This window comes from Microtus oregoni, unplaced genomic scaffold (genome assembly GCF_018167655.1).
Source record: "Microtus oregoni isolate MIOR12 unplaced genomic scaffold, Mior012 000106F_ref0000393, whole genome shotgun sequence".
Classification (NCBI taxonomy): Eukaryota; Metazoa; Chordata; class Mammalia; order Rodentia; family Cricetidae; genus Microtus; species Microtus oregoni.
In genome coordinates, this window is record NW_024544721.1 from 1299119 (window position 1) to 1587476 (window position 288358).

Below are 288358 nucleotides of genomic sequence, written 5' to 3' on the forward strand. Positions count from 1 at the left end.
ACATCTTAATTAACCCATTTTTCTGATCTATGTTACCCATGTGGCTCAGTACCTTTTTTCAGTGGGGCAGATCATATTCTGCTGCTTCGGTGGTCTGGGCAGGAATGGGAGGAATCAGCTTCCTCCTTCCCAGAATTCTGTTCTCATTACATTATTTCTACCTCCTATCTGCTTTTCCCACCTATATTTCCTGCCTGGCCAATCAGAATTTATTTAGAACATGATTGACAGAAAACAGACAATTCTCCCACACCATTAATTGTAAATAATTTTCAGATCATGGTAAATGACATGCTAGCTTTGTTTTTTATATAATATTTGTGAGAAATGTTTAAGTATATGAATTATATAAATATCATTTTCAGCATTTTTAAAACTTACCTTTCTTAATTTGAAAAAAGTATGTGTAACTTACATTTTTCAATTGTGAAAAAAATAGATGATTTCATTATTTTTATGTCACTATAGAAAATTAATCATACTGCCCTTATAAAACACACTATATGATTTTTGGAACTCTCTTTATATTTTGCTATACACGAGGTATCTTATGATTCTTAGGAGATTCTGTGTATGATTTTAATTTTATTTTATTTCTTTGAAATGTAAATGCAGTGAGTTATTAAGTAGGCCACTAATGAGGATAACCATTGTAGTATCTAAATCCAACACTGATATAAATTTTAATTGCTTGACTAGCATACTTAACATTTTTATGTGGATTTAAAAATATTTACAATACAAACTGAATGTCCATAATGTTCCTTTGCATGCTTTCTTGCTTGACTCATCATTGAGTTACTGCTAATCTGTATGTTATAATGTTTTATAATCTCTCTTCTGAATGTCCTAGATATTAGAAAATAAAATTTATACCACAATCCCGCCCATGCTTGTAGTAAAATGTTATTCTTGATTCTTCCAGTGTCTGACATTCCCAATCCCATTCATATATTCTTATGAATTTGGCCTAAAGATAAGATCAGCCTAAGGCAGTATCAATAAGGCAATCTATGATTTAGGTCATGTGACCCCTAGAATGACAATAATTTAAGGAATATGAATGAAAATGGGTAAATTTCCTGTAAACATGTATTTATTTAATATTAATTATAAACCACTGTCATGATTCTAAAGGTAAATTCAAAACAAACGAGAAAAAACTTGGTTCTCTTAATGTTGACTCTCAAATTAATAAAATTACAAAGAATCTGGGAAATTAGTAAAGAAATCTTTGTGTTCGTCAGTGAAGGCATTTCCAGAGATGATTAACAAAGAAGAAAATGTGTCATTTTATAAACCAGAGATATAGATTTAAAAAAATAGGAGGGATGAGGACATCAAGGAAGAGTAATATATTCCTTTTCTATAAACCTGGCTTCCATGATCTGAACATACTCTGTTCTGTTCTGTCAAGCTCCTCTTGACAGATGAACATTATAACTTGAAAGCTGTAGTGTAAAAATAACCTGTTTTTTTCTGCTATTTTGGTCATAATGATAAAACATAAATAATATAAGTAGAAACTAAACTTTTTAAAATTTGTTGGTATTGATTTATTTCTTTGTTATTTTTAAATTTACATACAAAATAATAGGTTTAGTTATTGTACTTTTATGCATAAAATCTTCTGGTTTATCCTCATTTCCTGCTTTTCTCCTCTATCTCCCCACATTTCCACCATGGGTATTCTTCTGTCTTTAGTATTCTCTTCCTACTTTCATATCATATGTACTCTATTATTTTCTTTGGTGCCATGAAACAAAATAGTACCCAAATGCTAGGGTACTAACAGGAGGTGTGGTCTTGTTGGAGTAGCTGTGATTTTGTTGTAGGAAATGTTTTATTTTAAAGGCAGGCTTTGGGATCTCATGTATGCCAATGCTTTCCCAGTATCTAATACTTCTTCCTGCTGCCTATGAGTCAAGATGTAGAACTCTTAGCTCTCAGCTCCTTCTCTAGAACCATGTCTGCCTGTATGCTTCCTTGCTTCCAGCCATAATTGTGATGAACTAAATATCTGAAACTGTAAGCAAGTCCCCACAATTAAATGATTTACTTTATAAGAGTTGCCTTGGAACCTTATTTTCCATATAAATAGACATATATAAAAACTAAGATAGAATCTACAAGGGAGACATTATATTCAGTATTTGTTTGAGTCTGGGATTCTTCAACAAACTAATTTGTAGATTCATCATTTTTTTTTCTTCAAACTTACATTTTTTCATGACCAAATGAAATGTTATTGTGTAGATGTACCACATTTTCAAGTAGCAAATACAGTAACAATTATGCATTGCACATGATTTATGCCTAAAGTCAGAATAAAATTCCTGTTTTTTTTTCATGAAAGATCTGTGGTCTTATCAGTCCAGTATCAGCCCCGGAAGAATCAACAAACAAGCCTCACCTTATTAGTTTCTTCCAAATATTTACCTTCTTAATGTCTGTTATTCTTAAAAACCTAGTACCCTTTTCTTAGGCCTCTTGTGTCTCTACAAATGCTTTTTGCTTGCTGAAGATGCAAATTAAGGTACCAGGCAAAGCTATTGCACTCACACACTTTACATTGAGCTTCTCTTATGTAATGTATGCTAAGCTGATTTTCTGTTAATTTACTGTTTTTTTTCTTGTAAGAGTTTGTCCCAAATGGAAAACTCATGAGGAATAATATTTTATCTTCTCCACTATTCTGTCATTGGCCTTAATATTAATATTAGTAAAATTTTCACACTATGTAGTCAGCTATAGTTTTGCCAAAAGTTAGATTTTCATGATATTTTCTTCTGCTCATCTATATTAGAGCTGTTCCTGTATTGATAATATCATTTGTAAATTATTGCATTGTCTTCATAATGAATTTCCCTGCTCCTATCTCTGAGTCATTAAGTTCTCTTAAAAACTAACTAAAATTAATTTATTCATTCATCAGATATTTATTGTGTGTCCACTAAGATGAATATACAATTAAACTTGCTTTGTTTAAGTCTTCTGCTTTGCCACTTGAAAGCTCAGCAACAATATAATGGATGATATTAGTATTCTTTATGATTCACCCTTTGTTTAAAATTACACTCTCATTTTTTTTCCACTCTCTGCCTTATGCATTATGCCTTAACAACAGAAACCTACCAAAAGCCTTTTGTGTATACCAGTATGTCTTTTATCCATGACCTCTTTTATCCTGAGAAAATTTTATTTTATACAGGATATATTTCTTTTCCCACCGTTGTTTTCAAATTTCTGTTTACTGGGCTGAGTTTTACATTTCTACTTAGCAAGGTACAAATTCTCTCCAAAATCATTCTCTACCCATTGGAATCACATTTATTTCAAATCATATTTACTTTCCCCAAATCATGAAAATCTATCTCAATGATTGAGTTTGTACTAATAAGTTGTTTTATAATTATTCCTCTAGAATTGAAGACTCTCAGATTCATCTTACTAAACTTTATCTCAAACATTTAATGATGCTTGTTATCTAAAAATACATCATTGAATTTGAATTATGGTCACTGAGGAAAATAAAGACAACATAGTGAAATCAATTTAAATATGATTTTAAAAGCAATTTTATTGTAGGTGAAAATCTAGAGAATAACATTCCTAATTTAAATTTAGAAAATTGGGAATTATTACCATCATTATATTATATAAACTTAGAATATTTACTCTTTATACAATAATATATTTTTATGAAAAATATTGAGTTAGATTTGTATAGTCTCACTAGTACTTAGCATTAATACTCACTAATGTAATGAATATTCATTCATTACATGTTTTGACATTTAATGTCATTTTAATCCTAAATATCAATCAGAACAATATCATTTATATATAATTTCACACATACTGCAAGTCATATGGCTTGCTGGAGCCCTGACTATGAGTGGCAAGGCAATGAAGACGCTGGGATCAGATGGAGTGTTCTGAGTCTGATTGAGGACACCTATTGCAGCAGTTATTGGTTCTACAGTTTCTCTAGAAGATACCCAGAACACCTGATTCCAGTTGTTAGTCTGTCTGCCTGTTGCTTTTTTCCCATTCCTGCACTGTTTCAGTCAGAGTCAAATCCCTGTCGGCAATGCTATCATAAGATAGGTGAGAAAAAAAATTCCTTGTTGGCATAAAGATAAGAATTTAGAACTCAGAAATTATAATGATTTAAGGACATGACAGTGTAGTAAATTCTCCTTTGGTTTACAAAATAATCTTACTACCACAGGTCTTTGTCTAGATTTACAGTTCCAGGCACAACTTCTTACCTATAAAGCAAGTTTTATGTTGAATCAGAAAATTCATTAAGTCTAATATCAAAGTGTAAGTGGCACTATTGCACCTTTAGAGATATCTTGCCTAGTTCTCATTTTGTGGTCTTAGGTGTCACAGATGTATGGGACTTTTGATTGATTTAGTCCATTGGCATCTTGTATAGCACCTTCGAGTATAATGAAAGTTATTCTTTGGGATATTTTTCAGATCAGTAGATTCTTTATTCAATTCAAATCTTGTGTCCAAATTATGGAGAATCTTTAGCAATGGGCACTTGCCTTAAATATTTTGGAAGTAACTCCCCAAGGGCAATGTCAAAAGCCTATATTGTTTTGAGGGCTTTCCTGGACATCACTGACTAAAAACCTACAGGAAATCAGGATTTTAGTTAGATAGTCTATGCTTTGGGAGGGTGTTTTTATCCAAACTGTTTAACTTATTTACACACACAACACACACACGTATATGATATGGGAAGATCATATGTAAATCTGTTGATTTTATTGGTTAATAAAGAAACTGCCTTGGCCCATTTGATAGGCCAGTCCTTAGGTGGGTGGAGTAGGCATAATAGAATGTTGGGAAGAAGGGAAGTGAGCTCAGAGGCCATGCCTCTCATCTCTGGGTCAGATGCGATGAATCTCCAGCCCAAGATGGACATACACTAGAATGTTCCTGGTAAGACACACCTCGTGGTGCTACACAGATTATTAGAAGTGAGTTAGTCAAGATGTGAGAGTTAGCCAAGAAGAGGCTGAAACTAATGGTCCAGGCAGTGTTTAAAAGAATACAGTTTCTGTGTTATTTTGGGTGAAAAGCTAACCATGTGGGAGCCGGGCGGGACAAAAAGCAGGCCTGCCCGCAGGACCTTCTACACACACACACACACACACACACACACACACACACATATATATATATATATATATATATATATATATATATATATATATATATGAAACATACTATATTACATTTACTTAAGTATGAAATAATGCTACCCCATGGTTTAAAAAAACCTTTTTGTTATTTCTTCCTCCTCCTTTATAATTGATTTTTAAATGTTGAAAGAATAAGCACTATAGTTAAATATGATTTATTAATTTATGATTATATAAGGAAATTAAAAATTCCTTAAAGCAAAATTGTCCTTTCATTTAGTTTTTTTCCCAATGTAAAAATGTGTAGATTGATGATCATTTAATAATTCTACATAATGAGGTCTTTACTAATCACCTAATATTGGACTATGAAAAGTTGCAAATATTTTGCTTCTGAACTCTTTGAATAGAAAAAGATTTTAGAACAAAAAAGTTTCTTACAGGCTCATTCATGCAAATCAAATTGGGAAGATGTCTGAATGCTTCCCAGCATTCTGTTCTGTCTACTCCACCCACCTAAGGGCTGACCTATCAAAAGAGGCAAGGCAGTTTCTCTATTAACAAATGAAATCAAAGAGGATATAAGTAAACAGATTATAACAAAGATACATCACATTTAAATTGTCAATGGTAGAAGACAAGGGAGTATTTAGGGATTGATAACATTTGTCTAAGTTTTGTGGAACTGTAGTGACTTAGTAATGTAAATATGTATCCTTGTTATACAAAGGCTATACAATTTGTAGCCATTTGAAAGAATATCTCATATAAGCCACTGGGGATACTTCCTTAACATTAATGAGATCCCAATAATTTTTAATGTCTAAAAGAAAATAGAGGATATACAGCCATTACTGAAGGAGATTAGCCTAAGTATGTTTCATTTCCTGTCTGAGTAAGACCTTGGTACACAAGACAGTTAAAAAAAAAAAAAGAAAAAAGAAAGAAAGTTAATTCAGCAGGGATCCGGAAATGGAATGAGACTTATGTCATTTGGCTGAGCCAATGGTGGTTTGACTTTATGGTGTAGAAGACATGCTGGTGAGTTTGCATAATTTAGACTGACATATGATTCTGGAGAAAACAAAGCACTAAGGAATGTAGCAATGGCACATTACAAATAAGTTTCAATGTTAGAAGACAAGGAGGACATTCTAAAAACAATTAGATATTAATATCACATCATTTATTTGACTAAAGGATATTTCTCAACAAATCATTGTAGCTCAGGAAACAATAAAAAGCATTATCCCAACTTCTGACAGAAATTGACTACCAAATAATAATACTATATGTGCAAAGCTATCCTTTAGAAATTAAAAGAAAAAGCAACCCATAAGCCCTGTACAGGAGCCAGGAAAGCAAATGTGGCAAGAGTTGTGTGAAGAAAGATATACTAGGTGAAATAAAATGATATAAGGATACATGTTGTGCTTATGATTAATTAGAAGGCTCTAAAGGCTGAGCAACAGTTCATTGAACAGACAATAGGAAGATCACCACTGTAGTTTTTCATGTCTAAGCAGGAAGGAATTGCTCTTAGTTGATAACTCTTTACTCCACTGTTCTTAAAAGAGTTTGCCCAAGATTATGTGCACATAGAGAATGTGAAGGGTGGCCAGACTGTCTCATATCAAATTGTGTGGTTTCTAATCATCTACTAATTTAAAAATACTCGTGTTTTGATGGCTGCTGCAACAAATATTATTTAATTCATGGAAATATCCAAGGAAGATGAGTAGCAATGAGAGATAAAATGTTAGAGAAAAATAACTACAAATGTCCAATCTGCCACCTGTGATTCCAGCAAGTTATAACATATGTTTACTGGTGAAAGAGTGGACTCAATTTCATGTAAACAATCAACCATTTTCTTATGCAATGTAGGGTTTCTCCATGAGATAACTTTAATAAATACTGATAATGAGACCAATATCTCATGTTTAGCCAGGCACTAAGACCTAAGGGAGAAAATAGTTTGGTGGCTTATTGTTATATATATAGGTTGGCTTAACATTAGCCCTCATCACAGAAGATTCTGCAGACAATAAATGATAATAAACACAGAGAACATAACTGTCCAACACAGTGAATAAGTGACTAGAGTATTAAGCCCTGAATGAGAAAGGCGTGGGGACTTTCATGAAATAGGGGATGGAAGCAGATTGAAAGAACTAGAGATGATAGATACCTTAAGACATATGGTGTTTTCCAGACACAACAGTGTTATTGCACATATGAAATCACTGCTACTATAACACTAAACAAAAAAAAATATGAGTATTCTCAAATCATACAAAAATCATACCATGGAGGAGGGACGGTAGGCAGGCAATTTCACTACCAGCTGAAGATTTACTGGTATTTGCTGAAAGAGAAGAAATCAGTATTCTTTAAAGATGTAAAAATGGGTAGACTGAAAAACTCTAGGGCAGACTCATATATTCAAGATGAGTTGGTCAAAACAAATTGAACTTGATGAGTTTACAGCTTTAAAAAGAGAAATCACATTGTGTTGTGGGGAGGGGTGTAAGGGTGGAGAGAGGATAGATATGGGATGATTTATAAGTAAATATGATCACAATGTCCATTATATGAAGATCCCAAAACTAATAAAATATTATTTTAATAGCCTGAAAATTGTGTACAATAAGAGACTAACATCCCACCTCTGAGTAACATTCAAAGGAAGTTTTATCAAGTATATAGGGATATTTAAATACCTTTTGTTACTGCACTACTCATAGTATCAAAGATACGAAAACAAATATTTTATAGAGGATGAATTGATAAAAAAGGAGATATACATATATGTGTTTATAAATTTTTATTATCCAAAGAATCATAAACTATCATTTATAGTAGCTATTAAGTTGTATGAAATAAGTCAGAAAGAATGAGGCAAATACAGTTCATGTGGCATGTTTAAAAAGATGATTAAAATTCTGAGTAAAATAATAATAATTGTAACTTGTAATGTGAGAAAATCAGAAAATGAGTTCCAAATTTTATATAGTATAGATTATGAGAAGATGGGGCTTAAATATCCAAACACAAAGCACCAAGAATGAAATGGAGACATTAATTACCTTAATATTACTTACTACAGATTATGAAATACAAAGTATTATAATAGTATTCCATGTCTGACAAACATGGGCCATTTTATGATGAGAAAAACTAATCAGATTGTGACCAAGTGACAAGTCACACACATTTAAAATTCCTTTATTATTTCACAAACTTATAAAATTAAAATAAATATAGCAAATCCATAGCATATTAAAATCTCTTATAAACACTATTTGTTATCTTTACCACTGTATATATAGTCAGATCTTGAAAGGTTCCTATCATCTTCATGTTCCTATTTGAAAAAATAGTCACTATCCTTTGTACAGCCCTGACTAGTTTACTTTTCTGTATTATGCTATTAAAAGGTTTTGTAACACCACAAGTCAGCATTAACATCCATATTTTGCTGTCGAAAATTCATACCAACCTATAGGCATCTTAGAAAATTAAGAACATATAACTTTTTCATGGGAATTTTGAAATATTATTTCACAATTTAAGCTAATGTCAATATATATACCCACAATCATTTTGTTCTAGAATCATTACCATATTGAATAAAATGCAAATAATTATAAAACTATTTTGGGACCCTACGCTACAGCCACCCAAAACTAAACAATATACAGGAGAATCCTCTGAATACTGTTCTAAATGGGATGTCTTCATCAAACCCCTCCCCTTGGTGCTCAGGGAACTATGCAGAAGAGAAGGTGGAAAACTTGTAACAACCAGAGGGGATGGAAAACACCAAGGAAACTGAACCAACAAGGAAATTCTATTGGGCACAATAGAATTGATACACAAATGAGCTCACAATGACTATGGCAGCATGCACAGGTCTTGAAGAGGACCAGGATAGATGAGGTCCCATTGCTGAAATGGGAAGTGAACATGGGTACCCAGAAGCTATCTCTAATTGAAAACCACTCATGTTGCCACTTTCTATGGCAATATGATTCACAGACATCAATACAGACCCTAGTTGCAGCAGAGCCATTGACCCAGACACAGCCCTGGCCAAAGCACAGGCCCATACAACTCCATGGCACCAAGAGGCAGCACACTTTACTCAGATCTGTATGAGCTCAGCTGCTCCAACGTCCTTGGACACTTATATGACTACAGGTGGCAGGCCAGATCCTGAGCATCTGTGTGGCATTTGTTTTGGCAGCATGAGCTGAGGTCATTAGCACAGACAGTCTGTGGTAGGACCATGGTCCCAGACATGGTCTATGGCAACAATCTTGTTCCTGATATCATCGTGGTCTTAGCTGACATTGTAATTCACCCAGTATTGCATGGCACCAGTGACAATGTGGTTCTTGATTACCAACATGTCCCCAGGTGGCAGCCCAAACTCTGGGCATCTATTTGGCCTTTGATGGCAGCAGTAGCCATGGACATCAACACTAGCACCATGACTGCATCAGGGCCGAAGATCAACACATGGCTCTAGACATCACTATAACCCTGTGGCAACAGGCTATCTACTTTAGCCCATTCCTCACTACTCTTGCCTCCTCAGATCTGCCTCTCTTGCCAGCACATGAATTGTTCTGCCTTTCTGTCTCCCATTTCCCCACCCTGTACTTATTCACCTAAATGGTGCCAGATACTGGGCAGGCTCATTGTTGATTTCTGCCTACCTAGGCCAAGACACATGGAGAAGGGATGTGGCTGTCCTCAGCACATCTGTCTTGGTCTAGAAGCTCCAAGCTATTTGTGGTGGTTGATTTCTTGTCTCATAATGCTTTATTTAAACATTTTTACCATACTTCACTTTTGCTTTTTTATTATGGTTCCAAAATTAGTGATTTTTATTGATTTCTGTGTGTGGATGTAGGTGGTCTGTCTCTTTGTGTATATTTTACTTTGAATTTTTTTTAATCTGTCAGTTTGTTTGCTTTGTTTTATTTTGGTTTATTTGTTTTGTTATTTGTCTATTTTCTAAAGAGAGAAAGAAGGTGTGTAGTTGGAAGGATGTGGCAGAGGGGAGGATCTGGAATGAAATCAAGAAAGGAAAATCATAATCAGCACATACTTTATGAAACAAATGTATGTCAATAAATAAAACAAAATATTTATTCTATTTTTACTGTTAGATCATGTAGTGGCAAAAGATATACATTTTTTGTTATAGTCAATACCAATGCCTTGATATATGGAAAACAGAAATAACTTGGCATCTTAACTATATCAGACTTTTTTCTTAGATGAAATCTTCCATGCTGTAACACACATTTCTCATGTCTTTGAAAACATTGACACTTTTGGTTCACATAATCACCACAAGTTCTGTGCACTTTTTAAATTTTTAAAAAAAACAGGTTTTTTTTTATTTATTTCTACTCGGTAAGGTAGAATTACTATGAAAGAACTGCTAGGCACTGCTTCTATGGGCTTCAAGTTTTCTTCTCTCTTGGATTTCATCCGAAACAAAATTTGTTTAATCTGTTTGCTGCTGTTCTATAAGTTACATCTGTTCAAATTACACTTCTTATAATGGCTGAAAAATTATTTGTGTTTGTTTACCTTAAACCTAGTTCTAACTGCCTCATGCTGATAATTTGTGACTTCTTAATTCAGCATATTGCAGGTTTCTAGGCATTATACTTATGTTATGTTATCCAAGTAAAATCATATTTTTGTTACTTTATGTAACAGGAGGAGCTGCTGTTTGTTGGGGTTTCTGTCCTGCAAAGGTCCCACAGTCAATAAGCCCCAAAGAAAATCACATATAGAGTCTACATTAGATATAAACTGATTGGCCCATTAGCTTAGGCTTCTTATTAACTCTTATAACTTATGTTAACCCATTATTCTTGTATAAGTTAGCCACATGGCTTGGTTTCTTTTTCAGTGGGGCAGATCACATTCTGCCTCTTTGGTGATCTGGGCAGAACTGCTAGGAATGGGCTTGTGGGTTCCTAGAATTCTCCTGTTCTCATTGCCCCACCTATATACATCATGCCTGGTCAATCAGCGTCTATTTAAAACATGATTGACAGAATACAGACAATTATCCCACACCATTTTTACCTCTTTTTTTAAACAAAGGAAAATATCCATAGTCCATTTCTTGGGAATGTGGGCATAGTATTCCAGTATACCTATGGCTGGTTGGGGGCACTGACAGTCTTATGGGGCCCTAAAGAAAATTGAGTTATGATCAAGTCCTGACCGGAGTATCCTGTGAGGCTTGATCATCTCAGTCAGCATATTGAATCTGTGCTGGATGTAGAACTCAGACATCTGGGCTATCTGTTTCTTCCAGAGATCTCTCAGGTGGTCTTCCTTGATCAAACCTGATTTTTCTTAACTCAGAATAAATCCACGAACTCTCATTTCCTGTGGAAACAAAAGCAAAATCTCTTCTCTAAAGTAACATAACTTTGACTTCAATTTTGAAGTCAAGGTATTTTCACAATACCTATCTTGGATTAATTTAGCAGCATTTATAAACAAATATCTTTTAGCAGCTGTTGCTCTTTCCTCAGCATTCAAACAATTCAAAGAGAGCATAATAACATAGAGTATCAATATTCCCTGTGTGTTTTCCATTTTTAGGTGGCTTTATTTTAACCTCTATTTCTTTTATTTTTACTTTTACTTTTTGAGACAGGTTCTCCGATATCTTTCTCCTGGAACTCCCTCTGTAAATCAGGCTATCCTTGAACTCATAGAGATCCACCTGTCTCTGCCTCCCAGGCATTAGGATTAAAGGTGTGTGCTACCACAGCTTGAAGTCACAGAGGTCAGTCTACCTCTGTCTCCCAAGTGTTGGGATTAAAGGTGTGTACCACCACACCCAACTACTCTCTTTTTTTCCTTTTTTATTTTAAGGACTTTAACCCTTTTTTCAAGCCTGCATATATTTTTAACACACAGTAAACTATTTAGAGGTTTTCTTTGTCTTTTAATCTCTCTTTACTGTATATTTCTCTTTTTCTGACCACATGAGTGTTTAATTTACCAAGCAATGTAGAGGAGATTAAAGTCATGGCTTTGATGACTGGATCCAGCCCATTTCTTAGCTTTCTGAGATTTCAGCCTCATGGCAGAGGAATTGGCTGTAGCCATGCTTATTGCCACAACTCTATGGCGTTTCAAGGTCCCTGCCAGCAAGCAAGCTGCAGCAGTGTGCTCTGCTCACAAACCACACTCAAATGTTCCTTAGTCAGACCACATGCCTGAAAGAGTCAGAGTTTGCCCTGGCAGGATGGTCCAGAAAGCCAGCATTTTAAAATAGGAAAGCTTTTTTCCTGCTACAGCTGAAGACCAAAAAGCATGCATTCAGTTTTTCATTAACACCATTTAAGCATTTTGTGGCAGGACCTATTAAAGAGCTGCAACGTTTTGCAGCTAAAGCTGAGTCAGGGAGCCTCTCTTAAATGAGAGTGCTTGCCTCTAGTGAGCAGAGGAGACCTGAAAATTGCTGCTACCAAGAAACCACGTGTAATGCTGTTATTTTGTTCTAAAATTACTTCCCTAGCTGTCTCAGGATTTATGTGGATGTAGTTGCCCCATGTTGGGCTACATTCTATAACAAGAGGAGCTGCTGCTTCTTGGAGTTTCTGTCCTGCACAATCCCCACAGCCGGTAAGCCCCAAAGAAAATCACACATAGAGCCTACATTAGATATAAACTGATTGGCCCATTAGTTCTGGCAGGGACCTTGAACCACTATAGAGTTGTGGCAATAAAAATAGCTCCAGTTGTACTTCTGCCATGAGGCTGGAAAGCTAAATAATGAGCTGGATCCAGCCATCAAAGCCACGGCTTTAATCCTCTCCATATTGCTTAGCTAATTAAGGACTCATGTAGTCAGAAAAAGAGTGACATACAGTAAAGAGAGATTAAAAGACAAAGAAAACCTCTAAATGGTTTACTGTGTATTAAAAAAATATATGCAGGCTTGAAAAAAAAAACAGGTTAAAGTCCTTAAAATAAAAAAAAGAAAGAGAGTAGTTGGGTGTGGTGGTACACACCTTTAATCCCAACACTTGGGAGACAGAAGTAAACTGACCTCTGTGACTTCAAGGTATAGTAGCACACACTTTTATTCCCAACGCCTAGGAAACAGAGACAGACAGATCTCTGTGAGTTCAATGTGTGGCGTAGCAGATACTTTAATTCCAGCACTGGGGAGGCAGAGAGAGGCAGATATCTGTGAGTTCAAGGACAGCCTGGTCTACAGAGTGAGCAACACATATACAGAAGGTCAAACATATCACCTCTAAATTTTCTGTTCCATTCAGTGTTCTCTAATATGGTAAAAGTTGTAGCATTAGTGCCTGCTTGTGGGGGCTTATGTCCCGCCTAGTCCCCCAGCCATTTAGTACCAGAGAAAATCACACAGAGAGTCTATATTAGGTTATAAGCTGATTAGCCCATTAGCTCAGGCTTCTTATTAGGTCTTATAACTTATATAGCCCATCATTCTTATCTATGTTAGCCACATGGCTCAGTACCATTTTCAGTGGGCAGGTCACATCCTGCTTCTTTGGTGGTCTGGGTAGGACTGCCAAGGAAAATTCCTTTTTCCCAGAATACTCTTCTTCTCATTTCCACACCTCTACTTCCTGTTTGGCTACTGGCCAATCAGCATTTATTTAAAATGTAATCAACAGAATACAGAATTGTCCCCCACCATTTCCCCTTCCCTGCTTAAGAGAGGACAGGGAACCTTGCCCTATGGGAAGTCCAAGGCCCTCCCTGCTACATCCAGGCCTAGGAAGCTCTGCATCCAAATAGGGTCCCCAAAAGCTAGTACATGCAGTAGAAACGAGTCCCAGTGCCTTTATCAATGTCTTCTCAGTCATTCCCCATTGTCAGCCACATTCAGGGAGTCTGGTTTGATCACATGCTCATTCAGTCCCTGTCCAGCTGGATTTGGTGAGCTCCCATTAGAACAGGCACACTGCCTCAGTTGGCTGAACCAACCCCTCACGGTCCTGACTTCCTTGCTCATCTTCTCCCTCCTTCTGCTCTTCAACTGGACCTTGGGGGTACAATCCATTGCTCTGATGATGGTCTCTGTCTCTTATTTCCATCCATCACCAGAAGAAGATTCTATGTACTCACTCATTAATGGACTCTAGCCATAAACAAAGGACATTAAGCCTATAGTTCACAAGCCTAGAGAAACCAAATAACAAGGTGAACCCAAAGGAAAACATATGTAGATCCTGTTGCGGGAGGTCCTCCCGCTCCTCCAGCCTATAGCTGCTGAGATAGCAACCCATTGGGGTGTGGTCTCTCTCCCTTTAAAAAAGCGGCCACATCCCTCTCCTCTCTCTCCTCACTTCCTGCTCCACCAGTGACTAGACTCCCTTCCTGGTTGCATAGAGGGCTATTGCCTGGGACAGTGATCCGTAAGTTTTTCCCCCCTTAAATAAATACCACCCTATTAATCATAATTCCAAACTGGTGTGGCATTGTTTGTGACTTACACCTTCAAGATCCTTCTGGAAATTGGAAGCAAACAAGATCGCCAGGTAAAAGTTGGGAGCATGGGGGTGGGGGTAGGGGTGGGGGTGGGGTTTGGGGAAGGAGAGAGGGGGAAGGGAACGGAGTAGGGAAAGACTTGAGAGAGCTTGGTGTAGTGGGAGGGTGTAGATGGAGGAAGGGCAGATATAGGAGCAGGGAAGAAGATATCTACATTAAAAGAGCCATTTTAGGATTGGCAAGAGACTTGGCTCTAGAGGGGATCCCAGGTGTCCACAGGATGTCCCCAGCTAGGTCCTTGGGCAGCAGAGTAGAGGGTACCTGAACTATCACACTGATGATTATATAGAATATCACCAGTTATAAACTATTTATGAAATTCTGTGCACTAGAGTTTGATGTTAAGGATAATAACTGTTCCCTTGATTAGAATGAAGTGTCCCCACATTTTTTCTAATTATTTAGTTGTTAGCCTATTTTGTCAGATATTAGATTAGCAGTGCCTATTTATGTTGTGGTCTCATTTGATAGGAGTAATTTACTCATCATTTTACTTTGAGGAGGTGTCTATTTTTAAAACTAAGATGTTTCTTATAGACAAGAGAAAGATGAAAGTTTCTTATTCCATTCAGCCAGTGTCTTTGGTGTAAAGAAATGAGGCTATTTATAATTAATGTTGTTGACCCAAGTTAAGACCCTAAGCAATAGAGGAGAGGGTGCTGAACTGGCTTTGCTCTGTAGTCAGACTGATGAATATCTTAAATATCACCATATAAGGAACAATTTTAAATAGTAATAGTTAAAGGTACTTTCTATTTTCCATTGTATAATGTTGGCCTCTTAGTAAAAAATCAGGTGTTCACTGGTGTGTAGATTTATTTCAGGGTCTTTATTTGGTTTCATTGACTCACCTGTTTTTTTTTTTCAGTTTTACTTTTTATTAGCATTTTTCAGCCATACTAACTCAAATGCAAGTAAAAAAAAATCAGATAAGAAGATGTACAAAATCAACTATAGCTGAGATTTTCCCCAAATGAAATTCTTATTTTAAAAAAGAAAGATTTTTATAAACCTATTAAATATAAATCCATATAATTTGATGTAAAATAATCACTTTCATTGTTTTCTTTTATATATGACATATTCTTCCACGTGGTTAAGAATTGGAAGAATCATCCCCTATCATCTTCTGTACATCCTGGAAGATAGCAAGATTGCTCACAACTGTCAATCAGCACCAACACACCTGAATATTTGCCCTTCTCATTCCTGCCAATCCCTTGTTGTTACCCTTTCTGCTGTTTTAGTTCTGCTCTCGAGGAACAGTTCCCATTCTGGAGCAACGTACAGAGACCTAGGAATTCTGCGTTCTCTTTCTCTGCTGAAGCTACTGGGAGTTTGCTCTTTGAGAAACCTTTCACTACTGTTTACCCTTTAAATATGGCAAGGGTATTTAACATAATACTATGGAATTGGGTTTTAGAAGTGAAGTCCTTAACACTAAATATTCAAAGATATCATGGCTGACACAATAGAGAAGTTAATTCTTCCTGATAATATCTGCAGACAAGAGATCGACATATAAGAGACCTACCAATTCTAATGGGTGGGCCCCTGACCTGACTCAAGAAGATTCTCAGTCTATCTATAAACTGAATGAAAAAGGGAGCACAGAGGTTTGATGAACATAATTATACACAGTTTTAGGGCCAAGACTGACCTCTGAGGCACATGACATAAAGCATAGCCATGACCAAACTGATTTTATTATTTTTGCTTTATAGTAGAGCTTGAAGTCAGGGATGGTGATACTTTCAGAATCCAGAAGTTCCTTTACCGTAAAGGATTGTTTTAACTATCATGTGTTGTTTTGTTTTTGCATATAAAGTTGAGTGCTGATCTTTTGAAGTCTGTGAATTATTGTGCTATGGTTTTGATGGGGATTGCATGAAATCTGTAGGTTGCTTTTGGTAAGATTGCCATATTTACTATATTGATCCTACTGATCTGTGAGCATGGAGGATCTGTCCATTTTCTATCTCTTCCCCAATTCCTTTCTTCAAAAGCTTAAAATTCTTGTCATATAAGACTTCCATTCTTTGATTTGAGTTACCACAAAATATTATATATATTATAAATATTATATATAATTTGTGACTATTGTAAAGGATGTTATTTCTTTGATTTCTTTCTTACACCACTTATCAATTGTATATAAGAGGGCTACTGAGTAGGTTCACAACCAAAAATATAAGAGTTCTGTTCCCAGCACCCACGCTATCTCTCCAGCCACTAAATTTGCCGGTAGTGGTGCACGCCTTTAATCCCAGCACTCAGGAGGCAGAGGCAGGCGGATCTCTGTGAGTTTGAGACCAGCCTGGTCTACAGAACTAGTTCCAGGACAGGCTCCTAAACCACAGAGAAACCCTGTCTCGAAAAACCAAAATAAATAAATAAATAAATAAATAAATAAATAAATAAATAAATAAAGGGCTACTGAGTATTTTTAGTTAATCTTTTATCTAGTCACATTACTACATTACTTAAGGTATTTATCAGCTGTAGATGTTTTCTGGTAGAATTATTGGAGTCACCTATGTATACTATCATATTATTTGCAAATGGCAAAAGTTTAACTTCTCCCTTTCCAATTTCTATCCTCTTGATCTCCTTTTATTGCCTGATTGTTCTAGCTAGAACTTTGAGTACTATATTGAATAGATATGGAGAGAGTGGACAGCCTTCTCTTGTTTCTGATTTTAGTGGAATTGCTTTGAGTTTCTCTCTGTTTAATTTAGTGTTGGCTGTTGTTTTACTGTACGTTGCATTTTTTTTTTGCATTTAGATATTTCCCCTGTATTCCTGAACTTTCCAGAACCTTTACCATGAAGGGGTGTTGGATTTTGTCAAAGGATTTTAGCATCTAATGTGAAGATCATGTGATTATTTTTCTCTCAGTTTGTTTATATGGTGAATTATATTGACAAAATTTTGTATGTTGATCCATCCCTGCATCTCTGGGATAAAATCTACTTGATAATGGTGAATGATACTTCTTGATGTGCTCTTGGATTAGGTCTGCCATTATTTTATTGAGTGCTTTTTCATAAATGTTAATGAGAGAGATTGGTCTGTAATTTACTTTTCATTGCATTTTTTTTCAGTTTGGACATCAGGGTATCTATGGACTCATAAAAAATTGACAATATTCCTTTTATTTTTATTGTATAGAACACTATGATGAGTATTGGTATTAGCCCTTCTTTGAAATTCTTGGAAATTTGAAACCTTTGCTGAAACCGTCTGGCCCTGAAATTTTGTTTTGTTGTTGTTGTTGGAAGGCATTTAATGTCTCTTTCTATTTTCTTAGGAGATACAGGTCTATTTAAATTGTTTATCTGGCCTTGATTTTATTTTGGTATGTTGTACCTATCAAGAAAGTTGTCAGGTTTTTTTAGATTTTCTAATTTTGTAAAGAACACATTTTTGAAATATGAGCTAATGATTCTTTGGATTTCTTTAGGTTCTGCTGTTAAATTCCCCTTTTTGTTTCCGATATTTTTATTTGAATATTCTATCTCTGCCTTTTGCTTAGTTTGAATTAGGGCTTATCTATCTTTTTCACTTTTTCAATGAACCAACTCTTTGTTTCATTAATTCTTTGTTGTTCATTTGTTGCAACTTTATTGATTTCTGCCTGATTTTGGTTATTTCCGGCTGTCTACTCTTCTTTATTTACTTTGCTTTCTTTTTTCCAGGACTTTCAGTTTTCCTGTTAAGTTACTCATGTGATATTTCTCCAAATTATTTATGTAGGCATTTAGTACTATGAAATTTCCTCTTAGCCCTGCTTTCATTATGTCCCATATGTTTGGATATACTGTGGATTCATTTTCATTAAATTCCACAAAGTCATGAATTTGTTTATTTTTTTCCTTGACCCAGGCCTGGCTCAGTTGAGTTGCTCAATTTCCTTTAGTTTGTGAGTTTTCTGTAGTTTGTGTTGTTGTTGAGCTTTGACTAAAACCCAGAGTGGTCCAATAAGATACAAGGTGTTACTCCAAAGTTTTGTATTTGTTGCGATTTCCTTTATGACTATGTAGTCAATTTTATATGACATTAAGTGCTGCAAAGAAGGTATACCTTTGGGTTTTGGATGAAATATCCTATAGATGTCAATCCCTTGTTTCTCTGTTAAATTTCTATCTGGCAGTCCTGTCCATTGGTAAGAATCAGGTCTTGAAGTCTCCCACTATTAATGTGTATGGATTGATGTGTGATTTAAGCATTGAGACTTCATCTTGATGGCTTTGTCGTTGATGGATATGAAATTTCCTTCTCCATCTTTTTTGATTAATTTTAGTTTGTAGTCTGTTTTGTTAGATATTAGGATAGCAACAAAAGCTTGCTTCTTAGCCCAATTTGATTGGAAAATCTTCCTCCAACCCTTTATTTTGAGGCAATGCCTGTCTTTGAAGTTGAGGTGTGTTTCTTACATGCCGCAAAAGGATGGGTTATTTGCTGTATACATTCTGTTAGCCTGCAATATTTTATTGGCAAATTGAGTTCATTGCTATTAAGGGATATTATTGACCAGTGATTGTTATTTACTGTTATATTTAGGTTTTGTTGTTGTTGGTGGTAGTACGCTTGCTTCCCTTCTTTGGATTTTGCTGTTGTGAGATTATTTCTTGTATTTTCATGGATGTACTTGAGTTCCTTGGGTTAGTGTTTTCTCTACTAGTAATTTCTGCAGTGCTGTATTTGTGGATAGGTATTGTTTAAACATCTGTCCAGGACCATCTTTTCATTTTTAGAGTCCCCATTTAGAAGTCAGGTACAGTTCCAATATGGCTTCTTTATATGTTTCTTGGTCTTTTTCCTTTGTAGGTCTTAAAATTCTGTCTTTACTCTGTATGTTTAGTGTTTTGATTATTGTGTGGCGAGACTTTTTTCCCAGCCTATTTGTTGTTTTATAAGCTTCTTGTACCTTTACAGGTATGTCTTTCCTTAGGTTGGGAAGCTTTTATCTATGATTTTCTTAAATATATTTTGTGTGTCATTGAGTCTGAATTCTTATCCATCTTCTATTCCTATTAATCTTAGGTTTGGTCTTTTCATGGTGTCTCAGATTTCCTGGATATTTTGTGTTAGGATTTTACCATATTTGACATTTTTTGACTGATGAATCTATTTCCTCCATCGTATCTTCAACACTTGAGATTCTCTCTTTTATCTCTTATGTTCTGGTGGGTAATGCTTGCATTTCTAGTTCCTATTTATTTCCTCAGATTTTTCATTTTCAGAACTCCCTCAGTTGGTGTATATTTAGTGTTTCCATATCAGTTTTTGAGTCTTAAATGTTTCTTTCACCTGCTTTATTGTTTTTTTCTTGACTTTGTCTATAGGGTTTATTGATTTCTTCCAAATTTTTCCTTGTCTTTTCTTCAGTTTCTTTAAGGGAATTCTTTAATTCCTCTTTAAGAGCCTCTGTCATGTTCAAAATGTTTGTTTTCTTATATTTAAGCTGCATTGGAATGTTCAGGTCTTGCTGTTGTAGGATTGCTGGATTATGGGGGTTCCATATTACATGTTTGGTTGTTGAATGTATTATTAAAGCAGTGTTTAGACATCTGTTCTTCCAACTGGTATGGCCTGTGATAGTGCCTATTCTTCCAAGTGGTGTGTTTTTCACCTGTACCTATGTTATCTTCTGGGGTTGTGAGGAAGGACTGGCCATGGGGAGGATGCTCATGTTCATGGGATTAGGCAACAGAGTGAGGTGAGAAACAAAGCCCAATGGACGACATGGATGGGGGTGAATACTTGAGGCAGTTCTCCCGTCTACTTCCTGATTGGTGGGTTTTCTCTGAAAATAATTTTTAATATGGGTAGGATATAATACATTCTTACAACCTGTACACTATCAAAGAAAATAAGGATTATTTTTGATGGTTGGTTGTAATTGCATTGATCTAGGTGAATAGAACTTTTAAGCCTAATTTCATTCTAGTTTGTACAACTTGATATAAAGGAATGAGAAAGATAATAATGAAAGATTAAATTTCAGGGAAACTTCAAGAAAATACAGAAAAATTCAGCAAAGGGCAATAATGTGTGGTCTCAGATGCATGTAATTCAAAATCTTCGGCTCAGAAGTTGGAAGACTGAATAAACAAATACAAACCCCAAAATGCATGGGAGCAATGAAGTACAAATGCTTGAAAATTCTCATCCCTATTTTAATGTTAAGTAAAGACAAAGATATATTAGACCCCTGAACATATTTAATTTTATCCTGAGTAAAAAAGAAAACATCCCATCAAGAAATTTTCTTTTCTGTTTTATAAAACACTTTATTTGATAGTACTTTTTGAAAATGTAGTGCCAAATCTAATTGCCACCTGTGTCTTAATGTGTCTTTTTCTCTTATGTAGTTCACTAAACAAATGTTCTCCATTCTCATTCCAGCATCCAAAGGGGGGAAAAAAAGGATCAACAATCTATAGAGGAAATTGAGCCTGGGTCCATTAGGTTGTCACATACTTCCAGTTTAGTGCTTTTTTAGTGACCACTCAATGATCGTAAACTACCTTTGGAAAAGTACGCTTATTGTTGTTATGTATTCTACTGTTTTAGTTCTGCATTGAGTTTAGCTTTTTGAGATTAAAGGTAATCTCTTTCTTCTTTTTGTCATTGCTTCCTAAGTAGAGAAGAAATTGAAGAAGACAGCTTTAATAACTTTACATACAGTAAGGAAACAGGGCACAGGCAGAATATAAAAAAGTAATTAAAATTCAGCACTTTAAGTGCCTAGAGCTTCAAAATGACAAAGGTGTTATAGCTTAATAACATCTTTTTGGAATCACATTTTGCAGTTAAAAAAATAAGAGGAGGAAATGCAACATGTGATTGGTGGTACAGTATATTGCCCCTCTGAGGATAATCTGTTGCCTCTTCATTATTACAAGAAGTCTGCTAAAAGTAAGCCCATGTTTAAATTAGAATGTGCAGATCATTGCCATCATAATTTACAGTAAGAGAGGTTAATAATTAAAATCAGTTGTGTTTGGTAATAAACTGTTGCAGTAACCTTTCTGGGGTGTTCAAACATAAATATTAAAAACAGATTTAACAAAAGACGAGAAAACTTTATTTTTAAGGTAAAAGGAATCTTTATAAGTAACTTGCATAGTATTAAGTTTTTACGCCCCCCCCCAGATTTGTTAGAAGAAATCATTTGAAAACAAGTGCTAGGTTACACACTAAGGATTTTCATATATTCATGTCTTTATTCCCATAAACGCAATACATACTTGATGTAGTATTTGAGAATCAACAAATTGTACACTTCTTAGATTGGCCAGCTTGATCATATTATTATTGTTTCACTTCACTCTTTCAATGTTTTCGTGACTGTAGACATAGACTGAGAGAGAATAAAATGTATTAATTGAAAATACACATAAATCAATGTATGGAGCTAGAAAAGTCTTTTTAAGTAAGATAACTCAGACCTAGAAAGGCAATTATCTCATGTATGTACTCACTCATAGGTGTCTTTTAAACATAAAGCAAAGAAAACCAGCCTACAAACCACAATCCCAGAAAACCTAGACAACAATGAGGACTCTATGAGAGACATACATGGATCTAATCTGCATGGGAAGTAGAAAAAGACAAGATCTCCTGAATAAATTGTGAGCATGGGGACTTTGGGAGAGGGTTGAGGGGAGGGGAGAGGCAGGGAGGGAAGCAGAGAAAAATGTAGAGCTCAATAAAAATATATATGAACACTTATATTTTATTGCAAGGTATTGAATTCTTAACTAGAAAACATCATCCTGAGTGAGGTAGCCCAGGCCCAGCAAACATAGCACATACTCACTTATAAGTTGATAGTAGGTGTATAGTAAATGATAATCTTGCTATGGTCCACAGACCAAGAGAGACTATGTAACAAGGAGGGCTTAGGGAGTGGTACACAAGGATCTCCCTTGGATGGGGAAAATATTAGGTTTAGTGGGTGAACTCGTGAACATGTGGGATTGGGTACAGGAGGGATTAAGTTGAGATAGGGAGGAAGAAAATACTGGGAGAAACAACTGGAATTGAGAGGCATTTGGGGAGCAAGGTGGAACGGAGTCTATGAAAGTAACCCTGCTAAAGATTCCTAATAATGGGTGACAGGAGCCTGAACTGGTCATCTTCTTTAAATAGATAAGGCCTCAAGTAGAGGGAGTAGGGTACCAACACCCACGAAACCTTAAACATACGGTTTTTCCTGCCTGCAGAGTGTTTTGGGACAAGAGTCTAGCAGAATTCTCATCAAAACGATCAGAGAGATTTCAACCAGCAACTGATGGGAGCAGATGCAGAATTTCAGAGACAAACATTAGGCAGTGCTCAGGGAGTCCTGAAAAAGACAGGAAGGAAAGTTTGGAGGAACCAGAGGGGACTGGGACTGAACACAACATACAGAATCAACTGAGCAAGACTCATGTGTGTTCATAGAGATCAGGGAGCCTGTAGAATCTGACCTAGATTTTCTTATATATTATGGCTGAATGCCTTGATGTTCTTTTGGGCTCCGAACAGTGAGAGAGTGTTTCTTTTGTATGCTTGTGGGATCATTTTTTCACATACTGGGTCACTTTGTCCAGCCTTGATTTAATTGCATACACCTGGACTTACTGTAGTATATTATGCTATGTTTGATTGATGTCCTTTGGAGTCCTTCTATTTTTTTGAGGAGAGACTGAGTGTGTAGTGTGTTAGGGCAAGAGGAGTGGCAGAAGGAGAGAATGAGGAATGGGAGAAAGGAAAAACTTCAATAAGGATCAACCTACCCCTGGACCCAGCAATACCACTCCTGGGAATATACCCAAGAGATGCTCTATCATATGACAAGAGCATTTGTTCAACTATGTTCATAGCAGTATTATTTGTAATAGCCAGAACCTGGAAACAACCTAGATGCCCTTCAATGGAAGAATGGATGAAGAAAGTGTGGAATATCTACACATTAGAGTACTACGCTGCGGTAAAAAACAATGACTTCTCGAATTTTGCATGCAAATGGATGGAAATAGAAAACACTATCCTGAGTGAGGTAACCCAGACCCAAAAAGATGAATATGGGATGTACTCACTCATAATTGGTTTCTAGCCATAAATAAGGGTCACGGAGTCTACAATTGGTGATCCTAAAGAAGCTAAGTAAGAAGGTGAACCCAAGGAAAAACACATAGTTGTCCTCTTGGCAATGGGAAGTTGACAAAATTGCCAGGGAGAAAATTGGGATCTTGGGGGTGGGGTGGGATGGGGGTAAGGGGAGATGGGGAGAGAAAAGGGAGAAGGGAAGGAGGGGGGGAACTTGGGAATAAAGGAGGATTGGGATAAAGGAAGGTTGGATAGGGGAGCACGGAACCACAATTCATAGTTAAGGGAGCCACCTTAGGGGTGGCAAGAGACTTGAAACTAGAGTGGCTCCCAGGTGCCCAAGCCTAGGTCCCCAGTTAGTTCCTTGGGCAGCTTAGGATAGGGAACCTGAAATTACCCTGTCCTATAGCAATACTGACGAATATCTTGCATATCATCATAGAACCTTCATCTGGTGATGGATGGAGATAGAGACAGAGACCCACACTGGAGCACTGGACTGAGCTCCCAAGGTCCCAGTGAGGGGCGGAAGGAGGGAGAGCATGAGCAAGGAAGTCAAGACCACGAGGGGTGCACCCACCCACTGAGACAGTGGAGCTGATCTATTGGGAGCTCACCAAGGCCAGCTGGACTGTGACTGAAGAAGCATGGGATGAAACTAGACTCTCTGAACATGGCGAACAATGGGGGATGATGAGAGGCCAAGGACAATGGCACGGGGTTTTGATCCTACGTAATGTGCTGGCTTTGTGGGAGCCTAGCCAGTTTGGATGTTCACCTTCCTGGATATGGACATAGGGGGGAGGACCTGGGACTTACCTCAGGGCAGGGAACCCTGACTGCTCTTTGGACTGGAGAGGGAGGGGGAGAGGAGTGGGGGGAGGGGGAGAGGGATGGGAGGAGTGGGAGAAGGGTGGGAGGAGGGGGAGGGAAGTGGGAGGCTGGGAGGAGGTGGAAACTTGTTTTTTTTTCTCCTTTTCTCATTAAAAAAATAAGAAACAAAATAACAAAAAAAAACTAAACAAACAACAAAAACAAAAACCACAATAAGTTATCACCTCCTGCCTGTTCAGATGGCTGTTAGAATCTAAGGGAGAAAAATAAATATAAAAATTTCAATCGTTGTGCACTGATGGTGAGATATGATTCAAAACCATATAATAAACTATGATGCCATTCCTGGGTATTTAACTAAAGGACAGAAATCAAGATTTCAAATATCTGCATTCTCACACTCACTGCAGCAGCATCCACAGCTTTCAAGATATAGAAACCACATGAATGTCTATCAAATAAAAGAGTGCCAGTGAGATGAATCATCAGAAAAGGTGGTTGTCCCAAATATAAAGACCGGAATTTGACCTTTAGGACCCAAATGATAGGAGAGAACCAAGTTCTACATGTTGTCCTCTCTCTTCCACACACCTAATCTCCACATGAAAGCCTTAGCATGCACTGTCACTCTCCAATAAATAAATATATGATTATAATTTATGAAAAGCAAAGAATGATAAAGAATGTAATTCATACAGTAATATTTACTCTACCTTGAAAAAGAAGGAAATTCTTCTGAGTACAGCACAGAAGAACCCAAAAGATATGCCAAGTGAAATAAGTTAGGCACAGAAGCACAGATATTATGGGATCCCATTCATATGAGGTATCCAAAATAGTCAAGCTTACAGAAATTAAAAGTTGGGTGGATTCTGGCAGAGTCGGTACAGAAATGTAAAGAAGAATTGTCTAATGGGAATAAAGCTCCTGTGAAAAAGATAACCAGTGATAATTTGAACACCATATTGAAAATTTTAGAGTAGATCTTAGGTAATGTGTTCACACTTCTCACACAAAAGGGAAGTAAGGAAAAGGTTTAGAAAGACAGACATGTTATTATTTTAATCATCATGATGGATTTTATCCATATACATATGAATGTTATCAAAGCCACTAGATTTTACATAGTAAATATACAGATTCTTAGTAAAAGTAATTTTACTTCAATAAAGCTTTCAAAAAAGAGAGAAGAAAATATACATATTAAAAATATAATAAAAAAGATTGAAGTTAATAAAATCAAAACGGAAAGCCCTGTTGAAACTTTGTGAGATAAGAAACCTCCAAAAATGCCATTAAGTTTGTTTTCTGCTGATCATCTACTACTAGGCATATGCATGCAGTTAATCCTTAAGAGTAGTTTGCTTTCTTTTCTTTTTTTTTCCCAATGAGTCTTTCTTGAAGAAAACAAAATTTTTATTTAAAAGTGTCTATCAATTGAAGATTGCTTCTGTGTTAAAGATGGGGGTATGTGTTTACTTCTCTTTTCAAGCCCAGAATCTCATCTGGTGCAGAACTATTCAGGATATGTACCTGCCGCCTCAGTCTCTGCGTTTATATAACCTTTAATCAGTTGATGTAAAGAGCTTTTCTTCTTTGGTGTCATCCTCTCCCTCTGACCCTTACACACCTTCACTCTTTCTGCTTCATTTCCTCAGGGTTCCCTGAATGATGGGGGAAGAATATTATGAGCCATTTGATTTAGAACTGGATGTTCCCAGTGATCTCACCATGATAACTATTGTGGTTGTCAACTTGACTACATCTAGAATTTACTAAGATACTATAATAGAAGGGCATACATGTGAAAGATATTTCCTTAATTTTGAAATGGGAAGTAACTCTTCTAATTTGGATCTTGGAGATGGGAAGAGAGACTTTAAATCCACATGTACGAATTGGGAAGTCACACGTCTAATTTGAGCCATGTCTTCTGTTGGAAGTTTATATAAGGACAATGTGGAAGGAAGCTTTGGGTCTTTGCTTGCTTGTTCTGGCCTCACAAGCAATTCCATTCTTTTACTGGTATTGGAGCCTACTTCTCTGTGACTCTGGAAAAATCTGAAAACCAATTGATACATCCCATCTTGTGGACTAAAAAGCTACTGGATTTTTTTTTTGACCTTCAATTTATAGGAACTCATTGTTGTATTATCTGTACTATAGCCTGTAAGTCATCCTCCAAAATTACACATATATATGTAAATATACATGTGCTATATATATAATTTATGTATATATATAATTATGTATATATATGGAGAGACAGATTCATAGAGATTCATTCATTCTGTAAGTTTTGTTACTCAAAACAATCATGACTAATGCATTCACTTTCTGCATAATGCCTGGCTATTGATCTATGTATTTGTTTCCCATGTGCTGCAGGAGGATACTCCTTTAATGAGAGTTAAGCAAGGTACTTATCTATGAGTATGAAAGAATGTCATTAGTCATTTTATTGGTATATTTCTTGTTTCTTCTTTTAAGTAATATTATGTTTGACTCTAGGTCCCTGGACTATTTAGTCTCAGATAACCCAAGCAGTTTTTTTTTATGTGTTGTGGAGGGGTTCTTAGGTAAAATTAGATGTTGGTTGGTCAATTCCACAAGGTTTGTGCCACCATTGCCCTAGCATGTATTACAGGTAGAACATCACTGTAGATGAAAGGGTTAGTGTTTACATTTCTCCTTTGGTGGAAATCATAGTACTAACCTGTACCATAGACAGTGGAGCACAGTGGTCAAGGGTCTACGTACGTAACAGTTTGATTTTTCCATTTTCCATGAGTTGTAGAGGTGTTGTGTTCAGCAATAGTTCTTTGGCATCACTTTGTAGAGAGCAATTTGTAGACTTGGCCAGAGCCTGGATTTTTTGAGGGTTCCTATAGAACTGCTTTGAACAACTCAATTAGATGAGACCCAATACCGGTTCTAGAAGCTTCATTTGGTGACAAGGGATGTAAATTGGGGCTCAGAGATCCACATTATTTAGATATTTCATTTAGATCACACTGTGTGCGTGTGTGTGTGTGTGTGTGTGTGTGTGTGTGTGTGTGTGTTAGCAAGCTTCTAATTTATTAGGTTTCCATGCTACCCATCTGTGATGATATTTTTTGTACTTTAACAAATAAAACTTGCCAGAACATCAGAGTGTGGGGCTAGCCACACTAGTTAGCCATAGAGGCCAAACAGTGGTGGTATACACCTTTATCCCAGCACTTGGGAGAAAGAGGCAGACAGATCTGAGTTCAATGCCACTCTGAGATACATGAGATTGATTCAGTTTAAAAGAAAAACAGAGCCAAGCAGTGGTAGCTCACACCTTTCATCCCAACACTAAGGTGGTGAAGACAATAGGTGATTTGACTGAGCAGTGAGAGGAATATAATGTGAGAGAAAACAGGAGCTCAAGATTCAGTCTGAGGTTTCATAGAGATGGCATTCATTCTGAGGATTCATAGCGATAGGATTTGCCTGTTCAGTCTCAGTATTTGGAGAGGTAAGAATTCTAGTAGCTGGCTGCTGTTTCTCTGATCTTTCATCTTCTACTCCCTAATATTTGACTCCAGGTTTTTAATTAATACGACAAATTAGGATGGTATTACATATGGCACCCAATGTAGAACCAAAATTTCCACAGTAAACCTGAAAAGGCTTTTTGAAAAGTTCTAAACACACAAAATGAGAGTCAAACATGGCTTCTTGTTATCTGCTTTTTCTTGGATAGGCTATATTTGCCAGTAGCAAGAAGAGGTGTGTCTCCTGTAAGAGATGGTTAGCATTAGCAGCAAGATTCACATGGCTCTTTTAAGAGGCCTTTTCACCAAATACTTAAATGAGGTTTATGAGCATCAGGTGGCACCGTACTCGGTGGCCGCATGAACTCAGAAACTTCCCAAAGCTGGATTGGTAAATATAACATCAGGTAGAACCTTCAACATAAATCTAGACTCTCAGGAAGCTAAAGAATGGGGAAAAGCCAGCTTCCAAAGCCACGGCTTTTGTCCTAACTATGGCTCTTAGCAATTTAAAGACTCATGTTTACAGAAAAAGACAGATATGCAGTAAATATATATTCAGGCCAAAAAATGTACAAATGGTTTACAGAGTGTCTAAAAATGTACATAAGCTTAAATGAGTAAAGAGAATGTATAGACAGTCTTAAAAGAAATAAAATATTTTAAAATAATAAAATTAAATCCTTGGAAAAGGAGTAAAATAATATAAAAGGCATGTAAATATGGAAAATATACATAAAGTCTGGATAGTGTATGTTATTGTGCTGTCTTTGAATTGTTTGATTACTGAGGAACCGCTGCAAAAAGACGTTTGATTATAACTGTTTCTGGATTAATCTAACCTATGTATTTTGAAGTGACTTGATTTCATTTTTACTTTTGATAAGAGGTTCTGCTTTTATTTTCCCAGGAAATGAGAGACTTTGGATTCATTCTCAGTTAAGAAAAATCAGGTTTGATCAAGGAAGACCACCTGAGAGATTTAACATTTTAATGGTTGAGTAATATTCTATTATGCAAATATAACACATTTTCTTTATCCATTTATTTTTGAAGGGCATTTAGGTTGTTTTTACTTTTTGGCTATTGTGAACAGAACAACAGTGAATATGGTTGATGAAGTGCTTCTGTGGTAGAATGAAGTTTTATATAGGTGTATGCCCAAGAGAGCTTGTGCTGTTTAACTTTATCGCAGCTTGATACAAGGTAGAGTCATCTGAAAGGAAGAAACCTCAATTAAGAAAATTCATCTATAAATCATGTTATATGCAAGCCTGTAGGACATTTTATTAATTAGTGATTGATAAAGGAAGGTCTAACCTATTTTGGGTGATGCTATTTTGGGATTGGTGGTTCTGAGGTCTAAAAGAAAGCAAGTTGAGCAAGCCCTGAGGAACAAGACAAAGCAGAACACCCCCCCCTTGCCTCTACATCAGCTCTTGTTTCCAGATTTCTGCCCTGCTTGATTTCCTGTATTGACTACCTTTGATAATGAGAGATATGGAAGTATAAGAAATACAAGTTGCCTGGTCATGGTATTTTGTTGTAGCAATAGAATGCCTAAGTAGGACAGTACTATAACTGGACCTTTCAAGTATGTGGACTTCCATCCTCCCAAGGAACTGCAACACCTATAGGGGGTGAACAAATTTGCACTTCTACCAACAATGGATGAGTCTTTCCCTTAATACAGTATGAATTGTCTTTTGCTTTTATTAATCTTAGTCATTCTGATAGGTGTAAGATAAAGTCTCAAAGTAATTTTAATTTCCATATCCATGAAAACTAAAGATGTTGAACATTTTTAAAGTGTTTCACAGGCATTAAAGTTTCTTATTTTCAAAATTCTCTGTTCAGTTCTGTATCCCATTTTAATTGGGTTATTAGTTTTCTTGATACCTAGTTTTTTTTAATTTTCATATATTTTTGGGTAGTAGATCTCTATCAGTTTTAAAGTTGTTATAATTCTTTTCTCTTTCATAGGTTGATGCTTTATCCAAATCCCATGCCCTTTGCTTTGCAGCTTTTTCGGTTTTGTTAGATCCCTTAATTTTTTTCTTAGTGGCTGTGATAATGGTATATTCTGTTCAAAAATTCTTTTGCTGTTTCAATGAAGTCAAGGACTTTCCTGCTTTCTATTCTGTAACATTAAGTGCATCTGGTTATATATTTAAGATGTTGATGCATTTTGTGTTGACTTTTGTGCAAGGAGATAAGCGTGGATCTATTTGAATTCTTCTACATGAATCCATCCAGTTAGACCAGCACCATTAGTTAAAGATGCTATCTTTTTTCTAGTGTATGTTTCTGGCTTCTTTATCAAATACTAAGTGACCATATATATTTGAACTTATGTCTCGATCATCAGTTTGATTCCGTAGATCACCATGTCTGTTTTTATTCCAATGCCATACAGGTTATATTACTTGAATTCTATGGTACAACTTGAAAGCAGGGATGATGATATCTCCAGCAGTAATTTTATTGTTCAGGATTGTTTTATATTTTCTGGGGTTTATGTTTCTATATAAAGCTGACAATTGCCCTTTCAAGATTTGTGAAGAATTATTTTGGCATTTCAATGGGGAGTTCATTGAATCTGTAGATTGTTTTTGTTAGAATGGCCATTTTTTTTCATTTTTACTGTACTAATACTACATCTCCTTGAGCTGGTTACCATATATTAAGCCATCTGATAATCATATGATTGCTGAAATTGATAAATACTCATCCCGTGGACTTCCATCTTTAGTGAGTTTACCAAAAATTATTTTAAAATAAGATTAAAACAGTGAGGTGATACTTTCTAAACCTGGATCCTGGTCATGAAGAAATATATTTCCTTCTTAAATTTTCATAATTATAACTAGGTAGTAACTATAAGAATGTATCTTTATATATTTTTAGCTTGTATCAATACCAGTACATACTATCCAAGAAAAACAATTAAAATGCATGGTTACTGGACTTCATAATTTGCACCAAAATTTCTTCACATACTGAAAATTTTGTTTTAGGTTTGCACAATGTGTATTTGCTTTATAATGTTTTGAAGGTAGTACTATCAAACTCACAGTTACATCTAGCTCCCAGGCATCATATTAGAGAATAAAATAAATATAATTTATATGTTTGTGTGCATTAGTCTGTTACATCACTTAAACCTGAAATTCCAATTAGGAGTGCTCTCAAAATGATTTAATTGAAACTATGTTTTCAGGCTATATTTTCTTGTAAAAAAAACCAGATCATTTCTGAATATATATCAAATAACATCATTTTGTGTGATATTTTGCAAGTACATATTTCTAGTAAACACCCCTCTCTAGGAATATAAAGTATCATAAATCATATTTCTGAGAGTTACATGCACAATATATCATTAAATATGGACACACAAATAAGTAAAGTACATATTTTCTTTATGTAATTACTCGGGAAATTCAACATCAGTTTCCAGGACAATAAAAAAAGATGTTGCCATAGGATATAAAGTGTACTGCCATATCAGGAGTTTTTCTTTAATCTGGATGCAGCTATAATTTAAGAACTGGATGTAAAATATTTTCATCCATGTGTATTTATAAATATTCCCCTACTGCTATTTCTAACAGACTTTGTTTTGATATGGAGAATTACAACGAATATACCAAAGTTTCTTAAATCTTTCTCTTTTAACTTTGTTTTTCTATAGACTATATCAACAATGAGGATTTCATTTTATACTTTTATCTGCCTTTAGAAAGTGAAACATGAGCACATGATTTGGAAATTGAATGCTTCTTTCTTGCTAATCGATTCAAGTAGAGTCTGTAGCATATAACATGGGGGAAAAGGCAGAATTATTGTTTTATGAAGAATTATTAATGGAGAACATACTTATAGGTAGTTTTTGCATAAATGAGTACAGTTACAATTTTATATTCTAGTAAAAATGTCAATCATTCACTGGAAATAAACTTAGGTTCTTCTTGAATCACTAGGTAAGCCCAGAAGCTGTCACTGCTACTTACATTCAATTACATCCTGGGCCAGTTTTAATGCAGAACTAGTTGAAGGACTCAACATTTATGAACTTTATAGATTGTTTCTGTTCAATATTTATATGTGATCAGTGTTAGAACAAATATATTGTCTTTATATTTGTTAAGAGATATAAATATTCTGTTATATCTTATTTAAACAGATATGCCATTTTTTCTGACAAATGGATTGACATAGGTTTTATATGTGATTGTGATCATTGCATTATTGGATATATTACATCTTATACTACATGTTTCCAAGTATATTTAAATAGAATTAATAGCATTAATCAATCAATGTTAAGTAAGATTGCTGTTGTGACTATGGTTTAGTATAATGCTGAATTTATCTAATTTGCATATATTTGATTACTAGAAAACTTCAGTTCAACAAAGCAGTGAGTTCACTTGAACACCACTAGTTTAGAAATATAGTTATATCATGTTCCTATCTTGATGTTTCTTATATGATATGTAACATGGGCTGAAGATATTTTAAATCAATTGTATTATCTCCAAAATGGAATGGAAATACTTGATATAATTATGGAAATGTTAACCTAAGATCTTGGGAAAGTACCACAGAGGAAAATATGATTTCAGCAGAGCAATTTTATTCGCAATTCAATAATATTTACAAATAGTAAAATATAACCTATATTATAAAGTTTGAATCTTAATATCCTATGCAGTCATCCTATTTTCTAGGACTCATTGAGAATCTTCTTCAAATGTGATTTAAGGTTTACTGCAGGCTGGGTGGTGGTTGCACACACCTTTAATTCCAGCACTTAAGTGATGTAGGTGGGTCTTGTTTCTATGTGTTGCTTTCATTGGTTAATTAATAAAGAAACTGCTTGGCCTGATAGGTCAGAACATAGGTGAATGGAATAGACAGAACAGAATGCTGGGAAGAAGGGAAGTGAGGCAGACACCATAGCTCTCCTCTCCAGGGCTGTCACTGTGATTCTCTGACCCGAGACGGACGTAGGCTAGAATCTTTCCAGGTAAGCCACCACTTCATGGTGCTATACAGATTATTAGAAATGGGTTAATCAAGATGTGAGAGTTAGCCAGTAAGAGGCTAGAGCTAATGGGCCAAGCCGTGTTTAAAATAATACAATTTGTGTGTTGTTATTTTGGGTATAAATCTAGCCATGCAGGAGCTGGGCAGGAACACAGCCCTCTCCTCATCACTTCACTCAAGGGCAGAGGCAGGGGATCTCTTTGATTTCAAGGTCAGCCTGGTCTATAAGAACTAGTTATAGGACAGACTCCAAAGTTACAGAGAAACCCTGTCTCAAAAAACCAAAACAACAACAATAATAATAATAATAGTAATAATAATAATAATAATAAGGTTTACTGTATAAGGCATTAGATATTTTACCCATTCATAACAAAGCATATGTGTAACACTGTGTCAAAATTAAGCCAGATGCTTTAGGGATTACTTTCATCTCCTTATGGTTCAGCAGAGGGAGGTGATTTGTCAGTGATGAATGATTTACTAAAGCATATTATACAAGTCAATTCTTTACTATAAGCTACGTTACACTTTCTACTTTTAAGATATTTTAAATGAAATGAAAGACATCAATATATGTATGTGTGTATGTGTGTTTATACCTACTCTCTGGAAAGCTTACTACTTATTTAATTGGATTTAACTTATGTAATAAAAAATACATTTAGAGGCTGAATACTGATATTTGGGAAAAACTGTGTGTGTGCATGCGTGTGTGTATGTGTGTGTGTGTGTGTGTGTGTGTGTGTGTGTGTGTGTGTGGTGTTTAAAAATAGAGATAGAAATGAGTAGACAGAGTAAGGAAAGTGCCAGGCAATTTATGACAATTAGAATATAAACTACAATCTTAAGATAATTGCATATTTCTACATATAGAAGTATATGATAATTTAATACTTAAATTATTTCAGTAGAAATTGAAATTTATATGGTAAGACTCAAAACAACCCAGAATTTAATCATAAAATTACCATAATTGTGTTGGTTTCATCATAGAGGTGTAGCTTCATCTCAACATATGCAAGTCAATAACTATGAAGATAAACTCATGTATATAAGGCAAATGAGCATCTCATTAGGTAAAGTAAAGCAATTTGGCAAAATCCAACACTCTTTCATGAAAAAAGTTCTGAGGATCTTTGACTACATGTGGCATTCCTAAACATAATAAATGCAATGCACATCAAACCCATAACCAAAATATTGCTAATCAAATAAAAAAGTATTTTTATTACAAAGATGCCTACACCTCTTCAATACAGTATTTAACATCTTAGCTACAGCCAAATGATGGAACAGTAGGGGCTACAAATAAAAAATGAAGAGAACAAAATATTCCTTGCAGGTAATACAATCATATGCATGAAAACTCTAAAGAATCCATTACAAAATTTCTAAATTTAACAAACATATACAGCAAATTAACACCATTCAAATGAAAACAGAAAAATAAGTATCCTTCCAATGTAAAAATAACAAACATGTAAAGAAAGAAATCAGGAAACAACACATTCACTAAAAAAAAAAAAAACACATCTGATTACATCTAATCAACAAAATGAAAGAATTGTGCAAACAGGCAAGACAATGAAAATATTGATAATGGCAGCAGAAAATATAAGGTGCTCCCCTAATCATGTGCTGGTCTGATTAATATTGTGAAAATGCTCATCCTATAAAACAAAATCTAGAGATTCAGCATAGTCCCTTTCAAAATGACAATGTAATTCTTCCCAGGCATTGAAAATTATGTATTAAATTGAATACAAAAATAAAATTACAGAATAACACAAACCATCCTGAACAATAGAAATTCTTCTAGGGTATTATCATTTCTGACTTTAAGTTATACTGCAGAGCTATAGTAATTAAAACAGGAAGGCACAGGCATAAAGCAACACTATGGTATAGAAATGACTACTCCCGTAAAAGACTATTCTTCCAAAGTCACCCGATTTTTGACATACAGGCCAAAGTGGAGAAAAGACAAAATGTTTAATCAATGGTATTGCTCAAACTAGGGCAATTACATGTTTAAGAAATGAACCCCCATACTTATTTCTTGCTCTGTACAAAATCAACTCCAAATTAATCAAGGACCTCATCATAAGATCAGATACCCTGATTCTGAAAGACGAAATGTAGGGAATATAATTGTACTTATTAATGACAAAGGAAAGGACTTTCTAAACCAGATTCCATTAGCACTGGTCTTAAGAACAACAATTGATAAATGTGATACTATGAAAGTGATAAGGTTTTGTACACCAACACTATAATTTGAGTGAAGAGGTAGAATACAGATTAGAAAATAATCTTTGCCAGTTACTTACTTGACAGTGTTATAATCTTTGCCAATTACTTACTTGACAGTGTTATTAAAAATATATAAATATCTCAAAATACTAAACATCAAAAATGGGGTACAAAAATAAACAGAAGATTCTACTGAAAATTATAAACAAATGGCTGACAAACATTTTTAAAAGATTTAACATCCTTAGCCATCAGGGAAAGGCAAATTAAAACCAGGTTTTTGTTTCTTCTTACTCCATTAAGAAAATCAAAGATAAAATTAAAACCAATCAACCAACCAACAGAACAAACAAACCAAATTATGACAAGTGCTGGTGTCACTATTAGGAAAAAGGAATATTTAACTATGTATTGAGAGCAGCTACCAGGTATAGCTGGTGATTATTAATTCATTTCCCAGAAATCCAGACCCGAATAATCAAACAGAAACTATATTAATCCAATACTGTTTGGCCAGTGGTTCATACATATTTCTTTCCAACTCTACACCTTAAATTAACCCATTTATATTAATCTATGTATTGCTGCAAGGCTGAGGCTTACCTGAAAAGGTCTTTCTCCTTCTCCAGCTACATGATGTCTCTTTGACTCTGTCTACTCTCTTTCCATATCTCTGTTTAGATTTCCTGTCTGGCTTTACTCTGCTAAGCCATTGGTTGAAGCAGCTTCTTTATTAACCAATAGTTTAAAAAAAAACATATTCACAGTATATAAGGGGAATCCCACATCTACTATCATTTTCTATCTAAATGAAAAAGAAGGTTTTAACTTTAACATATTAAAATTACATATAACAAAACAGTATTTATATCTATTTTATCTTTTATCATAGCTAAGAGAAACCATAACTATCTATCTTCAAACTAATTATACATAATCTATCTTTAATAATTATTGCTATCTTTCTTCAACTCCATTAAAGATCTCAGAAGGATGTAATATTACGTAAGTAAACAGGAAGTACATTGTAAGCAACTTTCAAAACTCTAGAATTGACAGAGACATCTCTGGACAGTCACCCAAAGTTCTTTTTTCAAATTTGGGTCTTCCATCTTCATCCTACAGGCCCATAGTATATGACAGACATCTCCATGAAGAACTAAATTTGAAAGGCTCTTTTGCCTATATTGGCAGTTTGCCAGACACTTTTCTCTGTGTACTGCAGAATGTCTGGCAGACTCCCCAATGAACAGGAGTCCCCCAAAACTGTCTCACCTTCCTCTGGCAAGCTCAACAGTCATCCACCTGTGGGTCGTGAATGTCCAGTTTACAGAGCATACCGTCAAGCAGTCTAGATAAGAATAATTCCTTGCCAAAATGGCTAGCAAACTCCATAAGGAGATTCTTCGATGGCCACTATACTCTCTGAAGAAATTAGTGCTGTCAGAAGCTGACATGTCTCACTGTTAAGAAAAGTCTAAGTTCTTAAAACTTTTTAAAGGGCATATGCTGTAGGTCTTTGAAGTGTTGAAGATTATCTATGTAACTGAAATATATCTCTGTATATCTAGAAAACCTAACTAATGCAATGAAAAGTTTGATTATTATAGATGAATAACAATTAATCTTTATTTCTTAACTATGCATTGCATTTTAAATGAGCTGCACAAATACCTTAAACAAGAACCTTAAACAAGAACATATATATTGACCTTGAATTTTATCAAGAAACAAAGATCCATACCAATGCAAAGTATTCATCATATTCCCTTTATTTTTATTTTAGAAACTGACTTTGATCATTAATCATTTATAATCAACCCTCTTTAAATGAAAATAAACATTTATAAACAATCATTTTGGCAATTTTGGCACTGTTTTCTCCAAACCATTTACTGCTGTTTGTTAGGCAAAGTATTTTTAGAGCCAACAGAGACCATTCATGGAGTCTTATTCCATCAAACCACAGTACTGTGGAAAAAAACTACAGGTTCCCATCCTCTGTGGAAACAAATGTACAACCTCTTTTCCAAAGTAACATATTCTTATACTCAATTTTTGAAGTAAAGATACCTATAAAATATATATGTTGTTTAGCTTAGCAGCCCATACAATGAAATGTCTCCCATACTTATCTCATTCACAGTAAAAAAAAAAAGAAAAGAAAACACAACAGTATATATAATCCAGACTCTTTGTATTTTTTATCTATACATTTTTTTTACTTTATTACTTTTTAACATTTATTATATTTCCTCCTTTGGTTGCTCCTGGCTTTACTCTGCTAAGCCATTGGCTGAATTAGTTGCTTTATTAACCAATGGTAATAAAACATATTCACAGCATACAAAGGGGAATCACACATCACCCAGTTAATCAGCTTAGACAAAATTGCCGGGGAGAAAATTGGGATCTTGGGGGTGGGGTGGGATGGGGGTAAGGGGAGATGGGGAGAGAAAAGGTAGAAGGGAGGGAGGGAGGGCCTTGGGGAAACAGGAGGATTTGGATAAAGGAAGGTTGGACAGGGGAGCACGGAACCACAATTCTTAGTTAAGGGAGCCACTTTAGGGTTGGCAAGAGACCTGACCCTAGAGGGGCTCCCAAGTGCCCAAGCCGAGGTCCCCAGTTAGTTCCTTGGACAGCTGAGGATAGGGAACCTGAAATGACCCTATCCTAGAGCAATAATGACGAATATCTTGCATATCATCATAGAACCTTCATCTGGTGATGGATGGAGATAGAGACAGAGACCCACACTGGAGCACTGGACTGAGCTCCCAAGGTCCCAATGAGGAGCAGAAGGAGGGAGAAGATGAGCAAAGAAGTCGGGACCACGAGGGGTGCACCCACCCACTGAGACAGTGGAGCTGATCTATTGGGAGCTCACCAAGGCCAGCTGGACTATGACTGAAAAAGCATGGGATAAAACCATACTCTCTGAACATGGCGAACAATGAGGGCTGATGAGAAGCAAAGGACAATGGCACGGGGTTTTGATCCTGCTTAATGTGCTGGCTTTGTGGGAGCATAGCCAGTTTGGATGCTCACCTTCCTAGACATGAATGGAGGTTGGAGGACCTAGGACTTATCACAGGGCAGAAAACCCTGAGGGCTCTTTGGACTGGAGAGGGAGGGGGAAAGGAGTGGGGGGAGGGGGAGAAGGGTGGGAGGAGGGGGAGGGAAATGGGAGGCTGGGAGGAGGTGGAAACTTGTTTTTTTTCCTCCTTTTCTCAATAAAAAAAAAAAAAAAGCACTGGCTGCTCTTCCAGAGGTCCTGAGTTCAATTCCCAGCAACCACATGATGGCTCATAACCATTTGTAATGAGATCTGGTGCCCTTTTCTGTCCCACAGGGATACATGCAGGCAGAATATTGTATATATAATAAATAAATAAATCTTTTTTTGAAAAGTATAAAAAAAAGTATCCTGTATCCTATTACAGAGTTACATGTTCAACCATATCATTTTCTGCTCTGTTCATAATATTCAGGAAGAGCTAAAGTGTTCATCAAGCAAAGACTAATTAATGAAATGTGGTAAATTTATACAATGGAATCCTAGTAAACTGTTAAGAAAAATATAATTATGAACATTTCAAGTAAATGAATGGATCTGGAAACAATCACTCTAAGTGAGGTAACACAAACTCAGAAATACAAATATTTCAAGTTTTCTCTAATTTGTAGTTATTACCTTTGAACCATCAGGTATTTGTGCTACATTTAAAGCATCCAGTGTGTTCAGAACATTAGAAAAGGGACACAGGGAGATGTTTTTAAGATACAGGGCATAGAATCACTATTATAAATGGTTAAAGAGGAATAATGCATAAGGGAGAGTTAAACTGGACAAGGGATAGGAAGGTGTGAAGAATGGTATATGCAGATGGGATATTAACAGAGAAGTCCTTTTGTAAAATCATATAAATATGTACTATTATAAAAGCCTTGTCAAATACACACATAATGCATATAAAAAGAGTTTAAATGAATTTACTCAATAATGAGACAACAACATGTCTACTAGATACCACTGGCTAGCAAATAAAAAGATCAGTCACAGGAATGGGTAATTAATTTTGCATTTGTTAGCCAATAAGTTCTCATAGACAGACGTTCCTGAAACATAATAGGCTGTTGCCAATACATTTCTGTGTAGCATGATTAATAAAAACCCAGACAGAAATTGGGGTTCAACCTGAAGATCAGAAAAACAGAACAGTTAGTCACTGACTCTTATCTCTACCTCAGTCCGAAATGGCGATCCTTTCTCCAAGAATCTCAGAATAAGACCATGTGTGAGAGCTGTCTTCTCCCATCTTATATTCTTCTCTATTGCTGGGATTAATGGCATGCACTGCTACCACCCGATTTCTAGGGCAAACTAGTGGGGCTATTGGGAATAAAGGTATGTGTCACTACTTCCTCATCTGTAAGGCTGTTCAGTGCAGCTCTTTTACTATCTGAACTTTAGGCAAGCTTTATTTATTAAAATACAAATGTTATATCACTACATACCTAACATATAGAACATGGAATAATCAAGCTGGTGCTTTCCTATGAGCTTAATTTTTACTAAGTAGGAGGAAAGAAATGCCTTAAAATATGTTCAAATATTTGCTTTTTATAGAAACATCAGAGCATGATTATCAGTATTGCTATATCTTTTAAGTTTCCACAGTTTTTTTTTTCTGAATAACAAGAAGTTAGTTTTTAACTCAATGTCAAAGATCAAAGGAGGCAAATCATTTGAAAATAAACTTCATAAAAAGATATGTCTTGTTTATTTAAATAAATTTGTCCAGGTTATTATAAATAAATTTTAACATTGAATACATGGAGGATTTGTTGGCTTTAGCGTATAGTACATGGAGAAATTCTGTGTGTGTAGACCAAATCTTGGAAAGAAAGATGATTTATGCATATAATTAAAATTCGGTAATGAAAAAGTATGTTCCCATAAGCACTTGTTCACTGCCAAAACTAAAACTTAAAGATCCAAGCATACTGAAGAGTCTGATAATTATTCATAATGCTGTCTTAATCCTTTTATTTTGCTGTAATAGAATCTAGCAGTGATTGTTTCAGAATCTTTATTTAAGTGAAACTTGGATCAGTGGATTGTGTAAAGAAACAATTTGCTTATTACAAGCATTTTCAACACATTTGGGGAGGCTTTCATGGTTAAGTTGAAGTGAATAGCTTGGTTGATATGAAACTTTAGTAGTTATTTTTTTATCATGTTAAAAATTTCTTACATGGAAAACTTTAATTACCATAACAGAAAACATCATACAAGTATTGCTTAGTTTTAAATAACAAATACTGCTTAGTTTTAAATGATATGCACAATATTGGAAGGTTTGGTTTTTAAATTTTTGTAAAAGTGATCATGCCTTATTTAATGAGTTTTCTATTTCCAAAGATCCTCCTTCCTGTCTTTTATCTGTCTTTCTTTACAGGGTTCTATTGATACTTTCAGATGTTTGTTATATAAAAGTCAAAAACAGAGGCTCAACAGATAGCACAGTAGCTAAGAGTACTTACTTCTCTTCCAGATACCCAAGTTCTGTTCACAAAATCCACATTTTGAGGTTCACAATACCCCGTAATTCCAGATCCAGAGAATGTGATGACCTCTTATGGCCTCCATGGGCACATGCAATTATGTACATTCTTACATACAGACCTACATATATAAAAATAATTTTGAAAAAAGATAAAACTTTGTACAAGCAAAATCAATTAAAAGCATTTTAACCAATTTTGTAATAGAAATAAATGCTCAATACATAATTGTTCTTAAAATAACAAACCCATTCAATACAAATTACTTCACATCAGTGTTGTCCTAGATTTTGATTTTATTGCTGTTTTATTAACTACTCATTAGGAAAAGTATTTGTTTAGAGTATGTAACTGTGATTATTTGGGGCAGGAGTTTCTCATCTATATAGTAAAATTAAAAACAAAAAAAGACACCAAGAATGTGTATCAGTTACTACATCTGTAGATAATCACATTTAGTCACTTGTTTACAGATAATTCCAACTGTATTTGATCATTAGCATTTTCAACAGGGACATGTTGGTTCATAAACCTCAAGATTAACCAAAATGTTCATATAATATGAGTGGATATAGTCTTCCATTAAACTCATACCCTTGTTACACTAGTGCTTCTCATAATGAGCCTGGGTCTTTCTAAATGACTTTGCCCTCATTTAAACAATTAGCACAGTCTTAAAGTTCATCACTTGAACTTGAACAATTCAACAAAACAAATTTATCCAGCACATTACACAGCTTTATTTCTGAACATACTATGCAGGGAAAGCAATTGCTGCTTGTTTTCATTTAATTAACAATGAAGGATAAATGACATCAAATCAGCAACAAAATATCAGTCCAAAGGGACCAAGTATATTTGTTGTAGATCGCCTCATTAGCTTGTTTCTAAAATATGCTCTCTAGGATGAAAAGTAATCATGTGACTAGCTGGGTGACAAAACATCTGTTCTATTAGCTCCAATAAGGCTACTGGGGATGGATAAGGACAAAGTGTGCTTTTATTTCATCAGGTTAAGTGGAAAAGGAAAGATAGCTTGTCATTTCTGGTCTTGTCCCTGGGTGTTATTATTTGTAAAATAATAATAACTTAAAAGGTAATGGTTACCATTATGCTCTTTGCATTAGTAAATGATTTCCATCTGTTTTGTGATGAATATAAATACTATAGCTCTAAATTGTCAAAAACAGCCTGCCTGAGCTCTTGAAAGAAACATACAGTGACTGTGAGAATGCAATATAACCAAATAAAGATTTTAGTATTTTTTACATGATTGATTCTTCTTGAAAATAAACTAATTGTTCAAGCTAATTTTTAATGATGAAGATGAAAACATCTGAAATAGAAATGTTAGGGTTCTGTACGTTTACAATCAAGATAAAATTTACTGAAAAACAAATGGTTATCTATTGAAAGGATATATCATTAATCAAAATAAAGATTTAGAACATTTTAATGAGAAAAATTGATTCATTAATCTTCTTTAATAATTCACAAGATAAAGAATTTCCTTACATACAAAGGTTGTGTATAAGTTGTGGAGGCCAAAAAATTCAGGCCCATTTACACCTTGTCTGACAGTCAGAGAGTTGGAGACTAACAGGATTAATTGCACCTTCTAACTCAGGAAGTGGATGCCTGGTTCTTTTGAATTTAAGATAACTTGGTGCCATCTTAAGAGGTGGACAGGATATGTTAATGTACTTCTGCTTTTTTATTTTGCAACTATGATGTCACTTAGGGAAGAGCAGACACTTTTGTGACCTAAAGTTTGTGACTTTCAGCACCTTAGCTATGTAGAAAACAGAATGCTAATGATTTGATGTCTCAGAGTTGACTGTGTGAGTTACCCTTTGCATCATGTTAATAAAGTCTTTTGTTACATTCTCCCCCCGTTTACACTGGGTATAAAAGCTGTGTAAAAATAACGGGAGTAAATTTCAGAATTTCAATCACTGGAAAGCCCTTCCCATACTTTATCTTTTCTGTCTTACTATTTTTAAATGTCTTCATATTTTTTTACTTATATTTCTTCAATTTCCTTGCCCCTACCCTGACAAGATGTATTTTTGTCGAGACTGGTCCTTGACAATAAGTACACAAATGAATACAATTTTCAATAGATAAAATATTTTATTACTTTAAAAAGTGTAATGTTTCTATTTAGTGTAATCCATTAGTAAACCATCACTTGTTCATTGCTTTAAGGAGTCCATTATATATGGAAAGGTAGGATTTGCTTGAGAGAATGGAACTCAGGTTACCAAATGATTGCAAAGCATTTTTTATTGGATGCTTATGGTTTCATTTTTCTTCTCAGACATTCAGCCTCCCTTTCTCTAACAGAATGGAAAAAGCTTTGAGAAATATTTTAGCAACCAGAAGGGAGTAGTAACATCAGGTTTTTATATAACACACTATAAAATGATTTGTGAATTTCTTATCCCTAATAGTAAACAGAATATTCCATGTTATAATTGTGAAACCAACAGATAAAAACATATGCATCTTTCAATTTAGAAGGTGAAGTGTCTCAAAAACTAAAAAAAAGAGCTACCATACGGCTCAGTTAAATCACTCCTGGATATGTAACTAAATGCTTAATTTCTTACTACAAAGATACTTGCACCTTAGTGTTTGGTGTTGCTCCATTCACAATAGCTAGAAAATAAAATCAATCTAGATGTTAATCAATTAATGTACAATGAGGATGTACTGCAAATACATAATAGATTTATTTTTACACTTATTTTGACACAGTTTTTTTATGTAACAGCACTAGATGTCCTGGAACTATTTCTTGTAGACCAAGCTGACCTTGATCTCACAGAGGTCCACCTGCCTCTGCCTCCAAAGTGCTGGGATTAAAGGTATATACCACCACCACTCAACTACACAATGGTATTTTATTCAGACATAAGGAAAATGAAATAATGAAATTTATATAGCTGAAAAATATATTAAGTAAGATAATCCAGACTCATAAAGACAAATGCCAAATGCTCTCTCTCACATGTGGATGCTGACTTCTAAATTTTCTATGTGTGTTTTTGTCTGAAGATGACTGTGTTTAGATGATAAGAAGCTAGAAAGGAACTCATGACATAAGAAAAGGTGATATAGAAAGGCAATGATGCTCAAAGAATACAAAAGGAATGAAAATTGAATGTGTAAATACTCTAGGATGGAAATTTATACGTGAGAATGAGGGCTCAGGAGTATGAAGAGATGAGGGTGTGGAGACAAGAAACAATTAAATATAAGTACATAGGAGTTAGGAAAAATATTAAGAAGAAGCTCTCTGCTGATGCAAAATAATTCCAATTAGACCAGATTAGACCAAATTAAAGATGCCCATGTTTTATAAATGCAGCCCTCTCAGGTGGCTGGGAGCATGGCAGGGAAGGGTGGGAGAAGACAGAGACCATGCAACCCCCCCCCAACGACCACCACCTGTTCCTTTTTCCAGCATGATACTAAATAGCCTGTGGGAGTTGTCCTGACCTTCCATGGGGAGGGGTCAGCATTTGACAGATTTTCCCAGAGGTAGAGTGTGCAGACCAAGGCAATTCCCAGGCCAGGGGCTAGGATGATGCTTCCAACTTAATGTTACATTCCAGACTCTTTGGATATAAGGGTGTTAGAGGGCTGGGGTCTCACTTTCATTCAAGCAGTAGGAAAATGTCATAAGGAAACCTAATAATTTATAAATTAAAAATAAATTTACTCTATAAGTAAATCTTAGCTAATGAAAGAAATGATAAGATTTGGTTTTGTTAGGGAACATTCTTATGTGTTGTGGAATATTATTTAATGATATAAAGACTTGTTACATTTATTTTTGCTATGTGTAACATGAGCGGGGGTCCTGTTTGTTGTGGTTTTTGTCTCGCCCAGTACCCCACAACTGTTTAGCCCCAAAGAAAATCACACATAGGTCTTCATAAAGTATAAGCTGATTGGCCCATTAGCTCTAGCCTCTCACTGGCTAACTCTCACATCTTGATTAACCCATTTTTCTGATCTATGTTAGCCATGTGGCTCAGTACCTTTTTTCAGTGAGGCAGATCACATCCTGCTGCTTCGGTGGTCTGGGCGGTAGTGGGAGGAATCAACTTCCTCCTTCCCAGAATTCTCCTGTTCTCATTACATCATTTTTACTTTCTGTCTGGATTTCCTACCTATATTTCCTGCCTGGTCAATCAGTGTTTACTTATAACATGATTGACAGAATACAGACAATTCTCCCACACCAGCTATGGAATATTATTTCAACTGTGCAAAATATGTATTACATTTGTTTATACTTTGTTTAAAAAGTAAGGAATGTTACATTTGTTTATGCTACATTTGTTTCATTATGTCAAAATGTGGTTCATTAGTTTCTTCTTACCTGCCTAAGGCACCTGACTGATCTCATAATAATATAAATCGCTAATAGCTAGGCAGGAGAGGGATAGGCAGGCTAACGGGCAAAGAGAATAGTTAGGAAAAGAAATATAGGCTATAGAGAGAAGAAGGGGGAGAGGACAAGGGAGAAAGAGAGGGAAACTTCCAAAGCTAGAAACCAGCCAGCCTCCAGTCAGCCAGACACAAGAAGCAGGAAAGCAGGACAAACAGCGAGAGAGAGAGAGAGAGAGAGAGAGAGAGAGAGAGAGAGAGAGAGAGAGAGAGAGAGAGAGAGAGAGAAGAGAGAGAGAGAGAGAGAGAGAGGGAGGGAGGGAAGAGGGTAAGGACGGGGAGGGAAGGAGGGAGGGAGTAAAGGATAAAAGAAGTAAGGAAGGAAGAAAAGAAAGGTAAAAATCCCCAGGCAAAACATAGATGAAGAGAAATAGGTTCAGTTATAAGAGCTAGAAAGAAATGAGCATATATAAAGGCAAACATTGATAACTAATATTAAGTCTCCACATCATGATTTGGGTACTGGTTGGTGGTCTAAAAGAAAAACCCTGATAAACTTATGGTCTACTTTTTGAATGAACCCAGTGTCAGAACATATTTACTATTGTACTTGCTCAGCCATTTCCTTATTGTCATTTTTTCAAACAAATTCTGACACACTTTCTTCAAACAGAAAAGATATCATGCATTAATATATTTGTTTAGGCATGAATGAAAATGAGTTTCTGAATATTAGGTACAAATATTAAATGTTTTCTGAAATGTATCTGTTTTCCTCTGTCCACATAACATGCCACCCATTATTTTTGAAGATGTCTAATTTTTGTGGCATTAATTTTATTTCTTTGAGGCATAGCAATTTAAATGCATATCACAAAGAAGATAATGATTGGGAATCCTGGTAACAGATTGATACTTTAGTGGCATTTTCCTTGAGAAGTTTATATTTTAGCAAAGAAAAAATTATGGGTCAAGCTTACAGTGATTTCGAAAGATTATCTGTGTCTTTTTGAAGATTCTCAAGGAAGAAGTGTGAGTAGAGTGTAATGATCAGGGAAGAGTGGGATTCCTAATTAGGAGAGAGAGTTAATGAAGGGTGAACTTGTACAGATCCTTGTAGGCTATTTGTCCCAGAATCTTAAGAGGTATTTGTTAACTTCAATCAAATTGTCTTGTTAATTAGCTTATGTGACCTCATAATCTACCCTTGGATATGTGGAACTCTCTGTCCAAAGAACTCCATCAGTTCTCACATAATTGAAATGAGAAAATGGTCTCTCATAAAGTAATCATGAATGGGAAGTAGAAGGGGAAAATATATACAATATTTTCAAGTTAATGCTAAATTTAAAAACACAGCCTTTGGCAATGACTTAGTTAGGGTTACTATTGTTATGATGTGTGGGGACACACACAGATGTGAGCCTGTTTCATCTTGACTGGAGGTCAGAGAATCTGAGCTTATCTTTGTTCTTTTAATATTGTTGACAAGTACGGCTACATGCCCTTACCCAGTGTGTAGTTACTTGATGTTTTGGACACTAAGATGGCCCATAGAGGTAGATCTGATCTTCCCTGACAAAAGGTAAGAGAATCTAAATCCACTTCTGCTCCTTCTTTTAAAACAGGAGGTTTGACACAGGGAGCAGCTGCCTACAGGGTACTTGGTGTAGGGTGTGTTCATTGAATATACTGCCCAGGACATCAAACGCTTTATTCAGGAAATAATAACTTCAAGTACTGAAGCAAGTAACTGATCTTGTTGTCCTTTGTGCCATGTTAAAGCATTCTTTTTCCTCCCCACTTTTGTATTGGTGCATAAAGTATATAAAAATTAAATACAGGTAAATTCAGTATACAGTGAGTTGCCCTACTGGTACTATCCTGTGTTTCTGTATTTCTTTCATATCTCTGTTCCTCCTACCTAACTTTTATAATTCTCATGCCCCTACCCTGTAACATACAGATCCCTTTTTGGCTGGACCACAACAAAAGTCACCCCAAACAGGTGTTTTTTTTTTTTTTTTTTTTTTTTTTTTTTACAATTATGAAACATAACCAATAAGTAAGTAAGGGGAAAGGGACTTATTAGGCTTACACTCCATAGTACTGTTTTCATCATCAAAGGGCTTTAATAGGGGAAGAACCTAGAGGCAAGAGCTGATGCAGAGGCCATGGAGTGGTGCTCCATACTGGGTCCTCCTCATAGTGTTCCCATACTGTTTTCTTATAAACCCCATGATAACCAACCTATGATGACACAACCCACCATGGACTTCTTTCCCCATCAACCACTAATAAAATGTACCACAACCTAATCTAATGGAGGCACTCTCTCAGTTGAGGCTCCCTCCTCTCAGATAAGTCTAGCATGTGTCAAGTTGACATAAAACAATGCATCAGAAGCATACAAAGTAACGTTACAAATCAGCATTTGTTTTATGTTCACTACAAAATAAACTAATTTCTAATGTCAAAATGACCTTCGTCAGCTGTAAATTGATATTTTCATCATGAATATGTGATGATTTTCTATAAGGACATATTAATTTATCTATAGCTTCATTGTCAAAATATTAATGTTTAAATAAATAATTGAATTGCTAAAAACAAAACAGTTGTTTCTGGAGAAGTACATAATAAGTTAAAATACTCCAAATTTTTATTCATTTGATATATGGATAAAAGATAGTTAAAAATGTAGAATTTACTATTCTTAAAGTATGCCATTGGAGCACTGAACTGAGCTCCCAAAGTCCAGTTGAAGAGTGGGAGGAATGGGAATATGAGCAAAGAGGTCAAGACCATGATGGGTATGGGTACACACACTAAAACAGTCACCTGAGCTAAGGGGAGCTCACCAACTCCAGCCGAACTGGAAAGGAACAAGCATAGGATCAAACAACCTCTGAATGTGGTTAACAGTTGCGTGGCTAGGGCAGACTAGAGGCCACTGGCAGTGGCACCAGGATTTATCCCTATTGCATGTACTGGCGTTTTGGTTACCTATTCTCTTTGGATGATACCTTGCTCAGCCTATATATAGTAGGGAGGGCCTTGAACCTTCCCCAAAGCAATGCGCTTTAACCTATCTGAAGATTGGATGGGGGAAATGAGAGGAGGGGAGGGAGTGAGAACTTGGATTAATTGGATATATAATTAAAGAAGTTTGCTTTCTTTTTAAAATAAAATTTTAAAAAATTGAAATAGCAAGACGAAAGTATACCATCACACACTGTTGAATATTTTGCTCTTGGATTTTTACTGTACTTATATAACAGCTCCTGCAGAACAGGGAAATAAAATGAGGAACAAGAGACCCTTAATACAGCTCACAATTAACACAGAAAATAGAATGACTGAAAATATTAGCTAACAAAGCTTACTTAAATAAACCTTAGCAGGACATAGGAGAAAATTAGCAGTGACTTCAAATTTGCCATTCAGATATACAGTGTTTTTCATCAAACATTTGAAGATTTTGCCTAAAGCAGAACATACATGATTCAAGTAAACATACATGAACAAGGTGGTAGCTATTCTATTGATTTTCAAATCTTCCAATACCCTGTCAGTGAACTTTTCTATGCACAGTCCTTAGAAAATGTTAAAATAAGTTGTGTACTTTTATTGAATAAATATTTGTATATTACAGTAAGGCTTCATCGAGTGACTTGACATTATATTTTTAAACTTGCAAAAGAAAAACAAATGACACTTCGAGACCTCAAAATCTAAGAACATCAAACAATGCACTAATTGCTTTTTGTTTGTTTTTTTTGTTGTTGTTTTGTTTTGTGATGAATGTTTTTAAACAGAAGAAAGGTCACCAGACACTTAAGGTGCTTAGTAGGTGATTAATGAACAAAAACCCAAAAGAAACAAATGGTTTTGAATTCCTGAAGTAACATTGAATGATTGTATTACAGCTGTTAATACAACACCTAGACTTCTGGTAAAATTTTATGTGCTTAAAATGTTCTGTGTAGTATGATTACCTATGTTGTCTCGTGTTTCTGTACAGGTAGGTAAAAGGTGTCATCAAAGAAGTTAAATTCTGTAACTTGATTCTGTGCAGAATTTTAATCTTATTTACACCTTCAATGTTTGGATTACACTTGAACACAATTACTATTCCAAACAAATGCAAGAATTTAAATAACAGAATAATTCTGGCTTATTTATTGATTTGAGAAACACACAAGACTACCAGTTGGTGTAAAGTCATTAAAATATCTTTACTCAGAGATATATATCTTTTGTTTAGTTTTTCAAAATAGGACTTCTCTGTATATCCCTGACTGTCCTAGAATTCTCTCTGTACACTAGGCTGCCCTACCACTCAGAGATCTGCCTACATCTGCCTCCTTTGTAAGCCAATACACCCAGATTGTATCAAAGTTTTAGTGTTAAAAATAACATTAAAATATGGCAAAATTGCTTTGCACATAAGAACATGAAATTATGCTACCTTACTTTTATCTACATTGACATAAAAATGTCATGAAAAATAGAAATAGTGCTTACAAATGTCTATATAAAATATATTCTTTTATTTTAAATTCTTATTCAGGAGTTGATTTTTTTTCCTTATAGCAAAGATAAGTATTTATTATAACTTTGATATGAAAATGCATTTTTAACGCCTTCTAATATGTAAATCTTGCCTTTTTTGTAGCATCTCTCAACATGTGGGTTGGTATTTACATTATAATGCATTACAGTAGCAAAACTGACATTATGAAGTAAAAACAAAAATAAAATTAATAACAATAATAAATAATAATAGTTTTATGTTTGGGTCACCACAACATGAGGAACTGAATTAAAGGATCAATGCAAGGGCTGAGAACCCCTGGAACACTTTACATATTCACATAAAAGGAGATATTGAGGCACATGATTTTACCCTTATAGTATCTGCTAAATTGCCTGTGATGTTAGCAATAATACTAATATTATAATATTTAAGTCAGAATATTATTAATTTTAAATATGGAAATGAAGACAATATTCTGTGCATTGTAGAATATGCCATCTGTCCCATGTATATCCCTGCTTTTAAATTGCTGTTATTTTACAATATGCATTTTCTACTTACATTTTGTTTCATATTAAAATCTTAGTGTTATTGTATTTTGGTCAAAATTTTTCTCAAAATGTATTTTTGTAGAGTGGTGGAAATAGAAAAGACAGTTAGGCTTAATAACAATTACATTGTTTATAAGATATAAAAATGTAAAAGGAAGTATAAAATATTACCAACTATTAACATATTAAATTTTCAAAAGTTAAGCTGTTCATTGAAGAGATATTCTTTTGGAAAAGGAAAAATGACAGTTCTTTATTTACTTTTATTTTAACTAGCATTTATTAATAATGATATCTATTAGTGGGGTCCAGTATGATATGTCAGTACATATTTATAATAGTCAGTGGTTAAGTTAAGCCTACATGCATCCAACACTCCTTTTCAGCTACTATCCTACATTAAAGTCAATGCATATTTATACTTCCACAAATGAGAGAACATTTGCTTGTCTTTGGAAATAAAACTTGTCTTTTGAGTATTTCACATAGCGAACTCTTTATTTCAAACCATTTTGATAAAAATGATGGAATTCAACTTTCATTAAGGCCAAATAACATTCCATTATGTATATTTACTGTGTTCATTGGAGGAAGGGGTACCCTCATCCATTGCTGGTGGGAATGCAATCTTGTGCAACCACTATGGAAGTCAGTGTTTCAGTTTCTCAGGAAATTCGGGATCAACCTACCCCTGGACCCAGCAATACCACTCTTGGGAATATACCCAAGAAATGCCCTATCATATGACAAAAGCATTTGTTCAACTATGTTCATAGCAGTATTATTTGTAATAGCCAGAACCTGGAAACAACCTAGATGCCCTTCAACGGAAGAATGGATGAAGAAAGTATGGAATATCTACACATTAGAATACTACGCTGCAGTAAAAAACAATGACTTCTCGAATTTTGCATGCAAATGGATGGAAATAGAAAACACTATCCTGAGTGAGGTATCCCAGACCCAAAAAGATGAACATGGGATGTACTCACTCATAATTGGTTTCTAGCCATAAATAAGAGTCACGGAGTCTACAATAGGTGAATCTAAAGAAGCTAAGTAAGAAGGGGAACCCAAGGAAAAACATATAGTTATCATCTATCCATAATAGTGTAGACTGACTTGCTAATTTTACCAATCTATTATGAGAATATCACAACAAACATGGTCTCATTTCTCACGATGACACAGATTTCGGTGATAATTTCGTATATACATTGGTAACAAGATATCTGGGTCATGTGACAGATTTTATTTCAGATTTTTAAGGTAAGTTTATTGTCTATAATAGTTGTACTGATTCACATTCTCACCAACAATGTTTGAGTTCTTTATTATACACATCTTCATAGTCATTTGCAAATTTTTAAAATAATAACCATTCTAACTGGGGTAAGAATTTTCTGGCATTTTCTCCCAGAGTAATTATTTTTAATATTTGAAATAAATCAAATCCATTCCTCAGATAGCATAGATGAAAAAAACTAGCTGCAAAATCAGTTTATGATAATGTATATATTTTAACATGAACATTAAGAAATAGTCTAATTTGCTGACTTTTTCATCTTATTTTGTAAAAGTAAGTTTGCATGCTGACACAATTCAAATACTCTCCTATATCTCACAATAAATAGTTTTCCTTTTCACAATAGGAGACTAGCATAATTCTTGGAATGTACCTATCAGCTCAGCCAAGGTAGCACACACCTTTAAACTCAATACTTAGAAGGCTGAAGCAGGCAGATCTCTGTGAGATCAAGACCAGCCTGGTCTACAGAGTGAGTTTCAGGACAGCTAGGGATGTTACACAAAGAAACCATGTCTTGAAAAACCAAAAAAGTATCCATAATTGAAATTTTGTGTCATTATAGCATAATTCAGATTTCATTCCCACCAATTCAATTCTCCAAAGTCACTAGCACTGAATTTCCACTCTCTATTAAAATTCCCTTTCCTTTTGTTTTTATTAGTTAGATTCAAATATATAATCATACATACAGCAGATTTTCAATGCCCATGTAACTTTTGGTATAGATTATCTTTATTATGTACTCAATGGTCTGATAGCTTTAATATTGCCCAGTTCCAATCATTTTAAGTGCATGGAATAAATTTCTTACTTTGACTCCAAGAACCTTAATGATCAAGACTCTTACCTATCTGTCTACTCCCAACTCCCATCAAAACAAAGGACCCTACATACAGGGTTTCTTCCTCATACAGGGTTGCCTTACTCTGCCTTAATATATGGGGAGGTTTTCAGTCTTACTAGAACTTGATGTGTCATGTTTGTTGATATCTGTGGGGAGTGTGTTGTTTCCTGAAGTTAGGGGAAGATACTCGGGGGGGGGGGGAGGGGGCAAGGCAGCAGTCAGAATTTTTAAAAAAAGTTTCTCTTTCCCTCCAAAAAGTTTATTATGCTTCTTTCGACATATATTAGGTTTTTCTTTGTTCTACTCCCTTTGTGTAATATGCTTTCGCGTTCTAAACCAAGCTCAAAGCTTCCTTTCATTCACTATTCATCATACAGCAATTCTTTTTTGAAACCCTGATCCTTGCTTATTGATTATACTCTATAAAACATTTACAAAAGCATAAGTATTGTTTTTTTATAGTTATAGCTATCCCAAATTATTGTGGCTTTAATATCAGGTCATTAAATGGTTGCATTTCTTCAACATTCTATATCAGGTTGACATAAATCCAGAAATGAAACAAATGACTAAAAAGAGGAAACTGTTCAATTGTATGTTGACTTGGTAAAGGTCTGATTTAAGATGCCTGTTGCATGGAAGTATTTGCTAGTATTTATTTTCAGTGCAATTCACCTGCCTTCCTAGGAAACTGAGCAAAAGTAAATTAGAAATATATCCTGTTATTGCTAATTTCAAGATTATGCAACTGAGTCCAAAAGGTTAAATACCTTGTACAAAATACCATGGTCTTTAACAAGATAATTAAAATCACCTCCAGAGCATATTAATTTTAAATATTAAGTCATAAAATTTTTATGGGTGAAAAAAGAAAATATATAAATTTTGCCTAAAAAGTACTTGGTAAATGTTGAATTTCCTAATTTATACACAGGTATCATAAGCATATTTAAATATAATTAGTTTTCACATTATTTTAAAGCATTCTTTTCACTTAAAATGTGTTACAGGGAGCTGCTTGTCTGTCCTGACCACCCATAACTGAAATAACCACATGGAAACTATATTTACTAAATCACTGCTTGGCCCATTCGCTCTAACTTCTTATTGGTTAACCCTTACATTTTATTTAACCCATCTTCATTAATCTGTGTATCACCACAAGTTCGTGGCCAACTAGCAAGGTTTCATCATGTCTTCTGTGGTGAATCCATGATGGTTCTCTGACTCTGCCCTTCTTTCTCCCAGCATTTAGCTCCATCTCCCCACCTACATAAGTTCTGTCCTATCAGTAGGCCAAGGCAGTTTCTTTGTTCATTAATCATGAAAAGTAACACACAGACAGAAGGAACTCCCACACCAAAAATGTATTATTTTGGTCATTTATTATGATCATGTTTAAACAATAGTGATAGGTGATTATTATTACTATTGAATTAATTTAAAGTTCTGAATAATTTTATGGTTCATCTTAATGCCTATAAGGAACTAAATAAGTAAATCTTTAGAAGATTATGAAATGTACCCCTGATCATAATTCAAATAATGTTGCTTAACTTCAGACTTCTTTACTTGCAAGATAGTAGTACTGGGTGTACAATTTATGCTTTCAAATACAGACTAAAATTAAAATAATGGGGAAATACATATTACTGCAATCATTTATCCTTGTATGTCCTCAATTTAATCACTGTTACCTACTTTGAGGCCTCAACATTTTCTTACCATTTCCCCTAATACAAAAAAAAAATAACACATAAATTACAGATGATCATTTTACAATTAATTTGACAAATCATCAGACACTTCTCAATTTTATTCAGTTCATATAAACTTTATGTGTGCCAAAATTCTTCCATGGTCTATGGACAATGTTGAAAATGAAATAGTTAAATGAATATCTGCATGATTCCAGAAACATTTGGTTTTTCTCAGCCTACTATATTTTCATCCTATATATTCATTTCCTCTAACTAGTATGAAAAAAATCAAACATTAATGATCAAACTACCTTTTTCAAATATTTAGTAAAGAAATGGAATTTGAATAAAATTAGTGCATAAGCACCTCAGAAAAGAATTGCCTTACTGCCCAAATAATATTTTTTGAGAAATTATATTATTTCATTATATTTACTTCAGTTTACATTATTTTTAATTTTATTGTAAACAGAGATTGTTGTCCTACCGGTCCTGCAGCCATTCAGTCCCAAGGAAAAATACAGAGGCCTAGATTAATTATAAAGTTTGGCCTATTAGCTCAGATTTCTTATTATTTAATTCGTACTTCTTAAATTAGTCCATAATTCTTGTCGGTGTTAGCCATCTGACTTGGCATCTTTTATCAGTGAGGCATTCTCACCTTGCTTTCTCTTGTTCTGGATGATGCCTGCAGGTTGAGCCTTTCCTCTTTCTAGAATTTCTGTTCTGGTCACCCTGCCTATATCTATTTCCTGGCTACGAGACAATCAGCATTTTATTAAACCAATGAAAGTGACAGATCTTTACAGGGTACTTCAAAGTCTTATATGTTCAGTCTTAGCTGGACTTGTATAGTAATAAGAGCGGCGGGGCTGCGTCCCCAGCACCCCGGCAGCCTGGCTAGCTTATGCCCTGAAATAACAACACACAAATTGTATTCATTTAAACACTGATTGGTCCTTTAGCTCTAGCCCTTACTGGCTAATTCTGATATCTCAATCAACCCATCTCTAATAATCTGTGAGCACCGGTCTTACTGGGAAGATTCTAGCCTACGTCCATCTGGGTCAGAGCTTCATTGTGTGTGTCTGCCCGGGAGCAGGGCATGGCGTCTCTTCTGAGGCGTCTGGTTCCGAGAGGAGACCTGTCGAGTCTGAGCTCACTTCCTCTTCCTCCCAGCATTCTGTTATGTTTACTCCACCTACCTATGTTCTAACCAATAAAATGGGCCAAGGCAGTTCCTTTATTAGCCAATGACCTTCCTCCATCATTTCCCCTTTTTCGGTTTAAACAAAAAAAGGAAGGCTTTAACTTTAACATAGCAAAATTACATATAACAAAACAGTTATCAAGTAAAAACTACAATAATCTTTATCATAACTAAGGAAAACTGTAACAATAACTAACTATTCTTAACTCCAACAAAGACTCCAGAAAGATACAATATTACCTAAGCAAACAAAAAGTAAGCAACTTTTAAAACTCTAGAAATGACAGAGACATCTCACTGCCTGGACAATCACCCAAAGTTTCTCTGTACTATTGGGGCATCCATTTTCGGCCTACAGGCCCATAGTTTCCAGCAGACATTTCCACAAAGCAGGAAATTTCAAAGGCAGTCACTATCTGCTTGTCCTGAAGAATGTCTTGCAGACTCTTTCATGAATCAGGAACCCCAAAAGATCATCTCACCTTTAGGCAAGTTCAGTAGTCCTCTCTCTGTGGGTTCTCTGTGTCCAGTTTATGCAATAGTCCAGGCAAGAGCAGTTTCTTGCCCAAATGGCTATCAAACTCCATAAGTATACTCTTCGATGCCCATCTTCCTCTTAAAGTACATTGGTGCTGCCAGGAGCAGAGTATCTCATTGTCATGAAAAACCCTAAGTTATTAAAACATTAAATGCCATATTCTGCAGTCTTTGAAAGATATGAAGAATGTCTATCTAACTGAAATGTATCTCTATATATCTAGAAAATCTAACTAACATGACTACAAGCTTGACCATTACTAATGATTATCCATTAACCTATTTCTTAATTATACATTACATTTTTTAATGAACTACACAATCACAATATCTTAATCAATACCAGAAATATGCATATACATATAACAAAATTGACCTTAAATCTCTATCAATAAAGCAAAATCTATACTAATACAAATTATTCATATCTATATCATATCCCCCTTTAAATGTAAAAGAACGTTTATAAACCATATTTGGGAACATGGGCGCAGTTTTTTCTCTCCAAACTGCTTCCTGCTGAATGGGGGCGTCATTAATTAGGTCTTTCATGGTATAACCTGTGTGCTAGTTTCATCTCAGTTGGCAGTTGAGCGAAGCAATTTTCTGAAGATGTTCACTGCAACCCTTCAGGAGGGTGTGGTCTATCATACCATATCGGAATAGAAGAAATGAACAGGGTCTCATCCTCTGTGAAAACAAAATAAGAAACTCCTTTCCAAAGCATCCTGTCCTTAGATCCAAATTTCAAAGTCAAGGCATCAAAATATCTATGTTGGATTAGTTCAGAAGCATTTATAAATAAATATCTTTCAGCAGCTGTTGCTCTTTCCTCAGCATTCAAATAATTCAAAGAGAGCATAATAGCATACAGTATCAAAATTCTCTGTGTATTTTCCATCTTTGTGTGCTTTATTTTAACCTCTACTTTGTTTATTTTTACTTTTGACTTTTTGCTTTTTGAGACAGGTTCTCTGTATCTTTGACCTGAAGTAACTCTGTAGACCAGGCTGTCCTTGAACTCTCAGAGATCCGCCTGTCTCTGCCTCCCAGGCATTAGGATTAAAGGTGTACGCTATGACACCTTGAACTCACAGAGCACTGTTTGTCTCTGCCTTCTAGGCACTGGGATTAAAGGCATGTGCTACCACACCTTGAAGTCACAGAGGTCAATCTCTCTCTGCCTCCCAAGTGTTGGGATTAAAGGTGTGTACTACCACACACAACAACTCTCTTCCTTTTTTTGTTTTTTACTTTAAGAACTTCAACTTTTAGTCTGCATATATTTTTAACACACTTTAAACCATTCAGAAATTTTCTCTGTCTTTGAATCTGTCTTTACTGTATATCTCTCTTTTTCTGACCACATGAGTCTTTAATTTACCAAGCAATCTCAGTAGGACTAAAGGCGTGGCTTTGCCAGCTAGATGTAGCCCATTCCTTAGCTTTCCAGCCTCATGGCTGAGGTACTGGCTGTAGCCATGTTTACTGCCACAACTCTATGGCATTTCAAGGTCCCTGCCAGCAAGCGAGCTTCAGCAGCCTGTGCTTGCAAACCACACGAACTGCCTGCATAAAAGAGTCAGAGTTTGCCCTGGCAGGACAGCCCAGAAAGCTGGCATTTTTAAACGGCGCAGCTTTTTTCCTGTTGTGGCTGAATATCGAAAAGCATGCGTTCAGCTTTTCGTCAACACTGTTTAAGTGTTTCGTGGCAGGACCTCTTAAAAGAGCTGCAAGCTTTGCAGCTAAAGCTAAGTCAGGAAGCCTCTCTTAGATGAGAGCACTTGCTTGCCTCTAACAAGCAGAGCAGACCCAAGAACACAGCCCCACGTTGGGCGCCATTCTGTAGCAATAAGAGTGGCGGGGCTGCGTCCCCAGCACCCCGGCAGCCTGGCTAGCTTATGCCCCGAAATAACAACACACAAATTGTATTCATTTAAACACTGCTTGGCCCTTTAGCTCTAGCCCTTACTGGCTAATTCTGATATCCCGATCAACCCATCTCTAATAATCTGTGAGCACCGGTCTTACTGGGAAGATTCTAGCCTACATCCATCTTGGGTCGGAGCTTCATCACGTGTGTCTGCCTGGGAGTGGGGCATGGCGTCTCTTCTGAGGTGTCTGCTCCTGAGAGGAGAGCTGTCGAGTCTGAGCTCATTTCCTCTTCCTCCCAGCATTCTGTTCTGTTTACTCCACCTACCTATGTTCTAACCAATAAAATGGGCCAAGGAAGTTCCTTTAATAGCCAATGACCTTCCTCCATCAGACTTGTAGTAACTGGTGATAGATTATATTATAGAAATAGTAACACTGTTAACACATGAAAATTGTTACATTAGTTATTTTAGAGGTCCTAACATCAAAGTATATATTTTTCCTCTTTATTTCTCTTTTTTGAAGATACAGAAAAACAAAACTTATTTGTTTTCAATGGAGCAAGGTTCCTTAGGTTCTGACATGGATACACTACAGATGTCTCAGTAGCATACTACATGGAATGTGTTCAGTAGTACAAATGTATTCAATTGAGTTTATGTTATGAATGTGCCACCTTTTCTCATACAATGGGTCAATTGATACTGATGGCCACAGTATCTATTTGTGATTCATTCAGGCAGAAATTTCTGTGGTGCTATTTTTCTTTTTCTACACATGTGCACAAAATACTTATCACATGTTTAAGCATCCAGTCTCTATTACATTGTGTTACATTGTCCTGAACTAAGTCAGATGTAAAGACACTGTCAGCATCAATTGAAGGAAGAGATGAGTAGGAGCCAATGCAAGAATTCATCTAATACCCTAAAAAGCAACATGGTAACACCAGAACCTACTGGTCATACAGCAAGAAGATTTGATCATCCTAACCCAGAAGAAACAGAAGAAAACCGTTTTAAATGTAATTTTATGACAATGATAGAGATGTTTAAAGAGGAAATAAAAAAACTCACTTAAAGAAATGAAGGAAAATACAAACAAAAAAAATGAAAGAAATTAATAAATCTCTCAAAGAAACCCAAGAAAACCGAGAAAAAACAATCAAACAGATGAAGCAAACAGTTCAAGACTTGAAGTGTGAAATGATTCAACCATAGCAGGATAAAAGCCACACCGTTTTTAAATGCTGATTTTCTGGGAAGTCGTGCCAGCACAAACTCTGACTCTTTTAGGCAGGAGGTCTGGCTACAGATTATTTGAGTGGGTTTTGTGAGCAGAATGTTGCAGTTTACTTAATGGTGGCATGGACTGGCTATGTGCCTGAGAATGGGGCTGTGTGCTTGGCTCTCAGAGGCAGTGAGTGTCTCTGCCATGCTGGTCTAGTTGCAGCAAGCAGATAGTACTGTATTTTCCCTAGCAATGATGCTGCTTAAGTTTTTTAAGAAGCGCTTAACATTTTAAGAAGTGTTCCTTGGCCGGGCGGTGGTGGCGCACGCCTTTAATCCCAGCACTCGGGAGGCAGAGGCAGGTGGATCTCTGTGAGTTCGAGACCAGCCTGGTCTACAGAGCTAGTTCCAGGACAGGCTCCAAAGCCACAGAGAAACCCTGTCTCCAAAAAAAAAAAAAAAAAAAAAAAAAAAAAAAAAAAAAGAAGTGTTCCTTGATAGTAATGAATTACAGATTCACAATAAGACAGATTCAGACATGAAAGACCTCTAAATGGGTCACAGGTTGGATAAATGTACATAGGCTTAAAAGAGAGAAAAAAAAGAGTATAGAGAATTGGAAAAGAAGTAAATGGTTTTTAAAAGGGGGGTAAAGTCTTTAAAGAGAGTGTACAGACAGTCATAGATTAAAATGAGTAAAGAAATATAAGCCTCGTTAAAATGGAAAATTCAAAGAGAGTCTGGATTATGTATATTATTGTGTTATCTTTGAATTTTTTATGTGAATGAGCTAAGTTCAGAGAGACATTTTATTGTACGGTATCATGACTGCCAAATTTGGGTCTAAGGATATGTTACTTTGGAAAAGAGGTTCTTCTCTTGTTTCCACAGAGGATGAGAACCTGTGGATTGCTTCCAGACTGGTGTAGTTTGATAGAACAAGATTCCCTGAAAGGTTGTCTTGAACATCCTCAAAAATTAATTCACCAAGCTGCTGGATAAAATGAACCTAGCACACAGAATACACCATGAAAGACCTGATTAACAGCACCCCTGAACAGCAGGAAACAGTATGGACAGAGCTACACAATATTCCCAGTATTGCTTATAATTGTTTACATTTAGGAAGGAATATGCTATAGAGATGAATAATTTGCATTTGTATGGATCTTGGTTTATTGATACAAATTTAGGTCAATTTTGTTATATGTATATTTCTGATCTTGAGTAAGATATGGTATTTGTTCAGCACATTTAAAATTGTAATGTGTAATTAAGACATATAGGTTAATAGACATCTATAATAGTCAAACTTATAGGCATATTAGTTAGATTTTCGAGATGGACAGATAATGTATTTCAATTAGATAGGCATTCTTCAAGCCTTTCAAAGACTACAGAATATGGCATTTAAAATATTTAAGAAATTACGTCTTTTCCCAACAGTGAGACACATCTGCTCTTGACAACACCAATCTACCTTAAGAGGATGATGGACATCAAAGAGACTCCTTATGAAGGTGGTTAGTCATTTTATTTGGGCAAGAAACTGCTCTTGTCTGGACTGCTTGATTGGACATTCAGGACCCACAGAAAAATGACTGCTGAAATTGCCTAAAGGTGAGATGGTCCTTTGGGTTTTCTGCTTCATAAAAGACTCTACTAGACATTCTGCAGGACATAAAGAAAGTAATTGGCACATTGCCAATATAGGCAGAACTGTTTTTGAAGTTTTCTGCTTTGTGAAAAGTCTGCTGGATACTATGGACCTGTAGGTTGGAGATGGGTTCCTTGGTGGTATAGAAGAACTTTGGGTGACTGTCCAGGTAGCGAGACATTTCTGTCAACTCTAGGGTTTTGAAAGTTGCTTATAATGTACTTCCTGTTTATTTATATAATATTATATTTTTCTGAAGTCTTTGATGGGGTTGATTAATTTATAGTTATATTTATAGTTTTCCTTAGTTATGACGAAAGATTATATATATATTGTAACTGTAATTCTTGTTTGATACCTGTTTTGTTATATGTAGTTTTACTGTATTAAAGTTAAAGCCTTCCTTTTTATTTAAACAGAAAAGGGGAGGTGAAGTGGGACTCCCCTCTGTGTTCTGTGATTTCCATTAATGAATAAAGAAACTGCTTTGGACCAATAGCAAAGCAGAACTTAGGTAGGCAGGGAAAGCTAGGCAGAATGCGGGGAGAAAGAAGGGTATAGTCAGTGGGAAGCTATGGAGCCACTGCCAGATTCAGAAATGCTGAAACTTTGCCTGTAAGTCACTGCCACATGGCAATACATAGATTAATGAAAATGGGTTAAATTAATATGTAAGAGTTAGCCAATAAGAAGCTAGAGCTAATGGGCCAAGCTGTAATTTAATTAATAAAATTTTTGTGTGATTATTTGGTTCTGGGCATCCAGGATGAACAAGCAGATCCTCCTCCTACATTCTTCAACTCCATCAAAGGTTCCTGAAGGATATGATATCACCTAAGTAAACAGGAAGTACATTGTAAGCAACTTCAAAAACTTTAAAATTTGAGTTTAATGATATTCCACTATGGAAAAGAATTTCTTCTTTTGTTTCCATGGAGAATGAGAACCTGTAGATTGCTTCCAGACTAATATGGTTTGATAGAACACAACTCCCTGAAAAGGTCACCATGAATGCCCCCAAATAAATTACTTCACCCAACTACTGACTGAGATGAACCTGGCACACAGGATATATCATGAAAGACCTGATTAACAGCACCTGATAACAGCAGGAAACTGTGTTAATTCTGTATTTTTGTGTCTAGAATTCCTTTTTAAAACCTCTCAGGTTTTACATGGCTTTAGTTCCACATTGGGCACTAATTTGTTGGAAGAGGGAGCCACTAGTTCATCCCGGCATAAAAAGAGACAGGTTTACCAATGGAATCTAATCAAAGACCAGAACATTATTCCAAATGCCTATGAATACCTGATATTTGACCAAGAAGCTAAAATTATACAATGGTAAAAAGAAAGCATCTTCAATATATGGTGCTGGATGTCAACATGCAGCAGAATGGAAATAGATCCATATCTATCCCCATGCACAAAACTGAAGTCTCAATGGATTAAAGACTTCGATATAAATCCAACCATACTGAACCTGATCAAAGAGAAAGCAAGAAATAGCCATCAATGCATGGGCACGTGAGACCACTTACCAAATATAATACCAGTGGTACAGACACTTAGGGCAGCAATAAATAAATGGGACCTCCTAAAACTGAGAAGCTTTGGTAAAGCAAAGGACACATTCAATAAGACAAAAAGGTGGCCCACAGAATGAGAAAAGATCTTTATCAACCCCACATCAGACAGAGGAATTATCTCAAAAATATATAAAGAACTCAAGAAATTAGATATCAAAATACCAAATAACCCAATTAAAAATGGGGTACAGACCTAAACAAAGAATAATACACAGAAGAATCTCAAATGGCTGAAAGACACTTAAGGAAATGTTCAAAATCTTTAGCCATCAGAGAAACACAAATCAAACAACTCAGAGATCCCATCTTATAACAGATAGAATAGCTAAGATAAAAAACACCAAAGATTGCTTATAGTGGAGAAGATGTGCAATAAGGGGAACACTCCTCCGTTTTTGGTGGGAAAGCAAACTTTTACAATCACTTAGGAAATCAGTATCGCAGTTTCTCAGAAAATTGGGAATTGTCCTACCTCAGTACCCAGCAATACCTCTTTGGGGCATATACACAAAAAATGCTCAATCATACTACAAGGATATTTGTTCAACTATGTTCATAGTAGAATTATTTGTAATAGCTAAAACTTGGAAACAATTTATATGCCCTTCAATTGAAGAATGGATAAAGAAAATGTGGCACATTTATACATTAGAATACTACTCAGTGTTAAAAAAATGACATTTTTGAAATTTGTCTGCAAATGAATAGAACTAGGAAAATAAAAACATCCTGAGTGAGGTAACCCCAACTTAGAAAGATGAACCTGGTTATGTACTCACTCATAAGTAGATACTATTTGTAAAACAAAGGATATTGAGCGTATAGCTTATGACTCTAGAGAAGCTAAGTAACAAGGTAAACCCTAAGAAAAGCATGCATAGATCCACTTGGAAATGGGAAATAAACAAGATTCGCTGACAAAATTGGGAGCATAGAAGTGGGAGGAGAAGTGAGGGTGGAAGGAGAAAATGAGAGGAGAAGGTAATGGGGTAGGGGAACTTGAAGTAATGGGATAGATGAGATGGAAGAAGGGACAGAGATAAGAGAAAACAAAAAGATAATTTGATTGAGGGAACCATTATAGGGTTTGCAAGACATCTGCACAAGAGAATTTCCCAGTAATCCACAAGGATGACCCCAGTTAAGACCCTAAGCAATAGAGGAGAAGGTCCCGAACTGGCCTTTCCTTGTAGTCAGACTGATGAATATCTTAAATATCACCACAGGACCTTTATCCTATAGCTGATGGAAACAGAGGCAGAGACCTGTGTAGGAACACTGGACTGAGCTCCCAAAGTCCAGTTGAAGAGTCGGAGGAGTGAAAATATGAGCAAAGAGGTCAAGACCATGATGGATTCACCCATTATAACAGTTTATCTGAGCTAATGTGAGCTCACCAACTTCAGCTGGACAGGGAAAAAACAACCGAGGTCTAAACTATTGCCTTTGAATGTGGGTGACAGGTGTATGGGCCAAGCAGATTGTGAGGCCTCTGGTAGTGGCACCAGGATTTATCCTTGCTGCTTGTACTGGCTTTTTTGGAACATGTTCTCTTTCGATGGATACCTTGCTCAGCCTAGATATTGTAGCGAGGGCCTTGGGCCTTCCCTAAAGCAATGTGACTTACCCTCTCTGAGGAGTATGGGGCGGGTAGGATGGGGGTAGGTGGAGGGAATTGCATTAGGGGAGGGAGTGGCAACTGTGATTGGGATGCAAAATAAAAAAAAAAGATAGTTTGTTTTCTTTTTAAAAGAAAATAATAAAAAAAAAGAAATTGGAAATTAGATCATGTTAAAACTGCTAATAGCCAATATATTATTACCTTAAAAGACTAATGTATGTACTTTAAGAGAGAATAATATTATGTGATCTTTAATTTATTGAATATAGTATTTAAACTGAATTTCAGCAGACTGACTTAAGTATATGTATTCACTTGCAGAGATGAATTATCATAATTTGACTTAAACTCTATAGAATTGTAAAAATAGTTTTATTTCAATTTTAATTTAAAGATCAAATAACAATTTTGAGTGAGCCAAATTGAGGCTATTTAACGTAATACTGTTAAAGGATAACAGGAAATATATTTTAAATCAGAATATAACATTGTTCAAGGAAGCTTATCCCCCCACTTTTGTTCTTTGACTTAAAATATGAATATTTAGCATTATCTCTTAAGGATTTTTTAGAACAATGTTTGGCTATGACTTTTCCTGACTGAAGTGAAATTTAAGGAAGTGGGGTCTTGACTACAAGTCTGAGTGAGTTGGACACAAGATTAATGCTTTTCAGCAAAGATATAATCTTATACTCTTTTGTACACATGTCATTTTTATCATGATACTGTAGTAAATTGTCAATATTAGTAGTGAAAATTAAGAATAAGACGGAGTGCAAGAAATCCTTATCTATAAAACTGTTTTGAAAAAAATCTATAATCATCAATTTAGAGACTATGATTTCAATATATATCGTCCATTACATACTTCAAATGATTAAGAGAAAACTACTGAAATGTGGAACTGTACTTTCATAATTATTTTCTTAAAAGTTTAGAAAGCTTTGACTTTGAGTTCATTGAAATTCAATTAGACCACTTGTGTTAGAAGAAAATTTGAGTTCAAGATCCTCAAAAAGTTCAAGTTCTACTTGAGATTCTGTGCTACACAGCTTCTATTTTTCATCAGACAACTGAATGTGCTGATGGGTTAATTAATCCCATCAGCCCAACCTGAAGGCAACAGTTTCAAATTATTCAATGGAGTGTTGTCAATGTCAATGATTTCTTATTATATGCCTTCATGGAGGAGAGTATATTATTAATGAACAAGTGTTTAACAGCCCTGTTAAACACCAAAGGGTTTAAATTTAATCCCCAAGTTTCTAAATTGTTGTTCCTAAAATTGCATTAAGTTCATGAAAGTTTTAGGATTCATGTACAGTCAACTGAATAAAACCACATTTTAAGTTTTTTGTTAAAAATAATACTATTTATCTCAACATTAAATCTATTATAAATATTGATTCTTAACCCATGTTCTTTCTCCTTCCAAAACTTATTTCCCTCATTTTTCTTTACTTCTTTCTCCATTCCTTTTATTTTTCTTTCTTTCTACTTTTTCCTCACTATGTATCTCAGACATTCTTGAACTAATATAGTATAGAATGGTCTCAAACTTGCTATCTTCCTTCTTGCCCCATCTGGATATATAGGTGTGGATCATCATAAATAAATTTCAAGTAATATTTCATTTTATATTTTTAACTACATGGGTTTCTTTAGTAACATATAGGTTAGTAGGAAAGATCTAGTCAACTAATTGTAAAGATATTCTATTTATAGAAATCTTTATGGTTCATTTTATAAACATACCATATTTATATTATATATTCATTTCTTGAATGGCATTGAAGATGTTGCACTTTCCTGGCTACTGCAAATAGAGTGATAATAATAAATAAAAACCACAAATGTCTCTGCAGTAGTATATAGACTCCTTTGGGTATATGCTAAAAAGAGTGCGTGTATTTGCATTATTTGGTAGTTTGAAAAAAAATTTATTGGTCTCAGTAATTACTGTACCACTTTTTACTAGCACTGGTATTGAAAAACTCTTCTACTTTCCCCACATTCATACAAGAATTTTCATCATTTATCCCTTGGATCTTAGTCATTATGTTTGGGATAAGATGAAATTTTATAGTAGCCTTATTTTGCATGTTGTTGGTACCACATTCTGTATTGGATTTTGTTGTTGTGCTAAAACACCAAGAACAAGGCAACTTTGGAGAAATAAGAAAGAAGGAGTTTATTTTGATTTATGATTCCAGAGGGTTTTAGTTTATGATGGTGGAAAGAATAGGCAGAACAGTTGTAGTTGCAAGCTGAGAATGCAAACACTAGAAATGGTTCTAGGTTTGCAACCTCAAAGCCCACCCACAGTAAGATACTTCCTCCAGTAAGAAAAAAACCTGCACCTACAGAAGTAACAAGACTGACTATGGACTAAGTGTTCAAATACATGAACCTATAATATATATTCTGTTTCAAATCATAATACCACTATTTCATCAGTAGGCATGTCTGTATGAACCATTCATTATTATACCTCATGAAGTTTAAATCTGTGAAATTTAGGTGATTATTTTTCTTCTTTAGTAGGATACACAGCATTTTCCTGTGCTATAAAAGCAAACCAATATGAATCAAGTTATGTACCACCTTGATTTCATGATATTCTATTCCTCAATTGTGTAGTATCTTCAGCAGTAGTGTCTTACCAGCAAATTATGGAGGGTAACGACGAGCAACAGAAATAGGTTGCAATTTTCTGGTGCTTGTGAGACCTCATTATCCAAGGACTCAAAGTTAAAGAGAAGTAACCTAATCGTGAAACCAGGCATATTATTTGTTAGCAGCTGGTATCTTGCTGGTATCATGTCAACTCCTTATCCAGTATCATATCTGTCTAAAATTGAAGAAGCAGAGACAAAAATATTTTAAAGTCAAGAGACCAGGGCATTCATTGTGAGACTATTTGTGCCATATGCCACAGGAAAGCTGCATCCTGGAAATCTCAACAATGTGGTTGTGTATATGCTACCATTATTTTCACCAAGATGATAATGGACTAAATTTCTAAGCTGTCATGTAGTCCCAATTAAATGTGTTCCTTTATAAGAGTTGTCATCTTCATGATGTCTCTTCACAACAATAGAAACCCTAAAATAATCCCCAAATGTACAATAGCAGCACTTAAATCTTGATAGTACCCAATAGCTATCTATATATACTGAAAATTATGCTCAATATGAAGAAATTCATGCTTGGTTCTTGAAACCTAAAAATTTTCTCTGACTAATGAGGTCCTTGAATAAACTGTGCAGATCAATGTTTGCTGTATTAGAAATCCATGGATTTGGACTAGAGGCGATCTTCAGGGCTTTGCTGATCAATTTTCTTGTCTTCAGGTGAGATTGTCTCTAAACTAGTTTAGACAGATGAGTATTATAATTTCAATGATTTCTATCTAGAGCAATCAAGTTGCCTTCTCTATTTAATCAAATTCTTTGTTGAAGAACTTTATTATTTAGACATTTGTTTACAGCAAAGTACAAACCTGAATCTGCAGAATAGACAAAATAGGCTATCTAGAAGGAAGCATACACTTACTTGGAGAAATGAGGGTGAAATATGTGTCCATATCATGCGTTTCTTAGTAGGCTAAGCGCTATGTGAACTATACAGAAGAATTACTAAAGTATGAGTTCATATGTTAAAGAATCTGAAAATAATTTTATAGTTATCAACTAGAAATTTCCAAACTGAATTTCGAAGTCATCAACATATAGTGCCAGAAGAAGCAGTAACAAAAATAAATTCAAATGTCTCATGATAAAGATACATATGCAGAAAATTACTCCACAAAAAATAGAAGTGTATAAGCCTCTGGCATTTCAACATGATTTAAAAATGATTTAAGAAATTATTGATATACTAGAAATAAAGCTCATTTGTAAATCACTTGACTAGCATATACCAGAACCTAACACTCGGACCTAGTTTCCACTCATGGTGTGGTAAAAATAAATAAATAAGTAGACAAACAATGTCCAAGAAGTTACAGTCATTTCTCATTTTTTCTTTCTTTTGCTTTTCTCTGTCTATTGATTTATTTTGGGGTGGTTGAGAAAAATACAGTGCCTCAATCATTATAGCATGCAGTCTGTTTCTCAGTTATATTACCAATCCTTGCATAGTTTCTTTGTAAAATTGAGGAAAATGCTATTTCCTTTGAAAATTATTATTGTTTTGTCTATATTTTTCTATGTGTATTTACCTGACTACATGATTTTTTTCATTATTGTTAATATGATGTATTATGTTAGTTGATTTTTGAGGTATGAAACAGACTTGCATATTGAAAAGAAACCCTACAGATATAGTTGACTTGATTTGATTTGGTTTGAGAATAATTTGTTTGGATTTACAAATTTAAATTTTGAAAGGATATTGATCATTAATTTTTATTGTGCAATTATGCCTTCCTCTTGCCTGAGCACTAGGCTGTTGAGTTTTCTTGGCCTCATAAGATTACTAAATGTTTTCTCTGCATATATATATATATATATATATATATATATATATATATAGAGAGAGAGAGAGAGAGAGAGAGAGAGAGAGAGAAATGTACTATAAGTAGTTAATTTAGTGTTTACTTCAAATGCACTCATAGTTGGTATTTGTGCCATAAAAGCTCTACCCTATAGAATAAATTAATATAAATTAAAAAAGAGCTTGGGGCAAAGGTTCTTTTTTTCCCAACTTTTTTTTCGAGACAGAGTTTCTTTGTAGCTTTGGAACTTGTCCTGGAACTTCCTCTCTAGACCATGCTGGCCTTGAACTCACAGAAATCCACTTGATTCTGCTTCCAGAGTGCTTGAAGGCATATGCCCCTACTACCTAGCAGAGGCCAGGGTTCTTATGTGGTCTTCATTGCCCTTTTTAATCCTCTTGTCTTTCCCCATGGGATAATGCAATGTAAAGGGCCTCATCAGATGTTAGATTTATAACTAGATAAGATAAAAAGCCTCTAGTTTTATAGTGGCAGACTCCCTTATTATTTATAATTTATCAATATTTCTATCACCCATTTTGATGCTCTGTTGTTATAAAAAAGTATTGGTAATATGAAGAAGCTATATATGCTAAAGGGCACTCACATCTTGCTTGGTGCCATGGGCAACTGAAAGTATCTCTTGTTTCACTTTGACTCTCTCCACTTGTCTTTAGATTCAATTTTTGTTCAGCTATGCTCATAAGCATTTAAGTAATTTAAGGTATTTTGACCTTAAAACTGGTGATGACTTACCCACCTCATCTCCCTTTTACGTTGAAGGCACAAAATATGAATAACTAAAGAACTTTGCTGTCATCTGTCAGAGCCTTGAAATGTCCTCTGAAATCTCCAGCTCTTGGTGTATTTCTGCAATCATCTTAAATTCCCACACAAGTGAAGCTTCACAGACATATCACCCTATCATACAATAACACCCCATCAATCAAAGAAATATATCATGATTGACAAATATGAAAACTTTAATGTGAGCAATCATCTCATGAGAACTGGAATGTCCCCCTAGGTGGTAAAGAGACTGAGTTATGACTAAACAGACTATAGCTTGACTATGGAAGATTAATCATACAAAGCTAATACCATTTGCCTTATTTTTCCTTTTATTTAAATCTAAAATTATTTAAGTACCACAATGAGTAGTTTATGTGCTTGATATCACTTTACAAAAGGTCTATCCTGATTCAAATAATTTGCTGCCTTTCCACCATTAACTTTCCATTTGATTTCTGAAACGAGTGATCTGACCTAATTTGTTAGGGTCATTCCATGTTGGGCATTTCTAACTCCAGTTACAAATAGACATAAAGAACTGGTATGTTTTCTGGAGGATTGGTGTCTTTGTTGTTATAATGTTCAATTGGATCTTTTTTATTTTCTCTTGCTCAAAAGTTGTCTTTGTCTGAGATCAGTACAGCTACTAAACCTTCCTTTAAATAGTCTTACAATACAATCTTTTCTATCCTTTTGTTGTTAACGTGTTTTATAATCTTTACAAGTTCTCTCCCTATATATACAAGGTATATTGATCATAACTATTCCTCATTATTACAAATGTCCTTGCATCATATTCTTTCTGAACTCCATGTAATTCTTATGAAATAGTTTATTTATTTGTATAATTTTTAAGCCACAGATTTCAGTTTTTGCTGCCCACGTACTCCTGAATATGTGGTATCCACTCAAGTGTGCTCTACATACCAGTAGATGCTGACAAACCATCTTCCAGCTCACACATTCTTTACAATGTTCTCTGAAATTTTGCATGTGGTAAAGTAAGAGGTAAAGATTTAAAAAATGAAGTAGACATGAAAAAATTATTTAAAAACCTATGATTTTGCAAAATAATTTTAAAAATTAGTAAGAGGGGTAGTAGAACATATATGATTTGAAAGCACAGGAAAAAATATTATAACCGAAGGTTTTCTGCTAATATTTATCCACTTAAAATGAAGTTAATTTCATCCAGGTAATATAATTGGGGATTTCCATGTTTATAGGCTTTTGGGAATATATTTACATTGATATGTACAAATTCAAACACACTTGTTGATACAGTATAAACAATGGAAACTAGTTTTTTTTTCCATTATAGCTTATTTATTTGGGGGTAAGGGTTCTGAATTTTTTTCTGTAGTTTTTACCTTTTACTTTTGTCTACCTTCTTAGGTTTTGAATTCATCTATGTGATTTATTTTCATCCTCTCTAAGCATAAATTTTATATTTTTTCATTGACGTCATTGTACTTGCAATATACAAGTTAATCTATGTTGCCTTTCAACACTAAACTACTTCAATGTACTCCTACCTTGAAACTGAGTATTTTCAAAATAATCTCTTGCCCTAATATACTCCTGCCATTTATTACATTTATTGTACTGATATGTTTAAAAATTTCAGTAAGTGTGTTCCAAAACTACAATGGTTATAGAATTCTACCTCAAGAAATTAAAGAAGAAAATATGGATGTCCATCTTGAAATTATTCAGCCACAGATAAGGCTGCACTTCTGGGTTCTAAAGGCAGGCACATGTGGACGGGCCATCAGGAACAAAGGGCCCTACATGACACATGTGCACACATGCATGATTACATCCACGTATGACTCAGGTAAATTTTTGTATGCATGCATGAATCGCTCATCATCTGTGTCGTTAGTGTGACATAGGCACGCCAGCCCCTGTGTGCATGTGCTAAGCATTTTTTTAAAGGTGGACGCACAATCTCACTCTCATTGAACACCAATCCACAGGCCTATACGCACCCCCTCTAATAAACTCCTAAGCAGGTTTGTTGTGTGTTCTGTGTTTTCTTCTCACTCGTGCCAGGTAATTTTATTGGTGCCGTGAGTTTCAGGAGGCTCTCATGAACCAAGCTTGTCTCCCAGGGTCGGGATCCAGAAACAGGTATTTTCTCCACAATAACCACGTGTTCCATATGCCTGAGTGTGATTTCTATTCACACCACCGACTTTAATTGGTGAGTTTCCCCATTCTGTGCAGCTTAACTGCTTCTCTGAACCCAAGGAATTGATTGTTGAACTCCAGCAATCCTCTGGTGTTCATAGAAACAGGGGGACTGCTCCCAACCATGGTCTTCAAGGCTACGATTGTGCCCTTCACTGACATTTATATGGATTGCTTCCCTTAGCTGAAATTTTGTTTGGATTGGCCCTGGGCCAATCCACTCACTACTGGGGTCCCAGGGTCCCTCAATTTCTTCTTTTTCTTTTATCCCCATTTCTTTTCTTTTCTTTTTTTTCCCCTCTAACTGTGAAAGGCCTCTTGGAGCAGCCTCTGGCCTCACTGGCTTCCAAATCACCCCTGCTAGATCCAGTCAAGCAATAACACCCCACTCAGGGGTCAGATGACGCCCTCCCACAGGTCCTGTGGAGTTCGTGCCAATTTGCACCCATCTTATAGGGGGAAACGTCTTGTTATAGGCATTTTGATGTTGCCATTTCACGGGTTTTCACAATTTCAGCTGTGGGTACCAAGCCATCCTTGTCTGCCCCCCTCCCCTGGGGTGGACACCTTTTAGAGGCTTTAAAACCACAGGCTTTAATTCCCTACTTCTTCAGCTGTTTACCCTCACTCTGCCGGTGTCCTGCCAACTCCACTATTATGGGAGCTTTCTAACTACTGTCAGTGCACAGGCAAATGCAAAGAGTTTCCTCAAACTGTCCCTGCTTGCAACAAGAGTGGTCCGATCCAAGAGGTGGCTTTTTCTTTTTCTCAATTCCAGCGTTATGCTCCCCTCTGCAGCTTGTGGCATGCTGGCTCAACCACAGGATGGATCACACCTGTAGGTCTCTCTTATTAAGCTTAAAATCCATGCAGCTCAAAAATTGTGGCTTTTCCATGCAACATATGACACTGCCATTTTGAGTCAAGTGACTTCACTACTATCTTAACTGAGTGGCTTTTTTCATACAACATGTGACCGCTGCCATTTCAGCTGTGGTCAGGAGACTTCGCCACCATCTTGGCTGAGAGCCGGGTCAGGTGACCAAGTTACATCATCTTTACTGAGGTATTGCCTGCCTGGTTCCCCAGTGTTACTTTGCCACCATCTTGGCTGACAGGCAGGTCAGGTGTCCAAGTTCTCCTATCTTTACTAAAGTATACCCTGCCTTGTACCCCACTTTACTTATGTTTTTTCTCTTCACTAAATTCCTCTTATTGACTCTATTGCATGTGTTTTGCACAGTGGCATGCCTTTGGGCCTACAAAGAGCATCCTCTTTGCCCAATTCCTGTTCACTCTCTGTTTGTGTGTTCATACATGTAACTTAAATATACCTGTGTTTAATGTTATAATTGTTCGCTGAATCTCATTTCAGACTACAAAAACAATAAGTCTCATGTTTTAAACTGGTATGTACTTTTAAGTCTCTTACAAAATTACTTTATATTTAATCCAACCCTCATTTGAAATATATTAAGCTGTTCTCTACTATTATCAGTTTTGCCATTAACCTTCTACTGCAAGCTGTTTTTTCTTCTTTCTGTCTCTTTACGAGTGTAAATCTTACCTGTTAAGTTGAGAGCCAGTGCAGTCAACCTCAGACCCAGCCCTCCAGGCAGATTCTATACTGTAGTTATACCTGATAAACAACCCTCAACTGCTCAGAGATCTAGGGAATATGGCATTTAAATATTTAATTATTAAAAACTTTTTATAACAAAAAGAGACATGATGGCTCCTAGCAGCAGCACCATATTTCTTCCAAAGAAACCAGAAGAAAAATGGGCACAGAACAATGTCCATCTGCAGTTCACTTCAACTGCCAAGCGCTGACCACTGAACAAATCTGCCTTTCATCTAAACTGAAAATCTCCTGACTTGGACAGAATCACTGGAATTGACACCCTACCTGCTCAGTTCAAGGTATGCTTGCCTTCCTACAGATTTCTTATCCCACAGGATCTTCTGGAGCCTGGCAGGCCTTGCACTGAACAGCAGAAGGCAGATGCAACTTTTAGCAACCATGGAGGATCCTGAAGAGTAGCTCTTGGTGCCAAGCAAGTATGTACTCTGTCATTTTTTTAATCAATAACTCAAGTAAGATTTTTATCCTTCTCAAAGATCTCTGATGCAGTTTGACAGCTGAGAAGTTTTGTCAGTTTAAAAGGATAAACTTACCAAACAAATTTCAGTAAAATACATATACAAGACTGTACGTTATAAAGGTGTGAGGACAAATGTCAAATTTCTCTCTCATTCTGCCTTCCATAGTCTTAAAAATACTTTCCATTGTGCAAAAATATCTGTCACAGTCATTCTGACATAAATATGCTACTGTTTATACAATGTATATGCCTAAAAATTCAGTTTTCACAAACCCAAAGTATTCTTGTGACTTCCAGAGAGCTGAATTGAAGGATCCACCTTAAACAGGTCAGATACAGCCCCCTCAATTCCCTGATCTTATTTTTTTCCTTAATTTAACTTTGTCCTCTGTTCTGCCAATACCTTAAACCGGTGTAAAAGACACCAGACATTTTCATACCACAAACACCAGACAGGAGCAAAGAGACCAGCTATGCCAGGATGTGGCCAGCACACAGCCTTCTCAGGTTCCTCCCAAAGACAATGCTCACAAATAAGCAAGAAGAAGTTTTGAGAATCAACCACCCCAATTCCTTTAATCTGTGGTGCCTAACCTCCTGTCTTTTTATTATAAAAAAGAGATGGGAATGTAATGATCTGTTCTGTCTCTTTAAGAGACAAGCTATGCCTACTCCCTCCCCTGTCTGATGATCAGGCTGATCTTCACCTTCCAACCTGTATTTTCTTTTTTCCATCTCCCTCTCTAAGAGACAGCTTATGCCTCTCCCCACTTCTCCCCCTTCCCCCTTCTGTCTCTCCCTTCTCTCCCCTGCTCTCACCTCTGTCTCTCTCTTTCTCTTTCTTTCTCTCTCTCTCTCTCTCTCTTTCTCTCTCTCTCTCTCTCTCCTTTCCTCCCTTCCCTCTCCATAACTCACTGAATAAATATCCAACCTTAATCTGCATGGCGTTCCTATCCATGCCCACTGCAGCATGTCTCCCTGCCCAGTACCAGCCACAGCTCAGGGACCTGCAGCCTTCCCCGACTGGGACTGCCTGCTCTCAGGGCCAGCTGCCTGCTGCCACGTGGCCTGCTGCCACTGCTTGGGGAGCTGTAGCATTTCTGCTGCCTGCCACAGCCAGGGATCCTGCATTTTTAATAATCCATTTCATACCTATCCACCACTGAAAGAAGAACAATATGCACAAAAAATTAACTAAAATAAAATTATATCTTACGCTAAAGGTAACACATGGAAAATACAGAGGAGAAGGTACTGTATATCACAAAATATTTTTTTTCTGTGTATTTTTTTTAATTTATTTATTTATTAAGGATTTCTGCCTCGTCCCCACAACCGCTTCCCATTTCCCTCCCCCTCCCCCGATCAAGTCCCCCCCCCTCATCTGCTCGAAGAGCAATCAGGGTTCCCTGACCTGTGGGAAGCCCAAGGACTGCCCACCTCTATCCAGGTCTCGTAAGGTGAGCATTCAAACTGCCTAGGCTCCCACAAAGCCAGTACGTGCAGTAGGATCAAAAACCCACTGCAATTGTTCTTGAATTCTCAGTATTCCTCATTGTCCGCTATGTTCAGCTAGTCCGGATTTATCCCATGCTTTTTCAGACCTAGGCCAGCTGGCCTTGGTGAGATCCCAATAGAACATCCCCATTGTCTTAGTGTGTGGGTGCACCCCTCGTGGTCCTGAGTTCCTTGCTCGTGCTCCGTCTCCTTCTGCTCCTGATTTGGACCTTGAGATTTCTGTCCGGTGCTCCCGTGTGGGTCTCTGTCTCTGTCTCCTTTCATCGCCTGATGAAGGTTAATATTCCTGAGGATGCCTATGTGTTTGTCTTTGGATTCACCTTATTTAGCTTCTCTAGGAACATGAATTATAGGCTCAATGTCATTTATTTATGGCTAGAAACCAAATATGAGTGAGTACATCCCATGTTCCTCTTTTTGGGTCTGGCTTACCTCACTCAGGATAGTGTTTTCTATTTCCATCCATTTGTATGCAAAATTCAAGAAGTCCTTGTTTTTTACTGCTGAGTAATACTCTAATATGTATATATTCCATACTTTCTTCATCCATTCTTCCGTTGAAGGGCATCTAGGTTGTTTCCAGGTTCTGGCTATTACAAACAATGCTGCCATGAACATAGTTGAGCATATACTTTTGTTGTATGATAGGGCCTCTCTTGGGTATATTCCCAAGAGTGGTATTGCTGGATCCAGGGGTAGGTTGATCCCGAATTTCCTGAGAAACCGAAACACTGCTTTCCAGAGTGGTTGCACAAGTTTGCATTCCCACCAGCAATGGGTGAGTGTACCCCTTTCTCCACACCCTCTCCAGCAAAGGCTATCATTGGTGTTTTTTATTTTAGCCATTCTGACAGGTGTGAGGTGGTATCTTAAAGTTGCCTTGATTTGCATTTCCCTGATCGCTAAGGAAGTTGAGCATGACCTTAAGTGTCTTTTGGCCATTTGAAGTTCTTCTGTTGAGAATTCTCTGTTCAGATCAGTGCCCCATTTTATAATTGGGTTGATTAGCCTTTTACGGTCTAGTTTCTTGAGTTCTTTATATATTTTGGAGATCAAACCTTTGTCAGTTGCAGGGTTGGTGAAGATCTTCTCCCAGTCAGTGGGTTGTCTTTTTGTCTTAGTGACAGTGTCCTTTGCTTTACAGAAGCTTCTCAGCCTCAGGAAGTCCCATTTATTCAATGATGCCCTTAGTGTCTGTGCTGCTGGGGTTATACATAGGAAGTGGTCTCCTGTGCCCCTGTGCTGTAGAGTACTTCCCACTTTCTCTTCTATCAGGTTCAGTGTGTTCGGACTGATATTGAGGTCTTTAATCCATTTGGATTTGAGTTTTGTGCATGGTGATAGATATGGATCTATTTTCATTCTTCTACAGATTGACATCCAGTTTTGCCAGCACCATTTGTTGAAGATGCTCTCTTTTTTCCATTGTATACTTTTAGCTCCTTTATCGAAGATCAGGTGTTCATAGGTTTGTGGGTTAATGTCAGGGTCTTCTATTCGATTCCATTGGTCGACTTCTCTGTTTTTATGCCAATACCAAGCTGTTTTCAATACTGTAGCTCTGTAATAGAGTTTGAAGTCAGGGATGGTAATGCCTCCAGACAAACTTTTATTGTATAAGATTGTTTTGGCTATCCTGGGTTTTTTGTTTTTCCATATAAAGTTGATTATTGTCTTCTCCAGATCTGTGAAGAATTTTGATAGGATTTTGATGGGGATTGCATTGAATCTATAGATTGCTTTTGGTAGAATTGCCATTTTTACTATGTTGGTCCTCCCAATCCAAGAGCAAGGGAGGTCTTTCCATTTTCTGGTGTCTTCTTCAATTTCTTTCTTCAAAGACTTATACTTCTTGTCAAGTAGATCTTTCACTTCCTTGGTCAGGGTTACCCCAAGGTATTTTATGCTATTTGTGGCTATCGTGAAAGGTGATGCTTCTCTGATTTCCCTCTCTGCTTCCTTATCCTTGGTGTATAGGAAGGCAACTGATTTTTTGGAGTTGATCTTGTATCCTGCCACGTTACTAAAGCTGTTTATCAGCTGTAGGAGTTCTTTGGTAGAATTTTTGGGGTCGCTTATGTACACTATCATATCATCTGCAAATAACGAAAGCTTAACTTCTTCCTTTCCAATACGAATCCCCTTGATCTCCTTATGTTGTCTTATTGCTATTGCTAGAATTTCAAGCACTATATTGAAGAGGTATGGCGAGAGTGGACATCCTTGTCGTGTTCCTGATTTTAGTGGGATGGCTTTGAGTTTTTCTCCGTTTAATTTAATGTTAGCTGTTGGCTTGCTGTAAATAGCTTTTATTATATTTAGGTAAGACCCTTGTATCCCTATTCTCTCCAAGACCTTTATCATAAAGGGGTGTTGAATTTTGTCGAATGCTTTTTCCGCATCTAGTGAAATGATCATATGGTTTTTTTTCTTTCAGTTTATTTATATGGTGGATTACATTGATAGATTTGCGTATGTTGAACCAGCCCTGCATCTCTGGGATGAAGCCTACTTGATCATAATGGATAATTTTTCTTATGTGTTCTTGGATTCGGTTTGCCAGTATTTTATTGAAGATTTTTGCGTCGATGTTCATGAGTGAGATCGGTCTGTAATTCTCTTTCTTGGTTGGGTCTTTTTGTGGTTTTGGTATCAGGGTAACTGTAGCTTCATAAAAGGAATTTGGCAATGACTCTTCTGATTCTATATTGTGAAATACCTTAAGGAGTATAGGTATTAATTCTTCTTGGAAGTTCTGGTAGAATTCTGCATTGAAACCATCTGGTCCTGGGCTTTTTTTCGAAGGGAGATTTTTGATAACCATTTCTAATTCTTCGCGAGAAACCGGTCTATTTAGATCATTCACCTGGTCTTGGTTTAGCTTTGGTATATGATACTTATTTAAAAAAATGTCCATTTCTTTTGTATTTTCCAGTTTTGTGGCATACAGGCTTTTGTAGTAAGATCTAATGATTCTCTGAATTTCCTCTGTGTCTGTGGTTATGTCCCCCTTTTCATTTCTGATCTTATTTATTTGCGTGTTCTCTCTCTGTCGTTTAATTAGTTTGGATAGGGGTTTGTCGATCTTGTTGATTTTCTCCAAGAACCAGCTTTTTGTTTCATTGATTCTTTGGACTGTTTTCTGTGTTTCTATTTTGTTGATTTCAGCCCTCAGTTTTATTATTTCCAGTCTTCTACTTCTCCTGGGCGCATCTGCTTCTTTTTTTTCTAGAGCTTTCAGGTGTGTTTTTAAGTCCCCAATGTATGCATTCTCCGTTTTCTTTAAGTGGGCACTTAGTGCTATGAACTTTCCTCTTAGCACTGCTTTCATTGTGTCCCATAGGTTTGAGTATGTTGTCCCTTTATTTTCATTAAATTCAAGGAAGACTTTAATTTCTTTCTTGATTTCTTCCTTGACCCAGGTGTGGTTCAGTAGTTGACTGTTCAGTTTCCATGAGTTTGTCGGTTTTTTGAGGGCAGCGTGGTTGTTGCCTTCTAACTTTAATCCGTGATGATCTGATAAGACACAGGTGGACACTGATATTTTTTTGTATCTGTGGAGGTTTCCTTTGTTTCCGAGTATGTGGTCAATTTTTGAGAAGGTTCCATGAGCTGCAGAGAAGAAGGTATATTCTTTCCTATTTGGGTGGAATGTTCTATAGATGTCTGTTAAGTCCATTTGCTTCATTACCTCCAATAATTCTCTTAATTCTCTATTAGGTTTCTGTCTGATTGACCTGTCCCTTGGAGAGAGAGGTGTGTTGAAGTCTCCTACTACTAGTGTGTGTGGTTTGATGTCTGCCTTGAGTTCTAGTAATATTTCTTTTACATAAGTAGGTGCTTTTATATTGGGGGCGTATATATTCAGGATTGAGACGTCCTCCTGATGAATTGTTCCTGTTATGAGTATAAAGTGACCGTCTCGGTCTCTTCTGATTGATTTTAGTTTGAAGTCAGTTTTGTTAGAAATTAGTATGGCCACACCTGCTTTTATCTTAGGACCATTTGCTTGAAACACCTTTTCCCAACCCTTTACTCTGAGTAGGTGCCTGTCTTTGTGGTTGAGATGTGTTTCTTGCAAACAGCAGAATGTTGGATCCTGTTTTCGTATCCAATCTTTTAGTAGTTTGGGTTTGCATCCATGGTCTCTTAGCTTCTGCAGAACCTCTATCCAGGACCTTCTGGCTTTCATAGTTTCCATCAAGATGTCAGGTGTAAGTCTGATCGGTTTACCTTTATAAGTTACTTGTCCTTTTTCTTTTGCAGCTCTTAATATTCTTTCTTTAACCTGTATATTTTGTGTTTTGATTATTATATGGCGAGGAGATGTTTTTCTTTGATCCAGTCTGTTTGGTGTTCTGTATGCTTCTTGAATATTTAAATGAATATCTTTCTTTAAGTTGGGAAAGTTTTCTTCCATTATTTTGTTGAAAATATTTTCTGGGCCTTTGAGCTGTGACTCTTCTCCTTCTTCTATTCCTATTATTCTTCGGTTTGGTTTTTTTATTGTGTCCCATAGTTCCTGAATGTTTTGTGTTGAGAATTTGTTGGCTTTGCTGTTTTCTTTGATCTGTTCGTTTATTTTCTCTATGGTGTCCTCAGCATCTGAGAGTCTTTCTTCTAGCTCTTGTATTCTATTGATTATGCTTGTTTCTGTAGACTCTGCTCGTTGGCCTAGATTTTCCATATCCAGCTGGTCCTCAGTTTGTATTTTCTTCTTTGCCTTCATTTCAGTTTTCAATTCTTGCACTGTTTCCATTACCTGTTTGATGGTTTTTTCTTGGTTTCCCAGGGTATCATGTACGTATTTACTCATTTCTTCAAACTTTTTGTTATACTTCTCATCCATTTCTATAAGGGCATTTTTTACATGTTGTTTAAGGGACTCTATTATCTTCATAAAGTCGATTTTTTCCACTTCTTCTGTGTTAGGTTGTTCAAATACTTCTGTTGTAAGATCATTGGGTTCTGATGTTTTCATGTTGTTTTTCGGATTATTGGGTGAGTTCTTGCCTTGGCGCCTGCCCATCTCCTCCTATTGATCCTATCCAATGGATCCTTTAGAAACCGGATCAGGTTTCCCTGCTGGCCAAGGTCTCCACTTACAAAATGCCCTCACTCTCTTTCGTGGTTCCTGCTGCAGGCCAAGAACCCTCTCACCCCTCCGAAGGATCTTCAGGACAGGACCAGGCTCCCCTTGTGCCAGTGACCTGGCCAACCAAAGGCCTACCTCTTTGATTCAATTGTAGTAGGGCGATCTGCTCTCCTTATTGCACGCCTGTCCCAGCCGCTTGGGTCTGGCCGAGCTCCGCCGCGTCTGGCACCGCCGCCGTGCCGTCGCCGCCGCTGCGCCGCGTCATATATCACAAAATATTAAGTAGTAAAACCAGAATAAATAATTAGGAATTTACATGTAATATTGTTTTATATATATAATGCTCAAACATTTTTGCACAGGCAAAGTTGGTCAAATGAAAAGAAGACATATGGATATAAAGAAAACAGTTGTGAAAAAGTAGAAAGCATTTATATTAAAATCATGAAATTATTAATAATTTTAGTACTCAGAATTTCCTGGCCTTGATATTTACAAGTGCTTTTCAGCTTTCCATTACTCTTTTCTTCATGGTGAGACAGGAAATCTAAAATTTGTAGTACCTGGAGTATTCCTCTCTGCCATATATATTATGACCTATTGAAATCCTTTTCAGTTTGTCTCTGCTGCAAAATTTTTCTTGTTTTCCTTAAGTAAATGCCTTGGTATGAACAGAATTTTCTGTCTTTTTAAAGTTAACATATAAAGCAATGATTTTCATTTTGACATTTTTATTTAAATATATCATTATATACTCTTATTCACTCCATGACCCTTCCCTGCCTTTCCTCCCACTTTCTTTAGGGTCCCTTTGTACTCCCAAATTGCCAATCCCTTCTCTTTTGTTTCAGTAATGCCTGATCCTTTTCAGAACTGAGTGGACTTTTTTCTTTAGTTTTTATCTTTAGGATCTGGTATGTCTCCCGTAGTCATAATTTACTAAAGTTCATGATCTTCTCTAATATTACATCCAGAGAGTTTCTCTTAGTGTCTTTTTTGCTACAATAAAACACACTGAGAAAAAAAGCAAGTTAGAGAAGAAAGGGCTCATTCTGCTTAAAGTTTATGAGGACCCTCCATCTTTGTGGAGGAATTAAGGTTGTACATCCACAATCAAGAGTACTTTCTTCTAGTTCACTTTCTCAATTTCACAGTCTGTCACAAACCCAGAGTCTTGTAACACCCAGTATTAAGATGTGTATTTTGCCCCTCAATTAACCTTATCAACATAATCCATCCTAAGCATAAATATGCTTAGGAGACCAAATAACCCCTCATAGCTATTCCTGGAAACTTGTCTCCTAGTTGATTACAGATTCTGTTAAGTTGACAATTAACACCATTACAGAGTTTTAAGTTCTCCAACTTGTCTATTCTGAGACTTTTGAATTTGTCAATTGTATCTTAGTGGGGGTTCTATTTGCTTGATTGATTATATGTGCCTCTCTATCTCTAAAATTTTGAAGATTTTGGTTTTTGTCTTTCATTTTTTCTTCTTTTACTAAAAAAAGCTATCTTTCATTTCATTTTACATACCAACCCCAGTTTCCACTCTCTCCCCTCCTCCTCTTCCCGCTACCTTTCCCTCTACCCTACCCCTCATCCACTCCTCATCAAGAGTAAGGCACATTGCTTTGAAGTACCATGGCCTTCCCTACTATATCTAGACAGAGAAAGGTATCCCTTCAAAGAGAATGGGTTCCAAAAAGCCAGTACAAGCAGTAGGGATATATCCTGGTGCCTCTCCCAGTGGCCCTACAGTCTGTCCCAGCCATACAACTGCTACTAACACTTGAATGACCTAGTTTTGTCCTATGCTGATTACTTCCCTGTTTAGCCAGAGTTGGTGAGCTCCCATTAGCTCAGATAAACTGTTTCAGTAGGTATGCTCATCAAGGTCTTGACCTCTTTGCTCATATTCACATTCCTCCCACTCTTCAACTGTACTTTGGGAGCTTAACTCAGTGTTCCACTGTGACATCAGTTGCTGGACGAAGGTTCTATGGTGACACTTAAGATAGTCATCAATCTGATTACAGGGTAATGGCAGTTCAGGCACTCTCTCCAGTATTGCTTAGGACAGTCTTAGCTGGGGTCATCCTTGTAGATTCCTGGAAATTCTCTAATGCCAGGTTCCTTGCTATCCTCACAATGGTTTCCTCAATCAATCTATTTCTTTTCTTGCTCCCTCAAGTTCTCCTCACCTGTATCCTTCTCACTTTCCTCTCCCTTTCTGTCCTCCCTCCTTCCTCCACCCCCATGCTCCCTGTTATAAGAGGAGGCTTGTTAGTTTCCTAGCTGCCCAGCAGCTCAGACCCAAAATAATCACACAGAATCTATATTATTTAAAAAACGGTTTGGCCCATTAGCTCCAGCTTCTTATTGGCTAACTCTTACAAATTAATTTAACCCATAGCCATTACTCTGTGTATCTCCACATGACTGTGGCTTACTGGTTAAAGTTCTGGTGTCTGTCTCTGGTGGGGACTACATGACTTCTCTCTGGCTCTGCTTCCTATCTCCCAACATTCAGTTTAGTTTCCCCCAGACTATGTCTATTCCCTGTGTAGACCCAACACAGTTTCTTTATTAAGTAATGGTATTCACAGCATACAAAGGGGGACCCCACAACACAACAGCTCTTCATTTTGTCAGATTATCTCGTCTATTTTCCCTTCCCAGGAGGATCTATATGTAATCGAAAAATTAAAGTTCTGCAGAATCCCCAGCAGTGGCAGCAGGCCATGTGGTGGCAGGCAGTGGGCAGGGGTTTCTTAGAGCAGCAAGTCCCAGGCAGGGACAGCTGCAGGTCCCTGAGTGGTGGCTGGTTCTGGGCAGGGAAATATGCAGCATCAAGCAAGAGACAGAGACATAGATAGGCATGCCATGCAGAGTGAGGTTGGACATTTTTTTAGTGGGTTATGGAGGGGGAGGCATAAGAGGAGAGAGCAGAGAGGCAGAGAGAAAGAGAGAGTGAGAGTAAGAAAGAGAGTAGAGAGAGAGAGAGAAAGAGAGAGAGGGAGGGAAAGACCAAAGTTGTCTATTCGAGGAGGTGAAGAAGATGAAGAAATGCAGGCTGCAAGCAGGAAGAAAAATCTGCCTGCCTCAGCAGGCAGGGGAGGGAGTGGGCATGGCTTGTCTCTTAAAGTGACAGAACAGATAATTACACTATATATGTTTCCCTTAGGATTCTTGTTACATAGCTTCTCTGGGGTCATGGACTGTAGGCTTATCATCCTTTGCTTTACAGCTAATATCCACTTATGAGTAAGTACAAACCATACTCATCTCTCTGGGTCTGGGTTAACTCATTCAGGATGTTTATTTTCTAGTTTCATCCATATGCATGCAAATTTCAAGATGTGATTTTTGTTTTGTTTTGTTTTGTTTTTACCTGTAACATGAGGGGCCCACTCATTGGGGTTTCCATCCCACCCGGTACCCCACACCAAGCAAGCTCCAAAGAAAATCACACAGAGAGTCTACATTAATTATAAAGTGTTTGGCCCATTAGCTCAATCTTCTTATTAGCTCTTGTAGTTTATATTAACCCATTATTCTTATCTATGTTAGCCATGTGGCTCAGTACCTTTCACAGTGGGGCAGATCACATGTTGATTCTTTGGAGTCTGGGCAGGAGTAGGGGGAATGGGCTTCCTCTTTTCCAGCATTCTCCTGTTCTCCTCACCCCACCTCTACTTCCTGTCTGGTTGACCTGCCTATCCTTCCTGCCTGGCCAATCAGTGTTTTATTAAAATACATGATTGACAGAATACAGAAAACTCTCCTGCACCATTTACCACTGAGTAGTACTGCATTGTGTAAATATACTACATTTTCTTTATCCATTCTTCGGTTGAGGGGACTCTAGGCTTTTTCCAGATTCTGGCTATTACAAATAATGCTACTTTTCATTCACATAGTTGAACAAATGTCCTTATAGTATGATATTGACCATCCTTTGGGTATGTACCCAAGAGTGATATTGCTAAGTCTTGAGGTAGGGTTGATACCCAATTTCTGAGAAACTACCATATTGATTTCCAGAATGGTTGTATAAGTTTGCATTCCCACAAGCAATGGAGGAGTGTTCTCCTTACACTGAATTCTCTCCAGCATAAACTATCATTCCTATCACTGGTGTTTTTGATCTCAGCCATTCTGACAGGTGTGAGATGGTATCTCAGAATCATTTGCATTTCCCTGATGGCTAAGGATGTTAAACCTTTCCTTAAGTATCTCTTGGCCATTTGAGATTCTTCTGTTGAGAATTCCTTGTTTAGATCTGTATCCTAGTTTTGTCTTAAGACCTCATTTCTCCCCTGCATCTCTGAATAATTGCTTATTTTTGCCTGTATCTTTTTCTTGTTCAGATGGGAAAGCAGACATCAAAGTTCCACACCTATTGCTTAAAATCCTGGAGTTTCAGAGTACATTTTACTCAAATTGCAATCACTTTACTCTCCAGCTCATAGGACAGCATAACATCTTCATATTTTACAAAATATCAGAGTTTGTCATTTTTAGTCATCATATTATCAATTGCAACCGGTGGCCCTGAGACTGAGGAATCTGTTTGGGAAGATTTTTGAATTAAATTTTATATTATTTCTTGTTCTTGATAATCAGAAAAATTTCAACATCCAACATCACTGCTATTCCATTTAGTTTTGGAACTTTAGGGGAAACATTAACTGAGGGGAAAGGGCTGTAGGAGTCCAATAGGATAAAGAATACTAGGAAAACAACTAACCACTGCTCAAATGAGCACAGAGAAACTGAACAGGCAAGTACTGGGCCTGCACGGGCTTTTACCACGGTCTCTGTGTTTATGTTATGGTTGGTAGCTTGGTGTTTTTATGGGACTCCTAACAGTGGGAGTGAGAGTGGGAGTGTCTATGACTCTTTTGTCTGCTCTTGAATGTCTCTTCCTCCTATTGAATTGCCTTGTTCAACTTTGATATGAGGGTGTTAGACTTGTTTTATTTTTTTTTTTTAATGCTCATTTGTTGTCTCTCTTCTAAGCCTATTCTTTTGTCACAAAGAAATGGAAGGGAGTGGTTCAGGGAGAGAGGGGAAGTAGCAGAAAGCTAGGAAGAGTGGAGGAAGTAAAAACTGTTTTGGGAATGTATTGTATGAGAGAAGAATCTGTTTTCAACAAAAAAAAATAAAAGAAACAAGGAATAAAATTTTATTTTTAAAAAGCTACAAGTGAAATGAAACTAAACAAACCAAATGAGCAAATGAGCTTTCAACAAGAACCAAGTATTTATAAATTCAAGATAATATGCACTGATAAGATATGTACAAGAAAGTTTCTCTTCTTAGATTTCTTGCAATCTGGTGAGAACTATTTGAAAGTTTTGCAAGAAAAAGTGAAATAGTTTCTTATATAGTTATTTTTAAACAATCAAAATTGACAAGCCCAAGAGAGAGAATTTTTTCTATTTATTATCCAAATACATTATACAAAATATATGAGATGTATAATTAATTATAATTAGGTTATAATTTCTCTGATGTTAAAACCAACAGATGTGTTCAGTTTTAATTGTAACTTCTAAAGTTTTAATTTCAATAACAAGATGGAAATCTATGATTTGTTAAGAACATACTTCTGTTTAAGCAGTATCTGACCCCAATATCTCATTAATTTCTTCTTTTAAGAGAAACAGAATATTTCTAAACCTATTGGAACAGCTCTGTGGATTTATTTGTCTTCAGTTGAAATGGAACACTTGCATGAATACTGGAGTTTCTAGGTCAAGAGTAGATCAAGTGTTTATTTTTATTGTGTTAAATTTGGTATGTTTATTAGGCAACTAAATAAAGCTGTTAATAATCCATTTACTGTGATATTAAGTTCAAAAAAGAATGAATGCCATAGTAAATAAAGGACAGTGGCCAGACCCTCTTAAAGGTAGCAAACAAGAACTTAAAATAGGGCCAATTGTTGATTTACTCAATTGCTTTTAGTTTCATGTTACTACTGAATAGGTAAAAATTATAATTATTCATGTCTGTGCTGTTCTAAATAATTATAATAAAATGGAAAAGAAGAGGAAGAACTGAGAATTAATTTATATATGCAATAATAATTGATCATAGAATTTAAGACCTGATAAAATAAAAGTAGGAGTATAAATAATTGACAAATATTGAAGGGCTGAATTCTCTGTGTGGTATAAACCAGAAACTTTCATTATGGTTTCAAAGAAAAATTTTTCAGAAACAGTGATGAAGGACAGATTATATGTAATTGAGTTTATGGAAAAGTAATAGTGAAGAAGACTATGATTTAGTCATTAAAATAAATATGTGTGGTAGGTTCCACTACAAGTTCATTGAAGAATAATTTAGTTACTTCGAAGCTATTGAAACATCCACTATATGCATGTTTGAAATAGCTGGTAAGATTATAGGAATCTTGTTCAAAAATATTTCATCATATATAAAACTACATATTTTAGAACAGCTCATGAGGAACTAGATATATGGTTCCATTAGAAAAAAGTTTGGTATGTAAACACAATTGCCTCAGTTCATGGAGCCCAGCAGCAAATTTTAAGTTAGACTGGGCAGATTATGCTTATAACTCAGATCCTTAATTAGGGATATAGGCATATGAATCCTGGAAAATTAATGGAATGCCTGTCTTGCAAAATAAAAGCCATCTTAGTTTGGTGAGAGACCCTGTCTCAAAAAATAAGTTGAAGATAAACAGAGGCAGATTCTTAAAGTTGACCTTTGACTTTGACAAGGAAGTGCACACACACATATTATTAATTTATGATAGTTAAGACAATTGAGTGAGATTGGCCTTCTCATTTATAGTTAAGAACATGAAATATATAAATGAACATTTTGGGGCAGATGAGAGTAGGTTGTAGTCTAGAAATAGTAACAAAGGGCATGGTAATTATTTCACCCTATCAATCAAACTATATCAATCATTTTAAAGAAAGAAAACATCATTTTTGAAGGTTGCAAGGTAAATTTTTTTCTTAGAGGAAATTATAATTAAATCAATGCCAAAGAGTAATGGAAGATTCAGTCTGAATACCATGAACACTTCATGTTGGTTAATTCTTTTTGCAGAGGCAAACAACATTTCCATTTTATAATGCTAATTATATGGTGGCCTTTGCCAGGAAATTCAAATATCCATAACACATTCCCTTCTTGGGAACCCAAAGCATCTTCTGCATATTAGCAAATATGCCATTTCAGAAATTATGAATGCATGGTATCAACTGCGATCGCTAACCGAAAAGATTTAAGTGATTTTTGTTTTGCTTCATTGTTTGTTATTTTTTTGTTTATGATTTTCTGGGAATTTGTGTACTATAATCTGGATAATAAATTTTATATTCTGTATTATTTCTTCTTTTGAAAACTGTTAATAAACATTAAGTAAATGTAGTTCAACCCACACGTAACTATATTGCTTAATATTAGAAATTATTGTTTTGCCACATGAATGGAAATAAAATTATCAAAAAACCCCAATACACTCCATTAGACAGAGTATTTGATAAAAGTAAAATATCAGGTAGACTCTAGAATAGTGCCTTACATTTAAGTTACTCTAGTGATGGTTATATATTTGTTTCTATCAAGACACATATACAAATGAATACTTTTAAATTGATTTCCAGTGATGATCAAGTCTAAATCCAGGAACATGATAGTCAAGTACTCTACCACTGAATTGCATACCTTGTTTCAGGCCTGAATCATTCTTTACCTAGGATTTTTTAATGTTTCTGTAAATGATGTATCTCAAACTTGTTTATATGTTTTCTTCATTTATTTTGTCTATACTCAATGTAGAATAAGTAGGAGCAGATCAATTTTGTCTTAATTAATTCCAAACATAACTGCTTTTCAAAGCATAAAGAATAAGATAAATCCTCTCCTGTCTGCTTTTATGCCAATACCAGGCAGTTTTCAGTACTGTAGCTCTGTATTAGGGTTTGAAGTCAGGGATTGTGATGCCTCCAGAAGTTCCTTTATTATATAGGATTATTTTGGCTATCCTGGATTTTTTGCTTTTCCATATGAAGTTGAGCACTGTTCTTTTGAGGTCCATGAAGAATTTTGCTTGGATTTTTATGGGCATTGCATTGACTCTGTAGATTGATTTTGGTAAGTTTGCCAATTTTACTATGTTAATTCTGCCTACCAAAGAGCATGGGAGATCTTTCCATTTTCTGGTGTCTTCTTCCATTTTTTTTTCTTCAAAGATTTAAAGTTTTTGTCATACAGGTCTTCCACTTGTTTGGTTAGACATTCTCCAAGATATTTTATGCTATTTGTCACTATTGTGAAGGGTGATTCTTGTCATAACCAGAACCTGGAAACAACCAAAATTCCCCTCAACCAAAGAATGGATAAGGAAAATGTGGTACAATTACACAATGGAGTGCTACACAGCAGAAAAAAAAATGACATCTTGAAATTTGCAGGCAAATGGATAAATCTAGAAAACATCAAAGTATTCCAGACCCAGAAGACAAATATCATATGCTTTCACTCACAAGTGCTTTTAGACATAAAGCAAAGAAAACCAGCCTACATTTCATAGTTCCGAAGAACCTAGACAACAATGAGGACACTACAAGAGACATACATGGATCTAATCTACATGGGAATTAGAAAAAGACAAGATCTACTGAGTAAACTTGGAGCATAGGGACCTTGGGAGATGATTGAAGGATAGGGGACGGGGAGAGAGGAGTGCAGAGAAAAATGTATAGCTCAATAAAATCAATAAAAAAACAGAATAAAATAAAACCTTTCAAAAATAATCTGCAGACACTTCAAAAGAGTCTGTAGGTACTATATTATGTGGATTACTACAATCTATCTGAAAATACTATCACATAACCTCCTACCAAAATCCTTGTTTTCTTTCCTCTCTTAAGTGGATATTACAACCAACTGAATATTAGTACATTATCTCATTTCTTTGTATAGATTTCTCTTCACATATATTCTATTATCAGTAGCATTTTTGTGCCCTTTTGCAGGCACTCAATGTAAATTGGAAATCTTATATCTTAAGAAAGTAAACCTGTTTTAGCTTATTTACTATTCATTACTATCTAAATGTATATATATACATATATATTTATTTATATGTAAATATACATATATATATTTACAAATTATGTATGCTATATAAAGGAAAGACAGAAGAATGAAGTCAGCAAATAAAGTTTGTAATGCTTCTCTTCTCTCTTTTCTCTTGAATTTATTGTGATTTAAATTTTGTTGAAATTTTCACTTTTAATCATGTAATTAATTTAAACTCAGAATTATATCTTTGGGGAAGTTCTAGATGTAGTTTTGTAAAACAATTTAACTGGAGAGGAATAAAAAGACTCAAAATCTAATCTATTTTGAAATCAGTCTGTTTACCTGTTGTCTAAGGAAGATCAAGGAGATTAAATTGCCTCTCAACAGCCATAAAACTAATTAGAGGTGAGAGAAAAATGTAATCTATCCTTTTATGATGACACTTTTAAGATGGCTTCTGTTATTCTCAAATTTGGCTAACATAGCTATGCCTGGTTTGGTACTATGTGAATAACATGAAAATTGGGCATTATTTCTTAAGCGCCTTTTAATTTATTACTTAATCTAACGATATTGGAGTGGCTTTTATACAATGCTGATTTTATTTCCTTGTTTACACCAAATAGTTGCGGCATGAATAGCAATTAAATTTAATCTATTCACTGCTCTCATCTCATTAAGTGAGATCTCCAGCCCCAAATCAAATAAATTATTGTTGCAATAGATTGGGTTGGTTCAGCTTTAATAAAAACAGGTTAAGCACATATTCACTCTCCATTCTAACTCCCAACTATTCTAGAAACAGAGATAATAAATTTTCCTGATTTCAAACTTTATTTCCTAAGGTAGCCACTGTTTTAAATGCAATTGCTATACTATTGTGAGAGCAAATATATTATTAATATGCATTACTAACAATGTTTATGACTAGTAACTTAATAATCTACAGTTTTGCTGAAAACATAAGATATTTATAACATCTTTTTGCTATGTATCTAATTATTAAGAATACCTATGGTTATTGTACTGTGTTTTCCACCAGTAAATGTTGTATTTATACTCACTATGCCTCATTTTTACTTTTTTCCTTATATTTTTATAAAGATTGTAAAATTTTGTATTTGTATTTGTAGAAAATTTGTATTTGTAGAAAATTTGTATTTGTAGAAATGATCTAAATTTTACAAATTTCAATCAGCAGTTAGATCTCAATAATTTTCAATAAAAGAACATATAAAAATTAAATCCTTTAACAAAATATCAATGTAGAAAGAGGGCCTGTCTGTTCATCCCTGCCACCCAGCTATCTTAGCCCCAAAATAACCAGAAAGAAACTGTATTCATTAAATTACTTCTTGGCCCATTGGCTCTAGTTACTTATTGGCTAACTCCTATATCTTAATTTAACCCATTTCTATTAATCTGTATATCAACATGAGGATCCATGGCGTCGCCTGATTCAGCCCTTCTCCCAGAATTCAATTCTGTCTTCACCACCTACCTAAGTTCTGCCCTATAAACTGGCCAAGGCAGTTTCTTTATTCATTAATGGTAATAAGAGAACACAGAGGGAACTTCCACATCATATCAAATTATATTTTCAGGTTCATTTATAATTTGAGTGAGTTTGAGAGAATGCATTAATAAACATTTTCAGATTAGATAAAGGATTTTACCATAGGCAATTTTTAAGTGTTCATCTTTATTTTAAATTATATAGGTATAGAAGATATTGATCAGAGGTTAAAAACAGTTGTTGCTTGTGTGTAGGACATTTATTCCATTCAGAACACCCACATGGTGTTTCACAGACATCAATAACTCCAGTTTCTGAACTCCATGTGAAACAAGTAATCATGTGGTGCACAAATATATATATATATATATATATATATATATATATATATATATATAAAATTAAAAATAAAAAAGTAGATTACTTTAATGAATCTAGAAAAATGTACAGCCACACAAGTGATATGACATCAGTTAGGATTCATTCCAATTTTTAGAAGATGTATTCTTTCATGCATAAGAATATTTTCCTATATATACATATATGCATATATATACATATACAATATATGTACCTGATATGCAAAAAGTCAGATATCCAAGAATTGGATATAGAAATGATTGCAATACACCATATGTGTGCTGGAAACTCAATATAGGTCCTTTGCAAGAACCTCAAAAAATTTTAACTATTGAGACATCTCTCTACCCGAACCTAATTATTTTTACAGCTTCTGTAACACTGTCAATGGTTTTAGATAAAGTCACTTAATGTCATAAAAGTATCAAATAATAGTCAATCATTACATAAAATGTTTCCTCTTGGAGAATTAAACTGAACATTTGATAGCAGTGTGTGTCAATAAATTGTACAAATCATACAACTTATCACATGAACCAACTAAATTGTTACTAAAACTTCTATCTTAGTTTTCTATTTTAATTTCAGGCATATGCTAAAACAACATTAAGAGTTCTAGGTTGCTGAGGTGGATTAGCATTAAGGTTTTGTCATCAAAGCTGAGAACTGAGTTTATGAACTGAAAACATTCAAATTATCTTCTGGCCTCAATAGGCATGCCTTATCCCCACAGAATATCAAGAAAGTAATTTAGATACTTAAAAATACAATAAATAAATAGATAGATATATAGACAATAGATAGGTAGGTAGGTAGATAGATAGATAGATACATAGATACATAGATAGATGTCAAACTAACTGACATGTCAGTCATGTCAAATATGTATTAATGCTTTTTCCTGGCACTAGCAATCAACTAAGGGCCTTTTCCAGGCTAAGCAATCATACTACCTCTATTCTGTATCCCAAACTTATCAGTTCCTTGATCTAATCATATATACTCTGTGTTGAACATTATTCTATGATTCACACATATCAGCCTCCACTACATTACTCTTTAAAGTACATTCTTATAGATTAAATAACTGACAGAATTGTGATATTTGTCTTTGTGTGCTTACTGTATTTTAATCAGTATATTATTAATAAACATCCATGTTATGGCTAGTGATAGGTTTCTCATTATTTAATGTGTTCTCTAGTTTTTATATCAACTTGACACAAGCTAGGATCATCTGGGTAAAAGGAACCTTATATGAATAATGCCTCCATTGGATTGGTATGTAAACAAGTATAAGAGGAAATTTCTTAACTTATGATTGATGTCAGAAAGCCTACTTCACTGTGGGTTGTGCTACTCCAGTTCTGGTTTGCTGGGTGCTAAAAGAAAGTCAGCTCAGAAACCATGAGAATAAAGCTAGTAAGCAGCAATTATTTGTGACCTCTGCATCCATTTCTGCCTGCAGCTTCCTACCTTGAGTTTCTGCTCTGACTTTTCTGGATGATGATCTTTAAGCTATAAGATGAAATAAACTCATTCTTTCATACATTTATTTTGTTCATGGAGCTTTATTTACAGCAATCAAAACTTGATTAAGACATTTAAATATGATTTTATTATGTATAAAAATTATATAAAGTTATACATTGTTAATCTTTTGTCAGATATTTAAATTATTTTTATTTCTTGTGTATTAGTAATGCTATATATTGTGGTGTTGTGGGAGGCCGCTTGTTTGTTCCTGGCTGGTCAGAATCAACGTAATCACACAGAAACTACATTATTTGCAATACTGTTTGTGCAATAGCTTAAGTGTATTTCTGGCTAATTCCTATATCCTAAAATAAGCCATTTCCATTAATCTATGCATTACCACAAGATTGTAGCCTACCATCAATGTTTCAGCATTTCTGTTTCTGGCGGTAGCTCCATGATTTCTCTTTGACTTCTCCTTCTTTCTCCCAGCAATCAGTTTTGTTTTTCCTACCTAGCTCTGCTCTGCAAATTCAAGAATCAAATGTTTAAAATCATTGCATTTTGCATTGAGAATTTAGATATCAATTAATAATACATTATTTAGTATATAAATATAATATAATCCAATACAAACTATTAAAATCTTACTGAGATTAGTGATATTTGTAAATGTTAATTACTAAGACTTTTTCTAGATGTACTACTAAATTTGTGACTTTTGTAGTAAAAGTGCTTGCCAATTATTGTAATGCATTTGAAAATAAAGGAGTCTACCTACAAATAAAATCATATAAATGCAGTTACTCTTGTGATTTTATTTTTGTTATTTTCTTTCACTATTTCATCCATAAATGTATGTAGGTTTTCCTAATCATTCTTCAAGTATATGTAATTTCATAATTTGCTTACTACATCAAGTATTGCAATTCAGGTGTTGAAGACTTATTACTTACAATTTAGGTGATGAAGACAATAAAATCTCAGATCATGCGCAGGAATCAATCTTCAAGTTCAAGAGTAGTCTACATAAAATAAGTCAAATTATCACTGAGCATGAACTATATATGCTCTTTAAATCATCTTAGAGTTGAGGGCATGGATTATTTGGTACAGGGCTTGCTATATAAACACAGAAAACTACATTTAGATCCTCAGGCTACAAATAAAATCCATACATGGATGCTCCACTCTGTAACTCAGGAGATGGAGACCAGTCAGATCCTGTTAGCCCCTATGCTGGGTACCAGAAACATGTCAATGCAGTGGGAGCTGTGGGCTACTTCCCACCACCCAGCTCCCAGCCAGCAGCTAGCTTTACCCAAAATGGAAACTGTTTTCTTTTAAACACTGCTTGGCCCATTATTTATATCCTCTTATTGGCTAACTCTCACATCTTGATTAACCCATTTCTATTAATGTGTGTAGCACCACGAGGTGGTGGCTTATTGGGAAAGATTCAGCATGTCGACCTGGTGGCTGGCTCCATGGCATCTGCCCCATTTCCCTTCTTCCCAGCAGTCTGTTCTGTCTACTCCACCCACCTATGTTTTGACCTACCAGGCCAAGCAGTGTCTTTATTAATTAACCAATGAAAGCTACAGATAGACAGATGAGCCTCCTCCATCATTTCCCCTTTTTTGTTTAAACAAAAAAGAAAGGCTTTCACTTTTAACATAGTAAAATTACATATAAAAAAACAGTTATCAAGCAAGAATTACAGTTACAATATTTATATCTACTTTATCTTTTAGCATAACTAAGGAAAACAATAACTATCTATATATTCTTCAACTCCATCCAAGACTCCAGAAGGATACAATATTACCTAAGTGAACAAGAAATAAGCAACTTCCAAACTCTAGAAAGGTCCAATCCATCTCACTGCTTGGACAGTCACCCAAAGATTTTTTGTACCATTGGGGCATCAATCTTCAGCCTACAGACAAACTCCATAAGGAGCCTCTATGATGCCCATCTTCCTCTTGAAGAAGATTGGTGTCTCATTGTCATGAAAAGCCATAAGTTATTAAAACATTTTAAATGCCATATTCTGTAGTCTTTGAAAGATATGAAAAATGCCTATCTAACTGAAATATATCTCTATATATCTAGAGAATCTAACTAAAATGACTACAAGCTTAACTATTATTGATGATTATCCATTAACAACCTCTATTTTCTAATTATACATTAGATTTTTAAATGAACTACACAATCACAATACATTAATCAAGATCAGAAATACATATACATATAACAAAATTGACCTTAAATTTATATCACTAAAGAAAAATCCATACCAATGCAAATTATCCATATCTATATCATATCCCCCTTTAAATGTAAAAAAAAACATTTATAAACAATATATATGTGAATATGGGCACAGTTCTTTCTCTCCAAACTGCTTCTTGCTATATGGGTATGCTGTTAATCAGGTTCATGGTGTATCCTGTGTGTTATGTACATCTCAGTCATCAATTGGGCAAATTAATTTTTGAGGGTGTTCACGGCAACCTTTCAGGAGGGTGTGGTCTATCATACCATATTGGTCTAGAAGCAATCCACCGGGTCTCATCTTCTGTGAAAACAAAAGAAGAACCTCTTTTCTAAAGCATCATATCATTAGACCCAAATTTGGAAGTCATGATACCTTTAAAACATATATGCTGGTTTAGCTTAGCAGCCCATTTAATGAAATGGTTTTTGGTACTTAGCTCCTTCCCAGTCAAAAAGTTTAAAGAAAACACAATAAACATAATCCAGACTCTCTGTGAATTTTCCATTTTTATGTGGCTTATTTTTCTTTATTTTTTTAATCTATGACTATCTGTACTCTGTCTCTTTAAAAACTATCTCTTTTATTAAAGCATTAACTTTATTTTATGACTTTCTATACACATTTTCTTCTCTCTCCCAAGCCTACAACTTTATATAACACTGTGATCCATTTAGAGGTCATTTATGTCTGAATCTGCCCTATTATGAATCTGTAATTTTTTACTATCCAGGAGCATTTCTTAAAATGCTAAGCACTTCTTAAAAACTTAAGTTGCACTACGTAGGGGTAATACAGTACCACCTGTTTCCTGCCCAGTATAAACCTTAAATGTGCTGTTATTATGATAATTACAATAGTTCCTGCCTGAGATCAGCACAGTTCAGCATGGCAGAGTAGAGCTGCTCCTGCCTCAGAGCCATTTGGTGCTCCTGAGCCTCAGACAGTTTCAGGCACACAGCAGTCCTCATTGCCATCAAGCAAGCTGTAGCACTTTATTCACAAAACCCCATCCAAATTCTCTGTCTCTTGCAAGAGACAGAGGTTGTGCTAGGAGCACAGCCCTGAAAGCCAGCATTTAAAACTGTGTGACATTTTTTTTTTTTTTTGCTATAGCTGAATCAGGAAAATTTCTCTTCAACAGGCTACCAGCAAACAGCAAAAAGCTACATTAAACTTCTTTTTTTTTCTGTGTGTCTAGAATTCTTTTCAAGCCCTCTCAGGTTTTATGTGGAGTTAGTTGACCACATTGAGGCACCAATCCATAGTAAGAGGAGTGGGACATGTCCTGCCGCCTAGCTATCTTAACCCTGGAAATAACCACACAGAAATTGTATTAATTAAATTACTGCCTGGCTCATTATATCTAGACTCTTCTTGGCCAACTCTCACATCTTGATTTAACCCATTTCCATTAATGTGTATCGCCACTTGACTGTGGCTTACCAGCATGAGTGTAGCCAGCATCTGTCTTGGGCAGGAGGATCATGGCATCTGCCTGTCTGCTCTTGTTTCCAGAATTCTGTTCTGTCTCCCCACAGCACCTAAGCTGCTGCCCTATCAAAAGGCCAAGGCAGTTTCTTTATTTAACCAATGAAAGCAACACATAGACAGAAGGACCTCCTACATCATTAGATGAATGTGTCAGATGGAAAATGTATGAGCTGAACTATAGAAACCAGAATAAATTAATGACTACATTAAACATGAAAATGACAACCATAATTGCAAATATTGTCAGATTCTCTTTGATATTATATGCTGTAATTTCAAAACATACAGAATAAAATTGAATACTAATGATCAAAAAACAAAGAACACACTAATTCATTCAATCTAGTGCTCTTATTATAACATTTGTGGTGTAGGAGCATCTTCTTTTTTGTGTTGTTTTTATTGGTTGAATAAAGAAAACTGTCTTGACATTTTGATAGGGCAAAACTTAGATAGGCAGAGTAGACAGAACAAAATTCTGGGAGAAAGGAGGCAGAGATAGAGAGCTGCCCGCCATAAAGCTGTCCGGTCAAACATGCTAAATCTTTCTCGGTAAGCCATGACCTCATGGTGACATACAAATTATTAAAAATGGGTTAAATCAAGATGTGAGAATTAATCAATAGAGTTAATGGGCCAGAAAATGTCTAAATAAATACAGTTTCTGTGTAATTATTTCAAGTGTAAACTAGATAGACGACCAGAAGCCGGGTGGAAAAAAAAAAAAAAAACACCACCACTCCTTTTATGTGCTGCTGCTCCTTTTACAACAGAGTGGCGCCCAGGTACTGAGCAATGTGACTAACATAGATAAGAATAATGGGTTAATATAAGCTACAAGAGATAATAAGTAGCCTAAGCTAATGAGCCAATCAATTTAAAACAATGCAAACTCTCTGTGTGATTTTTATTTGAGGCTTGCTGGCTGTGTGGTACCGGGTGGGACAGAAACCCCAACAAGCAGGCCCCTCTTACTACATGTTACATATTACTGGCATGTTACATATTAACTCAATTTAATATGTTTATAAAATTTCTGGGCACTAAAAAGATAGAAAGATTAAAGGTTTCTATGAAATTATTAAGGAAAAACAAAAAAATTAAAAAAATTGACAGAAGCACAAAGGGGCATAGGAAGTATAACATCATAGGATAAAATTTTATCAATTGTTCTCAATAACATTTAGTAACTTAGAAAATAAGGACATAAAATAAGTAATATTTGAACAACTATTAAAATTCTACATACATATACAATGAATATGTTACTAGAAAGAAGAAGAGTGATAGAATTATATGAAAAGAACTCTTAGCCAGGCAGTGGTGGCACATGCTTTTAATCCCCACACTCAGGAAGCAGAGGCAGGTGGATCTCTGTGCATTCAAGGCCAGTGTGGTCTATAAGAGCTAGTTCCAGGACAGGCTCTTAAACTACAGCAAAAACCCCGTGTCAAGAAACCAAAAAAAAAAAAAATCAAACATACATATACAAGGAATATACATAGTAAGTGTGGTGTATATACTAGTTTCAAGAGAAGAGGAATATAGAGGATTGATAGTTTTTCTGTGGTAAAGTGTTGCTTAGCATTCATTAAAGCCCAGGTTTAAAGTTCATCACTGTAAGAGAAATAAAAATTATATTCATAACCTTGACTTCCTTGCACTAAGACAACAAGACAAGATATGAATATTTCAAGTCTTCTTTGTTATCATTACATTTAGTATTTGAGATCATAACATAATTTCATCATTTTTCTCCTTCCTATTCCTCTCTTCAAAACCCATAATGAACTCCTCCCTGCTCTCTTGCAAATTGATGATTTTTTCATTAATTGTTGCCACACACATGAAAACGTACATACATACACATCTTCCTAAATACCTAAATATCTGTAATATATGTATTCAGGGTTAACATATGTTTTCAGGGTTAACACATCTTGAAGTTCATTATAATGGAAACAACTTTCTTACTTACCAAAGTTCAAATGTGCTAGATATAATTAAGTCAATATACCTGTACTATTAACAATGTATTTAAATATTAATGTGGACAATAGTAAATAATTTGGTTTCTTAAGATTAGTATTTGAAATTGTAAAATAATTTGAACTTAATATTTAAAATAGTAGATATCAGTCTGTGAGTTTACAATTAGAGCTGTCTAAAATATATGTGTAGTCTGAAATGTATACATTAGAAAAAATTAGGAACATATTCTATAGCAAACATTAATTAATTGTTAATTAAAGTTCATCCTTGTTGTAATTACATCCTTAACAATATTTTAATGAATTGTAGGTCTTTTATTATTATTGTTGTTGTTTTAATATGGCATGGGCATTTGGTAGGATCATTGATAATGTCTTTTTGGAGCTAATGTGATTACTTTCCCTAGCTCTTTCTTTTATTTGTTGTTTTATTCTGAAGACAAAGAAAACAATAGCATAAATAGTCAAGGAAAGGCTTTAGTCCTATGGCATTTTCTTTTTAATTCTGAATTTTTAATTTGATAGTAAACCCAAACAGTTTAAATAAAGGGTGGAACTAGGAGGGAAAGAGAGAGGAGAACCATAATCAGATATGTTTCATTAAAACATCCCATTTTCAATAAAAGAATAAAAAGAAAGTTGTGTTTTATAAAGCAAAGCTAATTTTGTGAACAGAAACACAAAAGGTAGAAATTTTCTGAGGGAATATAAGTGGATAATTCATGTGAGTTGATGACTCAGTTCAAAATAACTTCCCTGAACTAAAGAAAGATTTTTCTCCAATGATGTCGATATTTTCCAACAGACTGGGTAAAGGGGGAGGAGTACAAGCAGGAGAAAAGCTCTGAAATGATTGGAGTATCTAGAGGTGTTAATTCTTCAACCAGAACAGGGCCTAGAGCATGCATTGAATAGCATAGTGTAAATTACACCACGGGGAAGAAAAGTAGACACTGGAAATTAGATCCACATTTCAGCTGTCACGCAGACTGACACTTCGGAACACATGAAGGCAGAACAACGCAAATAGAAGCCAATGGAGGAGTCAAGTCTCTGATATTTGTGTAAATAGTAATTAACCACTATAATGGGTTTTAAGATAATTATATTACAAATATTCACTTTTGAGAAATCATCATATTTCGATTTAAAGATCAACAGATGCTTTGGAAAAATAGCAAAATACACATTTGCCTATTTGATTGTGATAAATTATTTTATATTTCCTTTAATATGGAAAAATATTTCTTAGAATTATTTTATATGATCAAAGATGACTGTTTTTCAAAATGACACCTTAAGAGTATTAGCTTGTCAAAATGCCACATAAATCTCAGCAATATCTGTTTTAATAAATTTCATATTTAAACTATTAAAACGATATGTCAATCCTTAAAGATATAGGAACGAAAATTTGCTCTTCATATTTCCATAAATAAAAATTTAACCTAGAATACTTTTTAGCATACAAAAAAACAGTAGCTGGTCTTAGTGACTCAATCCCAGCACTCTTGAGGCAGAGACTGGTTGTTCTCTGAGTTTGAGGCCAACCTGGTCTACAGAACGAGCTCCAAAACATACAGAGCTACATAGAGAAACTCTGCCTGAAAAAAAAAAAAACAAAAATGACAAAAAGAAACAAAAAAGAAAATTTCTTATGAATAAACTAAGTACAATCATACTTTTCTAATTAAATTTGTCCTATTCCGATGTTAGTCTTTGCTTTATATTATGTTTTTTGCTTTTGTTTATGTATTATTTTACTTTTTAAATTGAAAATAGATTCTTCTCTCATCCAATATATTCCAAACACAGCATCCCCTTCCTTCACTCGTTCCATCTCTGCCCACTGTTTTCCCTCTCTCCCAGATCAATTCCCATCCATTTATCTTAAGAAAGGAACAGGCCTCCAAGGGACAACCAATCATGACAAAACAAGATACAATAAGACAATGCAAAATCTTTTACATTGAGGCTGGCCAAAACAAAGCAATAGGAGGAAAAAATAGTCTCAAGAGCAGGCAAAAGTGTCAGAGACACTCATGCTTCCACTTGGATTTCCAAAAGATCACCATGTTAACAGGCATAACACATACATAGAGGACATGGTGCAGACACTTGCAGGTCCTATGCTTGCTGCTTCATGCTCTGTAAGCTCAGATGTGCCTGCTTAATGAATTCAGTGGGCTGTGTTGTCGTGTTGTCCTCCACCCTTCTGATTCCTACAATTTTATCTTATTATTTTTATTTTATTATATTTTACTATCTCTTAGAAGCCTGATTGTTTTCTTTTTTATTATATTTTATCATTTAAAAAAACTTTTTTATTTTAAATATATTATGATCATATTCTTCCTATTGAGAAATATTGGTTTAAGATTAATTGCATTCTTTTATGTTTCAATTTTTAACTCTGTAAAGCTGTGTTACTTTTCCTGTCAAATAATAAAGACGTGGATGACCAATAACTAGGCAAGAGAATAAACAGGAGACGAACTCTATAAGACAGAGGAGTGAGAAACAGAGAAGGAGAGAAGACACCAAGTGCCAGCCACCCAGTCACACAATCATCCACAGGATAAGTAGGAAAGTAATATAGATGGATAGATAGATAGATAGATAGATAGATAGATAGATAGATAGATAGATAGATAGATAGATAGATAGCTAGATAAAAAAGCCTGGAGACAAAATGTAGTTCAACAGAAATGGGATCATTTAAATTAGAAATGTTGACTAAAAACAAGACCTGCTAAGACAAGAAGTCAAGGCCTTCATAAGTAAGAATAAGTCTCATTGTATTTATTTGGAACTGGGTGTCAGGCCCCCAAAAGAGTACAAAACATAAAAAAAACACCAAATACACCCCCTCCCCAAAACCTTCCAAACAGATCCTCTCCCCATTTCTACAAACCCAACTTTAAATTATTTTTAAAAAATAACAATAAACAACAAAACTCCTCAACACCAAGAAAACAAAGTAGAGCAGCCCCCTTTGTTTTCTAATTATATGAAATGGGAGTGGATTTAGATGGCAGAGAACGTAAGAAGTGGAAGGTAGAGAACTGGAACGAGCAGAGGCAGGGAAATCCACAAGCAAGATACATTATGTGAGAAAAAACTATTTTCAATATATGAAAATATAATGCAAAAAAAAGTAATTACACTGGTTTAGTGAAATGGCAAAGTGGGTTCTCATCAACATGGTTTCCTTTAATCTTTATTAATCATAAAATTATATGTATATTATTGCTTTGAGGTTTAAAGTGCAATTTCCACTGATTGTCTTTTTTAAAAAAAAAAATACTCCCCTTAGTCATGAAACTGAGTTTCAGCAACTGGCCAGAGTTCACAAATTTACTATTTTCTTGAGGTAATATACTTGAGCCCAGGTAACTCTGAGTCTAAAACTTTAACTCTTACCCAGTACAGAATGAAAACACTAACAAAGAACTATTGTTACTATATTCACAAACAAACAAACAATTAAACAAAAACCTTTAGCCATCTGAGGCATCCTTTTGGGCAAATCATGATACTAATGATCACTTTAAGTATATTAGTGGATAAACTAAAAGTAAGAAAATACTATGCAAAAGATAGCAACAGATTTGCTTGTCAATTACCTACTGTACTTACAAATATGCATAGCCTCCATGTCTTGCAAAGACAGTCAAATTTATGTTCCACAACTAGTGAAAGAAAATTCTCATGGATCACATATCATATAGGAAATAGTTTTGTCAGAATAGACAATGAGAATGCCCTTTGTATAAACAGCCCGTTGCCATTAATTCAAGTAAAACAGCATCAAATACATAGTATACTTTGTCATGAATATGTGTTACTTGATGTAAAATTTGAATGATTTCTGAACTATTTTTACATGATGTCTTTGACATAACTTGAGGTGCTATAGAAATTGCTCTATAAAGTATATAACTATTTTATGAAATAATTACAGTTTCTTTATAGAATAGTGATTATGTGACCTGACTGGCACTAGGCAAACTATATAGGAATTCAGCTTCAACACCCATTAAGTGTGTGAAATTGGTTACATTTTACAACTTCTCCTTCATTCAATTTTCTTAGCCATAAAATAGATTCTTTCTTCTAAAGGTTTTACAAGGATTAAATGCTAATCCATGTGAAGTGCCTAGATCATCAGTGCCTTGTTTATGGTACGTACTAACAAAGAGATAAAAATAAGCTATACTTATACTAGATTATTGCTATTGTTGTTTATCTACTTTGCTTTAGTGGCCCTTCTCTTTATTGGAATGATATCTTTTATTGCATTTGTTTATGAAAATGACTCTGAATTAAAATGGAAAGATGTCATTATGATGTTTTCTTTTTCTTACTGATAGAGTCGGACATATATGAATATTTCTGGATGTGTTCACAAAGGCAAAGGGACATTACTAGGAGTATGTTTCTGTTTTTCTTAATATGTATTTTATATATATATATATATATAGTCTTTTTAAAATTTTTCTTTAAAAAAATACATCCCTCAGTCATGAAATTGAGGTAATACTTGAGCCCAGGTAACTCTGACTCTAAAACTCTAACTCTTATCCAGTACAGAATGAAAGAACTAACGAAAAACTATTGTTAATACATTCATAAACAAACAAACAAATAAACAAAAAACCTTTAGCCATTTGAGACATCTTTTTGGGCAAATCATGATACTAATGATAATGTTTCATTACACACATGTGCACAAACACACACACACACACACACACACACACACACACACACACACACTTTTTTATGTTTGGTTGTTTACCAAGACAGGGTTTCTCTATGTAGACTTTGCTGTCCTATAACTTTCTCTGTAGACCAGACTGGTTTTGAACTCATAGATCTGACTGTGTATGCCTCCTGAGTACTAGAGCTAAAGACATGAGCAACCACCACCCGGAAAGGTATTATGTTTTTAATTGTATAGTAAAACCAAAGAGGAAAATGAAGATATGAAATTATCTAAATTTAAAAGAAGTACATTCATTGTGTTTTTTCTTACTCTGCATAAGAGTTTGTTTTGAAATGTACAAATCTAAATTTTGAAATAATTTTAACACATCATATAATAGCCTAAGCTTCAGTGTAAATTGAATCACAAAATTTAACTAAAACAAAGTTGTATCATTTAATCCCTTCAATTTCCACTTCAAACTCTTTACATATCCTTTTCTTTCAGTATTGTCAATGTCCCCCTTAACACTCTCTCAAATTCAAGCCTCATTATTGTTGGTCATTATTGAATCTGCTTATGTTTTAAGAGTTAACCACTTAAATTCAATAACATATTTGAGGATTCATCCCCTGAGAAATATTAATTCTCCCTCTATCATCATACGTTATTTGCCTATAGTTCTTTGTGTAGAGGTAGGGTCAATAAGAATTTACCTGTCTCCAAATTAGCATGTCTATTGGTGTTATCATCATTTTGATAGACTGTATTGTTGTAGTATCACAGTAGGAATTCTGTTGTAGATGTATCCATCAGGTATGGATACTCCATGTTCAATTGTTCTCTGCATTTTGAGAAGTTGTAGCTTTCTATAGTGGTCTTCAGGTTTTCTTGATTAGCGGTGAGAGCTAAACTTACCTGTGGATATAAGAATAAGTATTTATTTAGAAATTTAGAGTAAGTATTTATTTAGAATACTGGTTTAGGAAAGTAGAAATATTAGGTTAATTTCTAACATTTATATTATTATTCACCTCAAGTGGTTGGTTAGATATCTAGTACTTGGATTTTGACAAAAATTCCATTTTCATTTATGAGAAAAGAACATTGTGAAACTGAATGCATTTATAGGTGAATAAATACACAGACACTTAGGATTCTGAATGAGAAGGTATTCAACTAGAATTCATTAGGATTCTGTATTGAAGAACTTCTTTATTTTATGTAATCACTTATTTCTAAGAAAATGTTTAAAATTCATGACAGCCCAAAGGCAAAAGAATCTGTTGCTGTTTTGACGTAAATGTACTTTAAAGTAGCACAGATTGCAATAATTGATTTAAATAAGAAAAGAAATTTGATGAAAGAAATGTTTGTCCATTTCCTTGTCCTGTTTTGAAGAATCAAACATATAAATCATGACATGGTGAAATTTGGCTTTTTAGCGTCTTGAAATGAAATGGTGCTTAGATTCAAATGATTATAATAGAAGTAACATTGTGTTGGTAGTTAATCACATGTGAATAAGGAATGGGTACTGCATGGACAATAGGGATTTTGATTCTGAATCCAGGGTTTTCTAAATTGGGATTAAATTTTTTCATGTTATGTTTCAGAAGGAAATGAATGAATGCATGAAGTAAACATTTGATTGTTAGTATCGGTAGAGGTACAGGAATGCTAGTCATTAAAACATTATTATGTATTTAGATTCAGTTGTGAAATATTTTACTAATTCTGTTCAGTAATAAATAATACTTTGTTTCAAAGAACTTTATATTTTTAGCATTGCAGACTCAAGTTTCTTTGAGCTGCATGTGGTGATACAAAAAGAAGTAGTTCTACATAAACAAATAACTCAGAATCCAATGATGCCGTTACACTGCACTGAGAATAAAATCCAGATTGCACTTGTCCAAAACTCGTAAATTCAGTTTCTGGTCCTGTATTACGTTACTTGTGACTCCGTACTTGTTCCATAATTTTTTTATACTTTCAATTCATTCATTAGTACAGCTATCATAACATACATTTAAAGCTGTCTTAAATATGCTACATATGCCTATAGAAAATTTAATACTATGAAAATAAATATCTATAAAAAACATAATGAACAACTTTTCCTCATGTATCTATTTCCTCTAGCTGCAGTCAGACTTTATTATGTCTTCTGGATTTCATAATTAATAAACTTTTCACTTTGAATTGCTTATCAACATCATTCATCATTTTATTTGAAAATAAAGATTATATCTTTCATGCCTCATGTGTCATTAACAATACAATACTTATTAGCTTTTTATCCCTTTCTTTGATAGGAACACCGGCTAGATTAAAAGCTGTACTTATTCATTTAAAGTGTTATTTGCCCAAATCTCTGCTATCAAGTCTCTAGATCGAATGAGAAGAAAAGTATTTAAAAAATAAATTGCAGTTGGGCAGTGGTGGTGCACGCCTTTAATCTCAACACATGGGAGGCAGAGGCAGGCACATCTCTGTGAGTTCGAAGCCAGCCTGGTCTACAGGAGCTAGTTCCAGGACAGTTACAGACAAACCCTATCACAAAAAAAAGCTGAAAATATTGTATTGTTGCAGAATATGATTAAAGTTAATATTTTCTGCATTTAGAACTACAAAATCTTTCATATGGAAATTATGGTTGTTTTTAAAATCTGTTTTAGAAGAATAATGCAATATTAAAATGTAATATGCCAACAAGATTGTTAATGCCACATAAAAGTGATAATTATATACCATTTCCTTCCACAGCTAAACCCAAATGACATCTTCTAAGAAGTGGTTAAATAATTTCCTTCACTAGAAATATGAATACAGCTGAGTTGCTAAAATATTTCCATAAAAATCATCAGTGCTATCTCACTTCTAGAAGTTATAGAAGAAATCCCTACAAAATGTAACCCATATTATATTAAATGTATTTGGAAAAAAAATATTTTTTCGTGCCAAACCATCAATATATTTCTATCTGTTATCATACTCTGTAAATGGGAGATTCTATAGTGAATTGTACCCATTATATATCTGTAAACTTATTATATTGCATGTTTATCATAAATTTATGCTATTATTTATAATATTTGAGAATTTTAAATCATAACAATCATATTCCCCTTATATTTAAAATGCTTTCCTGGTGCTTGGTTTTGGAGGTTCTAGCATGCTTTTATGTTTTCCCCAATATAAATGTTCATTATACAGTGCAATGTTGAAGCTTCAAGGGATTTTCTCTTTGTAGAAATGCTTTTAGAGCTACTACATCTTGTCAGTAATATTTTTAATTTACTTTTTCATGTGAATCCACTTTCCATGTCTAATGGTAGCTTTCTAGCAGGTAATTTACAGTTGAAAGCCTGCTGCTCTTTGATCATTTCCTGGGCATGTTAAATGGTAATTATTTTTTAATTCAATCAGCGTGGAAAATGTGGTTTCTTTATACTGGGATCATGCTTTTTAATGATGTTCTTGTCTTATCAAATATGAAGGTGCTGGGAACCATTTGTTATTAGCCTGGTTCACTATTAGTGTTTCCTGCTTCTCTGAACAAATAAGAAAAAAAAAATTCTACTCTGAGGAGACAAATTAGAAAAAGTTTTCCTTCCTTTCGTATGCTACTTATAACACAGAATACAAAATGAATACGCATTCTAACCTGAATATCTTTGGCTAGGCATTTTTCTGAAGAGTAGAAATTGTGCAACAAACATGTTGTTGGTCTGCTATTGAGAATAAATTCCAAGTATAAGCCTTGTAATAAGCTAGGGAAATTTATTATAAGAGTTTTGCAACCCAAATTAAACTATATGCAGTTTTAAAATACTCAAGTCACTGTTTTTTTTTTTTTGTAAGTGTCAATCCTGTTTTCCAATTGCTTGCAATTACTAAGAAACAACACAAGGGGGAAGATATTGAACTGTACATTGTGATGTTCCTAGGATATTTATTCCTGCCAATATGTGAAATTTGAATCATCTACATGCCTCTGGCATTTTTCTGGCTATAGATAACATACTCAGGTCTAGATTGCAAGTATTAAAACTAGGACCATTATAATTTAATGGAAAATTGAGAACTCTGAAGTTGAAAAGGAACTGTGTATTTAAAGGTTTTAAAACTGAGCTGCTTCATCTGACCTATTTGTGTTTGACCCTTGTGTAACTAAAACTGTGTTAGAAGACAAATTCCTTCATTTTGACTCAGCCTGCTCTGCCCAGGCCCAAGTGATTTGTTATTACTGTTTTGTGAAAGCAAGGCTGCATCCAAATATCAAGCCTTGAGTAACAACATGCACATATGGACTCATTTTGCAAAAGACCATGAAACACAATGTTGCAATGATATGTTGCTCCTTAGCTCAAATTAAACCTCTTAATGGAGATTACTGTAACTACTGTGAATGTACTTTATTTTTCTCTACTCTTTTTCTTTCTCTGAGAGCTAATTTAGTTATAATTATGAGCATAAATTATAGCATAATTTTCTATTATGTCATATATTTTCTATTTTAGATAGTTGAACTACAAACTTCAAAGCTGGGTTAGAAATTATAGTCTTTTTTGATGAAAACTCTTAAATTCAATTAAAATTCATATTAATTATATAATAAATAAATGTAAACCATAACAAAAGAAAACTGAAGTACACTGTCATTTTATTTTGAGTTCTGTTTTCTTTTATCTAGAATGCAGATGAGCTTTCATTCTTAAATTTGTAGTTTCTGGGAACTGGGAAACATTTGAGAAGAGAAAATCATAATCTGAATATGTTGTATAAAATTTCAATAAATTAAAAAAAAATAACAACAAACCCAAGCAGTTCACACTTTGGTGCATACAGAGGAGAAAATCAACAGTTGGAGCTCTACGGCAGTCAGTTTCCTATGAGACAACAGAAATCACTCTAGTAATGTGCACTGAAAAATGCTAACATAAAAATGGTTAACCAGTAGCAACTAATGAACTTCTAAATGAGGTAAAGAGTCAAGTCATAAGAGACAGTGTGGCTACTTCATCTTATGGTGAGAAGAATGGCCAAAGGAGGAACACACTTGGGAAAGGTTCCACTCAGTGGCTATGGCAGTCAGGAACAGGCAAAACTTAGCAATCTGAGACACTCCTTGTGAGCTAGATACACACTTGTTTGCTAACAGTGCACATGGAAAACTACAACCCTTGCCTGTATGAGGTGCTGTGTATGGCCCACTACAAACAGAGCAGTGAATGGCTCTTCCTGGAAAACCTTATTGTGATGTCCCATTTTCTTTCACACAAATCCTAAAATACATAGGGGTAGGAAGCAAGAAAGTAATCAAGCCTAAACTGCCTTTAAGTCCATGCACAGTAAATCAAACTATATCCTCCGAGTGAATTTTTAGGGAAATTCCCTTATTTACCTCTCTTATGCATATACATAATTATGTAGTTGCAAGATTTTATGTCTCTTGCATCATGGAGAATGACGTGCACAATAAAGTAAAGCTTTTATAATCAATGTTCATTATTTAAATCACAATACTATACATACACTGCCCTTAACAATCAATTCCTTCTCGTTTTGGACTCCATTTAAAGAAGCCTCAAATATTAAGAGATGTCCTGAGTACTCTGACTTAAGGACCTTTGAATATCTGATCTGCAGTATTATTTTTTGAATAATGTTTCTTGTCAAATTTAAGTAAATTAAGTAAAATGAAAATAACTTTTCATTCTTAAAATTATGTCTACTATTGCTTTGACGGTTATTTTAATGTACCCAAATTTTAACTAGATGTTTTCTGTTTCAAAACATTTACTTCTAGTCTTCTTTTGCTACTTTAGTTAGCATATTGTAAGCTAAATTTAACATAATATTGATAAACCTTTGTTTATATCCATTAATATGTACTCAGGATACTCCCCAACAAATCTTATCCTTGTTCTTGGGTGAAATAAAACTGAAATTTTAAATCATTTATTTAGTATTGTGCTATGTTCCCAGTAAATGTTCTATTATTTATGGCAGTCAGATTTCCAAAATCCTGTAATGATGATATGAGAAAATAGTCACCACTTGGAGATAATATACATATTAGGATACATAGGATAATATATTTATTTTAACTTCCTTTTACATATTTATTGGAAAGTTTAGTTTATTGTGAATTCTTTTAATATATAATTTATGTGTCTTGGCCAACCTTAATATAAGGGGAGGTGCTTAATTTTACTGCAACTTGATATACCATGCTTCATTGATACCCATGGGAAGCCTAACCCCTTCTGAAAAGAAACAGAAGTGGATTGATAAGGAACCTGAGCAGAGGTAAGGGGACAGAAGGGGAGGAGAGGAGGGCGAGGAAACTGTAGTCAAGATATAAAATAAATCAATTAATTAAATAAAATATTAAAATGTTTTGACATAAAGAAGGAATAGCTGATTCTTGGAAAAACTAGAAACCTAGTGCAATGAAAACTCCCAGGAATCTATGAGGGTGAACCTATCAATTCCTAGCAATGTGGGATACAGACCATGAATCGGCCATCTCCTGTAACCATCCAAGACTTCCAGTGGAGAGAATGTTACACTGACCCAAATAAAAAGCCTTTGAGTTAGAATTTTTCCTGCTTATAAGATGTGCTGGAATAAATATAGCACAGAAAATTGTCCGGATGTTCAATTGATGACTATTCCAGCTTGATACATATACCATCAGAGGGATCTCATCCCTCACACTGCCTGAAGGGCCAGGACCCAAAGGCTGGATAGTCAGCCCAGAGACCTACGAGGGTACCAAACATAACTGGCAAAAAAAAAAAAAAGAAAGAAAGAAAGAAAAAGAAAAAAATCGTTACGATGATTCCAAATGATTTCCTGCTATGGTCATAGTTTCTTACCTAGACCAATAACCAATCAGAGAGGCTTCACCCTGCAACTGATGAAAACAGATCAAGAGATCCACATACAAACATTATGCAGAACTTGTGGAATTCTGTTGAAAAGAGGGTGATAAAAGGCTTGTAGAAACGCAAGGGCAAAAGACACCAAAAGAAAACCCACAGAATCAACTAGCCTGGGATCAATAAGGCTCACAAAGACCTAACCTATAACCAGGGAGTCAACATAGTACTGATCTAGACACTCTGCATGTATGCTATAATTGTGATGCTTGGTCTTCTTGCGGGACTTCTAAGAGTGGGAGCAGGGGTTGTCTCCGACTTTCTTGCTTGCTTTTGGGATGTATTCCTCCTACAGGTTTGTCTTATCCACTTAATAGGAGAAGAGGTACCTAGTCTAGACAGAATCTTGATGTGTCATGTTGGTTTATATCCATGGAAGTCATGCCCCTTTCTGAAGAGACATAGAAGTGTGGATAAGGGGAGAGGGAATGAGGGAGGGGAAACTGCAATCGGGATGTAAATAATAATAATAATAATAATAATAATAATAATAATAATGCTATTGTCCTTGGCTTCTCAGCAGCCCTCATTGTCCGCCATATTCAGAGAGTCCAGTTTTATCCCCTGCTTTTTCAGTCACAGTCCAGCTGGCCTTGGTGAGCTCCCAATAGATCAGCCCCACTGTCTCAGTGGGTGGGTGCACCCCTCTTGGTCCTGACTTCCTTGCTCATCTTCTCCCTCCTTCTGTTCCTCATTGGGACTTTGGGAGTTCAGTCCAGTGCTCCAGTGTGGGTCTCTGTCTCTATCTCCATCCATCGCCAGATGAAGGTTCTATGGTGATATGCAAAATATTCATCAGTATGGCTATAGGATAGGATCATTTCAGGTTCCCTATCTTCAGCTGTCCCAGGAACTAACTGGGGACCTCGCCTTGGGCACCTGGAAGCCCCTCTAGGTCCAAGTCTCTTCCGAACCCTAAGATGGCTCAAGGACAATGGCACTGGTTTTGATCCTACTTCATGTTCTGGCTTTGTGGGAGCCTAGCCAGTTTGGATGTTCACCTTCCTAGACCAGGATGGAGGGGGGAGGACTTTGGACTTTCCACAGGGCAGGGAACCCTGACTGCTCTTCAGACTTGAGAGGGAGGGAGAGAGGAGTGGGGGGAGGGGGGAGGAGTGGGAGGCTGGGAGGAGGCGGAATTTTTTTTTTCTCAATAAAAAAAAAAAAAACCAAGAACAATTAATTGGAGCCAGCAGATTCTATAGAACTGTACAGAAATGTAGTCGGAGCCAAACAGATCACATAATAGCACTGCTTTTTATAGTTTAAACTGATTTGATTATAAAGTCATTAAAGCTGTAAATCCCCTGGAAATTAATTTTACCTTCTACTAACAATATTGGAAATATTCAGTGTAAAGTAGTTTAATAATTTTCTGGATTTAGATGTCATTTTTCTGCATCTTAGACCATTAAAGAACATTCTTTGTACAGAGAAAAAAAATAATAATAAAGCTGAAAACTTTTAAATGCTTACCAATTTTTTGACACAAACATCATCTTATTATTTTAGTGTGCTTTTGTATGGTTTCATTATAATGAAATGAGTATATAATTACTTTTCTCTTTAATATTACCTTTTTATAATGTTGGAAAATTGTCTGTTAATATTAACATATATTTTGGTACTCTCCTCACAGTAGTAGAATCTGAAGTATGATGTAATAAAACTTTGAATTGATTGCAGTCAAAATATTATATTTATCATATTATTAAAGCTTTAAAAACTGCTGATAAATTGAGTGCCTATCAGATTAGCAGAGTGATAGAAATAATCATGAGTTTACAAAGGATGAATCATCAGTGACTTACAGAATGATTTATTTTACTACTCAGTCATTTCTATAGATGTCTATTAGGATTTAAATTCTTGTAGTACACAGTTATTTAGAGCCATTCTATACAAGATAGTTTATTTAGAACTGCCATTTAATAACTTTAATTTTTAAAGTTCAGGTTTCCCTATATTAAACTCTCTTATATACATGTGTTTGGTTTACCTGAGTCTAAGACCCAAAGATGAATAACTTCTTACTAGTTTTCCAGTTAAGTTTTGATAGCAGCACTTCATCATCAAAACTACTTGTCGATTAGAAAATGTGAAAACATTAAGTGAAATAAGGAAAGAAGTTTTGGGGTTTTTGGTGGACTCTTACAGTGGGAATGAGGGTTGTCTCTGATACTTTTGCCTGCTCACGGGACTCTTTTCCTCTTATAGGATTGTCTGGTTCAACCTTAGTATGAGGGAAGGTATCTAGTTTTATTATAACTTGAATGCAATATTTAGTTGATATTTCCTGGAGGCCTGCTCTTTTCTGAAAGGAAACACAAGAGTAGTGGATTTGGGGGAAAGGGAGGGGAGGGGAGGTAGGTGTGGAGGGGAACTGAGAGGAAGTAAGAGAACAGAGATTGTAGTAGGGATGCATTGTATGAAAGAAAAACAAAGAGGAAAAAAATAAAGGTTTTAATTAGTGAAGTTCAAAATAAAATCAATTATGAATCATAATTAATGTTTAACTATATTTCTACAAATATGACTTATTAATAATATAATTTAAAATTTGACTATGAATAATTTTTATGTAGTGCATTAAACATGGTCTTCTATTAGTGTATTATACATGGCTGGCTATCTATTCTGTATCACTGGAGATTAATGCCATGCATAGCAATATTATATAAAGTATATATAAATTCAATGGAGAAAAACAATAGAATAGTCCTTTTCAATTGAAAGCCACTTAAAGTCAGCAACTCTGCCTTAAGGAGTTAGAGGAATTGGATGAATAAAAGGCAAAATTGAAAATTATAAACTCACCCCACTAGTAAGAAAATACTGTAATTTAAATTTAAAGAATAGATCAATATGTTATACTTAAAAATTTGAAGAAAAACTGAATTTTTTAATACAATTTCTTACATATCCTCTTGATGAATGAAACTAACTTTAATATCATATTTGTTTGCCAAGGCCAGTTTAGGGGATTAGTGAAACTTAAGTCATAAAATGCTACCAGTTTCACATACGGAATATGAGATTGCCTTCTATCTAAGGAGAGGTGATATTTATAGGAAGGAATGAAGCAACTGAGATATATTCATTTTTAGGAAGGCTGGATAGTGTTTCTCTAATCACCTAATCCTTAGCCTGTCAAATATGTGGTCTCTACACATGCCCTTTTCTATCAAGAAGCACTTAATACATGACACATCATTTTTCCAAATAGTCACAAAGTCTTTGGATTACATTCTACCACATCCAAATTTATTATTTTCCCACATCAATTCAAATTTGCAGCTGTGTCCTACTTTGAAGCATTTCATTTCTTCTTAAATGACAGCGTCTCCACCCCTCTCTATCTTTAATCTTCTGCCTTCCTTCATCTGTTTTTCTCTTTTTTACATGCACAAACACCATCCATCAATAACCATTGTCTGAATGTCCAAGTTTTTTTTAAATGTGAATGTTAAAATAAGCTAGTTATCAATATGTATTTCATAGTAAAGAACATTATCAAACTGTGATATATTCAGAGCCCTTTATTGTGGGATTGATGTGTTTGTTGGGCACATATATTATTTGGGAAAAGGGATTTTCTCCATTGAGAATACAGTGAATTTTACTTTCATAAAACACTTATCAATTGAAAAAAGTGAAATGGCTTACTAAACTAAATTTTACTTAGAATTTCTATGCAAAATTGATGTACTAAAAATATTTTTATTTGTTTTGTAACTATCCTTAGATTGGGAATTACTTTAATGTTTCCTGAAAATTTATAGCACACAAGCATTTAATTACTTTTATATTTTTATTAGTTTGTTGAGAATCTCATTAAACATTTTTAGATCATATTAATTCATACCACCAACTTTTCCTAGGTCCACACCGCTTCCCTCTGCCCTATGTTTGTTTCCTTTAAAAAATGTATTGGTGTATTTCTTATGTTTTTTTTATTAGTTTTTATTTTATACTTTCTTGTTTGCATTTTTGTTTGTTTCCCTGTTTGCTTTCTAAAGAAAGAAAAAAGGAACATGAAATTGTGTGGGTGAGTAGGTGGGAAAGATATTCAATAAGGTAGGGGAAGGGAAACTGGTCAGAATATATTGTATAAAATTCATTTTTTTCAATTAAGAAAGAAGAATCTTGATTTTTATGTGTCCGGGTGTTTTTCCTTAATGTATGTAAGTGTACTGAGTCAATACTATACCCATGAATGCTAGAAGAAAGCATCAGATACTCTGGACCTGGAGATCCAAAGGCTTGTGAGCTGTCATATGGGTACCTAGAAAAAAAAAGAGTCCTCTACTAGAGTAAGTACACTTAAGTGTAGAGTCATCTCTTCAACTTTTGTGTTTTTCATTTACTTATCTATTCATTAAAAAAAAACCCATCAAGACTAATTTATGTCGCCCAAATCCTTTTAATATGTGATTCTTCACAGAAACATGATCAGTTTATCAGGGGATACATTTTTATAGTAAATTCTTCCTCCCTTTCGCAGCAGTTAACAATTATTCATGGCTAACTGGCATACTGAATGCTCAACATCTATGTTCATGGTGGGATTTTGTCTGACTTGGCATGTCCAAGAGAGCTATAATAAAATGCTTAACATGAATCTTCCTGTGATAGTGATTACAACTTAGAATAGGAAACACTTAACCCATTCCCATTTTTATGAGAAGAAAAATCCACTTTGTTGGTACTTAACTTTCACGTTTGCATTTAGAACAACTCAATCACAACCACAGAGCAAGATGAAAAGAGAGTGTATGTGATCAAAAGAGTTAAATGTGTTACACTGTGAGTACTTTTCATATTGCAGCATGATTAGTATTGGCTCAGAATGAATCAATAATTTAGAAACTGCAATTTTAAGGTAATTCATCTGTTTTAATCTTTTTCACTATGCTAACAATGTGTCTTGTGATTCTTTACAGAAACTATGAAGAAAACCAAATATTTTTATTTCCTTTGCATGAGAGAGCAGAACCTGGGGCTTATTTGATAGTTGAATTAATTGAAGCCTGTTATGTGGGCACTGAGCACTAAATAAACTAAAGAAAACACATTTATCCTGTAACGCAGAAGCAAAAATAAAACCTCAGTGCCTCATTTTGCTGATAGTTATTCTTTGATGCTTACTATGTGTTCTGTATTCAAAAGTGATATATAAAGTAATAAACACATAAAAAGTGTTAAGAGAGGGAACAGAATTGAAATAGAGCAGACTGTTTCATTGGTGCTTTCTTGTTACAGTGTATTTGTCATAGATTGCTGTAATTGTACATAGACTATTTTTGAGCACGTATCCAGAGTATTTCCTTTGAAGAGGAAAGGAGATCCTTGCCTGCTTGTCATTCAGCACACTCTTTGGCAACTCTCTAGAGAGGCAGCACTGGCTATAAGACAACAACTTGATTTCTTGTCAAAATATCTTTTAACATCTGGCTCAAAAATATTTTTATGACAATAAGCATTAAGCATGCCCAAGTCTCCAGTTCAGTAAGCTTGAAAATTCAATAAGTGTTTGGAATGCTGAGACTAAGCTACCTCATAGTGAGCAGCTGTCAAACAATTTGCAAAATATTCCTGTTGACCTGGTCACAGTGAACTGATGGAATTCTGCCAGCTTCAAGACATAAACAGAGAGAAGGGAAAGCCATGAAGCAACATGCAGATGTTCCTGCTCATCATTACACTGCAGCCTGCACACTTATTGTGACCTATTATGAAATAAATGGAGAAAAAGAAATACCAGAACTCCTTGTGCTGTTGGGGGAGTTGCAGTTGCAAAGAACCTAATATTAGTATTAAAATATAGTAATGGTTTTTGCTTTCTAATAGGTGTCATTTGGATCAACAGTTTATGTCTACACCTAGCTATTATTTCACATAGAGAACTGCTTGTAAGACAAGATCATTTTAAATATCCTTTGGAAAGATTTCCAATTTAGTCTTTGTATTCAGTGCCACTAGATTTTAAGGTATATTCCTAAAGAGTATACTAAATTACATTGTTAAAATGACCATCCTTGCATCCTTTATCCTATGTGCCCATATCAATGTTACTTGATTTTGTCAAATTTACTGTCTGGGTGCTTTGATATATTTTCAAGTATTATTATAATAATGATGCTATAGCAACAGTAATAAATATAATTCTTATATATCAATAAAACATTTTCAATTGGAACTTATGGTCATGTAACAGTCCTTTAGTCTAAGAAAGGATAAAAACCTTGTTCCCACTCTCCTTAATGTTTTCCCCAGAATTTTGTTTGTCAAACTATTTGTATTTTACTGTCTTAGCAGAACTGAAAACTTGAAGGACTGATTTGCCTTTAAGTGGAATCTCTGCACTAGGGCTTCCCCATTCTCAGTTTCCTGATTGCATTCTTGTTTAGCCTGATTTTTCTTTTACTTGACTAGTTTATTTTTATTTTTTTTTTGCTCTGTGCAGGCGGAGTGTAGGATGGATTTAAATTGGACATGATGAACACTGTTCGTGCATGTTTCCTGATTCCACGGATTCCAGCCTGCCTCTGTAACACATCTTAAAGCACTCTCCTTAATTTTATCAGCCATCCTATTTTTAGGCATGTAGAAATTACCAGATCTAGAACTGGCCTAACAAGGTCCCAGTTGGTCTTTTCAACATTCATATTGAAGGTCCAGTCAGTAGCAAACAGTGGTAATGATTCAAGTGAGCTATGTAGGAAACACTTACATATCTGCACTAATTTTCTGAAATATAGAAACCAAAATCTGCGGTTTGGACCTTAAAACAGACACAACATTTAAAATTTTGCAATCTTTATTAAATCTTTAAACACATATGGCACGTTAGTGCTAAACCAAGTGTAAGAGTGTAGGGAATTTCATATATGATGAAAATATTAGTAGCTTTCAAGCTCTTTTTCCAACCCCTTTCTTTCCCATTTACTCCTTGCAAACACTCTAGTTTAAGTATGGAGGAGGGTGCATTGCTCGAGTGTTATAATGAAAAAAATAAGGCAAAGGAGGACCAAATCCTAGGGGAGAAGCAAAAGGAGTAGGCATCACAGGAAATGGACTGAATGCTGGAGGTTGAGGTGGCATGAAGCAATGAGCAGTAGAGCAATGTAAGCCTGGAACACCGGTTGACAAATGAAGAGGTCTCTGCTGCCAGTTATCCATAGGGTGCCTTGGGCTTCCCAGTGGGAAAGAGACATGAGCCAGGTTGCCCTTGTATGACCTTCTACCATTTCCTGGAGTCACTTCCATCATTATCCCTGATCTAAGGGTGGGGACATATGGAGGACCCCGTGTCTGTGGGCCCCTTGGTGGAAAGAACTCTTGAAATCTAGGCATAGGCATATATTGCTTTGAGCTATTGCCACTTCTCTCAAGAATCCCACTACCATCTCTTGGGTCTCCGATCATCAGTGTCATCGGGCTTCCAGAGACTTCCTGGGACATATTAATAGAATCATGTCCCTTCTTGCTCTGACTCTCCAGGCTCTCTGAGCTGTTTACTTCTCCTGTTGCTAGGGACTCTTCCTCAATAGCAGGTGTTAGTGTAAAAGGGTGTCTCCGAGCTCTTGGATTTTCAGGAATGTGGACTCCTGCTCTTGCCACTGTGAACGGGGGTCTCAGGGAGACAGGAGGGTGGCCCCAGATCTCTGCGTCATCTTCATCATCCTTCAGTATGTAATTCAGACACAGGAGCGGCACATTGTGACGAGTCTCCCTGCTTCCATTTTTGTCCACAGGTACCATTATGGATGAACAGCTATGCCCTTCAAGCCTTGCAAAACCAGAAATGAAAATTTAAATAAAATGGAAATGCTTTCCCCAGTAAATATTTCAAGCGTGTGATTAAATTCCTGGAACATACAGGGAATAAAGGGATACAGGCTTTTTTATTCCATGAAGTCAAACAAATACTTTCTTAGCCTACTATCACCCACCACATCCCCAGAAGTCCCGTTGGTACCTGATTACATGGTATCCAATAATTGCTGCCCTGTGCGCCTTTTAATTCTTTATCAGTCAAAGGTAATTAAAAAAAAAAAGTGCCTATATGGCCTAGACGGCTTCCTAGTTGACATAAAACCGCAGTTCTTTCAAGTTTTTGTAAGACCTTTTAACCCAAAATCCCAGAATTCTGACTCTGGCAGAAATGTTATGAGAAGTCTCTGGAGAGTGGGGGCAGGGACACGGCATTGCTCTCTTTCACAGAAGTCATAGAAAATTTAGTCATTCTCTTTAAACATTCTGTTTTTTTTCCTTTATGCACTGCATATTCAAACCAAATTTTCTTAAAACTTTCTTCTCCTTTAACCTGTATCAGAATTTGTTAGAGTAATAATTTCCTCATGGCTTAGATCTACGCTTAGAGCTTTGTAACTTTTATTTCAAACTTACCTTTAAAATCATTAATGTTTTATGCTTTTAAAATCAGTACTCGTGTGTACAATTACATTATTTTACTTTTGCCTTTAATCCCCACGAATACCATGTTCAACCCTCTTTCCCTGCCCTAGTAATACAGTAATAACATTCAAATAATCTTTTGTTTTCAAATTTAAACTGAGTTATACTCAGTTTCATACTTACCCATTCTCAGTACAAGCCATGTGGAAATGAGATCAAGACCACCTTCATGAGGTGGTGGAGCAAACCAGCTGAACACCCACACTAGCCGACTAGTCTGGAGAATTGATTCTTTCTTCTGCCTCAGAGAGGTTTGGCAACTGGAATGAAGGCAGGAACCAACTGCTTTATTTTAAACCCCGAGTTCTACTAATGAAGTCATCAGTTGCTAGGCAAAAGAGGTGGACAACAGAGAGGGGGAAGGGATAAATCTGTATACTCCTTTGAAGCTAAATTTGGAACTGCCTTTGGCACAGTAACAGTTGGACACAAAAGACATTTCCTAAATCAAGAGTGCTGCAGAACATTTGGAAAGACAAACTATTTCAAGCAGATTTAAAAGTCATGGAGGCACAATCCATTTTCCTTCTTTGAAAATTCTTATTGTTTTAATTTTATTTTACATTTTTTTTGTTTTGTTTGTTTGGTGAGACATTATTTTTGTCCAAAACTATTTCTGAACATTCTCTCTAGAAGAGAGTTGTTAAGTATCCTTGTCCATGTGTAAACACATATTTTATTTGTTAATTATTATTACTTTGTATTATGCTCAATGCTCAATATTCAATTTGAACACTCTGCTTGGGGAATCATACTAATATTAGAAGAAATAGAGATTAGTGAGTCAAATTGTCAATAATAATAAAGCAAAAATGACAATATGAAAATCCCCCATGAGAGTTATTGTGTCTTTTGATTTTGTCTAATTTATACTTTTTTTCTTCATAATGTCTTTTATCTTATTAGCTGTATATTTGAGGGTGATTGCACATATGTGTCTGTATGACTGCCTTTCCTGTAATGGAGATATAGAAGTGTTAAAGTATGGAGATGGGATAAATGCCATAAGGAGAATCATTGTTTTCTGAATATTCGATCACAACTTGCTTTGCTACTCTTTTACAGGTGTTGCTTTTGTGTCTCTAGCCGAAATATCTGCCTCACCGACTTTCACAAAACAAACTTTCCTAGCTTGTATTTTCTGGCATTTTTCTACAGTTTATTTCTACAAAAATACAGAGGCTGTAAGATTACAAAGATTGCTAATGCCATACACAGACCACTTCTTCAGCTGTACCTAAACTTCCCTCTGTGCAGCTAGACCCTGAAAATTGTCTTTTTTTATCATGAAATCAGTATTTCCTGCTATATTTCTTAACTTACATATGCCTCATTTTTTCTTAAGGAAAGATAAAAGGCATCCAAACATCATGTGCTCTGATATATATATAAAATATGGTTTGTTTGTATGAAGGAGATAAGAGGGAAAATAAAATAAGTATACAATACCAGTACAAAGGACTGGTCACTGCTGGGAAGCAGCATAACTCATCATCACATGTTCCTGACAGGGTGCCTTGTCTCTTTCTATAAATACTATTGAATGCTTTTTATACCATTGAAAAATGAAAGTGACATGTTCCCAACACATTTCCCAGAGGAATCTGTTCAGTTGCCAAGCATGGTTTAATATTAAGAAATCTTTTGGGTCCATAGTTTCAGTTTATACTAGCTTCAGTTTGCTCCTTTTCTTCATGTAAAAGAAAACTTCTTATTAACATTGTAATTGTGGTAAAAATTTACATTTAATTTATCCCTTATCATGCAAAGGAAAGTATAAATCTTAATGCTTACTATTTCTTGGTAAATACTAAAGACTCTGGAAACCATTTAATGCCTGTTCAATAATATGTCATATTAATTGGATTTCATGAAAAAAAAAAGTCTAGCGTAAAATCAAGTAAATGAGAAAAGTGACAAAGCCTATGACATCTCAAAATTGTAAAAGTCCATTAGGTATTTTAAATACATAAGTAACTACTAATATTATACCTTAGAATGTGTTTGTATGTGTACTGAAATGCATATTTACTCCAGATATACAATAATGTGTTATATGTGGATAATAGAATGAATAACATATAATCCATATATTCCAGTGCATTTTGAATTTCCCTAGGGAAAATTGCATTTATAAATAAATAATATGTATGAATTAATTCAAGGATGGCATAAAAATATAATAACATTAATTACATTGTATAAAGCAAAAATAAAAATTAATTCTTCAGCTCTATAATTGTGGGCTAAAATTGTTACCTCACAATACACATGACATTAGAGGCTTTGGTGTGACTCAATATTGTGTGTGTGTGTGTGTGTGTGAGTGTGTGTGTGTGTGTGTGATTAAATGTTTAAAATATTGCACATGAACAAAACAAATGTAAGTTAAGGAGTTATGATACATTTATAATTTTGCATTTCAGATTTTTAATATGAACTAAAGTTTCTATTTGATACAAAAAATACAAATATATGCTTGGACCATCTAGAGATAAATGTCAATCACACATTCAGTAAAAATCTTGCATCTTATGTAATATTTTAAAGAATTCAATTAAATTATCAATTAAAATATTAAAAATAAATATAAAAAGCTAGAATCACCTCCAGTCTATCTTTCAGAAAATGAAAAAAGAAATAAAGCTGTCAAGCTATTTAATCTATCCACTGAGCTTGGAATAATAACTCATAACATTTATGCTTTTTCTATTATTTGTTGGATGACTCTTCAGAGAAGGTGCAAATGAATAATAAAAATTGATATTTTGCCAAAGCCAGCATCACTGTGAAAGCATCTATGCTCTAAAGGCCTTTCATTACCCATGCCCTCCTTCTATTGTCACAGCTCCAGATGTCACTCTTAGCTCTCAAAGATTTTGAGAACTGCATTGAAATCCTAAGTGGGAAAAATATATGTATATGTTTGCTTTTGAACCACAATTATGGGACCATGAAAATGTTATTTTTCTCCCGAACTCTTGTCTTGTGTGTGTGTGTTTTGTTAAAGAAACTTTGCAACTATGTAAGTGCTAGAAAAATATTATTTAAAATGTGCCTTTTCTCTTCTCCTGCAGAAAATATTTCAGGAGCTGGAGACAGGAGGGTCAATCTCTCTGTTTCAGAAAGGCTAATAAGAAGGTGATGAAAAGATTGGCAATTTATTTCCTGGGAGGCAGTTGTTAGAAAATCTAACCATTAACTAATCTCAAGCGTACCCATGCCTGTAGAAAGTTTTCTAAGTTTAGGATGTCTAAAAGGTACTTCTAGAAACTAGACAAGCTATTTTTAGGGGCATATGACTATTTAATTCAGTAATTAAAGCATTGGAGTCATGAAAGCATGACATTAACCCAGAATAGACTGTACAGTATTTCTCTTCTGTGTAATAGTGCTGTGTAACCATGGTCATAATTCTGTCCCAGCTGTTCCAGTAACTTGGTGAAATGAGAGATAGGGATGAACAGGTGAGAGTAAGGCTCTCACTAACACTATAGGCGGAAGCAATTTTCAATGTATTCTTCAATCTGGATCAGTTTTGTGTTTTGTTTCAGATTTATCTACTTATTTTTCATATGTGTGTATGTTTATACAAGAATGTATTAGGGAAAAGATACAAGTCAAAGTCTCTTCATTATGTGATTTTCCTTGTCCTAGAGTTTGCTGTGTAGACAAAGTTGGCCTCAGTCCCACAGAAATCCACCTGCCTCTACCTCCTGAGTTCTGGGATTAAAAGGCTGCTCTCACATGCCTTGACCAAGAAATATATTTTAAACTATCTACATTTTATAATAATCTATGTTTGTTTATGTCTATATCAAGAATCCATCTATCTGTTAATCCTATAAAACCTTTAAGAAATTTACTACCAACACACCCACTTACCCACTTTACAGATGTGAAAAACAGAATTGTAAACACAAAATAAGAATTTTATGATACCATAGGTAATAAATGATCGATAATATTTAAAGTCACTCTAATAAACATCAAAGGACATACATACTTCATCCACTCAACTATGATTTCTTTTGATTATATTTCTGATAAAGTACATGGATGTGTGTTTGCTTATGTATTTTATTGTATCATACCTATCCATCTAAAGGTATATACTGCACTAACATACATGTCAGGTATTATATCCACACACATAAAATAAAAACTTATAAATCAAAGACTAAATTCTGAATTATTTTTGAACCCCATATCTGTGGACTTGAGGAATCATATTGGGAATATTACGTGTATCTTTATGGTTGAGTCATTCAGATACGAAGATTATAGTAACAGGAAAGAATGAGTTGTGTCCATGTATATGCATGTTAGGTTGAATTAATGGACATTACATATCTGTTGATTTATTAATGGTAACTTTGAAGAATATACATGCAGATAAGGTAAAATATTTTGAAGTAAAAGTATTATTTTCTATATTCATATTTGTATACTTTATAAATTATGATGGACATAGAGTAATAAATAAAATAAAACCAATGCTAAAAATGTATCATATGAACATCTCAAAAAATGAATATAAATAATATTAAATAAAATAATAAAAATAAAAACTCTTTCTCCAGTTAGGAGTAAAAATCATTAAAGTTTAAGAAAACCACTCAAGGGCTTAAATTTGTATTTGTATCATATAGACAGGTTTTGATAAAGATATAGAGTTAAATTTCAGTGACATATTAGAATTAATTGGTAAGCAAAGAATGTAAAGCTATATTTAATTCCACGAGCATTTGATTTAAAAATCAAACTCCTTTAGACTAAATTATTCTTGCTAATACTGAGGACATCAAAATTCATAAAATAAATTTAAACAATTCACTAAAAATGAGTCACCTGTGTTTAGATATTTGCCTATGGACTTGTAAGAGCTAAGATTTAGATTTCATTCTGAGTTTTATCAGTTACCAGCCATGTAAACAGAGACACACATGTAAATGTCTGTGAATCATATTTGCCTTATCTATATAGTAATATTATGAAGAAAATGATATCAACTAATAAACTATAGGTAAAAGGACACCATTACATGGTAAATGCTTAAATATAATTTTTCCATTTATGTGGAAGTATGTGTTTACTTATATAATATCTCTCTAATCTGTTTCAATGTTATTGAGAAAGGTAAACACCATAGTTACTTGAAATCGATTTGGAAACTGTAAACTACCTCACCCAAGTTAGAACAATATTACTGTGTGTGATAGTTCTTGGACAAGAAGAGCTGTACCATTGTCCATAGTCACAGATTTTATCCAGAGATAATTTCATTATCCATTTCCTTAATCAACATGTTGTAAACTGCTTTTAACTTTTTAATTACTGCTGTATACAACTCATCAACTGTTGTGGTTATATCGTAGCCATAATTGAATAAAGATCTGCATTTTTTAGTTGACTAAAGAGTTAATTAGGCTTTAGAGCCTCATGTTACACAGTAGGAATCGTTTAAGTTTCTATGATGATTACAGAGAAAACTCTGAAGATGGGGAATGCAGATTAGTTCGATTCCTGATAGTGAAGATCAATTTTTCTCAATGATTTGTTCCTTTTCCCTGGAAAAAAAAGAAGCTTTTCTACCCCAAGATCCCAAACTATTCTCAAGTAGCCAAATAGATAACTTGTTGAGGAGGCTTGATATGTTTACCCACTGACTATAATTCAATGTGGAGAATAGCTGCTGCTGAATCAAAAAATTAAAATATTAACAAAGACCACAATATCTGAACTATTGTGTCTGTCCATGTTACTGATATAAATGTTTATTTAAAAGACCTGAATAAACATGTTTCCGTAGTCATCTATTTGTAAGTAAAGTTGTTCTTTTATGTTTTAATTGGCTCAGGTTTTCCAACTATATTTTCTAAATGTAAAATGATTGACATATTTTAAGGGAAGAATTCATTATCAAAAACTGTTAGGGCCAAGAAACTAAATGATTTACCTTAGAAAAGCACTAGAGAATTGTAGAGTTCTATTCTGATAACAAAGACTGGACAGCTGCATAATTTATGAACCAATACTACAAACATTTATAGAGGCAGTAGGTCACCTTGTATATGTTAAATCAGAAAAATTGAAGTGAGGGATATTGTGCTAATTACTAATGATCTTTATTATATCAATATCTTATTAATTTTTCCTAGTAGCAAATTAGCCTTGTAATTCTAGATTTCCATGTTCTACTTCTGAGACAATGAGCCCTAGTTATCTACAACTTAAATACTCTGTTTCTTAACACAAAAGCAAAACACAGATGCCCATGTACATTATATTGAGTAACTTTATAAAAATTGTAAATAGAAAAATAATCTAATATGAATTGCACATATCTAACTTAAACTGTGTAGAAACAAGCTGTATTATAAAGTACATTTTTTTAATTAACTCTATATGTCACAAAACCCATTTTGTCTCAAGCCCTAGGGAAAGTAATTCCCCTGGCAGCTTACCAGACAGATTTTTGATGTTTGACTGATCCCAAAATGACAATTTTAGTGTCTGTAGACCCAGGCTATGATTGGTTTAAGGCACAGGGATCAATGTTTACAGCTGGTGCTAATGGGAAAGGCTACAAGTGACTCAAACAAATTGTTGTAATTGTTCCAAACATCCATCTTTATAGTTATATAAGCAGGCTATCTTGAATCAGTGAGGCAGCAAAGAGAAATTTCCATCAACTTCTCCACCCTGAATCTAATGTTGTACCATTTAGGACAAATAAAGACTTCCTTTAAATCATGTTATTTTTAAATATTTTATACATTTATTTAAATTATATCTATATATGCTTTGGGAGTATGGGTTTTGCCACATTAATGTTGTTCAATACCTGCAGAAAATAAAGTAAGACCCCCTCAAGTGGCTTTGGTCTTTATCAAGTACAATAGTAAATATAAATTAATACTATACCCAGACCTCAAGAATATATTGATAACACAATATACTATTTAGATAGCTATTTAGCCTTTCTCTAGAAATTAAAAGATTGACAGGAATGAATTTTTTATACCATCAATACTATAACAACTAACTTAAATGACATAAAATGTACTCCAAGTTTATTTTAATTCAGAGAAGATAAAATCAAATAACTTTGGGTAAATGCATGGTTATTGAATATTGGCTTAATTTTCCTGAGAAATTCCTGAAATAAGAGATGTGTGAGGTAAGTAATCTCATTACAGGATTTCATCACGAAGCAGAACTAAAGCTCTACTTTGAAAGATAAAAAGGATGAAAAATAATAAAGGTACTTTTGTATTAAATTTATTCTGAGAGATAATGTCATTAGATTTTTATTATTATACTTGTGTCTGTCTATGTCTCAAATATTAACAGGGAACTTTCTTCTTGCAGAAGATGATAGTTAACATTGAGACTCACAACTAGACAATGTGCAGAAAGTAAAAACCCCTTTTGAGCATTTAACCTTAAATGGGATGTTTTTATACAACGTTTTTTGTCAAGATTCAAGTATCTATTGGGAATAGAGGGCTAAAGATTGTAAGAGGCAGAGATGGTAGATAACACCAAGGAAAGAGTATTTTACATATACAACAGAACAAAATCTCATGTAACTCCAAAGCAAATGTGACAGTGTGCCTAAGACTTGCACAAACTCAAGGAAGAAAATAATCCCAGCCTAGAGAAAGAGATATGGGCATGAAGTTCTGCCCCTAAACCAGTCATTATTAGTAACTGATAACTGCTGGGAGAAGGTGAGTCACTTCTTTTCACTGGAGTGATATTTGATATATGCATCCCATTCTAATTGAGATCACATGTCCATAAGTAGTTGGTCAACATGAACAGCACTCAATAATTCTAAAACAGAATTTTGTGTTTATGGGGGTAGTAGCTGATAATGGAAGAGTTAGAGAAGTGGAATGAACATGATCAAAAGTATTGTAGGAGATTTTTCAAGAATAACTGAAAACATTTTTTAACTTTTTAAATTGAAAGCATTTTTCATAGGATACATTCTGATCACATATTTCCCTCACACGTGTCCTTCCAGATCTTCCTCTCCTCCCCACTCATCCAACTCCATGCCTTCTTTCTCATGCTGTTTAGACAACAAACAGGCAATAAATAAATAAATACCACTATAATTTTTTGAAAAAAAAAGAAAAATCATAAGAAACAGAGACACAGCACAAACACAGAATCAGAAACCATAATAACCAAGCGAAAGATCAATAAAATAAAACACATGTCCAGACAGATACTATGATACAATAAATCTCCCAGAATACCATTGAGTTAGTTTAGAGTTGGTCATCTACTGTTGGGTATGAAGCCTGCTGTTAAATGTGGTTTGTACAGCTAGTGAGACTCCACTAGAAAACTAGTGTTTTCTTTGTGAATGGTTATCAATCGGAGATAGCTACTGGTTACAGAAGGAGTTGAATGTCTTATTATCCACTCAGCACTGGGATTCTGTCTAGTTTAGACCTGTGTAATCCCTGCACATGGTGCAATAATTTTTGTGAATTTGTACGCCCATTGTCTCTGTTGAGTCTAGAAGGCCTTGTGTTTGTGATGTCCTCCAACCTCACTGACTTTTTTTTTACACTTCCTCTCCTGCAAAGTTCCCTCATCCCTGAGAAAGGAATTTGATGGAGACATCCTGTATAGGACTGAGTATTCTAAGATCTCTAATCTCACTCCCTGCATAATATCTGGTTGTGGTTCTCTATATTTGTTCCCATCTACTTCAGTAGGAGTCTTTCCTGTTGATGACTAAACAAGACACTGATGTATGAGTATAAAAGATTGTCCTTAGGAGTCATTTCATTTCTCCATTCCTTTAGCAGAATACTGGTATTTGTTTTTTTCCCTAGGTACACATAAGAAGTATTGGGTTTTGATACTACCTCATTGAATGGGCCTAAAATCCAATCAGATAGTGGTTTGTTACTCCCACAAAATTTGTGGCACTCATTGTCAGCCACTTACAGATTTGATCACATGCTCCATCAGTCCCAGTCCAACTGGCCTTGGTGAGTTCCCATTAGATCAGCTCCACTGTCACAGTGGGTGGGCGCACCCCTTGGATGGGAGAGGGAGGGTGGATGGGAGAAAGGGGAGGGAAATGGGAGGAGATGAAAATTTGTAATAATAATAATTAAAAAAGAAAAAAAAAGTGCTACTATTGAGAAAGCATTATCATGTAGGCAAGTCGCTGTTGTAGACAGAATATCTGGCCCTGGCCCAGAAAGATAAAAGTTCTAGTTAAAGACCAACTTGGCTTCTCTGTGTTCAATGTTGAAAGTAAGTGTAGTACTCAGTAATAAGAACTTACCATAAGTTTGGGAAGAGAAACCAATATCCTTGGCAAAATCCTGGGTTCTTTTGGGCTTCCCATGGGGAAACACTGGTCAACAGCTCAAAAATATTATTTTAAAAATTAACTGTAAGAAAAAAATATATCTCAGAGCTATGGCAATATCCAGGTTAAAATATAAAATAAACTGAAAACCATCATAGACCTTTGTTTTTATGTTTTCTACTTGGTTAGGCTTACTCATTTTTGTATATTTATGGACACTGTATTATGTGTTGTTAACAGTTCAAGTTTTTTTAATAATGAGAGCAATGTGCTAAAACTCAAGTGCTTTCTAAGTAGCATCAGATAACACAATATCCAGAAGTTGAACTTCTAAAGAGAAATGCTATATCAAACTATTGCAAAATTTTCCAAATATTCCAAAGAAAAACTCAATGTCTTCCTCTACTCAATAATAAGAATTTTCCATTTGCTTTGAATTATGAAAGTGAAAATACTTTCATTATACCAATAGCAAATGAAAAGAGGAATTATTTTTACTAAACTTATCTGATTTGATCTTTGTGATGTTAATATTTTTTTCTGCATTAACAAAGTTGGATTAATTCAGCATTGTTAAGACACTGAAAGAAAGAAAATTTCCTCAAGGCTCTCTATCCACTCAGTTGAAAACAAATACTGTTTCTATGTGTTTACTGTATATCATGTTGCATAATCATTTGGTTTCCATAATATAAAAAAAATCATTCTGATTTATCTGCTTTTCCAATATATTTCCAAAAAACAAAAAAACAAAACAAAACAAAAAATAAAACATTCACTGAATTGGAGAAAACAGTAGGGGAAAGAAGTTTTAATTATGCAAATATTAAATTCATCAAAGGGAGTGCATTCCAAGATAGATTTGATAAAAGCTCAGGCTTCTTTTCAATATTTACTGCTTGATACCAAATTAAATTTCAGCTAATATTTAATAAGAGGATTACAACATTTAAACAAATAATAACTTTACACAGTAAAACCTAATTAGATTTGTTTAGCCTTGTGTTTGGGATCACTTGCAAGAAAAATGTTTGGAACTGCCAGTACAAAGTGCTTAGTATTCAACATGTCATACACTTTGTTATTTGCTAAAAGAGGCCATATTTTAGATTTCTCTGCCTTCTAAATGTAAATTTAGATACGGTATACAACTTTCGCCATTTTTCTTTCATAGCATAGGTTAATTAATACATCTAAACTTTTGTTACACATCTATTACAGTATAAAATTAATTTCAAGATTACTGAGAATATAATATAGTTTGGCTACAAGTTTAGCTGTATGTGGTCACCTGACAACATACAGGAATATACCAACATAACAGTTGATAAATTACAAAAAAGTAAAACTGATTCTATAGTCTTAAAGCATAAAAGAGAAGTTATTAGAAAAATATACAATCATATGTCATCAGCATATTAATGTGAACATTAACATAATAATCATTTGGCATACATCTATAAAATATTACATTGAATAATTCACTATAGATCAAGTTTGAAGAACTATCTGAAATCATGTTCTGTACACAATTTATTTAAATATTATCACTCAGAAATAGTAATTAAAACTTAAAGAAAATATACAAACACCAAAAGAAAATATACAAACAACAAAAGATAATATACAAACATCAAGTTCCTAGATTGCTAAGCATATCAGAAAGAATTGTCCAAAGATTATGATTAGAGTAAAAAATACCATGGAAAATCATAGACTATTATTTTAGCAGAACACTTTTAATTAGTAGTAGATTACAGTGAAAACATGTTTCATGTTTTCCATATATAATTTACATAAGATCAAACTAGACAAAATCCATATCTAGATGACAGAACAAGTCAGAATGTTCTATCCCTAGCTAAGGAACTATGACAACTGAGGGCTGATGAAGGAGAGACAGTCATCTTTGTCACTAAGAGGCTACCTGTGCTTCAGTAGATGGTCCTGTAACCATACATATAGAGTCAACAGCAAATGAACACAATTGGTTTGATAGAGAAAGAGAAACAGGAAAGAGGGAGAGAGCATGAAGTTGAGAGTGAATATCATTGTGGTCCTATAAAAAGTATTGGAGGATCAAAAACCCATTGTCATTGTTCTTAAGTTCTCAGGAGTCCTCATTGTCTGCTATGTTCACCAAGTCTGGTTTTATCCCATGCTTTTTCAGACCCAGGCCAGCTGGCCTTGGTGAGTTCCCGATAGAACATCCCCATTGTCTCAGTGTGTGGGTGCACCCCTCGCGGTCCTGAGTTCCTTGCTCATGCTCCCTCTCCTTCTCCTCCTGATTTGGACCTTGAGATTTCAGTCCAGTGCTCCAATGTGGATCTCTGTCTCTGTCTCCTTTCATCACCCGATGAAGGTTAATATTCAGGAGGATGCCTACATGCTTGTCTTTGGATTCACCTTCTTATTTACTGCACGTACTGGCTTTGGGGGAGCCTAGGCAGTTTGGATGCTCACCTTACTAAACCTGGATGGAGGTGGGTGGTCCTTGGACTTCCCACAGGTCAGGGAACCCTGATTGCTCTTAGAGCTGATGAGGGAGAGGGACTTGATCGGTGGAGGGGGAGGGAAATGGGAGGCTGTGGCGGGGAGGAGGCAGAAATCCTTAATAAATAAATGAATATAAAAAAATAATAAAATTCAGTGATAATAAAAAAAGTATTGGAGGGAATGAAGGAAAGGGTTGAATTTGATAGTTTATTTTGATAAAATATAAAAATTAAGCTGGGCGGTGGTGGCGCACGCCTTTAATACCAGCACTTGGGAGGCAGAAGCAGGAGGATCTCTGTGAGTTCGAGACCAGCCTGGTCTACAAGAGCTAGTTCCAGGACAGGCTCCAAAACCACAGAGAAACCCTGTCTCGAAAAGCTAAAAACTAAAAAACAAAAATTAAGTAAAAATTTAAAAAATTCTCAATGTGAAGTTTTCTGTTTTGTTCTGACCCTTCTCTTATAAGCATTAACCAATCTTTTTTCTCTTATGGGTGTGGAATCAGCTAAGACACAGAACTAAAACTTTAGAAAGAAAACATTGCAGGAAGAAAAGAGATGTGTAAACTTACTGGAGAAAGGTATTAACATTAAATAGTAAAAATGCACAACCACTTAGCTTTTCTATTACTGATCTTGACATTTTGTCAATAATGGACCCTTCATTTAATAGTATGAAATTCTGTTTTAGTAATTTTGAGCTATATGTGTAAGTTTAAATAAAATACAATGTTTAAAATGTCATGTTAAATACAATTTCCCCTTTTGTAAAAACAAGTAGAAAATAAGAAGATACTCAAATAACTAAACTCATTAGAAATAAAAGCAATATTTTTCACTCTAACAACCTAATAAAATAGCGAAATTATGTCAAAAAACTCTCAAAAAGATACGCTCAAATTAAACATATCCTTCAAAATATTTTAAATAGTGGCTCAGAGATAGTCGTATTAGCACACTCTAATTGAGAGTTCAAAGTCACCATTCCCTAAGTACTATAGTGACTTTAAATGCAGGGTGGTTTGCTTGAGAACTTGACTTAAAATTCAGGAAATATCACTGTGAATTTGAATGTGTTATTTGCCTTTAGGGAAGTTCATTAATAATGCTAAATTTTTGTGTTGGTGTATAAATTGAATAGTGTATGTAAAATACTAAGCACAGTGTCTACTAAATAGTAATCATTCAATAGACTTTTCATAGAATTTCAGGCAGAAAATTTCTAGAATCTTAATAAAGTCTTTTCAATAATAATTTTAAACTTTGAAAAGTACATAAAACTCTATTATTTTATCTATGATTCCTTAAGTTTGAATTCAGATTGCTCCCTCATGAATCATCACTACAAATGATTAATCTACATTTGATTTCTATCAAAACCCCAAAACGATGGAACATGTATTTTCATAGCCAGGTATAGGCTATATATATATATATATATATATATATATATATATATATATATATATATATATATCTTTAGACTAAAACAGCAGTGTTATAACTAATAGAAACTTAGTGTGAAGAAAATACTAATAAAAGTACAAAAATTAGAAAAATCTGTTACTACAACTGATGACTTAGCACTCATTCAATAATTGAAAAAGCAATTATGCAGAGCATAGTAGTAACATAGTTGATTGGATAGTATTGTCAGTTTCTATGTTCTTGCTATTATTTATAAAATAACCCATCCAACAGCAACAGAATACATTCTTTTCAAGTTCATGATGAATAGTCAATCATTCTGTTCTTTTTATATAATATTCCCTTTCACAAATGTGAAACAATATAAACAATGAAACACTTTAGAGAATGGGTTTAGTGTAGAAATAAATACTGATAAAATTCTATTGCCAGAAAAACAAAATTAAATAACATATCAAATTAATTTACAATCAAATTAATTGATTAAATATCACATACATCAAAGTATAAACCTGAAGAGAAATTTGCAATTTAGGAGAAATTTAAAGAACTTTGATGTAGTAAAAATATCATGGGATCCATACAGACAAAACAATTTGTACATGTAAATGTATTATACCTAATGCAACTCTTAGAACAGAAGAGAATCAGCAATCTTAACAGTTGCTGTATAAAAATAGGAAAAACAAGAATAATGTAAGACTAACATGAACAGCAGATATAATATGAACTAAAGCAGAAATCCATGAAATTGAAAGCAGGAAAATATATTGGAAATCTAATCAACGAAATGTTCCTGCCAAAAGATGAATGTAACTGATAAAACCAGCCCATTTAGCTAAGGACAATAAAAAGCAAATTGCAAAGTGACAGGAAGCAAGTTAACTACTATTAAACAAAGTACCTTAAAATTATTTTTAAAAAATCTGCTTTGGATTATTATCCCTAAAATTTCATAATCTGATAGAATTTATTCGATATATCAACAGTACCTATGAATAAAGCTGAAGAATATAATCTAAGCAGGTATATTTTCCTTTGATAAATTGGAAAAATAAATAAATTTATATAAGAAACATTCTCCCAGGTACAGAGGACTTTAATAAAGAATCCTTTGAAACATTGAAGAAGAAATTATATTCATGCCCCTTAATCTTTTCCAAAATTTAGCAGAGTTGATGCATACTAACTCATATTTTAAGTTTAATATTAGTATATGTATGGAGCATGTGGGGTAGAGGAGTTATATAAAAATTATACAACTGCAAAATTGTGCCATTTGGGTATATTGGCAATGTCAGTTAAAGGCACTTGAATAACAGCTGGTATGTAAAGATCATTCTGACCTTCATGTTGCTTTCTAACAGCAGCAGATGAAATTCCCAGGTGAAAAGAATTCTCCTTATCCTCAGGGATGAACAGGGGAAACTGAAAGAGTTCTGTACAATATATTAAAAGCAAAACTCTTATCCTTTTTGTTGTCATTCTAGATACTTATAAAACAATTCATAGCTTGCTACAGTTTTCTCATTAGCTGAATTTGCAACTTTATAATCTTAAACATACACAAGCTTCAAGGCTGTTACATTCATGTAGAAGAATGGTTGCTTTATACTTATTGTTAGATACTCTGAAGCAGTAGCTGCTTTAATTAAACTAACAATCTTAAAGTAAGTTTCCTATTTACTAAAAATTATCACAGATCATGTAAATACAGTACAACTTTAGTCTGGGTTTATTTATTTTATTTGGGGAAAATTAGCACTTTGTATAAGGATGTTGTTTCTTTACCCCAAATCTTCTGAAAGGTTCAAGTAGGACAGTTGTTTATGATAAGAATCCTTCAAAAAAGCTGCTTTCAGATGCAAATATACAGTTTTTGAAAGGGATTCCTACTTCAATTATGTCTGAATAAAAATTGAAGATGTTTTGGCTTAAAATCAATAAGCTTTCTGTGTCCAAAACATGTAAACAAAAAATGAATCCCAATGCAGGTGCAAATGATGCAGTATCTCTCATCCTCCAAATTTTCTCCCTGATGTATCATCCAAAAGAAAATTTTTGTTGTTTACCATGCATTTATGATATAAAGAAAAATATAAACCTCCCTGAGAAAATCAAAGAAAACTTTGTATTTTCACATCCTTACCCAGCTCAAATACTTAGAAGCCTAACAACTGGTTCCCTAGTACAGGGAGAGGTATATTCATTTTTTTCCAGACTGGGGATTGAATTCAAGTGAACAGACTTCAGCAAGTACTTTTACCTAGCATCTCGTCAGTCCTGGAGTGTGCTCTTAGCTTGCATGAGGAGTCCTGAATTTGATCCCTTTTTGTTCCTATACACACACACACACACACACACACACACACACACACACACACACACACAAACAAACAAACTTAAAAACTGTGAATCTCAGAGAAATTGAGAGATAAATAGTAGGTAGCAACTACCAGCTGCTAGAGAGGTCAAGAAAGAATGAGAGAAAGGAAAATGATCAATTATAGTTACATAAGAGCTAAAAGAAAGTTCTAGTGAAATATGTAATTGTAATGTGGCTACAGGTAATTATAGCTATTATATATTTCTAAAATGTACATGAAAACTTTTACTTATTTTCCTCATAAGAGTTGATAAATTTAGCAGAAAATAGATATATTAAAATAGGTCCAAATATTATATAATGTGTTTACATCAAAACATCATTTGTTATCCTAAAACATGTAGAATTTTATGCTTTGTTTATCAGTTAAAATAAATTGCAATGCAACATTTTCAGCAAAAATGCTTACAAATTACAATTTTAAACAATACAGAAGCTCTCAAAACAAAATGAATGCTTGTGGAAACAGAGTAAGTTACATATAAACTGAACTGGGCATACATATTAAGTTGTGAAGAACCAAATTGTGTGAAAAGGTTATGAAGATGAATTATTTAACAGAATTTTATTCAAATTTAAGTCTCAAATTCTTGTGTTTGAGGATAATGAGCTCATTCTTTTTGGTATAAAGAAAAATTATCTCATGTGCAATTTTATCTTTTGTTTTAAGGAAGCAACATGAAGGCCAAAGTGATCTTTTTGCTATTATTCAGGGGTGTTTAACTTAAATACTGACTATATCAGAATAATATTTTCCAACTTATTTACAATTAACTCATTCAGAAAAAGTACAAAATATCTAAATAGACATCAAAGGGGAAAATTCTACCATTTTAAATGAATAGGAAAAGAAGTTCAACAAAATATTTCATTAGATGATCTCAAACTTCAACAGCAATGTAACAGTACCACAACCTACTCAAATTAATAAAATAAAAAAGCCAAATATGATCTGACAAGGCTGTGAAACAACACAAGTTTAGTTGTTACTAATGTGAATTAGAATTGTAGGCACTTTAGAAGGCTGAAGTTTTTATTAAGTTGAGCAGACATGTAATATATTTCAGTCATATTGCTAGTTATTTTTTCAAAGTTTGAAAAATGTTGTCTTCAAAAGCATTTACACAAAAATGTATATATCATAATTGCTCATAATATTCCAGTAGATAGCTAAGATGCCATTTAAAAATTGAATGGATGAATCCTAATGCTATTATATATACATTGAATAATTACACAGTTAAATACAAATTTACTATTATCATGTCAAAGATGGATATAACCTTTCAACATATTCTGTGGACAAAAATGATTCTGCAAAACCTCCCTACTAGAATATTACAATTGCACATATTCTTATAAGAAAAAGTAGGATTGTAATACATATGCTCTCAACAAAGATCTCAAGAAATTGTAGTTGAATAAATAGGTAAAGAACAGGGCTTTCTGGTACCATGATGATGGAGGAGGGTCATCTGTCTATCTGTTGTTTCATTGGTTAACTAATAAAGGAAACTGCTTGGCCTGATAGGTCAGAACATAGGTAAGAGGGGTAGACAGAACAGAATGCTGGGAGGAAGAAGGCAGTGAGGCAGACGCTATAGCTCTTCTCTCCAAGATGGACGCAGGTTAAGATCCTTCCTGGTAAGCCACCACCTCGTGGTGCTACACAGATTTTTAGAAATGGGTTAACCAAGATGTGAGTATTAGCCAGTAAGAGGCTAGATCTAATGGGCCAAGCGGTGTTTAAAAGAATATAGTTTCCATGTAATTATTTCGGGGTATCAGCTAACTAGGTGGCCGTGAGCCAGGGTGGCAAGAACTCATCCCACCACTCCTACTACACCATGAAACCTGTTGCTTTGGGAGACAGCATTCAGGACATTCTTAGCTCAGGGGTTTCTGTGCCCAGTTTCTGAAGTATGTGTTATCTTCAGCAATAGAGACTTATATTCCACTTTGAAGGGGGGAACAAAATGCATCAGCAATAGGGCATATATTTGAAGAATCACTTGAACTGCCCTGGCTAACAACCTAGATGGTTTCTCATGTCTGGCATTGCAGTTTTGATAGATGGTCACTAGCTCTTGGAAGAAGTGTTAGCATTCCAGATGATAATACTCATTTAAAACTGTATATTTATATCTGTACAAGGAAATGCATGTACTAGAGGTTTGGGGGTTAAATAGTTAATCGTAGGATTTTTTTTTTGTGACATTTTCAAACATCCTTACTTGCTGTAGGATAATGCTCTTGTACCCTCTAAATTTTTGTTACTTGTATTGGTTTAATAAAATGCTGATTGGCCAGTAGCCAGGCATGAAGTATAGGTGGGGTAACCAGACTAGGAGAATTCTGGGACAAGGAAAGACTCAATCTGCAGTCAACACCCAGATACAGAGGAACCAAGAGGAAAATGCTGTACTAAGAAAAGGTACTAAGCCATGTGGCTAAACATAGATAAAAATTATGGGTTAACATAAGTTTGTAAGAGCTAGTTAATAATAAGTCTGAACTAATAAGACAGTTTATAATTAATATAAGCCTCTGTGTGTTTTTTTGGGACTGAATTTAGATAGGCAGAGTAAACAGAACAGAGTGCTGGGAGAAAGAAGCAGATTCAGTCAGTCGTCATGATTCTCCCACTTCAGACAGACACGGGTTAAGAGCTTCCCTGGTAAGCCACCTCATGGGCTACACAGATTATTAGAAATGGGTTAGATCAATATGTAAGAGCTAGCCAATAAGAGGCTGGAACTAATGAGCCAAGCAGTGTTTAAAAGAATACAGTTTCCGTGTAATTATTTCAGGTAAAACTAGCCAGGTGGCAGGAAGCGGCCTGCTGCCCTTATCTCAACAGAAGACAGATGACATTGTTATCTTATGACATTTTGTTTATTATAAATATGTATAGAATATAAAGTAGTGTTTAGGTACTTTTATGCATAGATTTTTTCATGTATGCTTCTTCTTTCTTTGACTGATGAGAGGGACAAATAGAAACAAAGTTTGTTTTCTAATATGATTTTCTAATAAAGGAACCAGAATTCCTTGAGCATACAGCTGGCTTCAGAATGGGACATTAAGTGGACAAAGTAAGATTGCTAAAACTTCTAGAATGAAAACATTTTGAGACTATGAAAAGAAAGGAAAGCTCCTTATTAATTAGGTAATACCAGATCGACAAAATATTCTTTAAATTTTCTAATTGCCAATGTTTGACTAATTTGGCATGAGAATGTATGTAGGTCATTGCAGGCAAGCTTTTGGGTTGATTTTGAGATTGTGAGACGCATTGTTTGGAGAGCGTTGCTTGCTCATATTATGTGTAAGTAAAGAAGTTAGGCTGTTAAGTGAATTATTACAAGATGGAGTGTGCATAACCAAAAACCTGAGTCCCAAGAATTTTTTTTTTTTTTTTACTGATTCACAATGTCAGTTATTATTGCACGGTTCTCTACATTTAATGGGTGATATGAAACATACAGGCTATTAAAACATAAAAAAGAGAGTTTTGAAAATATATCCAAATATGATGTCTCAAAAAAACAGAAAGAATCAATTAGGTCTCAGTGGAGTAGCAAGAATCAGCAAAGGATGACAAGGCTTAAAGCATGAGATGCACAAGCAGGTGGTAATCAGGAAACAGTCCTACCTCAAGAAACTGATAACAGATGGCTAAGGTGAGCAGATGTTAAGCAATGACTTTATAACTGCTAGAGAAGAATTGTGGCTTGTACAAGGAAAGTTCCTTGATGAACTCATAGAAAAGATTTTCTAAATTTCTTTAAAATGTGATTTTAAATTTAAAAAAAAAAGGAGGCCATACGTGTTCAGGTGCTTTTAAAATTTCTTTAGGCTTTATTTTTATATACATTTTTACTTAAAATAGAGCTACCTCATTTTTCCTTTCCGTTTCCTCCGTCCAATCCTGATCATATTCTGCCCCATTCTTAAACTGATGGGCCCTTTTTTATTAGTATTGTTATATATGTCATCATTTTTGAATACAAGGCATGAATGCAAGTGGTCCATCTTTCATGCAGAAGTGAAAGGATTTTTCTCAAGGTTCTAAAAGCACAAAATCTTACACCGAAAGGGAGGGTCTAACATTGTATAAACATCAATTATTTTCATATTTTTTGGCTTGACTAGGTTGAAATAGTTTCTTTTGTTTTTGTATGATTTTGAACACTGATGAGAATAAATAAATTGCATTGAAATTTTACTTATGATCTTTTAATTAAATGTGTTTAATCTCAATAATGTCTCATGGAAACGTAGTCTGATTGTAATAAAGGTATAGATTAATTTGATTTTCAAAAATAAAAATTGAAGTTAATATAAATATAAATTTATTCTATATAAATAATATGGATTTTCCTTTTACTTTAAAGTTTTTTTGAGATTATATTATGTTGAAAACATTTCTTACCTTCCTTTCCTCCAAACACTTCTAAATTTCCTGCTGTTCTTTATCAAATACATAGCTTCTTTTCATTACTTGTTATTACATGCATATATGTATATATATATATATATATACCTAATAAAACCTGCTCCATTTGTATAATATTATTTATGTGTATGTTTTCAGGGTTGACCATTTGGTATGTGCTCTTGCCTGGGGAAGAATACTTCTCCCTCTTATTTGTGCCTCAATGGACAGGTAATTTTTGCACTTAAATTGGAAATATATTTCTATTATGTTCTGCTAAAATTAATATTTCATGCTTTGATAGTCAGACTCTTGAATTCATTTCTGTCCATCGCTCATGCAGGATTTCAGTTACTGTCCATGTACATTTGGAATCCTTCACTTTTAAAGCATTAAATCACATTTAAAGAACCAATGAAACAAAACAGTAACATTAAAATACATAGTCTAAACAGGAAGTTTATAGATAATCAAGTAACACATTGAAGAAGCAGTGAACAAGTGAATACTAAAGGGGAGATTGAGGGAAACAGAAGCAGACACAGAGAGGGAATGAATTTTGTCAAATGCACGCTTTCCTTTTAATTCTTTTGAGCACAGATTTCTGCATTCTCTTTTTGTTTTATTTTAGCCCCATTTACAAGAATGACCTCAATCAATATCTAGCCTTTGACATTTGAAATTATGCATATTTTCCAGTCTCTTATCTCAGTGGAATTTTTCTCATTAGCCTCTTTTTATTCCTTCAGTACAGAATCGTCAACTAAGGGGTAGTCCTAATGTTGTAGCTAACACTCTTATCTGGAACTGAATTATGCTTTTTATGGCAAATTTTTGTAAGGTGATTTTGCTTACAAAATACCCACTTAAGATAGGATCGCCAGTTGAAATACGAGATAGCAAGCTATATTTGATTCTCAAGCAAATTGTTTCTGTTTGCTTCCAAGTAAGCAGGAACAAAATCAATTATTCATTTGAAATTCAAATTAAAATCACACCTGGTTTGTGAATTATTGCTAAACTGGCTGTCAGGTAAAAGAAGGGACCACTGATTGCAACAATTCTATGCTAGCTTCACTCACACAAGTTTTCATCTATTTACTTTTCATAACAGCTCTGTGATGTATGAATTACCACCATATTAGATAATGAAAAATAATCTCAGGGATTTATGTAAGACTATGCAAATAAAACCAGGAATTCACATTTCAATTAGTTCACTAACACAGAACTTAATCCACCTTGCTCTCCACAGCACTAGCTCTTTCCCCATCCTTGCTGTTAAAATTGGAATCAAACAAAGTCATAAAAAAGACCTGAATTTTTTTTCACCCAAAACATTTGAACACAGTTTCTTTGTTTGAAACTTTAAATTATGAAAATATTCTCATTTTTGCACAATGTATAAAATCACCATGCGCTCCTTTTTTTGCCTGGAAAAATCTACATTTTCAATATTGTTTCACATCTGTACCGTCATATTTCCTCTTAGTGTTTTAACATGAGTCTAAAATCACATGTCATTTAATCTCCTATTCTTTTCAGAATCTTCTCTTATAATTAAATAGTTGACTAAACAACCATATTTTCTTACCTTCTCAAAATAATTTCTGTCTTTTCTAATAATACTTGTTCCTGTCAGTCAAATGACTTCATTAACTTGGAATTAGGTGTATTTTGTAAAATCAGTACTTATAAGTACTTTGAACAACCGATAAGCTACTATAAAGTGTTGACTAAAATTAAAGGAAAATGTTAAGAATGTAGAACCACACATTACTATGGTAATTGAGTAAATCATGAATTTGTTTATTTTCAAAAATATCAGAAACAATACCTTTAAAAAAACATTGTCATTATCCATAGAAACAATACTTGGATTCTTTTTCTCCTCTTTTCCCCAATTTAAAGATTACCAGAAGAATATTAAGGTAGGCCTCCTGGTACATGTCTATCATAGGATCTACTTCAGAGACTACTGTTAGAAGATTGCAATTCCATGGCATACCTGAATTGTAGAAAAAGTTCAAAACCACTTTGTAAATTAGTATAATATCATCTAAATTGTTCAAATAAAATTTTAAAGGAGTATGGATTATAATTCAATGGTAATAGGTTTGGTTAGAATGCACAAGTCCCTGGGTTGAAATATGAAAAACAAATGACCCTAAGGCAGAATTCCATTATTCAAGATACAAAACCCTTTTTATCTATAGCCTGCCACTGTTATTAATCAGTAAAAAATTAAAAAAAATGTTTGGGGAAGGGATAAAATGTCCATTTTGGAAAATGCTTAGACATTCTTTAATAAATAAAATTAATGTTGTCATTAGTGGCAGCTCTAAGCAAAACTTTTATTTTTTTCTTATAGATAAGTACTCTTTGGGGAGATGAATATTACTGCAGTCATATTGTGCTTTCAGTTAATGAGATGTAGTTTCTATTTGTTAGAATTTTATGGTAATGAAGCTTATAATTTACTGACAAACTGGCTTGCTTTCAAAACATTCTCTTATTGCACTGATTTTTTTTTTGCATCAGAAACATTGATGTGCTAATTTGTGTGTTTATGGCAGCAGATGTGCACCTTCACTGAAAGGCTGGCAGAGTGAGTGAGCGAAAAGAACAGCAGAAAAGAAAAAAAAAGCAAGAGGTGCTCCGAGTTTTCAGTGGCTCACAATGCACAGAAAGAAATGCAACGATGGCACAGCTTCTTTGAAACATTCAGGAGCTCATTAACTTTGTTTTCTTAAATATCAAATACTCATCAAAATTTTTGGTAGAGTCACAAATATGCTGTTTGCCAAATACTTTTATCCAGTATAAAACATGAAGGGCAAAAGTCATCATCGAACATTCAGAAGCTGTTACAGGAAGTCATTAAATTAAAATTAGTTGCAAAGCACATCCCTATCCTAAAATGTTCTTCTAAGTAAGGCATAATACATTTATTAACAACAACTTTAGAGTGAGGACTTTTATAGTGAAGATATCTGTTTTGTTTTCAGTCCAGCCTCTAAATCTTATGGCTCCTCAGAATAAAAGTATTACTCCCCAATTCTACCCCTAACTTTGTCAATGCTAGTAAGACAGCCGGGAAACAAAACTACTAGTATCTCAACTTTTCTTTTGCCAGGAAACAGAAATATTCTAATCACAACTTTATCATCTAAAATAGAGGACATAAAACCATGATTGTTTTGCAAGCATCCTCATTAAACACAAAGCAAAATACAAATCTTGATGCAACACATGTAATGAGAAAAAGATCAAGGGAGGGTAAGCTGTTCATAGTGCTTTAACTCTTAATGCATGGTAGAAAATGAGAAGTTAGGATAGGGAAACATAAGTTCATGTATGGCTAGAAAGAAATAATTCAAAAGCAATTGCTGATCATCTTAGTTTCAGAAAAGCTTCAAGAAAATGCATTATACTCAGTTAAAGAAACAACACAAGTAGATTAATAAACAGTACTGGATTATAGTTTCAATTAAGGTATGTTTATATATTGCAGCTAAATATTTAACTGTGATTTTTTTCACCATTGTTTTGTGAAGATTTAAAATCTGTAACAAAATAGAGTTACTAAAATATGTAAGCAAAATTATAATACACATAGTTTCTGCCCTGGAAAATCTTCAAAGATAGAGAGACAACGTATTTCACTAGCAAGAGCATAAAATACAACATATACCAAGAATGTAAATTTATATTTGCTTTAAGAATGTAATTTATACAAGTGAGGTATTAAATAGCATAATCATTACATATCATCCAATGTGATTTCTTCTTATAAAATTTTATTTATGCACATAAATTCATTGTATAACCTTAAGTATGACATTCTGTTTTTATACATTATATCTAATAGCATAAACATTCAGCGTATATTTACTAAATGTATAATAGCATTCTTAAATTTTCATTTCAAAGAGAAGGTAAGCATGCAAGATAACTCAGTGGGTAAATGTGCTTGCTATCAAGCTGAGAACCAGTGTTGTGTCCCTGAGACTACACTGCTGGAAGAGAGAACTTGACCCTACAAGTTGCCTTTTGACCCTCATACAAACACTGTGGCATGTGGCCATCCTCTCCTTCACACTCTACACAAATTAAACAAATGCATAAATGTTAGGAAAAAATAGAACAACACCCTGTTTCAAAATGCAGAAACTAAGAGTTATATAAGGGATTGTGGTGAATACCAAAATTTTAAATACTTCATAGTAAATATCTTGATACTTCATATAATTTCAAATAATAGCTATAGATACTTTGAAAATAATAAAACTTAGATCTCACATCACAAAACAGAAATGAGTACTTCAGTGATGATAACTTATGGAATTTCAGGGTCTCTGTACATGTCTAAGCATTGATTATCAGGATTCCAGTTTATACTCAGAAGAACAGTGAGTATATGCCGAAACATTATCTAAACCGAAAATGAAAGTGGTAACCAGAAGTATATATTTTAGCAGAGAACCAATTTATGATTATTTAAATGATAATGACCTTTATGAATTACATTTACAAACCAGTCACAGGCATCATTAGTAGAGATGAATATCAGAAAGGAACAACATAAGTGAAAGCTCTGACTGATCTAAAAAATACACTATTACCCTGGCTTAAACCCTTCTCCACATTCCACTTTGGCCCTTTAAATTACTGTTCCTCAGAACAGGATAGAAAAAAATATTAAAACTGCAGTTCCCTTTGTAACACCTACTGATTAGCTCTTGCTTATCTCACTTATAAAAATTAGAAATAATATGACCAGTATTACCTATTTCATAAACTGTCAGTGAACCTCATAATATAATAGATAAATAAGCTTTTTAGTGTAGGATACTAAGGGATTATGCCCTGACTGAAATCTTTCCACAGTGCTTTGATTTTTGAAATACGGAATAAGTGTTGATCTATCAAAATTAGATGAAAATTGTGGTTGAATAATTCATTCTACACTCCAGACTTAAAAAAATTCATATTTAGAATTCACCCAGATATAACAGAATTATAAAACATAATTCTTTTTTTTAATTTATTTTTTCTTGGAAAACAAATTTCCACCTCCTCCCATCCTCCCATTTCCCTACCCTTCCTCCCACTCCTTTCCCCTCCCTCTACAGACGGAAGAGCAGTCAGGTGGAAAGTTCAAGGTCCTCCCCCCTCCATCTAGGTCTAGGAAGGTGAGCATTCAAACTGACTAGGCTCTGACAAAGCCAGAACAAGAAGTAGGATCAAACCATCAGTCCTCATTGTTCAGAGAGTCCGGTTTTATCCCATGCTTTTTCAGTTCCAGTCCAGCTGGCCTTGGTGAGCTCACAATAGATCAGTCCCTCTGTCTCAGTGGGTGGGTGCACCCCTCAAGGTCCCGACTTCCTTGCTCATGTTCTCCCTCCATCTGCTCCTCATTGAGACCTTGGGAGCTTATTCCGGTGCTCCAATATGGGTCTCTGTCTCTATCTCCATCCATCGCCCGATGAAGGTTCTATGGTGATATGCAAGGTATTCATCAGTGTGGTTATAGGATAGAGCCATTTCAGGTTCTTTATCCTCAGCTGCCCAAGGCACTAACTGGGGACATCCTCCTGGGCACCTGGGAGGCCCTCTAGGTTCAGGTCTCTTGCCCACCCTAAGCTAGATCCCTTAATTAAGATATATGCTTCCCTGTTACCATCCTTCCTTTATCCCAAACATCCCAATTCCCCAAGTTCTCCCCATCCTCCCCTTCTCACATTTATCTCCCCATCTCCCGTTACCCCTATCCCACCCCACCCCCAAGATCCCAATTTTTGCTCGGCAATCTTGTCTACTTCCCATATCCAGGAGGATAACTATATGATTTTCTTTGGGTTCACCTTCTTACTTAGCTTCTTTAGGTTCACCAATTGTAGGCTCCGTGACCCTTATTTATGGCTAGAAACCAATTATGAGTGAGTACACCCCATATTCATCTTTTTGGGTCTGGGTTACCTCACTCAGGATAGTGTTTTCTATTTCCATCCATTTGCATGCAAAATTCGAGAAGTCATTGTTTTTTTTTTTACTGCTGAGTAGTACTCTAATGTGTATATATTCCACACTTTCTTCATCCATTCTTCCATTGAAGGACATCTAGGTTGTTTCCAGGTTCTGGCTATTACAAATAATGCTGCTATGAACATAGTTGAACAAATGCTTTTGTAATATGATAGGGCATCTCTTGGGTATATTCCCAAGAGTGGTATTGCTGGGTCCTGGGGCAGGTTGATCCCAAATTTCCTTAGAAACCGCCACACTGATTTCCAACGTGGTTGGACAAGTTTGCATTCTCACCAGCAATGGATGAGTGTGCCCCTTACTCCACATCCTCTCCAGCAAAGGCTATTACTGGTGTTTTGATTTTAGCCATTCTGACAGGTGTAAGATGATTTCTCAAAGTTGTTTTGATTTGCATTTCCCTGATCGCTAAGGAGGTTGAGCATTCTTAAAAAGTGAAAGTTTTAATTTCATGGAATGTTATATTTTTCTTTTAAATGAAAGTAAAAGGCTTTTTAATTTCATTGTTTATCCGATACCATTTCAATCACATAATAGTCAAATTGGAACACATTTATACACACATAAATATCTAAAATTATTTATAAGGTTCAATTAGTTTTCCAACCTCAGCTCAAGTTACAGAGAAAAAGAATATTATCATTTAGAAATATATATATATATATATACACACACACACACACACACACATACACACATATAATCAAATAAAGACAGAGTATGTATCTTTGCAAAGGGTATTATAAATAAAATATGATTTTATTTGTAATTAAAAACTTTGTTCCTTCTGGGACAAAAACCTCCCAATTATTTCATTTTGTGTTTCATCTATTATGTAACTCAGTTAAAAGAGAGCTCTGTTCCTTCAAACAATTGCTTAACTATGACCAGCTTTTCCACACTTGCAGTTCAAACTAATATAGTTAAATTAATAATACAATTTTTTTGCAATTGGTTGAGTCTGTCATTCAATTAAATTTTTTGTTTCAACAAAAAGCAATTTTTGACACAATAGCAAGGCAGCAGAATGAGTTCGTGTATTTAAATATATTGGGGAAACAATTTTCTTTCCTTTCATATAAAAGATTGTTCTCTTTGTCATCACTTTATTTTATAAATTTATTTTTTATCATTCTTTATCTTTAGGGATGGAATCAGTTTCAGATGAAATTTATTTCTTATTACTTTCATAACTAGAATTTGCTAATTTGAAATGTTAGTGAAATCCTAAAATTATCCTAAATTGTTAGGATTTGACTTTGTAAGATCTAATTATTTAATTGTTATTGTACTAATAGCATTCTATATTTGCTTAGGAAAAGACAAGGAATGAGGGAGTTATAAAAATGAAATTACCCAAAACAAGTATTTTTAATTACAATTGCAATTGCAATTTTGTTACTATAAAGTCAAATTAGCATTTCTATGGTCTTTTCATGCGTCCCCTCAAGCAATCATCAAAAATCTACATATTAATGATGTTTGCTCATATCTAGCTGTAAATGTGTAAGCAAAGTCAGTAGGTACAGGTTTCACGAAAATGGACAAATTCCAGGAGGAACTTTGATAAGGTTTCCTTCCCAGACGTTAAATTTGTACTTTAATTATACTTTATTCTATAAATGCAATCACGCATGAGCAATGAGAGTGTTTGAAGGGAAAAATCCTTTAAAATAACTGCCTTTGGTTGACAAGTTAAGCAATTGATGCATGTTTAATTATAACACATTCAAGCTTTTAAAGAAGTGTTGTAGCTTTAAGCAATGAGAACCTCTGAAGCAAGACTTTCTATTGCTTTTTGTCAGATTGATATAAATTTGCCTCAGGCAGTGCTGCTGGCCAAAAAACAATCTGAGTAGATTAAAAACCAAGGCAGATGGGCTTCTATAAATTGAGAGTAATCAACCCATAGATAGTTTTCATTGTAACCAGTTTTGACCATTATTTAAAGCATAATGTACTATTTAACTATGCTCTTTTTATTAATGGTTCATTTTAATGTATTCTTTATTAATGGCTCAGAAAAAGCAGAGTGATTCTATAGAGAAGCCATTATTAGCAAGGAAAAATAGATCTGTAGTTTCATCCCTTCTTTAGTATTATTCTCTCTCTCTCTCTCTCTCTCTCTCTCTCTCTCTCTCTCTCTCCCTCTCTCTCTCTTTCTCTCTCTCTCCTCTCAGTTTACGCACTAAAACATGTATTTATGTTGAAATGTATTCAAGTTAAGCATAAAACATCTGCCTATTATTTTTACTCATCAAATGTCATTTTATGGCAACTAGTGTTTAGATCAATATAATTTCTTAAAAGCTCTGGAGATTGTAAAAATAATGTGGGAAAGGGAAGAACTAATCAAGTACAGCTATGAAGTGGTCATGTTTTGTGATTTATGTATCTAAGACTTTAAGTATAAGGATAGAGTCTGTAATAGCAGTAATTAAATTATAATTAGTACATAATTCATTAAGGCAGCAAATTCTAATGTATTTCTACATTCTACCACTAAGAAAAATATCAAGGAAGTCAAATTTGCTCTTAGAAAATGGAGTGTTAATTTACTTCAAATTTTTCTTCCATATTATTCAGAACAGCCTTTCTCACAACTTCAAGAGATATACAACATCTTCATATCAACCTAAGCAATGTCAACTGTTAACAAAACTTTATACTAAGTACTGTTCTAAACTCTGTTCCATCCCCAGGGTATTTAAGCTATTCATTCAAATTTTACTCTTTCATTTAATAATATTTATTGAAGCTTCATAAGACACTTGGTTCAAAGTGCTAACAAGTGGTTTAGTGAAATATAAAGCTTATAGAATGGTGATAGGTCTGGTTAATAAGACATATTGCAAGATTATAAATAAAATATACATGTATGACCTTTAAAAAGTATATAATTGAAAATTCCATGACTTTAATTTTTATTATCTTCATAGAAGTCATTTCAACTCATGTCTTGGACAAACAGAAATTTCTGCTTTTGAAGAACTGATATATTAATTGGGGAGATATAAAATAAGCAATATTTAAATACTGACAAATGCAATTAAAATTGTACTGATTAGGAGCCAGAGAATAATTTGGGAGATAGTTCAGTTGTGAGCCTTGTGAAGAATATCCCTGAAAAGGTGATTTTTGTAAACAAGTTTTTAAAAGTTCATGTAATTATACTTTGTTTCAGGCTGTCAAATGCAAAATTCAGAGACTATGATGGATTTAATATGGTCCTAACAGTATTCAAATTGGGGTACTGTAGCGGTGTAAACGAATGCAGACAGATTGTAACAATATATATAGCTTTAATGTCGAAATAGACTTACAGAACCACCGTTTCAGTGGAGACCAGGAAGGCAGAAGCGACAGCTGGGAGCTCGCTTGCCAAATTTATAGGCAGACATTAGCCTGAGGCGAACAAGCCCCCCAAGGGGCTGGACTTATCCCGACAGGGTACAAATGGCACAAGTCACAACAGTCTTGCAAATTACATCAAAAAATTTAGGCATTGTAGCCTGCTTTTGTGGAATTCCAACCAGCTCCCAGATCAAGACAGAGATATTTATTAACAATTATATATGCTTGCCCTTAATTTATGCTTGACCCACTAGCTCTTGTATCTTAATTCAACCTGTTTCTCTTCATCTGTTTTGCCTCAAGCTTCCTACCTTTTTTTCATTCTTCATGTCTTACTTTCCTGCTTTCTCTGTGTCTTTCTGTCTATGGCCTGCCTGTCCTGTGTGTCCCCCTTTAAGTTTCCCTCATTCTCCTCTCCCTAGAGTTTAGGTTTCTCCTCCTACTTATTCTTTCTGCCAATCAGTCACACTTATCCCTCTACTGCCTAGATATTGGTCATTCAGAATTTTTTTAATTTTTAAAACAATCATATTTTACATATCAATTCCAGTTCCCTCTCCCTTCTGTACTCCTGCACCCTCCAAATTTTCCCCACCCTAACCCCTCATCCACTCCTCATAGAGGTGAGGTCTCCCATGAGGAGTCAACAATGTCTCTTACATCACTGAGGCAGGACCAAGGAGCAATATTATTAGCAAAGGGGCCAATACCATGATGAGGAAACTCAGCAACAGAAACAGCTGACCCAAGCAAGTGGGAGCTCATTAATTCCGGACTGACAGTTGGGGAACCTGCATTAGTCCCTCTGAATGTGGGTGACAGTTGGGTGGCTTGCATAGATTGTTGGGCCACTAGGGTATGAGCCCCAAAGAACCAATTCATGAACTATGGATAAATACTGGTTCCATTGGTAGATAATATTGCTCCTCCCTCTCTTTGATTGTACTCTTGAAGTTTAGCCCAGTAGTTAGCTAGGGGTCTCTGCATCTGCTTCCATCAATTGCTGAATGAAGGTTCTATGATGACAATTAAGGTGTCATCAATACAGGGAAAGGGGAGTTAAGACACCCTTTCCACTATTGCTAAGATTCTTAGCTGTGGTCATCCTTATGGATTCCTGGGAATTTCCGTAGGACCTGATTTCTTACAAACCCCATAATGGCTCCTTCTTTCAAGGTATATCTTTCTTTGTTCTTCCTCTCTGTTCTTCCTGAACTCTACCTTCCAGATCCCTCATGTTTTCCTCCCCACTCTCCTTCTCCACTCCCCACTCCCCTACCCCTCTTTCCTCCCCTCACACTGCCAATTTATTGTGGAGATCTTGTGTACTTCCTTTTCCTGGAGGGAATCTATATATGTCTCTCTTAAGGTTCTCCTTGTTTCCTGTTTCCTCTGGGGTTGTGGACAGCAGATTGGTTGTCCTTTGTTTTATGTCTAATATTCATTTATGAGTGAATACATATTGTATTTGTTTTTCTGTGACTGGGTTACCATACTCATGTTGTTGTTTTTTTTTTCTAATTCCATCCATTTGCCTGCAAATTTGAGGATGTCATTGAGTTTTACTGCTGAGTAGTACTCCGTTGTGTAAATGTATCACATTTTCTTTATCCACTCTTTGGTTGAGGGACATTTAGGTTGTTTCCAGTTTCTGGCTATTATAAATAATGCTCTTTTGAACATAGTTGAGAAAGTTTTATTGTAGTATGAGTGTGCATCCCTTAGGTATATTCACAAGAGTGTTATAGCTGGATATTGAGGTATATTGATTCCTAATTATCTGAGAAACCACCATACTGATTTCCAAAGCACCTATACAAGTTTGAACTCCCACCAGCAATTAGACAAATCAGGTGCCTTAGGCAGGTAAGGTGAAACAAATATAACACATCTTTAATAGTTAAACAAACTCAACATAAGCAAATGGACTTACCTTTACTTAGTTAAAATAAAATTCCATAACAAGGCATCATGCTAGGAGTATTAAAATATCATTTAAAATTTAAAATAAAACTGTGAAATACTCTGGTTTGAGTTTATTATGTTGATGGTGGCAGGTTCCTGTTTTGTTTTGTTTAGATAAGCTGTAACTTCCAATGATCCCCAAATTGCCTGGATCTGAAACCCCTTAACATTTATTGTTGAAGGAGCTGCGGGTTACATTCCTGCTGCCCTGCTCCCAGCTGCCTGGCTAGCTTATGCCCTGAAATAACAACACACAAACTGTAATCATATAAACACTGCTTGGCCCATTTCTATTAATCACCGGGAATATTCTAGCCTACATCCACTCTGGGTCGGAGCTTTATCGCATCTGCCTCAGAGAGCAGAGCTATGGCATCTGTCTGAGGTGTCTTACCTCACTTCCTCTTCCCCCCAGCATTCTGTTCTGTTTACTCCACCCACTTATGTTCTAACCTATCAGGGCCAAGCAGTTTCTTTATTAATTAACCAATGACCTTCCTCCATCAATTTATGATTAGACTCTTTTCCATTTAAGAATATTAATGCTTTCCAGATTTGAGGGCAATTCTGTTGTCACTGTCACTTCCCTGTCTACTTTCCAGTATATAGTGGTTTTTGAAGAGAATTGTTTCCATATACTCATATGCTGTAGAGCAATCCTTTTCTACACTATGAAAATGTTTTGTTCTCGTTTGCTTATAAAAAGCTGATTGGCCAATAGCACAACAGCCAGGCTAGGAGAATTCTGTGAAGAGGAAAGCTGGAGACAGAGAGTTACCAGGAAACACAAGGAAGCAAGATGAGAACATTGTACTGAGAAAAGCTACCAAATCATAGGGCTTTAGATATATAGGAGTTACAGGTTAATTTAAATGTAAGAGTTAGCTTGTAACAAGCCCGATTTATCAGTCAAGCATTTATAAATTATATTAAGCCTGTGTCAGTTATTTTCAAGCAGGCAGTCTGGAGAGGAACCCTCCACTCATACTCATGTAATTAATTGCTTGATCCCAAGTTTGTGGACTGTTTTGGGAAGGATTAGGAGGTACTGTAGTGACATTTCTATTGTATTTTGATAAAAAAGAGACTGCATGAAGATCTGAGAGTAAAACAGTCCCACTGGTTAGCCTTAAAGACCAGGTTATGGTAACACACACCTTTAATCCCAGTAGCCACAATGACATGCATCTTTAATCCTAGTAGCTGCATTAGTTGCTATAGAAATTGGATAGTGTATGTTTTTAATTCCAATGGTGCACACCTTTAATTCCAGCCCTAGAGAGGATTATAAAATGGGGAAAGGCAGCTCTCAGACACAATCTCATTCTGAGATTCCTGGAGGCAGGATCATCATTTCAGACTGATGTCAAGATAAGAGCCAGTGGTTGGCTGTTTTGCTTTTTGGATCTTCAGGTTGAACCCCAATTTCTGACCCTGAGTTTTTATTAATCGTGCTTCATTATCTAGTACATCACAAGGTCAGTGCTGTTGCCAAGGAAGGCAGTCAAGAGCATCCAGCCACTTCTGGACAAATCTGGGGACTTGGACACATAGAAGAGATAGAGGTATGTGGCATTTTCCAAAGGTAGCATGGTCTTCAAATGAGTTATTGTTCTTTTACATCTACAAAATATTTGAGTTTTCTAAGTTGCAAACAAAATAAAAGCTATTTCGCTTATGTATTTAATTCTTTTAGAATAAAATTTGTATATACTTCTGTAATAAAAATAATTGCCCTTAATTTTAAAAAAAGATAAGAGCAGGTGGCTGGCTGTTTTACTTCTCATTTCTTTAGGCAATCTTTATTAGTTGAAATGCTACTACAAGGTGTGACTTTGTTGGAGGAGGTATGTCACTGGAGGTGGGCTTTGAAGTTTCAATAGTTGAAATGCTACTACAAGGTGTGACTTTGTTGGAGGAGGTATGTCACTGGAGGTGGGCTTTGAAGTTTCAATAGCCCCTGCCAATCCCGGTCTTTCTGCCTAAAACTTGTGAATAGGATATAATTTCTCAACTGCTACTCAAGCCCCGTGCTTATGCTCCAATGCTCCTTACTAAGAAGGTCATGGACTCACCTCATTAAACAGTAAGCAAGCACCCATTTAAACATTTTCTTCTATAAGTGCCTTGGTCATGTTGTCTCTTCACAGCAGTAAAAAGGCAACAAAGATGCTATACAATCCAGTCTAAATGTCTCAGTTAGAACTTTGAGCCTTATTTTGGGGTATCTCCTTGAATTTCATTGTCTATTGATATGCCCAACTTTCATCTCTGTGATATAGATATGAATAATTTACATTAGTCTAGATTTTGCTTTATTGATAGAGATTTATGGTCAATTTTGTTATATGTATAAGTGTTTCTGATTTTGATTAAGGTATTGTGATTGTGTAGTTCATTTAAATATGTAATGTATAATTAGGAAATATAAGTTGTTAATAGATAATCATAAATAATAGTCAAGTTTGTAGTCATGTTAGTTAATATTTTCTAGATGTGCATAGATATATTTTAGATAGACATTCTTCATGTCTTTCAAAGATTACAGAATAGGACATTTAATGTTTTAATAACTGAGGACTTTTCATGACAATGAGACACTCTGCTCCTGGCAGCACCAATCTACTTCAAGAGGAAGATGGGCATCGAAGAGGATCCTTATGGAGTTTGATAGCCATTTGGGCAAGAAACTGCTCTTGCCTGGACTATTGCATAAACTGGACACAGAGAACCCACAGAGAGAGGACTACTGAACTTGTCTAAGGTGAGATGATCTTTCGGGGTTCCTGATTCATGAAAGAGTCCGCGAGACATTCTGCAGGACACAACAGATAGTGACTGAACTGACTTTGAATTTTCCTGCTTTATGGAAATGTCTGCTGGATACCATGGGCCTGAAGGCTGAAGATGGATGCCCCAATGATACAGAGGAACTTTGGGTGACTGTCCAGGCAGCGAGATGTCTCTGTCATTTCTAGAGTTTTAAAAGCTGCTTACTTCTTGTTTGCTTAGGTAGTATTGTATCTTTCTGGAGTCTTTGATGGAGTTAAGAATAGTTAGTTATAGTTATAGTTTTCCTTAGTTATGATAAAGATTATTGTAACTTTTACTTGATAACTGTTTTGTTATATGTAATTTTGCTATGTTAAAGCCTTTTTTTTGTTTAAACCGAAAAAGGGGAAATGATGGAGGAAGGTCATTGGCTAATAAAGGCACTGCCCTGGCCCATTTTATTGGTTAGAGGATAGGTGGGAGGAGTAAACAGAACAGAACGCTGGGAGGAACAGGAAGTGAGGTCAGACTCCACAGCTCTGCTCTCTTGAGCAGATGCCTCAGCGGAGATGCCATGCCCTGCTCCCTGGCAGACACACGGGATGAAGCTCCGACCCAGGATGGACATAGGCTAGAATCTTCCTGGTAAGCGCACCTTGGGGTGCCATACACAGATGATTGGAAATGGGCTAAATTAATATGTGAGAATTAGCCTAGAAGAGAATGGGCCAAGCAGTGTTTAATAGAATACAGTGTCCGTGTAATTATTTCGGGGCATAAGCTAGCCGAGCAGGCAGCCGGGGTGCTGGGGACGCAGCCCCGCCGCCCTTATTGCAACATCTCTGTATATTTATATGCTTCTACCTCATTGTTTTTGTTTGCATCTGACACAATTATCTGATTTTCCTTAATATTACTACATGATTCTATACGTCACTATCCATAATATTCATGACTTATAAAATCCAAATACTTACACATTTGGATAAAAAGGGAGACTGAAAATTGCAGCAAAGAGATGAATGCATATATATTAGGGAGTGAGGGAATGGGTTGTAGTCTTGTAAATGTTAATACTAACCAGTTAGTACTATATATTCCAGCTGCTTACATCTGATGCTTAATTATTCTGTAGACAATTCATGAACATCTTTAAATATTTATCAGATTTTGTTAGTTGTGGTACTTGAATTCAATAGTATCTGACATATATAGAAGTCAGACTTCTCAGTTCCTTAATCAAGTACTAAAGTTGTTCATTCATAAGATTAAAATGACAAATGAAATAATTGATTAGGACAACATTTTATTTTTGTTATTTCAGCTAGTGGAGTGAGTTTTTTTTGCATAGTTTGATGGTCTTATTTTTTATACCTCATAAAACTGGGGTTATTGTTTTAAAAAGGCTATACAAAAGTTTCAACAGTTTTTCTGGGAAGTACATTTTTAGAATCTGTTCATAGTTTTGTTTCAAAATATTCTACGTCTTAAATGATGGTACTTTTAAGAATAGTACTTACATAAATAGCTCTGAGAATCTTATTATTGTACTGCTTTATTGATTTACAATCATAAGATAAAAACACAGTTGTTATGTAGGAGAAGATATTTCCAGTTTCTATTGACAACAGTATTTTTTTAGTCTGAATTGCTAAAAAAAAACAAAATCGTAAGTCATATTTATTTAAATAATGTAAACTGAAGGTAACGCTTTTGTATTTTGTGTATGATGTATCTATAAAGCACATAATGGATCACGTTGCAAACTAATATTTCAATTCTAAATAATCAGATTATAAAATTTTCTTCTAAATTATGACAAGAGAATGATAGATTGCATTTTAGATCTGAATTTTCTTAACAGATGATTGAGAGCTATTCTAATTTTGCTGGTAGACTGGGGGAGGGTGGGCATGGAAAAAAGGAAGCATCAAACAGGATGTGTGGCAGGGAATGAAGGGAGAGAGAACTGGGAGAGAAGACTGGAAATGGAGGACATTTTGTGGGGTGATGTGTAAACCTGTTCAGTAGAAATTAAGAAAACTAGGGTGACCCCAGTGAGGACTTCTAGTAACAGCAGATTCAGAGCCTAAACTGGCCATCCTCTGTAACAAGGCAGTGCTTCCAGAGGTGGGAATGGGACACCAACTTATCCTCAGAATCTTATTCTTTTTTATTTAAAAAAAAAAACAAACATTTATTTATTTATTATGTGTACAGCATTCCTTCCATGTGTGCCCAGAAGCCAGAACGGGGAACCAGGTCTCATTATAGATGGCTGTGAGCCACCATGTGGTTGCTGGGAATTGATCTCAGGACCTCTGGAAGAGCAGTCAGTACTCTTAGCCACTGAGCCTTCTCTCCAGCCAGAATCTTATTCTTACAAGCTGTCCCTTCTGTAAGATGTACTGAGGCAATGTAGCCTCAGAACTTGTGAGAGTGGCAAATCAATGAAAGGTCTAATTTGAGGCTTGCACCTCAAGGGAAAAAAATGCCTGACAATGCCTAGATAACTAGGAATCAGTGGCTGGAAAAAATAATCAATAAAATGATTCCTAACAATGTGTTTATATACTCATAGATCTGTGCTTAGCCCAAATGACAGAGTGAGCACACACATTGCAGCTCTCCATTGTGTTCATCATCTTGATGCCCAGGGAATCCAGTGGAAGAGGGAAGAGAAGAAATGTAGGAGCCACAGGGATCGACAAAACCAGGGGAAGCATGGCCCACAGATTTCAAATAAGCAGGCCCTAGGGCCTCACAAAGTCAGAAGCAGCAATAATGGAGTCTACAAGTGTTTGTGCTAGGTCCTCTGCATATATGCTATGGTTGTCAGTTTGGTAATTTTGGGGGACATCCCCTAACAGTAGGAGTGGTATCTATGACTATTTTACCTGCTCTTGAGATCCTTTTCCTTCTTCTGGACTGCATCACCCAGCCCTGATATGTGGGTTTATTCCTAGTCTTATTGTACCTTGTTATATGGTGTTCAGTTGATATCCCTGGGAGGCTTGTCGTTTTCTAAAGAAAAATAGAAGAGGAGTGGATCTAGGAAAGAGGGGTGATAGGAATAGAAAGAGAAGAAACTGTGGTAGAGATATATTGCAAACAAAAACAAATGTAAAAAATCAAAAAGCTACTTCAGAATAGTTTCAGTGATGTAGGGGTAAGAGCTATTTGTGCTGCCCTGTGACCTATAAGAGTTTTGAGTATTTGAAATAGGACTAGGATATTGGTTAAAATCTCTTGAAAGAAAAACCCAATATTGTAATGTAAGAAATTATTTGGTTGGTGTGACTTTTTCTACTGATTATTTCTAATATAAAACTGTATGAATACAAAATTTAACACTTGAAATACTATACAATTATTAGTGGGCATAATAAAGCTGAGAGGAAACGGCAACACATTGTGAACTACTTTAATGTCAAGAAGCTTAGTGCTACATTAAATATTTATTTACATAGATAATTTTGAAGTAGAATGAGCAATTTATTGAGTTTCTTATACATAGCTACAAAAATATTCAATTAAAATACCTACCAAATTAGTTGATAAATATTTTCTAGCACAATATAAATTATTGTGTAATTTTCTCAAAACTTATCAATTCATACATCCAATAAAGAGACTGTTATAAAAATGATAATGAAAAAGAATACCACATTACTACGCCATGCCTCTTGAGAGTATTCAGTTTTGAATTGAAATTACAATTTATTTTATTTCTATTTTTCATATATTTTTATGAATTTCATTAAAGTATGACTTAATCACATTCTTTCCCATCTCTACCTCTTCATAGATCTTTCCCATCTCTAGACATCAAACTTCATGCTCTCTCTTTTAAACCAAAACACAGGAAAAATGCCACTATAAAACAGAGGTCAATTTGTGTTGGATGACTGACTACTCCTGACCTTGAGATCTTCCTGGAATGTGTTTGATACAGCCAATGTCACTCCATTGAAGAAAATCGATTTCCACTGCCCCAGACGCTTTGATTTATGAATTGAATCCTTCCCAGTGGTGAGAGATTGTGCCTGTTTCCCTTCCTTTCTGACAGAATTTTGTCTGGCTTAGACTGTACTGGTCTTGTATAATCTATCACAGACTTTTTGAGGTCATATATTCATTTGCGTTTTGTGACTGCAAAATGTTTTTCATTAATATTATCCACAACCTAGGGTTCTTACAATCTTTAAGCCCCCTCTTCCTCATAGACCCCCAATTGTTGAGGGGAAGAATTTGTTAAAGACATTTCATTTAAGGGTAAGTATGCCAAAAATCTCTCACTTTTACCATTATGTCTAGGTGTAGTTCTCTGTGTTTATTACCATGTAATTCAAGAAAGGCATCTTTTATGAGGACTAAGTGAGTAATGCACCAATCTATGGGTAAAGCAATAAGTTCTTAAGAGTCACTTTATTCCTATTTTCATCTAGCAGAATGATAGTCCACTATGGTCCATGAGTTCTCTAGTCTCAGATTCTTGGCCTTATCAACAGTATCAGGTATGGATTCCATTTCATGAAGTGAGTCTAACGTCCAATAAAAATGTTGTCAGTTACTTCCTTAACATTTATGTCATCATTGCACACAGGGCAATTGTAGGCAGGGTGCTATTATACCTCTAAGAGTTGATACTTCTGTGAGACTGATGATTCTTTGTGTCCTCTAGCAACTTGTATAATATATAATATAGTCTAGCAGATTATATAATATAGTCCAGCAGAGTGAACAGAAGCCAGTAAGGGTAAATATTCCAATTGTGTACCAGCTACATACTCCTTGTTCTATTCAATAGAAATATTTCATCTTCAATAATAAAATCTTACTGTCACATTGGCACTAGAAACGAATAACATTAAAATAGACTGTAAGTGTTTGGGGGTAGATGTGTCTATGGGATTTCCTTGACCAGCAACCCAGAAATAAGGAACACATTTCTCTTTCTGAGTGTTTTATTTGATACCATATGATGTGTAGATGGGGCATTGTGTTATATTATGACTTCATTTATATTTGTTATATATGTATATATTATATTGGCAAACTTCTACAATAGTGGGCTTTCATTTGGTCTTTTAAAAGAACTTTATTGTTAGTTATCTTTCCCCATACTCCTTCCCATCCTCATCCATTTAATTATCCTGTTCCAATTTCTGGTTTATCACTTTATAACACTATACTTTATTTCCCCTTCCTTGGAAGAGCCCCTCATCTCTGATCCCTTTGTAGCTTCTGATCTTCTGTGCTGATTCCATTCTCAGTTTCTTAAGTTACCTAAAGTTCTTTGTGTTAAGGCATCTGGGCTCTTCCACTATCCATTCTCTTAAACATATAAAAAGTTTCCTTAGCTAGGTGGTGATGCACACCTTTAATCTTAGCACTCGGGAGGCAGAGGAAAGCAGATTGCTGCGAGTTTGAGGCCAGCCTGGTCTGTGGAGCTAGTTCTAGGACAGCTAAGGCTACACAGAGAAATCTTGTATCAAAAAAAAAAAAAAGAAAATCAAAAAATAAATTCTCTACCTGAGGATTTGCAGCATAGCTCAAATAATCTCTATGCTTAGACTGTGCAACAAAAAGAATGAGGCAGACAGAGAGAGAGAGAGAGAGAGAGAGAGAGAGAGAGAGAGAGAGAGAGAGAGAGAGAGAGAGAGGGTGGCCAAAGAGAGAGGAGATAGATTGGCAGACACAGAGATTACTTTTTAATATTTAATATTTTTAATGGCAGAGCAAAGTCCAGTTTATGACTCTTGACATACAATGTACTTCACATTTCTCCAATTAAGAGATGAATTCTCTTTTGTCATGAAGATTATTTATAATGAATAAGAATTTTATTTTCCTAATAATTTGAACAAATTTGTAGAAGGCATTGGAATATTGTTTAAAGTAAAGATGTACTTTAGATCTGGAGACTGGTCTTGATATATATTTTAGGATGACCCTAAACTGATAATTTCCTTTTATATGACATTTGTTTTTTAATAAATAAAATATGACCACTCATAGCAGTCAGTCCATTTCTCTATCTTCACCAGTAAGGTAACTAAATCCATAGGTTTTTAACTTTTAGATTTGTCTTTACATTTTTACCTATTTCCAAATGAAGTGATTATTCTGCATTTCTTCTAATTTGAGTTTTTCTCTCCTGATTTCTCAGATTAGAAAATATGACACCACATTTAGAGTTGTGCTACCCTCATTCCTCTCTTGTTTGTCAGATCATCATTTCCACAGTTCTCCAAGAAAGATTACATGTTCTACAAAGTTATTTATTCTACATCTGAAATGTACTATGTTTCAACTAGATATACCTACATTATAGAAGAAAATAGTTTCTTTTCATTTTGAAGTTAACTTATATACTCTGTTTCCTCTTCAGTATTCTTGTTAAGAAACTTTTCATTCTTTTAAAAATATGTTTAATATTTTTATTATGGTGAAGCTGGAACTCCTAAATTTAGCAAGTTTTTTTTTGGTTTTAAATTTATTATTTTCTCTTCTATAATTTTATGCATGGATGTAGTGTATACTGTTCTATCTCCTCTGATTCCTACAATCTTTCCTCCACCTGTTTACCAGGGTTCAACAAGATCTGACTGAAGTAACCCAATGGAGTCTTCCAATTTAGACTATCTTTCTATATAATATCTAGTTGTGTATCTATGTACCCACTCCCACATATGGCCACAGGTAGCTTGTTTTATGAAAACTGAAAAACATATCAATCTATGAGTACAGCAGAATATCATTAAGAATAATTTATTTTATTTTTTAAGTGTTTTGTGGCAGAGCCTCCTAAAAGAGCTGAAGGTTTTTTGTGCTAATGCTGAATTAGGAAGGCTCTCTTAAAGAAGCCGAATCTCTGCTCACCACCAGCAAACAGAGCCTAACAGAGTAAAGATAGTTTCCAAGAAACTGTGCTTGACTCTGTTTTTGTCTGTCTAGAATAATTTGGTTAGAGCTTTCTCAGGCTGTATGTGGAAGTTCTTGCCAAACATTTGGGCACCATTTGTAGATGGAAGTTTATGTCTTGACTGGTCCCATAGCCAATCAGTATGTAAGAAACACACAGAAGTTTATATTAATTATAAACTTTTTGTACTATTAGCTCAGGCTTATTATTAACTAGATCTTATAACTTAAATTATCCCATAATTCTTGTGTATGTTTATCCAAGTTGCTTGGTACCTTTTATCTGTTTGCTTGGGCTCAGGGTGGTGATTGTGTCTCTGCTTTTTCTCTTCCCAGAATTATGTTAGGCTGATTGCCCCACCTATACTTCCTGCCTAGCTAACGGCCTATCAGTGTTTTATTAAACTAAGTGACAATTCATTACAGTGTACAATAGCATTATCCCACAGCAACCCTGAGAGATTTAAGGATCGCTATCACACATCTTTGACCAACGACTGAAGCAAAAGCCACACAGTCCCACCACAAGAAGCCTTGATTAGTTAGGAAAAATGCCAGTTCTGACTCCATACCCTACATTAATAGGATTCCTTACTAGGATCATACTCAAAAAAACCAGAAAGTTTCCACTGTACTGTTTCTACCCTCACCATGGCCCTGTTTCCATACTCTCACTCCATCGCATCTCACACTAATCTGATCCCTATCACTTATTTCCCCACCTGCCAGAAGTTCACCCCCAAAATTGATTCATTTTCCAGCATCTTTGTAGGCATGGCTTTGTAGATATATATTGTTTAAATTTGATTTTATCAGGGACTTTCTTACATTCTCCATCTATGGTAATTGAAAGTTTTGCTGGGTATAATAATCTCAACAGGCATTCATGGTCTCTTAGAGTCTGCCACCCATCTGCCCAGGTTCTCCTGGCTTTCAGTATCTGCATTGAGAAATCAGGTGTAATTCTAAGAGATCTGTATTACATGTTATGTAGAGTGATCAGTTAGTAGAGCACAAGACTCAATCTCAGGGTCATGTGTTTGAATCCCACTTTGGATGCCAAATATAGCATGATTAATAAAAACCCAGAGTCAGATATTGGGGTTCAACCTAAATGTCAGAAAAGAAAAAAACTTTCAACTACTGCTTCTTACCTCTACCTCAGTCTGAATTGGTGATCTTGCCTCCTCAGAATGAGACTCAGCCTGAGACCTGTCTCCTCCCCTCATATTTTCTAGGAAAAAAAAATTTAATAGCATTAACAAAAACCCCGAAGACAGATAATGACGTTTAACCTGGAGGTTGGAAAAACAAAAAAAAAGCAAGCCACTAACTCTTACTTCTCTCTCAGTTCGAACTAGCAATCCTGCCATGCATACCTTTAATTCCAGCACTAGAGTGGAATATAAAATAGGAAGAGACAGAAACTTGCTCTCTTTCAGTCTGAAGAATTAATAGAGATACGAGCTTTCTAGTAACTTGGCTGTTTTGCTTTTCTGACCTTCAGGTTGAACCTCAATATCTGTCTTTATGTTTCTATTAATCATACTACATTGTTTCTTGTTCATTTTCTCTTGCAGATCTTAATATTCTTTCTTTGCTCTGTATGTTTATTGTTTTGCTTGTTTTGTGATAAGGGTACTATATTTTTGGTCCAATCTATTTGGATTTCTCTTAGTTTATTCTACTTTTAGAGTCATCTCTTTCTTTAGGATAGGAAAAATGTCTTATTTTCTTATATGATTTATTGAAAATACTTTATAGGCCTTTGAGCTATGATGCTTCTTTTTCCTTTATTTCCATTATTCTTAGATGTATTCTGATCATAATACTCCAGGTTTCCTGGATGCTTTGCTTTGTCGTTTCTTTTTACGCTTTACTCTTTGGGGGACCTGCTGCTTATCTCCTAAATAAACACGGAAACTTATTTTTATTTATGAATTCCAGCCTTAGTTTGGTTTATGCCTAGAAAGCTTTTCTTAAATTATCCCTCTTCTAGATTTTATCTTTCTCGATTTCTGTATACCTTTTCTTCCTTTTTATTCCTTTTCTGGTGGTATGACTGGGTGGCTGGCCCCTGGCATCCTCCTCCCCTCCTATTTTTGATCCTTCTTTACTTTATTTCTATTTATTTTTCCTGCCTGGCAACCCTGCCTGTCTTTTCTCCTGCCTAGATATTGGATGTTCAGCTCTTTATTAAACCAATCAGATGTTTTAAGCATGCAAATTAACACAGCTTCATGGAGTTAAACAAATGCAACATAAAAATGCAGCATATCTTTGCATTGTTAAATAAATATTCCACAGAATAAAATAATATCACAATCTTTAATATTCCATAACAGTTTTGTGTCAGGAAAATTTTATATTTATCATTTCCCTTCCCTCTACTCCTGAAAGTTGTCCCTCAACTGCCTTTCTCTCTGCATTTTCTCACTTTCTATCTTATATTAGAAAAGATTAGTCTTCTAAGAGATACTAACAAAGCATGACAGTATAAAATATAATAAAATGAAACAATAGAGATCACATAGAAGTTTGTTATGGCAACCCAACAAAAAGCAAAGAGTCAACAACAGAGGCACAAGAGTCAGAGATTCACCTGTTCTCATAATCAGTATTTCCATAAATTCTAAGTTAACAGGTATAATATATATGCAAAACATCTGACACATGTCCATGTAGTCCCTTTGCTTGCTGCTCTGTGAGCTCATATATGTCTTACTTATTTGATTCAGATTGTTTTCCATTATATGCTTCTAAATTATCCAGCATCTAGCTTTACTCGTTTAGACAGTGATAGCCATGGGATCCTTTTCATATTGTTGGTCTCAAATTAGACAAGTTGTTGGTTTGCCATTCCCACAAGCTTTACACATCTATTGCCTCTGTTCATCTCCCAGGAGGAATATATTGTAGGCTGTAAGTTTTGTGGGTGGGTAGATGTCCCAGTCCCACCACTAAAAGCTGCACGGTTATAGATAGAAGTCAAATTAGTCTCAATATCCTCTATCACTAGGAGGAGTCCTCTCTAGTGTTACCCTTGTAGAATCCTAAGAGTTTCTACTACACTAGGTTTCTGCATCACTCTGGAAATGTCTTCAAATGCACTGTCTCGTCCTGTTCTCTCTCTCTCTCTCTCTCTCTCTCTCTCTCTCTCTCTCTCTCTCTCTCTCTCTCTCTCTCGCTCTCTCTCTCTCCATCCCATCCCACCTACTTCCTACTTCCTCACCCGATATTACCTGGTCTCAGTCCCACCTGCCCGAAATCCACCCTCAAAATTTATTCTATTCCATTTACAAGAATGTCAAACTTAGGGCCCTCCTTGTTACTTAGACTTTCTGGATATATGGGTTGGTTCATATTTATCATTTACTTAGTAACTAATATCAACTTATAAGTGAATATATGCCATGTTTCTCTTTTGGGGTATGGGTTGCCACACTCAGGATCATTTTTTCTAGTTCCATCCTTTTGCCTGAAGATTTCATTATGTCATTATATAACATTTGAGTAATATTATATTGTGTAAATGTACCATATTTTCATATCCATTTTTATGTTGATAAACACGTAGGCTGTTTCCAGTTTCTGGCTATTGTGAATAAAGCTCTTGAAAACATAGCTGATCACATGTCTTCAACAAATGGTGCTGGTTTCCTTGGATGTCTGCATGTTGAAGAATGCAAATAGGTCCATATTTATCACCCAACATAAAACTCAAGTCAATGTGGATCAACTATCTCAACGTAAAAAACAAATACAAGAAATCTGATAGATGAGAAGGTAGGGACTAGCCTTGAACACATTGGCAAAGGAGACAACTTCCTGGACAGAACCAATAGTTCAGACGCTAAGATTAATATTTAATAAATGAGATCTCATAAAATTGAAAAGCTTCTATAAGGCAAAGGACACTGCTAACAGAACACTACAGCAGCCTATCTAATGGGAAAATATTTTCACTACCTCCACATCCGAAAGAGGGCTAATATCAAAATATTTAAAGAACTAAAGAAGCTAAATATCAGAAAAAAAATAATCCAACTTTTAAATATGGGGTACAGATCTAAACATAGAATTCTCACCAGAGAAAATACAAATTGCTGAAAATCAAAGAAATGTTCAACATCCTTGACCATTAGTTAAATGTAAATCAAATCTACTCTGAGATTCCACCTTACACCTGTCTGAATGGTTAAGATCAATAATACAAGGGACAACTCATGTTGGAGAGGATGTAGAGCAAGGGCAACACTTCTTCACAGCTTGTGCAAGTGCAAATTTGTACAGCTATTATGGATACCAATATGGCAATTACTCAAAGAATTGAGAATCAATCTACCTAAAGATGAGCTATACCACTCTTAGGCATATGCCAAAGCCCGACTTGTCCAAAAACAGATATACTTGCTCAATTGTATTTTCCTTATTGCTTCTATTTTCATTTTCAGGTCTTTTACAGTTTTATCAGTTTCCTTCAACTGTCTGCATTCTTCTTCTTTTTTTTTTTTTTAGTTTTATTTAAGGGAGTTATTCATTTCCTCCATTTGTTTGTATTTTCCTGGCTTTCTTTTAAGGTATTTATTCATTTCCTATTTAAAGAGCTCTACAGTCTTCAAATAGGTGGATTTAAAGTCCTTTTCATCTTTTTCAGCTATGGTTGGAATATTCAGGGACTACTACGGTAAGATAGTGGGGTTTCAATGAAGACATTTTGTCTTGTAATTCTCTTCTTATGATTCTGTCTAGGTATCTGGTTTTTGAGGTGATTATAGGTTTAAGAGTTTGTTTCTGGGCTTATTTTTAAAGGGATAGCATTTTGTTCCTTAGTTTCTGTGTCTTATCTGAATTTCCAGAGTGTGTTGAATATGTTTTTGCTTATTTTATTAGCCTGTTCATCTGGTATGTTCACAGGGAATGCCTCTGGTATTGGAGGCTGAGATGCAGTTGTCAGTGGAGGGATACCAGTAAGGAGGTGATAATCTGTGGAATCCTCAGGAAATGTGGGCAGAGTGCAAGGGAGACCACAGTTGGCAATCTGTTGGAGCTCTAAAGGGGAGAATTAAGGATTGCATATAAGGGAACAGAAAGACCGGAGAATGTCTGAAGGTAGCCTACGTGGTTTTCTGTCATGCGATGACCTGAAATTTAGCAAGGATGAATGTTTGATATGAGGGCTTAGATACAGTGATGTGGGTGGGAGTGAGGAGGGAATGGTCTATAAGATCTGTTTTATTTATTTATTTACTTGTAAAATAGAATAAGATATTTAATATGGAGATATTTTGAATGACCATGGCCAAGAATGTAGTTTCAGGTTATCCTAAGTTCCCTATTCCAATGGTTAAACAGCTTCATGAAGTTTTGACAGTTTTACAGAACAAAGACAGTCATAAATCAAGACAAGTTGAAAATACCTCGGAAGTTACTTCAAAGAGGTGGCTACAGCAAGATGTGGAAAGCTTTTCTTTAGACCCAAGATGCTTCCTACTGATATTGTTAGGTTTTTGTTTGGAGAAAGATAGTAGTCTGCTTAGTAAATGGTTTTTAAATTTAAAAAAAAAAATCTATTAACTAAAACTACGTTAGTTCATACACATAGGTAAACAAGGAATGACTCCGGAGGACTAAAACAAGCCGAAGATAAGTCAGATAACTGGATTTACAAGATTCCACTTTTTACCATACTACAGTTCTAATCAAGCAATCTCTGCAGGCATAGCTTTTTTTCCAGGAGATCTTCATCACAGTTTCTGTGGCACAGAATCCTACCACAAGCTAAGTAGCTGTTGACGATTGACTGCTTTTGGGAGAGAAAGAGATTAGTTTTCTTTGGGTGTGTGGCCTCTGCTGGGTTGACCAAGCCCTTTAAGAGTAAAAAAGTAATGCTGATTATCACTACTATACATATATTAACTTTCTTAGAATTGTAAACTTTATGACAGAATTTAATACAATAATAACTTTTCTGAGAAATTATTCTCAAGTAACAGTGCTCTAACAATTAAAAGAAAAACGTTTCTGGGTAAATTCTATTACTCAAAATATAAGTTCTCAGATAATGTCTAAGTTTTAGCTATGACATTCTCTTTCCTACAACATTCAACAACTCCTACATTCAAAAATCTCCTTTGTTTCAATTCCTTCCATTTTATCATGATAAGGTGTGGTTACATACTAGAAAGACTATGAAATGATCCCTTTATATGTGTGTGTGTGTGTGTGTGTGTGTGTGTGTGTGTGTGTGTGTGTGTGTTGTGGTCTTTTTGTTTGTTTGTTTTGAGACAGGGTTTCTCTGTAGCTCTGGAGCCTTTCCTGAAACTAGCTTTTGTAAACCAGGCTGGCATCAAACTCGTGAAGATCCACCTGTCTCTTCCTCTTGAGTGCTGAGATAAAAGGTGTGTGCACCAACACCGCCCAGCCCTATAATTTTTATATATAAATATTTCCATAAAATTTTTTTTAGCTAATTGGTAATTATAATTTCTGAGTCATTTCTAAATTCTCAAAACACTATTTAATTTCTTACTATTTAATATCTCATTTGTCTTCTGTCCTCAGATAGTGAGCATTTAATGTTTTACATTATATTTTTTCTGCCAGTATTCTTCCATCTTAATTGCTTTGCTCCTGTATGGTTTCTCCTCTTCAATTTTCTAGAATTGCATAATTTTATATAGTTTTCATAGTGTTGTAAGATAAAGCAAGGGTAGTATTATGTCTTCTGTTTAATGAAAGTCACAACCACCTTGATTTTTCTTATCTTTTTAGATGCAAATGTTCTCATTTAGAATTTTTAAGAAATAATGTCTATCCCATAAAACTTTAAATTTTTGGAATTGCCTCAGTTCCATCATTTGTTTTAATATTTCCGATGTTTTGTGTAAACAAACAAAGCCCATCTATACTCTTAATGGAAGCACAGCTTGTTTATGATCATAATTGCTAAGTATGCCTTCTACTTGAGAAGGCATTGCTTACTCACCCATGCCATTTTAGAATGTATAAGGAGCCTGAGATATGAAGACTTAAATAAGTTATCTGTATAAATTATCTAATTATAGGACAGTTTAATCTAAATAGAAACTGCAGAGTTAATTTATTGTTGCTTATAAGTATGTGATTGCAGAGTTGGCCACTTAACATTGTATAAACAATAAAGGTGATCATTTGACTCCTATTTTCTTAGTTTTAGGAATTGGGGGACTATTGAAGGGTTTCAGATGCACCCATTCTACAATGTTCATGTAGGTTTGGGTTAGTCTCCCTTCATGGATATCAATATCTACATATACTGAAACTCATTATATAAAATGATATATTTCCAAATATGCCATGAACATCCTCCTATATTGTTTAAATAAACCTAGTTTACTTATAATACCTAATACAGTGTAAATGTGAAGACTTATTTTTATTGTTTAAGGAAGAGCAGTAAGGTGTGACAAAATCTTTACAACTCAATACAGTAGCCTCTTAGCTCTAATTCTATAACACACATAAATACTGCAGGGTAAATTATACTCAGTCAATGAATGGGATATGTACCAAGCATCTATGAAATTGTGGGAGAATATTCTTATATACCACTTCATTTGTATGGATTTGGACTATTACTTGGCATTCCACAAGTTCAAATTTTTCTGTCAGGAAAAAAATGTCCCACCATTTTTGTTTTGGGTTGTTGGATACCACAAATAAAGTACTCATACTCACAGAGGGCTTAATTTACAAAGATTTACTCTGAACTCTTACTGTGGTAATATATGCCTCAGCTAGGCATAAGGAACTTAAAAATCACTACATATTCAAAACACATCTCAACACGAAAGATTTTAAAACACTTATCTACAAATAATGTAACACACAAAGACATGAAGTGTCCTTCTTATGTGGAATTCTATAAATTTGTTCCTAAAATGCTTCTTTTCCACATGTCAAAACCAAGAAATTATCAGAATAAAACCCTACTAGAAATATAAATACAACTGGACAAGAGACTGGAAAAGTACTTTTGTACTTGGAATTCCTTCGAGAAGAGGGAACATTCAGAACATATTTTTTTTCTCAGAAAGTATTTAACTCTTATGAACAGCAGAAAGATTCTATTGTACAGTTTTTCAAAGATAAGGGAATCACAAGAACATTAATAAAACACATGCAGCTTAGTGTTGCATAAGGGAAGAGGTAATGTAGAATTATTTTTCAAAACAGAATAATGCATGCCTGAGGCCCTTCTCTTCAGTAGAACAGGAAAATAATTTTTAAAATGTGTGAGTTATAGTTCATGTGAGTTATAGTTCACAACATTAATTAGATGTAGTAGTATACTACATATGCAGGTTTGTCATTTCTTTATTTTCATCAACATAGACACAATTTAAGTAAATGAAAATTTAAATAGTCAATCAACTATTGGGAATTTCTTAAAATTGGTATAGCAATGATTTTATTTACCAGACTTCATCTCTTGTACCTCATGCTTAATCCATATTCCAGACTCAACATGGTTCACTAAGCTGGTAATCTGCTCAATTTCAGTAAATTCACCTTCCTAGTACTATTTTGTCCTAGGGATGGGTTTCCTAATTGTTTTCCAATATAGAGTTATCGTCCCTGAAACACATACATACAGGCAATACTTAATAGACTCTGTAGATTTTATTTATATGATGATTCATTCATTTATGTATGTTACAAAAATGGTTAAAGAAGAGGAGGGCTTAAATTTAATGGGGATCTGAGAAGCACATGAGAAGTAAAATAAAGAAGAATGAGGAGGAAATTACATAATTATATTGTAATTTAGATGAGTAGTTTTATTTGTAAATAAACAAATAAATATTTAGGAATACAAAATTATATTTCTAGAACCTATTTTTGCCTGTGGAAAGAGTTGGCCTAAAATTAGTAAGCAGACAAATATATTTTCTCTGGACATCAACTGAAGGTCAGACAAAACGTTGGTTTGTGAAGATTCAATGAACTGCAAGGCAATGTTTACTATATCATAGTTTTCATTTCTTTACATTTATTGAGATTGGACAATATGCTAGCTGTAAATATAATGAGCAAAATATGATTCCTTAAGTAGAGTTTGAAACATTGTTCTGGATAATTAAAGAGAAATGGTTGTGAATGCCATTGTATTCATTTTTTTTCTGAAATTTTTAATAAAGACAACAAAAGGATCGGATGACTGTAATTGTGAATAAAGAAAGACTCATTAAGTTCTTACTGTGATTGTAACTGTAAGAAAATACTTGATCATGACTAGTGCATGTGAAGTAATAAGAGGACAATGTGTAAAAGAAAAAATAAAGAAAATGCTACATAATCCAGTTATAGCCTGTTCTGGTTTCTTTTCTTGTTGCTATTATAGAACATTCTAACAAAATGTACTCAAGGGAGCAATTTGTTCTCTTCCTCACAGTTGGAAGCACAGTCTTACATGATGGGAAATTCAAGGCAACAGGAGCTTGAAGGAGCTGCTTATGAAAGATTCACAAACAGGATGTAGAGAGCAATGAATGACTGCATACTAGTACTCATATTTGCTTTAATTCATTTCATATGACCCCATAACTCATGGTGATTTCCCCCAAATACTGAAGATGGTTCTTCTTAAATCAATGACATAATCAAAAACTTTCAAAGCTATAGGTGTTTTTTGTCATTAATTTGTTTGTTTATAATGTGTAATTCCTTTGATAGGTTTTTAGAAACATTTGAAGTTATTTCTGTCAGAATCTTACTATTATATCTCATAATTGAAGTGATGGTCATTTGACTTGCAAATGATTATTTCAAAAGTAGTTTGAGAATTTACTTGAGACACTGAAGAGATGGCTCACTATTTAACCACTGAATAAGCCTAGACTCCTAAAAAATATAATTAACCCTTGCTCCAGGAGCAGATAGAGATGGAATCAAGATACTTGCTGAGGTTCTTCTTGTCTTTAGCCACAAAAATGTAAAGCCCAGCTCTAGGGGGAGACTGTCGGAAAGAATAAGTGAAGAGTGATTCAGGAAGATTTTTATGTGCTCTTCTGCTTCTGTGCTGTCTACACACTCAACCACATACACCCGAACACCCAATTATACACAATCAAGCACACATGTACATATGCATGCACACAGAAATTATCTAAGCAGAAATCAGTAATGTTATAAAATGAGGATTTTCTATATTGTTTAACATGTGCAGTCATCAATGATTCAAGGCCAAGGACTATATATTGAAGATTATCAAATATATTCACACATTTTTATTTTTGAATAAAGTTTCTTTTGGAAGAACTCAACATATAGTAGGAAAGTTTTGATAAAGGTAGCATTTCTACATAAGTTTCTATTGGCAAAGGTATTTCTTTATTCAGTCTTTGCCATGCCTTTTTAAAGACCTTTATCATTTGAAATTTTGCTATCTGAGAAACCTTTCAGCACAATTGTTGCTGTCTATTTTCTGCTTAAAAATTTTAAAAAGCATCTTTTTACAAACAGGAAGAAACATAAAGCTCTAATAAATGTCACTCATTACATGGCTTCAACCTGTCTTTTCTATCTTGTCCATAGGTCTTACAGGCAGAATTAATGACTTTCATATGTGATCTTCAAAAGTGAAACAAATAATTTTGAGAACAATTGGCAACCCCTCTTTTTTTAATGCAGAAAGGGTATGTATATAACCTGTGAATGTTATGCACTGCCCTTATCTTTCACGAGGGTGTCTTAAATGTCTGAAGGCAATTATTTCACTATTATTGTAATGTCTCACATCTAAGTTTGCTTTTGGCTTATTTTTTTAATTTATAATAGAAATATTTTAGGGCAAGAGGAAATGGCTCAGGGTTTGCTGCATAAATATAAGAGCCTGAATTCAGGGACTGCAGCACTGATATAAAAGCTGGACATAACAGCACATGTCTATAACTCCAGAACTAGAAATTAAAACAAGGTTAATAATAGGACCTTGTCAGCTAGTCAGTATAGTTGAGCCAGAAAAACTAAAAATTCACTTATATGTCCCTTTTTCAAATAATAATGTTGATAGAGAGAAGAAAAATACAACTAATGTTGATTTTTGTTTACATGCAGTTGTAGTGATATTTTGTTCATGTTTTAACAAATAAAGCTTGCCTGAAGATCAGAGTTCAGAGTTAAGCCACTGGAGGCCAGCGAGTGGTAGCAGGCACCTTCACTCACATGACTATGGAGACAGAGGGATCTCTGTTAATTCAAGGTCACCCTGGGCTACACAAGATTGAGTCTTTATTAATGAAACAGAGGTCATACAAAGATGATCCCAGAACTTGGAATCCCATGCCTTTATCCAAGCATTAGGGAGGTAGAGAAAGGAGTGATATGCCTTTGTGAAGAGAGTAATATAAGGCTTGAGGAGACAGGAGCTCATTGCAATCTGAGGTATGGTGCAAACAGTTGCAGTCTGAGGTTTGGTGGAGACAGTTGAAGGCTGAGATTTTGTTGAGACAGTTGTAGTCTGAGGATGTGTCTGGAGCAGTCTGAGGACAGGATCACCTCTTCAGTCTGAGTATTGGTAGAGATAAAGGGTCTCTCTAGTGGCTGGCTACACTGCTCCTTTGATCTCTCTGCTTTCAACCCTAATAACTGATTCTGGGTTTTTATTATTAAACACAATTAGAACTCATGATACATACACACATGTGTATGAATGGGTACCAGCATGCATATCTATAAATACGAACATCTCTATTTATACAGTGCAGGCACACACAGACACCACAAAATAAGATGAAAACTTTCTATAAGGGGGATTCTTTTCTGCTTTATAAAATTTTACTCTTCGGAGCCTGAGCCAGAGACCTCTGTGGGACCAGGCCCAAGTCATGAACTTCTGCTGGAGTGTGCATATGCCAGGGACATCTATGGAAACAGGCCTGAATCAGTGACCTCAGCTGAAACAGGCCTGAAGCAGCAAACTCCACAGGAACAGGTATAAGGGAGCAGACTTTAAAGGAAAAGCAAGACTGTGGCTAAAGGGAGTAGGCCTGAACCAGAATTCTCTGTAGGACCCGGTCCCAGCCAGGGACCTCCGTGGTAGCAGGATGAAGCAAGGGACATCTGTGGGAACAGGCCTGAGCTAGCTATCTCAGCCGGAGCAGCCATGAGCCAGTGACCTCCACTGGAACAGACCTGAGGCAACAACATCCACAGGAACAGGTACAAGGGAGTCACCACTGAGGGGTCAGGCCTGGAACAGAGACCCATGCTGGGCTGGGTATGAATCAGCAACCAATTGAGGTAGAAGACCTGAGCCAGCAACATTTGCTGGAGCAGGCCCAATCCAATAATCTCTGCTGGAGCAGGCCTGACCCAGCAACCTCTGCTCAAGCTCAAGCAAGCCTGAGCCAGCAACCTCTGCCTGAGCAGGCTCAGGGCAGCAACCTCAGCAGAAACAGCTCCAAGCAAGCACTTTCCATGGGAACGGGCCTAAATTATCCCCCGTATAGCAGGGCTACCCCTGGGAGTGCTGAATTACCTTCAAAATCAGGGAGTGACTTGAATTGTGGTGCTGACTATACCACGAGGAGAAACCATCTGAGCTTTGAATTCACTGGCACCTGGAAGATTGATCACCAGAGTCTCAGATAGCCCCAACTACAATAATCAGAGAAAAAGCTGGGTAGACAAGATAAGAACACACAACACTACAATGAGCAATACAACACCAGTAAAAACTAGTGATCATACAACAGCAAGACTTGAACAACCAAATATAGATGAAGCAGAAGAAAGTGAGCTAAAAAAATAACTTTAGGAGAATGTTTGTGGCCCTTAAAGAGAAAAGGAAAAATTCCCTCAAAGAAATGAAGGGAAAGACAAATTAAAAAAAATGGAAGACATCAACAAATCCCTTAAAGAAAACCAAGAAAAAGCAATCAAACATATGAAAGAAACTATTCAAAGCTTGAATACTGAAATAGAGAAAATAAAGAAAACACAAGTTGCGGGAATTATAGAAACAGAAATCATGAAAAAATGATCAGGAACCACAAATCCAAGCATAGACAGGAGAATACAAGAGATGGGAGAGAGAATCTCAAGCGCTGAAGATCCAATAGAGGAAATAGACTCATTGGTCAAAGAAAACATCAAATCTAACAAAATGTTAAAATATCCAGGAAATATGGGACACCATGAAAAGACCAACATCCCTTCATGATAAAGGTTTCAGAGAGCAGGTGTACAAAGAACATACCTACACATAATGAAGGTAATATATAGCAAGGCAAATGCCAACATCAAACTAAGTGGAGAGAAACTCGTGGTGATCCCACTGCAATCAGAAAAAAGGCAAAGTTGCCCAGCCATGAAATAGCCACTCAGAATAACATATTATTTGCAATACCGTTTAGCCAATAGCTTAAACGTATTTCTGGCTAAACTCATATCCTAAACTAACCCATCTCTATTATTCTGTATCTTGCCACGTGGCTGTGGCTTACCAGCTAAAGTTCCCACCATCTGTCTCAAGCACTGGATGCATGGCTTCTAACTCTGCCTTCCTCCTCCCATACTATAGCCCAAGCCAGTTTTCATTATCCATTAATCAATAAAATCAATACATAAACAGAAGGACCTCCCACAATATTTCCCCTTTTCTGTTTTAACAAAAAGGAAGGCTTTAACTTTAACATAGTAAAATTACATATAGCAAACATGTATCAAACATGAATTACAGTTACAATATTTGTATCTATTTTATCTTTTATCATAATTGAGGAAAACTATAACTATAACCATTTATTCTTCAACTCCATCAAAGACTCCAGAAGGATATAATCTTACCTAAGTAAACAAGAAGTTCAATGTAAGCAACTTTCAAAACTCTAGAACTGACAGAGACATCTTGCTGCCCAGACAGTCACCCAAAGGTCTGCTGCACGGTTGGGCATCCATCTTTGACTTACAGGCCCATAGTGTCTAGCACTTTTCCATGAAACAGGAAATTTAAATTACAGTTCCACCTATATTGGCAGTTTGTCAGTCATTTTCTTCTGTGTCTTGCAGAAGTTCTGGCAGACTCTTTCATAAAGCAGCAACCCAAAAGGATCATATCACCTTTAGGCAAGTTCAGCAGTCATTTCTCTGTGGGTTCTGCATCTCCAGTTCAAAAGTCCAGGCAGAAGCAGTTCTTGCCCAAATGGCTAGCAAACCCCAGAAAGAGTCTCTTTGATGCCCATCTGCCTATTGAAGTAATTGGTGTTTCCAGGAGCAGATGTGTCTCATTGTCATGTAAACTCCTAAGTTATTAAACCATTTTAAATACCATATTCTGAAGGTCTTTGAAAGAGGTTAAGAATACTTATCCATCTAAAATACATCTCTGTACATCTAGAAAATCTAACAAGACTACAATCTTGACTATTATAGATGACTTTCTATTAAGCTTTATTTCTTAATTATACATTACATTTTTAAATGAGCTGTACAAACACAATATTTAATCAAGTGCAGAAATATACATATAACAAAATAGACCTTCAATTTATATCAATAAACCAAGATCTACACCAATGCAAATTATATATATAAATTATATATATATATAACTTATATATAAAACACACACACACACACACACACATATATATATATATATATATATATATATTCTCCCTTTAAATATAAAGGAACATTTAAAAACAATATTTTGGAATATGGGCATACTTTTGTCCAAACTTCTTCCAGCTGTTTATTGGGCAAAGTGATTTTTTGAGGGGTGTTCAAGGCAACGTTTCAGGGGAATTGTTCCATCAAACCACACCAGTCTGGAAGCAATCCATAGGTTCTCATCCTCCTTGAAAACAAAAGAAGAACCCATTTTCCAAAGCAAAATATCCTTAGACCCAAATTTGGAAGTCATAATTCCTATATGATATACATACTGCTTTAACTTAGCAGCTGATACAATGAAATGTCTCTCTGTACTTTTCTCCTTCACAGTCAAAAAATTCAAAGAAATCATAATAATTATATAATACAGACGTTCTGTGAATTTTTCATCTTTACGTGCCTTGTTTTTCTTTACTCCTTTTAAATTATGACTGTCTGTACTCTGTCTTTTAAAGACATGTGCTCAATTATGGTCATAGTGGCATTGCTTGACATTGACAGAACCTCAAAACAACCTAAATACCTACCCCTCGACTGAAGAATGGATAAGGAAAATGTGATACATTTGCACAATTGAGTACTAGGCAGCAGAAAAAAATAGTGACATCTTGAAATTTGCAAACAAATGGATGGATCTAGAAAACATCATTTTGAATGTGGTAAACCAGACCAGGTCTCTTGCCAACCCTAAGATGGCTCCCTTAATTAAGATATGTGCTTCCCTGCTCCACTATCCAACCTTCCTTTATCCCAATCATCCCGTTTCCCCAAGTTCCCCCCATCCTCCCCTTCTCACTTTCTCTCCTCATCTTCCCTTACCCCCCTCCCACTCCCCCCCAAGATCCCAATTTTTTACCCAGCAATCTTGTCTACTTCCCATAACCAGGAGGATAGCTATATGTTTTTCTTTGGGTTCACCTTCTTATTTAGCTTCTTTAGGATATCATATTATAGACTCACTAACCTTTATTTGTGGCCAGAACCCAATTATGAGTGAGTACATCCCATGTTCATTTTTTGGGTCTGGATTACCTCACTCAGGATAGTGTTTTCTATTTCCATCCATTTGCATGCAAAATTCGAGAAGTCATTGTTTTTTACCGCTGAGTAGTACTCTAATGTGTATATGTTCCACAATTTCTTCATCCATTCTTCCATTGAAGGACATCTAGGTTGTTTCCAAGTTCTGGCTATTACAAATAATGCTGCTATGAACATAGTTAAACAAATGTCCTTGTCATATGATCGGGCATCTCTTGGATATATTCCCAAGAGTGGTATTGCTGGGTCTAGGGGTAGGTTGATCGCGAATTTCCTGAGAAACCGAAACACTGATTTCCAAAGTGGTTGCACAAGTTTGCTTTCCCACCAGCAATGGATGAGGGTACCCCTTCCTCCACAGCCTCTCCAGCAAAGGCTATCATTGGTGTTTTTGAATTTAGACATTCTGACAGGTGTAAGATGATATCTCAAAGTTGTTTTGATTTGCATTTCCCTGATAGCTAAGGAGGTTGAGCATGACCTTAAGTATCTTTTGGCCATTTGAACTTCTTCTGTTGAGAATTCTTTGTTCAGATCAGTGCCCCATTTTTTTAATTGGGTTAATTAGCATTTTAAAGTCTAGTTTCTTGAGTCCTTTATGTATTTTGGAGATCAGACCTTTGTCTGTTGCAGGGTTGGTGAAGATCTTCTCCCAGTCAATAGGTTGCCTTTTTGTCTTAGTGACAGTGTCCTTTGCTTTACAGAAGCTTCTCAGTTTCAGTAGGTCCCATTTATTCAATGTTGTCCTTAATGTCTGTGCTGCTGGGATTATACCTAAGAAGCGATCGCCTGTGCCCATATGTTGTAGGGTACTTCCCACTTTCTCTTCTATCAGGTTCAGTGTGTTCAGATTGATATTGAGGTCTTTGATCCATTTGGACTTGAGTTTTGTGCATGGTGATAGATATGGGTCTATTTTCATTCTTCTACAGGTTGACATCCAGTTGTGCCAGCACCATTTGTTGAAGATACTTTCTTTCTTCCATTGTATATTTTTAGCTCCTTTATCGAAAATGAGGTGTTCATAGGTTTGTGGGATAGAATCCGGGTCTTCTATACGATTCCATTGGGCTCCCAGGTGCCTAGGGCGATGTCCACAGTTAGTTCCTGGGGAAGCTGAGGATAGGGAACCTGAAATGACCCTATCCTATAGCCATATTGATGAATATCTTACATATCACCATAGAACCTTCATCTGGCAATGGATGGAGATAGAGACAGAGACCCACACTGGAGCAGTGGACTGAGCTCCCAATGTTCCAATGAGGAGCAGAAGGAGGGAGAACATGAGCAAAGAAGTCAGGACCACAAGGGGTGCACACACCCACTGAGACAGTGGGGCTGATCTATTGGGAGCTCACCAAGGCCAGGTGGACTGTGACTGAAAAAGCATGGGATAAAACTGGACTCTCTGAATACGGCGAACAATGAGGGCTGTTGAGAAGCCAAGGACAATGGCACTGGCTCTTGATCCTACTTCATGTTCTGGCTTTGTGGGAGTCTAGCCAGTTTGGATGTTCACCTTCCTAGACAAGGATGGAGGAGGGGGGGACTTTTGACTTTCCACAGGGCAGGGAACCCTAACTGCTCTTCAGACTGGAGAGGGAGGGGGAGAGGAGTGGGGGAGAGGGAGGGGGAGAGGAGTGGGGGAGAGGGAGAGGGAGAGGAGTGGGGGGAGGGGAGGGAAATGGGAGGCTGGGAGGAGGCAGAATTTTTTTCTTCAATAAAATAAATAAATAAAAATTAAAGTAATTCACATATCTAAAAAAAAAAACAGACCAGAAATACAAATATCACATGTAGTCACTCATTAGTGGCTTTTCTACATAAAGCAAAGAAAACCAGCTTACAATTCACAATCCCAGAGAACCTAGACAACAATGAGGTCCTTAAGAGAGACATACATGGATATAATCTACATGGGAAGTAGAAAAAGGCAAGATCTGAGTAAACTGGGAGCATGGGGACCATGGGAGAGGGTTGATGGGAAGGGAAGAGGAAGGCAGGGGAGCACAGAAAAATATAGAGCTCAATAAAAATACTGTTTATAGCATGTTTATCATACTTCATTTATTGTTATTTTTCCTCTGAGATAATAAAAACTTACTAAGAGTTTGTTGTACTCATCTTCATATGCATGATGCTAGTTACAACAGAAAGGAATATCTCATAAAGTAACTAAATAAGAAGCTGAATGCAGAGCCTGGGTATTGGGTCAGTGGAAGGTTTCCTTATCTATCACAGGTGAAATTGTGAGGTATACCATATCCTCTAAAATATATTATCAAAAAAGTAGAGACTGATATACTTATATTTTATTAAGATATATAATTTCTTAAAATGAGATAGAAATCTACTCATTTATTGAATGTATAAATGGTAGATATTAAGGTCAAGTTCATTAAAAATCAGCACTTAAGAACTTTTTCAGATATTGCCTGGGGCCACTCATCTATGCTTTGAGGATCAATTAGCAGAAATTTTAAAGTAAAATACACTTCGTTTACATTCACAGGTGACTTATCTGATGAAGACTACAAAATGATATTAATTATGCACAGGAGCAGTGAAGTATATTTCATCTTATGCTCTATCAAAAGCAAGTCACTGTGAAATGAAGAGAGTGATTTAATAACACACAATGCATAAAAGATCCTCTCCACCTTAAAGGTCTTCAGGACAGAGTAGTAATTTGATTTCTGTTTTGCTGTGTTATTTCCACTTAATGGTCTTTAGTCCTTTCTCCTTATTATAAATGTAATTTTTAAGGGTCAAATTAATTTAATTTCACTTTGGTTTTGGGATGCTTAAATGCAAGGTTGCGTAAACCACTAGCATAATACATGTGCGCTGCAAAAATTTCTGCCAAGGCATCCTAAGTCACCAAAACAACTTCATTAAACAGGGTACATAGAGGAACTCACAGCTATACTATAATTGAAAATTGTGGATATTTGAGCCAATATCAACATTAAAAAACAATCCCGTGCTTTCTTGCATTCTTTGCTCCATTACTAGAATGTTTCTCCCACCCTTTCTTGTTTCACAATAACATACCTTCTCAAGGCACTCTCAAATTTTCTTTCTTGTGGGATGTTTTTACTTGTTGCCTTCTGCCAAATTATAGTCCTTTAAACAGTTTGAGTGAAGTAAATCATCTCTTTAGTAGGTTCTATTAAGCTGTTTAGCACTTTGATCACCATAGCTCAGCAAATGAATTGTGACTTCGTGGAAAGAAGTGAACATGTGCTTCATTGTTTTTGATCCATTTTCAAAATATTCCATTATATTTGTTCTTAACTTGGTTATCTTGATATATGTGTACTGTATTTAAATTATTTTGTTGCCTCTCTCTCCTCTCTGAAGCAGTTCACTTCATTGTGCTGCCTCCTGAGTTTATGACACTTTCTGTAACTATTATTGATCCTTGTACTATAATATTTAAAAAATATTTTTAATTATTACTTATCTTGACCAACAAAGAAAGTTTAATAGAAACAAAGCTAATCACAGAGAAAAGGTGTCTAGGGAACTCTAAGACCATAATGTACCTCCCTAATATTCATATTAACTGTGAAGTTTATTGTTAAATACCTAAATGACCTGAGGGTTATTCTTCTACGTATTGTAGCTCAATTCTACTATTTCTTTTGATTACCTCCGGGCATTTACATTTTCTTACACTTTTATGTCTTTTCTGTGTTATGTGAACAATAAACTAATAAAATAATAACAATATTTATTCTGTAGGCTGTCGAATCTGGGATGTCTGGAAGGCAAAGCAAGTAAACGAACACAGGATTCTGATGCAAGCTGGCAGGCTATCAGCAACAGAGCTGGTTCCTCTCTCTCTCTCTGTCTCTCTCTCTGTCTCTCTGTCTCTCTCTCTCTCTCTCTCTCTCTCTCTCTCTCTCTCTCTCTCTCTCTCTCTCTCTCCCATGAGCTTCAAACCCCAGTCTTTTATTTTCAATTTTACACAAGGAAATTGATTCTTTTTTTCTTATCACAGGTTATTATTATTGCATGGGCAAAGCAGTTCATAAAAAGTAAAAAGATTTGTTAAAATCAGAACATCATCATTCATCATCATATTTCCCCAGTTCCCAAGCCCCATACCAGCCACTATATTCTTAATTTTTAGCTGAGTTAATCATAAACCAAGGCTTTCACCTCAAAGGCTAACTGCTTATGGTTTACAGTGGGTTTTACTCCATTGTCATACTTTTGCCCTGGTTGTTCCTCCCAATTCCAATGCATATCATTTTGATTTATAGGGCCATAGGCAGTCAGCCCCCAAACCCTAGGTTGTTCAGAAACATTAATTCGTCATAGCCAAATTCCTTTCTGTTTCAGTATACTTCAGTGTAATTCTTTTGCCGAGTTTCATAACCAGGCAAAGAACATGTTTTGCATTTTCCCCAATTATTTTAGTGCCTACCAGCTCTATCAGATCATGAAGATTCATATTATCGTACAGCACATCCATTCTTTCAGAAGCCACTGGTGTGGCAGGAAAAATATACCATGAAGGACAAGTACACTTATAGATTTGCTATAACCAGAATCATTTGTAACATTGGTAAATGCATATGCAGATGCCATAGAAGTGGTTCTAAGGGCACATGGGTGTTTTCTCCTTGGCTCCCAAGTAACAAGCTCATTTCGCTGCCACTGGGTTGCCTGGAGAGAACTGCTTCCTGCATCTCAGGATTCATGCAAGAAGGGGGGTTATGCTTTGCCATCACTGGCACATTTTATTGAATAATTTGAGGAGTATTGGTATTACTTCTTCTTTGAAAGTCTGGTATAATTCTATCCTGAGTGCATTTTGACATGGTTATTTCTTAGCTAAAAGATTTTAATTTGCTGCTTTTTTCTTATTGTATGTTACAAATCCATTTAAACTATCCATTTCACCTTGATGTAGTTTTCATAGGTTGTAAGTATCTAGAATTTTTTTTAATGTACAATGAACTAAAAGGTTTGAATATCAATAAAAGAAAAGAATTAAGAATGTAGCATGGAAATAAATAGAACATTCTCAAATTATGAAATACAAATGAATAAAAGTATTTGTCAAAAGTTCAGCATTCTTATTAAATTAAAAACACTCTGAGATTTTTGTTACACCAGTAACAGTGGCTGTGATTTTCAAAAATGAGGACAATTGCTGGTTTGTATGTGAAGGAAGAGGAACATTTATTCACCACCAGTAAGATTACATACTATTGCAGTAACAGTGGAAATTGGTGTGCACTTCCCTCACAATGTTTGATATAGATGTAAAACAATACCATCTTGGCCACATGACTAAAGGACTCTATATTCAATTATAGAGATCTGTGCTCTTCATGTTCATTTGTGTTCTGTTCACAGAACATAGAAACAGTCTAGATACACATCAACTGATAAATGGATAGCAAAAATGCAGTAAATGTATACAATGGAGTATAATTTTACTGTTGAAATGAAATTATGAAATTTAAAGGGAAATGGATGGTGCAGGAAACAATAGACCCATGAAAGACTAATGTTACATGTTCTCTCTTATTTATGGCTATTAGCTTAGTATCATTAGATATTTGTGTTTCATTTGGAATACCCACAGAGGTTAGGTAAATAGGAGGGGAGTATGTAGAATGGGGATTTCAAGGCTAGGGAGGTAGAATCCACTGGCATAAAGATAGGTACTAATGGAATGTGAAAATGTTTGGGAATTGTGCTTCCGTGCTCCCCTATCCAACCTTCCTTTATCCCAATCATCCTTTTGCCCCAAGTTCCCCCCATCCTCCCCTTCTCCCTTTTCTCTCCCCATCTCCCCTTACCCCCATCCCACCACCCCCAAGATCCCAATTTTCTCCCCGGCAATTTTGTCTACTTCCCATAGCCAAGAGGATAACTATATGTTTTTCCTTGGGTTCACCTTTTTACTTAGCTTCTTTAGGTTCACCAATTGTAGGCTCCGTGACCCTTATTTATGGCTAGAAACCAATTATGAGTGAGTGCATCCCATGTTCATCTTTTTGGGTCTGGGTTACCTCACTCAGTATAGTGTTTTCTATTTCCATCCATTTGCATGCAAAATTCTAGAAGTCATTGTTTTTTACCGCAGCGTAGTACTCTAATGTGTATATATTCCACACTTTCTTAGGGTTGGCAAGAGACTTGAACCTAGAGTGGCTCCCAGGAGCCCAAGGCGATGTCCCCGGTTAGTTCCTTGGGCAGCTGAGGATAGGGAACCTAAAATGACCCTATCCTATAGCAATACTGAAGAATATCTTGCATATCACCATAGAACCTTCATCTGGTGATGGATGGAGATAGAGACAGAGACCCACACTGGAGCACTGGACTGAGTTCCCAAGGTCCCAATGAGGAGCAGAAGGAGGGAGAACATGAGTAAAGAAGTCGGGACCATGAGGTGTGCACCCACCCACTGAGACAGTGGGGCTGATCTATTGGGAGCTCACGAAGGTCAGCTGGACTGTGACTGAAAAAGCATGGGGTAAAACCAGACTTTGAACATGGCGAACAATGAGGGCTGATGAGAAACCAAGGACCATGGCACGCGGTTTTGATTCTACTTAATGTGCTGGCTTTGTGGGAGCCTAGCCAGTTTCGATGTTCACCTTCTTAGATATGGATGGAGGGGGGAGGACCTAGGACTTACCACAGGGCAGGGAACCCTGACTGCTCTTTGGACTGGAGAGGGAGGGGGAGAGAAGTAGGGGGAGGGGGAGAAGGGTGGGAGGAGGGGGAGGGAAATGGGTGGCTGGGAGGAGGCGGAAACTTGTTTTTTTTCCTTTTCTCAATAAAAAAAAGAGGAAAAATAAGTTGGGAAACAGAAAGGTAGGAATACAGTGGGTAATTACTAACACTAAACTTTTTTTGAAAAATGACAAGAAAAGCTCCAACTAATACATAACTTTCTTCAAATATACATACACAGGTATGAAAGAGTTTAAATGGAGTCACACTCTCATGGGTAGCATTGTGCTTTTTGTACACCATAGTTGAACAAGTCAAAAACATCAATGCCAGGAATGAGTTTCTTTTGAAGTTGTAGATAAGCAAGGCTACATAGACTCTAAAACATTCCAAACTACTGAAATTTCTCTTTGTTACCATAACATTCCAGAACATAACAGTAAGCTTATTGAAAAATACACAAATTTGATACTGATCTAGAATCTACATTGATGTTGGCTAGCTTTCACAGTGCAAGAAGATGCCATGCATGCCTCAGGAGGATACAAATATTCATCATTCTTAGTGACATATCAACAAACTCAAGACATGCTTTCTAGATAAAAAGGTGGTATTAATATTTGGAAAATGCATTTTTATTGAATTTAAGTTCCAATAAAATAAAACACATACAGGATAGTGTGGGAAGTTCTTCTGTTTATGTGTTGCTTTTATTCGTTAATGAATAAATCTATTTTATCCAGTGGCTTAGCAGAATAGGGCAAGGCAGAAGTTCCAAGCAGTTAGAGGAGAAGAGAGTAGGCAGTAGGGGTAAGCTATGGAGTTGCCAGCTGGAGTTTTGCTGGTAGGCCACAACCTCATGGTGAGGCACAGATTAATAGAAATGTGTTAATTTAGGATGTAAGAGCTAGCCAGTAAGAAACTAGAGGTAGCAGGCCAAGCAGTGATTTAACTAACACAATTTCTGTGTGATTATTTCAGGGCTGAGCAACCAGGAACAAACTAGTAGCCTGGGCCAACAACAGGACATCGGCAGTGGGGTTATAACCTGTGGCTAGGCAAGTATAGGTTCTAAAGCAGAACTTACTACTATTATTCTGCTAAATGAAAATAGTATTAAAATGACTCTTAATTATTTATAATTGTAGCAACATATTACAAATCTCAGCAGAGAAAATTATCCTGGCAGTAGATAAGGCTTAACACAGAGATCCAAAATTTATCAAGGTACAGAGAATAATAGATTGCAGAATTTTCAAGCCTAATGGGACAATTATACAACTGATAATAGTGGGTGAATAGAATGAACATTGTTTTGTGGATAAAACATGTCATTTTCACATATGAGTCTAAAGCAATCGTGACTGCATGAACAAAATCTGTGAAAGCTCAAGCCAGACAAAAATCCCAACATGGAAGGGGTTGTAGGTACAAGGTTTCAACTACAACAAAGAGGACAATGGCAACTGATAGCTCCTGGGAGAGGGAGAGTCAGTTGTCTTCAAGCATCTGTTCCCTGTTAGATCATCCACATTCTTGTAGATAGCCACACACCCAAAAGGATATTGGCAGCATAAATTAGTCTTGAATACACAGAGTTGTGTGGATAAAGTTGTGTGGGGTGGGGGGTGGGGTGGAGAGATGGTTCAGAGGTTAAGAGCACTGGCTGCACTGACTGCTCTCCCAAAGGTCCTGAGTTCAATTCCCAGCAACCACATGGTGGCTCACAACCATCTGTAATGAGATCTGGTGTGTGCCCTCTTCTGACCTGCAGACATCCATGCAGACAGACTGCTGTATACATAATAAATAAATAAATCTTAAAAAAAAGGAACGTTGTGCGGATCTGGAAAGGATTGAAAATTATCAAAATACACTGCATTTAATTCTCTAATAGTTTATAAGATTTTTCAAAATCCACTGTATTGACAATTCAGTGGAATAAAATTAGAAATTTGATTTGCTGTTTATCCCAAAGTGTATGCTAACATGTAGTTAATGCAGTATCAATTTTCTCATTTATATAATCATGGGATTAGGGTCTAAATCTGTATTTGTCTGACTTCAGAAATTACTAGAGTCAGGCTACCTATGATATATGTATGGGACACATTTCCAACTGCTTTACCATAATTAAATGTATATGTTTTTCTCCAGTAAATTACTTACTGCCTCAAATTAGCATGTAGAGTATTTAGTATAATGTTTATATTTAGAATAAGGGGAAGTCAGGTTAGGTACAATTAACTTATTATACCCTAGACAGTTTTCTCTTCTAGGATTTTCTCTTGCAATTGATGAAGGAAAAAATGAGGCTGATAAATAACATATAATCTATAATAAGTGAGTTGTATATAACCTGTATAGTTTATAATACAAGAGTTAGGAGACATATAGAAGGTGACCTGGGAAGGCTAGCTTAACTAATTGAGGCAGGCCAGACTCACACATTGGTCCTTCCACTACACCCTAATTACTCAATAAAAACTTATATTCTTATTTTACCCACTTATTTCCAGACCTTCACCATGGCTTTGCTACCTTGGTTTTTGTTTGGCTTTGCTGATTTTCTGATACTACAGCACAGGCTAAAGCTAAGTAAACTGCTACCTCAGCATGTCACTATAAAATGGCGAAATATATTGACTCTATGTCAAACATCAAACTGATCTTTTAAATTGCTTTGCTGATTTATAAGGCTTTGTTTACTGTAGGCTTATGTTTGATATATAATGACTAACTCTTGATACTTAGAATGGATTGTACACATTTTTGGAACAGAGTAAGACACTTTATCACTTGCCAAAAAAAAATTGACACCACCTTTGATTTTGGCACTGATAAAAGAACAAACACTTTTAACTTGCCAGTAGATAAGTACCATAAACAGCTAATAAACAGATTGGAGTAGGAATAGCATGGGTAAAAATAAATGGATTGGTAAGTATATTCTATATTATCATTGATTTTTATACCATAGGACAATTGGGATAGGTGATTAGGATGACTATTTGTAAATGCAATCCTTCATAAAAGGAGTATATTATAGAGTTAATGCTGTTCATAAAATGTTAGGGATATTTATGTAAAGTGCACTAATCTTTATTTAAATAAATTCTAATTTTCACTGATGAATTTACTATTATGATGTGGGAAGGTCATTTGTCAATCTGTTGTTTCATTGATTGATTATTAAAGAAAACTGTTTAGCCTGATAGGTCAGAAAATTAGGTAGGCAGAGTAAACAGAACAGAATGCTGGGAAGAAGGGAAGTGAGGCAGACGCCATGCTGCTCCTCTCCAGGCCAGATGAGATGAAGTTCCAGCCCAAGATGGATGTATACTAGAATCTTCCTGGTAAGACACCACCTCATGGTGCTACACAGATTATTAGATATGGGCTAAGCAAGATATGAGAGTTAGCCAAGAAGAGGATAGATATAATGGGCAGGCAGTGTTTATATGAATACAGTTTGTGTGTTGTTATTTCTGGTATAAATCTAGCTGTGCAGGAACTGGGTGGAATAAAAAGCAGGCCTGCCTGCAGCTCCTTCTACACTCTTACATTGGTTTCTTTGCTAAGGCTTATAGCTGTTAATGAAGTCTGCAAATGTGTCCTCTTGTTTTATCATCATACACAGTCTTCATTCTGCTTGTGATACACTATCCTGTGCTCTCACTATTTAGTGCATTCCTGCTTTTTAGTTCTTAGCCCAATAAAATAGCTTAAGCTTAAGCCATTTAACTTTTCTTTTCAGCACACAAAATAGTAACAGCATTGTGATTTTATGTGTAATTTGTTTCACCTAATCCAATTCTTAGATAGATGAAAAAATAATGTATGCTTTGTGAAAAACTGTTTCCTTTATCTTCCTATACACAAGTGTGTGGTCACATATGTATAGAGACACAGAGATTTTTCTTTTGACCCAGGAGGCAAGTTTAAATAATTTCTATCAACAGGGTAGAGTTTCTCAACTTCTTTTAAAAGTGTAGTTTAATAAAAATTTCATATCCTGTGACTACATTGGACTGTATATTGTGAGAAATGTCAAATGAGTACTCAATATTGTATCTGATGACTCAGTACCTCCAGAAGCATGTCTTCTTTTGCTGGGGGAGAGAGATGAATATTTATAAATGAAAAATATAGAGAAGACAGACAGCTATATATAGATGATGGATAAATGCATATTTATACACATACATGCTGTGGGAGAGTGGTCTGTACCTTGGCACTTGTACTTTTAAATAAACACTGGTTGGCCAGTAGCCAGGCAGGAAGTATGGGCGGGGTGACCAGGCAGGAAGTAGAGGCAGGGCAATGAGAATTCTGGGAAGAGGGTAATTTCAGTATGCAGTCATCACCCAAACACAAAGGAAGCCAGACACCGAGCAAGCAAGATGTGACTGCCTCGCCGAAAAAGGTATCAAACCATGTGGCTCACACAGGCAAGTATTACAAGCTAACATATGTTATGAGAGGGAATAAGAAGCCTGAGCTAATAGGCCAGTCAGTTTTATTATTAGACCTCAGTGTACTTCTTCGAGACTGAATGAATGCAGGACCAGGTGGGACAGAAACCTCAGTCAACACATACATAAAGATAAAAGTGTCTTAGTTTATGTGATTCTGGAAGGTAAAAGCTACAAACTAAAATCCCTGGGATCCTGGGTATGTACTCCAGTCTAGGTTGAAAACCCTAGAATCAAGAAAATGGATAATACACTTTTTATTCTGAGACTGAAATCCTGAAAACCTGGCAGCTGCTTGTATAACACTTTGCCCCCAAGGTCAGAGAAGTTTGAGTTTTGATGGCCATGGATAAAAAGAGTTTCATAGCTAAGGAAAAGAGAGAGATAATTCATCTTATCTCTGAACTTTTGTTCTCTCCCAGACCCTGGGTACTTGGGTGATTCCAACACACAGTGAGAAAATACAGACCACTTAGAGACACTCACATTCACAGAGATACTCTATGATCTAACTAGTCATTCATTAATCTAGTCATGTTGACACCTAACATTTACCACTAAACACTTTTACTTTTAAGTAACATTTTGTCAGTATTTGGGTCTGTGAATTAAAGGAGCAGTATTATGGACAAATGATGAAATATTTTTCAGCAATCCTACCAATAAGATGGCATCAGATCTGAAATAAATGCCCAAATTGAAATGTAATAATCAGAAACCATATTTTCTCATATACTTGTCAATAGTATGAATGAGTTTTAAACTACCGAGTTTAAACTTTCTTTTCTCACTTTGTTTTGAGGACAAAGATTGATTTATTCATATAGGATACTGAAGCCTATCACATAATATAGGTCTCGTAATAAGAAACTCCTCCCTCTTTAGAATGTACATGACTGTCCTGTAGACAACGTGCTAATTGAAAAGTTCAGAGAAGTAAAACAACAAAACTAGTTTAGTCTCAGTAATTAGCTCTATTATGTCTAACAATATCTTTAATGTTTATCCATTTTATTATCTTTATTTGTCAAACTCACTTCTCAGCCATGCTTACCTTTTCTATGGAGAGGAACAAATGAAATGGCAAATATAAACATTCTGAAAAGTTAGAATTAATATTCAGAAACAAACATGATACAAGTCTTTTGCCATGATCAGAGAACTATTTCACTATGTTGCAGAGAGTGTTCATTTCAAACCATTAGAGAGTGAGGTTCATTCTCTGAACACTCAGGTTAACTTGCATAATCATCCTTATACGCATCAGTTGAGCTACTTCCAGCACTTAAAGAACACTATAAATCTCTAAGTTCCCTTTTAGCTCCGCCTGCTGAATCAGTCTTTGTGCAAGCATCCCCTCCAGTGTGTAATATTTTGAAGAAACTTTAAAGAAAATTTTGTGTCCAGAGATTGCTGATTCAGGAAAATGAACGAGGTGACAGAGATGCATTTGCAGTATTTCATTTATAGGAGTCATCTGGCCAAAGCTACACTAATGAGAAGGCACCTGTTTAGCCAAAGAAAGCATGTTGCTTTCAAATCACATATATGCTTCTGATTTGGAAATATGACATGCAGAGTAAATATATATCGCTACATTTTAAAGGTACTGTTCTCTGCATTAAAAAGTTCACATTTAATTTATAATACATCATAATTCCTTATTCCTATATCTCCATACATAATACAATAGATACTGGAAAATGCAGCTGCAGTGTGTTATGCCACAATGCCACACACCATGAAAATAAGAAAGTACTCTTTCTTACAATGCATAAAATAAATCAAACTATTCATAAACATGACTGACAGAAAATAGCTCTCTCTGGCATAAAATTATGCCACAACTGCTTTACTCAGACACCTAGAGTTTGACTGGCATATTCTTACTCTTATATATTGGTAATTCTTGTCTTTAGTAAACCAGAGATTTCTCAAATCTTTTTCACACTTATTAGCCACCACACTGAGATAACATGTTAAAATATTATATTAAAAGGAATCATCTTTTGACAGGAAAGCACATGTACTGGTAATAGGTGTTATACTGTGAATGGTGGCATCAGGATGCAATTTGAATGATGTCTTCAAACTAGCTTACTAAAGAAATTCACTCAAAAATGTATTCTATAAACTACTAGAATGCTTCTTGGAATAATCTATACTCATTTTTTATAGGAAGACAAAGAAAATGCTGTCCAGTTAAACTTTAAAGTGACAATTTATTGTCAAATCTGAACTTTCTTGGTACTAGCTGGTTGATAAAATATTAAATACTTTTACTGTGAAAAAAAAAGATTTCTGTAACTTTACCTTTGCAGTAATTTACTATTTATTTTTTTGACAGGGAGAAAAACACGCTTGCTTATATCAATCTTAAAAAGAGAGAGGTTGGAGAACTAAGTTAAGTACTTTAGCCTATTGTATGTTTATGTTCATATAAACAACTTTTTGTTGAGTTGATTCTTATGAAAATCTCAGTAAATAATCTCATAGACCTAATAATGCATTTGACTGGTCATTATTCACATTCTCTTCCTTCTGTCAAGCCATTGTGTGAAAGAGATTGAAGATGTCTTTCACTGTTTTAATAATGTTTTATTCAAATATCAATGTGTATTTTTATTTTCTGAACTTAACATAATCTATGAATTAACAATATTTCCAGGCAAGTAATGGATCAATATGTTACTTTCAGAGAAGTATTTTATCCCTATTATATTTTTCAAAGGAATTATCTTTTAATCACTAAATCATGGACTTCATTACCAAGTTTAAAAGATTATACAACCCATAAAGAAAAATCTTCAACAGATATAGAAGGTGTGTCTAACAAATGAAACAAGGTATATCTAACAAAAGACTACTTTCCTATAAATTTTCATCATGAAAATTGTTCAGAAGCATTTAGAACATGTAACTTTATCAAACTGACGGATTTTCTATACTTAAAATATGTATTGCCTTATATTAATTTAGATGAAGTAGTATCACAATTAGAATTAACACAATAAAGCGTCATGTATTTGGTAGATTACTTATATCCCTTAAGCTTTGCTTCATTCTATCTCAAAACTATGATGTTTTTCAAATAATCACCCCAAGGAATTTACTTTAAATTTTATCCAAGCATCTTTTCATATATTATTTTGCTTTAAAGTTTAAAAATGAGTCCTTGAATTCTATTTTGTCATTTACTTTTCTAAACTGATGTGAAGGTTATTAACTAAAGATTAACCTTTTCAAATTAAGATCATATCATCTAAACAGGCCAAAGAAGCAGGTAGACAAAGAATAAAGTTGTACCTATTGCTCCTCTCTTATAAATCCAATCCCCTAGTCTTACCTCAAGCTCTGTAGTAGACTATCTTCTGCTACCTCTTTCCCTCTCTGGCTCCAACTTCTGATGATCATGCCTGTCTTCACCTCAAATCTTCCTTTGGCCACATCCCTTTGTCTCAGCCACCAAACTCCAACAGGCATTCACTGAGAATTTGCCAAACAACTTTTTCACAAAAGCAAATAGGCCAGAGAAGCAGGTAGGCTAGTTTCAAATCATGGTTCTCTCTCCATTTCCATATTCATATCTAATGTGTCCATATCATCCCCAGTTCTGTAGCAGACTACTTGTGGCTTCTCCTCACTGTCTGGCCCCATTCCCAGTAAACTAAGTGTATCTTGGTGAAAACGTTGCTTTTCTTCCTTGGGTGAACCTCTTCAGCTCAACCCTTCTAGCATATCCCCATTCCTAAGTATCAGCTCTCAGAACCTAGAAATACATTCTAAATAGAACCCCCTGTTGCTACACAGAGCAGAATTCTAGAAGTATTCCGTAACTGCAAAACAGGACAACACTCTCCTCAGGGCCAGAGTGGGCAACAGAAAATAAGAAACAAAATATCTACACAACAAAATCAGGACCACATCTCAGTATCTAAAATTACAACCAATCCCAGATACTTAAACACCAGCATAAAAACACAGTCAATGTAGTCCAGAAAAAATGTCTCCACTAGAGCCCAACAACTCTACCACAGTAGTTTGGAGAAAAGCTACATAGCACCTCAGAACACTCTTTTTGAATAGAATAAAGGTTCCTAAAAAGGAAATGAATAAATACATTAAAGAATACATGAAAACACAAATAAACAGTGGAAGGAAATGAAATAAATAGTTCATGACCCTGGTGAGAGAATCAATAAATAAAATGCAAACTAAAGGACATCGGGGAAAGAAAATTTAATAATTTAAAAAGGAAATTTGGAGGCAAGCCTCGCAATAAGAAGAAGAGAAATTGAAGAAAGAATCTCAGACATTGAAGACAATATAAAAGGCAAGGATACCTCAATCAAAAAAAATGTTATATAAACAAATATCCAGGCAAAAAATCCAGAAAATACCAAATATATGAATAATAGAAGAAGAAACCAAGGTCAAAGGCATAGAAAATATGTTTTGTAAATCATGAAAGAAAATTTTCCTACAATAAATAAGGGGCTACTTATCAAGTTACAAGAAGCATAGATCCTGGAAAATAGACTGTACCAGAAAGGAAATTCACCCTAGTAATAATATTCAAACATTAAACACACAGAACAAAGAAAGAATTTTAAAAGCTGCAAGGGAAAGAACTAAATAACATCTAAATCAGACTTATTATATTAGCATGTCTTCTCAGTGGAGACTGCAAAAGCCAGAAAGGCATAGACAGATGTACTACAAATTCTAATAAACACAGATGATGGCACAGACTACTATATCCCCCAATTTTTCAATCACAATAGATGGAGAAAATGACAAAATAAAACCAAATTTAATTAGTATCTGTCTACAGATTCAGCCCTACAGAAGGTCATAGAAGCAAAACTCCAACCTGGAGAAGCTAAACATACAGAACAACAACAAAAAAATCCAACCAAGAAAATAAAAATAGGAAAACAAAACCAAACAAAAACTACCACAGGAACACAATAAGTAAAATCAATAAGCACTATTCATTAGTAGCTCTCAACATCAATGGTCTAGATTCCACTGAAGAAGACACAGACTATCATAATATGTGTGATAACTGGATCTATCCTCCTACATTTAGGAAATGCACGTCGATATTAACAATAGTAGAAAACCAGTATAGTCATTTTAATATATGACAAAATAGACTTCAAAACAAAACTAATCAAATGAGAAAGAGAAAGGCACACATGCTAATAAAAATTCACCAAGAAATGATTTCTAGTCTCACTAACTATGCATCAAAGACAAAGAATTTCTACTAAAGCATAAATCACATGTTGATTCACACATACTGATGATGATAGACTTCAGTACCCAACTGTCATCAATAGACAGGACATTTATACAAAACAGAGAAATGCAGAGCTAATTTAAGTTGTAAAACAAATGGATCAAAAAGATAATTTTAGAACATTTTACCTCCAAAACAAAATAATATACCTCCTCAGCACCTCATTAAATTTTCCACAAAATTGACCACTTATTTGGACACAAAACAGCTCTCAGCAGATACAAGAAAATTGAAATAACATCCTGCATCATATTAGACCATCATGGATCAAAACTGGAAATCACAGCAGAAGCATCAGAATGCTTACAAAATCATGGAAACTGTTTGTCTTTCTGAGTCTGTATTACCTCACTTAGGATGGCCCACAAGTAGAGCAAAGGATAATCAGCCTGTAGTCCATGATCCCAGAGAAGCTAGTTAAGAAGAAAAAAAAAACTCTGAGAAAGACATACATAGATCCCACTGGGAAGGGGAAATAGATAAGATCTTCTGTGAAAATTGGTAACATGCTGGGGGGAGAAGGGAGGGCAGAAGGAGAGGGGGAGGGAAGAAGTGGAGGGAAAACTCTTATCCAAATTAACTAAAAGGCAGAGAGATCCTATGGCAGCCCTCAAAATCAACTAACCTTAGTTCAAGGGAGCTCACAGAATCTGGATTGATAGCAACAGAGCCTGCTTCGGACCAACCTAGGCCCTGTACATATTTGTGCTGGTTGTATAGCTTGTTCTTCTTGTGGGATCTCTAACAGTGGAAACAGGGCATTGTCCCCAAAACTTTGACTGGATCTTGGAACCTATTCTTTATACAGGTTTGCCTTGCTGGGCCTTAATACAAGGGGTAGAGCTGAGTCCTACCTTTACTTGATATGCCATGCTTTGTTTATACCCCTGGGAGGCCTACCCCTTTCTATACAGAAGCAGAGTAGGAGTGGATGGAAGAGAAAGCAGGGGGGAGAAGGAAAAGAATTGGAGGTGAGGAGGGAGGGGAAACTGAGATTGGGATGTAAAATAAATGAATAAATTTAATTAATAAAAATAAATCTTTTAAAATGAAAAAAAATGTTCTATTCATGATTTCACTTGGAAATGTTTCAGGTCTCATTAAAAAGAAATATAATGGAGACAGACAGTTTAAATACAGAATCATTTTGGTAATATGTATTGGAAGAAGAAAGTTCAGCTTACCTATACTTTACCTATACACTCTAATGTACCTATATTAAGTATATAACATTTGATTTTGCTAGCTTGATATTGGCTATATTTGTTGAGTTAGGTTTTATATTTAATGTATGTTTTTCATTGACAGACACTAGCTAAATTATAAGAAATACATTCCTTGTTACTCTATGTTCAAAAATAAGTTTGATTTCATTACTAAAAATGTCTGCAATCAAATTTCTCATGTGTAGAAAGATGAAAGAACACCTTGTTCCTCCTTATTGAATGATTGATGCAATAGGTTCACAGGGTTCTGTCTCTCCAGTATTCTCTACTTTGTCTTTCATGAAGCCTAAACTATGCTTTAAGAAATTTCAGTGATGACTAACTGACTGCCATCCTTCATTTCTTATCCTGTATCTGACAATGATCATCACCAAGTTATGAAGTGCACTTCAATTTAAAAATGTATCGAAAGATAAATTCAGAAGGTAGGCATTTCAGTTGCCATTTTCTACTTTTATTGTTGGAAAACTGTTTCATGTAACATGCTCTGATCATGCATTTCCTTTTCTGCAATTTGTCCCAGATCTTCTCCCACATATCTACCTACTGAACTTTATGCCTCGCCCCTCTATGCATTCAACTCTATGCCTTTTCTCTTTGAAAACAAACAAGCAAATAAAAAAGGAAAAGCCAAAAAAGCTACAGGCACATGCAAAGAGACAAACACATTAAAAAAAACACTCAAAAATATACATAAATAGCAATCAAAATACAAACAAAAAAGCAAGAAGACAAAAAAAAAAACACAGACAAAGCAATTTTAGACAATCTACAAAAATACCACCGAGTTCATTTTATTTTTGCTAACTACTGATGAATATAGTTTAAATCATTAAGTGTTTTTAATATACCTAGTGAGAGTCCGTTTGAGAAAATTAATTCTTTCTTTGCTGTTAGGTATACATTGCAAGTAGATTCTTCGTTATGCATGGGGACTTCTGTTTACTTCCTTCTTCCAGTGAGGGGATATTACTGGGTTGAAAATTTGTAGGCCCTGCAAATGCTAACACAGTCTCTTTGAGTTCACATGAGCATCAATTCTCCTATATCTAGAGGACACTTTTTCCTTAGAGTCATCTATCACCTCTGGATCTTATATTCTTTCAGTCTTCTCTTCCATATTGCTCCCTGAGATACGAGGGGAGGATTTGATAGAGACACTCCACTTAAGACTAAGAATTATAGGTCTCTCATTCTCTGTACATTGTACTTATTGTAGGCTCTGTATTTGTTCACATTTACTAAAAAAGGAAGTTTTACTAATGATTGTTGAGCAAGAAACTGATCTGTGAGTATAGCAGAATATCATTAGGAGTCATTTTATTGCTATGTTCCTTTAGCAGAAAAATAGCCTTTGTTTTCTCCACTTGGCCCATGACCTCTTCAGTCTTAGGTTCTTGGCCATGTGACTAGTGTTAAGTATGGGTTTGATCTCATGTACCAGCCCTTAAAACCAATCAGAGAGTGGTTGGTTTTTTTCCATAACCACTACCTATATATTTTTTGCTTCTCTTTTAGTTCTAAGGTGTTTATAATAACATAGTCCAGAAGTAATAGTTATAAAATGAATAAATTGATGCTAGAAGATATTATAGCCACAAATTTTGATATTATTAGATAAATAGATTTATTTTCATTTTGACCATGTGTTTTGGAAGTAACAGAACTACAAATCTTGTTTTAACTATTATTGTAAATTTGTTTAATTTTAAAAATTTATTTTAAAGTTGACAAACTATAATTACATAAAATGCTTATATAATTATATGTGCATTATATATATATATATATACATCCTGATCACTGTTTCTGCTCCCTTCTCCCTTTACAGTCCCTTCCCACCACCACCGCTCTGTCCCCAAATTCACTCCCTGTTGAAGGAGCTGCGGGCCTCTTTCCACAGCCTGGCTCCCGGCTGCCTGGCTAGCTTATGCCCCAAAATAACAACACACAAATTGTATTCATTTAAACACTGCCTGGCCCATTAGCTCTAGCTTCTTACTGGCTAATTCTTACATCTTGATTACCCATTTCTATTAATGTGTGTAGCACCCCAAGGTGCGCTTACCGGGAAGATTCTAGCCTATGTAGATCTTGGGTGGGAGCTTCATTGTGTCTCCCCAGAGAGGAGAGCTATCGAGTCTAAGCTCACTTCCTCTTCCTCCCAGCATTCTGTTCTGTTTACTCTGCCTACCTAATTTTCTGTCCTATCAGAGCCAAGGCAGTTTCTTTATTTAACCAATGACCTTCCTCCATCAACTCCCCTTCCTTTCCTCTCCAGAGAAGGACAGACCTCCCATGCGTATGAAGCAAACATGGTATATTCATTAAGAATAGGCACCTCCGCTCCTATTTAGGCTGGACAAGGCAATCTTTATGGAATATTGTTCTAAATGGGCAAAGATGTGTTACATTTGTTTACAATGAAGAATATCACTTTTACTGAGTAAAAGTGTGTTACTTTTATTTATACTGCATTTATTTAACAATGTAAGGATGTGTTTTAAATTGTGTAAATTTGTGTTCCATCTGTTTCACCTTGCCTACCCTAAGGCACCTGATTGGTTTAATATAAAGGAAAATGGCCAATAAGTATGCAGGAGAGCAATAGATGGGGTTGACAGGCAAAGAGAATACATAGAAGAAATCTAGACTCAAGAAAGGGAGAACAAGAGAAGGATGAGGAGAGAATGAGACTGATTGCAGGGGCCAGCCACCCAGTGACATATTTTTCTATGTTGCACAATACCTTCATCTCTTGGATGAAGTCTACATGATCTTGCTGGATGATCTATTTGATGTGTTCCTAGACTTGTTTTGAGAGTCTTTGTTTGAGTAATACTAAAGATGAAAATTTATCTAGAGTTTTCTTTCTTTGTTGAGGTTTTGTGTCATTTTGGTAACTGTGGCTTTATAAAATTAATTTTCAATGTTCCTACTGCTTCTATTTTTCTGTGAGAGTTTGAGAAGTATTAATTAATACTACCTCTTCTTTAAAAGTCACATAGAATTTTGTGCTAAAACCATCTGTCACTGGGAATTACGTGATTGGAAAACTTTTAATGACTGCACCCATTTCCTTAGGGATTATAGGTCTGTTTAAATTGTTAGTTTAATCTTCATTTAACAATGCTAAATGATATTTATGGAGAAATTTGTTCATTTCTTTTAGACCTTCAATTTATTTTGGAGTTCAGGTTTTTGAGGTGTGACCTAATGATTCCTTGGTTTTCCTTGGTGTCACTCTGCTTCATTTCTGATTTTGTTGATTTGGATATTCTTTCTGCCTTTTAGTTAGTGGATAGGGGTTTGTCTCTCTTGTTTGTTTTCTAAAAAAAACAATTTTTTTCCCATTGGTTCTTTTCATCATTCTTTTGTGTTTCTATTATATTGATTTTTACCTCCAATTTGATCATTTCCTGGCGTCTACACAAATTGGGTCATTGGCTTCTTTTTTATCTAAACCATTCACGTGTGCTGTTAAGTTGCTAGCAAGAGATCAAATTGGCTTACAAAGGCACTTAATGCTATGAACATTCTTCTTAACAGCACTTTCATTGTGTCCAATAAGTTTGGGTATGTTTTGCATTAATTTTACTTGAATCCTAAGAAGTCTTTAATTTCTTTCTTTTTTTCTGCCTTGACCCAGTAGTCATTCTGTAGAGAATTTTTAAGTTTCCATGAGATTGTAGGCTTTCTGTTGTTTCTGTTGTTGAAATCTAGTTTTAATTTATCCTGGGTTGATAAGATACACAGGGTCATTTCAATTTTCTTTTATCTGTGTAAGCTTGCTTTGTGATCAAGTATGAGGTTAGTTTTTAGAAGGTATTATGAGGTGCTGCAAAGACAGTATATTCTTTTGTGTTTTGTGAAATATTGTGTAGATACCTCTTAGGTCAATTTGAGTCATAACATGTGCTAGCTCCATTATTTTTCTGTTTAGTTTCTTTCTGGTGTGAGAAGGGTATTGAAGTCTCACACAATAAATGTTTGAGTTTCGATGTATGAACTAAGATTTAGCAATATATCTTTTACAATGCGAGTGCTTCACTCATACCACAAGGACATTTGCCTAACTATGTTCATAGCAGCATTATTTGTGATATCCAGAACCTAAATATGACCCAGATGCCCCTCAGCTGAAAAATGGATAAAGAAAATGTGGCACATTTACACAAAGGAGTCTGACTCAGCAATAAAAAAAAAACAATGACATCTTGAAATTTGCAGGCAGATGAATGGAACTAGGAAAAATATCCTGATTGGGGTAACCCAGTCCCACAAAGACACACATGGTATGTAATCACTCTTAATTGGATATTAGATGAAAACAAGGATAACCAGTCTATAGACCACATCATCTGAGAAGCGAGGTAACAAAGAGCAACATAAATGGATCCCGCAGCAAAGGGAAAATAGACAAGAACTACTGAGAAAATTGGGAGCATGGGGGAAAGAGGGGGGGTGAAAGGAAAGGGGGAGAGGGTAAGAAAAGGGGAAAGGAGAACCAGACAGAGAGGGAGAGCAAGGAAAGAGATATCTTGATTGAGGGAGCATTTGGGAGGCTAGCAGGGAACCTTGCACTAGGGAAATTCCCAGGAATCCTCAAAACTGAACCTAGCTAAGACCCTAAGCAAGAGTGCAGAGGTTTGATATAGCCCTTGCACTGAAATCAGATTGATGACTATCTTAATTGTCATCATAGACCCTTCACTCAGAAACTGATGAAAGCAGAAGCAGATATACACAGCTAAGCAGTGGGTTGAGCTCCCAGAGTCCAGTCGAAGATGGGGGTGTGATAATGTGAGTAAAGTGGTCAAGACCACGATGGCAATACCCACAGAAACAGTTGTCACTGGCAGTGGAACCAGGAATCGTTTTTCAGGCTTGAACTCTCTTTGCAGGGATACCTTGATGAACTTAAATATAGTGGGGGAGGACCTTGGCTCTTCCTCAAAGTAATGTGGCATATTTTGTTGATTTCCCATGGGAAGCTTTAACCTCTCTGAGGAGTGTGCTGGGCTTGTGGTGGGTGGAATGAAGGGGAATGGGGGAAGAGAGCTAGAGGAAACTGCAGTTAGTATGTAAATTGAGAAATGATTGTTTTTTAAAAAAAACAAATTTTTAAAAAACGGAAATGCCCTTGCATTTGGGGACTAGATGTTCAGAATTGAGACATCATCCTCATGAATTTTTCCTTTGATGAGTATGAAATGTCCTTCTATTTCTCTTTTGAATAATAATAGTTGAAAGCCTATTTTGTTAGAAATTAAAATTTCTACACCTTCTTGGGACTATTTGCATGGAAAATCTTTTCAACTGTTAATTCTGAGGTAATAGCTACTTCTGATGTTGGGGTATGTTTATTGCATGCAGCAGAGGATGGATCTTGTTTTTGCATCCATTCCCGAAATCCTGTATGATTTGATCTTTTGATTAGAGAATCGTGTTCATTGATAGAAATATTAATCACCAATAATTGTTAGATTCTGGGGTTTATTTTGGGGTGGTGATGGTGGTAGTTGTGTGTGTGTGTGTGTGTGTGTGTGTGTGTGTGTGAGCATACTCACTTCCCTTTTGCATTTCCTAATGTGAAATTGTTTATTTCCCGTGTTCTTTGGTTGTAACTTACTTCCTTAGATGGGAACTTCCATTCTAGTACCTTATGTAGGGCTGGATTTGTGGATAGATATTGTTTAAATTTGACTTTGTCATGAAATATGTTTTTCTCCATGTATGATGATTGGAAATTTTGCTGGGTATAGTAACACGGCCTGGCATTTGTGGCTCTTAGAGTCTACAGCACATGTACCCAGGTCTTTCTGATTTTTAAAGTCTCCTTTGAGAATTCCTGGGTAATTCTAACAGGTCTCCCTTTATATGTCATTGGTCTTATTCCCTTGTAACTTTTAATATTCTTTGTTTGCTCTGTATGTTTAACGTTTTGATTATTATATCATGGGGGGCTTTCTTTTTCAGTTCAATCTATTAGGTGTTCTGTAAGCATCTTGTACCTTTATAATCATATCCTTGTTTAGCTTTTCTTCTATGATTTTATTGAAAATATTTTCTGGACCCTTGAGGTAGGAATGCTTTCGAATTCCTATTATTCTTAGGTGTGATATTTTTATGGTATTACAGATCTCCTGGATGCTTTGTGTTAGAAATATCTTGGATTTAACAGTTTCTTTCACTGATGTATCGATGTCTTCTATGGTAGCTTCTCAGTTCAGATTCTCTCTGCCATCTTTTGTATTCTGTTGGTGATGCTTATGTCTTTATGTCCTGCTCTCTTACTTAGATTGTCCATCTCCAGAATTCCCTTAGTTTGAATTTTCATTATTGATTTTATTTCCATTTTTAGGTCTTAAGTAGTTTTATTATTTTCCTTCATCTTTTTGTTAGTTTTTCTGGCTATCTTTAAGGGATTTATTCATTTTCTCTTTAATGGCCTCTATCATCTTCATAAAATTGGATTTAATGTCTTTTTCTTGTGCTTCTGTTTTGTTTGGAATATCCAGGGCTTGTTGTAGTAAGATTACAGTGCTCTGGCGGTACCATATTGCCCTGACTATTACTGGTTATGTTCTTACACTGGTCTCTAGTCATCTGGTTTGGGGCTATTATAGGTTCTCAATTTTTGAGTTTATTTTTGTTGAATTAATGTTTCAGGATTTTTTTTCTAGGTTTTTGCTTCCTTTCTGATTTTCTAGCCTAAGTGGCCTGTGGCTCTGGTGACGAAGGGGTCTTCAGATCTATTAGAGTGTCTCCACTGGGATTTTGGAGGCCTGTGTGGTCTCTGAGGTTCTAATACCAATTTGGCCTTTGGGAAAGAGTGGGTCTTCTGCCAGCGTGGTGGGCCAAGATATAGAGACCCCAGGGAAAGCGATGAGGTTCTGAACTGCTGTGCAGGCTTTTAAGTTATGTTAGCAGTTGGTGGGCAATGTCTTAGCTGGGGTTCGTAGTACTAGCATGGTCTCCAGTAGGATTATTCTGCTGGAATTGTGGGCCCAGATATGGAACCCAGGGAAGGGCAGAAACTACAAATCTTAAAACAAGTACTTACCCTGCTAACAGCTTTTAGAACCTGAACAAATATTGTTCTCTCTGTTTAAAATACTCAAGAATATTATCAGTGTCACCATCAAATAATATATTATATATGAAAATTTCTTTCCAGGCTGGTACTATAGCCTTTCAGTCAAGGCTTTTATTAATTATAACCTGTTTGGCCTATTAGTTCAGACTTATTACTAACTAGCTCTTACAACTTGAATTAATCCATAATTCATATCTTTGTCTAACTATGTGGCTTAGTAACTTTTCTCAGAGCAGCATTTTCATTTTGCTTCTTCTACATCTGGGTAGCTACTCTAAACTGATCCTTTCTTCTTCCCAGAATTCTCCCAGTCTTGTCACCCCACCTATACTTCCTGTTTGTCTACTGGCCAATCAGCATTTTATTAAACCAAGGTGAGTGATAAAACTTTACAGGGTAAAGAGATTGGAGACGCTTTTCTTAGAACCAAACCAGAAAGCAACTGTGGGAAAGAAGTTAATGTCTAGACCCATCTATTGACTTGACATTTTGGTGAGGATAAGGACAAAACTCATCCAGCAGATTGTGTTTTTTTTTTTTGAAATTACAAAAAGCATTTAATAAATTCAATGGAAACAAAATAATATAAATATTCAGACTGCGTTTTTTCAATCTTTATGTGCTTTTTTGATAATATTTTACTATATCTTTAAAGACTGTTTTTAAACTATTTCTTTTTATGACTGTCTATACTGTTATTTCTCTCTCTCTCTCTCCCAATCCTGTGTACATTTTTTAAACACACTGTGTCTTGCTTAGAGGTCTATTAATGTCTGAATTTGTCCTATTGTGTATCTGAAATACTTATCTGACAAAGAGTATTTTTTTTAAAATGCAAAGGGGTGTGGTTCCTATGGCTCAGATGCTGGCTCTGCCCCTCAGCCTTTCAATATAGCGGAGATATGTTTTTCCCTGCTTATAGAATAGTGGCCATTCTATGTTATTTAGAAATTTGAAGAGTCTGTTTTTGTTCCTTTCTTTATAGCTGGTACATGAAGTTAATAGCCTAAAAACAGCAGATGTACTCTCTAGAGATGGCTATCAAATTTGTTTGGTGTTGTTAAGAATTAAAACTAATGTATACAATGTCTCTTGGGGCCACTGCAATAAAATATGACAGATTAGATGGATTCTAAATAAACATACGTTTATCTCACTATTCAGGAGACTTGGGAAGACCAAGATGAAAACTCGGCAGATGTGGTATGGAGTGGAGCTCTTTCTCTCGCTGCAAAGAGAAGCTGCTCTTTGCAGTGTTCTCAAGTGTGACAATGACAAGCAAGTGCTATGGAGTCCCTTTCATTCAGTCAGTGATCTCGTTATTGGGGCTCCCACCCCTTTAGACCATCACTGTGGGGGCTTCAGTATTTGGACATTGGAGTTTGAGAGAGATGCAAACATGTAAACTGTAGTAGCTCCCATATCCATGCTTGAATAAACTAAATAAAAATATGTGTACTATTATTATGCTATTTATGTTTTTAGTGATTATTTTCAAGTTAGAGAATAACTGATAATTTGGCATATATACATCTGAAAAAGTGAATGCTAATGTCTATCTATCATCTATCTACCTTTCATCTATCTATCTACCTATCTATCTGCCACATAATTGTACAGAAATATATATTTTTGTGAGTCTGTGCATATCATGATGCCAGTGTGGAAGTCAGACTACAGCTTGCAACTGCCCCTTCTTTCCTTCATGTGGACCTCAGAGATCGAAATATGTAATAATATTTATATAAAAAAAACTTTACAGGGTAGAAGAGCATTATCCAATAGCACTATATGGCTCTAAAAATTCTATCATTATACATATGCTGTACAGACATTCACAGAGTCATAGAACATTTCAAGTAAACTATGATTCAGTGAATTGAAACAATATTTTCTGTTCATTTTGTTATCAATTTTCCACATAACACTGATCTAGCATTAGTTGATCTGAGCAACCTCATGAGAATATATAATCTTTATACCTATTTCTATCTAGATTTAAAATTTTATTGATATCAGGAGTTAAAATTATACTTCTCTTTAACTCTATGCCCATTATCGTACTAATACTTGATCATATTCCTAGAGATGTCATTTTCATGTTTTCTTTTCCCCTACAAATAAATATATAAGTGAGTTGGTTTATCCTTTTGGGGGGAAGGGACCCAACTATCAGTTTTAATAAAAATTGACTTCATGTTTGAAAACAGCTTTCTATAGAGGTCTTTTTATCCATCCATAGGGCTTGCCTATAAATTGGTATGCTCAACTAATGTTATCCTATATAATTTTATGTTTGAAAAGTGTATCTGAAAATTCATTTACCCATAGAAGAGCAAAGTGACAAAACAGTGCCATGCTCCTTATAAATCTCATATATAGTATGGCAACCTATGAGTCATTCTTATAAGTGTTGTAGACTTTATTATCTTACATAACTTATTCTTATAACGAAATATCAATCACATGGAACCAGCATAGACCTCAGTGTCATAATAAAAGTAGTGATTTTATAAATTCACTTTATTGTGTCTGCATGCAGTCAAGGAAGGCAGGGCCACAATAAATAATTTGTTTCTGCTTAATATAAGTTAACAATGAATATTTCAATGGAAAAATGAGAAACTTCACAGTATTAGTCCAAATATAAATCTATTCTATGAATTTTGAAAGGTTTCTTTTATGAGCTAGCATTATCTGTTTTTTTTTTATTTTGGGTAAATGAAGCAATAAGTTCACTTTTTGTTATTGCAGGGACAAATTTATATTAGTCAGGTCAATCAATGTTTCATTAATTTGTTTCATTTGTAAACATTATGAGAAAATACTGATAAATTACCTATGCTGGCATATCATAAATAAAGTAGAAAAAGCATAAAAATTAGAAAATAACAAAAACTTATCCAGACAAGATTCCCTTACAATATTGGGAGTATAGGGGTTGGGGTAGAAGGGCGAGCAGCAGGGGAGGATGAGGGGAGAAGGAGAGGGAGGAGAATAACTTGACGGAATAGAATAGTTGAAATGGGGAAAGGACAGATACAGAAAGCAAGGAAAGAGATATTTTAATTGAGGGGACCATTAGGAGTCTAGTAAGAAACCTGGGACTAGAGAAATTCTCAGGAATCTACAAGGATGACCCCAGTTAAGACCCTAAGCAATAGTGGGCAGTTACCTGAACTGGTCATGCCCTGTAGTCAGATTGATGACTATCTTACACATTACTATAGAACCTTCATCCAGCAACTGATGGAGCCAGGGTCAGAGATCTGAATCAAAGCACTGGGCTGAGCTCCCAATGTCCAATTGAAGAGTAGGAGGAGTGAGAATATGAGCAAAGAGGTTAAGACCATAAGGGGGACACCCACTGAAACAGCTTACCCAAGCTAACGGGAGTTCACCAATTCTGGCAGAACAGGGAAGGAACCAGCATAGGACCAAACTAGACCCTCTGAATGTTAGTGACTGTTGTATGGCTGGGGCAGACTGATGGACCACTGGCAGTGGCACCAGGATTTGCCCCTGCTGCTTTTACTGGCTTTTTGGAACCCATTGTCTCTGGATAGTTACCTTGCTTAGCCTGGATATAATAGGTAAGGCTCTGCAGGGGGTGAGTGGGGGATGGGGTGGGAAGGAAAGTGGAGAGAATAGAAGGAAGAGAGGGAATGGGAACTGGGTTTAGTATGTAAAATAGAAAAAAAGATAGTTTGCTTTATTTTAAAAAATAAAATAAAACGTGAAAAAACCTTATCCTTTCTTTTACACCTTAAGTTGGCAGAGAAGTTAATTTTTAGTGTAATGAAAAGCCTATAAATTTATATATAAAACACATATATGTTTTTAAAATGAATGTTTGTTATTAGCGTGTAAGTCACAGAAGCATAAATACAAGTAAACAAGAAAATACAGAATTTTTAAAGTCTTTTAAAAATTAATGTTAAAATACATTTATATTTTTATGTGTCAGATTAAGAAATTCTGATAGCATAAAATATTTAAAAAGTATTGACATATGTGAAAGTTTTCTAAGAACAACCTCACAGTATCTGCTCACATTTGAAAATCATGCTCTCTGAGGCTATGGAAGTATCTGTATAGATAATAGTGCTTGTAGCAAAAGGATCTGAGTTCAAACCCTAGATCACACATAATAAGATAGACATGATCATGGACCCCTGCAACTCGAGCACTGTAGGGAGCAGAGACAGATTGTTGCAGCTTGCTGGCTGCCAGGCTTTCTCAGCAGTATAAAGTAGTGAGTCCTCCTCTGATCTCTGCATTTATGCACATAGTTACAAGCACCCACAATCACGTGCAAATATATCATATATATGTACAACACACAGAAGCCATCCTATCTGACTCAAGAAATTTCCTTATTAGGAATATATCTGTCATTATACATCTATTACAAAGCAGCTAATTTAACTTTATTATATCTTTGTTCATAGTAGATAAAAGGGAAACAAAGTATATGTTCTTTTATTAGTAAAGAAGAGGAATAGATTCAATTACATAGGGTTTCTATACTATACTTGATTTTACAATTGGGTTGAATCTTTGTGAACTAATTTAAAAATCACAAATATTTTAAAAACAATCAAACAAACAAAGTATTGGGATTAGTGTACTACAATATTAGTTATATAAGTAGATAAATAACAGTGGGATTTTGAGATATTAAGTACATTTTAGGACAGACAATTGTCTACTTTTCATTATAGAGCCTTCACTTATTTGAAATGTTTGCTTTGTTCACAGTAAGTATGATACTTTGAGGATTAGAATAATTTAAAAGCCAAATTGGTACAAGGTGGAATAACAACTTTGGACTTTCTCGATATACCTTAGGGCATTATGCGTTTGTCACTCCTCTCTGTTTTCACTTTTAAAAATATCTTTCAAGATAATCATTTCCTCCACTTTATAAATGAAGAAAATATTGACAATAAATGTTATCTAATTTTACTAACTTTGCTACAATTTAATAATGAAAATATTATGTGTTTGTTTTCCAAAATCCCAAGCTTAGTTATAATTTGTGAAACATGGTTTTAAAGAGTCTAAGAAAATAATTAATTTTGACAAGTCTGAGGTATGAACTTAGTTCAGGCTCTTTCTAAACAGTAGCACTGTTAATTATCTATACTGTTTCACACAAATAGTATACCTCAACATGGTGAGAAATGATAGAATTCAGAACATCTAGTACTTTATGTAAAATATTTTTAAAATGATAAAAAATCAGAGACAAAGAACAAGTCATAGTATTCAATTAACACTTAATGTTTAGGTAGAGAAAGAATCAAAGATAACCAGAAAAACTTAAAGTAGTCATAATGGAAACTATGAAAATAGGAGACATCAGAGAAAAATAGTACAATGCAACTTTGTATATGATAACTTTCTTATAAATATGCTACATCTATGAACATCCATTGTTGGATTATATAATATATTGCATTGATGTTTCTCCCTATTATTTTAATTATCCCTATCATTTAAGTCTATTAGTTATCTTTAGTTGTTTTCCTTTAATATCCCTTTATATAAAATTTCGTATAAAAAGGAGTGACATAATTTCTACTCTCAGTCAAATACATTTTAATAAAAAATAGTTTAAATGAAATATAATTATATCACTGCTTGCCTTTCACACCGTTAATGCCTCCCATGCCCCCATTTCTATTCTCTCCCATGTCTCCCCTTACTTACTTCTAACTTGTTGCTTGTTTCCTTTGATTCTACTTTAAAATATTTTTATTTATTCTTCAACAATTTCATACATTTATGTAATGTAGTTTGATCATGGTCACTTCTTTCTCCCCTCTCTTATATCCTTTGCCTAGTCCCACATGAATGCTTCTATGCTTTCTTTATAATACTCTGAGTTTAATTATATAAGCTTGCACGTACATGGGTCTGAGGTTATTTATTGGATCATGGGGAGTTTACCAATGTCTACAACCCTGAAGAAATATCACTTCACCAACAACCATTAGGTGTCAGTAGATCCCCATCCAGTGGTGGAGTCTCATATGCTCCTCCCCCATCCCTAGTAGAATATTGAAAGGTTCCATTTGTGCAGGATCTTGTGCCAGTAACCACAGAAGTTGTGCATTCATGAGTGGAAGAGCCATAATACGTCAAATGATAGAATTTCATAGCACTTCTACTCATCCTTTGAATATCACATTTTTTTCTGACCCCTTTTCTGCACTGCTCCCTGAGGTCTCTAAAGACATTTACTTTCAACACTTTCAACTGGTTCACCACTGCCTGCTGTAAAAAGAAGCTTTCCTGAGTAAGATTGAAAACACGACTAATCTATAGCTATAAACAATGTTTAAGAAGCAGTTGAACAAAAAGAACAAAATAAAGTCATTAATTAAATCATTAGATCCTCAAGTAAAACTTTCAAAGTACCCTGGTTAACTGAGGGTAATTGCAAAGTAAACACCTTAAATGGAGTCTACTTCTTTCATGTGACTCCTTGCAAAGCCTTTTTAGTGTTCAAAGACAATATACCTTTTTCATCTTTTAAAAATGGCTGTATATGAGGAAATTAAAGATGAATACTATATAGAATATAATATTTGCTGTCATAATTACAACAAAGACTTGTTAAATCCTTTATTTCAATATATAACTCTCTATTATAAGTGTCTGCTCACATAGTTGTCCTTTATACTACAGCCATTATCATGAGGAAGTTCAATGCATGCCATAAAAGAGGAAAAGATAATAAATTTATTCATATATTTCTAAAACTATTCAGCAAAAATACTTGCTTTTTGAATATGACAACATCATTTAAAATTAATGATTAGATGATTAAGATTTCTTTTTGCACACTAAGTCTTTCAAAATTGAAATTAAGCTTATCTGTTTAAAAAAACTCAATTCAGTTTGTCTATAATTCCTGTACCCTTTTTGCTATAGATGTTGAGAGAGAACAACAAGGTACTATTTAACCTTTTCATCTACATTATACAGGATATATACCCTTGTATGTATATCATTTTTCTCTAGTATATAAATTATAGAAAATTAGTCTAAAAAGATGTTTTTGTTACTCTCCTTTTAACTTTTATATAAACTAAATAAAAACATCAATGAAATTTTATTAGATGTGCTCATTTTTATCTGTGATTGGGGATTAGGAACTGCTGACATGAGTTCAAAAGACTCTTTGAAAAGAATATTCAAAATTAAGATAGTTTCGTGATGGTTATTTTGGTCATCAATCGTGGTGGATATCACAAAGATTTTGGTAATCTTGGTGTAGCTAATCATATGGTCTTCAAGAATTCTGCATCATTCAGTGTGGCTCAGAGAAGCAAAAATGATGAACACTTATGACTCAGAGCAAGTAGAAGTGCTAGTTAAAATAACAGAAACTGTTCCATAAAATCAAATGAGAAATCTAAGGAAAGGAACAGTTGCAGGAGGCATTTATAAGATCAAATAAGAATGACCAAAAAAGCAGCTTCTGTAGATAAGAGATGAAATATACAGAATTTAAAAGAAAAGATTATTGAAAGCTACAATAGAACAGAACAAATCACATATATATATAGTTTAATCATTAGATTAACAACAGTATTCTGAGATAATCCTAAAATTAAAGATGATATGTCTTAATTACTTTTGTATTACTATGACAAAACACCATGGCCAAGGTAGTAGTTTACAAAAGGAGGTGTTTAATTATATTTCCAGAACATTAGAGTCCTTGCCGAGGAACAAAGGCATGGCAACAGAAACAGTTGAAAACTCACATCTCAAACAAGTTGAAGAGAGAAACTCTAGAAAAGGCGCAATTTTTTTGAAATAATAAAACTCCCAACCATAGTAACACACCCTCCTCCAACAAGACCACACCTTGTAATCCTTCCCAAACAAGTTCACCAACTGGGCATAAAATATTTAAGTGTATGTGCCTCTAGGGGCCATCCTCCTTCAAAACATTACAATATGTAATAATAAATTTCCATTTTTATCTTTTATTGAATTTTTCTTTGACAATTGTATACATGATTTTTGTAATACTTATTCCTCTCCAGTACTGTTCCTTTCTCATTAGAATTACCTTTCTCTCTAATTCCTTTTCAGGCCTGTTTTATTTTTAAATTTTGAGATTATAAGTTAATTTTAATATTTCTCTCTTCCAATTTTCCCTCCAAATCTTCCCATATTCCCCTCCATATCCGCACTCCCCTCATACTCATGTTCCCTTTTTTAAATAATTGACATTACATGCATAGATACATGATCTGGGATATCCCACTGTATGTGTGTTACTTTCATTGTTTAATGAATAAAGCTGATTTGGCATAAGGCAGGGCAGAATATAGCCAGGCCGAAAGGGATATATATAGAGAGAGAGTAAGCAGAGTCATGGAGACACCATGTAGCTGCGATGGAGAGAGATGCCACCGAAACCTTTCCAGTAAGCCACAGCCTATAACAATACAAAGATTAATAGAAATGGGTTAATTCGAGATGTAAGAGTTATTTAGAAATATGCCTGAGTCATTGGCTGAACAGTGTTGTAATGAATATAATTAATATAGTTTCTGTGTGATTATTTGGGTGTGGGGAGCCAGGAAATGAAACACAACCTCCACTTACATATACATACATAGACACATGAATATATTCTTACATAAACTTGAACAATCTATATAATGGTACTTGTATGTTTGCTTTCTGGATTGGGGCTTATTGGTTTGGATACCAGTTGGAATTTCCTTCCTAGAAATGGTAATTTCTCCCACTATCTGCAATTTTTACTTGCTTGTACTTTCTCTTGTAGGGTTGAGACCCCATAGGCTTGGCCCTGGTATGTCTGTTATCATCCCTGTTCAACTTAAGTTTAGGTAGTCATATTGGTGAGACTTTCTGAGTGTAGCTTCTGACACTTCTAAAAAACACTATCTCACAGTAAATTCCTTAATAATCTAGTTCCTACAATTTATCCACTGCCTCTTCGATAAGGTTCCCCGAGCCAAAGGTGTAGGAATGTTTTCTAGAAATATCCATTGATACAGGGCTTCACAACATTGCATTTGATTAATTATGGATTTCTGTAGTTGTCTCAATCTGTTAACAGAGACTGTTACTTGAGAGGTAGGTGGTGAGGACTACATGTAAATGTGAGTATAAGGACAGGGGTTTAAATTGTTATTAGGGATTATACTGCTTTAGTAAATTTTCAAGTTCTCCTCAAAGATCTGTGACTTCACTAGCACCAAGTAGTTTGCTAAGTTTCTAGTACCAGACATGGTTTTCTCTTGTTGAGCAGATATTAAATTCAATTAGAGGGTCATTGGTTATCAACAAATTTTGTGTGCCACTACTTCACTCTTAGGGTTATCATGACACTCTGGTTGCTCATAAGCATCATATCTGGGTACAAATGTCATTTGCTTTCATCCTTTGGAATCTTTCATGTACATTCTGGGATGATGAAAGCTACTTTTCAGAGAAGAAGTATGCATATCGGTTTAAGTTCAAGGGATTCTGTGCCTTGTGTCTGAAGTGTATGGTATCTTTAACAACAGGGACTTCCTTTCCACCCATGGGGGGGTCACATGAAGACAATAGCCATAGGCTGTATAATTTGTAATTACCTTGCATAGTCCAAACCAACAACTCAAGAGAGGGATTCTCATGTCTAGTATTGACATCCAGGTTTCTTACATGGGTTTTAGGGATTTAAAACAAGTCATCAGGGTTACATAACAAAAATTTATAAAAGATACATTTTCCACATACCTAGAGATGTGAATATTGTAAATATACATTTGATTATGCTACTTGAGCACAACCCCATTATTTGTTTTGTCAGTTACCCATGTATGAGAAAGCTTCCATAGCCTTATTTGTGAGTTCATATTCCTGTTACTGTCTTAATAGACTGTATTCCCTGAACTCTGAGGCAGGATCAGTGCTTGCTTGCTTCAGCTACCTCACTTCTTATCACAAAATTAGTCACAGGAAAAAGTAATTGATAAATGAACAATATAAATTACATACTATAATAAAAATGACATTATGGAACTCAGTAATATATAGAAGTAATGCAATCATATTGGAAACAACTTTAAAGTCACTTTCTGGAGAAAGCTATACTACTTCACAGAGAATAATATGACTCTTCAATCTAGCATAAAAGCAAACAAATTTTTATTGAACACAAAATAGCCATTGAATAATTATTAGTTGTTAATTTCTAGCACATTACAGAAATTACTTACTTCAATTTTATCTATTAACCTACAAGTACAAGCAATTTACAATAGGCAAATAGTGGTTGTGATGAATCAACTAAGACACAGTTGGCTTTTTATGTAACTCTTGTTTTTTCAGTGTGTCTACTTCAGGAATAAAAATTAAAAAGATATGTTAAATTTAACTCAGATAATCTTCAAGAAAATTTTCTCAATTCTAAGAGGATAAGTAAAAATAAAAAAGATTCAAATTTTGTCCATCATTAACAGTGCTTTAAAGCAACAGTTATCTCATGAGAGATGTTTTTGCTTAATTCAAGTAATTAATAGTAGTTAAGCAAGAATGATAAAGGAAAAATGCAGTGAAATACCATTTAAGCTAATGAGATATTTAATACTTTTCAAAGCACTGTCCTCTATCTTCATGAATGTTTCCAAATAATACTACCTTATCTTTTCCATTTGTTTTACAAACAAAAATACATCAATCACTTGTCAGTGCAACATAAATCTACCTCTAAGTTATAATTTAAGAGAAATTTGGTTGTATTAAGCAAGTCAAGATAACAATTAGTTAGAAGCAATAAATGAATACTTGTGCAACTAACATACAGTTGCTGAACATGAGTCAATTCATCACCATTTTCTTTTATCTCACAAAATATTGTTATTAAAATACTTGCTATTCACCTGAAGATTATTGGCTGCATGAACAAAATGATTTAAAAGACTCTATCTTGAAAATTGTAAAACCATAAAATAACTCTACTTACAAACAGAATTCTGAATCAAATTTTATTTTAAGCAGCCAGAACTTGTACAAATCTAAAATGCATTTAGATTAGTCTAGACAAATGTGAGTAGGTAAACATTTTTTTTTATTTTCTAGAATAAATTTTAGGTTTAAAAACATAAATGTGATGTGGGATTCCCCTCTGTATGCTATGAATATGTTTTATTACTATTGGTTATTAATGAAGCTCTTTTGGCCAGTAGCTTAGTAGAGTAAAGCCAAGTAGGTAATCTGAACAGGGATATAGAGAGAAAGTAGGCAGAGTCAAGGAAACACCATGTAGATGCTGAAGGAGAAAGATGCCAGTTGCCTGCCAGAACCTTAGGGGTAGGCTACAGCCTTGAGGTGATACACAGAGTAATAGAAATGAGTTAATTTAATCTGTAAGAGTTTGCTAAAAATATGCCTAAACTGTTGGCCAAACTATGTTTCAATTAATATAGTTTCTGTGTCAGGGTGACCGAGAAACAAACTAGTAGTCTCCACCTGTCTAAACATACTAAAAAATCACTACATATATAAGTGAATTTGTGTGTGTATGTTTGTACAAAGTAGTTTTCCTTTAAGCATAATGACAGGTATAAAAAAATTGAAATTTTCGTGTGTACATTGTTTCATCTAATTGTGAATAAATTTTGAAATAATTCTGAAAAGATTATCAGCAAGGTTTACAGTCAAACTCTATAAATTTGACTTGTTTATACCTGGTTTTCCTTATTTGCAGTTATCTTAAAAGAATAAAACATTGGGAATTTATTTTTAACTACTTGGAAATATATAGATAGAAGGTTATCAAAGTGCTATTTTCCATTGCTAGAGTTGCCTAGAGGACTACATTGTAAGAATCATTTTAACCAAGATAAGAGCCTCTTAGCAGTTTAATGTGCCAATCATTTGTGCTTAGGTACCCAGAATCATTATATATCAACTATTGGACAGTTTCATTTTAAAAGATGGATAATGTTATATGTGAAATACTTACAAAAATGTGAAAAAAGGATACTGATGTGCAAATGATAGAAAGTGGAAAATGTAAGAGGCTGGAGCTTGTGGAATTGACAGTTATTTAATTATAGGTAAAAATAAGTAACAAACGGTTCCCAACTTTATAATTATATAATATTATCTATCCATGCTGCTTTTGCAACAGTGCATGGACTATTTATTTCTCTTTTAAAGTTGAATCCTTTGGAAAATTAGACAGGAAAATATCTTTAAGGGAATCATGTACTAGAGGCTAGTTTACTTCTGTTACAAGTAAGGGTCAGTAGGTTCTATATTTTGTTGTGTCACATTTATAATAAACCTAGAATAAGATTAAGTGGATTCTGACTACAATCAATGGCTGTGATAAACACAAAATGAATAAAACCAGAACATGGATATGATAAAATTAAAATAGAAATTTAGGGAAATAAGTATTTTTATTCTTATTCAAGAGAGCTAATATATGCAATTACTAGATCAGAATATTCTTAGTTCTAAATAGCTACATAAATCCATAACATATTTTGTTTATATGTATTTATAATTTAACATGTTAAAAATTGGTGACAGTTCTAGTACAGGAGTACATTATTATGAGAACTGAAACACCAGAAATAAATGGTTCCCAAGACACATATCCAATATAAAGTTAAAAATAACCTTAAGGAAATCTCACAATGATCACCTTAATGATCTCAAAAACATTAAATTAATTTGCTGGGTTTATTTTGAAGTACTTAGTACCTCTGCATATGCTTTGCCTGTTAAATAACCCAACATCTAATTCTCAGTGTTACAGTTCAGTAATACTGGTTAACAGAGTTGAATGTGTGCTTATAGATATATATTTTTTAGATTTTATATGCATGTCCTATTGTGAATCTGTAATTTTTTATTATCCAGGAGCACTTCTTAAAATACTAAGCACTTCTTAAAAACTTAAATTGCACCATGTAAAGGTAATACGGTACCGCCTGTTTGCTGCCAGTCTAAACCTTAATTGCATTGTTATTAGGATAATTACGATAGTTTTGCCTGAGACCAGCACAGTTCAGCAAGGCAGGAGCTGAGCTGCTCCTGCCTCAGAGTCATTTGGTGCCCTTGAGCCTCGCAAAGTTCCAGGCACACAACAGTCCACATTGCCATCAAGCAAGCCATAGTGTCTGCTTGACTCAGCTTTCTTTCTCCCAGAATTCTGTTCTGTCTTCCCCGCCTACCTATGTTCTACCTATCAGGCCAAGCAGTTTCTTTATTAATTAACCAATGAAAGCAACAGATAGACAGATGACCCTCCTCCATCACAGAATTCTCCTCAACATCCACTGACTCTTCTCTCTGCACTCCCTTCAGTGAAGTTCCCTTAGCATGAAAGGTTGAAGGTTGATAAAGGTGATTCATCCACTCCTTTACACTCAGAGTTATTTATACTTGGTGCTTTGAACAGATAGAAGTTTCTACACTAACAATATACATAACAGAAATAAAGTTCTCTGATCAAAATTGATAATAACACAGATTTATTTCGAAGAATATTTGACAGCATGACAATTTGACACCAGAACCTTTCATCTTCCCATTTATGAACTTCTGACAAAGCTTAAAGTTTCATGCATTATATCCTTTGTATGGGGAAGACTTCATATTAAATCAGAAGGTGAATAGTTACCCATATAGTAAAAATACCATTATTGTACTTTAAGCACATCTTTTCAGCTCAGTAATATTTATAACTCTCAGAGTCCAGAAAAATGTATGACCACTGATTTGTTTTCTCTCCCAGCAGTATAAACAGTACCTTTTGTCACTATGTAAGCTGGTCAACAGGGAAAGCAGTTTCTGTTCAATTTGAGGTCAATTTTGCTATTTCCTATTTCCTACAAACACCATGTGTGATATCTTCAGAAATAGGGTTCTACTACCTAAATGGGCAACCAAGAGCAATGACAATAGCCCACGTATTTTTTGGGTGCCTCTGGGGACTTCTTGACCAAAAACTCAAAACCTGATTATTTATGGCTGGCCCTGAGATTTTCATTTTATTATATATGTCTTCTGAAATACTATGTTTAAGTTTTCAATTATACATCCCATTTTTATTCCCTCCCTTACTCCTTTAGAATATGCATTCCATTGAAATGATAGATAGGTAGATAGATAGATAGATAGATAGATAGATAGATAGATAGATAGATAGATAGATAGATAGATAGATCAAAGTAGATATGTGTTGGTATTAGAGGTATACTACAATACCTGGCAGGTTGGCTTCTACACAATAAGAGCTTGAAATTCATTAGTTGAAAGAATAAATAAATGTTTCTCAACTTGAAACACATATCAAGTAAGAGTGGTAAGTAATGAAATTTATATGTAAAGGAGATGCAATAACCAGAGAACCTAACAAAATTTCTAGATGTCACAGGGAAAATTAGTACAAAATTAGAGACAGTTAAACTATGGTTTTCTTCACAGACCTACTCTCCATTGGGGGAATGCTATTTCTCATTTGGTAGGCATTTTTATCTCTGCCTGAACATCAAAGACAGTTTTATAACTTAAAAGTAACTCTGATGCCTAGATTTACCTCCCAGAAATTCTGATGTTTGCAACAGCAGTTTCATCGCATCACCTACCATTATAAGTTATTGTTTCAACCATTTAAATAGCAAGTCGTTTAGAGCATAACTTCTTTTTATTTATTTATTTATTTATTAAGGATTTCTGCTTCCTCCCAGCCACCGCCTCCCATTTCCCTCCCCCTCTTGCATACAAATAGATGGAAATAGAAAACACTATCCTGAGTGAGGTAAGCCAGACCCAAAAAGAGGAACATGGGATGTACTCACTCATAATTGGTTTCTAGCCATAAATAAAGGACATTGAGCTTATAATTCATGTTCCTAGAGAAGCTAAATAAGAAGGTGAATCCAAAGACAAACACATAGGCATCCTCCTGAATATTAACCTTCATCAGGTGATGAAAGGAGACAGAGACAGAGACCCACACGGGAGCACCGGACAGAAATCTCAAGGTCCAAATCAGGAGTAGAGCATAACTTCTTAAACATTTTTTTCATTGATAATCACTTTTTGCCTGAGAAAATGTGGTATGACCCTAGAATTAATGGCCTATAAAACCAAAAACTTACTGAAAATAAGCCATAAAAAATTTTAGAGCTAAAATGGAAACCCAGTAAGCAAAGAGCTCACTCTCCAAGCATGAAGATCTGAGTTCAGTAGCCAAGCATCCATACAGTAAACTGGACACAGTGATGTGTGCCTGATATCCTTGAACTAGGGAGGAACCTGGAACTTTCTGGTCATCCAAATATCATATGTAATATAAGGATTTTGTACTGATAAGATATATGATGATGAGTTATAATAAGAAAATATCTTTGCTTTCTATAATTAAATCATTGTTATTTAATAATAGAGCTACATGGACGACAAAAGAACTACAATTTATAACTTATAATAATTTCAAATCAGGCCCAACATGTTTGAGGCAGTATTTGTGAGCACCCTGTTTTATAGGGAGACACACTATGCTAAATATAAATGTTAGATGTTCAATATCAATTCTGTACAAACGTTTCATGAAATAAAACTGCCAAATGATTCTTTAAGCACTTCAGATACATTAGCTGTTTGCCTTTAAGTTAATTTTTGGCTGTTGCATATTCTGAAAACTTTTAGTGTTACCATATTTTTCATGACACACACATTAAGTAGAATAACTCCTGTTTGTATGAGAAGCAACTGGGCTCAACCCATGGTATATGATTTTGGAAATAATCCATCATCTACAGTCCTCAAATGATGATGATAGTCATAAATATGTAGGGAAATACATGTACAAAATGAGATAATGGGCATTATGGAACTAAACAGAAAAAACTATTTCAGTAATTTGTTTTCTGCCACTTGTTTCTTATTTCTTTCTGCTCTCAAGGCTACTAATTATTTCAATATGTAGTTTTATCTAAGTAATACTATAACCTTATATTTCTAACACTACTGATGAAATCAGGGTGATCTCACTATTTAGCTATTTCTGTTTGTGTCAAAAATATTTTTTATTTCATTTCTTCAGTATTATTGTGTTCATACAGTAAGATCTTTGAATCAGGAAATTGGTTTTCAGAGTGATTGTTACAGTGCTTACTTTTGTCCTTACACAGGTTAGAATTTCTGAAGGTATATGTGTCTACATGAGGTATTAAAAATATGCTTCCTTCGTCACAGAAATATTCATTAAAATAAAACATTCTAGCACTAGTTAGGACATTTGTATCTTGTTACTTTTTATTTAAATATCATTATATAAACAAAAATTTATGGCAAATATTAAACTATTTCCAACAAGGTATCTAATGATTTTTGGTGGATTTATAATTCTTTTAGAACTTCAGTTTTTAAACACTTTTCACTTCCCCAAATACTAGTCATTTTTAGGGATAGGTCCCGCCTTTTGGGGGGTGTGTTCACCTTGGGCTAATGTCTGCCTATAAATTTGGTGAGCGTGCTCCCAGCCATTGCTTCTGCTTTCCTGGTCTCCGCGGGAACGGTGGTTCTGTAAGTCTATTTCTACATTAAAGCTATAGATATATATATTTTTTTACAATCTGTCTGCATTTGTTTATGCCATTACATTTTGGCGCCCAACATGGGGCTCGAACCCACGACCCTGGGATTAAGAGAAAAAAATATATCTCTATATATCTAGAAAATCTAACTAACATGACTGCAAGCTTTACTATTATCAATGATTATCCTTTAACAACCTATATTTCTTAATTATACAGTACATATTTAAATGAACTACACAATCACAATACCTTAATCGATAGCAGAAATATGCATATACATATAACAAAATTGACCTTAAATCTCTATCAATAAAGCAAAATCTATACTAATACAAATTATTTATATCTATATCAGTCATTGGGTTTAAATAAAAAGCTGTGTACCTGCCTATAAAGCACTAGTCTCTTTGTGTATCTACAGGTTTTCTTCTTCTGCATGTTTTCTATGAATTGTTTCTAAAATATTATGTTTCACCTATTTCTTAAATTTAGCATAATGATTTTGAGGGTGATTCAAGTTGTACCATTAACAATTTTTAATTTCTCAAAATATATATTATAATATTAGTTGAGTATATAATTAGCTGTATAGGACTGTCATGTTAAATTGCCATTAGTGTCTTATGACAACAAGTTATTTTCTTTTACCTATAGTTGTTAATTCCAGAAAAAAAATGGTGAGCATACTGTCAGACTCTATTTGAATTTCCTGACAAAGAATTCTCTTTGCTTGTTCTTTTTACTTTATCATTATATATTCATTTTTTAATTGATGGATTTCAATCTGACATTTTCACAAATCGTTTTGATCACACTCATTACTTTTTTACACTTTTTTTCTCACTCATAAAGGACACTTACTTGTAGGTACCATTCCTCCTTCCAAATAGTAGGTCTTCTTCTTTCAAGCATTTTAATATAAATACCATTTAGAAAAGAAACTGTACACTGTGGGTCTTTTTGAGACTGGCCAATTCCTGTTATCATTATCTCTTGTTCTCTGTTTTTTTTTAATCCACTCTCAGTAAATGTAATTCATTCCTACCATAATCTTTTTGCTTCTTCCTGGCCAGAAGGCTATTGATTATTTTCAGTATGCTATTATATATAAGTAACACTCCAAAGTTATTAAGTTTTGCCAACTACTGATGTTTTCAGGGTGATTTTACTCTTTATCTGTCTCTGCTGCAACACTGCCTCAGATTCTGATTTAAGGACATCTATTAATCCTTTCATCTCCCCAGCATCATACAGTGAGTTCTCCAAAACAATAGAATTGTGTTTGTTTTCAAGAGTTAGTGCTAAAATGTATTCTATTACAACAGTCTGAACCAACAGATTTCTTCGTGGGCCATTTTTCTTAAAACTATTCTAATGTGTAAGAGGTATCTGCTATAAAGTTAATTTGATTTTCCTAATGATATATGATCTGGAGCATCATTTAGATATATTGTTCACATGTAAATTCTATTTTTAAAAAATTCTTCACTGACTTTAAAAGTAAATGTTATGGGTCAAAAAGATAGTTCAGAAAGAAAAATCACTTTTCAAAGGGACTAATGGAACCCCAAAAAGTTGTTCTGCTATGTCTACACATATGCTTTCCACAAAAATAAATAAAATATATTTTTTAAATCAGTGGTTTGTATCTCAAGAAAAGGGAAGCATGATACATAGTTACAGATGGGATGGGAATAGGCTGGGTAGGGTGAATCAAATAGTGAGAGGGAAAGAAGAGGGATATATAAGGATATATAAAATATATCTATAAAGGAATATACAGAAGTAGAAATAAAACTAAGGTCCATTTGTTGGGTTATATGCAAACATAATACAACAAATCTTCTTAAGATATATACATGTAAAAAGGAAATCATAAATTGTAATCACAAAACACTGGAAGAGATAAAGCCCCAAGTAGATATGTCTTGCCACATAATAAAATCTAAATGACAGGAATTGGTTACATCAAAATTGACACCATGGAAGCTACCACACAACTCAGACAAGTCACTATTGGCTAAAGACAATACCTATATAACTCATTGACCATGGGTAAATCGAGCTGGTGCCTATCAAATGTTGTGGGATATTTGTACACTGTGTAAAGATGCATTGCTGTGATTGGTGAAATAATGACCGGAAAGGCCAATATCTGTCAGAGGAGGATAGGCAGGATTTCTGGGAGTGAGAGAAAGAGAAGCAGGAATCTAGGCACACATTGTATTATGCCAGCAAGATGAAGGGGAAGCAGGATGCGCAGTATGGAAATGAGGTAACTTGGACACGTGGCAGAATGTAGACTTAAAAATATGGGTTAATTAATTTACAAGAATTATTTAGGAAAAAGCCTAAGCTATTGCCAGCATTTTACAATTTATAATAAGTCCCTGTATAGTTATTTGTGGATTGGCAGTACCAGTAAAAGAAGTATGATTCAGTGTGGATGTAACCAAGCTAGGTGAAAGAAGTAGAGTAATAAATTCATGTTAATTTAAGTTGTAAGAGCTAGTGGGACAAGGCTAAGCTAATGGCTAGACTTTTATTTACAATTAATAATAAATCTCTGTGCCATTATTTGTAGACTGGTTTTCCCAACAAGAACTTACTGTTATAACCTATAGCCTTTACCCCTTCTGACTAGTATTAATGGCATGAGAAGGTACTCTGCAGAACCGCAGAGGCAAAAGGTAAACACAAACCTTGCTATAAAATCTTTGGTTTACATAGACAATTTGCCTGAAAGATGAGTTAGTGTAATAGCGACACAAAGATTTGGGAACAACCAACCACCATATGATCAGAATTCAGATATGCTCGATGAGGTCAAACTCATGTCTGATGACCACAGCCTGGCCAAGAACGCAAGACTTGAAATGTCAGGGACCTAAGGGGAAGATCAAATATTACTATTTATGGCATTCTACCACACTCTGATGTCTTTACCTTGCTCAGCCATAATTAGAGAATCTTCCTCCTGTAATAAATACGAATAAATATCCATGGTCATATAATGTGCACAGAATAAGTGACCTTGGAAAACGCAGTCCTAATTGGGATGTTCTCATCAAATTCCTCCCTTTAGGGTTCAGGGGACTATGAAGAAGAGGAAGTTGACAGATTGAAAGAGCAAGTTGGGGTGGAAGACAGCAAGGAATCAGTCCCTTCTTTATACAACATTACGGACAGACATGAACTCACAGAGACCGTGGCAGTAAAAAGGACCTAAACAAATTCAAGATACATGAGGTTCCATTGATGAGTTGGGAAGTAGATAAGGCCACCATGCCAAACCAAAAAAACTATGTCTAGCTGAGAACTATTGACAAAGGAAAAATTCATTTTCTTCAATGGAGGCTCACTGGGGAAACAAACCACACTTAAGGGCAAACCCCATGCCCATTAATAGATAGCTCATACAAAATGAACTCAATGGCATTTTTGAAGAAACTTATCTCAAAATAAATATTTGAGACTATCTTATTTTTATTTTTCTCAACTTACAGATCTTTGGCCTATATATTATCATGTCTGATTTTATTTTTATGGTCTATCTATATGTTCAAATGTGTGTATCTTAGTGTAAATATTGTGTCTTGTGCTTTTTTACTTTGTTTTATCATATTTTTATTTTAATTTTATTCTATTTTATTTTATTATGATTGTTTTTGTAGCTATTTATTTGTGTTCTAATATGAGAGACAAATAAAGGGTGTGGATTTGGGTGAGTGGGGAAGTGGGAAGGCTTAGGAAGGAGTTGGGAGAGGGTAACCCCTAATCAGAATATACTATGTGAAAAATATCTATTTTCAATTAAAAATGACAATGTTTTCCATTTTTCTATTTCCTTGAAAAGCACATTATTTTATAATTTGTTTGCGATATATCTTTTATCATTTCCCTCATTTCTATTTTAAAATATTTGTTCTATTATTATTGTTTGAGATGTTCATATACTAGTACTGCATTTATGTAATTTCTACCCCACATTCTCACCGATCTGACTTCTTCCCTGTTCCCTCCACTCCCTCTCAACTTATTGAAGTCTTCATGTTTCAGTGCTATTGACACAAACAGATAAATATATGAAATTTTCTATATATAAATAGAACTTTCTGAGTCAATTTAGAGTTATATATACACAGATACTCTCTCTCTCTCTCTCTCTCTCTCTCTCTCTCACACACACACACACACACACACACACACACACACACACACACACACAGAGAGAGAGAGAGAGAGAGAGAGAGAGAGAGAGAGAGAGAGAGAGAGAGAGAGAGAGAGAAAGAGAGGATTAGAAAATTCATTATGGGTTTATCCCTAGAGAAGACTAATCTGAACACAAATTTCTTAAAAGAAGAAACAAATATAAATATGAAATATTTTAATAGGTAATAATACAGTGGATTTCCACATGTCTTCTTCATACATTCTTAGTTTTTGTTCACTAGAGTTTATAAATTTATAACCATCACAATCATAGCTTTTTTCAAAGATCTGACTGAGTATACAAAACACTCTTAATACCTGGACCCATGCCCAGCAGTAGATTAACAACGTTAAAAAAAAAACACAATGCAATTTGTTGGAGTCATTTTTATTGTTTCAAAATGTTTTATTAGACCTTCCTTCCTTCCTTCCTCCCTCCCTCCCAACCTCCCTTCCTGTTAGTCTTTATTTCTTTTATTTTATATGTTCATTACATATATATTATGATTTCAAGTTTTGTGTTTCTATGAGATTTTTGTGTGAGCAAATCTATATGTCTCTGAGTCTGTATATGTTTCTTGATCTTTTTCTTTTGGCTCTTCTGTTTGTTTGTTGTATACTATTTTGGTTTGTTTTCTCATTTTTATCTAGTTTTATGTAATTATTATTACTATTTTTAAGATGACTGTATACTACTGAAATAGAGAAAAGATGTGCATTTGGGTGGGTGGAGAAGTGGAGAGGATGTGGAAGTAGTAGAGAGAGAAATACAATAAGAATAATATATTATATTGAAAATCTAATTTTAATAAAACATGCAGTTAACACAAGAGAATATATGCAAATATTATTTCTTTGTTCAAGGACTTATATACAGGTTCACACATGTAAGTTAGTTCAGTACAAGTATTTTCTGATTATTTTCTTTTGAATATAAAACTTGTTTATTCACCTCTCTCTTTCTTCTTCAATTTTTTTTATTTTCTTCCCTTTTGCCAGTGATTTTCAAAATGTGAATTTACTTTTCAGCATTTATGTAAACTATTGCAATTTTCTTCATTAGTACATAAAATATGCCTGTATTTAGTGCAGGTAAATACTTACAGTAGTGTGTGACACATAGGAACTTGTAGTAAAATTACGTGAGTGTATTTTTCCCAAAAGATTTCTTTTATTTGATACTAATTTAACTGAAATTGGAAGCATATGCTACCAATATTACCCTTAGTCAAATGTATAAACACTGCTTAGACACTAAAATCAACACTGGTAATAATTTTTCAGAACAATACTTAAACAACTTGAATTTTATGTACATTTGATCAGGTAAAACAATAAAATGCATTTTGCAGTATAAATAACATAGATTATCTCTAAATAGGCTAACAAAATTTACTGAAATATCCGTGCTTTATGCTTTAGAGAAAGTATTGTCTTCAATGGCATTTAACATTTTAATTGTATAAATTTTCAAATATTGGTCTTTCATATAAAACTTAAAGTGTGGTGCTTTTAAATTTAAAATACAATGCTGTTTGCCTTATGTCTAAAATGTTAGTAGACAGCTACATAGGCACTAAACAGTTAGTTAATGGATGAATAAAAGAAGGATGTGATTACAAGTTGAGAAGATGAATTACATTTTTCATTGAGGTCAGTGTGTTTCTGTAAATTAAAACTTGGCTTTAGAAAGACAAATTAGGACAGTGAAAATAGCTACTCTCAGAAGTTGACTATTTGAGACATGTGTAAACTATCTGACAGATACCCCCACCTCAGTTCAATACAGCCTATATTTTTTGACATACACATATTCAGAGATATAACCAGGAGTATGTGCTGTGACTGAATCTTTCAATTATATATGTTACCCTGCCATTTTACAGATGTAGTTGAGTGCACACAGTACAGGTGTTCTGTATTATCTGACTTCCTCAAATGTGTATGTACCTTAAACATTCCTAATTTAGCACTGTCACTAAAACAGAGTTGTCAAGGTAAAATTAAGCCAGTGGATTATGTCAAGTGTGTGGCCAGATATTTGACCACAAGTCTGTGTGTCTATAGTGATGTGAATGTGACACCTCTTAACTTACTTGCATTCATCTATTACTCTGGAACATGCAGCTTCATAAAGCCCTGAATTAATCTTTAGGGAGAAGAATGCCTAATAAAGAACACAATAATGTGCAGTAGCTGTGGCCATAAATTTGATGAAAGGTTTCCTGAAAGCCACAGCAAAGGGTAATATGAGTCCACTTATTAGCTCTGTGTTGATGTTATTTATGTTCTGTGACCCATGGGGAGATAAGAGATTTTATTTTGCTGCCTAAGATCCATCCCAGAACCTGGGAATATTAGTTCTTTGGGACTAGTATTTATATACTTACTGGGACATAGGTATCTTCTAAGGAAATGCTTTTTTTTTTCCACAAAAGAATCTTACAGAACTTTTGTTTGTGTTGTTGTTTTTGTTTTGTTTGAGTTGTATTTAATTCTTTTTATCATGTGGTTTGACAACTGATGTGTGTGTGTGTGTGTGTGTGTGTGTGTGTGTGTGTGTGTGTGTGTGCCTTTTGGATTTTCAAAAATGAAAAAAAAATGAAAGAATAGTGAACATGCATAAAATCCTACAATAATTTTCTATGAAACATGTTTAGAGAGTATACAATCAAAGTGAAACAGTGCGGGCTTTATTGGAAATAGTTCCAAGAATATTCTCTTCTAGTTTTACAGCAATTCAGTACCTGTTGAGAGTTGAAGTTGTAGAGTTTCATTACTACCCGGGTCTGTTGGACAGTATTGTATGTATTCAAATTTTATAACTTTGTATAATTTATTGTTTTCAGAATTGATTTAATACAATGATCATGTTTTATTGCACTCTATGCTTTTAAATGACTGTAGTTCACAACAGAAGTGAAAAAAGAAAAATGTTGGTAGTATAGAATGTATTCCTTTAGCTATTTCACTGAACTTTGTTTTTACTATCAAATCATAAATATTACACCTTATTATTTTCTTTTCAATGCAATATTTCCATTTTTGTTAATTTCATACAATGTATTTAATTATACTCAACTCTCACGCCTTCCTCTAACTCATCCTAGATTTCTACCTCTCATCTCCCCACCCCAACTATCTGTCCCCTTTTACTGATTAATATCTCATCAACCTCAATTTGCATTGCCCCTATTCTCAAGTTATATCAGGCATCCAGTGTAGTAGGTCATATGCTCAGATACCTGTACACTCTGGTGTGTCAGGCCATCCACTTCATACTATAATGTTGGCTGGCTTGATCATTTTTAAATCTGTCTTGTGCAGATAACTACAGCTTCTGTGATTTCATGAGTTCAGTGGTTGGTTCTCTCATGTCCAGCAGGTACTCCTTCAGTCTTCTCCTCCTCAAGATCTATCTCTTACAGTTTCACAATGGGTCCTGAGCCTTAGTTGAAGGGACAAAGTGACTATCCCATTTGTGGATGAGGACTATAGTAACAGTTATTTTCCACATTTTGGCGAGATTTCTGTTTCGTAGTTAAATACCCTACACCACAAAGGAAACTTCTCTAATGATATTCGAGAGTTGCATTAATCTAAAAGTTACAGAAGTAAAAATTAGAATGCAGGTTGTTACTGTGTTTGTTTAGTAGAAAAACGGTAGTAAATTTTACCCTGGGGACTTTGATCTCTGCAGTATGGTTTCTTGGCCAGATTTCCAGAACCATGTGTGAATTACCTCCTGTAAAAGGGGCTTTAAATGTAATCAGAAAGCAGTTAATTATTTCTGTAACTTTGTGTCATTATTGGACCAATTTAAAAAGATCACAGTCAGATTAACATTATTTAAGACCTTTCCCCTCAAAAGCCTATAAAGAACCTTCCAAAACTTTGAAAGCTAATCATCAGAGAGGAATATTCATTTTCAGTGGATTCAATGGAAGGTTATCTATGGTATACTTAGAAAGCAAATATATTTTATCCTCTAAAATAAAGAATTAGAGTTATGGTAACATAAGCAACATATACAATGAAAAACTGGGAACCTTGAAGTATAAAAGTTATAAACTATGCATTCCAAAATCTATTATCATAATAATAGAGAACATTAACATATGTCTTTCTCATATTTATTTATTTCTGGTGGAAATGTAAACTTGTATAGTCACTTTGGAAAACAGTGTGGAGGTTGCACCAAGAAAACCCAAACAAACAAAAAGTAAAAAGAGATCTACTATATGATACACCTATAACACTATTGCGTGTATGACTCTGTGTCCAACTCTAGTAATATCTGTTCATCCATGTTCACTGTTATTCTACTCACAATAGTCAGTAAATGGAAGCAGAATACAAGTCAATCAGCTAATGAATATATAATCACAATATGATATACTTGGATAACAAAATATTATTCACCCATTAAGAAAAATGATTTGTGAAATTTACAGCTAAGTGGATCTGGAAATAATAATTTTGAGTTAATATAGACCCAGAGAAAGAAATGAATGTTATATGCTTTCTCTTACCTGTGGATGTTAGCCTTGAATTTTCAGATACTTTTCATTAGTAATACACATAGAGTTTGGCGATTAACAACAGGATGTGAGAAATGCAAATCAAGACAACTTTAAGATACCATCTTACACCTTCCAGAATGGCTAAAATCAAAAACACCAATGATAGCCTTTGCTGGAGAGGTTGTGGGGTAAGGGGTACACTCATCCATTGCTGGTGGGAATACAAACTTGTGCAACCACTTTGGAAAGCAGTGTGGTGGTTTCTCAGGAAATTCGGGATCAACCTACCCCTGGACCCAGCAATACCACTCGTGGGAATATACCCAAGAGATGCCCTATCATACAACAAAAGTATATGCTCAACTATGTTCATAGCAGCATTGTTTGTAATAGACAGAACCTGGAAACAACCTAGATGCCCTTCAACGGAAGAATGAATGAAGAAAGTATGGAATATATACATATTAGAGTACTACTCAGCAGTAAAAAACAATGACTTCTTGAATTTTACATGCAAATCAATGGAAATAGAAAACACTATCCCGAGTGTGGTAACCCAGACCCAAAAAGAGGAACATGGAATGTACTCACTCATAATTGGTTTCTAGCCATAAATAAAAGACATTGAGCCTATAATTCCTGATCCTAGAGAAGCTAAATAAGATGGTGAACCCAAAGAAAGACATATAGTCATCCTCCTGGAGATTAACTTTCATCAGGCGATGAAAGCAGACAGAGACAGAGACCCAAATTGGAACACCAGAATGAAATCCCAAGGTCCAAATCAGGAGCAGAAGGAGAGAGACCACGAGCAAGGAACTAGGACAGCGAGGGGTGCACCCACATACTGAGACATTAGGGAATGATCTATCAGGAACTCAACAAGGCCAGTTGGACTGGGTCTGAAAAAGCATGGGATAAAACCGGACTCGCTGAATATAGTGGACTATGAGGACTGCTGAGAAGTCAAGATCAGTGACACTGGGCTTTGATCCTACTGCATGTACTGCCTTTGTGGGAGCCTAGGCAGTTTGGATGCTCACCTTACTAGACCTGGAAGGAGGTGGGAGGTCCTTGGACTTCCCACAAGGCATGGAACCAGGATTGCTCTTCGGGCTGATGAGGGAGGGGAACTTGATTGGTGCAGGGGGAGGGATATGGGAGGCGGTGGAGGGGAGGAGGCAGAAATCTTTAATAAATAAATAACTAAAAAAAAGAGAGAAAGTGGTTCCAAAGGTTCGGAAATAGAGAAAACTGGGAGAGCAACTTAAAAGTATTGCGATAGAAAGTGTTAAAAGTCATATGTAAATCAAATGCTGTAGAAACTGTTTAACACATACAAACCCATATACACATACAGGTTTGGGGGGAAGGAGTTATAACATATAACATTTCAGCAATGCCCCTACTAGACATGAGAGGTTAACACATTAAAATCAAGAGCCAGGAATGGGTTACCTCTTTCAGAGTGGTCATTGGTGAGTAAATTCTCATAGATTTCATATCATTTGAAAAATGATCTTGATTACCCTTTAGAACTTCATGGTAAGAGTCCAATGCTGAAGATACCACATATTTAATTATAGAGAAATAAAGGAAGCATAGACCTTCACTTGTGCTGTATGTTGTGATGCAAGCTACTGAGAGAGAAAAGTAATCACCAGTCACATTTAACCGTGAACCCTGTTTGCTAAAATGATGATTGGCTTGAGAAAACCTGGACACAACAGTAGAATGGACATCATGGGAATAACCAACTGCTTTGTAGCTGCATTTAAATTCTGTTCCACAAGAGGAAACCCATATAGGGTAGTATTTTATAATTCAGAATATATTACTGGATAGGTTATAAGCTCTAGGGAGAACATATTATTAATATGATGCTAAACAGACATATAATTAAACCAACTGTTAATGTCAATGGTTACACACACACACACACACACACACACACACACACACACATATATATATATATATATATATATATATATATATATATATATATATATAATCTCTCAACCCTCATCTGTTTGCCGTACCTGATGATAAGCCTAAGCCTAGTTACCAACAACTGGACAATGCATAGAGAGTAAGAGGCTGCAGAAAGATCAGATATAAAGCAGGTATACATATTGCACACCATGATCACATCCTATCAAGGATGAGGGATCATTTTGAAAGAAAAAAATTGTAAGAATTGAAATTGGGGGAGAACTATAGGAAACATCTTCTGGATGTGAAGTTGTATATATGAATTCACTGATATCAGAACAGAATATAAAAATAAAGGTGTAAACCCAAGCTAGATTACAGCATGGATACTGGAGTTGATCACATAATTCCATCCTTAATCGTGGGTGCTATTGACAATTGTTACCTGAAAAGAAAAGAGGAGGCAATTTTCCATAAAATGATATGAAGAACCTGTAACATTGCCAAAAAGTCCAGTAGAAGGTCATACATCCAAGAATATTTGAAGCACACCAATTGGACTTGAAAAGTTTAAAATCATAGGACAGAGGACACAAGGTTGGGTAGGTAGGGAAAAAGTGTTGGGTCTGCAGCAAGATCAGAAAGTGAGTGATAAAAGGACCGAGACACATTGTATGTCACTCAGAAAACTAATTTTAAAAAAAGTGTGTGACCTTACTTTTTCTTTCGCTTGTATGTGCATGTGTAAGTGGTGGTATATAAATGGGACAGTGTGCATATGTCACACTGCACTCTAGAGGCGAGAAAACAGCAAAGGGTGTCAGTCCTCCCTGTCAAGTTTGTTTTGAAGCAGGGTCTCTTGTCATGAACCCACTGTACATACAGTTTAACTAGCCAATGACTCCAGGGATTCTCCTGTCTCCCTCCCATGAACTGTAGAAGTAATGGGGTTAAAGACATAAGCTGCCATCTTGTTTTAAAGTATGGCTTCTGCAGATTTGATCTTAAGCCCTCATGCTTCTGTATGGCCTTATTTTTAAGTAGAAAGTGATTTATTAAATGGCTAATGAAACCAAAGAAGTGCCAAATATCTGGCCCTGGCTGCTGCAGATCCAGAACTGTGTAGCCAGGATAACAAAGCAGGAAATACATACCCACAACAAGTAAACAGGCTCATCAAATCTACCCTGAACTTAGCCGTGAGCTCAGTGCATCCCCCCATTTTTTTTAATTTAAAGGACAATATAAACTGATTACAACTTGTCTTTCCTCTTCTCTCCCAGTTTCACTTCACCTCCCCTCTCATTTGAATCCACTTTCTTTCTGTCTCTCATTAGAAAAGAATGGGATTCTAAGAGATAACAAAACAAACAAAAATATAATAATATAAAACATAATAAGATGAAACAAAAGCCATCACATCAAAGTTGGACAAGGAAAACCAACAGAACAAATACAAAAAAACAAGAGAAGGTACAAGGATCAAAGACCCATTTTACATATTCAGGAATTTGATAAAAAAATACCAAACTGAAAGTTATAATATATACATAGAGAACCTGGTGCATCCCTGTGTTAGTCCTCTACTAACATTTGAGCTCATATGAGTTCATATTAGCTTTGCTCCTATGAGGGTCTTGTTCTCCTGATATTCTCTATCCCCTCTGGCTCTCATGTTCTTTTTGCCTCCTCTTCTACAGGGAACTCTGAGCTCTGAGGGAGGTTTTTGACAGAGATAGCTCACTTACACCTGTGTTCTCCAAGGTCTCTCTCTCTCTCTTTCTTTCTCTCTCTTTCTCCCCCCCCCCCCCCTCTCTCTCTCTCTCTCTCTCTCTCTCTCTCTCTCTCTCTCTGTGTGTGTGTATGTATGTGTGTGTAATGTCTGGCTGTGGACTGTTTTTGTTTATATCTGCTGCAGGAGAAAGGTTTTTTTTTATGATGGCTGAATATGTCACTGATCTATGAGTGTAGCAGAATATCATTAGGAGTCATTTAATAAACACTTTTTTCTCTTTTCTTATTTCTCTCTCTTTCTCTCGTGCGTACATGGGCAGGCATGCGTGCTTTCTCTTTTGTTTTTATTTGTTTAAAAAGAAAACAAATGATGTTTTTTTTTCATTTTGCATACCAATCCCAGTTCCTACACCCTCCCCTCCTCCCCTTCCCTCCACATAACCCCTTCACCTTCCACTCTTCAGAGAGGGTAAAGCACATTACTTTGAGGAAGGTTGAAGGCCATCCCTACTATATATAGGCTGAGCAAGGTATCCATCCAAAGAGCATAGGTTCCAAAAAAGCCTGTACATGCAGTAGGGATAAATCCTTTTACCACTGCCAACTGTCCTGTAATCTTCCACAGCCATACAACTGCCACCTATATTTTGTAGGTCTAGTTTGGATCTACACTGCTCCCTTCCCTGTACAGATGAAGTTGGTGAGCTCCCATTCAGGTAAACTGTTTCAGTGGATGTATCAATCATGGTCTTGAAGCCTTGCCCATATTCTCACTCCTCCCATGTAGATGGAGCAGCAGGCTGCATTCCTGATGCCCAGCCTCTGACCACCTGGCTAGCTTATGCCCCAAAATAACAACACACAAATTGTATTCATTTAAATACTGCCTGGTGCATTATATCTAGTCTCTTCTTGGCTAATTCACATATCTTGCTTAACCCATTTCTAATAATCTGTGTAGCACCACCTCGTGCTGTCTTACCTGGAAAGATTCAACATGTCTGACCTGGCGACTGGCTCCATTGCATCTGACTTCATTTCCTTTCTTCCCAGAATTCTGTTCTGTTTACTCTGCCTACCTAATTTTCTGTCCAATCAAAGGCCAAGGCAGTATCTTTATTAACCAATGAAAGTAGAAGGCCCTCCTACATCATGCCCACTCTTCAATTGGACATTGGGTGCTCAGCTTAGTGCTCCTATGTAATTCTCTGCCTTTGTTTCCGTCAGTTGCTGGATGAAGATTCTATGGTGAAATTTAAGGTAGTCATCAGCCTGACTACAGAGCAAGGCCAGTTTGGGCACCTCTCCTCTATTGCTTAGGGTCTTAGCTGGGGTCATCCTTGTGTATTCCTGGAAATTTCTCTAGTGCCAAGTTTCTTGCTAGCCTCAAAATGGCTCTCTCAATCAAACTATCTCTTTCTTTGCTCTCATCTCTGTCCTACCCCCATCTCCACTATCCTGTTCTCTCAAGTTCTTCTCCCCTCTCCCCTTCTCCCCTTCTGCTCTCCCTACTCCCACAACTCTCATAATCGCAATTTTGTCAAGCACTCTGTTTTCCCTTTCCAGGTCTATCTATGTATGTTTTTCTTAGGGTTCACCTTGTTACTTAGCTCCTCTAGGATAATGAACTATAGGCTCAATGTCCTTTGCTTTACAGCTAGTATCCACTTATCAGCAGCCTTCCTATATACAAATGATAAATCAGAGAAACATCACACTTCACAATATCCACAAATAACATAAAATATCTTGGGTAACATTAACCAAAGAAGTGAAAGACCCATTCGACAAAAACTTTAAGTCTTTGAAGAAAGAAAGTGAAGAAGATATGAGAAAATGGAAAGATCTACCTTGTTCTTGGATAGGTAAGATCAACATAATAAAATGGCCATCCTACAAAAACCAATCAATAGATTTAATGCAATACCCATCAAACTCCCAACACAATTCTTCACAGACCTTGTTTTGTTTTTTGAGACAAGTGTTCTCTGTGTAGCTTTGGAACCTGTCCTGGAACTCACTATGTAGACCAGGCTGGCCTCAAACTCACAGATTCACCTGCCTCTGTCTTTCAATACCTTTGGTTTAAAGGTATATGACACCCCTCCTGGCACCACAGTTTTTTCTAAGACCAGTAGTATTTTGTTTTATGCTAAACTCTGAGCTATCTAATCTCTGGTTCTTCGTGTCCTGAGCAATACCAGGGAAGGGTTCCGTCTCATAGAGTGGCCCTGAAGTTAAATCAGATGTTCTTTAGATACTTCAACAAAATTGTGCCACCATTGTCCTAGTATAATTTGCAGGCATGAAAGATTGTATATGAAATGGCTTGTAGCTTGATTGGTGCTTATATTTCTCTTTTGGTAGAGTGTAGAGTCCCTTCCTGTACCAAAGACTCTAGGCCACTCTTGGCACCATCTTCACTTCTGTATGTTCAATGAGTTGTGTGGGTGTTGTATTCAGTAATGGGACCTTGTCAGTTTGTGGAGAGCAACCTATTGTTTGCAACATACTGGGTTGTTTGTAGATTTCCATGGGACCATTGAAGAAATGAAGCTCTCTTTCAAGTTCAATTTCCTGACATTTATTAAATCAATAAAAAAAAATGTACACTCAGTATCATGTATTTTTAAGATACCAGTTTATTAATGTGAAAATAATTCATGGTCCTGTGATCTGAAAAGAATGAGAGCCTGTAAAAATAATAAAATAAGTCTTTGTAAAATAATAATAAAACAATAATAGTAATCCAATAATAATGTCACATATTAATAATGACAGTATCTGTGGAGACCGAGACAGATATAGATCCCAAATTCAATGTCAGATTAGAAAGTATAAAAAACAGCCTAGAAAGGAATAGATATGTCTATTCCAGTGATAGCACTTGCATAGCATACACAATGCCCTGTCTTTAAGCCTCACTATTAGATAAAAATTAATTGATTATTTAATGGCAAGTTTAAGAAAAACAATAAAGTATAAGATCAAGGGCTATTTTATGAAAATGCAAAAGATGGGGACATATAAGAGTAAGGAGTAAAAAAATCCATGAGTAAATTTTATAAAAGTTGTTCAAAATAAATATCACCTTAATCTAATAAGAAAATACTGATGATTCTTTTCTGAAATGAAGAAGAGGCAAGTATATACCAGTATTTAAAATAGATGCATGCATGTGAATTAGCTAAGACTGAAAAGTACTAAAACCTCATTTTGCAAATAAAAAATATATAATATAAAACTATATTTGATGATCAAAATAGGATTAATAGAAGAATTTTAAAAGTGAATAAAAACCTTAATTATCAATAGGTAGACTGGGAATACAGAGACATTTGTGGACTACCATTGTTTTCCTTTCTGTTTTACTGTATTTAAATACAATTTTTCATTTTGAAGGGAGATAATATTTTAAAACATTATTTTTCTCTTTTAATTATTTATTGCAAAATTTCTATTTATTAACAATGTATCTTGGTCATATCCACCCTCAATACCTCCCTCCAACTAACCCTAGAACCCTCAGCACATTTTTCTTACAATTTCTATGTTTAAGAAAATATCTGAATATTCAGTTAAGTGAAAAGTAGAGGAAATTTAGGTGTTTAAAATGAGCAATGGTTTTCCATTTTCCTTAATGTTTCAATTAGCATTTTCAATGAATGTAGTTTTGGGGGAAAGTGAGTCAAAAACACATTATACACATCCTACAATTTTAAGTTAAGCAAATATATTTTAGGGATCTATGGGAACATAGAGATTAAATAATATGTTATCTTTTCTTATTTTGACTATGCATTATATGTGTTAGGATTATACATCTTTTAGAAAGAATATACAAAGCAATATATTATTAAAATAGAATTCTGCAAATAATTGTGTGTTTGTTTTCTGAAACCTGTCAATAGAATAAGTTACCTCCAAACACAAATTTTTAAACTTAGTTGTTTATGATTTATTAAAAATATGCATAAATGTTCTGTAATGCTGTAATACTCTCCTATTTGAAATGTTTCATTCAAGAAACATATTGTGCACACCACTTTAATTCCCACATTGATGTTAACATATAATCTTTTTCATTGCACATTTTATGGCTAGCAGGTGAATCATTCATAGTACATTCATGCTGCTTAAATTTTTCTGAAGCAGAGTTGAAGGTAAAATGATTAAAGTTCTCAGGTCTGAAAATTTGATGGCTCCCTGATGGGATTTTCATTTCCAAGGAGACTGGATACCCCATATCTCTTTGCTGTAGCAATTTAGAAACACTCAGACCAAAACCCTATCAAAATGAAAAGCTATAGGAAGAGGTAAATCCTGAATGTTTACTTAACAACTTAAAATTCTAAATCTGTTTTGTGTAGCAAATGAAACTGCAAAAAAAAAACTTTTATGTTCTAAGTTCAGACTCATGTTTTATTTTCTTTAGATCAAGGTTGCTGTATGCTGTTGTGCTTTTAGGTAGGTATAGTACTATATAATGTTACAGAAACGATTGACTTTTACAATTACCAATTATGATTTATGGTAAAAAGCATAACATTTCATTAACAAGATAATAGGATAATAAAAGAAAATGTGTGTCTACTCTCAATACCCCTAGCGAACAAATAAATAGGCTGGTAATATGGGTATGATGATCGACTTTTCCTGTCAATTTTACATGAGGTAGACTCCCTTGGAAAGGGTTTTAAGGAGGGATTTTCTAGGTTGAGTTGCTCTGCAAGCACGTTTGTGGGGTATTTTCTTACTTAAGTAAGTCTGCTAAGGGAAGGCAAGCCCACTGTGTTTGGCACCATTACCTATGCAGGGTATTCTATACTGTGCAAGAGTGCAGAGATTCAGCAGAGCATAAACAAACAAATATTAATATTAGATATCAATTAATATTTCTAAACTCTCAACAGTGGTTGTTATATGATAACATAGTTGGAGTTTCTGCCTTGACCCTCACAATGATTGATTATAATATATAGTTACAAACCAAAATAAACCCACTTTCTCTTCTATATTCAATAGTTAGTTTTTCAAAAGAAAACTAAAAAATTTACATGGAGTATTTAAAAGGTTTGCTATTTGGCAAATTGTTGTGTTACTGTAGGCAACTGGCTTCATTGATTTCCTATATTAATATGGTTTTCAATTTAATATTGTTTCATGTATGTATACACACATACATAATGTTATATATGTGTGTATGTTAGTAATATGATCAGTAACAACTTCTTGAAGTTATAGTGTATAGAACAATAAAGTCAAAACACACGATTTTTTTGCAAATAAATTAAGATAACTGATGTAATAGTGGATTTGTTTTCAATTACGCATTAAAAATATCATTGCTTGCTTTTCAGATGTAAGTTTATGTAATACAAATGAGGACACAACTTTTAATGCTTTAGATGCATTAAAATGCATCATTTTCATCAGACTTGTCATATTTGGTATTGATAGGAGGATCATACCTTACACAAAATGATCAATCATACATTGCCACAGACCGGCTCAGGGGAGCCACTTAGACCGTGGGAGAAGCAGGGTTTTGGTAACAGGAAGGCACATGTTCGGCGAATGACAGACAGACACAACACACAAGAGAGTGGTTGGAATCTGCTGCAATTTTACTGAATTTATGTTTTCATTATATAGTATTCAAACAAAGAACAAATCAGAAGGTCATGTATCATTAGTTGGCACAGTATGAAAGCTTCTTTTAGTCACATCAGCAATATTTAAGAAAAGTGCATTATAAGGAACAGGTGTTAGACATAAAACATCCTTAGAAGAGGAAATCTTGTCCTTGGGAATGTAAACCTCAGGCAAGTGGTTTCGTCTTATGAATAGAAAGTTTCTGTCTCATTATTGCTATCATAGCCCTTCCTCTTTCTAAACCTTTATTTGATCTAGTGACCAAATATACCTAATCAGTTATCTGCACCTGTTGAACTATACTTTTTAGTACCTTCTTATGCAGCAGACATCATGTGGGTTGGGGTCTAGCAAGCCTATCCATAAAGTTTAAAGTATAATATAACAGTCTTTGTCCATCAACATTAACCCATCTATTCCCTTGCTCATCATACACCCTGTGTATGACAAAGGTTCTGCTGTAGTCTTATACATTTCCATACTGTGCTTTCTTATCCCAGAGCTGTTTCTGAAGAGAATGATCCTTGTCTTGTATATATATAGAATATCATTATTAGAAAAGAGATTGTGCAAAACTCATATCCCGCATAGCCAGCTAATCGAGAAACTCATCTATGCCTCAGCTGTGGCTAATACCAGGCTGTTTGCCATTGACCTCCAGGAAGCCTAGTCCCATGGGACACGTAGTTCCCGACAGGCATAATGACATATGTCATGTAACACAGACAACACTGGAGTTGGTGTGGAAATACATGATGTGTAAGAAGTGAGGAAAATAATACTGTGTAAAATGAAAAATAAATAAGTGAGTTCCAAATATGAGTTTTATATTAATTTTGATGCAGTGCTCATACAATGATCTTTCAATGTAGAATGTGTGTGATTAAATCAAATTCAACTTTCATTACTGTGAAAGAAAACGAATATCACAAAGTAGAGAAATAATTTTTATTATAAAAGATGTAAGTATATTTCTTACTTAGAATAATTTTGCTTCTTGAGACTTAAGGGTTGAATCAGAAATATCTTGAAAAGAAAATACTGTATTATTCTTAAATTCACTATGGTATAAGTCTAAAAAAAATCAATTTTACATTTAAAAGCAACTTTAATGAAATGAAGATCTTCTGAAATACAAGCATCATCATTATGCTTGAATTTTACCAAAATTATTTTCTTTTTTTATATATTTTATTTTTTTATTGAGAAAAGGAAAAAAAGTTTCCCCCTCCTCCCAGCCTCCCATTTCCCTCCCCCTCCTCCCACCCTTCTCCCCCTCCCCCCACTCCTCTCCCCCTCCCTCTCCAGTCCAAAGAGCAGTCAGGGTTCCCTGCCTTGAGGAAAGTCCAAGGTCCTCCCCCCTCCGTCCATGTCTAGGAAGGTGAACATCCAAACTGGCTAGGCTCCACATAGCCAGAACATGAAGTAGGATGAAAACCCCGTGCCATTGTCCTTGGCTTCTCATCAGCCCTCATTGCTCGCCATATTCATCATGTTTATCAGCTGTAAAAATTCTTTGGTGGAGTTTTGGGGGTCGCTTATGTACACTATCATATCATCTGCAAATAACGAAAGTTTCACTTCTTCCTTTCCAATTCGAATCCCCTTGATCCCCTTATGTTGTCTTATTGCTATTGCTAGAACTTCAAGCACTATATTGAAGAGGTATGGCGAGAGTGGACAGTCTTGTCTTGTTCCTGAGTTTTGTGGGATGGCTTTGAGTTTCTCTCCGTTTAATTTGATGTTAGCTGTCGGCTTGCTGTATATAGCTTTTATTATATTTAGGTATGACCCTTGTATCCCTAATCTCTCCAAGACTTTTATCATAAAGGGATGTTGAATTGTGTCAAATGCTTTTTCAGCATCTAATGAAATGATCATATGATTTTTTTCTTTCAGTTTATTTATATGATGGATTACATTGATACATTTTCATATGTTGAACCAGCCCTGCATCTCTCGGATGAAGCCTACTTGATCATAATGGATAATTTTCCTAATGTGTTCTTGGATACGGTTTGCCAGTCTATTGTTGAGGATTTTTGCATAGATATTCATGAGTGAGATAGGCCTGTAATTCACTTTCTTGGTTGAAACTTTGTGCGGTTTTGGTATCAGAGTGACTGTAGCTTCATAAAAGGAATTTGGCAATGACTCTTCTGTTTCTATATTGTGAAATACATTAAGGAGTATAGGTATTAGGTCTTCTTGGAAGTTCTGGTAGAATTCTGCATTGAAACTATCTGGCCCTGGGCTTTTTTTGGTAGGGAGGTTTTTGATAACAGCTTCTAATTATTCGCGATGAACAGGTCTATTTAGGTTGTTCACCTGGTCTTGGTTTAACTTTGGTATATGGTATTTATCTTAAAAAGTGTCCATTTCTTTTACATTTTCCAGTTTTGTGGCATACATGCTTTTGTAGTAAGATCTAATGATTCTCTGAAATTCCTCTGTGTCTGTGGTTATGTCCCCCTTTTCATTTCAGATCCTATTAATTTGCATATTCTCCCTCTGCCGTTTGATTAGATTGGATACAGATTTATCAATCTTGTTGATTTTCTCCAGGAACCAGCTTTTTGTTTCATTGATTCTTTGTATTGTTCTCTGTGTTTCTATTTTGATGATTTCAGCCCTCAGATTGATTATTTCCATTCTTCTACTCCTCCTAGGTGAGTCTGCTTCTTTTTTTTTCTAGAGTTTTCAGGTGGGCTGTTAAGTCTCCAATGTGTGCTTTCTCTGTTTTCTTTAAGTGGGCACTTAGTGCTATGAACGATCCGCTCAGGACTGCTTTCATAGTGTCCCATAAGTTTGAGTAGGTTGTTTCTTTATTTTCATTGAATTCGAGGAAGACTTTAATTTCTTTCTTTATTTCTTCCTTGATCCAGGTGTGGTTCAGTAGTTGACTGTTCAGTTTCCATGAGTTTGTAGGCTTTCTGGGGATAGCATTGTTGTTGAATTCAAACTTTAATCCATGGTGATCTGATAAGACACAGGAGGTTACGAATATTTTTTTTTGTTACTGTGGAAGTTTTCTTTGTTACCAAGTATGTGTTCAATTTTCGAGAAGGTTCCATGAGCTGCAGAGAAGAAGGTATAGTCTTTCCTATTTGGGTGGAATTTTTTATAGATGTCTGTTAAGTCCATTTGAATCATTACCTCCATTAATTCTCTTATTTCTCTGTTAGGTTTCTGTCTGATTGACCTGTCCATTGGTGAGAGAGGAGTGTTGAAGTCTCCTACTATTAATGTGTGCCCTTTGATGGCAGCGTTGAGTTGTAGTAATGTTTCTTTTACGTACGTGGGTGCTTTTATATTAGGGGCATAGATATTCAGGATTGAGATTTCATCCTGATGAATTGTTCCTGTTATGAGTATAAAATGTCCTTCTCCATCTCTTCTGATTGATTTAAGTTTGAAGTCAACTTTGTTAGAAATTAGTATAGCCACTCCTGCTTGTTTCTTAGGTCCATTTGCTTGATAAACCATTTCCCATCCCTTTACTCTGAGTAGGTGCCTGACTTTGTGGTTGAGGTGTGTTTCTTGTAAACAGCAGAATGTTGGATCCTGTTTTCGTATCCAATCTCTTAGCTTGTGCCTTTTTATAGGTGAGTTGAGCCCATTAACATTAAGTGATATTAATGACCAGTGGTTGTTAACTCCGGTCACTTTTTTAGTAGTAGAGTTTGTGTGTTTCCTTTCTTTGAATTGTGCTGGTGAAGGGTCTCTAGATGTTTGAGTTATTGTGGTTATTGTTGGACTCCTTGGTTAGTGATTTTCCTTCTATTACTTTCTGTAAGGCTGGATTTGTGGCTACGTATTGTTTAAATTTGTTTTTATCCTGGAAAATTTTGTTTTCTCCATTTATAGTGAATGAAAGCTTGGCTGGGTATAGTAGTCTGGGCTTGCATCCATGGTCTCTTAGTTTCTGCAGAACATCTATCCAGGCCCTTCTGGCTTTCATTGTTTCCATAGAGAAATCAGGTGTAAGTCTGATAGGTTTACCTTTATAAGTAACTTGGCCTTTTTCCTTTGCAGCTCTTAATATTCTTTCTTTATTCTGTATGTTTTGTGTTTTGATTATTATATGGCGAGGAGATGTTTTTTTTTTTTTTTTTTTGGTCCAGCCTATTCGGTGTTCTGTATGCTTCTTGAACCTTCAAAGGAATATCCTTCTTTAGGTTGGGAAAGTTTTCGTCTATAATTTTATTAAATATATTTTCTGGACCGTTGAGCTGTACTTCTTCTCCTTCTTCTATCCCAATTATTCTTAGGTTTGATCTTTTTATTGTGTCCAGATTTCCTGAATGTTTTGTGATGAGAATTTGTTGGTTTTGCTGTTTTCTTTGATCAGTGTGTTTATTTTCTCTATGGTATCTTCAGTGTCTGAAATTCGTTCTTCTATCTCTTGTAATCTGTAGGTAGTACTTGTCTCTGTAGTTCCTGTTCGTTTACTCAGATTTTCCATCTCCATCCTTCACTTGGTTTGTGTTTACTTTATTACTTCCATTTCATTCTTCATGTTTTGAACTGCTTCCCTTACCTGTTTGATTGCTTTTTCTTGTTTCTCTTGGTTTTCTTGGGTATCTTTGAGTGCTTTATTCATTTCCTCCCCCTTTTTGTTTGTGATCTCTAATTGTTTATGGCAGTTTTTCACCTCCTGTTTAAGGTCTTCTATTATTTTCATATAATTCACTTTTGAGTCGATTTCTTCTAATTCTTCTAGAGTAGGGTGTACAATTCTTCTTATTTCGGGATCCCTGGATTCTGGTGATGTCATGTTGCCTTTCAGGTTGTTGGAGGAATTCTTGCCTTGGCGCCTTCCCATCTCTTCCTTCAATGGACCCATGAGAGGCTTGGTGTCTTGGTCCAGTCTTTGCTGTGACTGACTCTCTGGGTGTAACTCTTCAGTGTAGAAGCAGGAACCATCCAGTCCAGATGGAACTCCTCAGCACTTGAACATAGATGCCTGGTAGTCCAATGACCCGCGGACAAAAGGGAGAACTTGGGGGGCAGGGCGGGGATGAGTAGAACACAGGACACCCTGCCACAAAAGCTGACGGTGTGCATGCTCCCTTTCTGGGGAGACCTTGAGGCCTGCCTGGTAGGCAGGCACTCACCTCTCTGGGGGGGGGGGGGCGTCGTGTGTAAGAAAGACAGCCCTGCAGAAGGAGCTGGGGGATGGGGGTTTGTGCTCTCTTCTGGGACAATCTGCCCCTGGATAGCACACACTCACCCCTCCAGATGGAACTCCTCAGTACCTAAACAGGGCCACCTGGTAGCCCAATGATCCGGAAACAAAAGAAAAAACCGGGCAGGTAGTGCGAGATCCGGGAAAGCACAGGCACCCATGGAGCACAAGCTGAAGGTGCCCGGGCTTCCTTTCAGGGTCCTTGAGGCCTTCCCTGTAGGCAGGCACTCACTGCTCTGGGTGGGTAGCCTTAGTGTAGGAGCAGAAAAATGTTCCTGAGCAAAAGACCTAGCAGAAAACTCAGGCTTGTGGGGGGGGGGGGTCGTGTGTAAGAAAGGCAGCCCTGTAGAAGGAGCTTGGCGAGGTGGGGTTGTGTTCTCTTCCGGGACAATCCTCCCCTGGATAGCACACACTCACCCGTCCAGATGGAACTCCTCAGTACCTAAACAGGGCCGCCTGGTAGCCGATGATCCCATAACTATTTTCTTTAAAGATAAATATAACTGCAATATTTCACAAATCTAAGTGAGATCTTATAGAAAAACTTACTGCTTAAGTTTTTTGTTCAAAATAATTTTGGGGAGGTTGAGATAGGGTTTCACTCTTTAACATCCGTAGCAGTCCTGGAAGAAGTTCTGTATACCAGGCTGGCCTTGAACTCAGAGAGATCTGCCTGCCTCTGCCTGCCAAGTAAGTGCTGGGATTACAGTCATGTGCCAGTATCATCTGGCTCAAAATAAAAAAAAAAATAAATAAATGAAGTCAGCAATGAATCAAATGTCCCACTCAGTGAAAGGTCTACCTAGCGCTATCTGCCATTATTTGAATTTCCCATAATTTGAATTTTCTAGGAGATACATGAACAAACATCTATGCATCTCAATAAGACATGTGTAAGAAACAAAGAAAATATTCCACCCAGGTCTAGTTTAGAAACCAGAGAAATTATGAGTATTAATTACAACAGTTTTGAATGAGGATATACTTAGAAAAAAAATGAACCTTGGTATTTCAGTCCGGTGCTCCAATGTGGGTCTCTGTTTCTGTCTCCTTTCATCGCCTGATGAAGGTTAATATCCAGAAGGATGACTATATGTTTTTCTTTGGGTTCACCTTATTTAGCTTCTCTAGGATCAGGAATTATAGGCTCAATGTCCTTTATTTATGGCTAGAAACCAATTATGAGTGAGTACATCCCATGTTCCTCTTTTTGGGTCTGGGTTACCTGACTCAGGATAGTGTTTTCTATTTCTGTCCATTTGCACGCATTGTTTTTTACTGCTGAGTAGTACTCTAATATGTATCTATTCCATACTTTCTTCATCCATTCTTCCACTGAAGGGCATCTAGGTTGTTTCCAGGTTCTGTCTATTACAAACAATGCTGCTATGAACATAGTTGAGCATATACTTTTGTTGTATGATAGGGCATCTCTTGGGTATATTCCCAAGAGTGGTATTGCTGGGTCCAGGGGTAGATTGATCCCAAATTTCCTGAGAAACCACCACACTGCTTTCCAAAGTAGTTGCACAAGTTTGCATTCCCACCAGCAATGGATGAGTGTACCCCTTACTCCACAACCTCTCCAGCAACGGCTATCATTGGTGTTTCTGATTTTAGCCATTCTGACAGGTGTAAGATGGTATCTTAAAGTTGTCTTGATTTGCATTGGAGCACCAGACTGAAATCCCAAGGTCCAAATCAGGAGCAGAAGGAGAGTGAGCATGAGCAAGGAACTCAGGACTGCGAGGGATACATCCACACACTGAGACAATGGGGATGTTCTTTCAGGAACTCATCAAGGCCAGTTGGCCTGCATCTGAAAAAGCATGGGATAAAACCGGACTCGCTGAACATAGTAGACAATGGGGACTACTGAGAACTCAAGAACAATGGCAATGGGTTTTGATCCTATTGCAAGTACTGGCTTTGTGGGAGCCTAGGCAGTTTGGATGCTCACCTAACTAGACCTGGAAGGAGGTGGGTGGTCCTCAGGGAACCCTGATTGCTCTTCGGGGTAATGAGGGAGGGGGACTTGATTGGGGAAGGGGGAGGGAAATGGGAGGCGGTGGAGGGGAGGAGGCAGAAATCTTTAATAAATAAATAAATGAATTGATAAAAAAACTCAAAAGGAAAAGAAAAAAAAGAAAAAAAAAGGATGACAGAAGGGCAACTGAATCACTGGAAATCCTACTTCAGTATTATGGAGGTCACTTCTGAAAGCTAGATTCCTCAAGCTTGTCATACAATTTACATGAAACTCTGCTGTCTGCGGAGTTTCCAATCCCATGCAGTTGTTACCCCATATGCAAACTTGGATAGGGGCCATGTGAATCTTTTGAACTTCTGAAGAGTCTTCTTTGCCAACCAAAAACTTATTTTATTCATAATCAAAAGAAAATCATAAATGTAGATCCACCGTATGACGGAAGTATAAAAAGAAGTACCTGTATCTAATTTTATCTTCACAAGATGATTTTGAGATCCATCTACATGGAGAGAAAATGGAAACTGGTTAAGCACAGAGGAAAAAATTGATGTTGCTTTCAGCTCCCCAGATTCTTGCACGTATTCCCAAGATACATTTATCAAATCAGTATAAAATTGTGCACAATTCTGGAGATTCTTAACTCCAGACTTCTGAGTATTTCCTGCATCTAATGAACCTCTATAAAGGAAAATTTTAATTTGCAGTAAATAGTTACACAATGTTTTCTTTTGTAATTATGTAAAATTCACTGGTATATAATGTCAGGATCACAGGAACTACAATATAAATATACATAAACACTTGGCAAATTCCTCACTTTTGTTCTTTGAAACTTCTAATGTATTTATGTGAAATTTATTATATATTTAAGTTTATTTCATCTTCCTCTCTTAGGTATTTACTTCTTTATTTAATAATAATCATAGGTATAATTTATTGTTCTTAGGATTTAGGACAATTTTTATTTATTCTTTGTTTTATTCTTCTCTCATACATTATATCCGAACTACAGTTTCCCCTTCTTCTTCTTCTCCTCCCAGTCTTTTCTCTTACCTTTTCTCTCTCCCAGATCTTCCTTCCCTCCATTTCCATACATAAAACAGCAGGCATACCAGAGATATCATCCAAGCATAACATAGTATGCTACTATATGAGCAGGCACATACCATTACATCAAGACTTCACAAGATAACTCAGTAGGCGAAGAAGAAGTCTCATAAGTAGGCAAAAAGAATCACAGACTTCCCCATTCCCAATGTGAGGAATTCTATAAGAACACTAAAACTCTTCAGCCATAACATACAGGCAGAGGAAATAGGTCAGAGCCCTATAGGCTCCCAGATCTCTGCAAGAAGCTATGAGTCTTAATCAATTGATTTTATGGGACATGTTGTAGTGTCTCTGACCATTCTGGTTCTTCTGATACTTCCCTCCTTCTCCTCAGGACTGTGAGACTCTGCATCTGATCCTCTCAGTTCCTGGGTGAAATCTCTCTGGTCTCTTTGATGATGGTTTTGCTAGGCTCTAGTCCCCAAAACTCTGCAGGCAGGCTGCAGGTTGAAGGTTTATGAATGGATTGTCCCAATCCTTCCACTGCAGGCCTTGCCTGGTTACAGCAGATGACATGTAACAGCTCTGTGTCATCGATTAATAGGCATCTTTGGTAGGGTAACTCATGTAGATTCCATGGAGTTTCCTTTGTACTAGATTTCCATCTCACCCCTGAGATGCCTCCCAATTCCAGTCATTTCTCCCAATATTTATTTTCCCCTCTCTTGATGCCTCTTGTACCTAACTACACCCACATTCAGTTGACCTCATCAAATCTATTCTATTTTCCATTCCAAGGGAGATCATTGTGTCTCCCCTTAATCCCTCCTTGTTACTTAGCCTCTCTGTGTCTTCCTATGAATGCATACTGAATATTTCTGGGATATAAAAACTGTTCCTTGTATTTCCAATTTGAAAATACAAAAGGCATAAAAAGAATATACTTTTAAATTGAGGAAAGGCAAAAAAAAATATAGACTACCACATTCAGTAGTCTGCATTTGTTTCATTTTGCCTGCCTAAGACATTTGATTGGTCTCTTAAAGAGGTGATTGGCCAATAGCTAGGCAAAGAAAGGATAGTGGGAGATGGCCAACTGAAAGAATAAATAGGAGGAGAAAGCTAGAGAAAGAAGAACAAGAAGAGAGAAAAGAGTGAGTAGTAATAGGGGATTATGCCAGGGGCAATAATCCAGGCAGATACCAGCCAGAGGGACGTGAAAAGCATGGAAAATAAGCTATAAAGAAGGAAAGAAAAATAAAAGTCCTGAGGAAAAAAGTAGATAAAGAGAAACATGTTATTCTAAGTTAAAAGAACTAGTAAGAAATAAACATAAACTAGGTCGAACATTTATAACTAATTAGAAGTCTCTGTGTCATGATTTGGTCATCTAAAAGCAAAAGACTGGTACATGCTAGAGTATTTTAGGCCAAAATCAATCATTATTCTGTGCACATTACAGATGACAATATGCCACTTCTATCAAAGTTTTAGTGAAGAAAAGTTTTTCTTTTATCTTTTGACTAAACAAATTGTATAGAAAAATGGAATTTTAGTCTTTCCTTTCTCCCTTCTCTCTCCCCTACTCCCCTTCCCTTACCCCCACCCCTACCCCCATCCCCATGCTTCCAAATTTTTGCCTGGAAATCTTATTTCCTTCCAATTTCCAGGAGGATCTATATATGTTTTTCTTTGGGCACACCTTGTTATTTGGCTTCTTTAGGCTTGTGAACTATAGGCTTAATGTCCTTTGTTTATGGCTAGAGTCCACTAATAAATGAGTACATGACATAATCATCTTTTTTGGGTCTGGGTTATCTCACTCAGGATAGTGTTTTCTATTTCTATCCATTTGCCTGCAAATTTCAATATGTCATTGCTTTTTACTGCTGAGTAGTACTTTAATGTGTATATATTCCACACTTTCTTTATCCATTCTTCCATTGAGGGGCATCTAGGTTGTTTCCAGGTTCTGGCTATTACAAATAATGCTGCTATGAACATAATTGAACAAATGCTTTTGTAGTATGATTGGGCATCTCTTGGGTATATTCCCAAGAATGGTATTGATGGATCCTGAGGTAGATTGATTCCCAATTTCCTGAGAAACCGCCACACTGATTTCTGAAGTGGTTGTACAAGTTTGCATTCCCACCAGCAATGGATGAGTGTTTCCCTTACTCCACATCCTCTCTAGCATAGGCTATCATTGGTGTTTTTGATTTTAGCCATTCTGACAGGTGTAAGATGGTATCTCAATGTTGTTTTGATTTGCATTTCCCTGATTGCTAAGGAGGTTGAACAAGACCTTAAGTGTCTTTTGGCCATTTAAACTTCGTCTGATGAGAATTTTCTTTTCAGTTCAGTACCCCATTTTTAATTGTGTTAATTAGAATTTTCATGTCTAGTTTTGTGAGTTCTTTATATATTTTAGAGATCAGACCTTTGTCTGATGCGGGGTTGGTGAAGATCTTCTCCCAATCAGTAGGATGCTTTTTTGTCTTAATGACAATGTCCTTTGCTTTACAGAAGCTTCTCAGTTTCAGGAGGTCCCATTTATTCATTGTTGCTCTTGTTGTCTGTGCTACTTGGAGAGAGCTTGGGGGAGTGGGAGGGTGAAGATGGAGGAAGGGCAGATATAGGAACATGGAAGAAGATATCTACATTAAGGGAGCCATTTTAGGGTTGACAAGAGACTTGGCTCTTGAAAGAATCCCGGGTGTCCACTGGGATGTCCTCAGCTAGGTCCTTGGGCAACAGAGCAGAGGGTGCCTGAACTGGCCTTACCCCACTATCATGCTGATGATTATCTCAAATATCACATAGAATCTTCGTCCAGCAAAGGACGGAGATAGAGACAGAGACCCTCATCAGAACAACGAACTGAGCCCCCAAGGTCCAGTTGAAGAGCAGATGGAGGGAGAAGATGAGCAAGGAAGTCTGGACCATGAAGGGTTGGTCTACCCACTGAGACTGTGTGCCTGTTCTATTGGGAGCTCATCAAGTCCAGCTTGACTGGGACTGAACGAGCATGCGATCAAAAGGAACTCTCTGAATGTGGCTGACAATGGGGACTGACTGAAAAGCCATTGATAAAGGCACTGGTGGGACTTGTTTCTACTGCACGTACTGGCTTTTTGGGACCCTAGTCTATTTGGATGCAAAGTTTCCTAGGCCTAGCGGTAGGGGGCAGGGCCTTGGACTTCCCACAGGGCAGGGTTCTCTGCCCCTCTTAAGGATGGAGAGAGAGGGAGGAAGGAGAGGGGGGAGCAGAAGGGGAATGGAAGGAAGGGAAGAAGTGTAAATTTTTTAATGGAAAAAATACAAAAATACAAAAATATAAAAATGGAATTTTAGTTTAGATATAGCATCAATATTAATAAATAATATTTGTTTTTTCAAGACAGGGTTTCTCTGTAACTTTGGAGCCTGTCCTGGAACTAGCTTGTGTAGACCAGGCTAGCCTCAATCTCAGAGAGATCTGTTTGCCTCTGCCTCCTGAGTGCTGGGATTAAAAGCATGTACCATTACTGCCCAGCTGTTCCGTATATATTGTGTCTTGTAGGTTCTCGTGTTTACTTTTCTTTATGATGACACAACTGTAATTTTATTCCTATTTTTTATCCAGAATATTGATTCATTTTTCCTGTTTACAGTATTGAACAACGTATTTTCTTATCTTAAATCTTACTAAATTTCAAACTGTAAGACTCACATAATGAATATATGGATTTATCAAGTAGAATTAATCTAATAATGAATAAACACAAGACTTCACTTACTCCTCTATTTTTTTTGTCTATGCTATATTTTGTTTAACCCTCATCACAGCCAGAGACATAGGATATTATTTTTACTTCCTGAAGGTTAAATACTGTTGATAAAATGACATACTTGTGAATGAGATGGTACAAATTTAATCACAAGTGGTCTAGCTAGAAAGTCTGTGATTCTGATAGCCACCTTGCTGCAGACATCTGATGTCAATATTTTGATCTATTATTTTTTACTTTTTCGTGAAGCCAGAAATGCCTTCTACATCTCTGCTTTCACAACAAAATAAAATTTTAAAAAGAAGGAAAAAAGAATCATTATCAAGCCGACTTTCTCTCTGTCCTTATTTTTCTCATTTATATATTATATATGTACTAAAATGTATATACATATTATATGATAATTCTCTAGTGTGCAAAGTTTAAAAAAATCTAAATAAAACCATCTTTTTCTTCAAAAGTGTATATTTTAATGTTTTGTCTTATCATCAGGGTGCATGATATTCATAACAATTGAAAGTGAATGGACTTGAATTTCCAAAATTTATAATACTCTGCTTTTTTTCAGTATTTTTATCACCTTGTAGAGATCCCTCAGATTTCATTAGTGCCTTGCTGACCTCTTTGTTGCTGTTTCACAGGCTTTTGCTTTTATAAAGTTATTCAGTATGATATCTATTCTGCCAGAACTCAGAATCTCACTAAGAAGCCCTGGTCAAACATGTTTTGCTAGTGTGGAGCCTTGATAACCATATACAGTCTTGTCTACAAAAACACATTGTCAGTAAACAGTTCACCATGGTCTATTCTCAATGAAATCAAGTCTTGTTCTATGGTCATTTAGGTAGTTTTAAGGCATGCTTTCAGTTTTACACATTGACTGCTTATTCCTTAGATAAGTAAGTAAGTAATGAAGTAAGTAATTCTGGACTTGCCAGAATGTATGTTAATTTCAACTGCATAATTTAGACATTTACTCATTCATTTCTAGTCAATAAATTAACAGTGGTGAAAATCTGAGTTTTATTACTGTTAGTATTAAAGAAAATGGTAGTCCTAAGTATTCAACATTGGTAAGTACCCAAGTTGATCTTTATAAATAAGAATGATGTTTCTGAGAAGTCAGATAGAATATATATATATATGCATATATATATGCATATATATATATGTATATATATATGATAGATTGACTGATGATACGTAATTTTTTAAAAGGAAACGAAAAAGAGTCAGAAACTCAGTTGTTACAACCAGTATTAATTTAGAATATTTAGTTATCATTTCTATGATGGATTTGTTTGAATCTCTTTCTACCTAAGCATGGGATTATTTCCTTGTTTGTAAACTCTTGGTGTGTGTGGACAACAGAAAGGTAGCTATAGCTGAAGAAGTGTAATATTACTTTGACCAAAATGAACTTGTTTGAAATTGTACTATTCCCTGTGTTCACTAGAGAATAATTAAACATATATTTCCCTGTTTGCGTTTTATTGCATAACATATCCTTAGAAAAAGAAGATAAAATACAATAGAAAATGAGGAATAAAGATATTATATGAAAATGATATTGAGTTGAGCAATGTTAAATACTACTGATCATGTGCTTTTTAATTTTTATTTTCAATTTAATGGTTCTTATTTGATGTGAGATTCCCCTCTGTATGCTGTGAATATCAGTGGTTAATAAAGAAACTGCTTTGAGCCTGTAGCAGAGCTATGGGGGAACAGAACTAGGCAGAGAAAACTAAACTGAATGCTGGCAGAAAGAAGGGCAGAGTAAAGAGAAGCCAGGTAGCCCGCACCAGAGACAGATGCCAGATAGAACTTTGCTAGTAAGCCACTGCCATGTGGCGATACACAGATTAATGGAGATGCGTTAAATTAATATCTAAGAGTTAGCCAATAAGACGCTAGAGCTAATGGGCCAAGCAGTGATTTAAATAATATGGTTTCTTTGTGATTATTTCGGGGTTCTGAGCAAAATGACAGTTTCCTAAGTTCATAAACAGTATCATTTTTTTAAAAGGAAGGTAAAGTGCTGTGCTAAAATGATTACCTCTGCTACACTTATATTAATCATGTTATTATGAATTATATATTTAAGAATAAAGATTTGATCATAACATCATTTTTGATTAATAGATGTTTAGTCATAAGGATTTAATTTCTCTATATACCAAATTTTCTAAGACCTTTTCAAAGACACCAATCTTTGGGAATTAAAGGGTATTGTATTGGGGAGTAGCTACTTTCATATACTCATTAACAGAATGTGACCTTTTTAGTCAGTAATACAGAACTCTATCAATCATAATTTTAAATCATTTTCAGTAAAAACTTATTTGTTACAGTCAAATCATTTCTTCTTCAGTCATTAATATCTTTCAAACAGCAACAAAAAATCACTATTATATGTAGACTCAAAATAAAGCTCAGAAAGGAAAGAGATCACTTTTAATAACTTAATTCTCATAATTGTAAACAATTTGTCATTTTGACTCACTCAGATTCTCAATGTAGCAAGAAAAGATATATGCCTAATATATTCAAATAGACTTCTGTTTTCATATGACATCTAATATTAAGTTAAAATTTCTGTGACTGAAAAAGCATGGGATAAAACTGGACTCTCTGAACATAGCGAAAAATGAGGGCTGATGAGATGCAAAGGACAATGGCACGGGGTTTTGATCCTGCTTAATGTGCTGCCTTTGTGGGAGCCTAGCCAGTTTGGATGTTCACCTTCCTAGATATGGATAGAGGGGGGAGGACCTAGGACTTACCACAGGGCAGGGAACCCTGACTGCTCTTTGGACTGGAGAGGGAGGGGAAAAGGAGTGGGGGGAGGGGGAGAAGGGTGGGAGGAGGGGGAGAAGGGTGGGAGGATGGGGAGGGAAATGGGAGGCTGGGAGGAGGTGGAAACTTGTTTTTTTTTTCTCATTTTCTCAATAAAAAAAAAATTCTGGCATGTGGGTTCTAGCTAGGCTTTAATTTTCAATGTATTTATATATAGGGTGCGCATTTCACACCTATCTTAAAATTCCAAAATAAATCTATGTTATCTCTTTCTATATATTTATTGTGAGATGATTCTTTTTGTGATAATTTATTAAAAATATTTGTGATGATATAAAATTCAAGTCCCTGAATTTTGGTGTGCGTACTCTTAAATGATAAACTCCAGTTTATGCTAATTAGGTTTAGGAAGACTTTAAGTTGCTCAATACAAATTATTTATAATATTTTAAATCCCAGGAGAACTTTATAAAATCCAATCTTATATGTATAAAATTTTCAGTAGATAATAGATAATCTTTTCAGAAAATAGTCAAGGAGTCTCACTACCCATTTTTGTTTCCTTTCTTTAGGAAACTACATAATCCTACAAATAGTTTGGCAAACATTTTTTTTTAACCATGTACATGTTCTTGTTCAAAACTTTTAAGATTAAAATTACAGCTTTATTAGGTGGCTGCCATAAATTATACTTACATAAGCAATATAATAGAGTAAGTGTGTATGAATTCAAAGTGCATGGATGAAAGACAGGAATAATTTCCTTGATCAAATCAGTACTTCTTATTTTGCTGCATGTGTGCTTCTTAATTTACAATTAAAGGTCAGAACAGTTTATGCTGCTTCATTGTAAAGGATCCTATCCTCAAATTTTCATAGTTTGAATAGGTAGGTTAGATTACATACCTATGTTGTTATAAAATGTATAAATAGTCTTGGTGTGACCAATAATAAATGTACTCAATATAAGTCATATCCTAGGAATTTATGCTCTAGAAACATTGATGGACTAGTGTTAAGTTTCATTCCGTGTTTTCAATAGTAAAAACAATGACAAAATATAATTTTCTATATGTGGTGGAGTGGGATAAAGTTTCAAAATTTAATATTCGGTGATTTGGTTATTATATTGGTGATGAAAAACAAGTTTAGCTAATACTTTATCAGGTTTTGTCTTTCAGTTATTAATTTAGGAAGAATGGAAATAAACAAAATAGTTCATTGGTCAATGGAAAACCTCATGAACTTTATTATGGGCATCCAGTTGACTTGGAATCATTTAAAATATATTTGATATTTAAATATCTCTTGTTAAATACATTGCTATGGCTGATACTATAATATATTTAAAGATACATCTAAGAAGAAGGGATGTTAGCAGATTTTGACAGCCTGAAAAATGAAGAAGAGTGAAGTAGATTTTCAGCTCAATCACTACCAACATAGTTCTATGTGGTAGAAAACCTTTTAGATCAAGTCAGTGAATTCTGATGGACATTAAGAACTAACACAAAATAAAGCATGAGTTGTTTGGAGATTTCCATACCACACCTCTAGCTAACAACACGATTAAATGTAACCCATTCTCATTACTACAATCTTCATTAGATGGTGAGAGACATCCATCTGGGGTTCTGTCTTACACATTATTTGATGATTTACATATGTAAATATTACAGGAAACTTCTACTGCATTAGGTTTCCATATGATTGATTCCTCAAATTTCCCTTAATTTTTAACTGCCCTCACGACTATCCATTCCTATCCTGTATCCTATTCCCTTCTTGTTTGACCCTACCATTCCAGGCTATTGCCAAGGTTATTGATGGCTTTTATAAAGTGAAGGTAAGGCCCTATTGTGGAAGACAACACTTATACAGTTCATTAAACATACAGAAGTCAAGCTGGTGCCCACCTAGAGCTTTCACTCCTGTGGACCAGTATTTATGGTACTGGAAGGTATGTTTTACTCTGTCAAAGGAGAACAGTAAATACCAACCCAGTTACAAAACTCTCCATCAACAAGAATGACATAGTTGAAAGTAATTCTGGTGCATTAACGGCACAAAGCATGCATGTAACCTAGAAATATCTGCTTTGTGTTAAGAACCACTCCATGAGATGGAACCCTTACCCAACACTGCCTGAGTGGCCAAGAACCTGAGAACAGATAGCCCATGAACCTAAAGGAAAACTAAATGCTATTGTTATATTAAAGCAGCAAAACAATAAAATGACTCCAAACTACATTCTGCTATACTTAGATCAGTTTGCGTCCATGACATTATTAGAGAAGTTTCTTCCATCAGCAATTAGGAACAAATACAGAGACCCAGAGTCAGTAAATGTGCAGAGCAAGAGATCTTGGAAAAATTTAACCATAAAGAAATGTCTCAATCAAATGTTTCCCTTTAGGGTTCAGAGAACTCTGTTAAAGCAGCAACAGAAAAATGTGGGCTGGAGGACAGCAAGGAATAAAGGCTTTCTAGACACAATAGGGATGGAACATGGTAACATGCACAGGGCCCACACATTTCTGTACTAGAAGAGATCCTAGAACTGAAAGAAGTAGACAAACTCACCAACCACTAACCCAAAAGCTATCTCCAATTGATAGCCAATTGCAAATGAAATAGTTTTCTCCAAGGAAGTTTCATTGGGGAAGCAAACCACTCATAATGATAGGTCTATGCCCAGTAGTATATGGCTAACACAGAACAAAAGGACATGTTTGGTGGTTCTTTCTTTCATAATGTTAAGTCAGTGTAATTTGTCCCCTATCTTACAGGTCTATTGCTTATATATTATAGGTTCCAGTTTTAGTTTTTTGTGGGATTTCTGAGTATGCGTATGTCTCTGTATTTCTACGCATTTCTTATGCTTTTTGCCTGTTTTTATTTGTCACATTTTATTATTTATTTATTTTGTTTTAAATCATATTTTTTATTATTTTAAGCAATCTTTAAATATAAAATACTTTGGTAGGATTCTTCCCCTCCCCATGTCCTCCCAAATTTTCTTTCCCTTTCTAATAATCCAACTTTTAGTTTTTTCTCAACAAACAAAAACCCAGTGCAACATCAACCCTCCACAAAACAAGAAAGCAAAATAAAACTAAGTCCCTCCAAAATAAATTATAATCAAATAAATATATACAAAACAAATCTGTCTTCCATTATGTGTTGGTCAACTACTCATGAACATGAGGCCTGTTCTGAAGTAGTTAAAATACCAGTGTCACTGTCCTGGAGAAAACTGATTTCTCATTTTCCTAGCAGGTATAAGTGACAGTTCAATTCTTAAGCTTAACCTTAGTGGCTAGGTATTCATTCATTCATTCATTCATTCATTTCGCTATCTATCCATTCTTGTATAAAAATATTCCTTAGATGTCTGGTTTTTTTTCTAACTAGAGACCGAAAGACTGTGAATGCAGATGGGAGAGGAGCGGAGGAAGAATTTGGATGAGTAGGGGAAGGGGAAACAACTATCAGAATATATAACATGAGAACTACAAAAATCTATTTCAAATGAAGCAAAAAGAAAGAAATAAGAAAAACCACAAAGGGGCATACCGACCGACGGGAGGGCTGGACGGCTGTCAAGATGGTGCAGACTCAGGACACCAAGAGGAAAGTCTGTTCTTACTACGATGGTGATGTTGGAAACTACTGTTATGGACAAGGCCACCCGATGAAGCCTCACCGAATCTGGATGACTCACAATTTACTGCTCAACTACGGTCTCTACCGATAAATGGAAATCTATCTTCCTCACAAAGCCAATGCTGAGGAGATGACCAAGGACTATAGTGATGACTACATAAAATTTTTGCGTTCCATTCGCCCAGATAGCATGTCTGAGTACAGCAAGCAGATGCAGAGATTCAACGTTGGTGAGGACTGTCCTGTATTTGATGGCTTGTTTGAGTTCTGTCAGCTGTCTACTCGTGGCTCTGTGGCAAGTGCTGTGAAACTTAATAAGCAGCAGACAGACATCGCTGTGAACTGGGCTGGGGGTCTGCATCATGCAAAGAAGTCTGAAGCATCTGGTTTCTGTTACGTCAATGATATCCTCTTGGCCATCCTGGAACTGCTAAAGTATCACCAGTGGGTGCTGTATATTGACATTGATATTCACCATGGCGATGGTGTGGAAGAGGCCTTCTATTCCACAGATCGGGTCATGACCGTGTCCTTTCATAAATATGGAGAATACTTCCCAGGAACTGGGGACCTACGGGATATCGGGGCTGGCAAAGGCAAGTACTACGCTGTTAACTACCCCCTCCGAGATGGGATCGATGACGAGTCCTATGAAGCCATTTTCTAGCCAGTCATGTCCAAAGTAATGGAGATGTTCCAGCCGAGTGCAGTGATCTTACAGTGTGGATCAGATTCCCTATCTGGGGATCGGTTAGGTTGCTTCAATCTGACCATCAAAGGGCATGCCAAATGTGTGGAGTTTGTCAAGAGTTTCAACTTGCCTATGCTGATGCTGGGAGGAGGTGGATATGCCATCCGGAATGTTGCTCAGTGCTGGACTTATGAAACAGCTGTGGCCCTGGACACAGAAATCCCTAATGAACTGCCATACAATGACTACTTTGAATACTTTGGACCGGACTTCAAACTTCACATCAGTCCTTCCAATATGACTAACCAGAACACTAATGAATACCTGGAGAAGATCAAGCAGAGGATCTTAAAGAACTTGAGAATGCTGCCCCATGCGCCTGGCGTCCAAATGCAGGCAATCCCTGAGGATGTCATTCCAGAGGAGAGTGGTGACGAGGATGAAGAAGACCCTGGCAAACGCATCTCCATCTGCTCCTCTGACAAACGGATTGCCTGTGAGGAAGAATTTTCTGATTCAGATGAGGAGGGAGAAGGTGGTCGCAAGAACTCTTCTAATTTCAAAAAAGCCAAAAGAGTCAAAACAGAGGATGAAAAAGAAAAAGATCCAGAAGAGAAAAAGGAAGTCACAGAAGAGGAAAAAACCAAGGAGGAGAAGCCAGAAGCCAAAGGGGTCAAAGAAGAGGTCAAGTTAGCCTGAGCAAGATCTGCAACTCTGGCAGCTTCCCAATTTCTCAGATTTTATATTTTCTATTCCTCTGTGTATTTATATAAAATATATTAAATATAATGTCTCCAAGGACTAGATAGGAACCAGGGACCAGATCTGTTCTGTTTATACCCTTCCCACCAGACTCAGGCAAGCAGAAAAACGCCCACTGCCCTGTCTCCCCCAACTCTGCAGGTGGAGGTGTTAGCCTAGCTTCCTTTTTGAGATATTTTCATTTTGTGAGACTCTTTGTAATAAAACAGCACATTTCTATACAAAAAAAGAAAAAGAAAAAGAAAAACCACAAAGCATAAAATGTGAAGTCTGCAAGCTGGGGCTCTATTTCATAACAGTGCAACATTAATGTAATTGTGACACTAATTTGTAGTGTTTCAAGTATCTTGGACAAATGAAAAAAGAAAATTATTTCCAATTGTATTATATTAACTAGACATTCTTTCAATAACCCTATTAAAATTGTGCGGGGAACTTTTTGCCAGGCTTGAAGTTTGCACTTGAAAGTGTCTTTTAATTATTTTCTACATTGCTAGGAATAAACCAAATTGGCAGTTAAAGATATTAAAATTTAATTTAAGAAGTAAGTAAAAGAGTGTCTAAAAATATGTTTTGAAAGATTATTGTCAAACAATGTGATAGAATGAAGTGTTCAGGGAAGTAGAAATATATATTCAGTCATTGTTCATCATAGTGAAGCATATATAATTTTTTTCATGGAGTCTAATAAAAAGTTCAATAGATTTAATAGTTTATGGTGGGGATCATTTCACTTTCTCTTTTTTCTTGAGAAAAACATTTTATTGTAATGAATACTAATCAGGATATAATTATGAAGCTCAGTTTTTTAAGTGAAGAAATAATTTCATAGGACTTGGATTTTCTTTCATTTGAACAATTTTATTTGGATTATGAAATACAGCCAAACAAATAGGAATGGGATTTATTGAGCACAATCTACCATAAATTGACATATCAGTATGAAATACCTGTCTTTAAAATGACTGAAAATATGAAAAATATCATTGAAATGAATATATGTGATACTTATTAAGGTAAGATTTGTTAAAAGTTTTATACCTTCTATTTCTCTAACTTATTGTAGTAGTAGCATATTTTTTTCCTGTTATTGACCTCCTACACCAGGAAATATTTTGCCAGTATTATGATAAACTATGCATAAAACTAAGAAGGCTGCTGTGCAACATAAATCACAATTTCTCATGGAGAAAAATGAATTGTAGATCCAAAATGTAGGGTTATAAAAACTACTATCAACAAGTAAATGTCAGGAAAATATAAATTATTTTCACTGAGCATGGTAACAAGTGCAAATAAAAGAACTGCAATAAATAACTAGTTATAATAAATTTGTTGCAATAAAACAATTCATTGAAAGGTTGTAGTAAAATATTCTAAGTAAAATTTATAATATAATATTAATGTTTAATTGTTACTTTGTTAATAAGTCACATGATTTGTCATCACTTATAATATAGAGAGAATGGAATCTGATATTTATAACTTTATGTTGATATTGTTCAACTGAAAAGAGAATATCCTGAATTTTTAAGTTATGTAAATATTTGCGGTCTCCAATATATTCCTGTACATTCTACTTAACAGAACCTTATGTTTAATAATACTTAAGAGTAACAGCAGTGCTTCAAAAATAAGAGCTTCCAGAACATTCTTTTCTTATATTTTGTGGGAACTGAGATAGTATAATCATGTTTTAACTTCATTATATTACTTACTAACTTTGTTGATTTACATCATTATTAAAATCAGTTATCTACTAGTGGTAAAAACAGGAGTTTTCAATCTTATAATTATCATTAAAAAATCACTAGCAGCTATAAAAATATACACGTTCAGGTGTATAACAAACTACAACAAAATAAGACAGGCAAGAGATTATTTGAGAAATATTTTCAACGCTAGTTACTCAAAGAGTACTTTGTTTTGAGTTATACAATTTTCTTCCTGAAAAATTCATTTCCTTGAACATATTTTAACATTTAATGTATAGCTAATGAGAGCTTATTCACTAGACCATATAAGACTGTGGTTCTCAGTGTTGCCCAGATTTTGGAATGAATCTAAGTGTATTCAAATTTTTCCACAGTCAGTTATTAGATACTTTCTTTATGATACTCAGTTTCAACACTTGGAAAATAAAATATTCCATGATAAGATTAAATTTAAACAATATCTATCTCCAAATCTAGCACTACAGAAGGTGCTGAAGGAAAAATATAATCTACAGATGTTAACCACACACATGAATAAACAGAAAATATGTAATCTCACACAAACAAAATCAAAATAAGGAAATCACACACACACACCCACACACACACACAAAACCATGACCATCAGCAACAGCACCACTGGCACCACAATCAGCATAACCAAAGTAACAGATCAACCATCATTGGTCACTGATATTTCTCAATATTAGTGGCCTCAATTTACCAGTTTAAAAAAAAAAACAACACAGACAAACAGAATGGAAGGATAAACAGCATCTATCCTTCTCCTTCATCCAAGAAACAAACCTCAACATAAACGATAGAAAATACCTCATGGTAAGTAATTGAAAAAAGATATTCCAAGCAAATAGATTTGAGAAGAAGCAAGCTGGTGTTGCTATTTTAATATCTAAAAAATTGGACTTTAAACCAAAACTAATCAAAAGAGATAGGGAAGGACTCTGCATACTCATCAAAGAAAAAATTCGCCAGTATTACATATCAATTCTTAATATTTATGCCTCAAACACAAGGCCACAAACTTTTCTAAAAGTAAAACTACAACAGCTTAAATCACATATTAACCCTCACAACCTGTGTGAGGGAGACTTCAGTATTCCACTCTCAGTAATGGAATATCATTCAGAAAAAAAAATAAACAGAGAAATACTGGAACAAACAGACATTATGACTCAAATGAGCCTAACAAATATTTACAGAACATTTCATCCACCACAAATGAATATATGTTCTTCTTTGTACCTCATAGAACTTCCTACCAGTTTCAGCAATATACAGTTTCACTGCAATCTCCATCAAAATTCCAACACAATTCTTTACAGAGTTTGAAAGGACACTTCCCAAGTTCACATGAAAAAAAAAAAAAAACACTGCCCACCTTCATTCAGGCAAATGCTGAGTCAGCCCAGGGGCCCTTCAATTGTACATTATTACATCAAGTATTGCATGGCAACATCATGCATTGCATAAATGTTTATGGCTCTGGGTGCATGAGTAAGCGCTTGCTTTTAAGTACTGCCTGTCCCACCTGTTCAGCCCTTTACTCCCTCCTCTCAGTCGACGGCCACAACCTCCTCTTACCTCTGCCTTTTCCTAATAAATTTCCAAGTGGGTTTGTTGAGATCTGTGGTTCATTCTTTACTGACACAGCTACTGCCAAACAACAACAGCTATAGTAATAAAAAACACAAAATATTAGCATAAAAACAGATATGTTGATCCCTGGAATAGAGTTGAAGATATAAACATAAATCCACACACCTATGTAACCTGACTTTTTATGTATTTTGATGTGAAAAAAGTACACACTGAGGGAAAAAAAAGTATCTTCAGCAAATGCTGCTGATCAAATTTTATATCTACATGGAAAAGAATGCAAATAGATCCGTATTTATCACCCTGTACAAAACTCAAGTCTTATTTGACCCAAGCCCTCAACATAAAGCTGCATACACTGAACCTTTTAGAAAAGAAAGTGTGGAATAGCCTTGCATGCATTGGCACAGGAGAAAACTTTCTGTCCAAAATATTAATAGAGCAATCACTAAGATCCACAATTAATAAATGGTATCCCAAGAAACTGATAAGCTTCTGTAAGGTAAAGTACACTGTCAATTGGACAAGGAGTCAGCCTATAAAATGGAAAAGATATTTTTTCCAACTCCACATCTTACAGATTAGTAATATCCAGAATATATAACGAACTTAAGAAACTGGTTATCAAAAGAACCCAAAAATCAAATTTAAGAATTGAGTAAAAATCTAGTCAGAGAATTCTCAATAGAGTAATCACAAGTGGCTGAGAAACACTCAAAGAAATATTCAACATTCTTACATACCAAGTAAAGGAAAAATATTACTACTTTGAGATTCCATCTTAAATCTCTAAGAATCACTAAATCAATAATACAAGTGGCATCTCATGCTGGAGAAGATGTGGGGCAAGGGGAACATTGCTTCATTATTGATGGGAATGAAAACTTGTACAGCCATTGTAGAAATCAATATAGCATCTCCTCAGATAATTGGGAATTGATCTACTTCAAGTCCCAGCTGAAACACTCTTGGGCATATGCCCAAAGGACCTTCCATCCTACCACAAGGGCACTTGCTCATCTATGCCATTGTAGCTTTATTCATAACTATTAGAAACTGGAAATAACCTAGATGCCCCTCAATATAAGAACAGATTTTAAAATATGGTACATTTACACAACAGAGTAGTCACAGGCAAAAACAAAATTGGGGTATATATTGACAAATGAGAAAGCAACCTACCCGAGGAGGCATCAAATTTTCCATTGAGAATAGAAGTTGAGTTAGCCTTAAGTAATTAGATAAATAGTTGATTTCTCAGGAATATTTGGGCCTTAGGTTAGAAAATTAGGTTTGAATATTTACTGCTACTAATAGAAAACAATGGTTAGAAATAATTAATAAACTTGCTCTTGCTAAGGAAGTTTTAGCAACCTCTAGACCTCAAGAACCAGTACAATAAAAACAGTGTTAGGCATAATTGATATTTCAACAGCTACACATATTGTAACAGTTAGCAAACATGTATGCATGACAAATACTGCTAATTTCCTAATCATAATTCACTTTTCGTTCTCCCTAATTTAAGTAACTATTATTTCTTCAGGATCAATACAGGACAGAGAGCCACAATACAATATTTACTAAGTTTTTTTCACATGTAGGACTATCAGTATAATAATGAGATATAATTTGTTGTTTTGGCACTGGGTTTTGATCCCACTGCATGTACTGGCTTTGTGGGAGCCTAGCCTGTTTGGATGCTCACCTTCCTAGACCTGGATGGAGGGGGGAGGACCTTGGACTGCCCACAGGGCAGGGAACCCTGACTGCTCTTTGTACTGGAGAGGGAGGGGGAGGGGATGGGGCGTAGGGAGTGTGGGGAGGGGGAGGGAAAAGGGAGGTGGGGAGGAGGCAAAAATTTTTAATAAAAATAAAAAATAAAAAATAATGAGATATAAATCACTACCTTAAACATATGAAGAACCGGAGAAAATGAAAGACCCCTGGGCTGGGCCTCTAAACACATTGTGGGGCCATCTTATCAGCTCTGTATTATCTAAAATACAAGTTACTATTACAGAGGGGAAGAGTTATTTATTAGATAATTATATTCTAGATCTGTCTTGCTAAGAATAAAACAGACCCAACAGGCACATGAGAAATTTGAAACTTCTCTAAGGGTTATTCCAATATTAATGTGTTTCATTGCTTTATTTTCTCTACAACATGTCTTCTCTTTGTTTTTCCATCTCCAGTCATCTGCCAGGGCATTTCACATTCTTCACTCCTTTAGTTTCTACAATTATGTATTCTGGTTTTTATAATTATGTATTCTCTGTGCTGGGTAAGTTTTTCCAAATTTTCAAATATCTATCTTAGCTGACTCCTCAGGATTATCATAAACATATTTTTCTTAATGCTTAATTATACAACAAATTATGAATATATCCTCTCACAATTATTCCTTAAGCTTTTTCCCCATCAATTTGGAATTTTCTCAGTTGTGTATTGCATGTGAAACTTAGTGGAAGAAGACATCCTTTCATACCATGACTTGTAGCTTTAGGGTATACCTGAAATGCTTTTCAGTTTCAGGACTCCTTTGAAACACTTAGCTGAGCTGCATTTGAAAAAAAAAAAATCATTCATCTGTATTTGGATGTCCTTTTATTAAGAAAATGCATAGATTTTGTGTCTATTATAGATTCATTTCAGATTCAGCCTTTGGTTCAAAAGTTGAAAGTAGTCATCTCCCTAATTCATCTCCATACTGAAATACATTTTCAATAGGTAGTCAAATCTCATTTCTTCGCACCAAATTTCAATGACTACATGTGCCTAATATTGAAATTCAAGTCTAATATATCATTTTCTTTAGAAATATATTGGATTCAAACATTATAATGCATTCATTTCTAAATCTAAACTTAGTATTTTATTTCTTAATTATCAACATATTGGTTCTATTAGTATTTGGCTTTTGGTGCTATATGTTAAGCACACATGCATGCCAAAGAAAAAGAAACAAAAGAAAAGAAAACCTCACTACATCATTCCATTATCATGACAAATATGGTCCTATATCTTCTCCATATGATTCACAGACCTTGTAGATATTTATAATTAGATCTTTTTTAGTAGTTTTATAGTAACATTCAAGGAACATACTAAAATAACCAAGAATCTTACTGATTAAAAATTGCATTGTTTTATAAAATTTCCCTTATATTATGAAATCAAAAAGTGTGACAAATTTCATATCTCTCATATGGCATGTAATGATCATGGAAATCACAATTTCTGATATCACAAGTACAGAACTGGAAAACTGAAGATGATTAATTTTTTAGATTCATATTTATTATAGAACAATATCCAGATTTCAAACAACAAGATTAAACATAAACAATATATTGTAAGTCAACTTCTCATAAAAATAATTCAAAGATTTGTCACATGATATTCAAGTACTTTAATTTTAATATTCATCATCATATTTATGAAAATTTCTGAATTCTAATGTTAATGTATTACTATAAAAGAGCATCATTATAAACTCTTTGTGAAAAAAAAATCTCATAATCTAATTTGTGATTTTTCAAGCTCTTCTTAAACTGTAGTTGCACAATATGTGACCTACTCAATAATTTAAAGAGTTTGTCTTAATTTGATTAACAACATTAATGCCATTTCTGGAGTTGTATATTGTTCACAAAGACACTAGTGCTTAAGAGTGACTGAAAATATGGTGAAATGCCAAAACGCCTAGAAGGGTAAATTGTGTTTATCATCTTTCACAAAGAAAGCTGTTTTTCTAGTTGCTTTTCAAATATAGAAGTAATTTTGAAAATCATGAATGACACATCTCAATTTAAAAAAAAATACTTGTTTTCCTGAGAAAAATGAACATACATATGTAAAGCAATTAAACTAAATGGATCAGATATAAGCCAAATTTTCTTCCATTCTCTCTACTAACTATAATATGAAAACTTTATAATTGGATTTCCTTTGCTTTGTTAGTGACAGATCCTCAAATCATTTCTAAAATGCATTTATACTTTAAAAATTAATATAAACAAACATTTCAATTTTCTCCTAACTTTATCAATTGATGCAATTTGGATGATAGGTTAATTTTTGGTGTCATGGAAAGAACTTGGCAGGGTTTAAGGGCAGAGATGAATATTTCAAATACAGGTGGTCAAAGAGTGACAAATGACTACCATACTAAGTTAGTGTAGTGTGCAGAGTGAGGAAACAATTACTCAACTCTGTGTGCATGTATAGACCAAAGAAAGTAATGGCAGCTGAACCTGAGGCTACATAGTGGAGCCCTTAAGTTACTATCTAAGGATACAAAATGTTGTTTCCCACAATAAATACAAAAACTGTATTGTTAAACAGAAGAACTGATGTGAAAGTTGTTGTATTAAAAAGAAAACATGTGAGAAGAAAATAGGACTATTTTTAAAGAGATGTGTAGTTTTTGGTGATGACCACTTTTCAAAGAGTAAAAATAAAGGCAAAATAAACAAGTGAATAACTAATTAAGCAAAGTAATGAGCTTTAAGTTGGGTGAGATAATAGCAGTTACAAAAGGCGAAGAAGATAAACTTCACAAAATTAACCTAAGCAAGTTCATTTAATATAGAGCAAAAGTGGATAAATAGATTTATTATAACATACCATGCAAATTTTCTATCAACAAAATAATTGGAAGGCATATAAAAACTATAAAATTTGTTTTATACCCAGAAATGACAAAGTCATTAAATTTTAATCTATAGAATTAGTAGGGAAAAGACATTAAGGCAATAGTTATTAATATGTACAAACATTTAAAGAAGCATATTTTAATAATTAAAATTTTACCATATTGATCCAAAAGTAGCAAAAATGAAATATATTAGACTACAAAATTAACAAAATCAAAATTATATAATCTAAAACAGGGAAAGTTGAAAGCAAAATGTTTTAGAAGGGGACCAGATTATACTAGAGAGTATAGATATTAAGTAAATATTAGGACAGGACATTGCAATGAGGCAATCTTAAGAGCTGAGAAGAGAGTTTGAAACAAAAATAGAGCTTCTGGATATGAGGTAACATATCAATTTAGCAGAATGGAAATTTTTATTGGGAGGACTGTGAAGTTTGGTTTACTAGGTGAAAAAACTATGTTTGAATAATTTAGAATGAGAAGACATGAAAATAAGTCACCTAAATAATTATACTAATTAGAGGATATTTATACATTCCTAAAAGCCTGTTATTTTAAAAATTAATAGAAAGAAAAATATATGAACATATTTATAACAAAGTTTTAATTAAAGATTAAAATCTCCCCACGTCCATTTAAAAATGCTTTATATGTAAAATTCTATAACGCGGTGATGAAATAATCTGATTTATTCATAAAAATATTCAGGTATGTAAAGAAAAAGAATTATTCCCCTAAAACATTATGTAGGGACAAAACCTCTAAGTAAATTCTGGCAAACTATAATTAGGAATGGATGAAGGGTGTTTTTACCCTATGACAAAGCAGAGTTTACTTCAAAATGGAAGAGTTTATTTAACATCAGAAAAACAGTAAATTTAGTAAAAGGTATTTTCAGAATAATGTAAAATAATGTGTTAGCATCTTAATAGATACAGAAATATGATTTAACAGAATCCTACATCTTTTCATAATAAAAGCACTCAAGTTGTTAGGAATAGAATTGTACATTCTCTACCTCATAAAGTACATTTATTGAAAACTCGAAGCTGAGATCATATTAAATTATGAAAGACTAAATGCTTTCCCCTTCCAATTAGGAACAATAAAGTATATTTGTTTTAGACAGCTCTGCTCTATGTTATACTAGAAATCTTTTAAGGAAAATAAGACAGTGTAATAAATAATAAGCATTGGTATCAGAAAATAAATGATAAAAGAAACTTTGTTCATAGATGTCAATATACTATATGTGGAAAATCCCAAGGAACTCCCTTACTAAAAAAAAACTGATTATGATTGATAAGTCCTGCAAGGTAATAGCATGCAAAATCAATATCCAAAATCAATTATATTCCTGTGTACTTTACTAGTCTGCAAAATAATTTATGAAGCCATTTCCATTTGCAATAACAGTCCTTAAGAATAAATTAACATGAACATTTTAGGTCCATGTATTGGAAGATTCAACATTCTGAGACAGGCAAGTCTTAGCCAAATTAACCTATAAATTAAAAAGAATAAACTCACGGCACTCTCCTCTGTAAAATTCAACAAGCTGGTATTAAAATTCCTATGAAAATACAAGGAAATGGAAGAATCAATATAACCTTTAAAAAGAACAATATTTGACAATTCACAGGTGTCTATTGCCAAATTCTCATCACAATTACTATAAATGATATGATTTGGGTCTAGAAAAAAAATATATATATGCATATATATAAAAAATTGAAAGAATCAGGATAATTGTTGGATTTATGATTGTGTATTTTAGATAAAGTTGTTTTGTCAATTAAGTGAGTGAAAGGTTGTGCTTGATTTTTACAGTCCAGATTATTGACTTATTAATCAAAAAAACTAGAACAATTGACAATGTTTATGCAAAAAGATGAATTTGGGTATTTTCCCGATACTATACACAAAGATTAACTTGACAAAACTAAGTCTTAAAGAGAAAATCTAAAATGATATGTAATAGAAGGAAATGATAACTATTATTAAGCAGAGATTTTTGTACATATAATATACTACACAAAGGATGGTACACATTTTTAAATGCCATACTTACACTTTACCAACAGGAAAATGTACATTTCATAAAGTTAAGATGATATCTACAATATAATCCACTCTTGGCATATACCCAGAGAATTATAAGTCATACTATACAGATGCCTGTTCCTTCTTTTTCAAAGCTACTCTACTCACAATTGTCAGAAAATGGTCAATACCTAGAGGTCCATCACCTAGTGAATGGATAATTAAAATGTTACATATTTATATCATGAAATATTATTTACATGTTAAGAACAATTAAATTATGAAATTTGATCATATATAGATGGAATACTCACTCAGAGTAAGGTAACTCAGACTCAGAAAGTCAAATGTCACATGTTTTCTCTCATCTTTTGATATTAGATTCAAATCTTCAGATATGGGTGTTTCATAGAGGTCAGGAAATTACTTAGGAGCCATACTGAGGGGCTTCAAGATGAGGAAAGCCTAGAATACTATGGGATAACGTGTTAAAGAGGAATAAATGAACAAGGAAAATTAAACTGCACTAGGGGAATGAGGGCTAAGGTAAAGGAAAGGACATGGGGAGAAATTAATAACACTAAAAACCATCTCAAAAACACAGACAAAAGTATACTGCTACAAAGTTTTAATATGTACACAATCTTTTAAATGGAGCTGCACAGTGATGGCACATGTCTTTAATCTCAGCACTTGGGAGGCAAAGGCAGGCAAATCTCTGTGTTCTGTGTTTGAGACCAGCCTAGTGTACAGAGTGAGTTCTGGAGGCTAATAACCACATGGAGAATTGTCTTGAAAAACCAACTAAATAAATAAATTGTGGCTATCCTCTAACAATACAAGAATGATGTTACTAGACACAAGAAGCTAATAAAAAATCCACTGTCTAAAATGAGTCCGTAATTTCTTCAGCATCAAATACCGATAAACTCCAAATATTACATAACATTGTCATTGCTCTTTGTTAGACTCCACAAGTTTTCCATAGGACTCCATTGCTGAGTACACCACCTACTAGAGAAGTAAAACTTGGAAAAGTTAAGATGGGAATGACCGGTTAGCTTTATCCTTAGTGGCTAGCTTTCACACTGCTGGAAGGTTGTATTCAAGATACTGGAGAAGAAAAGTAGTACCCCAATCATACCCTACCATAAAACCTGTGAGCTACAGTAATGAATGGCCTGAAAAATCATGCCCACTGGTGCCATAGTGGCATAGACAACATGGGAGTAACCAACCATTTTCTAATTGAATTTAAGTCCCAATCCTCAAGATAATATTCACACCTACCAGCATTACTGAGTCAATAACATACAAATATGCAATCCATGGGCCCCATGGAAAAATCTACAGCTATTATTCTATTAAATGAACATAGTATCAAACTCATTCCAAATGACTATTGGCCATTAGCAATTGTTAGCAAATGGGATAGGGTGAGATAGTTTTCTCTAAGAGTGTAGAGTCCCTGGTAAATTGACCATGCTTTAGTGAACGCCTATACATACACCCAAGAATATTTTGGCATCACAAATTGTTCTTGAAATTTTAAAAAGAAATGCAAAAATTAGTGGGTTGCAAAGTGGTTGTGTCTGGGAAGAATTATGGACGGTAAAACTTGATTTAGTGATGCATACTTTTAATCACAGTACTTGGAATACAGAGGTAGGTAAATCATTGTGAGTTTGAAGTTAGCCTGTTCTACATAGCCATTTCCAGAACACACAGCATTCCATAGTAAAAGCTGTCTCAAATAAAAACAAAAGAAAAGAAAAAGAAAATTGCTGAGTAAACAAAGGATAATATGAGGGCAGGTTAAATGATTCTTCCATGATACCATAAATGGGAAGTTTCAGATAAAAAAAATGAAGTACATATTTTGAAGAGCATAGCAATACAGAAAAGCTACTAATAATTTGGTAAGTGGTCCATTGCTCGATCATGGTATTTTAGTAGATATGGAGATAAAATTAAAACCCTACACAGGCTCATTGAAGACAATACAATGACCTTGCCCTTATCACCAGTTTAAAACCCAGTGGTCAGATATTTTGTACAGTTATATCCACTGGATAGGAGACAGACATTGAAAAAAATTCTATTTGTTATTTTCCACATTTTGAGCACTATTGTCAGGTGCTCTCTTGAGGAGGGATCTATTACTTGATACTCAGCTTCTCTAGAGACATAAATATAAGGAATAATCACTACTCAGGTAGCCTGACTTCATCCTAGTACAATGTCTATGTGAGATATGTCTTTGAGAGAATGTGGTGGTTTGCATGAGAATGAGCTCCCTGTTCCCAGACAGTGAAGAGTTTATGAAAGATTACAAGGTGTGGCCTTCTAAGGGGAATGTGCATCATTAGGGTGTAGGCTTTGAAATATTGCTCAAATGGAATTCAAGAACAAGGGCAGTTTCCAGTGCAAACATGCTGTAGAACTGGGCATGTTAGGCCACATGATTCTGGATTTATCAAGAAGAGTACAGGAATAAATTGGTTGTGGAGTCTTCTTAAAAGGTTAAAGAAAGCCATTGTTTAGGCCAAGCATGTGACTGGAAGTCCCTGCACAAACGTCTGGAGAGGCAATATGAGAATCTGAGAAGCTGAAGCATGTACTTTGTTGGAGAACCCCAGATATTGGAAATGCCAAAGCTCTGGTATATGCAGGCAGGCTTTGTAACCAGCCCAAGACAGAAAACTTTGTTGTGATCAGCAAATAAGGAAAGGTAGTAATATCTGGTAAGGCCTTTAATGTCAGACATGGAGTTGCAGGATTTGGAGTTTGGTTGGCTGCCTTTGTTCTTCATTTGGTCCCGTAATTCTTCCTATACTTCCTTTCCTCCCTCTTAGAATGAGAATGTATATTCTGTATCATTATATGTTGGATGTATGTGATCTGTTTTTAGATTTTGATTTTACAGGGTGTTACAGATAAGAAATTGTCTTGAGGCTCAAAAGAGACTTTGAACTTTGATCTTTTAAACAGTGTTGAGACGGTTAGAATCTATGGGGACCTTCAATGTTGGGCTAAATGTATATTTGCGTATGATATGACTATGAGTCTGTGGAGGTCAGAGAGTGGAATATAGTGGTTTGGATGAGAGTGGTCTCCATAGGCTCATATATTTGAATGCTTGGTACAGAGTAGAAAAGATTAGGTGTTGTGGCATTGTTGGAGGAGGCATATAACTGGAGGGCTTTGAGATTTTAAAAGCCAACACCAATGGCAATGGGTTTTTTATCCTACTGCACGTACTGGCTTTGTGGGAGCCTAGGCAGTTTGGATGCTCACCTTACTAGACCTGGATGGAGGTGGGTGGTCCTTGGACTTCCCACAGGTCAGGGAACCCTGATTGCTCTTCGAGCTGATGAGGGAGGGGGACTTGATCAGGGGAGGGGGAGGGAAATGGGAGGCGGTGGCGGGGAAGAGGCAGAAATCCTTAAATAAATAAATAAATAAATAAATAAATAAATAAATAAATAAATAAATAAAAATAAAAGCCAACACCAGGTCCAATTTCTCTCTCTCTCTCTCACCCCCTCCCCCTCTCCCTCCCCCCTCTCTCTCTGTGTCTGTTGCATGCTTTCAGGATGTAATCTTTTAGCAACTAGTCTAGCACAATTCCTACTAGTCTAGCGCTATTCCTACTTGCTAACTGCCATGTCCCTCACCATGATAAACCAACCCTTTGAAGTGGTAAATACATGCTCAGTTAAATACTTTCTTCTGTAAGCTGCCTTGGCCAAGGTGCCTTTTCATTGTAATGGAACAGTAACTAAGACAGAGACAGTCATAAAGTAGGAGGGCATTGGGTTTAGAGACACTGAGTTTAGATAATGTGGGGCTTGGGCTATTAAGGCTAGAGTGATCAGAGGTTTATATGTGTTCCATCTGTGGATACACAACTGTGTTGGTATTTGTGAATCAGAGAGCTCTGAAATGAATGAGAATCTGTTTGGCACACAGGCTTCAAAGCTGATTTTCACCAAAAGCAGACCCCAATATTAAATGAAGAGAAAATTTTAAAAATTAAAGTGATATTGATGCTGACCATAAACTCTTGGTCCTTCTCACTTCACAGCAAACACGCACGTGTATGTGCACACACACACACACACACACACACGTATATATACATATTATATATATATATATATATATTTTAACATATGCATATGATCTACTATAGGAAAAGCAGTATACAATTAAGCACTATAATCCAGTTCCCTGGCATTATTACTGCTTCTATAGACTTACCATACTTTAGTTAATCATCAAAAATACACCTTTAAATCTACAGATATCTTATAAATAATTAATTTTTTTATAAACAATGATGGACAATATCTTCCATCAGCTTTTCCTCAAAATACAAGTGCTTCAAAAATAACATTCAACCTTATTACATACATAAGTTCAGTCACATTCAACAGTGCATCATCAAATAAGGAAGGGCCTTAGAGGCCCTACCTTTCCCAGAGGATCCATTAGATTGTTAAGAATCACTGGAGAGAGGGGAATTACTTTCTTCAGCAGTATGGCCATTGGTTAACTGCCCATGTTCCAAAAACTAACCACTTTCTCATGATGGGAGGAATCTGAATTAAACTCTATAGATCACACAGAAAAGAAAAAGACATAAAAGGAAGACGAAGAAGCAGTTCAGTCAGAGTGGAAGAGGAAAAGAAATAAAAGATGATAATTGAAGGTGAATATGATACTATACACTTATATGCAGTTATTAAATAAATAAAAATAATATTCAAGTAAATATTTAGTAGCATCACATTACTATATAAGCATTTGCTGTTAACTTATATGTCAGTAAGCATAATGTTCAGTTAATAAAAATAAGGGAAATTTCAAACTATTTCTTACAGACATGTTAATATTTATATTCAGTTGCTTTTATGTAACTATCAAATTCAAACTCATACTTACTTTGTATACAGCAGTAATTAGGGAAACAATTACCAAACCCCCATGATGCCTATTTGACCCCTCCCCCCAAAAAATCATTTTGATATCTGAAGAATTGTTTTTAACCCTTGAGTCATCCATATACTAAATTCATTTTCTGTTTTTACATTTGCCAGTGCTGATTTTTAAAGAAGTAATTTCACCATTATATTCAATTATTCCTGTAGCTTAGGAAGGTGTGAGGTGAATAATTATTTTGTTGATTAATGTGGTGTTGGGGAGAATGTATACTCTAATGTTTAAAGATCACCTTCATTAAAGGGACACGGAAAAGCTCATTGTGGTCTACATTGTCAGCTTCCTGCGTTTTTTATATTTTGCTGTTTCTTGTTAGTGTCCATTATGGAAATTAGCAGAGCTATAAAAATAATTATGAAAAGTTTTGTCACATCATTTTTCAGATAATCAATTAGATGTCCCAAAATTTTATATTGAATAGTTTGTCTTTAGATTGTTCTTTTAGGACGTTGCTTTTATTACATGATGAAATCTTTGGAAAATACATAATAACCATTCTATTTTTCCTTCAAAAAGAGTTATTCTATTAAAATATTTATGACACTTAAAACATAGTAGATTAAATATCTCTTCATTAGTATACTATATTGTTTTAAATGCTCCATTTACCTTATTCTTTTAGTATCAGTGATTAAATCCAGAATTTTACAAGTAATAAACAAAGCTTGTCCCATTGAGCTACATATGAATTTTTAAACTCATTAATTAATAAACATACATCAATAAATATTTAAATTTAAGCATCTCTGTGATATATTTTATTAATATTACAACTATACAGTTATGTGGCCTACTTGGGTCAAAAGGTATTGATATTCATATTTTCATTGTTTGTGTTTTCTTGTGTGTTTTAGGAACCTCTGCACTGACTTGTATGCTTCTTTAAACAAGTTTACACTCCTATAGGCAAAGAATAAATGTGCCTCTTATATCATTTTGGTATTTATTATTGCTTGAGTCTTTAATGATAGTCTTTCTGACTTAAGTGAGATGAAATTTCAAAAGAGATTTAATTTGTGTTTTTCTGGTGAAAAAAATACTAAATATTGATTACCAATATTTTTCTTTCCAGAACTGTCTATTTATTAGCCCATTTATTCATTAGACTATTTATGAGATTTTCCCATTTTGAATTTTTAATTAGTGGTTCTCTATATACTGTAGCTATTATTCTTCTGTTATGTGTCAGTAGTGCATCCTGTTTGTTACTAGGGCTCTGTACTATGGTTTCAGAGCAGATATTGGTATGAGTCCAGCAATATTTTCCCTGCTTATGATTACTTAAGATATTTTAGGAAATTTATTTATTTATTCAGCTATCTGTCTATCTATCTATCTATCTATCTATCTATCTATCTATCTATCTATCTATCTATCATCTATCTATCTTGTGTGTTTCCAAATGAATTTTCTCATTATTTTGTTTTTTATTCTGTGGAAAATATAATTGTAGCTCAATGGGGATTGAATTCAATCTATAGATAATTTTGTCTAATATAGCCATATTTATGTTATTGATTCTGCTAATCTAAGATCATGGAAAGTCATTCCAAATTCTGAAGTCCAATTCTGAAGTCCTATTTAATGTTTTAGCACCTTAAAATTTTATTGGATAAATTTTGAGCCTCCATTGCTAGACTTGTTGCTAGATATTTTACTGATAATTAAGCTATAATGGTGTCTCTGATTTCTTCCTTGGAAATTTCATTACTAGTATAAACGTAGTCAACTTGTTTTTCATGATCAACTTGTCTCAGATTCTTCAGCATAGTCTACTGGCCAGTGGCACCACAACTGTCTCTTATGATTTCTGCATGTTTAAGTTGTGTTTGGCTAATTTGCTAAAATTGTTTCTCAGATGTGATTTGTTGTAGTCCTGAGTGTCTATCTTAAAAATGTAAGAATATGCCATCTGCAAACACAGGTCCTTCCATTACATCCTTTCCTATCCATATCTCTATTATTCAATTCCCTTGTCTTATTGTTTTTGCTAAGACTTCACTGTATTGACTAATAATATTAAGGAAAGGCAGTTTTGCTTTCTTTTTTATTTCAGTATAATTGCATCAAGTTTTTCCCACATTTAGTCTATGTTTGGTATATCTTTTTTGTATATACATTTGGTTGTGTTATGTTCTGTCTATTACTAGTTACTTCATGAATTTTCATGGGAAGATTCACTGAATATTATAAAAGGCCTTTACTATGTCTATTGAAGCTTCCTGCCTTTATGACACTTATCAAAGATGATATTTGAAACCAAATTAATATCCCATGGAACTAACCTACTTGGTTATGGTGAATGGTCTTCATATGTCTATGAATTGTTTATATAATTTACTGATAATTTTAAAATATAATCATTATAAACATTTTATGTTTTTTTTTCTCTGTCTTTACGTGGTTTTGAAAACAGGGTAATATTTACTTGGTAAATGGAACACTATAGAGATTTTTCTCTTTTTCTTCCATCTAACACTTTGAAAATATTGATCTTAGCTCTTGTATAAATGTTTGGTGGAACAAAGCAGCTCAACCACCAAGTCTTGAGCTTTTTCTTTGAGCAGAGACTTTTAGTTGTTGCTTGAATCTATTTACTTACTCAGGATTTGTTAATGTTCTTTATATGTTTTTTATTTAATTTTTATATGTCATGTACACTAAGATTGTATATGTTTCCTTTAGATTTTCAGTTTTAGGAATGAGTTTACCGTTTACCTAGTGATCTTCTAGATACTTAAATCAATTGTAACTTCATATTTTTCATATATAAATTTATATGTATTTGACTATTTTCTAAAAGTCTTTTCTCTTTTTTTCTTTTTTGATGTAAGAATTTTCAATATAATCCTTTCTCACTTTACATAGCTTTCCTCATTCTCACTCCCTCCTCTCTTCCTACCACACCCTTCCCCCATCCACTCCTCAGAAAAGGTAAGGCTTCCCATGGGGAATCAAAAAAGTCTGACATGTCACTTCAAGGCAGGACCAAGGTCCCCCTCCACCCTTTGTATATCTGGGCTGAGTAAGGTTTCCCTCCAAAAAGTATGTGCTTCAAGATGCCAGTTCAAGCACCAGGGACAAATCCTGGTCCCACTGCCAGTGGCCTCACAGACGTACCCAGTCTCATAACTCTCCCCCACATTCAGTTCGCTTAGTTTGTTTCTGTGCAGGTTCCCCCACTAACAGTCCAGAGTCGGTGAGCTGAGGACAGTTCTTTCTGTGGGAATATCTGGTTAACTATTGGCTAACCTTGTTTCTAAGATCTGTTTTCGGCTGGTTGTATTGTTCTTAAATTTATTCGCCATTTAATTAATTTTTACCCTTCTCTTTATTTAATCTTTTGAAGTATCCCCTTTGGGTTTGGCATGATCTTGTTTGTCTAAGAATTTGAGGTTCATCAACGTGTTATCTATTTTTAGTTTTCTGAATTTTTTAGATAAAATCATTCACTAGTACAAACTTTCTTCTTATACTTGCCTTAGCTATAGTCCAGAGGTTTTTATTGATTGGCTTTCACTTTTGTTTTATTCTAAGAACGTTTATATTTCCTCCTTGAATTCTTCAGCAACCCACTGTTCATTCAGTGTTGACCTGTTCATTATTCAATTATTTGTATTGTTTCTCTACTGTTGCTGACACTGATTTCTAATGTTATTACCTCATTTCCTGATATAATAAGAAAAATAATTAAATTCTATATATTTATTATGATTTGCTTTGTGACCTAGAATAACCTTGTTTTTAGAGAAAACATCATAATTACTTTGATTTTGTATTCTCTATCAGTTGGTTGGAGTAGTCTGTAAAAATTTCTTGGGAAATTTTATTTAGGATATAGTATTTTTATTTTAATAATAATGTCATTCTTTGAAAGTTTCATAGTTTTGTTTCTGTTTCTATGATTAAGCACTAACCAAAAGAACCTTTAGGAGGAAAACATTTATTTAGGTTACACATTCTGATCCCAGTTGATCAATGAGGGAAATCAGAACAGGAACTCAAGCAGGAGCAGAGTCAAGGCCCATGGAAGAAAGCTGCTTTATGGTTGCTATTCATTGCTTGATCAGTTTGATTTCTTCCATAACAATGGAAAATCTGGCCAAGGAGCCACCTCCCACAATGTGCTAAGCCTTCACTCATAAATCATTAAACCCCTCCAATTATTCACACAAAGCTAATTTCACATTGTCATGTTTGATAGAGGGCCTGTAGTACAGCTTTGGCCCTCCAAACCACAGCCTCTCTGTGTTATCCCTGAGGAAATATTTCCCCGATGATTTGAATTAATGATGCTGATCCCTTATTAATCACAGTTAGTTTTTAAACCCCAGATAACAAGCATTGATATACCCAGTAAGGCAAAGGTCTTGCTTTAGTGGTGCTCATATCTTGTTAACCACAGCTGATTCTCCAGTGTCATTTGACAGGAAATCATAGATTCATAATTTACAATGTCATACAAAAAGCCCCAATAGAATCAATCTTTCCTCTGAAACTTCACAAGCCAGATCTTCATCAACTACATTTATCTTCAATATTTCTATCTTGCAAACTCCCACAGAACAACCCATTAAGGATTAATCACTAAACATGCAAAGATTTTTCATCTCAAAGTTTCAAATTCCTTCCGCAATCCTCCCAGGAAACAATATGATCCAGTACATCTCAGCAATACCCAGGTTTCCTGGTACCATTTTTGTAAGTCTGTTTTTCTTCTATAGTGATAGAACACTGCCCCAAAATTCTACTTATGGGTTCCTTCCTTGGTTTCCCTTGATGACTGACTATAATCTGTAAGCTAAGATAAACGTTTCCTTCACCCAAGTTCATATTATTCAATGTTTTATCACAGCAACAACAACAACAAAAAAAAAAACTGGGGCACATACTTTTATTCAAGGTGTACTGTTAGGATCTACTGACTATTATTCCCCCACAACTTTTCTTATTGTCTTGCTATACATCTACCTGGCAACTTCAAGCCTTCTTTTATTTTATTTAAAAATCCCCTGAATACAGTTATTACTGCCAATATATGCATGAGTGGTTGACCGTCCACTATGGCATGAGCAACCTACCACTGACCATGTGTCAAAAAAGAATCCCTCTCCCTTGATATTGACAGCCATCAATTGCCAATAGCTCCACTGATATGTATAGTGCCACAGAATTCCTTCCCCATTCTTGATGATATATTCATTAATCTGAAGTTATGAAGGGCTTGTGCAGGTATATACAGCTTCTATGAGATGATGTGTCCAATAGGCATATCATGTCCAGATGTTGGCACTTCAGAACGCTCCTCCCCTACTACCAGGTCTTAAATTATTTCTGCTTGCCTCCATTCTACATTCTAACTTACACTGTATCAGAAAACAGTAATATGCACACCGGTGATGTAGAAAATAGAGCAGTTGTTTTTTATGCAGTCCTAGAACTTGAATGCTACAATATTGAACTGGTTGTAGAAATGTTCCTACTAGTACAGTATGCATAATAATTATGGAGGTTTTTTTAGTTACTGTTCTTGTATGGTGAATTAACACAATGATCAAGGTAACTTATAAAGAAAGGCATTTAACTGTGATCTTGATTACTGTTTCAGAGGGTTATTCCATGCCCATCATGGTGGTGAGCAGAGAGGGATGGTGTTGGAGCTGTAATTGAGAACTTTACATATTGATAAACAGTGTGAGGAGGGAGAGGGAGAGGGAGAGGGAGGGAGAGAGAAAGAGAGAGAGAGAGAGAGAGAGAGAGAGAGAGAGAGAGAGAGAGAGAGAGAGAGAGAGAGGAGTGGGATTTTATTTTCTTTTCTATTTTTTTGTTTTTTCAAGACAGGGTTTGGAGTGGGCTTTTTAAATCATAAGCCCACTGCCAGTGGCACATCTTGCCCCCAAAAGGCTACACCTTTCAGTTCTTTTTATCAGTTCCACTTCCTGGAGACAAAGTGTTCAAATATAAGTGTAGTCATACTTTCCTTTGGGAGATCAGATCACAAAAATTTGTCACAAACTTATTATTAATTATGAAAGCTCATCCTTAGCTTAACTTTGTTTCTAACTAGCTCTTATAACTTAATTTAATCTGCATGCTGCCGTCTGGCCCATAGTTTTACCTCTTCTCCTGCATGCCCTGTTTCCTATCCATTTCCCCTAGTATCTCTCCTGTGCCTAGATTCATCTCATCTTCCTCTCTCTCTCTCCCCAGAAGTCTTATCTAACCTCTCCCTGCCTAGCTATTGTCCATTCCGCTGTTTTTTAAACCAATCTGAAGGTACCTTGTCAAAGACACATCTTCACAGTATGAAAAATGATTATTCAACAATATGTATGATCCTCTGGTGGCATTCTCATTCAAACTACCTCAGAGAATAACCACTGTCTTTCTGATTGGACATGAGATCTGCTCCTCAAGTGGATTTTCATTCTTATGACTCTAAACCTTGGCAAAAACACATGTCTATGGAGACAATAGGCTTCAAGAGGGCAATCTACTGTGGTTTTGCTAAATTTTTATGCTCTGTTTATGTTGTATTCATAGATTTGTGATGAACTAAACTTTGGTTAGAAAAGCTTTTTTTTTTAGTGGGTGGTCATTAATGTACAATTTCATACATGGTCAAAATGCCAATTATCAGTAAGTCTGAGTGCTCAAATATTGATTAGATATCTATGTCTACCTCCCACCATTCAAGACTCAGAAACTTTAATGAGGAGGGGGAATGTCTTAATTTCATGTCTGTTGCTGTACAGAGACACAATGACCAAAGAAAACTACAAAAGAAAGCATTTTAACTGGGGGTTACATATAGTAATCAGAGGATGAGACCATGAACATCATAGAATGAAGCATGACAATTGGCAATCAAGGTGCTGGGGAAGTAGCTGAGAACTCCTATTTTATCTACAAAGATGAGGAATAGAGCAAGCAAGACTGGCATGGCAAGGGCTTTTGAAATCTAAAAGCCTACCTCAAGTGGTACCCCTCCTCCAAGTTCACATCTCCTAATTCTTAATAGTTCTCTAACTGGAAAACAAACATTAAAATGTAGTACCTTAAGGGACCATTACCATTATAGTTACTGTGGTACAGTAATAACATATACTGCAGTTTAATCCAAATGTCATTATTTTAGCGTGGACAATGCACATAAAATTTTGAATGTTGAAATCACCCATTATTATTGTGTCAAGAACTAACATGCCTTCGATGTTTATAAATACTGTTTTTATAAGGTTGGGGGCATCAAATTTTATTTTTATATGATTATTTTTTAATTATTTTTAAATGATTATTTAGAAAGCACACACCATGTGACACTATCCTACTCAATTCCAGTCTTTCCATGTTTAAACTTCTTCTTATGATCTCCCACCACATCCAAAATCAAGTCTATTCTTTGTTGTGCATATATTCACTGGAGCATTGTCAAGGTCCCAGTGGCCAGCCCTCCAAGAGAGGATGAGTCTTTCTGTGCAGAAAGACTACACCAGAAGTCATCAGCTAAGGAGAGCCAAGCAGTGGTCAGAGCAGGGTGGCACTAGTTCTCCTGCAAGTGGTGAGCTTGGCTTTCCTACACTCACCAGGCAAAGCCAGCTCTCCTCTGATGGGTAGGGTCTGATATATTTATTACTGTTGTGAATTATCATTTTAATAAATTTTGACAATATGACATAATTATATCATTTAGACCTTTCCCTTTCTCTCTCTAAGCCCTCTCAAATACCCTCCTTACTCAAATATATACACTTTTTTCAATTGTTGAAATATTTATATTTATTTTACTAAATACAACTTTATCAGTCTGTATAATGTTACTGATATGCACATGTTTTCAGCGTGAACATTTGGCATGTATTAAATAATTGTGATCTTGTCTGGAAAAGACTATTTCTCCAGTTCTCAGCATTGCTTAGTTGTTGCAGTTCTTTGTCTCTTGCTGAAGCTTCACGTGCTTTCCTCTTACACAAAATTATAACAGAAAACTTATTTGTTTTTTGAGACAGGGTTTCTCTGTGGTTTTGGAGCCTGTCCTGGAACTAGCTCTTGTAGACCAGGCTGGCTTCGAACTCACAGAGATCGGCCTGCCTCTACCTCCCGAGTGCTGGGATTAAAGACATGCGCCACCACTGCCCAGCAACAGAAAACTTACCAAACCTAGAAAAAATTATGGACACTTGAGATCAAGGTACAACTATAATTCTAAATATACATGACAACATGCTTATAAATAATATAATATAGTTAAGAGTTCAAAACAATTTTATTAATGTTTTAAGGCAAAATTCTAAATTCATCTACAAAGGCAAAATTATTATAAAAGCATTATGCTTTGCATGAACAACTCTTATAACCAAGAAAGTGTGGAACACAGCACCAATAGAGATGCTATTATAAAATTTTCTGGAAAGATTTTATTTAATAAATTATATTTGCTTTTAACTGTTATCTCAGATCCTTATTCTACCTTGTAGAGTCTCAGATTTATTCTTTTAAATGTATCCTAGAAATGTTGAAAGTTTATATTGTACTCACATTTTTAATATATATCTAAATATATTAATATGCTTGTATTATTGTCCTTTATCAAATATGTTTATTTTTCTGTTTAATTTCTTTTCATATATATGTGAGGCTGGTTTGGGAATAACTTTTTCTATGTATCTGAATATTTTTATTGTTGCAATTTTCAAGCATCCTAGGATTATCTGTTAAGTTTCTGACATTCTTATTTTTTTCAGTAGATTATTTTTATTACTTTATAAATAATACCATTCAAAATTTCCACTTCCTCTCCTCCTCCCTCTTCCCTCCTGCTCCACTACTCCCCTCCCCCTCCCCCTCCAGTCCTAATAGCAGGCAGGGTACCCTGCCGTGTGGGAAGTCCAAGGCCCTCCCCACTCTATCCAGGCCTAAGAAGGTATGCATGCCAAATCCAGCTGGACTGGGACTGATTGAGCATGGGATCAAACTGGACCCTCTGAATGTCGCTGACAATTGGGGCAGACTGAGAAGCCAATGATGATAATGGCACTGGGATTTGTCTCTATTGCATGTACTGTCTTTTTGGGACCCTATTCTATTTGGAGACATTCTTATTCTTGCTCTTTATTTGAAATAGTCAGTTTTGTCTTACTCAGATTTTATAAAGTTTATGTGGAGGATAATAATTCTTGTAGGTAATTCTAGTATGTATATATTATTATATAATAATGCTTTTATGTCTATAAACCACTAATTTTTCAGAGTTCCAGAAAAGTTTGGTTATAATGGAATTAAACAAACATTAATAAATCAGAGGCAGGATATCAATAAGCACTGAAATTCCAGATTAATAAAACCAAGATGGCTTCATTTGCGACTTCATAAATCTTTTTTTTCTTTTTTGTGGATATAAGTTTTAGAGATATACGATGAAAATATATGCCTCTTTCTAATTTTAATAATACTCTTTAATGATATATATTTTCAAATACAGTATAAAATTCATTGATTCTTTTATAAATGATAATTTTTGTACTTTATGTTTTGTCAACATCAAGATCATACTAAAATTCAAAGCTATTAAGTTATTTAATGTTTATTTCTAAAAGTTTTACAGCTTTGAAATAAAATCCTATTACCATATTATATATCATAAGCTTTAAAAATACTTGTCACTATTTTATGATTATAGGTGTTCATAGGTGTTTTGTCTGAGAAGACCAGAAGATAATATTCCATACATTGGAACTGAAGATCAAGGATTATGAGCTGCCGTGTGGGCATTATTTGTTGAAACAAGGTATTCTGAAAGAAAACCCAGTGCTCTTAAGCATTGAGCCATCTTTCCAATCAGGTATATAATCTTTATTTTCCCGCTTTTTTCTTTCAGTTTCCTTACAAAATTACTCTGTTAATGATCTTAAGAATATTCTGTAACTGATTTCAAATGAAGGATATATGCTTTTCTTCATAATTTGACTTTATTTTGAACTCTTTATACGTGGTATAGATTATTTTACATGCTTTCTTATTTAAGAGAAAGGAAGATAAAAATAAAAAATAAAAAGAAAGAAACAAAAACAAGAAGGAAGGAAAGAAAGGACGGAGAAAGAAACCTAGAAAATGAAGTCAGCAAAATAATTGACTTTAAGACACCGCACTTTGTGTTAGGACAAAGTGTGGTGTGAAGTAATATTTCCGTTTTATTCCTATGCATATTTGTGTGTCTCATTTTTTATCTAACTGTGTGTATTTTTCCTGTGTGGGATCCACAGGCTTCTCCCCTCAGTGACCAATGTCAGTTATTACAAATATTTATGCTAATAGAGTGTAGTAAAGATAGCAATCATTGTATACTAATAACATAACTTACAAGTTTACAAAACAAATTTAATTAGATGTATTTTCATGTATTGATTAATGATAATTCATTTTTTTCTTTGTAACAAATATTTAGGTTAATGATCCCTAGTAAAATGCTTACAAATATGTAAAAAAAAAATTTCTAACAAATGGAACTATGTGACCATGGGCTTTATGCTGAGTTGAAATAAATTGTACTTCATCAAATAACTTTCTGCTTCAAAGTTGACTGAATAAAAAATTGTCCTTGAGTTTAAGATGCCTGATCTAATTGACATTTCAGATTAACTCAGCTTTCCTAATGTTTAAATATTTTTTCCCATTTTAGTGCTAACATGGGCAAATGATTGTTGAAATCACAGAATCACAAGCAATTTATTAGTGAGAAAAACGTTCTTTTAAAATTCAATTCATTCTTTCACACAAACACAGAACTATGCAAATTCAAACTTTCTTGCAATTCAAGTAACTTCTACAATGGAGGAATAAGCCTCTTACCAAGATTGAATTTGCTATTGTGCATGTTACAAGCTGAACAAACAGAGATTGTAGAAGGCTCTGTTCATTCATGTGCCTCCTTTAAAAAAACAAATACCAGTTTAATATAAATGGAAATGAGGGCAACATTAGTGTGAACACACATCTTGATCCATTGTAACCTAATAATAAAAGCCATACATTTTTTGAAGCAGGATAAATGGATAACGTCATATATTTTAGAATCTAAATCATCACTGTTTTTTGTTCAGAATTTCTTCTCTGCTGAATTTTATTTTGCGGGATGAAATGATTTTAAAATGTAGCTCTGACTCTAATGCTGATGTGCACAAGTAAACATCTAATTATTACAATTTTGCAAAAAAATCCATAGTTTACCAAATAAAACCTGAAGGCCTGTTTTGTAAAATTGTGGCGTTCAACATTTATAACAAGAGCATAGATCATAGCTGCATAAAAAAAATATACTTTGCTTCAGATTGATGATCTCAGCAACATTGTTATAGTGAGTAGATGGGATTGAACTTTTTTTTTTTACATTGTAAGGTGATAATGAATGAAAAATATGTGAACACTGTTTGTGGTTTATTTCTAATTCCCAAAGGACAGATTTCTTTCTACTTTCTACCTTTCGATCAGTTTCTTTTTTTTTTTATTGAGAAAAGGAAAAAAAAACAATTTTCCGCCTCCTCCCAGCCTCCCATTTCCCTCCCCCTCCTCTCACCCTTCTCCCCCTCCCCCCATTCCTCTTCCCCTCCCTCTCCAGTCCAAAGAGCAGTCAAAGGTTCCCTGCCCTGTGGAAAGTTCAAGGTCCTACCCCCTCCTTCCATATCTAGGGAGATGAACATCCAAACTGGCTAGGTTCCCACGAAGTCAGAACATTAGGTAGGATCAAAACCCCGTGCCATTGTCCTTGGCTTCTCATCAGCCCTCATTGTTTGCCACGTTCAGAGAGTCCGGTTTTATCCCATGCTTGTTCAGTCACAGTCCAGCTGGCCTTGGTGAGCTCCCAATAGATCAGCCCCACTGTCTCAGTGGGTGGGTGCACCCATCGTGGTCCTGACTTCCTTGCTCATCTTCTCCCTCCTTCTGCTCCTCATTGGAACCTTGGGAGCTCAGTCCAGTGCTCTAGTGTGGGTCTCTATCTCTATCTCCATCCATCACCAGATGAAGGTTCTATGGTGATATGCAAGATATTCGTCAGTATTGCTATAGGATAGGGTCATTTCAGGTTCCCTATCCTCAGCTGCCCAAGGAACTAACTGGGACATCACCTTGTGCTCCTGGGAGCCACTCTAGGTTCAAGTCTCTTGCCAACCCTAAGTTGGCTCCCTTAACTAAGAATTGTGCTTCCGTGCTCCCCTATCCAGCCTTCCTTTATCCCAATCATCTTTTTTCCCCAAGTTCCCACATCCTCCCCTTCTCACTTTTCTCTCCCCATCTCCCCTTACCCCCATCCCACTCGACCCCCAAGATCCCAATTTTCTCCCCGGCAATTTTGTCTACTTCCCATAGCCAAGAAGATAACTGTATGTTTTTCCTTGGGTTCACCTTCTTATTTAGCTTCTTTAGGTTCACCACTTGTAAACTCTGTAACCCTTATTTATGGCTAGAAACCAATTATGAGTGAGTACATCCCATGTTCATTTTTTGGGTCTGGGTTACCTCACTCAGTATAGTGTTTTCTATTTCCGTCAATTTGCATGCAAAATTGGAGAAGTCATTGAAACCACACCATAGTACTCTTGTGTGTATATATTCCACACTTTCTTCGTCCACTCTTCCTTTGAAGGGCATCTAGGTTGTTTCCAGGTTCTGGGTATTACAAATAGTACTGCTATGAACATAGTTGAACAAATGCTCTTGTCATATGATAGGGCATCTCTTGGGTATATTCCTAAGAGTGGTATTGCTGGGTCCAGGGGTAGGTTGATCCCGAATTTCCTGAGAAACCGAGACACTGATTTCCAAAGTGGTTGCATATGATTGCATTCCCACCAGCAATGGATGAGGATACCCCTTCCTCCACAGCCTCTCCAGCAAAGGCTATCATTGGTGTTTTTGATTTTAGCCATTCTGACAGGTGTAAGATGATATCTCAAAGTTGTTTTGATTTGCATTCCCCTGATCTCTAAGGAGGTTGAGCATGACCTTAAGTGACTTTTGGCCATTTGAACTTCTGTTGAGAATTCTCTGTTCAGTTCAGTGCCCCATTTTTTAATTGGGTTAATTAGCATTTTAAAGTCTAGTTTCTTGTGTTCTCTATATATTTTGGAGATCAGACCTTTGTCTGTTGTGGGGTTGGTGAAGATCTTCTCCCAGTCAGTAGGTTGCCTTTTTGTCTTAATGACAGTGTCCTTTGCTTTACAGAAGCTTCTCAGTTTTAGTAGGTCCCATTTATTCAATGTTGCCCTTAATGTCTGTGCTGCTGGGGTTATACATAGGAAGTGATCTCCTGTGCCCATTTGTTGTAGGGTACTTCCCACTTTCTCTTCTATGAGGTTCAGTGTGTTTGGACTGATATTGAGGTCTTTAATCCATTTGGACTTGAGTTTTGTGCATGGTGATAGATATGGGTCTATTTTCATTCTTCTACAGGTTGACATCCAGTTGTGCCAGCACCATTTGTTGAAGATGCTTTCTTTCTTCCATTGTATACTTTTAGCTCCTTTATCGAAAATGAGGTGTTCATAGGTTTGTGGGTTAAAATTGGGTCTTCTATACGATTCCATTGGTTGACTTCTCTGTTTTTATGCCAGTACCACACTGTTTTCATCACTGTAGCTCTGTAATAGAGTTTGAAGTCAGGGATGGTAATGCCTCCAGAAGATCCTTTATTGTATAGGATTGTTTTGGCTATCCTGGGTTTTTTGTTTCTCCATATAAAGTTGATTATTGTCCTCTCAAGATCTGTGAAGAATTTTGATGGGACCTTGATGGGGATTGCATTGAATCTATAAATTGCCTTTGGTAGAATTGCCATTTTTACTATGTTGATCCTCCCAATCCAAGAGCAAGGGAGATCCTTCCATTTTCTGGTATCCTCCTCTGTAGTAATAAGGGCGGCGGGGCCGCTTCCCCAGCACCCCAGCCGCCCGCTCGGCTAGCTTATGCCCCGAAATAACAACACACAAACTGTATTCATTTAATCACTGCTTGGCCCTTTAGCCCTAGCCCTTACTGGCTAATTCTCACATCCCGATCAACCCATCTCTAATAATCTGTGAGAACCGGTCTTACTGGGAAGATTCTAGCCTAGTCCATCCTGGGTTGGAGCTTCATGCCCGGAGCGGGGCATGGCGTCTCTCTCAGGCGCAGAGCTGTGGAGTCCCTGAGCTCACTTCCTCTTCCTCCCAGCGTCCTATTCTGTTTTCTCCTCCCACCTATCTTCTAACCAATAAAATGGGCCAGGGCAGTTCCTTTATTAGCCAATGACCTTCCTCCATCATTTCCCCTTTTTCGGTTTAAACAAAAAAAAAAATGGCTTTAACTTTAACATAGCAAAATTACATATAACCAAACAGTTATCAAGTAAAAGTTACAATAATCTTTATCATAACTAAAGAAAACTATAACTAACTATTCTTAACTCCATCAAAGACTCCAGAAAGATATAATATTGCCTAAGTAAACAAGAACTAAGAAACTTCAAACTCTAGAAATGACAAAGACATCTCGCTGCCTGGACAGTCACCCAAAGTTCTTTTGTACCGTTGGGGCATCCATCTTCAGCCTTCAGGCCCATGGTATCCAGCAGACATTTCCATAAAGCAGGAAAATTCAAAGTCAGTTCAGTCACTATCTGTTGTGTCCTGCAGAATATCTCGCAGACTCTTTCAAAATGAATCAGGAACCCCGAAAGATCATCTCACCTTAGGCAAGTTCAGTAGTCCTCTCTCTGCGGGTTCTCTGTGTCCAGTTTATGCAGTAGTCCAGGCAAGAGCAGTTTCTTGCCCAAATGGCTATCAAACTCCATAAGGTGCCTCTTCGATGCCCATCTTCCTCTTGAAGTACATTGGTGCTGCCAGGAGCAGAGTGTCTCATTGTCATGAAAAGTCCTAAGTTATTAAAACATTAAATGTCCTATTCTGTAATCTTTGAAAGACATGAAGAATGTCTATCTAACTGAAATACATCTCTATATATCTAGAAAATCTAACTAACATGACTACAAGCTTTACTATTATCGATGATTATCCATTAACAACCTATATTTCTTAATTATACAGTACATTTTTAAATGAACTACACAATCACAATACCTTAATCAAAATCAGAAACACTTATACATATAACAAAATTGACCTTAAATCTCTATCAATAAAGCAAAATCTATACTAATGTAAATTATTCATATCTATATCATATCCCCCTTAAAATGTAAAAGAACGTTTATAAACCATATTTGGGAACATGGGCGCAGTTATTTCTCTCCAAACTGCTTCCTGCTGAATGGGGGCGTCGTTAATTAGGTCTTTCATGGTATAACCTGTGTGCTAGTTTCATCTCAGTTGGCAGTTGAGCGAAGCAATTTTTTGAAGGCGTTCACACCAACCCTTCGGGAGGGCGTGGTCCATCATACCAAATCGGAATAGAAGAAATGAACAGCGTCTCATCCTCTGTGAAAACAAAATAAGAAACTCCTCTCCAAAGCATCATGTCCTTAGATCCAAATTTCAAAGTCAAGGCATTTTCACAATATTTATGTTGGATTAGTTCAGCAGCATTTATAAATAAATATCTTTTAGCAGCTGTTGCTCCTTCCTCAGCATTCAAATAATTCAAAGAGATCATAATAGCATACAGTATCAAGATTCTCTGTGTATTTTCCATCTTTGTACAGCTTTGTTTTAACCTCTATTTTGTTTATTTTTACTTTTAACTCTTTGCTTTTTGAGACAGGTTCTCTGTATCTTTGACCTGAAGTAACTCTGTAGACCAGGCTGTCTTTGAACTCTCAGAGATCCGCCTGTCTCTGCCTCCCAGGCATTGGGATTAAAGGCGTGTGCTACCACACACAACAACTCTCTTCCTTTTTTTGTTTTTTACTTTAAGAACTTCAACTTTTAGTCTGCATATATTTTTAACACACTGTAAACCATTTAAAAATTTTCTTTGTCTTTGAATCTCTCTTTACTGTATATCTCTCTTTTTCTGACCACACGAGCCTTTAAATTACTGAGCAATATGGGTAGGATTAAAGGCGTGGCTTTGCCAGCTAGATCCAGTCCATTCCTTAGCTTTCCAGCCTCATGGCTGATATACAGGCTGTAGCCATGTTTACTGCAACAACTGTATGGCATTTCAAGGTCCCTGCCAGCAAGTGAGCTACAACAGACAACACTCACATCCTCTCTTGGTAGCCGGCCCTCCTGCCTCAAACAGTCAGAGTTTGCCCTGGCAGGATGGCCCAGAAAGCCAGCATTTTTAAACGGCGCAGCTTTTTTCCTGCTACGGCTGAAAACCGAAAAGCATGCATTCAGCTTTTCGTCAACACCGTTTAAGTGTTTCGTGGCAGGACCTCTTAATGAGCTGCAGGCTTTGCAGCTAAAGCTGAGTCAGGAAGCCTCTCTTAGATGAGGTGCTTGCTTGCCTCTGGCAAGCAGAGCAGACCCGAGGACACAGCGAGTCTAGTTGCCATCAAACTAATCGTAGCACTTTACTCCATTTATGCTCTATTCAAAAGCTCTGTCTCCCACAGGAGCCAGACAGAGATCGCAATGGCAGCACAGCCCCAGGAAGTCGCGCTTTAAAATGACACAGCGTTTTTTTTTTTTTTTTCTGCTACTGTTGCCGAATCAGGAAATCTCTCTACAGCACGCCACCAACAAACAGCAAAAATCTGTGTTAAACTCTCGCTCCCTTATTTTTAAGCCTTCTCAGGTTTTTTAAGTGGGTTTAGTTGTCCACACGTCTGGGCGCCAACTGTAGTAATAAGGGCTGCGGGGCCGCTTCCCCAGCACCCCAGCCGCCCGCTAGGCTAGCTTATGCCCCGAAATAACAACACACAAACTGTATTCATTTAATCACTGCTTGGCCCTTTAGCCCTAGCCCTTACTGGCTAATTCTCACATCCCGATCAACCCATCTCTAATAATCTGTGAGAACCGGTCTTACCGGGAAGATTCTAGCCTAGTCCATCCTGGGTCGGAGCTTCATGCCCTGAGCGGGGCATGGCGTCTCTCTCAGGAGTCTGCTCCGGAGAGCAGAGCTGTGGAGTCTCTGAGCTCACTTCCTCTTCCTCCCAGCGTCCTATTCTGTTTTCTCCTCCCACCTATCTTCTAACCAATAAAATGGGCCAGGGCAGTTCCTTTATTAGCCAATGACCTTCCTCCATCACTCCTCAATTTCTTTCTTCAATGCCTTAAAGTTCTTGTCAAATAGATTTTTCACTTCCTTGGTTAGAGTTACCCCAAGATATTTTATGCTGTTTGTGGCTATCGTGAAAGGTGAAGCTTCTCTGATTTCCCTCTCTGCTTCCAATTCTTTTGTGTATAAGACGGCGACTGATTTTTTGGAGTTGATCTTGTATCCTGCCACATTACTAAAGGTGTTTATCAGCTATAAAAGTTCTTTGGTGGAGTTTTGTGGGTCGCTTATGTACACTATCATATCACCTGCAAATAATGAAAGTTTAACTTCTTTCTTTCCAATTCGAATCCCCTTCATCCCCTTATGTTGTCTTATTGCTATTGCTAGAACTTCAAGCACTATATTGAAGAGGTATGGCGATAGTGGATAGCCTTGTCGTGTTCCTGGTTTTAGTGGCATGTCTTTGAGTTTCTCTCCATTTAATTTAATGTTAGTTGTTGGCTTGATGTATATGGCTTTTATTATATTTAGGTATGACCCTTGTATCCCTAATCTCTCCAAGACTTTTATCATAAAGGGATGTTGAATTTTGTCAAATGCTTTTTCAGCATCTAATGAAATGATCATATGGTTTTTTTCTTTCAGGTTATTTATATGATGGATTACATTGATAGATTTTCTTTTTTTTTTATTATCAACCTTTAGGTTTATTAGCTCAGGTTTATCATTAACTAGCTCTTACAATTTAAATTAACCAATTTTTTGGTCTGTATTTAGCCATGTGACTTGGCACCTTTTTTCAGTGAGACCTTCTCATCTTGCTTCCTCTGTGTCTAGCAGGTGACTGAGTCTGTGCCATTCCTCTTCTCAGAGTTCTTTTAGTCTGGTCACACACATACTCTTCATGCCTAGATACTAGCCAATCAATGTTTTATTAAACCAATATGAGTGACAAATCTTTACAGAGTAAAAAAAAAAAATCCCACAGCATTTCTCCTTTTCTCTTGTCAAAACAAATCCTAGAAACTATTCTCCTTTGTTTAGCTTTTTTACGGAAATTTGTCTTTGTTTAGTGTGCTGGTTACAAATTGATAGATTTTCATATGTTGAACCAGCCCTGCATCTCTGGGATGAAGCCTACTTGATCATAATGGATAATTTTTCTATAAGTTCATTGGTCAGTTAATTGATCCAGGTTTCTTTGAG

General features: G+C 35.2%; 2 protein-coding genes across 2 annotated transcripts; one reads left to right on the forward strand and one right to left on the reverse strand.

Annotated features, from left to right (window-relative positions):
• Positions 1 to 117006: 117006 nt before the first annotated feature.
• LOC121443426 (proline-rich protein 32-like) lies at positions 117007 to 118941 on the reverse strand. The gene is made up of 2 exons (XM_041645178.1): positions 118809 to 118941; positions 117007 to 117996 (listed from the first exon to the last, which is right to left on the reverse strand). Exons 1-2 carry the CDS (start codon positions 118826 to 118828, stop codon positions 117168 to 117170), a joined length of 849 nt encoding a protein of 282 aa, XP_041501112.1. The 5' UTR covers positions 118829 to 118941; the 3' UTR covers positions 117007 to 117167.
• Positions 118942 to 253435: 134494 nt separating this feature from the next.
• LOC121443415 (histone deacetylase 1-like) lies at positions 253436 to 254997 on the forward strand. Its single transcript, XM_041645173.1, is given in 1 exon segment — positions 253436 to 254997. A coding segment is annotated over 1 exon segment (1449 nt). The 3' UTR covers positions 254885 to 254997.
• The last annotated feature ends 33361 nt before the right edge of the window (positions 254998 to 288358 follow it).

Excerpts from the sequence above, each read along its gene's own strand:
- LOC121443426 (XM_041645178.1), bottom strand. The coding sequence starts at position 118,828 with ATGGCTTGTACTGAGAATGG. Across the intron at positions 117,997-118,808 it reads ATGGCTTGTACTGAGAATGG|GCTTGAAGGGCATAGCTGTT; the intron begins GTAAGTATGAAA and ends TGGTTTTGCAAG.